The 288,358-nt window shown below is 36.1% G+C and overlaps 1 protein-coding gene and 1 long non-coding RNA gene across 4 annotated transcripts; one reads left to right on the forward strand and one right to left on the reverse strand.

Annotated features, from left to right (window-relative positions):
* Window positions 1-11,701: 11,701 nt before the first annotated feature.
* LOC307184700 lies at window positions 11,702-178,486 on the reverse strand. Of its 2 annotated transcripts, none has more exons than XR_013827798.1 (4): window positions 178,303-178,486; window positions 175,348-175,412; window positions 124,546-124,660; window positions 11,702-12,169 (listed from the first exon to the last, which is right to left on the reverse strand). It is a non-coding gene; the product is annotated as an uncharacterized lncRNA (long non-coding RNA). The 2 variants fall into 2 exon arrangements; XR_013827799.1 differs by lacking the exon at window positions 11,702-12,169 and adding an exon at window positions 119,308-119,431.
* A 158-nt stretch (window positions 178,487-178,644) lies between these two features.
* FAM174A (family with sequence similarity 174 member A) lies at window positions 178,645-214,046 on the forward strand (the record flags this gene model as incomplete). Of its 2 annotated transcripts, XM_079917206.1 has the most annotated exons (3): window positions 178,645-179,226; window positions 200,840-200,974; window positions 213,372-214,046. In XM_079917206.1, the coding sequence occupies exons 1-3, from the start codon at window positions 178,787-178,789 to the stop codon at window positions 213,373-213,375; spliced, it is 579 nt and encodes a 192-aa protein (XP_079773332.1). In that variant the 5' UTR covers window positions 178,645-178,786. The 2 variants fall into 2 exon arrangements, with proteins under 2 accessions (XP_079773332.1, XP_079773333.1); XM_079917207.1 differs by lacking the exon at window positions 213,372-214,046 and having other exon boundaries at window positions 200,840-200,978.
* Between the last annotated feature and the right edge of the window lie 74,312 nt (window positions 214,047-288,358).

The raw sequence follows: 288,358 nt of genomic DNA on the forward strand, positions 1-288,358 counted from the left end.
TGCTCACATTTTATTTGTGCTTCAGAAAGGTCATTGAAACTGCAGTTTGAAAACAGATTCAAGAGAAACTCTGCTGTTCTCAAACACTGACAACTTCATAGGATCCCTCTCCAGTAAAAAGGCCTCCTCTATTTCCAAAAAGTAACTGTTCACTATCCAAATGTCCAATTACCTGTGCTTCCAAATTTCCTGTAATAGAAAATGACCTTGAAAAGTTTTTGATGAGAGCTGCAAGCAGAGAAAGACTACTGTTACAGCAAAAAGATTTCATGGTAGATTCCATCCATCTATGTTTAAAATATGAAATGATAGCAAAAATCAGTTAAAATTTTATGACATCTGTGATAAATGCAGAATCTGATTAAGTCTCTAGTAGTAAGTAGGAAGGAAGCAGGTCAAATTCCAAAATTCTGGACCTAATAATAGAGTATAGTCCATAGTAATCATGAAAATTGACTAAAAATAATGACCAAATTAGAGATCTCATAGTCCTCAGGCAGATTAAAAATTTTAACACATAAAATAAAAATTTAATATATAATGATCTTGGTACAAAGAATAGAACAAAAGCTCCTGTTTTTATTCCCATTATGTATATTGTTTTTCCCAAAAGATAAGACTTGGATTTTATGTCAAGATAAACTACAATGCATGGATTTTTTTTTTGTTTTTACTCTGGAAGCTCTTCAGATTATTATTCCAACACCCAAATACTCACATCAGATCATCTAAGCAAGGAATAAAATACTTCAGTACAGCTAAAGACTACTTTGTAGCTCAGAAGGGAGGGCCTAAAATTTATAGGGGTAGATATGAAAGAGCATTGCATAAGGAGTCAGGCTATAAAATGTGAAATTAAGAAACAATAAGGCTTAAGACTACATAAGGTAAAATAAAGACCTGGATATAAGAGTTTCAGTCAAGTGTAAGCAAAAGCAATAAATTCTGCTTGCATAATTATTACAATTAGAGACAGTTACTTTGTATGCATTTAACCAGGAGTATGCTGTTTAGTCTACTTGTAAAGTAATAGTGGAAACGAGAAAGCATGTAATATAGGAACACCTATATAGGGAAAATGAAAAGTTTACCCTGCCATACATGGCAATCCATAACTGAAAAATATGACTAGTAAATGCTCATTTATCTGAAACCATTTTGAGATATGGTCTCATTTTCTATCCCACAGTGAAATAACTTTTCCTACCCAATTAGAAATTTTCCTCTTCAGTCAATATTTAATTTTCTTTCTCTCATATTTTCCAGAGCATAGGGGTTTTCTCTCTCCTCTTCATTTAGAATTGAGGGTCTGGGATACTTTTCCAGCTGAATAAGCAAAATGCATAAATCTGGACAGTAAATGAGCAAAAGCACAGGTTCCACTAAGGACTAATGAGCACACTTCTTCAACCGTTTTAAAATTATTATCCTATTTATTGGGTCAATGAAGAGAACAACAACTTATAAGATCATTTCTGTAATTTTCCATACAGCTAAAAATAAGACCTTAGAAAATTTTTTCACTTAGTTGCTGATTATTATGTCTATTTAATATGACTCAGATCTCTTTGTGTCTGAAAAGCACTTTTGGAACTCCAAGCAGTTTTCATTATATCACTGTCTCTCTGATTGCTTCTTGAAAGCATTCTATACCTTAAAGCTAATTATTATAAAAAATACAAGGCATCTTTCAGTATGACTTAAATTCAGGTTTGGAATGATGATTTATACAGATCCACCCTCTTACCCACTCCATTTTCCACAGTATGGGTCCTCAATATGGCCTATGAAAGAGTCTAAGAGTTTATCTCAGGGACTAATCAAGTCAGACTGCCCAAATAATTTTAGGAACAAATAGAATTTACATTTATATGTGACCATTTACCATTTCTGTGAATTAAAGTGCTTCTATTTAGTATGTCCAAGTTTTAATTTATATTTCATGAATAGCTATTAATATCATGCCAAGAAAACTGAAGTTTAATATATGTATAAAATGTTTGTGTAGACATGCACAGTTTCCCACATGAGGGCCAAATGACTGTAATAATGTTGAGTCATAGACTTTTTCTTTTATTCTATAAAAATTATTAAACATCTTGAGCAGCACTTTCCAATAGAATGGTTATGAACATGGGCATGTTCTTTATCTAAACCTTCCAACGTGGTTGCCATTAGCCACACAGGGCTATTGTGCACCAGAAATGTGGCCGGTGCAGCAGAGGAACTGAATTTTAATTTAATGTAAATTTAAACACTTTATAATTAAATCTAAGTAATAGCCAGATGTGTTTAATGGCTACCATATTGGACAGAGCAGATCTATGACAGTAAGAAACAGCTACTATACTCACATTTTCATAATACTGGGAAAAAACAATTAAGTATATTTATTAAATACAAAATGAAAAGTATAATATTAGACGTAGGGTGATTAAAGGAACATAGAAAATCTGTAACTCAGATTAGAAGGAATGGGAAGACATCTAGGAACGTTTTCTAAAGGAAATAAAAGCAGTTGTCTTGAAGGATAAATAGGGGTTAGAGCCAGCTAGATCCTTTTCTGCACTTGCAAAGAAGCTAAATGATAATAATCTTGGTCATACTCATTTTCAAAAATAGATTGCTCTATTCACCGTGTTTGGTGCTTGTGTGCTTGTGTTTCTTCTTTCCAGTCTTACACTTCTGTGTGCAAGAAAACAATCAGGGAAATCTCACAAGCAACCTTAAAGAGTATTCTCTAACATATCAAATCAGTTCCTCTTGTATTCTAAAAAATACAGGTAAATATTTTGCACTTTGGTTATCTACCTTTTCCACATAATATTTGAAGAAATGTTTTACTGTAAGCAATATATAATTATCTACACTTAACGTCCAGAGGAAGAAAATCATTCATTGTTTCTTCTGGCTCTGACCACGTACTTTAAAAACAAGTCTAACTAAACATTCATAGAGGATCTAGGAGGCAATATTAGGAAGGTGTTACCACATTCTTGCTTATGACAATGAACAAGAGTTCCTTATTGTCCTCCCTTTGCTCTCACTTCCTGTTGTGTCCCAGTGAAACCTGACATCCAATCTGTAATCTTTAGCCTCACCGTCCATCCAGTGGACCTTTAAGCGGATTCCCTCTAATTTCAGCTCTCAGTTCAGTACTGAGGTTTTATTTGCTCTATTGCTCCTTCTGCTCCTGACTACTTGGGGTTAATGCATTTGCCCTTTTCTTTTTGTACTCTAGAAGCAAGACCTCTGTGCCCATTAGGTTGGCTGACGCTCAGATGGATTTATCATGGTCAAAGTGATTTTATAGCTTTCAGAGGTATCTTTTAGTACATACTCAGATACCATTTAGAGCACTATCTACATTTTCTGAGTTCTTGAAGGGATTTAATTTTAAATTATAAGCACACAAAGGACAGTACTGGATATTGCCTAAGGATTCATCTTTCTGCCTTTTGAGAACACCAGATATGCAAATTAAAGAAAGCCACAAATTCCTTGATGCTCCTTCCATCAAAGTGGGTAGGCTCTGTGACTGCTTTGACTAATGGGATATATTGGAAGTTTTGCTATGCCAGTTTCTGCTCTAGGCCTCTAGAGACTGGCAGCTTCCACTTCATGTTTCTTGGAAGACTCAGTCTTGGAAGTCAGTCACCATACTGTAAGAAAGCCAAAGCAGCCTCATGGAGAGGACTAGTCTGGCTGAGCTCCTAGCCAGCAGCCAGCACCAACTTGCTCTTCCATGTGAGAAGCCTCCTCCACACCTAAACCTGATTTAGAATATGAAATCCTGGATCCTATCTTGAACCTGATGCTGTATTGGGATACAACTGTTGGGTTTGGCAGAGGGGTGAGTGTATATTGCATATGGGAGCAATGGAAATAATTTTTGGACAAAAGGCTAACTGTGACAAATTAAAAATGGTCATACATTCTTTCAACTTCTCTTACTATATTTAACAATTGTAGTCTGTACCCACTTTTCTTGCATCTATGTGCTCTGTGACTACTTTGAGTATGGCAGAAGTGATACATTAAGAGACTGGACACTTCCACTTCCGGTCTCTTGGAACACTCACTCATAGATGCCAGCCATCATGCTGCAAGGAAGCTGAAGCCAGCCCTTGGAGAGATCCACATGAGGAAGAATTGAGGCCCCAAGCCAGCAGCCCCAGCTAAGCTTCTAGCTATCAGCCAGTACAAATTTATCAGATTTGTGAGTAGATTTTCCAGCCCTACTGATTCACCACAGGTGATAGCACATAAAACAGAGGTGTGCACAATACAGAGCCCATCCTGTATTCTTCATCCACAAAGTCATGAGCAAATTAAAATTCATATTTCAAGCCACTGAGTTTTGGCATTATTACATAGGAATAAACAATTGGAACCCCAGAGTATCCTCACAGTAGAATGTTTCTGTTCTCTCTCTGTGGAATTCTCTTCACACAAATCTTTGCAGGGTTACTTTATGTTCAGCATTTGGTACTCACTTAAATGAAATAGTATAAGAAATGCATTCCCAGTCTTAGGTATCCTTATTCTCTCAAACCTATCACATTATCCTTTCATTGTTTATTTCTGTAATATATATATACATATATATATGTCCACTCCCACCCAAAGTAGAAAACAAGGTACATAAAATGAGGAAATTTGTTTGCCTTGTTCTTTGTTATATCTCTTTCACCCAAAGCAATGCCTCAATACATATTAATTTAATAAATTACTATTTCTGTTCTACTAATTTGACTATCAAAGAGAATCTGATTATGTAGTAATGGGGTAAAGAATACTAGAAGCTTATAGTTTCATCCTTTATAACCTCAAATGCTTTTCTCATTGTCTCTCAAATATGGGTCCACCAAATTAAGAAACTAAATTCTAACTGAATTAGATTTCAATAACTGGTCTATAACAATGATGTTTTACACCTACAAGCCAAACATCCAGATAGCGTTGGTTTAATTATCACAAACCAAAGCAATCTGAATTGGCCTGCTTAAATGTGTAGTGATTAATTGGAAACATCAAAATCCCTAATTCAATCACAAGAAAGTGCCCAGTATATGGCTACAGCTGTGTTTTGAGTATCTCTCATGGATTGGCTGCCTCTCTGTTTGCTTTGCATGGGAGCTGGTCTCACACAACATTTTGAGTTAGATCATAATTTTATAAACACACACATTCTCACAAACACACACGCTTTCTTCTACTCTTTTCTGCATAATTCAAGGCACTTGCTGTCACCACCACACTTGTTCAGGAACATCTATAACCATGTGTCATCCTTTTGTGACGAACAGCTTTAATTAGTGGAAGATAAAAGGTTGTAGTCTATTTCAAGAAAAAAATCTAATTTTCAGATAGTATATCATGCTTGTGGAATCCAAAGGACATAGTCCTTTACTCTCTTTTCTTCCCCTTAGTGTCCTATATGTCTTCAGCAAACCCTTACTGAAAGGATATCAGAAGTCTTTCATCTTTATTTCCTTCCCCTTTGTCTCCTACAAAATCCCCTATAATGTCAGTTAATAAGAAAGAAATATTAGGGTTCTAATAATGCCCTCAGGGAGACTAGCTTTCAGGATTTTAGCTAAGGTGGCAGACCGGAGTGTGGGTTAGCCTCCCAACGACCCAGTGAATGTGTGATACAGCGCTCTCAGACTGCCCAAGTGAATGCCCAGAACTGTTTAATTAACACAAGTTACCCATGCCTCAGTTAAAGCAGTGTGACTTTCTCTCCTAAAATAAGGATTTGTGTGTGTGTGTCTGTGTGTTAGTAGCAGCAGCAGTAGTAGTAGTTCCTCAAGAAAACTCTCACTAAAATTTGGGTTGCAAAAGTACTATTGTGTCAGGTCTTATATCCTTGATTGCAGAAATACAAACAGGGAGGTCTCTTGGTAGTCGAAATATTGGCACAATCATTAAAACTGCTAAATCATGAGAAAATATGACCCTTATAAGTAGATCATGAGAGGCAGAATACTCCTGTGAGTGCCTGACATTCATTTTAAATGTGCCTGAGCACTGCTTTCCAAATGCATTAGTTTTCTAGTATCTGTTAAAACACTTATTAAAAACAATTTACAATTTGCATGTTTGGATTTTCCTCTATTATCTGTGAGTTCGTTTCTTTTCCTTTTAAAATTTCAAGGGAACCACATTATTATCTACCAGGGCCCTTGACAGAACCAAAGCAATCGCATGAGTATTACCCCAGCTTCTACTTTCAGACACTTTTGAATCCTGTCATCCAAATCATCATGGTGCTAATACATTCCCAAGCACTGAAGACTCAGAGGAGCATGATGCTTCAATGTGTTTATAGAATACATTTCATGTAGACAAGCACGAAAGGAACAGTTTGCATAATCATCTGCCAAAAAGAATCCATCTGTCAGAAGAGAGGAAGCTGGTATCAAACAAGTTCACATTAAAAAAACAAAACCTCAATTTCCATTCTAGGCACTTCATTTCCTTGAACCTAATTATCAGTGTGCATATAAATGGGGAAAATACCTCTTCCTGGTTACAGTTCAAAATTCTGGTCTTGGCAATAGACAACAATAGCTGCTCATTTCTTTGGGGGCTGTACCATGCTACTGAGAGCATCAGGGCTGGAAATGTCAGGCCAAATTCTGTTGTTGCAAATGTAAAGCTTTACTTTACTGCTTGTGGCAAATGTGGTATGTGTTAAGAACGGAAATATTTTCTTATTTCCTTAGTGTTAACTAATTCTGACTAGGCTCCAAAGAAAAAACACAGCCCCATTTCCCTGAAAAGCATTCGTTTCTGCAGTTTGTTTGTTTGTTTTCTGATAAAGTTCTTAAAGTTCTGCCTAGTTAACTATGGCAGAAACATCAGTCTTCAGAGAAAAAAAGAAAAGTGCAAAGACTCATTTTAAAGACTATAATACAATCCAAATATTAGGCAAAAAAATGTAAAAAGAAAAATCAGTTATTTGCTTCACAAAATATTTACTTAAAAATTATTTGTACATATTTTTTAAAAACTATCCTCTTTCAACTTTTAATGTGAATTTAACCACATGCAGCTTAAAAAAAGTAAGAACTTATGCAAAGAGAGGTAAGTTGTACTTTCTGATAAATAAACTGAAAAAGTATCATGCTGAAAACTATTTTAAAATATTATATTTGAAAAATATTTGTGGCTCGGCATAAATTCCAATTAAATTATCAAAAACAACTTTTAACAAATTGCAAGAGAAATTTATTACTTGTATATTATAAAGTCTTCATTTATTTACAGATATTGTTGAGTACCTGCTTTGTGTCAGCCAGTGATCTAGGATTAGGGATTGTAGCAGTAAACAAAACTGAGAAGACCTGCTTTTATGATGCTTGTATTTAATAGAATAAATGTATTTAAAATTTGGTATTGGAAATGGATTTATAGAATACTTTGCATTTTTTGAAGGATTTTAATATACTTCCTATAAGACCCTGCGTGACTTTCATGTTCATAATCAACTTTTCTTCATTAACATTACAAAACACCTGAGCATTCAGCAACCTCCTAAATATTTCTCTTGATTTCCAGGTAGAATCTGGTGGTTGGAGAGGGTGGTGGGATGACAAATTTTTAATGGCTATCTACCTATTTTCATTCTGACTTGTTGTGTCTGGCTCAGATCTCAACCACCTGGGTAAAGGTCATGTTCATTCTTACCTTACCTCACCATATCATCTTAAGAGCAGGGTGTCCTCCTTTTTTCCTCAAATTTCATTGACCACCAGACTATTCTATCTAGTAGTGTTTTCCCAAAAGTGAAAGATGTTCGATAATAAGTAGAATACAGATCACAATACAAGTGAACATCGGGCACTACCGACAAGCCCCTTGGCGATCACTTTTCATACAGGGCCTCTTACAGGCCAGCTCTTTCCCTTAGGTCTAATGTACTAAGTTTGCTGATGCTCTCTCTCCTCCAAATGATCTCCTGGACATATGCTGAGTTCCCCAGGGCAGGGCCTCAACTCCTTGTCTCTTCAGACTCTTGAAAACTAATCACTGCATTTTAAGGAATATATGATAAAAACCTGATCTTTCTCCTGTCTTCCAATACCAGGACAATGGGGGTTCTAAAAGAAGACAGGTTTTATACTTTTTAAATAGTTTAAAAATCCCATATAAAGAGAAAGATCCTGACTAAATTGTCTCACAACACCTCCACCACAGTTCAAAATTTCTTTTGAATATTATATGTCTTTACTACTTTAAAATATGATGGCAGTAGTTCAGCGATAAAAATAAAACAAAGATAGTGGTAAACTCTAAGTGCCAGGCATTCTTCTAAGCACTGTACATGTAGTCATTTAATCATTCATCCTCCTAACCCCCATTTACACATGAGGAAACTGAGGTGCAAAGAAGTTAATAAACTTGCTGATGGTCAAATAATTATTAAAAGGAAGACCTGGATTTAAATATAGGTAGGTTGGGCTCCAGAGTCCATGCTGACCACTTTGCTCTATTAAATCCTACTTCAGTCAGAAATATGGAAACTTTAAGATTTGAATTTTGGCCTCCACAGCTCTAATTATATTCCTTTTATTGGGCCACATGGTCCCCACAAAACAGATTTCTCCTCTTCATCACGTTTCATATATTTTCCTGAAATTGACTCAAATGTGACTTATTTGCAACATTCTGTAAAAATGTATCTTTCAATCATTTTTGCTTTATGAAAAGAATTTTACAGAAAGTCTAAAAAATAAAGATAAAATTAAAATTTTAATACTATTTCCAAAAATTATAAAAAATTCTTTTAAAGTTAAAGGGATCTAAGATTACGTGCTGATATTTCATTTTACAAAATAAGGAAACGGGTTCAATGAACTTTCAAATAAAAATAATTTGTCCAAGACATAGAGCTAAGTTTATGATAAAAAAATTCACAGGATCATCAGTATTATCAAACTCAGTCTTTTCTTTCAGTAGGTAGAAAATTAAAATTTTTTTTTCACTTGACATGCTTAATTAAACATGCTCAGGTAAATCTATACTTTCCATTTTCTTTTACAAATCTCAAAAAATCCTGTGTCATCTTATCTATCAGGACTTATATAATCTAAAAAACCTGTGCTCTTTGCATTAGCTAGAATCTATGATCCATGAATCTATGATCCATCAGAACCTGGGCCAACATGGATCTATAGAAAAATTCATCTGCTGTTTTAGTGTAGGTAAAAAGAAGAAAGAAGAAAGTGACATTCATTTTATTTCCACTGTTTGGAAATATTCTATACAGAATTGTATGTAAAGCAAATTTTTCCATAAAATTCTGTACATCTCCTTGAATGTCATTCTGTGCTGACAACTCTAGCATCCAATAATTGCCTAAGATATCATTGTGCTATCTCACATAGTATCTCCTTCCCTAGATTATACACCATACATGAATCCTTCTGAATTCCATTTTTCTCTGTAAATATCTGGTCCTCTTTTACGAGAATTGATATTTGTGTTCAGATATTTTCTATTAATGACTCAATTATCTTTCGCATTACATGGAATATAGTTTCATTTTAGCAGTGCTATACCGAAATAGGAGCTTTAATCTAAGAAATGAGTCTTAAAAACAAACATATAAATCACTAACCAACAGTAGATATTATAAACCTCATGGTAGATCTTTGGGTTCTGTATTTTTTTTTAAAGCCATGAAGAAAAGTAGACTTTACTAGTTGAGCTGAAAGAGTAGGTACAGTAAAGGGGAAAAAAGTACAGAAAGCGGTATACTTTGTTCAAGGGGCATTAGGATCCTTTCAGAATAAGGTTGTTGCTCCTTTTAATTTTTCTTTTTCTAAAAACTACTATCTTGAGGTATTATTGACATTAAAAAAATCTATACATATTTAATTGAGCAAAATTCTTTGACTGTTTAAACCACTCCAGATGGACAGCTTCCAGTTCCATCTCTGATTAGGTTTTGCCATGCTCCAAGGAGCACAATAACAAATCAAGATAATTCTTTCCCACTGCCATTGTTCTTGCAAAACTCTGCAGAAAAACAGTGAGGAATAAGGGCCATTTGTAGATTCTTTTCTAGCTTAAGTAGAGTTAAGTAAAAACGAGTAAAGTTGGGACATGTTTTTGATATCATGGTATAACTTAGAGGGATAAATTAAAAGATGTGTGTGTGTGGGCACATGAAGTGTTATAAAACTATTCTTTTTCAATGTGGTGTATTTGACTATTAAAAATGAGGTATCTAGTAACTTGGGAGCTTTCTTCTTTTTTTGTAACATATTTTCATCCAGAAGGCATCAATTTTCATGCTTTAGTTATTTATATATAATCAAAAGATCTACTTTTTAAAGACTAATAAAGTGTATTACACCATGATGCTAGAAGAGCTTAGCCTCAGACTATTCAAAAATTTTTCTAGAATTAAAGAAAAACATACAAACTGGCTAATATGAGTGCCAATTTCTCATATTCACACTGGTAATCAGTTACAATGGAAAAAAAGTTTTAATATTCCAATTCCAGATCTGCTCCTTAAATCTACTCAGCACTGAGTTTAATTTATGAGAAAATCAGTTTTAGGAAAACAAGCAACTAATTGAGGGTCTAGTGCTGATTCTACCACTCTCTAACAGAGTTATAAGAAGATAAGCTTATTTAGACATTACTTTCCTCTAGACATTACTTTCCTCATATGCTAATTGAGATTTGGGTTCTCTCCCCTAATAACCCTTTGCCAGATTTCGTCCCAAATCTATTCTCCTATTTTCTGTGGTAATAAAGACCCCTAACATTAGCTAGGCATATGGCTATCCAAAATAAAGACTATAGGTAGCTATCTCTCTTACAGTATGGTGTTGCCATATGATTAGGTTCTAGCCAATGAAATGTATTTGAAAGAATTGTATAACTTCTGGACAGTATCCTTGAATGGAAACAAGCTTCTCCCTTTCCTCTAGCATCCTCTATCCTACTGGATTGAAGGTAAAACTGATGGGTGACCCTAGATTAATTTTTGTAAATTATAAAGGCAACAAGGGAATAAAGCCTTTGTGTTGCAAAAAGTAGCTCTAGCACTTCATGTAAGTAGGAATCTATTTTTGCATTGCTTATTACATACCTTTGTGATATACTTAATTTATAACAAGGACTGAATAAAAGGTTTTTACGTTTCTGATTTATACTTCCTTAGCACCCTTCTTATTGTGGATGCAGGTTTTTTGCATCCTCATTTTTAATTCTGTACTTGCTTATTCAGTACTTGTACCCTATCTTCTAGTATTCTTAAAACTGTTTGAATTATATCACCCTGTACTTTCATTTCACCATCTATTTTACTGATCCAGAAATACTGAATAGTTTCTGTTCCTGCTCTTTTCTTACATATGCCTTTTAAAGTTAACTCTCTATTGCTAATCCGGTTGTCTTCCTTAATTTTCCACTTGCCTTTTTATTAACAGCTATTTCAAGGCTGTTTGCTGTTGTTATTATTGTTTTTTTGTTTTGGGTTTTTTTTTTGCTTCTTTCTTGGTCAGCCTGATAGGTGCTTCTACTGTAGCTATTTATGTGATAAGTCCTCTCTTTTTAAACTGCAAAGAGCATGCTTACATCTCTTTTGGGCCTATTAAATGACTGCAGCTTTTGATGACTCTTTAACCTAAGATTTGAAATACTTGGTGTCAGCTAGACATGAAATGAGAATACTCATGTAGGAAAGACAAAGAAAAATTGTTTATATAACAAAGACATCTTTACAATGAGACGCATTGTTATTAGCTGCTGGTAAGTTTAAAAATTATAAATTATTTCATTTACTACTGAAGACATTTTGCATTTTGTAATATGATTTGTTTTAATTTTTATTGATGCACATACAAAATCACATATCACATTATTTTGTCTTTCAGATATATTATTTCTGTTGAAGTAATGCAGTTTATAGAGGTATATAATTTACTTAGTATTCATTTATAAATACTGAAGATTACAAAATGTTTTTAAAAAGCAGTATTAGATTAGTAGAAATCATAAGATGTAGGAGACAGAGTCTCCTAGTTTTTAAGAATCTATAGACATGTGCTAAGGCATAGGTACATAATATTTTAGGCCTTCAGTATTCTTGATTGAGTAAAATTATTTCATGATGCTCTGGGAAATTCCAACATGAAAAACACTGAAACAAAGAAAAAAAAGTAAAAGATATATGTGCATTTAATTAAGACCCCAATAACAATGCCTTTATGTTTATATAAAAATTTCCAATATTCAAATTATTTTTGGATACATTTTTGGTTATAATGGAAGTCCGATGAAACAAGTTCTATTTATTAAGATTCCATCTTTTAACAGTCTTTTCAGCAAGTGATGTTGGGAAAGTTGGAGAGCCGCATGTAAATCAATGAAGTTAGAACACACCCTCACACCATACACAAAAACAAACTCAAAATGGCTTAAAGACTTAAATATTGACATGACATAAAACTCTTAGAAGAGAACACAGGCAAAACATTCTCTGAAATAAACTGTACCAATGTTTTTTTAGATCAGTTTCCCAGGCAATAGAAATAAAAGCAAAAATAAAAACAAATGGGACCTAATCAAATTTACAAGCTTTTGTACAGCAAAGGGAACAATAAACAAAATGAAAACACAACCTACACACTGGGAGAAAATAGTTGCAAATGATGCAACCGACAAGGGCTTAATTTCAAAAATATACAAACAGCTCATACAACTTAGTAACAAAAAAACAAACAACCCAATCAAAAATTTGGCAGAAGACCTAAACAGACATTTCTTCCAAGAAGACATACAGATGGCCAAGAGGCACATGAAAAGCTGCTCAAAATCAATAATTATCAGAGAAACGTAAATCAAAACTAGAATGAGGTACCACCTCACACCGATTAGAATGGCCATCATTTTAAGAAATCTACAAATAACAAATGTTGGAGAGGGTGTGGGGAAAAGGGAACCCTCTTACACTGTTGGTGGGAATGTAAATTGGTGTAATCAGTATGGAAAACAGTACAGAGGTTCCTCAAAAAACTAAAAACAGAGTTGCAACAAAATCCTTCAATCCCACTCCTGGGCATATATCCAGAGAAAACTATAATTCGAAAATATATATGCACCCCTATGTTCATAGCAGCACTATTTACAATAGTCAAGATGTGGAAACAACCTAAATATCCACTGACAGATAAATGGATAAAGAAGATGTGGTACATATGTACAATGAAATACTACTCAGTCATAAAAAGAGTGCAATAATGCCATTTGCAGCAACATGGATGGACCTAGAGATTATCATACTAAGTGAAGTAAGTCAGACAAAGACAAATACCATATGATATCACTTATATGTGGAATCTAAAATATGACACAAATGAGCTTATCTATTAAACAGAAACACACTCACAGACGTAGAGAACACACTTGTGTTTGCCAAGGGTAGGGAGGGATGGAGTAAGAGTTTGGGATTAGCAGATGCAAACTATTATATATAGGATGAATAAACAACAAGGTCCTACTGTATAGCACAGGGAGCTATATTCAACATCCTGTGATAAACCATAATGGGAAAATATATGAAAAAGAATGCATATACATGTATAACTGAATCCCTTTGCTGTAAAGTAGAAATTAATACAACATTGTAAATCAACTATACTTCAATAAAATAAATTTTAAAAAAAGAGTCCATCTTGTAATTGAGAGAACCGAGACTCTAATAGCTTCAATGCTGAGTATTATGTTGGCTACACAGTAATTAACTAGTAATTAAAATATGTCACAGAGTTACTGTTGGCATTATTTACTGCTATTGCTTTCACTAAAATGTACTTTGTCTATTTTAAAGATTTTATTTTTTAAATTTTTTTGTGATACATGTGTATATTTTACTTTATTTTTTTTATTGGAGTATAGTTGCTTTACAACATTGTGATAGTTTATACTGTACAGCAAAAGTGAATCAGCTTTACGTATACATATAGCTCCTCTTTTTTGGATTTCCTTCTCATTTAGGTCAGTTCCCTGTGCTATACAGTAGGTTCTCATTAGTTACCTATTTTGTACATAGCATCAATAGTGTATATATGTCAATTCCAATCTCCCAATTGCTCCCACCCCACCTTCTCCCTTGAGAAAAACAAATATCGTATATTAACACATATATGTGGAATCTGAAAAAAAATGGTATACACGATCTTATTTACAAAGCAGAAATTGAGATACAGACATAGAGAACAAACGTATAAAGATTTTAAAAATCAGAACTTGGCACACTTTTCTATGTATACTAGTATATACTTAAATTGGAAAAATATACAGTGGGTTCTGACTTAGCCTGTCATCACCCACAAAGGCATTGCTCCTCAAATATTAATGTGCATATCAATCTTTTGGGGAGGTTGGTAAAAATCCAATTCTGATTCAATAATTTTGGACTGTGTGAAGTATGTGTCAGAGTCTCTAACAGATTCCCAGGTAATGCTGAGAACCATAAACTACATTTTAGGAAGCAAGGCTTTAAAGAACTGGTTATAATGAGTGTGGTTAGGAGACTATTTCTGGTTACCATTCAAGAACCTCTTTCATGTGTCCCAGATGGACTTATGCCTCCCAGTGTGTGCTGAGAGAGCTCTCACCCATATTCTTTCAAGCTCTTTTAATTTTACCATTAATATCCAAAATCTCTTAGCTACATAGATTTTATTATTGAATTTTGTTTGTAAGGTCTGAGTAAACTGAATATTCCCCCTTTCCAGACCACATTCCCTTACCTCATCTTCACTCAAAGAAATTTATATTCACCTCTATTGTTTTTCCATGCTAATAAAATTATATAAAGCATTATATTTAGAGGTGTAATTTTAAATTTGTTTTGGAAAAATGAGATCATAATAAAACTACCTCTCTGCATTTTACAGTTTTCACTTAGTAGATCAAGATGAAAAACTTCTATGTGACTACTCTTTTTAATATCTTCATATTCTCCATAGTTTGGATATGCCATATTTGTACAGCAATTCTTTTACACAGAGGCATCCATCTTATTTCATTTTTTGCCACAGCACAGTTACAATAAACATCCTGTAACTGTATGAGTGAGACATATTTCTATAGGGTATATTCATAGAAGAAATTTGACTATATATATTTCTATTTTAATGGATTTTGTCATAGAGATTTCTAAGTACTGTACAATTTATATTTCTACTAGCAATATATTATAGGACTTTCTTTTTCCTGTTAACAATGGTATTGCTAATCAGAAAAATATACATTGAATGTATCATATCTTGTAATGTAAAATCAATAAACCACTTATTATATATATTTGCCAATTTTCAGAATACTGGCCACACTATATTACAGGGGTTAACTCAGTTGCAAATATTTTTTTTTAATATCTTTACTGGAGTATAATTGCTTTACATTGTTGTGTTAGCTGCTGCCTTATAACAAAGTGAATCACCTATACGTATACATATATTCCCATATCCCCTCCCTCTTGCATCTCCCTCCCACCCTTCCTATCCCATCCCTCTAGGTGGTCACAAAGCACCGAGCTGATCTCCCTGTGCTATGCAGCTGCTTCCCACTAGCTATCTATTTTACATTTGGTCGTATATATAAGTCCATGCCACTCTCTCACTTCGTCCCAGCGTACCCTTCCCCCTCCCCATGTCCTCAAGTCCATTCTCTACATCTGCGTCTTTATTCCTGTCCTGACAGTAGGTTCTTCATAACCTTTCCTTTTTTTTTTTTAGATTCCATATATGTGTTAGCATACAGTATTTGTTTTTCTCTTTCTGACTTACTTCACTTGGTATGACAGACTCTAGGTCCATCCACCTCACTACAAATAACTCAATTTTGTTTCGTTTTATGGCTGAGTAATACTCCATTGTATATATGTGCCACATCTTCTTTTTGTTGTTGTTGTATTTTTGTTTTTCCTGTTAAGCTGTCTTTTTTTTTCATGTTTTTATTGGAGTAAAATTGCTTTACAATGGTGTGTTACTTTCTGCTTTATAACAAAGGGAATCAGTTATACATATACATATATCCCCATATCTCTTCCCTCCTGCATCTCCCTCCCTCCCACCATCCCTATCCCACCCTTCTAGCTGGTCACAAAGCACCGAGCTGATCTCCCTGTGCTATGCGACTGCTTCCCACTAACTACCTATTTTACATTTGGTAGTGTTTATATGTCCATATATAAACTACGACTCTCTCACTTTGTACAAGCTTACCCTTCCCCCTCCCCGTGTCCTCAAGTCCATTCTCTAGTAGGTCTGCATCTTTATTCCCGTCTTGCTCCTGGTTCTTCATGACAATTTTTTTTCTTTTTTTTTTAGATGTCATATATATGTGTTAGCATACGGTATTTGTTTTCCTCTTTCTCACTTACTTTACTCTGTATGACAGAATCCAGGTCCATCCACCCACTACAAATAACTCAATTTTGTTTCTTTTTCTGGGTGAGTAATACTCCATTGTATATATGTGCCACATATTCTTTATCCATTCATCTGTCGATGGACACTTAGGTTGCTTCCATGTCCTAGCTATTGTAAATAGTGCTGCAATGAACATTGTGGTACATGACACATTTTGAATTATGGTTTTCTCAGGATATGTGCGCAGTAGTGAGATTGCTGGGTCGTATGGTAGGTGTATTTTTAGTTTTTTAAGGAACCTCCATACTGTTCTTCATAGTGACTGTATCAATTTACATTCCCAGCAACAGTGCAAGAGGGTTTCCTTTTCTCCACACCCTCTCCAGCATTTATGGTTTGTAGAATTTTTGATGATGGCCATTCTGACCGGTGTGAGGTGATACCTCATTGTAGTTTGATTTGCATTTCTCTGATGATTAGTGATGTTCAACATTGTTTCATGTGTTTGTGACCATCTGTATATCTTCTATAAAGAAATCTCTATTTAGCTCTTCTGCCCATTTTTGGACTGGGTTGTTTGTTTGTTTGTTTTTTTGATATTGAGCTTCATGAGCTGCTTGTAAATTATGGAGCTTAATCCTTTCTCAGTTGCTTTGTTTGCAAATATTATCTCCCATTCTGATGGTTGTTTTTTCTTCTTCTTTATGGTCTCCTTTGCTGTGCAAAAGCTTTTAAGTGTCATTAGGTCCTATTTGTTTATTTTTGTTTTTATTTCCATTTCTCTAGGAGGTGGGTCAAAAATGATCTTGCTGTGATTTATGTCATAGAGTGTTCTGCCTATGTTTTCCTCTAAGAGTTTTATCGTGTCTGGCTTTACATTCAGGTCTTTAATCCATTTTGAGTTTATTTTTGTTTATGGTGTTAGGGTGTGTTCTAATTTCATTCTTTTACATGTAGCTGTCCAGTTTTCCCAGCACCAGTTATTGAAGAGGCTGTCTTTTCTCCATTGCATATTCTTGCCTCCTTTGTCAAAGATAAGGTGACCATATGTGTGTGGGTTTATCTCTGGGCTTTCTATCCTGTTCTATTGATCTACATTTCTGTTTTTCTACCAGTACTATACTGTCTTGATTACTGTAGCTTTGTAGTATAGTCTGAAGTCAGTGAGCCTGATTCCTCCAGCTCCGTTATTCTTTCTCAAGATTGCTTTGGCTATTCATGGTCTTGTGAGTTTCCATACAAATTGTGAAATTTTTTGTTCCAGTTCTGGTGAAAAATAGCATTGGCAGTTTGATAGGGATTGCACTGAATCTGTAGATTCCTTTGGGTACTGTAGTAATTTCCACAATGTTGATTCTTCATCCAAGAACATGGTATATGTCTCCATCTGTCTGTATCATCTTTAACTATTTTCATCCATATCTTAGAGTTTTCTGCATACAGGTCTTTTGTCTCCTTAGGTAGGTGTATTCCTAAGTATTGTATTCTTTTTGCTCCAGTGGTAAATGGGAGTGTTTCCTTAATTTCTCTTTCAGATCTTTCATCATTAGTGTATAGGAATGCAAGAGACTTCTGTGCATTAACTTTGTATTCTGCTACTTTACCAGAATCATTGATTAGCTCCAGTAGTTTTCTGGTAGCATCTTTAGGATTCTCTATATGTAGTATCATGTCATCTGCAAACAGTGACAGTTTTACTGCTTCTTTTCCAATTTGGATTCCTTTTATTTCTTTTGTGTCTCTGATTGCTGTGGCTAAAACTTCCAAAACAATGTTGAATAACAGTGCTGAGAGGGGAAATCTTGTCTTGTTCCTGATCTTAGTGGAAATGGTTTCAGTTTTTCAACATTGAGAATGATGTTGGCTGTGGATTTGTAATATACGGCCTTTATTATGTTGAGGTTAAGTTCTCTCTACGCCTATTTTCTGGAGAGTTTTTATCATAAATCGGTGTTGAATTTTCTTGAAAACTTTTTCTGCACCTATTGAGATGATCATATGTTTTTTATCCTACAGTTTATTAATATGGTGTATCATATTGATTGATTTCCGTATATTGAAGAATCTTTGCATTCCTGGGATAAATCCCACTTGATCATGGTGTATGATCCTTTTAATGTGTTGCTGTATTCTGTTGGCTAGTATTTTGTTGAGGATTTCTGCATCTATGATCATCAGTGATATTGGCCTGTAGTTTTGTTGTTTTGTAACATCTTTGGTTTTGGTATCAGGGTGATGGTGGCCTCTTAGAATGAGTTTGGGAGTGTTCCTCTCGCTGCTATATTTTAGAAGAGTTTGAGAAGGATAGATGTTAACACTTCTCTAAATGTTTGATAGAATTCTCCTGTGAATCCATCTGGTCTTGGGCTTTTGTTTGTTGGAAGATTTTAAATCACAGTTTCAATTTCAGTGCTTGGTCTGTTTATATTTTCTATTTCTTCCTGGTTCAGCCTCGTAAGTTGTGCTTTTCTAAGAATTTGTCCATTTCTTCCAGGTTGTCCATTTTATTGGCATAGAGTTGCGCCTAGTAATCTCTCATGATCCTTTGTATTTCTGCAGTGTCAGCTGTTACTTCTCCTTTTTCACGTCTAATTCTGTTGATTTGAGTCTCTTCCCTTTTTTTCTTGATGAGTCTAGCTAATGGTTTATCAATCTTGTTTATCTACTCAAAGAATCAGGTTTTAGTTTTATTGATCTTTGTTATTGTTTCCTTCATTTCTTTTTCATTGTTTTCTGATCTGACCTTTATGATTTATTTCCTTCTGCTAAGTTTGGGGTTTTTTTGTTCTTCTTTCTCTAATTGCTTTAGGTGTAAGGTTAGATTGTTTATTTGAGATGTTTCTTGTTTCTTGAGGTAGGATTCTATTGCCATAAACTTCCCTCTTAGAACTACTTTTGCTGCATCCCATAGGTTTTGGGCCATAGTGTTTTCATTTGTTTCTAGGTATTTTTTGATTTCCTCTTTGATTTCTTCAATGATCTCTTGGTTATTTAGTAGCATATGGTTTAGCCTCCATGTGTCTGTATTTTTTACAGATTTTTTTCCTGTAATTAATATCTAGTCTCATAGCATTGGGGTCAGAGAAAGTACTTGACACAATTTCAATTTTCTTAAATTTACTAAGGCTCCATTTGTGACCCAAGATAAGATCTATCCTGGAGAATGTTCCATAAGCACTTGAGAAGAAAGTGTATTCTGCTGTTTTTGGATGGAATGTCCTATAAATATCAGTTAATTCCATCTTGTTTAATGTATCATTTAAAGCTTGTGTTTCCTTATTTATTTTCATTTTGGATGATCTGTCCATTGGTGAAAGTGGGGTGTTAAAGTCCCCTACTATGCCTGTGTTACTGTCAATATCCTCTTTTATTGCTGTTAGCATTTTCCTTCTGTATTGAGGTGCTCTTATGTTGGTTGCATAAATATTTACAATTGCTATATCTTCGTCTTGGGTTGATCCCTTGATCATTATGTAGTCTCCTTCTTTGCCTCTTGTAATAGTCTTTATTTTAAAGTCTATTTTGTCTGCTATGAGAATTGCTACTCCAACTTTCTTTTGATTTCCATTTGCATGGAATATCTTTTTCCATCACCTCACTTTCAGTTTGTATGTATCCCTAGGTCTGAAGTGGGTCTCTTGTAGACAACATATATACAGGGCTTGTTTTCGTATTCATTCAGCCAGTCTATGTCTTTTGGTTGGAGCATTTAATCCATTTACATTTAAGGTAACTATCAATATGTATGTTCTATTACCATTTTCTTAATTGTTTTGGGTTTGTTATTGTAGGTCTTTTCCTTCTCTTGTGTTTCCTGCCTAGAGAAGTTCCTTTAGCATTGGTTGTAAAGCTGGTTTGATGGTGCTGAATTCTCTTACCTTTTGCTTGCCTGTAAAGGTTTTAATTTCTCTGTCGAATCTGAATGAGATCCTTGCTGGGTAGAGTAATCTTGGTTGTAGGTTTTTCTCTTTCATCACCTTAAATATGTCCTGTCACTCCCTTCTGGCTTGCAGAATTTCTGCTGAAATATCAGCTGTTAACCTTATGGGGATTCCCTTGTATGTTATTTGTTGCTTTTCCCTTGATGCTTTCAGTATATTTTCTTTGTGTTTAATTTTTGATAGTTTAATTAATATGTGTCTTGTCATGTTTCTCCTTGTATTTATCCCATATGGGACCCTCTGCGTTTCCTGGATTTGATTATTTCCTTTCCCATACTAGGGAAGTTTTCAACTATAATCTCTTCAAATATTTTCTCAGTCCCTTTCTTTTTCTCTTCTTTTTCTGGGACCTCTATAATTCGAATGTTGGTGCATTTAATGTTGTTCCAGAGGTCTCTGAGACCATCCTCGATTCTCTTCATTCTTTTTTCTTTATTCTGCTCTGTGGTAGTTATTTCCACTATTTTATCTTCCAGGTCATTTATCTGTTCCTCTGCCTCAGTTATTGTGCTACTGATTCCTTCTAGAGAATTTTAAATTTCATTTATTGTGTTGTTCATCATTGTTTGTTTGCTGTTTAGTTCTGCTAGGTTCTTGTTAAATGTTTTTTGTATTTTCTCTATTCTATTTCCAAGATTTTGGATCAACTTTACTATCATTACTCTGAGTTCTTTTTCAGGTAGACTGCCTATTTCCTCTTCATTTGTTTGGTCTGGTGGGCTTTTACCTTGCTCCTTCATCTGCTGTGTATTTCTCTGTCTTCTCATTTTTCTTAACTTACTGTGTTTGGGGTCTCCTTTTCACAGGCTGTAGGTTCATAGTTCCCCTTGTTTTTCGTGTCTGCCACCAGCAGGTATGGTTGGTTCAGTGGGTTGTGTAGGCTTCCTGGTAGAGGGGACTGGTGCCTGTTTTCTGGTGGAAGAGGCTGGATCTTGTCTTTCTGGTGGGCAGGACTCTGTCCAGTGGTGTGTTTTGGGGTGTCTTGAACTTATGATTTTAGGCAGCCTTTCTGCTAATGGGTGGGGTTGTGTTCCTGTCTTGCTAGTTGTTTGGCATGGGGTGTCCAGCACTGTAGCTTGCTGCTCGTTGAGTGGAGCTGGGTCTTAGCATCGAGAAGGAGATCTCTGGGAGAGCTCTCCCTGATTGGTATTATGGGGATCTGGGATTTTCTGATGGATCTATGCTCTGAACCCGGCTCTCCCACCTCAGAGGCTCAGGCTTGACACCCGGCCAGAGCACCAAGACCCTGTCAGCTGCACAGCAGTGAATGTGGCATTCTCCATTATGAAGTCAGATTATGAGGGTCTATAATAGCTGTTCTGGCTGACTTGGTAGTAATTTGTCTAGGAGGCTGTCTCCAGCAGCCGGTGGCTAAAAGAGTAGGTCTCTGGATGTTCTCCCAGAATCTTCAACGTTTTCATAGAGGTCTTCACTGGGTTCAGTTATGGATTCGGTACCAATGGTCTCAAGAACACCTTACTCTCTCAAGGTTGTGTGCTTGAAACAGCTCCTAAGTCTAAGGGTCTACAAGCTGCAGGAAGACAAGACCACCCGGGGCAGACTGCAAGCCATGATTCTTGCCACGAACCCTGATGCCGCCATTGTGGGATCCGGCTTCCCCTGCTGTTCTTTATTCTGAAAAGGAATTGCAGGGAAGTAGCATTCCAAATAGAGCTTGCTAGCCAGGGGGACACCTCAAAGGACCGTGGTGAACATTAGATAAGTCAGTACACATCAAAGTTCCAACAGCTCTTCCATCTCCTTTAGTATCACATCTCCTTCCAAGCATTCCACACTCACATTCATTCAGGTTGTTGCACAGCCCAGTTCAAATCACCTTAAAATCTGCCTTGCTGATAAATCTAGTGTGAGAGGGATCAAATTCTTGAAACTTTTTTCTGAGATCATCCCTTAACCTCACCACGAATCAAACATGGCCGTGAATTGGAGGTATCTGACATTTCCATTTTCATCAGGGTGGATTCTGTCAAGTAGCAACTCAACATCTTCATCAGTAATCTCCACACCAAACCTTGAAGAAGTCTTGTTACCACACACAAGCCCTTTTCCTGAAGTAGCGGCAGGACAACTCCCGTCTGTGACCATGGGCTAGGGTCAAGGCTAGGATAGGTGCAATGATGAATACAGTGGTGGAGGATGTGGCTGGTAGCAGGGCTTCCTTAGTGAACAGCTTGATTGCATCAGCAAAGGGTTGGAGCAGACCATGAGGGCCTACAATGTTTGGTCCTTTTTGGAGTTGTATGTAGCCTAAGATTTTATGTTCTACTAGTGTCAGGAATGCTACGGCTGAGAGGATAGGGAGGATGAGCATTTAAATGTTAATTATAAACATTTTGTTGGGGAGAGGGTTTGAAACTCTGAGTATAAAGGTTTAAGTTTTATGCAATTGCCAGGCTCTGCCACCCCAACAAAACCCTGGTCTCAGGTAGATTAGTTTGTGCTCACTTATTAAGCTGAGATTAGATCATTAATTACATTAAAGGCGCTTATTTAAAGTGGGCCTTATTTCTCTTGTCCTTTCATACTGGGAGAAATGCGTAATAGATAGAAACCAATCTGGATTCCTCCAGTCTGAACTCAGATCACGTAGGACTTTAATCATTGAATAAACGAACATTTAATAGCAGTTACACCATTAGTATGTCCTAATCCAACATTGAGGTCGTAAACCCTATTGTCGATATGGACTCTAGAATAGTATTGTGCTGTTATCACTAGGGTAACTTGTTCTGTTGATCAATTTTTTGGATCAATAAGTGATACTATGCTTTGGCTAGCAGGTCTAGGCTTTAATCATTTGGAGGGTTTTCTGTGCTCCAAGGTCACCCCAACCGAAATTGTCAACCCATGTAAAATTTTGTTATTCCTTGGTGGTTCAAGATTGTGATTTTGGGATTGATTAATTGAAGCTCCATAGGGTCTTCTCGTCTTATTTTGTTATCCTCGCCTTTTCACGGGGAGGTCAATTTCACTGATTAAAAGTAAGACAGTAAAACCCTCGTGTGGCCATTCATACAAGTCCTTATTTAGAGAACAAATGATTATGCTACCTTTGCACAGTCAGGATACCGCGGCCGTTTAACGATTGTCACCAGGCAGGCAGTGTCTCTAATACTGGTGATACTAGAGGTGATGTTTTTGGTAAACAGGCGGGGTTTGTGTTTGCTGAGTTCCTTTTACTTTTTTTAATCTTTTCTTGGGTGCACGCCTGTGTTGGGTTAACAGTGTTTTTAATAAATAATTTAGTGTTGGATTATATTTATTTGCTGTTAATTATCAGTATATTATTAGTTGCTGATGTAAGCTTGTGCAAGGAGAAATATTTCTTGTTACTCATGTTAACAGTATTGTTTCTATAGTCTTATAGATTAATCCAGTAATTAGGCTAGGAGTTGATTTACTTAATATTGGAATTAAAATGTTGTTTTGTTGTCGAGCTTGAATACTTTCTTAACTGGTGGCTGCTTTTAGGCCAACTATGGTATTGTTTGTTTTTACTCTCTAGTCAGGGTTGTATCCATTTGTAAAAAGCTGTACCTTTTTAGACTAACATCTAAATATACGTTGAGGCTTATTATGGTTTCTAGTATTATTTAATGTTGAACTAAAATTCTTTTCCTGGACAACCAGCTATCACCAGGCTCGTTAGGCTTTTCACCTCTACTTATAAATCTTCTCACTATTTTGCCATATAGATGAGTTCATTCTATTAACTGTTCATAAGTAGCTCGGCTGGTTTCGGGTAGTTTAGCTTAAGTTTTCTTTGTTAAATTGTTACTAGTTAATTCATTATGCAAAAGGTACAAGGGGTAAACTTTGCTTTTTATTACTTTTAATTTTTCTTTCATCATTCCCTTACAGTACTTTCTCTATAGTGCCATCAGTGTTTAAATTTCTATCTCCTATACTTTAGATGTCTGGTGAATGTTTTATTTGATTGGTTTGTGCTAGTAATGGTGGGAAAGGTGTGGGCTAGATTTGGTTAAAGACATACATAGCTTATGAAATCTTCTAGGTGTAAACTAGGTGCTTTATTTAAGCTATATCTTGTTCTATCCAAGCACACTTTCCAGTATGCTTACCTTGTTACTACTTGTCTCCTCTCATATAATTGTCTAGCATGTGTTGATGGACTAGGGCTTTGTCATGGCATTTGAGGAGGGTGATGGGCAGTGTGTGCGTGCTTCATGGCCTTATTCAATTAAGGGCTCTATTCTTAATTTACTACTAAATCCCCCTTTGATTTTAAGGTTTCATAAAAACTTTCGTGTGAATATAAAGGGTGTTCTTGGTATAGAAAATGTAGCCCATTTTTTCCATCCCATAAGTTACACCTTGATCTAATGTTTTTATGTATTATAGTTATGCTTACTTTTGCTCCTTTTTAGGGTTTGCTGAAGATGGCAGTACATAGACTGGAGTAGCAAGGGTTGATGAGGTTAATCGGGGTTTATCGGTTATAGAACAGGCTCCTCTAGAGGGGTGTGAAGCATCGGCAAGTCCTCTGAGTTTTAGGCTGTTGCTGGTAGTACTCTGGCGAATAATCTAGTTTTTATGGTTATTTGGGTTTAGGACTAAGCATAGTGGGGTATCTAATCCCGGTCTGGGTCTTAGCTATCGTGTGATCAGATTATATTGAAGTCACTTTCGTAGTTTATTTTAGTTTTAATTATGGCTTTCTACAGCTTAATTAAGGTTTAACTTTATCTTGTGTGGCTCTTTAACACACTTTACGCCATAGTTCTATTAGCTTGGGTCAATAATCGTATGATTATTGACCCGCAGTGGCTGGCACGAAGTTTACCAACCCTAATTAATATGGCTTAGTCAAACTTTCGTTCATGGCTTAATTTTTATCATTGCTGTCTCCCGTGGGGGTGTGGCTAAGCAAGGTGTTGTAAGTTGCTGGTGTGGCGTGCTTGATACCTGTTCCTTTTAATCTTAGTGACCTAGAGGGCACTCTCACTGAGATGTGGATATTTGCATGTGTAATTCTATTAAAAACTTATAGAAAGTCTGGGACCAAACCTTTATATTTATGGGGCTAGTAGGCCCATCTAGACATTTTCAGTGTCTTGCTTTATGAGGTGTTTAAGCTACATTAACTTGCTGTACGTAGGTGATGTTTGTATGTTTATATTATGTGGCTTATGTCAGATTTAGTATTAGATTTTCGATAGGATGATTGGTGAATCCAGGGGGGAGTCTGTCTATATGGGTGGCGAATATCTAAGTAGTTCATTGGTATGATATGGGGGGTTGAGGCTTAATTCGTTATAATATACAATTATTCAAATCTGCGGGGGGGGGGGATAGTAAAGTATTATGTTCTGTAACCATTATTTCAACTGCACACGTTGGTTGTGCTAGCCAGAGAGCAAATACATACAAGTCCAGCTACAATGTGCTTGACTGTGTTTAAGGTCATAGCTGAATCCAAGCAATCTTCCCCCCAAAATAAAAAATACCAAATGTATGAAATCACAGTTATGTGTGAGCATGGGCTGATTAGTCATTAGTCTATAGAGATGTCTTATTTAAGGTGAAAGAGTGGGTGATTTTAAGTGGGATGGCCCTGAAGAACCAGATGTCTGATAAAGTTCACTAATAGAAACCCCCACGGTTCATGGGCCCAGAGTGAGAAGAGGGAACCCTGCCGAGCGGGTTGCTGGTTTCACGCAGCATGGTGATTAAGTTCGCGATATAATGGACAGGATTATAGGACATGTTGGCTTGAATTGATTTAACTTAATGTACTATGTACGATCAATAATAACTATGTACTACGTAATATTAATAATAGACTATACATGCTTATTATTCATGGTGCAAACAACTTAATGCACAATTATACATACAATGTACATATACATATACACAAGAGAGACGCTGTTTTGATTATGTGGCAGTACAAGCATGCACGACTTACATAGCATGTATGCAGTAAAATAAATTATTTTTAGTACTGACATAGCACTGTAGTTTTGTGAATGTCTTATATCTTTTTTCAGGGAATAGTTTATATAAAATTTCAGCCTTGAGCCTCGGGGAGATGTGCTGTTCTCCTTTTCCAGTTTACAAGACTGGGGTATTGCGTTATACTACAAAGACTCTTCATTTCAGGAGTTTGTTTTCTTTTCTTTTTTTTTTTTTTTTTTTTTTGTGGTACACGGGCTTCTCACTGTTGTGGCCTCTCCCGTTGCGGAGCATAGTCTCCGGACGCGCAGGCCCAGCCGCTCCGTGGCATGTGGGATCCTCCCAGACCGGGGCACAAACCTGTGTCCCCCGCATCGGCAGGCGGACTCTCAACCACTGCGCCACCAGGGAAGCCCAGGAGCTTGTTTTTCATGAGACTAGCTATTGGTATTAATACTAGAATTAAAAGAAAGTATAGGATAGATGCAAGCTGTCCGACAGTCATATACAGGTACTCCACAGGCTGTCCTCCGATTCATGTTAGTGTCAGTAAGTCTGCCACTAGTACTCAGAACAAGAATTGACTGAAGGGTCGAAATATTATGCTTCGTTGTTTAGATGTATGGAGTATTGGAATGAATGCCAAGATTAGGATCGAGAGTGGCAGAGCTAAGACTCCTCTAGTTTGTTGGGGATTGATCATAGGATTGCATATGTGAATAGAAAATATCATTCTGGTTTGATGTGTGGTGGCATGCTGAGTGGGTTTGCTGGGGTGTAGTTGTCAGGATCTCCTAACAGGTCGGGTGAGAATAGGGCTAGTACCAACAAGGCTAAGATTAATAGTAAAGCGTCCAAAATGTCTTTAACTGTATAATAGGGGTGGAATTGGATTTTGTCTGTATTGGATGGAATTCCTGTGGGGTTGTTAGATCCTGTTTCGTGGAGGAATAGGTGGACGGCCGCTAGTGCTGTGATGATGAAAGGGAGAATGAAGTGGAAGGCAAAGAATCGTGTTAGTGTTGCTTTATTTACAGAAAAACCACCTCAGATTCATTCGACAAGGGTGGTGCCGATACATGGGATTGCTGAGAGTAGGTTTGTGATAACAGTTGCACCTCAGAATGATATCTGTCCTCAGGGTAGGATGTAGCCTATAAATGCGGTGGCTATGACTGTAAGTAGCAGGATAATTCCAATGTTTCATGTTTCCTGAGAGGCGTAGGATCCTTAGTACAAGCCACATCCTATGGGGGCATAAAGGCAAATAAAAAACATGGAAGCTCTGTTTGCATGTATGTACCGGATGATTCAGCCATAGTTGACGTCTCAGTAGATGTGTGTTACTGATGACAAGGCAGTTGTTGTGTCTGGTGTGTAGTGTATTGCCAAGAATAGACCTGTTAGGATTTGTAGGAGTAGGCAGACGCCTAGCAGGGAGCCAAAGTTTCATCATGATGAGATATTTGATGGAGTGGGGAGGTCAATGTGTTGTTGAGAATTCTTATTAGCAGGTGTATTTTTCGGGTGTTGGTCATTGGTGTTCTTGTAGTTGAATGACAACGATGATTTTTTATGTCATTGGTTATGGTTGAAGTCCATGTGGGAATAATGATGACATACATTGTATTTATTTTGAGCATTATTTTTGTGATTAGTTTTGTGGGGGTTTCTTCAAAATCTTCTCCTATTTATGGGGGTCTAGGGTTGATTGTGGGTGGTGGTGTTGGGTGCGGGATTGTCTTAAATTTTGGTGGTTCATTTTTAGGTTTAATGGTATTTCTGATTTATTTAGGGGGAATATTGGTCGTGTTTGGTTATACAATGGCTATGGCCACCAAACAATACCCTGAGGTTTGGGTTTCTAACAAGGTTGTGCTAGGAGCATTTCTTTTAGGGTTAGTAGTAGAGTTTTTAGTAGTACTTTATATTTTGAAGCATGAGGATGTGGAGATTGTGTTTGAGTTTAATGGGGTGGGAGATTGAGTTATTTGTGATACGGGTGACTCTGGGTTTTTCAGTGAAGAGGCTATGGGAACTGTGGTGTTATATAGTTATGGTACTTGGTTGGTGATTGTTACGGGTTGGTCATTATTTATTGGTGTTGTGGTTATTATGGAAATTACTCAGGGTAATTAAATAGCAGCATGCTGAGGGTGATAGAAATAAGGAATTATTAGAAGTAGAGCTTGATAATGCCTTTTTTAAAAAAATGTTCTTTAAATCTTTATGGAGTATAATTGCTTTACAATGGTGTGTTAGTTTCTGCTTTACAACAAAGTGAATCAGTTATACATATACATATGTCCCCATATCTCTTCCCTCTTGCATCTCCCTCCCTCCCACCCTTCTTATCCCACCCCTCTAGGTGGTCACAAAGCACCGAGATAAGGCCTTTTTGATTTGAGACTAATGTGGAATATTTTAGTTGAATGAAGGCTGTAGTCTTTGGTAGGATGGTTTCTAGTCAGATTAAGTCTAGTAAGGAGGTTGCTAATTTTTGGCTTATTAATAGATTTAGATGGGGAGGTAGGCAGTGTATGATGGTGGGGAAGTATCCTAAAAGAGTGGAGAACTTAGAGGAGTCTGAGGGGTATATATATTTTAAGTTTTGTGTGTTAAGGTTGATTTTGAATGCTAGTACAAAATCCAAGGTTGTTACTACAAGGGCAGTCAATTTTAAATGTAGGGGTATGGTTATTAGGGGGATGGTTGTTGGAGGAATGCTGTTGGAGATGATGAAGCCAGCAAAAATACTTCCGATTAATAGGCGCTTGATGGAGTTGATTAAGAGGGAGTTGTTTTCATTAACAGGCACAGAAGGAGAGAAGCGGGGCTGTCCTAGTAGTGCAAAGAAGATAATGTGAGTGCTATAGATAGCTGTGAGGGAGGTAGCGGTTAGAGTCATTAATAGGGCTCAGGCGTTGGTATAAAACATAGTGGCGGTTTCAATAATCAGGTCTTTAGAGTAAAATCCAGTGAGAAATGGTATTCCTGTTAGTGCTAGGCATCAAATGATAAGGGCTGTTGCAGTGAACGGCAAGGTCCTGAATAACCCTCTTAGTTTTCGAATGTCCTGCTCATTGACTAGGTTGTGAATGATAGACCCAGAGCATAGAAATAATATGGCTTTAAAGAAAGCGTGCATGCAAATGTGTAAAAATGCTAGAAGAGGTTGGTTCAGGTCAATCATTACTATTATTAAACCTAGTTGGCTGGAGGTAGAGAAGGCAATAACTTTTTCAATATCGTTTTGAGTGAGGGCACAGACAGCTGTAAAGACGGCAGTAAGGGCTCCTAGGCAGAGCATTATTGTTTGAATGAGTTTGTTGCTTTCTATTAAAGGGTAAAATCGGATAAGCAGGAAAACTCCTGCTACAACCACTGTGCTTGAGTGGAGTAGGGCCAAGACTGGGGTAGGGCTTTCTACTGCTGAAGGGAGTCAGGGGTGAAGTGCGAATTGGGCTGATTTTCTGGCTGCGGTTAGTACGAGTCCTATGAGGGGTAGGTTTAAAGAGTTCTGGTTGAGTATGAAAATTTGTTGTAGGTCTCATGCGTTTGTGTTAGATAAAAATCATGCCACTGATATGATGAATCCGACATCTCCGACGCGGTTATATAAAATTGCTTGAAGAGCAGCTGTGTTTGCGTCTGCTTGCCCATACTATCTTCCGATAAGCAGGAAAGATATGATTCCTACTCCTTCTCATCCAATAAAAAGTTGGAAGAGGTTGTTGGCTGTAACAAGGATTAGTATAGTGATAAGGAAGAGGAGTAAATACTTGAAGAATTGGTTGATATAAGGGTTGGAGTGTATATATCATATTGAGAATTCTATAATGAACCATGTGCCTCTGGGCGAGGGTCACCTTTGTCACCATGTGACCACCTGCCCGGAGACTATAAAATGTGGAGAGACACCCTCAGGCCCCTGAGAGATTCTCAGTTGCAAATATTAATCGTAATCAATACTAGGTATATTAACATTGTTTATGGTGTATTTTGTGATGTAGCATATTTTAAAAAAACATATAGTCAAATATATCTTTTTTTCCATAGCTTCTAGGTGTTCTGACATGGCTAAAATTCTTCCTAACCAATAGGATATTCCTTTAATCTCTTACATTTTATTAAAAAATGTTTAATTTTTACATTTATGTTGTGTTTCATCTAAAATTTATTTTTGAATAGTATGAGATAATAATCTTTATTTTCTCCTATTTAGAATGACAGTTGGGTCAACACATTTGATAAATCAGCCATTATGTTCCCACAAAATTAAAATATACCAGTGTCAAATATAAAATTTCAATTATGTATACACTGGAATCTATTGTTCTCCACTTGGTTTCACTCTTGGATTTTCTATTCTTATACCGAAAACAATTTTTTAAAAATTCTGATGACTTTAAATTGTTTCACTTTCTTACAAGGCCAGTCTTTTGTTTTTCTTTGTTGTAATTATTTTGGCTATTCACAAGATTTTAATTTTCAAATAGAATTCGAGATCATTTTACACAACTAAAAACTGATTGCTGTGATCCCATTGGAAATTACATTAAATTTATAATATAATTCAGAGAGAATTGAAAATTTCATCACATTAATCTTTCTGTCAAAAGCATGACATCTCATTCAACTATTCAGATCATATCTTACATTATTAAGATTGAGTAGTTTCCGGTATATAGTGTAATACTTGGTTCCTTAGTCAATGTTTGCTTTTTCCGTCATTTCATTGTTACCATGGTTTTCTACTTCCATATTTTGCTAATTTATTCAAATGCTACAAATTGCTTTTTAAAATTTTTCCTTTGGGGACTTCTGCTTCCCACTATGATAGATTAGCTTGTATTAGACCAACTTGCCCCTTCAAGAATAAGTATAAAATTTGTAAGAAAAAACAAAATCAGCTCTTGGAAAGGTAATAGAGTAAAATTAAGAAAACCACAGTTTTACAGGGCAAAGATCCTAGAGAGAAGAAAAAGCATTGACAAGAGTCCAATATTTTCTATCACTTTTCTTTCAAAGTATATGTTGATTAATAACAGTAGGAAATGTAGTAAACAAGCATAAATAAGGTCAGAACTTATGGTGGCCTCTAGGAACCAGGGGAGCAAATAATTGTAATTCAAGCCTACAAAGTGATCTAATATCTGGAGGAGAAAGACCCTGTAGAAAAGGGAGCTGTAGAAAAATGAGCTTAACATTCTGTTATGCTTTTCTCCTTGAAGCCTTATTCATTTCTTCAAGTCATGGGACAAAGGCTAAGAAATTAAAGGAATACATATTTACAGTCTAAACTAGAGATCAGAATCTATGACCCACAGGTTCAATTCAGCCCAATATCTGTTTTTATAAATAAAGTTTTATTGGAGCAAAGACATATTCATTTGTTTATGGTTTCTCTAATGGATGCTTTTGTGGCTCAGTAGCAGAACTGAGTAGTTATGACAGAGACTGTATGTTCTGAAAAGCCTAAAATATTTACTATTTTGCTGTTCACTTAAAATGTTTGCCGATCCCTGGTCTCATCCAAACAATTTTAATTACAAGGGGGATTTTCTTGATACTAATGCTAGGAAAACAAGGGTAAGAATAAACAAGGATTGCCCTAAACAAAAGCTAATAGGAAACTGGCTAAACATCATAAAGACTAAAATAGTTTATCCTTACTTGGACCAGGAAAAGTTGCCCTTACTTCTAGCACATTCTAGAAGTAAAGTAAATAGATCAAAGAGGAAAATAGGATCTTGCAGAGCCCTCCACAATTTTTCAAACACACCACTGGCATTAAATAAATAATTTCCAGGACTGTCAGGAGATGGGGTAAAAATGACAGAAATTCAAGAGGAAAAAAAAAGTCCATATAAGACCATATAGGACAAATCCAGAGCAAACATCATTTTCAATGGTGAAAAACTGAAAGCATTTCCTCTAAGATCAGAAACAAGACAAGACTCTCTCCCCTTTTACCCAACATCAATAGTTTTGGAAGTCTTAGCCATGGCAATCAGAGAAGAAAAAGAAATAAAAGGAAACCAAATTGGAAAAGAAGTATAACTGTCACTGTTTGCAGGTGACATGATACTATACATAGAAAATCCTAAAACTGCTATAAGAAGACTACTAGAGCTCATCAATGACTTTAATAAAGTTGCAGCCTACAAAATTAATACATAGAAATCTCCTGCATTCCTATACACTAACAACAAAATATCAGAAAGAAAAATTAAGGAAACAATCCCATTTACCATTGCATCCAAAAGAATAAAATCCCTAGGAATAAACTTACCTAAGGAGGCAAAAGGCCTGTACTCACAAAACTATAAAACACTGATGAAAGAAATCATAGATGACACAAACAGATGGAGAGATATACCATGATTTTGGACTGGAAGAATCAATATTGTCAAAATGCCTATACTACCCAAAGTAATCTATAGATTCAGTGCAATCCCTATCAAATTATCAATAGCATTTTTCACAGAATTAGAACAAAACATTTTACAATTTGTATGGAAACACAAAGACCCCGAAAAGCCAAAGCAATCTTGAGAAAGAAAAACAGAACTGGAGGAATCAGGTTCCCTGACTTCAGACTATACTACAAAGCTACAGTAATCAAAATAATATGGTACTGACACAAAAACAGGATAGAAACAGGATAGAAAGTCCAGACATAAACCCACACATCTATGGTCACCTAATCTATGACAAAGGAGGCAAGAATATACAATGGAGAAATGACAGTCTCTTCAGTAAGTGGTGCTGGAAAAACTGGACAGCTACATGTGAAAGAATGAAATTAGAACACTCTCTAACACCATACACAAAAATAAACTCAAAAGGCACTAAAGACCTAGAAGTAAAACTGAATACTATAAAACTCTTAGAGGAAAACATAGGCAGAACACTGACATATATCACAGTATCACAGTAAGAACTTTTTTGATCCACTTCCTAGAGTAATGAAAACAAACAAACAAACAAATAAACAAATGGGGCCTAATTAAACGTAAAAGCTTTTGCATAGCAAATAAAACCATAAGCAAAATGAAAAGACAACCCACAGAATGGAAGAAAATATTTGCAAACAAATGATCAACAGGGATTAATCTCCAAAATATACAAACAGCTCATGCAGCTCAAAAACAAGCAAACAACCCAATCAAAAAATGGGCAGAATATCTAAATAGACATTTCTCCAAAGAAGACATACAGATGGCCAAAGGCACATGAAAAGTGCTCAATATCACTAATTATCAGAGCAATGCAAATCAAAACTACAATGACGTATCACCTCACACCGGTCCAAATGTCCATCATCAAAAAATCTACAAACAATAAATGCTGGAGAGGGTGTGGAGAAAAGGGAACCCTTTTGCACTGTTGGTGGAAATGTAAATTGGTACAGCCACTATGGAGAACAGTATGGAGGTTCCTTTAAAAATAAAAAAGAGAGCTACTATATGATTCAGCAATCCCACTCATGGGCATATATCTGGAGAAAACCATAATTTGAAAAAAATATATGTACCCCAATGTTCATTGCAGCACTATTTACAATAGCTGGGACATGGAAGCAACCTAAATGCCCATCGATGGAAGAATGGATAAAGAAGATGTGGTACATATATATAATGGAATATTACTCAGTCATAAAAATAACAAAATAATGCCATTTGCAGTGACGTGGATGGACTTAGAGATTGTCATACTGAGTGAAGTAAGTCAGACAGAGAAAGACAAATATCATATGATATTGATTATATGTGGAATCTAAAAAAATGGTACAAGTGAACCTATTTACAAAACAGAAATAGAGTCACAGATGTAGAAAACAAACTTATGGTTACCAAGGGGGAAAGGGGGGTAGGGATAAATTGGGAGATTGGGATTGACATATACAAACTACTACATATAAAATAGATAACTAATAAGGACCTACTGTATAGCACAGGAAACTACTCAATACTCTGTAATGACCAATATGGGAATAGACTCTAAAAAAGAGTGGATATATGTATATGTATAACTGATTCATATTGCTGTACAGGAGAAACTAACACAACATTGTAAATCAACTATACTCCAATAAAAATTAATTTTAAAAATAAAAATAAATTAAAAGAAGAGGGAAAATACAGAAATTTGTACCAAAAAACTAGAATCTATAAAAAAAGGAAAATCGGAGAAATTCTAAATTTGCGAACTGCAATAACTGAAATTAAACATTTAAAATGGGGTTAAGGGACTTCCCTGGCAGTCCAGTGGTTAGGACTCTGCACCTTCACTGCTGTTGCCCTGGGTTCTATCCCTGGTAAAGGAACTAAGATCCTGCAAACTGCGAGGTGTGGCCACAAAAATATGGGGTTAAAAGCAGAATAACAAACAGAAGAGAAGACCAGTGAAGCTGAAGTTGGTATAAAAATAAATATCCAGAAAAATACAGAAAAGAACAAAAGACCTAATGGCCTGTCATTCATATAATTGGATTTATATTAGAGGAGGAGAGGAATAACAGGGCAGAACAATAACTGAAAAAATATTGGCTGTGGAACTTTTCAAATCTGATCAAAATCACAAATTTAAAATTCCTTTTTAAATTGAAATTGTGTTTTAGTTAAACTAAAACTGTTGCTTTTACTTAAAATATCTTCCTCCTAAGAGCAGTCTTCTTTGATTAAGTTGTTTCTTTTGGTCTGTTCTATCTGCTGGAGCTCCTTAGCAACTACAAAATTTTCTCTTGCCTGCTCATAAAGACTTAGTCCAAATACTGGAGTGAGGTGACAGCGACCTGGGGAGTGGTGCAAAGCACTTTATTCCTAGTCTAAGAAGAGGCAACAATCAAATTGTCAGTTCCCTGCCACTCTAATTTTCAGTAGTACAGAGAACTCAGCATGCTAGGGTTGCTGTCTCACAGCACCTCCAGTGCAGAGGGACCAACCAGTCTTCTTTGAAGCACACCTGAAGGAAATACACAGCTTCTCCCCTTGTGGGGAATAGGATTCATGGTTATCTTCAGGTCAGGTTCTATCTGGAACCCATCTGGTCCTTTAGATCTTCACCCTAAACTCCCCTCCACTTTTCCCAAAGTGATATCAAGCCCCAGGGAAAAATAGCGATACTCTCTCTTCTAGGACTCCCGTTAAGCCTGAGGCCTTGCTACCAGCCTCTAACCCTCAGTTTAACTTGTGTATAGCATGGAAGAGATATAGCTGTTGGATGGAAATTAGGATAATGACAGCAGGGCAGAAGTGGTCAAGCTGCCATCTCTTCCTATTTTCCTAATCTTGCCTCTTTCAAAATGTATTTAAATAATACTATTTCTTCAAAAAGACTTATTATTACAGAAAATTCTTTTAAACAACTCTCTCTCTGAAGGAAATTTCATGCAACTGAAATAAAAGCCCAAAATATGCTTTTATTCTTACATGGCAGTAAACCAAACAGATCATTAGTGGAAACATCACTGTAATAACTTTTCTTTTCATACACCAAATAGTTTTGTGCAGAATATAATTTTACTAACAGTATCTCCTTTTATGTAAACTCCATAAAATCTACTGTAGAATCCACTCCAAAATAATTATGTGTTTATACATTTTAATTTCAATAGAAAGTTATAAAAATAGAATCATTTCTTCTGTTTAAGCATATATTTGTTGGTAGATTTTTCTCATTTAAAAAAAATTCCCCATGAGAAGATAAAACATGATGGCTATGAATTTCTGAGCCAACTGAGTCAGATAGGTATAACATTTAACATTGCATGGAAGATTTTACAGAGATATGTTCAATATTCTCTAAATTTAAAATGCTCTTTTTCCCCCAATGATTATATCATAAATAGAAAAAATGAATTATTAAACCCTCAGAAGTTAAGAATTTTCCAAGTTCTAAATATATTGAATTAATAGGATGCAATTTCTTTTCTTGTTTTCTGGATTTCAAATGACAGTGCACCAGCAGCAAACAAAAGTTGAACCAAATTAACACTAAAAAACGAAGAAAAATGAAGCTGGCATCTTAGCTCAGGGGATCTTGCCAAAGGAAAGTAGTTTCTTTCTCCATTCCTAAACTCATTCCATTTTCAGAGAATGAAATGGACTTCTTATTCCACACTAGTAAAAAGGAGACTGAATTTAAGAAATTCAAATGCTTGTGAGGAGACACGCTAAATATAAGCATCCATATTTACATAATAAATATCATAAGGAGACCTCAGAGTACTATGATTAAAAGCTGTTATTCCTTTAGTTTATCAATACAAAATTTATACGCAATGTGGCAGGTGATTGTCTGAGACAAACCCACATTTATGGGCAGTACTGTTAGTGAGAGTCCCAATATACCTTATCCATGATTACTCAGCCATGAGGATGCACCTCACACACTTCCCACCACCCACTGAATTATGACCAGTTTCAATATTAAAAGGACCTCTGAGAGATACTTCAATAACCTAATAATACAGATGAAGGAATGGAGGACCAAAGAGATTAAACAACATCTAGTCACCATTTAGTAGAGTTGGAGAAGATCCCAGGTTTCCAGATTTCTACTGACACAGATTTTTATGCCCATTTAGTAATCAGATACCAACTAATTCAATAGAAATGAAAGGTAGAAACAGTTGGAATTTTCTCATGTCTGAAATATCTCTATCTCTACCTCTATATCTATATATAAACTCACTCACTTTTAAGATATTCAGAGAAGACAATTATCCAACAAATCACCTGAAGGAGAAAGAGGGAAAAGCACCAGTGTGAACTTTTGGGGTATTTGAGAAAGAAGAAATTTGCTGGGTGAAAATAATGAATTTGGTCTCTAACATGTTACGTATTAGGTGTCAACAAAAGAGCATTTAGTTGAGTGCACTGTAGGAAGAAAAACAAATACACCTCAAGGTGTTAAAAGGAATGGATTTAACATGCCACAAGGTCTTTTGAAAGAATTAACTCATTCCTCTACACAACACAAAATGAAAGCTGGAAATTTGTGAATAAACCGCAAAAGTAGTGACAGTATTATGACATTGATGGATGAAATGTAAGGTGGTTCTTAGGTGAGCATAAGTTGCTATTCATTAAGAAAAATGTATTTTGGACGCACAGGCTCAGTGGCCATGGCTCACGGGCCAAGCCGCTCCGCGGCATGTGGGGTCTCCCCGGACGAGGGCGCGAACCCGTGTCCCCTGCATCGGCAGGCGGACTCTCAACCACTGCGCCACCAGGGAAGCCCAAGAAAAATGTATTTTTTAAAGTAGATTAAAGAAAATTTGTTATAAACAATCAACACACTAATACAATTTGAGTTTTATTAAATTCTAAATGGGATTCAACTTTGTAAGGGAGCTTAACATATGCAGTGACAAAGCAGTGGACAATTATAAAAAAGATTATAAGCCATAAACTGGAATTTCCACAACTATTATGAAACACAGAAAGCAATTTTCCTATTAAATGACAGTAGATAGAGCTTTGGAAAGAAGTCTGTAAACAATTTATGACTTAAAAGCATTTGTCTTTCAGAAAACATGGTGAGTTAATTTTCTCATTTATGAGCAAAGAATATTAAAATAGGGATGACATAATAACTTAATTCTTAGGCCATATAAATTCTTTAGCTTGAAATTTTATTTCCTTTGACCTAACATGATTTTAATTGATTTAAAACAAATAGATTTCAGTGACATTTAGAAATTGATTTATTTTTTTAATTTAATGTACAAATCTGCAAGTGATTATTTAAAAACTTTTTTTATTACTATTATAGATTCTGTGAAAAATAAAGAGAAGTATTAGATACTATCCTTCCCCTTGTGAAGTTTACATTCTTATTGGGAAGACAGGAATTACCAAATCAGTAGTATATATTTACTATATTCATTAGGTCACTGAAACAGTTCCTAAGTAATGGACAAAATTGAAAAAAATAATCTAGGACCAGATTATTTAAAAATCACACAAATCAGACAGGAATTTAAATTTAATATGATAGACAACATAAAGATATTAGAGGATTTTTAGTAGAGAATTGAAATATTTTCCTCCTGTTATTGTCAAGATAAAATTAGTTTGGGGAAGAGTAAGCTAGCAGTAACATGCAGAAAGAATTTAAAAAGGGAAAAAATAGAGGTAAGGAGACTGTTAAGAAGCTGTTATTATGATCTAGTAACAAAAAAAAATTAGTTCCTAATGAATGTTCTGGTTGTAAGGGTTAAGATTTGTATGTTAGTGATTTGTGATGATACAATTTACTGTTATATGAATTATAATATAATTTCATACATGTGAGACAGAGAATCAGTAGTCAAAGGTGACTAAAATTTTTTGCCTGGAGTATAATCTACAAAAATATTGAATCACTATGTTGCACACCTGAAGTTAATATAATATTGTCATCAAATACTCTTCAATAATTTTTTTTTTGCCTGAAATACTGAAAGGATAGTGCCAAATGGACTTGGAAATTAAGAAGGAATATTTATGTTAATGAAAGCAATTTTAGGTTAAGACTATGAGGAAATGGCTAATACTAACCATTACAGCATGAAGCAAAGATCACCTACTGTGAGGCATTTGGATGAATAAATTAGCAACTTGAGACACTTGTTTGCCTCTTCCTGGAGAAGGAAATCCTGCTGAGCATCCATTTACCATCACAGCAAGAAAATCAAGAACATGAAGAATGACAGACTATTAAGTATAAGAATTTTATGTGGCTTGCATCTCACAAGGTACACCAGATAAAAAGTAAACATGGAGGGTCTTCCCTGGTGGTGCAGTTGTTGAGAGTCCGTCTGCCGATGCAAGGGACACGGGTTCGTGCCCCGGTCCGGGAGGATCCCACATGCCGCAGAGCGGCTGGGCCCGTGAGCCATGGCCTCTGAGCCTGCGTGTCCGGAGCCTGTGCTCCGCAACGGGAGAGGCCACAACAGTGAGAGGCCCGCGTATCACAAAAAAAAAAAAAAAAAAAGTAAACGCGGAGCCACAATAAACATCACATATAGTATCATTTTCACTCCATTACTGAACATTTTATAAGAACTCCAAAAATGTCTATCAATCTCCTCCCAGTTCTGAAAGTTGCTAGAGGGTCTTTTACTTGTGCTCCAAAATCTAGTCCTCTTAAGTGTGATTCATATGACATCTATCATTTTCCCTATTTACTTCTAGTTTTCAAAATTATCAAGTCCTATGAAGTGAATCACTGAAATTCTTGCCAGTCTCTGTTGAAGGGGCTATTTTTGCTAATAGGTCTACAGGTATTGAAAGCACTGCTACTTCTGTCAATGATTGTGTGAAGACTGCTAACAAGTAAGGTCTGAAAACTGGCACCAAAGGAGATGGACCTGGCTCCTGTTGTTTCTGAGGTTGTTGGCACCAACACCACTCATGCCTTGTCCTCTCTGTGCACCCTCCAGTTAGAATAACTTCCTTTTTTATTTTTGCTTTCTTATTTTTACTAGTGTATGAATTATAAACCCACAGATACAAGACTGGGGAGGAATATCATTGTTTTGCCTTAAAATAAATTTCTCGTAGGTTGGAAACAAAACCTTAGACCACATAGGTGGGCTTTAGCACTGTTCCTTCAAAGTTTCATAGGCTAAATTTATGGTAAAAGTGGATTATTCAAGCAGAAATAATGGAGCATAAATAAGAGAGATCAGAACTGGAGATGTAGATTCTAGAGTGAAAAACTGCTGCTCTTTCCAAAGAATTGCACATGAAACTGAGGTGGAGGATGTTTCAAGAAATGAAGTCTGGAGAAAACAGCGGCAGCAATAGCTGGAATGAGGGCCCAGTTGAGCTGTCAGGTATTTGGGAAATTGCCAGAGGTATACAACACGGTAAACATCAAATAGTACCAGTAAGCCAAATCCTAGAAATAAAGAAAAAAACTAAACATTCTGGAGGAGGAAATCTTTTCCCAATTACAAAAAATCTCTTCTTCCAACCATACAATTTCATCCCCAGCTACTAGTAATATTCTAAATCTCTAGTAAAAGTGTATCCTGATAATAGAGAGGGAAGTAAGATATAGAAAATACAAACTGGACAGAGTGATTGCTAGAGCATGAGAGAGAAAACATTTTGACGGTGAGAGAGATTGATGGAACAGGGCTGGTTTTAAAACAACAAGTCTATGTAATTTTGTTTTATAAGCAATGATTTTAGACATGACTGAAGAATTAATAATTTTAATGTGCTTTGTTGAGCCTAATATATATCTCACTCAATCTTTATTACCAATACTCTATGACACAATTCCAGAAAAAATGATATTCCAGTCAGAATCATGGTCAACGATAAGCATAAAGAATGAGGTATGGCTGCTCTTAAGTGTTCACATTCAAAAGCTATCCTATGTCATTCAGGTAAAAGCAGAAGAAAAATTTGTTCCTGCTTATAGTAGCTTTCCAAAAGTCTCTGATGATTCCTAATCCCATGCCGTTATCAATTAAGGTAATAACATTATGAGCTCTAGGAACCCCTAATGTCATAACTGCAAAAGGGAAAAAGCTCAGAAAATAAAGGAAAAGTTTAAATCCACAAGTTCAAATATTTGAATTGATAGGGGATAAAAATCCTAATTCGGAAATTTCAGATTGATTAATGTCAAATCAAAATCGTTTGAACGGTGCCCACGAGTGGTTGGAACAGATATGGGCTGCTGCTGGGGCTGTGTAATCCACTTCCTGGGTGCCAAGAGGCTGCTGGGCTGGGGCCAAGGCGGGCAGCAGCCCTCGGGGAAAGTGGCACAGAGGTGCTTCTGCCAGATAGCACCACTGGACACAAAACTGAGAATTGGGAAGAAGTACAGAGATTTCATATGAGAAAATCTTTGGATTTTTACACATTACATCATCATCATCATCACATTACACCATCATCATATTACATCATCATCACATTACATCACATTACATCATCATCACATTACATCATCATCACATTACATCACATTACATCATCATCACATTACATCATCATCACATTACATCACATTACATCATCATCACATTACATCATCATCACATTACATCATCATCATCATCACCATCATCATGGTTATTATTTACTGTGGATGAATCCAGAGAAGTATAAAAGAAAAGACACCCAAGATCCTCAGTGGAAAGTCTTTCAGTCAAGAGCAGGAAAGAACATCTGCCAGTTTAGCAGTAGCATGATTTCATATCACTTTCATGGCGTGTGGCTAACAGGGTCTTGGTGGTCCGGCCGGGTGGCAAGCCTGAGCCTCTGAGGTAGGAGAGCTGAGTTCAGGACACTGGTCCACCAGAGACCCCCCCGGCCCCACGTGAAATCAATAGGCAAGAGCACACCCAGAAATCTCCGTTTCAATGCTAAGACCCAGCTCCACTCAATGACCAGCAAGTTCCAGTGGTGGACACCCCATGTCAAACAACTAGCAAGACAGGAACACAGCCCCACCTTTCAGGCAGAGAGGCTGCCTAAAATCATAATAAGTATACAGACACACAAAAACACACCACCAGATGGGGTACTGCCCACCAGAAAGACAAGATCCAGCCCCATCCACCAGGATACAGGCACCCTCCAACAGGAGCCCACACAACCCACTGAACCAACTTTAGCCACTGGGGGCAGACACCAACAACAACGGGAGCCACAAACCTGCAGTCTGCAAAAAGGAGACCCCAAACAAAGTAAGTTAAGCAAAATGACAAGACACAGAAATACACAGCAGATGAAGGAGCAAGGTAAAAATCCACCAGACCAAAAAAAAAATGAAGAGGAAAGAGGCAGTCTACCTGAAAAAGAATTCAGAGTAATGATAGTAAACATGATCCAAAATCTTGGAAACAGAATGGAGAAAATATAAGAAACATTTAACAAGGACCTAGAAGAACTAAAGAGCAAACAAACAATGAAGAACAACACAATAAATGAAATTTAAAATTCTTTAGATGGAATCAATAGCAGAATAACTGAGGCAGAAGAACAGATAAGTGACCTGGAAGATGAAATAGTGGAAATAACTACCACAGAGCATCATAAAGAAAAAGAATGAAAAGATTTGAGGACAGTCTCTGAGACATCTGGGACAAGATTAAATGCACCAACATTCGAATAATAGGGGTCTCAGAAGAAGAGAAAAAGAAAGGGACTGAGAAAATATTTGAAGAAATTATAGTTAAAAACTTCCCTAATATGGGAAAGGAAATAGTCAATCAAGTCCAGGAAGTGCAGACAGTCACATACAGAAAAAACCCAAGGAGAAACATACCAAGACACATATTAATCAAACTATCAAAACTTAAACAGAAAGAAAAAATATTGAAAGCAGCAAGGGAAAGGCAACAAATAACATACAAGGGAATCCCCATAAGGTTAACAGCTGATCTTTCAGCAGAAACTCTGCAAGCCAGAAGGGAGTGGGAGGACATATTTAAAGTGACGAAAGGGAAAAACCTACAACCAAGATTATTCTACCCAGCAAGGATCTCATTCAGATTCAACGGAGAAATTAAAACCTTTACAGACAAGCAAAAGCTGAGAGAGTTCAGCACCACCAAACCAGCTTTACAACAAATGCTAAAGCAACTTCTCCAGGCAGGAAACAAAAGAGAAGGAAAAGACCTACAATAACAAACCCAAAACAATTGAGAAAATGGTAATAGGAACATACATATTGATAATTACTTTAAATATAAATGGATTAAATGTGCGAACCAAAGGACACAGACTGGCTGAAAGGATACAAAAACAAGACCTGTAGATATGCTGTCTACAAGGTACCCATTTCAGACCTAGGAAAACATACAGACTGAGGTGAGGCAATGGAAAAAGATATTCCATGCAAATGGAAATCAAAAGAAAGCTGGAGTAGCAATTCTCATATCAGACAAAATAGACTTAAAGACCATTACAAGAATAAAGAAGGACACTACCTAATGAGCAAGGGATCAATACAAGAAAAAGATATAACAATTGTAAATATTTATGCACCCAACATAAGAGCACCACAGTACAAAAGGAAAATGCTAATAGCCATAAAAGGGGCAATCGACAGTAACACAATCATAGTAGGGGACTTTAACACCCCACTTTCACCAATGGACAGATCTTTCAAAATGAAAATAAATAAGGAAACACAAGCTTTAAATGACACATTAAACAAATGGACTTAATTGATATTTATAGGACATTCCATCCAAAAAGAACAGAATGCACTTTCTTCTCAAGTGCTTATGGAACATTCTCCAGGATAGATCATATTTTGGGTCACAAATCAAGCCTTGGTAAATTCTAGAAAGTTGAAATCATGCCAAGTATCTTTTCCGACCACAATGCTATAAGACTAGATATCAATTACGGTAAAAAAAAAACTGTAAAAAATACAAACACATGGAGGCTAAACAATACACTACTAAATAACCAAGAGATCACTGTAAAAATCAAAGAGGAAATCAAAAAATCCCAAGGAACAAATGACAAGGAAAACATCATGATGCAAAACCTATGGGATGCAGCAAAAACAGTTCTAAGAGGGACGTTTATAGCAACACAATCCTAACTCAAGAAACCAGAAAATTCTCAAATTAACAACCTAACCTTACAACTAAAGCAATTACAGAAAGAAGAACAAAAAAACAAAGTTAGCAGAAGGAAAGAAATCATAAAGGTCCGATCAGAAATAAATGAAAAAGAAATGATGGAAACAATAGCAAAGGTCAATAAAACTAAAAGCTGGTTCTCTGAGAAGATAAACAAGATTGATAAACCATTAGCAAGACTCATCAAAAAAAATAGGGAGAAGACTCAAATCAACAGAATTAGAAATGAAAAAGGGGAAGTAACAACTGACACTGCCGAAATACAAAGGATCATGAGAGATTACTACAAGCAGCGACATGCCCATAAAATGGACAACCTGGAAGAAATGGACAAATTCTTAGAAAAGAACAACCTTCCAAGACTGAACCAGGAGAAATAGAAAATATAAACAGATCAATCACAAGCACTGAAACTGAAACTGTGAATAAAAATCTTCTGACAAACAAAAGCCCAGGATCAGATGGATTCTCAGGAGAATTCTATCAAACATTTAGAGAAGAGCTAACACCTATCCTTCTCAAACTCTTCCAAAATACAGCAGAGGGAGGAACATTCCCAAACTCATTCTACGAAGCCACCATCATCCTAATACCAAAACCCGACAAAGATGTCACAAAAAAAGAAAACTACTGGCCAATAACACTGATGAACATAGATGCAAAAATCCTCAACAAAATACTAGCCAACAGAATACAACAGCACTTAAAAGGATCATACACCATGGTCAAGTGGGGTTTATCCCAAGAATGCAAGGATTCTTCAATATACACACATGAACCAATGTGATATACTATATTAACAAATAGAAGGATAAAAACCATATGATCATCTCAATAGATGCAGAAAAAGCTTTCAACAAAATTCAACACCGATTTGTGATAAAAAACCTTCAGAAAGTAGGCATAGAGAGAACTTACCTCAGAATAATAAAGGCCATATATGACAAACCCACAGCCAACATCGTCCTCATTGGTGAAAAACTGAAAGCATTTCTGCTAAGATCAGGAACAAGACAAGGTTGCCCAATCTAACTATTATTATTCAATGTAGTTTTGGAAGTTTTAGCCACAGCAATCAGAGACGAAAAGAAATAAAAGGAATCCAAATCGGAAAATGAGAAGTAAAACTGTCACTGTTTGCAGATGACATGACACTATACATAGAGAATCCTAAAGATGCAACCAGAAAACTACAAGAGCTAATCAATGAATTTGGTAAAGTAGCAGGATACAAAGTTAAAGCACAGAAATCTGTTGCATTCCTATACACTAATGATGAAAAATCTGAAAGAGAAATTAAGGAAACGCTCCCATTTACCACTGCAACAAAAAGAATAAAATATTTAGGAATAGACCTACCTAAGGAGAAAAAAGACCTGCATGCAGAAAACTATTTAACACTGATGAAAGAAATTAAAGATGGAGAGATATACCATGTCCTTGGATTGGAAAAATCAACATTGTGAAAATGACTATACTACTCAAAGCAATCTACAGATTCAATGCAATCCTTATCAAACTACCAATGGCATTTTTCACAGAACTAGAACAAAATAATTCCACAATTTGTATGGAAACACAAACGACCCTGAGTAGCGAAAACAATCCTGAGAAATAAAAACAAAGCTGGAGGAATCAGGCTCCTGGACTTCAGACTATACTACAAAGCTACAGTAATCAAGACAGTATGGTACTGGCACAAAAACAGAAATATAGATCAATGAAACAGGACAGAAAGTGCAGAGATAAACCCATGCACATAAGGTCACCTGATCTTTGATAAAGGAGGACAGAATATAAAATGGAAAAAAGACAGCTCAGTAAGTGGTGCTGGGGAAACTGGACAGCTACATGTAAAAGAATGAAATTAGAACACTCCCCAATACCATACACAAAAATAAACTCAAAATGGATTAAAGACCTTAATGTAAGGCCAGACACTATAAAACTCTTAGTGGAAAACATAGGCAGAACACTGTATGACATAAATCACAGCAAGATCCTTTTTGACCCATCTCCTAGAGAAATGGAAATAAAAACAAAAATAAACAAATGCGACCTAATGAAATTTAAAAGCTTTTGCACAGCAAAGGAAACCATAAACAAGATGAAAAGACAACCCTCAGAATGGGAGAAAATATTTGCAAACGAAGCAACTGACAAAGGATTAATCTCTAAAATATACAAGCAGCTCATGAAGCTTAATATCAAAAAAACAAACAACCCAATCCCAAAATGGGCAGAAGACCTAAATAGACATTTCTCCAAAGAAGATATACAGATTACCAACAAACACATAAAGAGGTGCTCAACATCACTAATCATTAGAGAAATGCAAATCAAAACTACAATGAGATGTCACCTCACATCAGCCAGAATGGCCATAATCAAAAAATTACAAACAATAAATGCTGGAGAGGGTGTGGAGAAAAGGGATCCCTCTTGCACTGTTGGTGGGAATGTAAACTGATATAGTCACTATAGGGAAGAGTATGGAGGTTGTTTAAAAAACTAAAAATAGAACTACCATATGACCCAGCAATCCTACTACTGGGCATATACCCTGAGAAAACCATAATTCAAAAAGAGTCATGGGGGCTTCCCTGGTGGCACAGTTGTTGAGAATCTGCCTGCCAATGCAGGGGACACGGGTTCGAGCCCTGGTCTGGGAAGATCCCACATGCCACGGAGCAACTAGGCCCATGAGCCACAACTACTGAGCCTGCGCACCTGGAGCCTGTGCTCCGCAACAAGAGAGGCCTCGATAGTGAGAGGTCCGCGCATCACAATGAAGAGTGGCCCCCGCTTGCCGCAACTAGAGAAAGCCCTCACACAGAAACGAAGACCCAGCACAGCCAAAAATAAAAATAATAAATCAATAATAAAAATAAATTTTAAAAAAAGAGTCATGTACCACAATGTTCACTGCAGCACTATTTACAATAGCCAGGACATGGAAGCAACCTAAGTGTCCATTGACAGATGAATGGATAAAGAAGATGTGGCACATATATTCAATAGAATGTTACTCAGCCATAAAAAGAAACGAAATTGAGTTATTTGTAGTGAGGTGGATGGACCTAGAGTGTGTCATACAGAGGCAAGTAAGTCAGTGAAGATAAAAACAAATACCATATGCTAACACATATATATGGAATCTAAAAAAAAAATGGTTCTGAAGAATCTAGGGGCAAGACAGGAATAAAGACGCAGACGTAGAGAATGGACTTGAGGACACAGGGAGGGGGAAGGGTAAGCTGGAACGAAGTGAGAGAGTGGCATGGACATATATACACTACCAAATGTAAAATAGATAGCTAGTGGGAAGCAGCCACACAGCACAGGGAGATCAGCCTGGTGCTTTGTGACCACCTAAAGGGGAGGGATAGGGAGGGTGGGAGGGAGACGCAAGAGGAAGGAGTTATGGGGATATATGTTTATGTATAGCTGATTCACTTTGTTATATAACAGAGACTAACAAACCATTGTAAAGCAATTATAGTTCAATAAGATGTTAAAAAAAGAAAAAATATTACTATACTTAATGTTTTTCAAGTAAAAATCAAATTGAAGAATTTTCTCAAAAATTCAAGTCTTCGTAATTGTTCTATCAAATATATGTAATCTACCTAAAAATATAAGCCACTTTACTTTGAGATATTATCTTAACACTGATATGTATATAGACACTGTTAAATTTTATACTTGTCTATTTATAAGGAGTTATTTTAAGAATTTGTGTTAGAGGATATAGTATCTGAATCCAACCTTCATTTTCTACTTATTCTCTCTTCCCTTTATCAAGGCCAATCTTTCAGAGAAGAGAAAGGTTGATATAAATGGATACATAGGATTTCTTCTACATGTCTCTGGCTCTTTCTTTAATTCTTCAATATCCCTAGAACTCTTAGCACTGTAAATATAAAGATGTTTTTAAAATGTCAGATCTGGAAGGACCTGTTTTCATCCAAATAGCATATATGGATTGGCTGTTGTACTATATGTAGGCACTATAGCTAGGTATTATATTTTGCTTTTAATTTTGATCATTTACATTTATCTGTTATTTCCTTCTCTAAACAAGAAAGCTGACAGATTTCCATGACAATAATAGTTAAATGTTACCTATGTTACTTAAAGGAAAACTTTCTCTAAATCCAATGAATAAAGTTAGATTTATTTTCTGCGTTAAATGTTTACCATCTTTTCCTTCATGAACCCTTGAGATTTCTATATTCAGGTGCAGTAATTTAGCCTGCTGCTCAGCTCAAGAGCTATGGTAATGCTAGGATTTTTACTTTTCATTGCACCTCTGGTGTTGGTTCATTTCTCATCTTCCTACATGCCCCATAGAGCTGATCTGAGTGCGGAAAACCCTTTGAAGTCACTTGTGCTCTGATGAGGCCTGAAGGACATGCAAAGTAAGAAACATGGCCATGCTTGCAAAAGAGGTGAAAATTCAATCAGCTTTACAAATGTGTTTCTTATGCTTCAAGGCATATCTATTTGTGTATATATGTGTATCTGCAATAAAAACAGAGCAAAGCAAAGTTTAATTTTTCAAAAACAAAACACTTAACATGGATATGCTTACTTTATTTAAACAGAATTATTTCACATATGGAAAAATAGATTAAGTAAATTAGTGAAAGAAGTGCTTTCAAAGGCTCATATACAAAGTATTTACTTGCACCATAACATCTATGTCAATATTTAATATTTGCATTATTTTTAAGATACATTTTGAAGCAAAAACACAGTTAATGGTTCTGATACTCTGATATCCAACTACATAGGGCCAAATTTTAAAATCACATCAAACATAACCCCTATTTTTCAGCATAAGCATTTTCCAATGTAAATTAGCAGTAAATGAGTGTGTAGTTCTGGGGTTAGTACTGCAAACCCCATTTCTGCTTTGCAAGCCTGCATTGCCAGTTAGGCTTTGCCAGTAGGAGGAGTTATAGGGAGACTGCAGGGCTGGAGGCTGTTTGCTTCCTTTGAGCTTGCTGTTTCTGCCTGCTTCACCCCAGCCCAGCATTTTTATATCTGTCAGACAGTTTGTTCTAGTGGTTCCAGCAATTGAATCTACTTTGCATTTTTCTCACCATCACAGGCCCATCACTGGACCTTAGAGACAATAGCACCTACTGGTCAATGCTCCCTCCTGAGATACCTGGTTTTCAACTTCATGGGGTCCCTTCCCCAAGCTACAAAATTATAATTTCAATCACTTCCCTTTGAATACCCAGCTCTAAGGATGGTAGTTGCTACCTGCGATTGCTATCTCTGTGATATCTTAATTAAAACAATTTTATATTCAATTATCTCATGTTAAAATGTCTTAGTTTTGTTTTCTGACTTGACTCAGAATGGAACACATATTTAGTTTAATCCACACTTATTTAGGGATTTTATAAAGGTGACCATGTATTTTGAATCTAAAGAACACTTTTGAGTGCAATCAGCTGTCCCAGACAAACCAGACATATGGTCATCTTATATATGTCACTAAATGTAATCCTAACTGAAGTTCCAGGGGCAATGAAACTCTTAACATGGCTATAAACAGAGGTACTAATGTTGCAAGAATTGTTGACACACTACTGATTTTTCTAAAGTGCACATCTGATTATATCTCTCCTCTGCTTAAAACCATTTGACGGTTGTCCAGTTATACCAAAGTCCAGACTTAAATATTGGTTTCTCTGAGAAACCCCAAAGAGTGGGTGAAGTGCTTTTTGAATGAATACTCCTAAAATCCTTACTACCTTACTGATATTATAGCGTGCAAAATAACAATAGAATTACTTTTTGCTTGTATGTGTCTTCTATTTGATTATAAATTCTATGAAATCAGAGACTATGTTGTGTTAAGCATTGCTAGTGATAAACACATTGTCTAATACACAGGGATAATCTCAATAAATGTGTACTTACTTTCTACTATATGTACACTCAAAGAAATGAGTCGTGGCAGTGCTAGAAGGAGTGTTCCATTGCACTGGGTCAGAGCCTCAGATTTCTGGATGGTTCACTCTGCATTTTTAAGCAAGACACTCGAGAAGAAAGGGGATTTTATAGGGTTGGCCAAGAAGTTCGTTCGGGTTTTTCCTGAACTTTGTCATCAGGGAAAGCAAGTTTACTCTCATTGGAGCAGCAGAGAGATCTAAATAAAAGAAATATGTGATTCCTGCAAAAATAATTTAGGGCTGTTGTCCCACAGGCATCTCTCCCTGTGGTACCCACACTCATACAACTGGCACATTGACATACTGCTATGTTACTTTTGGAAATGTTCAATTATAATATTTTTTAAAATACTCTTTAAAAAGATATTTTATGTCATAATAAGGGAGTTATTTTTGCTAGCTTAGAGTGTCTTGGTTGAAAATGCTTATGAACTATATAAAGTAGGGGACATTTTCTAACAGTGTCTCTAGGATTTGGAGGCCAAAGATTTTTTAAATATTTGGATCAGGATAGACTCAAACGCATATCAAACATGCTACTCTTGATTAAACTTGATATTGCTCATAAATTTAGTAGCTTCATAAAATGCCATTCAACATGGAGAAAAATTTTAGTCCAAAAATATAATACAGGCACTCCTCTACATCAACTTTTGCTAGATTATAGTGATTTCATTCCTTTGCAAGACTTCAAAAAGCACTAATAGATGAGAGAATCCTTTGAGAATCTGATGAAAATTAACCAGCTCTCTCCTGGAAATGTGCATACATTATGTATTGTTTACCATTTTAGGTTGCTCGGGGATCTTCTAAAACCATCCATAGGTTCAAAGACTTCAGAGATATATGTGAATGGTTGAAAATCCTACATTTTATTTCAAAACCAATTCCTATGTAAATAAGCTACAACCACTTCACTTTTGGCATGTCTAGAATGGAATTCTTTACCTTCTATTCACACCTGCATATACGAGTTCATTTCCAATCTCAGTGAATGACAACCACTATCCACCTAGTTTTATAACCCAGAAACACGGGAGTTACAATGCACCTGTTTTACTCTCTCTCCCTCTCTCCCCCCACTCCCTCTCCCTCCCTCCCTCTCTCTCTCTCTCTGTCTCTCTGTCTCTCTGTCTCTGTCTCTCTCTGTCTCTCTCTCTCTCCTTTTTTTCACACAGCACAGAAAATTCTATTCATCCATGATGCTTCAAAGGCAAATGCACTTTAATATGCGATCCTCTCAGGCTTCTGCCAGTTCTCTCTCAATCTGTTTCACTTCATCCTGCTTCTTTTTCTCCTCAGCTGCTATCCTCTTCTTCTCCTCTTCTGCCTGAGGTTTCAGGTAACTGCAGCCCTTAGCAGCAGAGCTCGATGAGCAGACAGACCTGCGCCAGCGGCACCATCTTTTCCAGTAACCTTTGTACCAGAAGCACCCCCTCCTATGTTTTTCTATATGAATGCACTTCCTCTATCATTAGTACATAATACTGTTCGTTGTCTTTGCCCCCAGTATAACTGTAAAGCTCTATAAAGGCAAGAGTCATGATGTCCTTCTTAACTGTTATTCCTAAGACCCTGGAATATTAAAGATGATCATTAAATTTTGAATAATGCTAATATAAAGAAATTTTCAAATACACCTCTTATCTGTGTGGTATCTTGGTAACATCTATTCCTGAAAGGATGTTTTGGAAAAGTGTTCACGTACACTTTGATAGAAATGTGACTTGTATAGGCTTTAATGAAAGCAATTGGAACAATATAAATATATACATGTACACACAAACACACATATATATCATATAGGTTCATATATTCCTCAATGCAGTGAACCTATATACTAAAATAAAGCCACCAGTAGGTAAGCTTGCAAGTCAAAGGTCGATTGTTGAAACATTGTGTTCAGTGACCAAAATCAAACAAATAAAACTTTAAAAAGTAGAATGCCCATTAATAGAAGAATTTTTGATTAATTTCATTATATCTGTGCCATGATATATCAGCTATCATTAACAAAAATTCACAAGAACTACTCAAACTGACTTGGAAGAATTTCACAAGGTACTCTGAGTGAAAAAGAACAAGATTCAGAGAAACGTGGATTATCTCATATTTGTAAAGCAATGACCAGAAATATAATGCAGATAGATAGATAGATACCTATTAGATATTATGTTATTAGATAAGCATGTATAGTATGTATGTATGTGTGAGGGAGGGTGTGACAATATGTATTAAATAGGAATGAAGAAAAATAGAAAATAATATTTTCTAGGTTGGCAACTTGAATTAACAGGTTAACTAAAGCAGATAGGTAAGGATAGAGGTTGGAAGAAGAAAAGTCAAGCAGTAAAGAAAAAAAAGAAATGATTGTTTCCAAAGAGTATGCATAATATAATCATATTTATCCCTTGCTCATAAATACTTTTTTGTGCATTTTTATATGTGTCAGAAAACTTTTAAAAATAAACACACCAAAGACTTCTGACTCTTTGTTAGCTGTATATCAATGTATACATACCAACACCTAAGTATGTACCATAGGGTGAGTAGCATATTTGGCCCTAACTGCCCCAAGTAGGTCTAAGCAATGGCCACTGACATTTGTTTTCCAAAATCCTCAAGGACAGGGAAAAAAAATCTCAGTCCTACCTGGTTCCCTTCACAATATCCTGTAAATTCATACATCATTGAATATTAAAGGTATGCAGATAGCTTGATGGCATTCATTGGCCTAGTGTTTAGACTGCAGTGACAGAAAAGGGAAAGGAAAGAGAAAACTGGAAGGCTAAATAAATGTTTTATTTTTCTAGACATGCTGCCTAAATATGTAAACATGAAAAAGACAGCTTTTCGGAATGAGAGGCTCTTAATGATTAAATATAAGTGGCAAAAAGAATACTGTATTGTATTTTTTGCACCAAGCTATTTTGTATTGTGTTTTTTGCACCAAGCTATATTGTTTTAACTTGTGGTACTAATTTGGTACTCATACTCACTATAGTGTTTTTATTATTAGTAACATTTAAAACCAGATATCAATTACATATGTCTACTCCATATAAATTAAGAATACGGTTTCGTTTGTTTGTTTTTAATATAGAATACAACCATGCCTATGAGGCACAGAGAAGAAAGTAAACTATGCTGGCGTTGGCAAAAGTGTTATAGATGGTTTTATAGGGGAAATAATATTTGAGCAGGGCATTATAGGAAGTAAGAGTAGGGGAAATAGGCCAAATATACATGTTCATGTCCATGAAGGAAGGGACCACGTATCTCCAATGTTTGGCAGAATGCCTAGCAAATAACTTTCAGGAAATGCTTGTTGAGTGCATAATTGAATGAATGACTGCACAGATCAAAACAACATTCTAGTAATTCAGAATATAGTATTTAGCCCTCTAGACAAATCATTAGCAGATATTGATTGTCACAAGAGTGACTGAAATATGAAAAGAAGACAATAACAAGAAGGTTCTTAACCTCTTTTTACAACCTCTTCACTAATTTCTTTTAGCCAAAACTGATGTACAGAGGAGTATTTGCAGGAGAGACAGGAAAAGAAGTTTGGGCCTGCTTAAAGTCTTTAAATTCCATGCTAAGACATTTCACTTCATTCTTTAGGAAGGTAACAGAGATGCAATGGGTCTTTCAAAATAGGGAATTGCTATCAAAACTTGCTCTTTTAGAAATATAAATGGCAACATTAAGAGTATTTATTATAAAGGAGTACACATGACAAAGAGACTGGATAAATTTTTGAAATAATACAGAAGTGTGATGATAAGGATGTGAATCAAGGAGTCAACAGTGTAATTAGGCAAGAAACAACAAATGTGAGAAATAACTTAGAAGAAGAATTCTATAAAAGGCATATAATAAAGGAGAAGTTAATTTGATGATGACGATGATGATGATTATTATTATCCATTTACTTTGTTAGTGGGTAACTGAAATGTTACCAAGATATCCAGATGCATGTGACTAATACACAAATGTAAATACAAGCCAAGATTTTAGGCTGGAGGTATGTGCTAGAGAGATGGATTTGAAATTATGAAGAATATAGGTGGTAGTTTCATTAATAGAAGAAACTAGAGATAGATATGAAATTATGAAGAACATAGGTGGTAGTTTCATTAATAGAAGAAACTAAGACCACCCATGGAGAACAAGCTCAAGGTTTCCCCATAAGCAGGCTTTGGCTGAGGCATCTGAAGAAGAGTTCTGCCCAAGGCATCAGGCAAAGAGAGAATCTCAGACAAGTCTGGCGTGGGGAAGGCAGCTTCCCAGTAAGTCCTGCCAGGTGGAGGCTTTGCAATGCCTACGATGAAGCTTGAAAATCATACACAGGTTTCTAACCAGGAGCAGGACTCCTCACCATTTCTACTTTACTATAGGGATATAAAAAGCTGTTTTTTGGCTTCTTTGGTAAGAAACCAATATGCTATAATTTGGCCAGAGTTTTAATATGTGTTTAACTGAGTCCAACATACTGACAATTAGGTTGCACGTTTTCTTGATGACTAAAGATTATACATCTTGTAAATACTTTTTTCAATTAAAATTTCATATATGACATGCCCACGCCAAGGTTACTTTTGATATCAATCAATGCATGGTCAATCAATAAACGACTACAGATTAGCTACTTTATATGTTCTAGTTGCATTTTATCCTTCTCATTTCTTTTCAAGGGAAATGTCAAATTTAAATAGATCATAAATACTGCCCTTTTAGCATCCACTTAAGGTGTGAACTTTAGATGGAAAGTTATAGCATGATAACAATTTGTGGGCAAATTATATTATTAATTAGTAGTCTACTATTCAATTACAGTAGCCCGAGGCATGACAAGAGAAATTGCAAAATGCCTGGATTGTTGACTTGAGCAGGCACATTGCCATGTCTCGTCTTAGTGGGCTTTCCTATGACAGTATTTATGATATGGCTTCAAGTTCTTTTGGTTTAGTTGTGTTTTGTTTTTGTTTTGTTTTCTGTATCTATGACTCTGTTTCTGTTTTGTTGTGTTTGTTCATTTGTTTTGATTTTTAGATTCCACATATAAAGGAAAACACAGTATTTCCCCTTTTTTTTTCCTGACATTTCACTTAGCATAATACCCTTTAGGTCCATCCATGTTGTCACAAATGGCAAGATTCATTCTGTTTTTATGGCTGAGTAATATTACATAGCATATATACACCACATCTTATCCATCATTCATCTATTGAGAGGGACTTAGGTTGCTTCCATTTCTTGGCTATTATAAACAATGCTGCAATGAACATAGGGTTGCACATATCTTTTCTAATTAGTGTTTTCCTTCTCTTCGGTTAAATACCCAGGAGTGGAATTGTCGGATCATATGGTAGTTCTACTTTTAACTTTTAGGAACTCCCAAACTACTTTCCATAGTGGCTACACCAATTTACATTCCCAGCAACAGTGCACAGGGTTCCCTTTTCTCTACATCCTCACCAACATTTATTATTTGTTGTCTTTTTGATAACAGCCATTCTGACAGATATGAAGTGATATTTCATTCTAGTTTTGGATTGAATTTCCCTAATGATTAGTGATGCTGACCATCTGTATCTCTTCTTTGAAAAAATGTGTATTCAGATCCTCTGACCAATTTTTAATTAGGTTGTTTGCTTTTGTGATGTTGAGTTGTATGAGTTCTCTATATGTTTTGGATATTAACTCCTCATCTATCATTTGCAAATATCTTCTCTCATTCGGTAGGTGACCTTTTTGTTTTGTTGATAGTTTCCTTCACCGTGCAAAAGCTTTTTAGTTTGATGTAGCCCCATCTGTTTATTTTTGCTTTCGTTTCCCTTGCTGAGGAGACATATCCAAAAAATTATTACTAAGACTGATGTCAAAGAGCATACTACCTGTTTTCTTCTAGAAGTTTTATGGATTTAGGTGTTACATTTAAGTCTTTAATCCATTTTGAATTTATTTTTGTTTGTGGTGTGAGAAAGTAGTCCAGTTTGATTCTTTTGCATGTAGCTGTCCAGTTTTCTCCACACCATTTATTGAAAAGGCTGTCTTTTCCCCATTGTATTTTCTTGCCTCTTCAGGCATAAATTAATTGCCCATGTAAGTGTGAGTTCATTTCTGTGCTCTCTGTTCAGTTCCATTGATCTGTGTGCTGTTTTTTGTGCTAGTACCATACTGTTTTGATTGCTGTAAGCTTTGTAGTATAGTTTGAAATCAGGGAGTGTGATGTCTCCAGCTTTGTTCTTCTTTCTGAGGATTTTTTGGCTATTCAGGGTCTTCTGTATTTCCATACAAAGTTTAGAATTATTTGTTCTAGTTCTGTGAAAAACACCTTTAGTATTTTGATAAGGATTTCACTGAATGTGTAGATTGTCTTGGGTAGTATAGTCATTTTAATATTAATTCTTCCAATCCATGAGCACTGTATATCCTTCCATCTGTTTGAGTCTTCAATTTCTTTCATCAGTGTCTTATAGTTTTCCAAGTACAGGTCTTTTACCTCCTTAGCTAGATTTATTCCTAGTATTTTATTCTTTTTGATGTGATTATAATTGGGATTTTTTCCCTCAATTTCTCTTTCTGATAGTTCATTGTTAGTGTATAGAAATGCAAGATTTCTGTATGCTAATTTTATATCCTGCAACATTACTATATTCATTGATGAGTTCTGGTAGTTTTGAGGTGGCATATTTAGAATTTTCTATGTATAGTATGTCAACTGCAAACAGTGACAGTTTACTTCTTCCTTTCCAATTTGGATGCTTTTTCTTTCTTTCTCTTGTCTTACTGCTGTGGCTAGGACTTCCAATACTATGCTGATTAAAAGTGGCAAGAGTGGGCACCCTTGTCTTGTTCCTAATTTTAGAGGAAATGCTTTCAGCTTTTCACTGTTGAGTATGTTAGCTGTGAGTTTGTCACATATGGCCTTTATTTTCTTAAGGTATGTTCCTTTTATATCCACGTTGTTAAGCGTTTTTACCATAAATGGATGTTGGTTGTCAAAAGCTTTTTCAGACTCTATTGGGATGATCATATGATTTTAATTCTTCAACTTGTTAATGTGATATATCACATGAATTGATCTGCATATACTGAAGCATCCTTGAATCCCTGGGATAAATCCCACTTGATCATGGTGTATGGTCCTTTTAATGTATTGCTTAATTTGGTTTGCTAATATTTTGTTGAGGATTTTTGCATTAAGTTCATCTGGGATATTGGCCTATAATTTGTGTGTGTGTGTGTGTGTGTGTGTGTGTGTGTGCGTGTGTGTGTGTGTGTGTGTGATATCGTTGTCTGGTTTTAGCATCAGGATGATGCTCGCCTCATAGAATGAGTTCAGAAGTGTTCCTCCTTCTGCATTTTTTTGGAATTGTTTGAGAAGGATGGGTGTTAACTCTTCTCTAAATGTTTGGCAGAAACCATCTGGTCCTGGAATTTTGTTTGTGGGGATTTTTTAAATTACTAATTCAATTTCATTACTGGCAATTGGTCTGTTCATATTTTCTATTTCTTTCTGATTCTGTCTTTGGAGATTATACATTTCTGGGAATTTGTCCTTTTTTCTTCTAGGTTGTCTACTTTATTGGCAAGTAATTATTCATAGTAATCTCTTAATGATCCCTTTGTATTCCTGTGGTATTGGTTGTAACCTCTTCTTTTTCATTTCTGATTTTATTGATTTGGGCCTTTTTTTTTTCTTGATGAGTCAGGCTAAAGGTTATCACTTTTCTTTATCTTTTCAAAGAAACAGCTCTTACTTTCATTGAGCTTTTGTAATTTTTGTTTGTTTCTATTTTGTTTATTTCTGTTCTGATTTTTATGATTTCTTTCCTTCTAATTTTGGGTTTTGTTTGTTCTTCTTTTTCTGCTTCATTTAGGTGGAAGGTTAGATTGTTTATGTGATATTTTTCTTGTTTCCTGAAGTAGGCTCGTATCACTATAAACTTTTCTCTTAGAACTGCTTTTGCTCTATCCCATAGATTTTGGATCATTGTGTTTTCATTTTTATTTGTTTCTGGGTACTTTATTAATTTCTTCTTTGATTTCTTCAGTGATCCACTGGTTGTTTAGTAGGATATTGTTTAGCCTCCATGTGTTAGGCTCTAAGTAGTAGAATTACATAATGACATCACAAACTGTTATAAATATGGCATGTTTTCTGTACCTATTGTTATTGCATTATACTTTCTTTTGTCCTGTTAAAAGATAAACTGAGGGATATTAAACACTTTAAGAGTTTATTTGAGCAAAAATAGACTCAAATCAGGCAGTGCCAAACCTGAAGTGGTCAGGAGCACTCCACTGACAGGAGCTTAGGGTAGAGACTTTCATAAAAAGAGGCAGAAGCAAAGCAAGGAAATTATTTGATAGGCTATGGCTTAAGTGGGTACAGTATTTGGGAAAGCCTCCTTGGCTGTTTGAAATTGGTTTTGTTAAGTTTCCATTTCTTAACCTTGAGGCATTAAAGGCTTATGAGAACCACCTCTGAGAACCACCTCAGTCTAATGGCCTCCTTAATTAATTTAACAGCCCCAATTAATATTTTTAATTTGAATTCAACTTTACCTATTTTAATTATGATTGCAAACTTGTCAGTTTGCAATTGCCTGAGACATCTTCATCCATCCCCTTACTTATACGTTGTTACTAGGATTTAGATGTTTCTAATAGAACCTATGCAGCTGAATTTTGTTTAATTATCACAATCATAAAGCCTGAATCTTTTAATAGGAAAATCAATACCTTTAAAAACATCATTAATTGATAATGTTGTTTTGCATTCTTCTCTATTATTGTGTTTTTACTACTTACATTACTTTTTTTGTTGTCACTTCTTAATTGCCTGTATCTTTATGGTTTTTTTTTTAATTATACCTAATTCTCTTCATTCCCTTTCCTTTCTAATCCATTAACTTGGAAGTACCACAATTCTTTTTGGTGCCACCAGTGTTTATCTTCAGATTTAACCTGAATGCCTTACAAGACAGCATTTAAAGCAAAAGTTTATATGCTAACACCATTGGTGAGTGCAATCCCAGGGACCCAAAATTTAAAAAAAAAGGAATGAGGCAGGGAAGGAAGGAATACATGGCCGAGCTGGCCACAGTTCCTTGAAGAGTGATAGAAGGAAGGATGTATCTTATCCCAAAATTTGTCATCAAAATTTGTTCTATGAGGTGTCAACTCACCAGCAGTCCTAAGATGTACATATTTGAAAGCTGTACAGGCCTCAAGATGGGGGCTGAAGGCAGGCAGCCTGGATGCAAGGCAAGACACTGTGACCAGATATAGGAGGTGCACAGAGCTACTAGTGCTACTAGAGGTCCCTCCTCCTCAGTCCCCATTCTCCAGTACTCTCATCCCATCAGTACGTAACAGCAGCAGCAGCAAACTGGCTTTACCAACTTAAGCCATTGTCAAGACTGCTTTGGCAGGAAAACAAGGCAGGTGCACAAACCTGCAGTGGTACTGAAACAAATTGTTACATCTCCCATCCTAAACTAAACCATAGTACCTCACCAGTTTCGCATTTAAATTAATAATAACTGTGAACCCAACACAACAATGACTAACTTCCTCAATTCCCTCTCCCATGTTAACAAAATCTTTAGAATGTTTTCTTTTTCCCTTCTCCTCACCACACTCCTCCTCCAACTCAAGAATTTTTAGAGGAGCAAAATTTTTTCCCAATGTCTCTTTGGTTTACCTAATCCTTGTATTACAAATTCCAAGCCACATAATTATCATACATTTTTATGTAACTACATAATCCTAATATTAATATATATAATCCTAATAGCAATACCAGTTTATAATTTTAATTAATGTCCTAATATTAATTTTAAAATTTTCTTCCTACTTCTACATTTTCTATATTGTTCTGCTTCAAATTTCATTTCTTTGCAGCACTTTCTCAAGTACTTTCCTCAAATTGGGTATATGACAGTATACTCTGTGTTTGTGCTGTTCCCTTTATACTGTCTGCACCTCAGTGAGATTTTTCAAATGAAGAGTCCACTTGATTTTGATGGAATTGTTTGTTTTTTTATTGTTTCTCTTTGTTCTTATTCTCCTTTTAGAACTTCGGATATTCACACATGAGTTCTTTGGGTCTAGCTTCTGAACCAGAGCTCCCAATGTCTTTCATTTCTTTTTCACAGCATTAGTGGCCAATGAAGTAGGCTGTACATGGTAGCAGCCTGGGCACCCTGGCTACCAGAGGCCTTCACAGGTTGTGTGGAATCAATATTTCAGCACACATGTACCCCATCAGCTGCTCAACAATATGAAAAAAACCCAACAGTTGGAAAATTCTGCTCTAGGGTTCTTTACTCATGATTTTCATATTTCATGTTTCTTTCACATTGGTGACATTTCTTCCTCAACAGTGATCATAGTCTTTTTTGTTTGTTTATATAGTGACTTCTTTCATTTGGAAATCATACTTTCTGATTCCTGAAGGATTTTGGATGAAGAGTTAATTATAAGTGCCTCTCTTGGAACATTATTAATATTTTTCTGGAAATTCTCCTCTCTCTCATCATCAGTTCTGCCTCAGCATATTCCACTTGTCTACGTTTTTGGCTAGATGTTTATCCCTCTAGTTACTTTGATAATGATTGATACTTTTCTTTTGATTGTTTGCAATCAAAAGATTGTTTGCAATTTGGTGTTCCCACAGTACTCATTCAGGTTGGGCTGTTGGATTCCCTCAGGCACTGGCAAACCAGAAATGGAGGGAGTCACATGCTTTTGTTCTAGTTGGTCAGGCAAGCTGTGAGCTCTCTTCTGAGGCAACAGAAAGAAGATCTCTCCTACCTCTCAAGCCTTCCTTTTGCAGTCAGCACACAGTCAGCCCTCTTCCAGTCACATGGAGCATTTCACTCTAGAGTGTATTCCCACTGCACGTCTCCTAAGGCCTGGAGGGACAGGTAGGCCTTTCTTATGACCATGTGCAGCTGGGTGCATGCAAACATCCATAGCCCCTTGAAAAGAGCTTAAAATACACTCATTTCACCTCAACTTTTATCTCTGATGCCAGTCGTCAGTTTAACTTTTTCCAATGTTACTTCCTCTCCAGAGCTTTGCCATATTATAGTGTTTTATTTCAAGAATTCTTATCCCAAGTAGCCAGTAATTTCTCCCCCACATAGAGATGATGGACAGATTCTTTCTATAAGTTCAAGACCTCAAAAGGGAGTCTACATGTAAATAAATGATTAAATTAAATTGAGAAATATATAATAGAAACCTGCATAAGAAACATAGGAGTAGCTAATCTTTCTGAGGATGGGCCAGAGAAACCTCTATTAATAAGATGGAATTTGAACTGGGTTTTGAAGAAAAACTAGGATTTCTGAAAATACATTTAAATGATATCTATATTATCATTAATTACTATTAATGATAATATTAAATGATATTATATTTTGGGTGACAGGAAACCATCAAATGTAGTTATCAACTTTGTAACAAATGATGTGCGAAATAATATCTGTCTTAGTTAAGCTATATTCTGTTTAATAATATACTTTAAAAAGTTACTGCATTTTGATTCATTGACTAATACAGTAAATAATTCTACAGTAAGTAATCAGTCACTATACAGCTGAATTAATTCATAATTATTGTATTTCTCTCTAGGTATATGGAAATTTTTACAGCAGTCTGAGATATTGCAAATTTCCTCCTCCATATTTCTATACAATCCATACAATGATAATGAAATAAATTATAATAATAAATGTACCACTAAGAATCCTTTCATACGTAAACCCTGACCGATAATAAGGATTATGGGTTGTCTCTATTATTTTTAGGGTGTTTTGACAGTTCTCTAAATATATTTCAATATATTTTAATTGTTTGGTCTTGAGTACATTAACTGGGCAAAATTATTCTTACACTGAATAGATCAATATACAAATAATACAGGGGCTTCCCTGGTGGCACAGTGGTTAAGAATCCACCTGCCAATGCAGGGAACATGGGTCCGAGCCCTGGTCCAGAAAGATCCCACATGCCATGGAGCAACTAAGTCCACGTGTCACAACTGCTGAAGCCCACACACCTAGAGCCTGCACTCCGCAATAAGAGAAGCCACTGCAATGAGAAGCCTCACACCGCAACAAAGAGTAGCCCCTGCTAGCCGCAACTAGAGAAAGCCTGCAAGCAGCAATGAAGACCCAACACAGCCAAAAATGAATAAAAATAAAGTAAATAAATAAATAATACATTAAATTCACACAGCATATTTAATTGGTAGTCTCTCCTCCTATCATTTGGTGCTGATACCTTGCTCATTCTGGAAATGTGGAAGTATTCCTCCAAACTAAACAGTTGATTATATTCCCTCTTTAATACGAGTATAGTTCTGAATAAATGGAATAACCATAGTAAATATGAATGCAGAATGACAATGGTGGCATAAGGTGACCTGATTTTGTATATGTTTATGGACCTGTAAAGTCTAGTATGTAGTTTCTTGGTTATTTTCATTATTACAGACTAGACAGGGGAGAAATTAGTGTGCTGTTTCAGGGCATGAATCACACTTTACAAGCCATTCTTGTCAGTCTATAATGTAAACTAATCTTCTAATAAGACACTGTGTCCTTCCACATAGTTCAGTGAAGTGCATAGTAGTTTGAGCATTAATAGAAAATGATTATCTTTTCCTGAGGTGACCTTTTAACTTAGACAAAAGTCCAAGTTCATCTGTATGTTTTACTGATATGTCTCTTAATGTTGTTTTCAAGGAGTAGAGTAATACACAGGCATTATTGAGCCAGATTTCCACTATAAAATAACAAGAAACAATCTTCACAGTATAAGTAGTTTTTGACTGCATAGAGAGCTAATGTGAACGACTAGGGGTGAGGTAGTATCTATCTCACCCAGAACACCTGTCTATGCTATATAACTACAATAAATAAGACTTTATACTTCCTCTTGTTTTCTATTTTTTAAAGGTGAGTCCTTTGTGGTCCCTTGAAAATGATGACACTACCCCTCAGTATATGTGACAAGGAAAATAACTTATACTCATATATTTTAATCTCGTCCTCCATGCTTTCATATAATCCAATTTGAAATAGGTCATAGAGCTTCTCTTATTTGCAGGAAATGTAGTTTGAGTCAATACACATGCACATACACACAGACACACACACACACACACACACACACACACACACACACACACACTTACCTGCCAGTCAAACTCAGCTATATACAGTAACAGGAAATAGGATATCTAAACAGCATTTAGGGAACATAAAAATTAATTCCTAAATAACATTGGAATTCAGTGTAAATGAGTTTTCTAAAGTGCTTGACATAGTTTATTCTCTTAAATATGCAACATGTTTAAGATTTTCTGTGAATTACTACTATTATGTAAAACCCATTTTCTTAAGTATAGGAACTTGTGCCCAGACCCTTTCTGTTTCACTACAAATTCCTAACTAAGAGTGCCTAAGTGATCCTCAATGAATTATTTTGGTCTGTTGTATCACAATATGAATTAGATGACTTTAACTGTTGAAATCCTGATTCCCACTATCAGGAACACAGAGAACAGCATGAGGGGAAGAAAATGACAATAACATGTTGTTAAATAACTACATAACATAATACTACATAATACTCATAAAAACAATTTATAGTGGCCAATTAACTGTTTACAGCTCTTTAACTTTAGAGGGGTTTTCCCCCATAAGCCTTTTTATTAGATTAAAGAAAAGAATTCTCATTCTTGCTTATTGACCTCTGTCTGCATGCCCCATAGTTACGTGGTTGGACTCCTGAATATAGATCAGAGTTGAAACTGATTGGTGCCTAACAATGACAAACCTACTTCAAATCCATTTAATGGGTAAAGGCTTTAGTTCAATATATCTAACATCATCAATATTAAAAATTAGATTATTTTACTAAACTAGCACAGGCATTTTTATTTCTAAAATGCTGATTCTTACATACAGTTATGAAATACTTTAGCAGGCTTAGATGATTCACTCTGTATACATTTGTTCATTTTAGGCAACATCGAAGCCCTATTATGGCTGTTCAGAGCTTCTCCCTTAACATGCTATAGTTGTTTGAAAAACTCAAGCCAAAAGAAAAAAGACTCTCTCTGCACAATCTATGCCAATGAAGCTTTGATAATCAGGCCAATCACCTAATTACAAGTTTGTATTTCTATTCCCACTGAGATGTGCCAATTAAAAGGATTCGACTTTAATTCCAAACAACATATTAATCCTAATTACCGGATGCGTGCACTGCCTGCTTTGAATTTTTAACCCTTTGTGTGTCTGTGTGTGTGTGTGTGTGTGTTTGTGTGTAGTAAATTACAAAGTATATTTATAACTTCAGCTATAGACCATGGTTTCAACAATGAAGCTGGTTCCGAGTTTTCAAAACAAGCTTTTATTGCTATCCAAGTAACTTGAATTAAAAAACGTAACAGCCAGAATCACTGGTCTTGAAGGAATTACTTAAATTGTTGTCTTATTCTCTCATGTTAAAAAGCATACATAAAACTCCTCTTCAGTTCATGATTGCCATCATTGCCTGAAGTAAATTAATTCATTTGAAATACTAACAAGGTGATTCATGTACTTATTAACTACAATTCATTGTCAGCATATTGCAAATTAATTCCATTACTACAAAACTACTTATTTCTGTGTTTTAGTTGCATGGTAAGAACTGATTGCCAAGTCAAAGTCTAATGGACAGCTATAAGAAATCTATTATATTTCTGAGGTAGTACTTAAAGAAGAATTCCTAGCTTTTCAATTCTCCATTGATTCCATGGTTTGGTGACTTTTCCCTTCAGCTTAGAGATCAGAAAATGACAATGCTGAAGAAGGGAAAATGGTCAGTGAAAGGAGAAGATAGATTTCAAAGACATTAATGTCTCTTGGAGACCTAGAGTCAGAGTGTAGAAAGAACTTGACTATAGGGCAGAGAAGAATAAAGCCCCTAATCAAATTAAATAATGGTTCTAGGATGTGTGAGTTGGTGACAATTGTAGAAATCAGAGCTCATATTCAGAAGCTAGTTTAAAAGAAATATAAGGGGGAAAAAAAAGAAAGAGTAAAACTGCATCCTTTCTTCTTCAAGCTATAAACTCCAAAAACAGGAATTTAAAAATTGAAGCAGCTACTTTCAAATGTGATTAATGTCCAGGATGTAATTAAATTTTACTCCTTTAAGGCAGTTACCTTTATTATTCTGAAAATTCCCATATTTCACAATGTATTAGATATATTTCGGTATCATCTTACAAAATGTTTGAATCCAAGTTATAATTTAAAATAAATAGAGCTAAAAAAAAGGAAAAGGGGGAACTAGAAATTGAGTAAATGTAAACACTGATCTTTGAATTAGAACCAGAAAGCATGAATAATACTTTGACAAGAAATATAACACAGGCAACCAGATTCAGAAAAGGAAAAAAAAAAACAACTGCCTCTTACCAACGCAGATTCTCCCTCTAACCAAGATATTTTGAAGAAACTTAAGTCTTTCTGTGTTCTATAGAAAAATACAGCACAGAAAAACAGTAACTCTCTTTATTTCCCAATGTAGAAAACCTCAAGACCAGGTTTGCTACACTTACTCATCCTTACTTAGTATGAAAGACTTGGCTTTAGACATCTCAGTACCAGAACACTATAGATAAAAGACTTGTAAAGGAAGTTCAGAGAAGCATAGCAGAAATGATTAAGGGAATATAGGTTTTGACTTATGAAAGATGATTAAAGAATCGAAGTCTCTATAACTGTGCAAAAGGATGACTAACAGGTAAGATGATAAAAGCCTACAAATATCTGAAAGGTATAAGAAGAGAGAGGATACAGAATTATTGAGCATTTCATTGAGGAGACTATTAAGGTATGAGATGAACAAATGTACTGAGTTAAAATGAGAAAATTTGGGCCAAGTATCATAAAGAAGTAACTCTTCAAATGTGTAATACTTCCTAGACTCCAGAGAGAATGGTGAGTTTACTACTTATGAGGTGTTTATCTGCTCATCTCGCCCCTGCTCTACATATGCACACTAATATCAACACATACATATGCTAAGAAGAAACACAAGAGAGGCTTATTCATAATTTGAATAAAAGCAGCACAGGATTTTTTTCATTTAAAATTTTGATGTTTCTTTTATCTCCAGTTTCACAGATGGTTATATTTACCTCATAATGTGTAAGAATTACAAATCTGTGCCAAATAAATTCTGTGTTAGACTATGATGCTGGATGAAGAATAATACTAAGAAACACACAAAATCATAGAATTTCTGAGCTTAAAGGGAAGGAACATCTATTGCTAAAGAATCAGCATCCTAACAAATGACTGTCAAGCCTCTGCATGAACCTTTTCCACAATCAGAAATTTTCAAACCCTGAGACTGCCTAGGTCATATACAGATTTCTCTGTTACACAGGTCCTTCATTTTGTGAGCTCTGTTTCTGTCTTACTATACTTTATAATCATAGATCCTAACTCCACTAATTCCACTGTTAAAGTTGTACAGAAATGCATTTGAAGGCAGCTACCATAACACACATAGACACTCAGATAAAACCTATATCCTTCAATTATTTTTCATGTCACATTATTTCAACACATCCTTCTGTCTCATCGTTATCACCTGTGTTCTTCTACTTGTTGAAGTATCTCCTAGAAGTTTAATACCTAGAGCTAACCAAATACTATGAACTTATAGGCAAAAATAAAGATGAGCATCACTATCAATTCATATAAATTATTTCTATTTACTTTACTAGGAGAATATGGCAACATAAGGCTTAGGCTGTCCACTTCCAATGAGATGAATAGTATAAATTACAAAGAGATGAAACAAAAGTGTGAGATGCTCTTTGACTTTAAATATAGTTATATGACATGAGGATTTTGCATTTTTCTACTTTATAAAATTTCTATAAATGACAGAGGATGCCCTCCTTTCAAATGGAAACGCTGAAGCTGCAATTGGGGATCATCTCTGTTTATTACCTTAGGAAGGCAGGCAACTTATAAATGGATTTGGGGAAGACTGAAGAAATTTTCTGTGATCTAATCCTTTTTTTCTACATTACCTAAAATGGTGGGCAGGAGGTGGGACTCTCCTCTGCTTGTGAATGTATACATGAAACAGTTTAAACAAACTGACAGCTTAAAGCTGATGAAATTGTGAATAATACCTTGTTGTGTAATTTACCTTAAATTTCAACAATCATATTGAAAAACGTTTTTATTGGTACATATTTCTTAGTGTTCTGCATCTTTCATTTACTACTCTTTAATTAATTGAGGACTTAGCAAAAAATAATTAACTTAAATGCCCCACAGTGAGGTAATTAATGGCTGCCTAAAATATCTATATTTTTGCATAAATTATGGCACTGGTATTTATTCCTTTTTTTCAGTGCAAATAGAAGGTCTTATACTTACTTCTGTTAAATTTTATTTAATCTAATTCAGTTTAGTCCTTCTCTCTCTACAGTATTTCTGGATTCTGTCTCTAATACTAACAAAACGTTATCATCTTGAGATATATTCTAACAAAATTTTGTTACACAAAATTTGTTACACAAAATTTTGTTACACAAAATTTTTTAAATCCTCAAATTATTTAGAAAAATTAAAGAGTAAGAGAGTCATGATGAATCGTTACACAACTGGAGACACTTTTTCCCAAGTATAAGATCTACCAAGAAATTTTGGATATCATTACCAATAGCTGATGGTCATTAATCAATTATTAATCCATCTAGTTTTCCTAACATCTATCACACATCAGGATTATCTACCTAACCATATAAGATCTCATGAGATAACTCATGAAATGAATAGAAGAAATAGTCACACAGTGTTATTCATTATTTGGATAAATATTTTAACTATTAACACTAGTAACCTTATATAATAAATCAAAGAGATTTTAATCAGCATATTTGTTATAAACAGAGATCCATAGTTTATACAATATATTTGTATATACACAGGTCTGTAGTTATAGTAAACATACAGATCCATAGTTATAAATGTTATATTCTACATGCTCACAAAAATTTAAACATTTAACCTGATATATAAGTATTAAATTTAGAGCTATAAAATATTCAATTTTCTCATAATAATATGCATTAAGCAATTACTGTTGCATAATATAGATTAAGAGCATAGAGTTCAGATCAGGTGCTAAGAATCCTTGCTCTGACTGTCACAATTAGTACTTTAGAATGAGTCATTGATTATCCTTGGTCTCAGTTTATTCATTGAAACAATGAGAAAACTTCATTAGGTCATTTATAAATTCTCGTCCTTTCCATATATTCTATGAGAGCTAACTTATTTAAAGTAGTTATTTACATTCTTCTGAAAAAGACTGTTTTGAAAAATATTATAGCATCATTGATACTCAATGTTTTTAATATAAATACTGCCATTTTGAAATGTTATTGTTTGTTTTGCTCAAATGCATTACCATTTGTCTTGTAGTATTTGTTTAATTGAATATGGTGAAATTTTAAGTGCCTTCATTTATTATCATTCCTTGAAACTTGAATAATTTATTTTTATATCCACCATGGTTTTTTTTTTTGTCTTTTTTTTTCTGCAGTGGACTTTGTAATACTCAAACTTTAAATTCCTTTGGCTTGAGAAAATGATATTTATCAAGTATTGAATTGTGTTATTCCACCAATACCATCTCAACTGCAAAAATATCACACCATCTTGGCATCCTAAATGAAATGAGATATATTTGCTTTTGCTGAAATCTGTCTCCAAGTAAATGACCTAGAAAAATGCATGAAAATGTGGAATGGTATATGCAACATAATCATGAATCTTCCCCTGTCTAATCAGCTCTACAGGCTTTAGAGAAATGCCAACTGACACTGGCTGATTCTTACTCACCCCCATGAAGACTCTTTCCTGCCACATCATTTTGATGTTATTCATCATTGTGCTTATTTGGTAGGCAGCTTAGTTTTTAAGAAATACCATAGGGCTTCCCTGGTGGCACAGTGGTTGAGAGTCCGCCTGCTGATGCAGGGGACACGGGTTCGTGCCCCGGTCCAGGAAGATCCCACATGCCGCGGAGCAGCTGGGCCCTTGAGCCAAGGCCACTGAGCCTGCGCGTCCAGAGCCTGTGCTCCACAACAGGAGAGGCCACAACAGTGAGAGGCCCGCATACCGCAAAAAAAAATAAAAGAAAATAAAAGAAATACCATAATGACCTTTGAAAAAAAAATATAAAGTTTCAACCTAAACTGCTTGCTTACATTCTCCCTATTCTTCTCTACCTTATCAACATAACCTTTAAACCATGTCCCTAAACAATACTGAGAAAGTGGATACTACTCCAGCTATTTGTTACATTCTGAGTGACCATCAGGCCCAACTAAAAACCTGTATGTTGAGTGACATCAGAAAGATGCCAGAATAGAAAGTCCCCCATTGATATCCTCTCTCAGCAACAATAATTTGACAGCTTATCCACAGACAAAGTGACTTTGTGGGAGCTTTTGGATCCAGGGAGGAGACTGTGAAACCCAGTGGAGCCTAAGACTGAGGAGGACCTTTTGAGAGGGCAGGCCCATGCCCAGGTGACAGGATCACCGACTGTGGTTCCAGATACAGACCTGGAAACAGCTCTGTCCCCCTGTAGAATCAGTTATAGTCCTGTTTGGTCTTGGTCCTGCCACCACCACCATCTGCCAGGAACCCTCCAAGAGTCACATTCACCCATGCCACAGGTAACAAGCCCATGCCCTCCAACCTTGGTCCCATTGGTAGACCTTGAAGTGGCCTGAAGCCTGGCTCCAGCCATTTTGGCCATCAGTCATACTCTCATATTCACCTAGGGACCAGTCAGCAGACACACCTGTCCATGCTGAGGCAGGCTCTCTGACCTCAGTCCAACTGCCAATCCTGAAGCAACACTGTAACTTGGCTCCTCTCGACCACAGACTGAGAATACTCCTGCACACACAGGGACCTTCCTGGAGACACAGCCATCTGAACCTAAGAGATAAGCCCACCAAACTATGGAACTTTAAGCATCCCTGTAACCCAACTCCAGACCCTCACTGCTGCAGTCACACAGCAACCCTGCCTACCCAGGGATTCACTGGGAGTCATGCTGATCTGTTCCCCCAGAGGTAGACCCGCTGACCTCAGTCTCTACAGTGGATGCTGAAGCAACCCTGTGATGTTTCTAGTCCCTCTCAGCCATGGTCCAGGGCCAATTCTATCCACCCAGGGACCTGCCCAGTGACTTGTCAGGAGCCATCCCAGAGACGTGTAAGGAGCCACAGCCATCCACACACCTGGTAACAAGCCCACTATCTGCAGACCCTGAAATGGCTTGCACTAGTGCCTGCCCTATTAGAAGACTCTAAAGTGGACCTAGCAGCAACTGCGAGATTTGGCTCCAATCCTGCTCAACTGTAATCATAGAGACAATACAGAGACAGCCCAGGGACCTAACAGGAGATCTTCACCTGCTAAAACCAGTCTGTAAAGACCAGAAGAAGTGTTTGCTCCTTCAAATACACAGACACCAACACAAGGCGACACAGATCACAAAGAATGAGACAAACATGACACCAATAAAGGAAATTATAAAACTCCAGTAAATGATCTCAAAGAAATGGAGATCTACAAGTTGTCTGACAAAGAATTCAGAATAATCATCTTAAAGAAGCTCAAAGAGATGCCATAATCCAGATGTATAAGTAAACAAAGTCAAGAAAACAATGAATGAAAAAAATGAGAATTTGGGCTTCCCTGGTGACGCAGTGGTTGAGAATCTGCCTGCCAATGCAAGGAACACGGGTTCGAACCCTGGTCTGGGAAGATCCCACACGCTGTGGAGCAACTGGGCCCGTGAGCCACAACTACTGAGCCTGCGCGTCTGGAGCCTGTGCTCCGCAAAAAGAGAGGCCAAGATAGTGAGAGGCCCGCGCACCACGATGAAGAGTGGCCCCCGCTTGCTGCAACTAGAGAAAGCCCTCGCACAGTAATGAAGACCCAACACAGCCAAAAATAAATAAATAAACAAATAAATTTATTTTTTTAAAAATGAGAATTTTAATGAAGAAATAGAACAATAAAAAAAAAGAATCAAACAGAAATTCTGTAGCTTAAGAATACAATAACAAAACTGAAAATTTTGGGCTTCCCTGGTGGCGCAGTGGTTGAGAGTCCGCCTGCCGATGCAGGGGACACGGGTTCGTGCCCCGGTCCGGGAAGATCCCACGTGCCGTGGAGCAGCTGGGCCCGTGAGCCATGGCCTCTGGGCCTGTGCATCCGGAGCATGTGCTCCGCAACAGGACAGGCCACAGCAGTGAGAGGCCCGCGTACGGCAAAAAAAAAAAAAAAAAAAAAAAAAACTGAAAATTTTAATAGAGAGCTTCAAAAGCTCACTCAGTCCTATAGAAGAAATAATAGATGAACTCAAAGACAAGCCATTTGAAATTAGCTAGTTATAGGAACAACAACAAAAAGAATGAAAAAGAGTGAAGAAAGCATACTTATGACATACTATCAAAAGGGCAAATTTATACACATTATGGGAATCTGACAACTAGAAAAGAGAGAAAATGATAGAAAGCATATTTAAAGAAATAATGGCTGAAAACTTCCCAAATCTTAGGAGGGATGTGGACATGCAGCTACATGAAGCTCAAAGACCAAGAAAGAGTAACCCAAAGAAGATTATGCCAAGGCACATAATAACCAAATTGTCAAAGATCAAAAAAAGGAAAAGGAATTTTGAAAGCAGTAAGAGATAAGAGACTCATCACATACAAGGACTGAGCCCCACTGACCCCAAGGAAATCAGATTTCTCAGCAGAAACCTTGCAGAACAGGAGGGAGTAAGATGATATATTCAAAGTGCTCACAGAAAAATAAAATGCTGACCAAGAATACTATATCTGGTAAAGGCAAAGATGTCCTTCAGAAATATTCCCCAAAACAAAAGCTGAGGGAGTTCATCACCACTAGACCTGCCTTACAAGAAATTCCAAAGGAAGATCTTCAAGTTTAAACAAAAGGACACTAAAGTAACAACGTGAAAACATATGAAATTAAAAAACTCAAAGTAAACATATAGTCAAATCCTGAATACTCTAGTACTGTGATGGTGGTATATTAATCATTTTAACTTTATCATAAAAGTTAACAGACAAAAGTATTAAAAGCAAATATGGCTACACTAATTTGCTAATGGACACAAAATATAAAAAGATCTAAAATGTGACATCAGTAGAATAAAAGGTGTGCTGGGGAGAGTAAATGTGCAGTTTTTTGCTTGCTTTGTTTCTGCAACTGAAGTTAAGGTGTTATCAGCTTAAAACAGACTGTTATAACTATAAGATGTCTTATGTAAACCTCATGGTAACCACAAAGAAGAAACCTCTAGTAGACACACAAAAGAGAAGAAGAAAGAAATCAAATCATGCCACTATTAAAAAATCAGCAAATCACAAAGAAATATACTAAGAGAGGAAGGGAGACATAAAGGAATGCCAAAACAGCTAGAAAACAATTAACAAAGTGGCGATAGGAGTCTTTATCTACCAATAATTACTCTAAATGTAAATAGATTAAATTCTCCTATCTAAGGACACAAAGTGGTGGAACAGTTAAAACAAACAGGATCTAACAATATGCTACCTACAAGAGACTCACTTTAACTTTAAGAACACACATAAGCTGAAAAAGAAGGGAAGGTAAAAGATATTTTGCTAATTGTAACCAAAATAGAGCAGGAGGCAATATTTTTATCAGACACAATAGGTTTTCAGTCAAAATCAGTCACAGGAAACAAAAAAGGTCTATATTCAATGACAGATGGGTCAATTCATCAATAGGATACAATAAGTGTAAATATATATACACTCAACATTGGAGCACTTAAATATACAAAGCAAACATTAATAGAACTGAAGAAACAGATAGCAATACAATAATACAACAGGACTTTATTACCCCTCTTTCATCAATGTCTAGACCATCCAGACAGAAAATCAATAAACAGCAGACATGAATAACACTATAGAATAAATGACCCTAATAGACATGTACAGAACAATCCACCCAACAGAATTAGAAAACTCATTCTTCTCAAATACACATGGAACATTCTCCAGCATAGATCATATGTTGGGCCACTAAACAAGTCTTAACAATTTTTAAAAGATGGAAATCATACCAATTATCCTTTCCTTCCACAATGGTATGAAATTAGAAATCAATAACTGGAGGGAAAATGGAAAATTTACATGTATGTGAAAATTAGCACACTTCTGAACAACCAAAGAAAAAACCAAAAGGGAAATCAAAAGGTATCTTGAGACAAACAAAAATGGAAAAAAACATACTAAAACTCATGGGATGCAGCAAAAGCAGTTTTAAGAGGGAAGTTTACAGCAATAATCACCTACATTAAGAAAAAAGAAAGACTCAAACAACCTAACATTATACCTCACGGAAATATAAAAAGAAAAACAAATGCAGCCCAAAATTAGTATAAGAAAACAAATAATAAAGATAAAAGCAAAAAAAAAAATGAAATAGAGATTAGAAAGACAATAGAAAGATCAATAAAAATAAAAGATGCTTATTTGAAAAGATAAACAAAACTGACAAGCTTTTATCTAGACTAACAAAAAATAAGAGGGAACTCAAATAAAATTATAAATGAAAGAAGAGACATTGTAACTGTTACAAAAATAATAGAAAGGATCATAAGAGATTACTATGAATAATTATACACCAACAAATTGGACAAACAATAAGAAATGGATAAATTCCTAGAAACATACAACCTACCAAGACTGAATCATGAAAAGACAGAAAATTAAAGCACACTAATAAAAAGTTAGGAGACTGAAGCAGTAAACAAAAACTTCTTCAAAGAAAAGCCCAGAACCAGATGGCTTCACAGGTGAATTCTACCAAACATTTAAAACTGAATTAATGTCAATTCTTCTCAGATTCTTCCAAGAAACTGAAGAGAGGGAACACTTGCAAACTTATTTTATGAGACCAACATCATCTTCATAACAATGGAAGTAAAAGACAACATTAGAAAAGAAAATTACAGTCCAATATTCCCAATAAAATACAAGCCAACATTATTCAACAGACATTAAAAGAATCATCCACCACGATAAAGTAGGATTTATCACTGGAATGCAAAAATAGTAAGATAGTTCAACATATGCAAATCAATAAACGTGATTCAACATATTAAAATAATGAAGGATAAAAACCATATGATCATCTCAATAGATAGAAAAAGTATTCAACAAAATTCAGCATCATTTTCTGACAAAAACTGTCAACAAACTTAATACAGAAGGAGTGAATGTCAACATAATGAAGTCCATATATGACAAGAACATCATATGACAGCTAACATCACATTCAATGGTGAAAAGCTGAAAGCTTTTTCTCTAAGATCAGGGGCAAGAGTGCCCATTTTTAACACTTCTATAATTTTCAACTTTGTCTCTATTCTTTTCAAAATAGTACTGTGGTTCCTAGCCTGATAAATTAAGAAAGAAAGAGAAATAATTGGCATCCATATGACAAAAGAAGAAGTTAAACTGTCTCTCTTTGTAGATGCCATGATCTACATAGAGATCTATATAGAGAAAACCCTAAAGACCAAACAACTCTGAGAACTAATAAAAAAATTCAGTAATGTTACAGGATACAAAATTAATATACAAATGTCAGGTGCATTTCTATATACAAACAACAAACTATCTGAAATGAAATTAAGAAAACAATCCCATTTACAATAGTATGAAAAAGAATGAAATACTTAGGAGTACATTAAACCAAGGAGGTAAAAGATCTGCACACTGAAAACTATCAGACACTGATGAAATAAACTGAGGCAGACACAAATAAAATGAGGAAGACATAAATGGAAAATATCCTATGCTTGTGGTTTGCAAGAATTAATATTTTTAAACTTGCCAAATTATGCAAAGTGACCTACAGATTCAATGCAATCCCTATCAAATTTCCCATAACATTTTTCACAGAAATAGAAATAATATCATAAAACTTTCATGAAACCACAAATAGCCAAATGGACCACACACAGCCAAAGCAATCTTGAGAAAGAAAAACAAAGCTGGAGGAATTACACTTTCTGGTTTCAAATTATATTACAAAGCTCTATCAATCAAAACACTATGGCACTGGCATAAAAACAAACACATAGACTGATGGAAGAGAGAGCCCAGAAATAAACCCACACATTTATATTCAACTAATCTTTGACAAGGTCACCAAGAAAAATACAAAAACGATAGTCTCTTCAATAAATGGTGTTGGTAATTTGGATAAATACATGCAAAAGAATGAATTTGGACTCTTTTATGTCATATATAAAATTTAATTTGAAATGGACTAAAAACTTAAATGTAAGACCCAAAATCCTAAGACTCCTAGAAAAAAATCATAGGGAAAAAAAAAATCTCCTTTCTATTGGTCTTGGAAATGATTGTTGGATATGACACCAAAAGCACAGGTAACAAAAACAAAAGTAAATAAGTGGGACTACATCAAACTAAATAGTTTCTGTATAGCAAAAGAAACAATCAACAAAATGAAAAGGAAACCTATGGAATGAGAGGAAATATTTGCAAATCATATATCTTATAAGAAGTTAATATCCAAAATGTGTAAGGAACTCATATAACTCAATAGCAAGAAAACAAATAACCTGATTGAAAATGGTCAACAGATCTGAACAGACCAAAGAAGACATACAGATGGACAACAGATACATGAAAAGGTGTTCAACATCATTAATCATCTAGGAAACGCAAATCAAACCCACAATGAAAATCACCTCACATCTATTGGGATAAGTAGTATTAAAAAGACAAGAGATAGCAAGTGTTGGCAAGTGTATAGAAAAAAGGGAACCCTTGTACTGTTTGTGGGAATGTAAACTGGTATAGCCACTATGAAAAACAATGTAGAGGATCCTCAAAAAATAAAAAAATAGAACTATAATATTATCCAGAAATTCTACTTCTGGATTATCCAAAGTAAATGAAATCAATATCTCAAGGAAATACATGCAATCCCATGTTCATTGCAGAATTATTCACAAGAGCCAAAATGTGGAAACAAACTAAGTGCTCATTGACAGATAAATGCATAAAGAAAACATTATATATTTGCAATATATGTATATGTCATATATTCATTATATATTGTATATATTGTATTTTATGTATAATATATAATTAAATAATATTCAGCCATAAATAAGAAGGAAATCCTTCCATTTGTGACAACATGGTTGAACCTGGAGTACATAATGTGAAGTGAAATAAGCCAGACACAGAAAGACAAATATTGTATGATCTCACTTATTTGCATTCTCTAAAAAGTTGAACTCCATAAAGCACTGTAGAATTTAAAGAATCCTTCCATTAAAAATAAATAAATAAGGACTTCCCTGGTGGTCCAGTGGGTAAGACTCCACACTCACAATGCAGGGGGCCCGGGTTTGATCCCTGGTCAGGGAACTAGGTCCCACATGCATGCTGCAACTAAGAAGTTCACCAGCCGCAACTAAGACCCGGCGCAGCCAAAATAAATAAAGAAATAATAAATAAATAAATATTTTAAAAAATAAAATTAATTAATTAATTAATTAACAGAAATTTAAAAGTTGAACTATTAGAATCAGAGAGTAAAATGCTGGGTTCCCCGGCCTGGTAGGCGGGGGAAATGGGAAAATGTTGGTCAAAGTGTACACACTTTCAGTTATAAAATGAACTAAGTTCTGAGCATCTAATGTACAGCATGGTGATTATAGCTAATAATACTTGAAGTAATAATACTATGTATACTTGAAATTTGCAAAAATAATATATCTTGTGTTCTCACCATGCACAAAAATGTGATACTATGTGAAGTGATGGGTGTATTAATTAACTTAATTGTAGTAAACATTTCATAATGTATACATATATTAAGACATCACATTGTACACCTTTAAAAGAAAATCATGTTGTACAACCTAAAAAAATAAAATGAATAGCTGCTGAGAAAAAATAAAAATAAAATCTTGCATGTTATTCACATAGTTCTAAGGCTGTCATCACCTGCACTTTTCTCTTCCTCTATTCACTCATGCTTTCTTTCTCCTCAGAATAACTCTTAAAGACAGCAGAAGTCTTTTTGCCTCTGCTACTTTACTGTATGACATAATAGGACTTGATTTTGAAACTTCCCTTTCAAATAGACAGGTTAACTGTGGAAAGTTAAAAAAAAAAAAAGAAAGAAAAAGGAAAGAAGTCTTAAAGGGAAAATAACTGGAAGTACTTGCACTATTAATCCTAATAATATTGTTGCCTTTTCCTTCCAAGTATTTCCCTTGCAATTCCATTGGGCTTCTAACTCATTAACAGTACCACCATAGCATTAATTTTACAGGTACAGAATGCTTTAATGTCAAAATCATATCAAAATGATCTTTTACCATCTGATATTCATTTCACACAACATAAAAATGATCAAAGTGCCTATATTTACAGAAGATGAAAATAAATATGTTAAGAACAGCTTTTTGTTAAAATAATTGTGTAACAGAAAAAGATAAAACTTGTTACTTATAATTGATATATTTTTATAAGCTATAATGATCAAATATTCTTCTGTAAGAAACCTCAAAATACAAGCTCTTAGTATTAAATTTTTTTCTTTTCCTGTGGGCTACAAATAGCAAAACCAGGCTCTAGTTCTTTGTTTCACTAAAGTCATCCTTATATAGTTGAAGAAAACTTATTTTTGACATGAAACATGAAGAACTTTGCATATATTTAAAATGGTTTCAAGTTAAATACATAATTAACTTGAAGATTAGCCATTGTAAATTTATAGTACTTTATACAATAAAAATGAAAGTAATTATTTCCTACTATTTTGGAAAAAATAAGATTGTAACCACATATGTCATGTCAGGGCTAAGAGCTGAACACAGTGAGAAAACAATAATTTTTAAATTGTTTCGATTAAGTCTTCTCTTCCCAAAGCTAATTTTTGTCTTGATCTGAAGTATAATGTATTAAAATATGTTGACAGTCGGAAAATGTGTAATGCAAGAAATTTATACATTTCCATGTAGCTATTGCTTTTTTTGATAAGCTTTGTGTAAAAATTAGCCTTAAAGAAAAACAAGGCCAAATTTGAACATTTTTAATGTGGATATGTGGATGTTAACTCAAGTAGATATTTGCCTGTGTATTAGTTTTCTATTGCTGTATGACAAACTACCAAAAATTTAGTGGTTCAAAACAATGCATTTTTATAATCTTATAGTTTCTTTGTCCAGGCACAGCTTGACTGGATCCTCTGACGAGGTCTCTCACAGGCTACACTCAGGGTGTCCACCTGGGCTTTATTTTCACCTGGAGACATAAGTGGGGATGAATCAACTTCCAAACTGGTGGCCCTGGATTCTTGCTGGCTGTCAGCTAAAGGCTACCCTCAGTTCCTAGAAAGAGGTCAGCCATAGTTCCCTGCCACGTGGCCCTTTTTCTTGGGCAGTTTACATATTCAAGGCCAGCAGTACAGTGGGAGCAAGACTGCTAGCAAGACAGTCTTATCAAATGTAATGTAATCGGAGGAATGACATCCTTTTTCCCATAGTCCACATGTTAAAAGCAAGTCAAAGGTAAGGGGATTACACAATGCATGAATACTCAAAAGTGGGAATAATTGGAGGCCACCTCAGGGTCTGTTTGCCACTGCAATTTGCAAAAGCACATAATTTTCCAGATTAAAAACAAGTAGATACATTAGTAATTAGGAAGGAAGAGTTCAGAACATATAAAATGCCACCTGAAGAGGTCATACACTACAATGCTGTTCTGGCCACATCATTTCTTTCAAATCACACCCTTAGCTTCAGTGAAATGGTCAATTATGGGTCAGTGGTTGTACCATTAAATGTAGGAGCTGAGTTTAGTCATTTATTCTACTGATTTATAGATAGATAAATAGATAAGTAGATAGACACACGCATACCCTCAGAGTACCATGTTGTGGTAAACTGGTACACAACAATTGCCTCTAATTTATTCTTGTCTCCATGCTCGTCTGTATCCCTCACCCTTGCAAAATTCCATCCTGTACTGACCTTGTACTTGGCCATGTGACTTGCACTGGCCAATGGGAGACAGTAGCAAATGTGTCACAAGCAGAGGCTTCAATAGTAATTAAGCACTGGGGCTTGCCTTCTCTCCATTCTTGAAACTTGTCACCATCATGGAAACAAACCTGGACTAGCCACTGGATGATGAGAGCTCCATAAACCCACTTGCTGCTGTTACCCCAGCCAACAGTCATTCAAACGTTAAAAGCAGAGCTGTCCACCAGACCTGCAGCTGACTGCAGATATATGAGAAGATTCAAGTTAAACCATCATGAGAACTTTCTTGCTGAGTCCAACCCAAACTGATGATGAACAGAATTAGAAGCTAAAAGAAGTGTTGTTTAAATCCACTAGGTTTTATGGTTGTTAATTAAGCAGCAAAATATAGCCAATAAATACATCTATTGATTATATCTAATAATTATATACACACATATATATGTATACACACACAGAAATGTGTGGATGTGTGTATAAAACCCCAGGTCCATAAATATTTCTTGATACTGGTTGTATTTTAGGAGGAAGCTAAATAAAGTGAATATCTTTTTATAAGTATTCCTTATATTACTAAACTATAATTTCCTGTTTTCTATTTTTTTTTTTTAGCAACAAAACAACTGTTAGGACTGTGCCCAGCAAAGATCATTACTAAACAATGAAATATTTTGAAATAGGTTTTATTTCCTCTTTTTCTCAAGAAGGAATTGCTGATGCCTGATTGTAGTGAGCAAGTCTGTAATCAAACAAGTTCTAACAAGAATTATATTACTTCAGTCATTTTTAGTAACCAGGACATTACAGCTGCCTTTACGGTGTGTAAGAAAACAACAATTTAATTAGCTATATTGTGGAAGGGGACACAGATAGAGATATTTAAAAAGGTGCAGCATATATCAAAGAAAGGAAAGTTGCTATAGTTTTGTTTTTATGAGAAAAGGAGCTAAAACATACCTCTACTCTGACAAAAAGGAATTACTACTTCATCCTTTTATTTTGTTGAACTAAAAGCAAAGATGTTTCTGGGTATTTCTGAAGTATGTTCTCAAAATAGTGAGGAGGATTTTAAAAGTTTTGAATATCATAAAAATGTTGGGACTTCCCTGGCAGTCCAGTGGTTAAGACTGTGCGCTTCCACTGCAAGGGGTGCGGGTTCAGTCCCTGGTTGGGGAACTAAGATCCCACATGTCATGTGGCGCAGCCAAAAAAAAAAGTTGCTCTATGTCATTTAACTGACATTAGAATTTAAATAAATCCACACTGATTAAATTTAATAAGTTTTCTCTTTTTTCATTATAATTTGTAAAACATACACTGTAATCTTAACTGCTTCTTTGTCTACTCATCGACAAAATACCTGGATGAAAGTGAAAGATTAATTATCTAGGTGTTTAAATGGTGAGCATATAAACGTAATAACCACATGTAAACACTTCAGGGAATTTTTTTAACCTAATAATTCCTGCCATCATGTTTATTTAAAGATCAATAAGGGTCTTAAAATATAAAGTGGTTAAAAGATCCCCTACTTCCCAATAATCACCAAATCCCAAAGATCTTGTTCCCTAAGTACCCCTTGAATCTACTTTTTCTCTCCAATTCTCCACAATTAATTTAGATCTGGTCCTCTTCACTTTTTGCCTGGATTACTGCATTGGCTTCTTAAGTTGTCTCTTCCTCCTCTCTTGTTGTTTCCTGATCTTTGGACATCACATTACAGGAAGGTAAAATTACTAGTAGTTAGTTGAATATACTATTTTATTTCATATCTTTATGCATATTTATGTGCTAAAATACCATTTACTATTATTCATTTTATGAGTACTTATTCATTCTCAAAAACTTGGCCTAGATATTTCCTCCAATTATATTAAATGGTCCAAATGGTTTAATAAATTCTGCTCTCTTCTGCATTTATAGCCTCTTCATTTTTGTGTGTATCTTACACAAATTTTTATTGTCATGTAGGAGACTACTTTATTGATGATAATAGAAATCTTTTCAAAAACCACAGGTAAGCCCGAGCCTCAAGAGATTTTAGGAAATGGACAAAAGAAATTAATAAATGTATCTTTTCGACCTTAAATTCACATTTCTTACATTCTTTCAATAAAATAAATTGCTAATAAAATCAAATTCTCAGCAGATGCAAGAGACCCACAATACTCCTTGGTATCTTCTTTGTCTTACTCTATGGAGTCTCATTTCTCTTGCTCTCCACTTCGGTTAAATTTTAATGTATGCTCCTTTAGAAACTCCCCTATTAAAAGCGAAAAACAAACTCTAAATTTCTCTTTTCATGGCTCTTCTTTGATCATGACCAGGAATACGAGATCTCTGCTGTTTAACCAAGTAACAATGTAGTTCTTTACATTTACTGATTCAATAAATATCTGTGGCACACCAAAAATGCACAGTAAGATAAGCTCCTCAACTTTCTGTACTTTAGGAAGATGCTTTTTAATCTCATATGTGAGCAAATAAAGGATGACATGCCTTTTTTACTTTGAGATCTATCTTACACAAAGAGTTCATTATCAAGTTCAAGGACCCATAAATAAGAATTTTTAAATCTCTATAATTTTCCAGGTGATATACAGTTACTTTCTGGTCCGCACTTTAATTCATTGCTACCAGTTCCAATAGCTCCCATCTTCTCTTCATTGCTGATAACTCATAATATCAAAGATGAACTAATTGCTTTTGTATTTTACTTTTCTTCTTTTTAAATTAAAATTTGTATTTTGATGCCCAAATAATACATGGTATAAATAAGAAAGAAGCACATAACTAGTTAAGAGCATGATGTGGATGCTCAAGAAATAATAATAATAGTTCTATTATTATTATATCTTTATCTTAATTTAACTTCATGGAATAATAAGGATTTATCATTTAATTTCTCTATTAAATATGACTTACCAATCTGAACTTAAGGTAAGAGACATAGGTCAACAAAGAATCACAGAATTTTAAGGTTGAAAGAGATCACTAAGTCCAAATCTCTCATTTTACAGACACGGAAACTTAGGTCTAAAAAGAATAACTGATTTTCCAGTGGCCAAATAGTCCTTGGAAAACCAACACTGGGAATTTCTGACTTCAGATTCAGTTTGCTATTCAACTTTCCTTATTCAAACATATGTATATTTGCATTTTGATTAACATCACATGTATCATACGACATTTCTTAGTTACCTTGAATAGTGTTCTTCAAAGAGTAACCTTACTTCCAATGAATTAAATACTAAAACCCAGCTATCAGTGTTCAAACCTTGAGGATTCTTCTCTGCATTAAATCCTGTATGTGAGCTATCTGGATGACTGGTGATATCTCTCTGCTCTACTTTCTGTACCTCGGGAGATCCAGTAAATTCTCCTCTCCATTGCCCTGTCTCAGCCTTCAGAGCTTTGGCATTACACTCCATGAAGGCTGACAGTGCTTTGGAGGGATTTTTCTCATCTCATCCTCATTCTACAACATGAGGTTTTAATGATTGATTAAACATATTAAATATATGTGTGATGTAGAGTACAGTTCATATCATTGAATAACTACAATCTCATTGATATTAAGAATGTAAACTATTGATTAAGGTACTTTGGTATGTCAATTTGAGAAAAGCATCTGAAATCTCTTGCACAGTGAATTATTGTCTAACATAATTTTCTAAAGTGAGAGAAACATATAGCTATTGGTCTACAGAAATAGTGGTTTTCCAATCAAGAAATTTTGATTTGACTATATGAATTAGATTAGTACAAAAATAAACACAGTACCATTCTCATAGCAGGCAAGAATATTAGATATACCTTAAAGAAAATTAATGGAATATAATAAATCTCTTCCATTTTTTCCTCTTTTTTTTTCTTGTAGAAATAAACTTAAGAAAGAAACCCAAATGACTGCATGAAAATTCATGATGTTATTTTAATCTATAGGTAAATATGGCTGTAAAACATTTATGAAGAAGTGAAATTTTTTTAAAAATTAGGGCTAAGCAACTTTTATAAACAAAACTGAGTTTTTATGAGATTAAATACTTTTATTTAACTATTTCCACTATCGATCTAAAATTATTTTAAATAAAATTCTTTGCATATATTTTTCAAAAAGTTATTTTCATTCTTTGCCATTGACAACTACGATTTTGAAATAGCTAGTGTCTTTAAACATAACAAGTAATATCATAAAACAAAACAGACCCTAATTTAGTTAACTTTTCAACAGCGTATAAGCCATTCATAAGTAGTTCAAAGAGACTAATAATATTTGTGTATCTCAACTCCACACAATTCCTCTAGTCATTATTCTAAATTCCTTTATCCTCTGAACTTTCAAGTGAAAATTCTAATAAAAGTGAAAATTTTAAATGTGCTACATTATACGGTATATCTAAAAATGAAAGAATGATTTTTGCCATACAAATGAAATTACATACCAAACACTGTAATAAACACAGGCAGCAAAATCAAAGCTTATGATTGACATAATTTTTCAAATTGACAACATTAAGGGTTTCTGGTGTCATCTCTTTGTGAGCAATATTTTGGCAAGTACTTTTTTCTTCCTTATTTGACTTGTCACATATGTCAAAGATGATTGATTATCATGCTGGCAATGAATGAATAAAATACCACACCCAGAAGTCTGTGGCAAAGAATTCTTACCACATGAATATGATATTATTTAACAAATGCAAATAGATGATGTATCTTATTTATTTACTTACTTATACAGCTTTCATCTATTCACTCAGTATTTATAGTTTTAGTTTGTGGCTGTCAGTGTCATTGAGATACATTAGTTTCACTTATTTAATTCTCAAATTCTATTCTTTTTAACACTAACGTGAATAAAATGACATTATAACTTAGTATTGAAATGGATAACCTGTCATAAAACTTGTTTCAATCATCTTAAAATATTTTTCAGTAAAACATTTGGGGCTGTATTTTCAGTAATCTGCTCATTGATTACATTCAACTACACATAATGCTAAACAAAGGAAATGAAATCCTGGCAACAAATTCTAAGGGACTTGACGAACTACAGTTTAGAAACAGACACAGAAACAACAACAAATATATATATTTATATATATATTTATTTGCTTGCTTGTTTATTTATTTACTTTACAAACTTGGGAATTATGTGCCTTAAAATGCTTTTTAACCAAATAAGAAATAGGGAACTAGAGAGATGAAATAACTTGACCAAAATCACCCAGCTAGTAAATTCTTCTCAAATTGTCACCTTAAATTGATTCTTTATCTCTAAACCTTGCATTCTTTCCTCTAGAAAATTTAGTTGATCCCTAAGCTTTAGCTGTAATATGCCTTCATACACATCAGGAGTAAATAATTGTTAACATTTCTACTAATTTCAACTACCACAGAAAACCTTATACAATATCGCACTGTTCATTAAACCACGTAGTTATGAATATGACACATGTGAATTTGAAATTCAGTGAAATTAATAACATAAAGAACCTGTTTTGCCCAGTGTGACAGTTACACTTTGCTACATAAGAAGCCACCTCAAATGCAGTAGCTTAAAACAGCAGTGTATTATTTTTCACAAATCTTTGATCTAAGTGGGTAATTCCTGTGCTGTTTCAACTGTGCTCCTTAATGCTGCTGCATCTAGCTGAGAAGTTGGCTGGGGTTGGGTTCATCTGCAACATTTAGAGTACCTGGGCCTCTCTCTAGGTGTCTTTTATCCTCAAGGAGACTAGATCAGGTTGAACTTCCTCACATGCGATACCTACATTACAAGAGAATACAAGGTCTAGTGACTGGCTCAGAAATTGCACAGCACAGAAATGTGTCATTTCTGACACATTCCATTAATCAAAGCAAGACCCAAGGCTATATTCAAAGGGGTAGAGAAATAGAATCCACCTCCCAATGGAAAGAGCATCACTGGTACATTGAACCAGGGATTTCAAACTAGGGCATAATTGTAATAACAATATTTGCTTTACAGCATGAATGCAAATGTACTCTATGTATTTCAAACTGGATTTCTGTGAGGTAAATTTTTCAATATATACTATGCAATTTCTCCTCTATGTATTTCTCTCAATTGTGAGATGCCTTCAAGACTTAAACTTAGTTCTTTGTATTCTCCTTCCTTTTTAACTTCTTTGGGGACCTTTTCCACATTTACTTTTCTTGGAAAACTATAATGGTAACCTACAAATATATTCTATTATGTAGGTTAATGTCACTGCATCAAACCTTAAATGTCTAAAATTAGATTTATCCTAGAATTCTTAACCCTCTGTCAGTGCTACCTCTTTTTCAGGTTCGCTTTTGATTAATAACTCAGAATAGTGGTTTTAAATGTTGCTAGCAAATGAGTAATTTTTTTAAACAAAACCTATATAGAATCTCAATATATAAAAATATAAACATGGTAACTAGTATAAGTTTATTCTTAAGATAACATATATTTATTATCGTTTCAATTAATGAGAAAATTGAAGCTGTTTAGAGTTAAAAGTTTAATAATCTTTTAAGATTATTAAATGATGGTTGCTACTGTACATTAGCCTAACACCTAATGTCTTTCTGTTTGTTTGGATTGCACAATATAGATAAAATCCTGATTCAAACAGATAAGCAGCTACAACTGCTAACTTAAAATTTCAAGATATTCTTTAACTTGACATAATGCTTACAAAAAGTATAACAGAAAAATGTGCACTTCAAAGTTGAATCACTATCAATAATAAAATTGCTGGCCCTCCTTATAATAAATTTGAAAGTCAAAGTTATAATAACACAGAAATATCAATAAGACAATTTCAATCCTTGATTGGTTGAGTTTGTGGTGTAAAACCTGCAGATATAGAGGATCAACTGTATTCAATGTATTACACCATTTTATATAAGAGACTTGAGCATTCTTGGATTATAGCGTCGGGGGCTCCTAGAAACAATCCCTGGTGGATAGCAAGGGACAACTGTTTTCCGTGGCATGGCTTGTATTCATTTATTGTTGACAATGATTATTCCCTGACATAGATGATCCTGAGTCTTGACTGGAAATCATTCCATTAATTTGCCTAGAAGCAATAATCTGAAGAAGTAACTGAGCAAATAGTCCTTTCTTCTCTGTATTGTATTCAGTCAGAGTGCATCAGATGACAAATTTCTTTAACTGTATAGCTCTTTCAATTTAAACATGTGGGCACACATGGGTCTCTATGCACACACAGCAAATACCTTTTCCTACCCTGTAGTAATGGCAAAAAGTTCTCACTGTTGTTGGGAAAACTGGTAAAGTAGTCCTGTTCAGGCTTCAGAGGCAGAAGAAGGCCTCTGACCACCTTGTGACCCTGCCTGGACTAGGTGCCTGCTTGCACACCTAACAATTGTTACTAACAACTCAAGCAGCATGTACAATTAGAAAGGGAGTGGGTCTTAGAATTTCTTGAGCCCTGGGGACCTGGCCAGTCCCCCCAGGTCTGGAAAATCTTGTGACTCACATGGTGAAATCAACAGCATATTGAACCAGAGCTGCATTGAACCAACAGCATATTGAATCAGAGCTTCATTTTTGCATGCACACTGATGATATCAGTTTGCAGCCTGGGATTATAAACAGAAGCTCCCAGAACTACAGTTTGAAGTCTCATCCATGGGGTGGACTCACAGCCTGGGACCTATCCAACTGGGACTCCAGATTGCTGTTCAAGGGACTTTGCAGCACTGCTTGGATCTGGATGTAGCTGCTTCTCCAATTTGGTGATGTATAAACCTCTGTCTTTACTATTCTTTTTTAGTTATACTATTCTTTTCTTAATTAGTATACTGTAATCTTTGTTAATTCAATAAACTCCTCTCTCTAAATTCTTGTTTAACTGAGTGTTATTTTGCCAGCTAATCCTATGGACCTTGAAACCGAAAGTAAGGCTTTCAGCAAAACACCTGTCCAGTATAACATTTTTCAGACCTATCACACATTAAAAATTGGATAAATCAAGATACTTCCTGAGTCCCTATGTAAAAAACAAAATAAAATAAACAGAAACCTCAATTAAATAGAATCGGGAGACCAGAGGGGGAGCTCTCACACCCTGCAATGATAGCAGAGCCCAACAGGAAAAGAAACACTCCTCTTCTTTCCTGGCAGGACTTAACCAATGAAAAGCCATAAGCTCTTTGTTTACTCTAGCCCTCCCAACTTCCTTCTCCTCTCTATAAAAGTGTTCTCCATTCCTTGCTGTGTGGAAATTTGCATGTGGCTCAACATGGTTACAGACCTTGAACTGCAATTCTCTGTTGATCCTGAATATATTTATCTTTTCTGGAGAAATACTTGGCTGTCTGTCAGGTAAACATTTTGATGGCCTGTAGAGGAAACAGAGAAGACTCCCGAAAGCACTGGGCCTGGTGAGCAAACAGGTGCAGTTCCCACAATTGAGCCCATTGTCACTCAATGCTTTTCTCGCTGAGCCTGGAGTTTGAACCTACATCTTTTTCCTGGATCCAAGCTCACATCCTCTTTGTTTTTGAAACTCTTCAGGGTTTATTTGGGATCAATTTTAAGGTTTCATCTTTCTGGTTAAGGTGTTATTCTGTATGCAAATGCTCCTTTGGCACTTTGGTCTGATTTTGAGATCACTGTTTCAGCCAAAGCTGACTGAGAAGCCAGTGGCCTATTCCTTCCAGAACAGGGACTGCTTCACAGAAACTGTGCCAATTCAGCTATGCACCCATTCCTTTGGAATAGGGGTTGTTTTCTGTAAACTGGCTGAAAAGCCTTTGGCTTCGATATTTCCTTAGAATTGGCTAGTATTAGCTTGCAAGCTGCTTGAGTTGAGCTATTTGAACTGTTTGAAAATTGTTCTTAACTCTAGAGAAAAACGTCTGAGAAATGGGATCCCAGTTATTTAAATTTTTTAAGGGCACCTACAATACAGCCTATTTTATGTTTAAAAACCACTGTCCTTCTTCATGTGCATTTATAACAAAATGGACCAATATGACCAAAACAAATTTAGAATATCAGTGGTCTTTATGGGGAACTTTTGAAATCCCCAAACTTAATTTCATTAAAACTGAATTGTATTAAATAACTCAAAACTTTCTAGAATTGACTCGTATGCCTATTTTGATTGGTATTTTGAGGCTTGCAAAAGTTATCAGGAGTCTAAAATTCTGCCTTTGCAAAATAAGATTTTTAAGATCCACAGAGTCAAACAACTATTAAAGAAAGATAAAACGGGTCTTAAAGACTCAGGTTCTTCTTCCTTGGTTTCTTTTTCTCAAGCTCCACCTCTGGTGCCATCTTGTCTCTCTCCCGTGGCTCCCTGCGGTTCGACTCTGACTTTGGTGCCATCTTCTTCTTCCTCTTTTACACTACCTATGCCTCCTCTATACCCACTGGTCACGCATACAAATTATCTTGCTGAACTTCCCCTTTTTTTCTGAAACTCTGCCCAATACTTTTTCCTCTAAATTTGTCAGAACCTGTCCCTTTAAATTAAGCCTTCTGGGGATCCAGAAGCTAAACCCTTAATTTCTTATGTACCCTGGACTAATGCTGAACTGTAAGCCATAGTCAAAGATTTTCCCAAAGTAACTGATGATCCTCACAGATTTGCTGAGGAATTTAATACAGTCATCCAAACTTATCAACCCAGTTTCTCTGACTCATATCAGCTAGTTCATATGCTTGTCTGTGAAGCCCAGGCCCAGCACTGGATGGAAACTGTTAATCGGAAGAGTCCTGAAAAGTTTCTAGAATTACAAATGGGAGACAAGCCCACTAATTTATTATATGATCCAGGCTCAGGCAATCCTAAGTGACATCTTTGGGCAATTCCTAGGGCTTTTCCAAAGCCCGTTGATTGGAATAAAATTTAGGCTTGAACACAAAAATCTGATGAATCTGTTCCTGACTACTACAACTGACTTCAGATTATTTTAAAATTCTGGACTTTTTTCTGATATTGATTCCACCCAGGTAGCTTTTAATTCTATATTTATTAATGGGCTGAACGAGGACCTTTCCCTTCTAGTAAAAAGGACCAGGATGGAATGGAAAACTATGTCCACTCCAGATGTAGTTCATCTGGTAAACCAGTTCTTTCCCACTTTAGATGAGTCACCTAAAAAGAAGAATGCCAAAATTCTTCATCTTCAACTCAAGCAAATGAATGCTCCTAAGTGAAAACAAAACCCTCCTACTTTCTGCTATTATTGCAAGAGCCAGGACATTGGAAAAGAGTTACAAATTTAAGCATTTTAGGTGCCTTCAGCCTTCTAACCAGCCTTTCCAATGTCCTCCCAATTCTCAATGATGGGGCTCCTAGGAAGTACAGGAGCTCTTCCCAATAGTCCCTCTTAATTGACTTGGAAAAACATTTCTCCAGATCGGGATGGATCTCTTCCAGTCCTAATCGGCACCAGAGCCACACTCTAGTGCTCAACCCCACTACCATAAAACTCTCCTGCCTATGAGTGTTAAAACAGCTCAAATAGTGGGAATCTCTACTGAACCTCAAGTGGTTTCTGTCTATGGACCTATTCCCTTTTGTTTAGGCCCTCTGAGAAATACACACCCTTTTCTCTTTGGTTTCTCTACCCCTATCCATTTATTAGGCTGAGATGCCTTAGAGAAGTATCATGCTGGAATTTCTCCCAAAAGGGGAAATAAGTCTAGAATTTGACATTAATCATCAAAGTAACGAACCAGGTGAATTAAATGACCCTTTGACTTTTTTGTTGTTGTTGTCCTATTTCTGAGAGTATTAGAGCTGATTCTGGAAACAATCACCATTTATCCCTATCAAATCAGCTATCATCTCCCTTCTGAACAAAATCTCCACCTGATATTGGTGAAATTCACAGCATACCTCCCATCAAGATTCAAATAGATCCTTCAAAACTTCTTCCCAGAATTAATCAATACCTTACAAGTAAAGAAGCCCTTCAAGGCATAAAGCCCAGAATATTACAAGGCTCAAGGACTCATTATCCCTAGTACTAGCCCTTTTAACACTCCCAGTTTACTGGTGAGAAAACCTAAGGGCCAAGGGTGGAAGTTTGTCCAAGACCTCTGGTCAATAAACAACACAGTTATGCCTTGAAACTGTTGTTTCTAACTTTTATATGCTACTAACATCCATTCCCACTGGTTGCAAATTATTTACTGTAAATGATTTATGTAGTGCATTCTTTAGTATTCTAGTTGATGAAGCTAGCCAATACCTTTTTGCCTTCACTTGGGAAAAAAAACAATTCACCTGGACAGTAATACTTCAGGGTTTTACTGAGAGTCCTTTTCATTTCTCACAAATCCTGAAGGCTGATCTGAATGATATAGAGTTCCCTAGGGGTCTTATTTTTTTGCAAAGTGCGGATGATTTGCTACTTTGCTCTCTTTCTCAAGCCTCCTCACAGGAAGCCAGCATCCCATTGCTAAAGCTTTTAGACTTAAAGGGACAAAAGCTCGCTAAAGAAGAATCGCAGTTTGCCCAAACCCAGGTTTGATATTTAGGGCATCTGATATCAGAACAAGAACTGATATCCAGATAGATCCAGATAGAGTTCATGATGTCTTAAGTTTCCCAATATCTAAAACTAAGCACCAACTGCAAGGTTTTCTTGAGCTAACAGGTTATTGCCAAAATTGGACTCCAAGGGCTTCCCTGGTGGCGCAGTGGTTGGGAGTCCGCCTGCCGATGCGGGGGACGTGGGTTCGTGCCCTGGTCCAGGAGGATCCCGCATGCCGCGGAGCGGCTGGGCCCGTGAGCCATGGCCGCTGGGCCTGCGCGTCCGGAGCCTGTGCTCCGCAGCGGGAGGGGCCACGGCGGTGAGAGGCCCGCGTACCGCAAAAAAAAAAAAAAAAAAATTGGACTCCAAATTTCTGTCTTATGCCTAACCTCTGTATGCTTTACTAAACAATACTCCCAACCCAGTTTTATGAGGAAAACCAGACAACATAGCTTTCAAGGCCTTAAAGGAGAGTTTGATGAATTCACCTACCTTTGGGCATCCCAATGATAAGATTTCCTTTTTCATTTTTTATATGAAAATGAAGGGAATATACTTGGGGTACTCATTCAAAAACACAGGCACCACCATTGATCCATTGAGTATTACTTCCAGCAACTGGGTCCTGTGGCATGAGGACAACCCCTTTGGCTTGGACGCATTACTGCCTCTGCCCTTTTCGTTAAGACCACCAAGAAAATCATTATTGCATCCCCTTTAACCATTTTTTTTTTTTTTTTTTTTTTGCGGTACGCAGGCCTCTCACTGCTGTGGCCTCTCCCGTTGCGGAGCACAGACTCCGGACACACAGGCTCAGCGGCCATGGCCCACGGGCCCAGCCGCTCCGCGGCATGTGGGATCCTCCCGGACCGGGGCACAAACCCGTATCCCCTGCATCGGCAGGCAGACTCTCAACCACTGCGCCACCAGGGAAGCCCGCCTTTAACCATTTTTATACCTCACGCACTAGAAGCTCTCCTTAATTCTCATCACACTCAACATTTCTCAGTCAGCTGCCTTACCTCCCATGAAGTCCTTTTGTTAACTGCTTCTCACATAACTCTTTTACACTGTAAAAAACTTTAGCCCCACTACTCTTCTCTCCTCCATCACCAGTGAAGTCTCTCGTGACTGACTAACAGTGATGGACCACCTCCTGACTCCTTGTGATGATCTACAGGAAATTCCTCTGGATAACTCTGACTTGTCATGGTCCACTGTTGGTTCTCATTTAAAAGGTGACAATGGCAAATATTGTGCTGGGTATTTAACTGGCACTCCTTTTGATGTTGTTGAGGCAACATCTTTACCTATGGCTACAACCACCCAAGAGGATAGAGTATATGCTTTTAGATGGGCTTGTACTTTAGCCAAGGACAAAAATGCAATATTTATACTGATAGTAGATGTGCTTTCAGAGTAGCTCATAATTTTAGAATGTCACGGAAGCAATGTGCTTCCTTACTTCCAGTGGAAAAAATTTAAAACGGCCCCTATGTTTGGGAATTATTAGAAAAAATGCTTTTACCTGGGGCATTAAGATTCTAGGGCATTCTAAAACTTGACTCTCTGGAAGCTAAGGGAAATCATTTTGCTGATATTTCATAAGGAATGCTTCCCTTAAAGGGACCAACAGTAGCCAAACCTCTGTCATCATCCAAAGGGTTATTTACCCCAATGATAATTTAGAAAAACTGGCTAGAGAAGCCCAAAAGTTGGCTTCAAAAAAGAAAAAAACAAGACCAGAAATTCAATAATTTTTGGTTTGGTCCAAAGATAAAGCTCTGAGACAGAGTCAAGATGGCGTACTAGAAGGATGGGGAATTCACGTCTCCTCACAACTAGGGCAGCTACCAGGCGCTGGTGGGGGACCACGGACACCTAAGGGACGTGAGGAATCCCCAGTGACTGGGTAGAATGTGGAGCATGGGGGGAGTGAAGGGGGAGGGGAAGTGGAGGCAGGGAGGGACAGGCACCCCTGAGGGGCAGCTGGGGGAGGGAAAGGGATTCCATACCCGAAGGGGGAAATTGGGGGACCACTGGGAGGGAAGAGTATCAAAAGGGAGCATGTCCAGGTTTCCCCTGCCCACCTGGACCCACAGGAACCTGTTGAGATCCCAGGCTTGATCCTCTGCCCACCTAGGACCCCTCAAGCTGCGCGGGTCCTGAGGGAGTGGGAGGGAAGGAAGGGGGAGGAAAAGTAAAGGCCAGACCTCCAGGACTGGCACCCCTGAGGGGTGGCTGGGGGAAGTAGGAGTTCTTACACCCAGCGGGACCGACCCACGGTTAGGGGTCCAGCGGCAATGGGGGAGACCCTGGGGGACGGTGGGGGCCCACTTAGGTACTGGGAAGCCTGTTGGGCTCCTAGGCCTAATACTCTGCCCTCGGAGCCTCCCTCCTGCAATGCAGTGCCCAATCCCCTCTCTTATACCCCCACTCAGGGCCATACCTCCACACTCGGAGACCCTCTTCAACGAGCTGGCCCTAAACCCCACCCACACACCCTCACTCAGGGCCCAACCTCCAAACTCCGGAACTCCACACTCCAGATGCTCTCCTTTCCATGTGCTGCCTCTGCCCTTCTCTGAAGGTCCTAAGCAGAAGCCCCACCCCACACTTGAATATTGCCCCGCCTAGGCCCCACCCCACGGTCAAACGTCACATCCCCATAAACCTAGGTCCCACCCCATGCTAAACCCCACCAATGCCTAAGTTCCAGCCCCCACCTAAACTCTGCCCCCATAGCCAAGGCTTTTTTTTTTTCTTTCTTTTACTCTTTTAGATTGTGGTCCTGTTTTACCTTGTTAATTCACTGCTGTTGATTTTTTTATATTTTTATTTTTCCTAATAAATCTTTTATTTCTCTAATTTTATGGTATTCTTTATACTTTGTTAGCAATCTCTCCTTTTGGCTTATTTCCCCAACCCCTTTTTTTTGTTGTCCTTTTTTCTGTTGTCCTTTTTTCTGTTGTGGTTTTATTTTACCTTGTTGCAGTTATTTCAAATATAGTTTTATATTCCCTAATGTATTTTTTCTTTCTAATTTTATTTTGTTTTTTATTCTTAGATATTGTACTGCTCCTTTTTCGTTCTTTCTTCCTTTTTATTTATTTATTTATTTATTTATTTACCGCGCCACAAAACTTGCAGGATCTTGGTTCCCAGGCTGGCGGTTGGGCCCGAGCTCCTGTGGTGGGAGCTCTGAGTCCAAACCGCTAGTGTAACGCAGGACCTCAGACCCCAGGGAATATCAGAGTGAGGCCTGCTGGAAGTCTTCATCACAGCACCAAGACCCAGCTCTATCCAACTGTCTGCAAACTCCAGTGCTGGACCTCTCAGGCCAAACAGCCAGTAAGACAGGAATACAGCACAACCCATCAAAACAAAAAACAATAAAATGACAAAAAAATATTGTTACACATGAAGGAGCAAGGTAAAAACCTACAAGACCAAATAAATGAAAATGAAATAGGCAATCTACCTGAAAAAAAATTCAGAGCAATGACAGTAAAGATGATCCAAAATCTCAGAAACAGAATGGAGAAACTACAAGAAACATTTAACAAGGATCTAGAAGAACTAAAGAACAAACGATGAACAACACAATAACTGAAATTAAAAATACACTAGAAGAAATCAATAACAGAGGCAGAAGAATGGATAAGTGAGCTAGCAGATAAAATGGTGGAAATAACTGCCAGGGAGCAGAAAAAAGAAAAAAGAATGGGGCTTCCCTTGTGGCGCAGTGGTTGAGAGTCCACCTGCTGATGCAGTGGACACGGGTTCGTGAACCCGGTCCGGGAAGATACCACATGCCGCGGAGCAGCTGGGCCCATAAGCCATGGCCACTGAGACTGCACTTCCGGAGCCTGTGCTCAGCAATGGGAGAGGCCACAACAGTGAGAGGCCCGCAAACCGCAAAAAAAAAAGAAACAGAAAAAAGAATGAAAAGAATTGAGAACAGTCTCAGAGACCTCTGGGATAACATTAAATGCACGAACATTCGAATCATAGGGGTCCCAGAAGCAGAGAAAAAGAAAGGATCTGAGAAAATATTTGAAGAGATTACACTTGAAAATTTCCCTAACATGGGAAAGGAAATAGTCAATCAATTCCAGGAAGCACAGAGAGTACCATACAGGATAAACCCAAAGAGGAAAATGCTGAGACATATATTAATCAAACTATCAAAAATTAAACACAAAGAAAAACTACTAAAAGCAGCAAGGGAAAAGCAACAAATAAAATAAAAAGGAATACCCATAAGGTTAACAGCTGATCTTTCAACAGACTCTGCAAGCCAAAACGGAGGGGTAGGACATATTTAAAGTGATGAAAGGGAAAAACCTACAACCAAGATTACTCTATCTAGCAAGGATCTCATTCAGATTTGATGGAGAAATTAAAACTTTTACAGAGAAGCAAAAGCTAAGAGAATTCGGCACCACCAAACCAGCTTTACAACAAATACTAAAGGAACTTCTCTAGGCAGGAAACACAAGAGAAGGAAAACACCTATTATAACAAACCCAAAACAATTAAGAAAATGGTAATAGGAACATACATATCAATAATTACCTTAAATGTAAATGGACTAAATGCTCCAACCAAAAGACACAGACTGGCTGATGGATACAAAAATAAGACCTATACTAATGCTCTGTACTGAGAGCATTAAGTGAGAGGGTCTCACCTAGAGGGTCTCACTTAGACACTCTAAGTGAGAGGGTCTAAGTGAAGAGACCCACTTCAGACCTAGGGACACATGCAGACTGAAAGGGAGTGGAAGGAAAAAGATATTCCATGCAAATAGAAATCAAAAGAAAGCTGGAGTAGCAATTCTCATGTCAGGCAAAATAGACTTTAAAATAAAGACTATTACAAGAGACAAAGAAGGACACTACATAATGGTCAAGGGATCAACCCAAGAAGAAGATATAACAATTGTAAATATTTATGCACCCAATACAGAAGCACCAAAATACATAAGGCAAATGCTAACAGCCATAAAAGGGGAAACCAAAAGTACACAATCATAGTAGGAGACTTTAACGTCCCACTTTCACCAACGGACAGATCATCTAAAATGAAAATATATAAGGAAACAAAAGCCTTAAATGATACATTAAACAAATGGACTTAATTGATATTTATATGACATTCCATCCAAAAACAACAGAATACACATTCTTCTCAAGTGCTCATGGAACATTCTCCAGGAGAGACAATATCTTGGGTCACAAATCAAGCCTTGGTAAATTTAAGAAAACTGAAATCCTATCAAGTATCTCTTCTGACCACAACGCCATGAGACTAGATATCAATTACAGGAAAAAAAACTATAAAAAACAAAAACACATGGAGGCTAAACATTACGCTACTAAATAACCAGGACATCCCTGAAGAAATCAAAGAGGATATCAAAAAATACATAGAAACAAATGAAAATGTAAACATAACAACCCAAAACCTATGACATGAAGCAAAAGCAGTTCTAAGAAGGAAGTTAACAGCAATACAATCCTACCTCAAGAAACAAGAAAAAATTCAAATAAACATCCTAACCTTACACCGAAAGCAATTAGAGAAACAAGAATAGAAAAAACCCAAAGTTAGCAAAGGAAAGAAATCATAAAGATCAGATCAGAGAAATAAAAAAGAAATGAAGGAAACGATAGCAAAGATCAATAAAACTAAAAGTTGGATCTTTGAAAACATAAACAAAATTGATAAACCATTAGCCAGACTCATCAAGAAAATAAAGAGAGAAGATTCAAATCAATAGGATTAGAAATGAAAAAAGATAAGTAACAACTGACACTGCAGAAATACAAGGATCACTAGAGATTTCTACAAGCAACTCTATGCCAATAAAATGGACAACCTGGAAGAAATGGACAAATTTTTAGAAAAGCAGAACCTTCTGAGACTGAACCAGGAAGAAATAGAATATATGAACAGACCAATCACAAGCACTGAAATCGAAACTGTGATTAAAAATCTTCCAACAACCAAAAGCCCAGGACCAAATGGCTTCACAGGCAAATTCTATCAAACATTTAGAGAAGAGCTAACACCTATCCTTCTCAAACTCTTCCAAAATATATCAGAGGGAGGAAGACTCCGAAACTCATTCTACGAGGCCACCATCACCCTGATACCAAAACCAGACAAGGATGTCACAAAGAAAGAAAACTACAGGCCAATATCAATGATGAACATAGATGCAAAAATCCTCAACAAAATACTAGCAAACAGAATCCAACAGTACATTAAAAGGATCATACACCATGATCAAGTGGGGTTTATTCCAGGAATGCAAGGATTCTTCAATATACACAAATCAATCAATGTGATACACCATATTAACAAATTGAAGGAGAAAAACCATATGATCATCTCAATAGATGCAGAGAAAGCTTTTGACAAAATTTAGCCCCCATTAATGATAAAAACCCTGTAGAAAGTAGGCATAGAGGGAACTTTCCTCAACATAATAAAGGCCATATATGACAAAACTACAGCCAACATCATTCTCAATGGTGAAAAACTGAAATCATTTCCCCTAAGATCAGGAACACGACAAGGTCGCCCACTCTCACCACTCTTATACAACATAATTTTGGAAGTTTTAGCCACAGCAATCAGAGAAGAAAAAGAAAAAAAAGGAATCCAAAACAGAAAAAAAGAAGTAAAACTTTTTGTTTGCAGATGACATGGTACTATACATACAGAATCCTAAAGGTGCTACCAGAAAACTACTAGAGCTAATCAATGAATTTGGTAAAGTAGCAGGATACAAAATTAATGCACAGAAATCTCTTGCATTCCTATACACGAATGCTGAAAAATCTGAAAGAGAAATTAAGGAAACACTCCCATTTACCATTGCAACAAAAAGAATAAAATACCTAGGAATAAACCTACCTAAGGAGACAAAAGACCTATATGCAGAAAAATAAGACACTTATGAAAGAAATTAAAGATGATACAAACAGATGGGGAGATATACCATGTTCTTGGATTGGAAGAATAAACATTGTGAAAATGACTCTACTACCCAAAGCAATCTACAGATTCAGTGCAATCCCTATCAAACATCAAACTACCAATGGCATTTTTCAGAGAACTAGAACAAAAAATTGAACAATTTGTATGGGAACACAAACGACCCTGAATAGCCAAAGCAACCTTGGGAAAGAAAAACAGAGCTGGAGGATTCAGGCTCCCAGACTTCAGACTATATTACAAAGCTCCAGTAATCAAGACAGTATGGTACTGGCACAAAAACAGAAATATAGATCAATGGAACAGGATAGAAAGTCCAGAGATAAACCCATGCACATACGGTCACCTGGTTTTTGATAAAGGAGGCAAGAATATACAATGGAGAAAAGTTAGCCTCTTCAATATGTGCTGCTGGAAAACCTGGACAGCTACATGTAAAAGAATGAAAGTAGAACACTCCTTAACACCATACACAAAGATAAACTCAAAATGGATTAAAGACCTAAATGTAAGGGCAGACACTATAAAACTCTTAGAGGAAAACATAGGCAGAACACTCTATGACATAAATCACAGCAAGTTCCTTTTTGACCCACATCTTAGAGAAATAGAAATAAAAACAAAAATAAACAAATGGGACCTAATGACACTTAAAAACTTTTGCACAGCAAAGGAAACCATAAACAAGATGAGAAGACAACCCTCAGAATGGGAGAAAATATTTGCAAACGAATCAATGGGCAAAGGATTAATTTGTAAAATATACAAACAGCTCAGGCAGCTCAATATCTAGAAAACAAACAACCTAATCCAAAAGGTTGCAGCAGACCTAAATAGATATTTCTCCAAAGAAGATATACAGTTTGCCAACAAACACATGAAAAGATGCTCAATATCACTAATCATTAGAGAAATGAAAATCAAAACTACAATTAGGTATCACCTCACACCAGTCAGAATGGCCATCATCAAAAAATCTACAAACAATAAATGCTGGAGAGGGTGTGGAGAAAAGGGAACCCTCTTGCACTGTTGGTGGGAATGTAAATTGGTACAGCCACTATGGAGAACAGTATGGAGGTTCCTTAAAAAACTAAAACTAGAACTACCATATGACCCAGCAATCCCACTACTGGGCACATACAATGAGAAAACCATAATTCAAAAAGAGTCATGCACCATAATGTTCACTGCAGCACTATTTACAATAGGCAGGACATGGAAACAATCTAAGTATCCATTGACAGATGAATGGATAAAGAAGATGTGACATATATATACAATGGAATATTACTCAGCCATAAAAAGAAACAAAATTGAGTTACTTGTAGTGAGCTGGATGGAGCTAGAGTCTGTCATACAGAATGACGTAAGTCAGAAAAAGAAAAACAAATACTGTATGCTAACACATATATATGGAATCTAAAAAAAAAAAAAAATGGTTCTGATGAACCTATGGGTAGCAGTGGAATTAAGACTCAGACATTGAGAATGGACTTGAGGACACATGGGGCGGGAAGGGTAAGCTGGGACAAAGTAGAGAGGAGCACTGACATATATATACTACCAAATGTAAATTAGATAGCCAGTGGGAAGCAGCTGCATGGCATAGGAGATCAGCTTGGTGCTTTGTGACCACCTAGAGGGGTGGGATAAGGCGGGTGGGAGGGAAACGCAAGAGGGAGGGGACATGGGGATATACGTATGCATATAGCTGATTCACTTTGTTATACAGCAGAAACTAACACAGCACTGTAAAGAAATTATACTCCAATAAAGGTGTTTAAAAAAAAAATGTGTGGAAGAACTGACAGATATTTTTCCAAAGGAGACATACAGATGGCCAACAGGCAAATAAAAAGATGCTCAACACCGCTAATCATCAAAGAAAAGCAAATTAAAACCATAATGAGATGTCACCTCACACCTGTCAAAATGGCTATCATCAAAAATGACACAAATAACAAATGTTGACAGGATGTGTAGAAAAGGGAAACTTTGTATACTGTTGGTAGGAATGTAAATTGGTGCAGCCTTTGTGGAATTCATTATGGAGGTTTCTCAAAATATTAAAAGTAGAACTACCATATGATCCAGCAATTCCACTCCTGGGTACATATTCAAAAAAAAAGAAAAGGAAAAAAAACACTAATTGGGAAACACACATGCACCCCAATATTCATAGTATCATTATTTACAATTAACAAGATATGGAAGCAACCTAAGTGTCCATCAACAGATGAGTGGATAAAGAAGATGTGGTGTGTTGTGTGTGTGTGTGTGTGTGTATACACACACACACACAATAGAATACTACTCAACCATAAAAAAGGATGAAATTTTGCCATTTGCAACAATGTGGATGGACTTGAAGGGTATTATGCTAATTGAGATAAGTCAGAAAAAGAAAGACAAATACTGTATGATATCACTTATATGCGTAATCTAAAAAATATAACTAGTGAATATAACAAAAAAAATGAAACAACAACAACAAAAAACAATAAAGCTCTGGTTTGGACCAAATAACAACCCAGTCCTATTGAAGACTCTAAAATTCACTCCTCACCCCTGAATATACATTAAACTCTTGGTCTACTAACAAAATGATAGTATTCATGAATCAATATTTGTGGGGAACATTAACAAGGCTATAAAAAGTACCTATTTCAATTAACCCATTTGTCTGAAGTTCAACCCAGGGAAGCCTGTTTGTACTGCTCCTGGACATTTTCAACTACACAATGGATGATTTAAAGTCTGGCAAATGCTTTTCATACAACTTCCTTTGTCTCATGAATATAAATATGTTTCAGTCATGGTCTATATGTTTTCATACTAGACTGAAACCTTCCCTTGCAGACAGGCTACTGCCTCTTCTGTGGCTCAAATCCTTTTGGAAAACATTATCCCTACCTGGTTCCTCTTGCACTTCACAGTGAGCAAGGTACCCATTTTACTGGCCAGGTGCTTTGACAAGCCTGTGTTGTTTAGCTGGTTTTACAACACTTTCACTGCACTTACCACCCTCAGTGCTCTGGTTTAGTCAAACGCACTGAGGGCATTATTAAGATTCCAGTGGCAAAATTTACAGGGCCCCCCACCACCACCACAGATACCTTGGCTGAAAGCATTGCTGTCCTAAATATCAGAATCAACCCTTTCGGAACTTATGAACTCTCACCCTTTGAGATAGTCACAGGACACCCAATGCACTTGGGTTCTGCTTCTCTTGATACACAACTAACAAAAGGAGGGCTATTTCAATATTGCAAAGGGCTAATTGCTTTATAATAATAAAATAACCATGTTTTGGTAGATCAATCTTTTCATAGCGTGTTATTGGAAGATGAAGACTTTAAGCATCACAACTTGCAACCTGGGGTTTTTATCTGTTGGAAAAGAACAGAAGAACTCTCCTCAACCTCATTGGAGAGACCACTATCAGGTACTGCTAACCAATCCTTGTGCTGCCAAACTCCAAGGAATAGACTCTTGGGTTCACGTGACATACCTAAAGAAAGCACCAAACCCTAAATGGACCTGCACATCATCTGGTAATGTAAAAGGAAAGATTTCCTGAAATTGAAGCAGACAATATTTGATGAGAAAGCTTTCCCAAGATATCCAGATCTGTCCTGTTGGAAGTTTATCATCAAACCTCTGATGATGACATAACACTTCAGATGCTCTCTAATATCTATGATCGTGATAACATATGGAATTTAGATAAAATGTACCTTATAGTTCCCCCTCCTACCTCTCCTTGTTACTCAAAGTGACCTCAATAGATTTCCAATCCATGCGCTTTTGGTCCAATGTGAGACACTACACCCAAGAAAGGTCCTTCCTGACACAGGGGCAAAAAGCTGCTAAAACTAGAAAATCTGACATGATCAGCAATGCTTTCAGAGCAAGATCTTGATCAAAAGGGGGAAGTGTTAAAAAATTAATAAACAGAAACCTCCATTAAATAGAGTCAGGAGACCAGAAGGGAGAGCCCTCATGCCTGGCGAAGATAGCAGAGCCCAATAAAAAGAAGAAAGGTGTTTCTTCTTCCCTGGCAAGTACTCAGCCATGGACTCTTTGTTTACTATAGCCCTCTCAACTTCCTTTTCCTGTCTATAAAATAGTTCTTTCCTTGCTGTGTGGGGTTTTCCATGTGGCTCGCCATGGTTGCAGACACTAAATGGCAATTCTCGACGATCCCAAATAAACTCATCTTTGCTGGAGAAATATCTGGCAGTCTATTCCTTTTAGGTTGACAGCTCCTATAGTTGGAGCCAATTCAAGCCCATTAATCTGGTTTCAAAATCTATACTAACTGGCTCCTTAATAACTCTCTAACCTCATCTTTTACTGTTTCAAGCACACTGTACAACCAATCATATAGAACAGGTTAATTTCCTATCACCTACTCTGATCTTTCTCTTACCTGGAATGTTCTCATGTTCCCTCTCGGCCAAAAATATGTATTTTTGTATGTATGTGTGCATGTGTTGTTTGTTTGTTTATATTTACTATGTGTTTATTTAATGTGAGGTTTGGAAAAGTTGCAACGTTTACGTGGGGGATTAAATTTTATTGTCAATAGTGCCCTTTAAAATTGCTCTTAAAATGTGAACTAATTTCTAATAGCTGTTATAAATTCATCTGCTAATTCTGTCACTTTCATTATTGATTAATATTTCTCATGATTATGGACCTCATTAACTGCTTTTTGCATGTCTATTTTTCACTGTATACGGGACATTATGAATACTATATTATTGATTATTTAGATGTTATTCTTTTCCTTAATAGTGTTTATTTTGTTACTATTTTGTTTATTTTGTCGCTATTTTGTTTATTTTGTCAGATTTGTTATTAATCTGACAGTTAATTTATTTACACATATCTTTCAACTTTCCAAGGTTTAAAAAAAAATCTTTGTTAGTTAAAATAGAAAGCAGCCTTTAGCTGAGGGCTAGAATAGCCCTACTCTTAAAGCATGGCCTCTTTGCTACCTATCATATGAAATGAATTCTCTCCACACTGGCTAATTGGAAGTAGAACATCTGTTCTGTGCAAGCTGCAGGAGTTGTTCAGTTCACGACTCCCTAATAGATGTGTATCTTTTGGTATCATTATGCATCCTCTTTGAGTTTCAATTTGCACATGTTCAGCTTGGTATTTAGCCAAAGACCAAAGGCAAGTCATATATACAGATTTCTGAATCTCCTTCTTTACATAGATATCTTTTCTCTGATACCCTGCTCTGTAAATTCCAGCCAACTCAATAGCCTTAAGTTATATACAAATAACCTTTGTATCCTCAGCTTGGTGAGGATACTTTCGGGCTTCCTCTCCCTGAACTATAGTCAGAAACATGCATTCAGGCAGAAAACCAGAGTGATCATGCAGCTAATCTCACTTGTTTCCTTTCTCTCAATGATTGCACTCCCATGGCACCTGTTTATTCAATGTCTGGAAACAGCTCAAATATTTTGTCCAGTTTTGAAGTTATTTACTGTGGCAAAACAGGTCTAATAGCAGCTACTCTGTGATGGTAAAAAGTGGAATCATAAAACTGTACTCTACTCCACTCTACTACATAGCTATTGGTAACACAGTAGGCCAAATGTCTCTTGTGTGATATACATATATCACAGTAGGAGAGGGCAAGGGGAGAAATTCTGAAATATTATCTAACAAAGTCTTGTCAAAATGATGCAAACTCCTTTTATAAACATTAAATTAGTATTTCCGGTGTGTGGTTCCAGGCAACAAAATATATAAAAAAAAAATAAAGTGGCAATCTCACTCTTGAAAAAAGTAGTATGCTCCTGTCTTATTTCTGGAAATAGGAATAGAAGTGTTGTGTAGAAATCTGGAAAGCAAAGAGTGAGGAGCATCCAGGTTCAAGTCCTCAAGTTTATGTGTGCAAGTCTTGTAGACATCACAGGTCTAACCAGGTAAAGGGTCAAGTCCAGGAGGTGACGTAAGTACACAAATGTTCTCAATTCAAATTCTACAGGGCTATGAATGACCAACACAAGATCACCATGCAGCACTGAACTCTGTGCTACTCTATTCCACTTTTGGACAGGGATACGTGATTATTTGCCTACAAACTGTAACATGGTCAGAGTAAAGTCAGAGCCCTGCAGGAGAATATGGAATTATGAAACTAGGCTTCTCTCCCTAATTGTTGTAAGCAAAAGAGAAATATAAGATATCACAGTATCACATAAAAAGGTCCACTTATCTCACTGAAGAGTAAAGTAGCATTTTACCAGGAAAAAACTGGGAGGCTAACTAACCAGAAGCTTTAAAAGGTGAATTCAACAAGGTCCTGAACCTTGCTGTCAACTTACAGAGTCACTGACAATTAAGATTTGAACTGACATTTAAACAAAGATTTATGAACATCTAATAAACACATGAAAAGATGCTCAACCTCATTAGCCATTTGAGAAATGCAAATTAAAACCATAGTGAGATGTCATTTCACACTCACTAGAATGGTTGTAATCAAAAAGACATACAATAACAAGTGTTCGTGAGAAAGTAGAAAGCTGGAATCCTCATATATCGCTAGTAGTAATGTAAAGTGGTGCAGTTATTTTGGAGAGAAAGCCTCTTGTCAGTTTCTTAAAGATTTAAACATAAATTTATCATATAATGCAGCAATTCTATTCCTAGGTCTCTAACCCACAAAAATATATATGGGATGTGTGTGAAAAAAAAAAAAAAGAAAATATATATATATAGCCACACAAGCACTTGCATGTGAATGTTCATAGCAGCATTATTCATACTAGCCAAAATGTGGGAAAAATTCAAATGCCCAACAATTGATGAATATCTAAACAAAAAATGTGGTATATCCGTATAATGGAATACTATTTACCAATAAAAAGGTACAAACTACTGATATATGCTACAACAGGGATGAACATCAAAAACATTATGCTAAGCTAAAGAAGCTAAAGAAACATTATGCTAAGCTAAAGAAGCTAAAGAAGCAGGACTATATAGTGTATGGTTGACCATGTATATGAATGGTCCAGAAGAGCAAATCTTTAGAGACAGAATGTAGATTAGTGGTTGCCTGTGGATGTGAGTGGGAATGAGGATTGAAAATGGGCACAGGGAATCTTTTTGAGTTTAAGGAAGTGTTCTAAAACTTGATTGTGATGATGGCTGTGCAACTCTTTAAATTTACTAAAAATTCTTAAACTGTGCACTTAAAATGGGTACATTTTATGATTTGTATTATATAACTCAATAAGGTTGTTTTCATAAAAGTTAAAACTCTGACCTCTAAGAAGAACCTTAGCGTAACAAATTAAAAATGGATTATAGCAATTAATCATGAGCAGAACATTTTAAGACTAATTTTTTAGTACCTGGGGTTTTTTTTCCCTTGATGTTCTGATATCTGGGAAAATGAAATAATCTGAAATATTCCCTGTACCATGGGTGGGTGGATGGGGGTGCACTTTCTAGTCTAGCAAATCGAGAAGAAAAATCACTTCTTTATAGAACACTTGTTCTAAATCTCCCATATACAAGCTTTAAAGTCATGCTGTACAATAGCAACACTAAGGGCAAAAACATCTTGTGGAGGTAATCACTGAATTTCTATAGAGATATGAGACTCTTATACATTAACATATTTTTATTTTTTTCTCAATATACCATATCCAGAAATAATGAATAAGAATGAGCAGGCTTTGCTAATTTCACATTAAATATTATAGGTCTTTGAAAGAAGATGAAAAAAGAAGGAAAATGTTACATTCTGCATGAGGTCAATACCTTTCAGACACTCCCAGATTTATATTTAAATTCTTTAAATAAGTTTTTCATGTATGAATGACAACCTTGGAAAGGTTCCTGCACTCTTTGGAAGGATGCACTGTTTTTCCTTATGATACTTGTTTTCCTCTCCCAAATTCCATGATTCATCTCCCAGTCACTACATTCTGGAACGTACCTGCTATGTAATGAGACTGGCAGTGTGTAGGATACAGGAAAGGAAATACAACAAAGGAGATACAGGAAAGGACACTAAATACCTCTTCATGTGCTGCCAAAACATTTCCATGTGATGGTATCTTATCCTTGGTCCAAAACTATTTTAGAATTTGCTCGAACTGGAGCAATATCTTTCCTGAGGCAGAAGTTTTTTTATAATTTTTAATTTCTTTATAATTGGATTATAATATTATATAAGATTCATGTGTACAATATTATATTTCAATTTCTGTATATATTTACAGCATGCTTACCACCAAAAGTTTGGTTTCCATTCTTCACCATACTGCTCATCACCTTTATCCATTTTGCCCTCCCTCCATGCCCTGCCCCCTCTGGTAACCACCACTCTGTTCCCTATATCTATGTGCTTGTTTTTATTTGGTTTGGTTTGTTCACTTATTTACTTAATTAGTTTTTATATTCCACATATGAGTGAAATCATATGGTAAATCATATGGTACTTGCCTTTCTCCCTCCGACTTATTTCACTTAGCATACCATCAAGGTCCATCCATGTTGTTGCAAATAGCAAGATTTCATCTTTTTATGGCTGAATAGTATTCAAATATAGTATTCAAATATATATGTGTAGATACATATATATGATACATATATATATATATATATATATATCATATCTTCTTTATCTATTCATCCGTGAATGAGCATTTACGTTGCTTGCATATGTTGGCTATTGTAAACAACACTGCAATGAACATACCAAAACCAGACAAGGATAACAGAAAGAAAGAAAATTACAGGCCAATAATTCTGATGACATGGATGCAAAAATCTTTAGCCAAAAATTCAATAACAGCAAACCAAATTCAATAATACATTAATAGGATCATACACCATGATCAAGTATGATTTATTCCAGGGAAGCAAGGATAGTTCAACATCTGCAAATCAATCAAAACGATATACCACATAAAATGAAAAATATAAATCATATGATCATCTCAATAGATGCAGAAAAAGAATATGACAATATTCAACATCCATTTGTGATTAAAAAATTCTCGATAAAATGGGTATAGAAGGAACATACCTCAACAGAATAAAGGTCATATGTGACAAACCCAAAGCTAACATACTTAACAGTGAAAAAATGAAAAGTACTCCTCTAAGACAAGGCAAAATTTTTTTAAAGTTAAAATTTACTTAAATACACATGAAGAGTTCCAATTAAACCTTAGAATCTTCTAAGCAGACATTTAAATCTACAAAGAAATGTATAGTACTTAAAAGCATTATTCATTCTTCCTTAGTATAAAATGCAGATGTTCTTTGCAGTGGCCTTCAGCATACATTGTTTAAGACCAATCATCTAAAGGTATTGGTGTTCTCTACTAATTCTCACATGAAAGAAAAATTATTATGTGATTAGTGACTAGGAAGATTTCATGTTCCCATGGGTTAATTTTCCTGAGGATTGCTTATAGTACTATCTCATATTTTCAGTGTGCATACAATCATTTATCCCCAAAATGCCATTGCTTGTTTCATTTTCAGGGGTCATAAGAGCCATGAGAATCATGGTCTGGTACATAAGTCTTCATACATAAATATCAGAGACACACAATTAGACCCTTTGTGCCATTTGAAATTGCCATCAGAGGAAAAAATGGGATAAAATGGGAATGAGAACAGACTAGTATGTGAAAAGTAGTTGTTGGAACTCACTTTATCTATTTATTTACTTACTTATTTACTTATACAACACCATATTACAAAAATAATTTAAAATGTTTTATAAAGTACAATTAGGGGAGCAATCAAGATGGTGGAGGAGTAGGACATGAACCTCACCACCTCCCACAAATACATCAGAAATATATCTACATGTGGAATGATTCTCACAGAATATCTACTGCACACTGGCAGAAGACCTAAGACTTCTGAAAAGGCAAGAAAATCTCCATGTAACAGGGTAGGACAAAAGAAAATAGAAAAAAAGAAAGTGACAAAGGAATCTTGTCAGGACCTGTGCCCCTGACAAGGAGCTGTAAAAGAGGAAAGGTACCTGCACCCTGGAAGGCCCCTCACCAGCGGGGAGATCAGCCGGGACAGAGGGAGAGCTTTAGACCCTTGGAGGAGAACACGGCAACCGGTTTGCAGCAGCCAGAATGGAGAGAGACCTGCACAGACAGTCAGTGCCATCTCCCAGTATTCCCCAGCCTGGGACGTGTTCACCTGTGTGGGCAGGGGCTGGGTGCTGAAGCTTGTGCTTCAGAGATTGGACCTGGGGAGAGGAGTGGGGTTGGCTGCCTGAAAACTCCAGCAGGGGCTGGAGTCTGGTGCAGCCTCAACTGAGGGTTAATGGAGGAAGCCTGAGCTGTCTGAGAGGCCAGGAGCCATTGTTTGGGGGGGGTGCATAAGGAGAGGGACGGGACCTGCTATTGCAGCATATTTCCCCGTGTGTGGTCTCAGGCAGCAGAACACTGCCTACGTGAGCTCCAGGAGCAGTTGCAAGCCGCCTCCACTCCCATCACATGCTTCAGGGGTGCACGTGAACTGCCACCACCACCAAGAACCCCAGGACGGAGCACCAGCCACCACATCTGCACACCCCCTATCAAGAGGATAACAGCCAGCACATGCTGAGGAAAGACGTGATAGGCATCCATACTAAAAACAGCCCTGCACCAAAAAACTAAACCCACACAAGCTACACAGGGATACTCCCACATATAAATAGCCCTCCAAAACAACAGTAGATAATTGTTTCTCCTAAACTCACAGAGTAAGAGAAGTATAAGTAAAATGAAGAAGCAGAGGAACCACTCCCAGTTAAAAGACCAAGAGAATTCCCCTGAGAGAACAAACAATGAAACAGACCTCTTCAATCTAACAGACACTGATTTCAAAAAGGAGATAATGAAAATACTGAAGGAATTAAGAAAGGCCATTGACAGAAATGCAGAATACTGTAAAAAGGGACTAGAAACTATAAAGAGAAACCAAGAAAAAGTACAAAACTCACTTGCCAAGACAAAAGCTGAGCTAAAGGCAATGAATAGCAGAATGAACAATGCAGAAGAACAAAAAAGTAACCTGAAAGATAGAACAATGGAAATCACCCAATCAGGATAGCAGACAGAAAGCCAAATTGAAAAAAAAAAAAAAAAAGAAAACAATATAAGAGACCTATGGGATAATATAAAGTGTGCCAATCTACACATAATAAGGATTCCAGAAGGAGAAGAAAGATGAAAGGGGATCGAAAATGTATTTGAAGAAATTATGGCTGAAAACTTCCCAAACCTAAAGATGGAAACATATACCCAGGTACAGGAACCACAGAGGGTCCAAACAAGATAAACTCAAACAGACTTACACAAAGACATAATATAATATAAATGGCAAAAGTTAAAGATAAAGAGAGGATTCAAAAGGCAGCAAGAGAAAAACAAATAGTTAATTACAAGGGAACCCTCATAAGGCTGTCAGCTGATTTCTCTACAGAAATGCTACAGGCTAGAAGGGAGTGGTAAGATATATTCAAAATTCTGAAAGGGAAAAATCTGCAACCTAGGATACTCCACCCAGCAAGACTATCATTAGAATAGAAGGAGAGAGAAAGAATTTCTCAGACAAGCAAAAACTAAAAGAATACAGCAATACTAAACCTATCCTAAAGGAAATATGGAAAGGACTTCTCTAAATAGAACAGAAATAAGAATCAATAAGAATGAGAAAATGCAACTGGAAAGTAAATCACTTAAATAGGCCAGTACACAGATTTAAAAAAATAAGTCAAATAATTTCTGTGGTAAGTGATGATAAACACAGGGAACAGCAAAAGGAGGAACATGAAGATGTAAAAGAAGACATCAAAATCATAAAATGTGTGGGAGGAGAATAAGAAAATGTAGGGTTTTTTTCCTAGAATGTGCTTGAGACTATATGACTACCACTATACAGCAAGCAGATATAAGAAGGGGTTCACATACTTGAAAAATAGGGTAACCACGACTCAAAAACATATAATAGGTCCACAAAAACCAAAAAGAAGAGAACATAAGTATAATACAAAAGAAAATCATCAAACCACAAATAGAAAAAGAAAAAGAAAGGGACAAAGAATAAATATAAAATCAATGGGAAAACAAGGTTTAAAATGGCAATAAGTACATATCTACCAATATTTACCTTAAATGTCAATGGACTAAATGCTCCAATTAAAAGACAGAGTGGCAGATTGGACTAAAAAACAAGAACCTACAATATGCTGCCTACAAGAGACCCACATTAGGGCAAAGGACACACATAAATTGAAAGTGAGGAGATGGAAAAAGATATTTCATGAAAAAGGAAATGACAAGAAAGCAGGGGTCACAATACTCATTTCAGACAAAACAGACTTCAAAACAAAGGCCATAAAGAAAAATAAAGAAGGCCACTATACAATGATAAAAGGATCAATACAAGAAGAGGCTTTTACAGTTGTCCACATATATGCACCTAATATAGGAGCACCCAAATACATAAAACAAATACTAATAGACATAAAGAGAGAAATTTACAGGAATACAATAATGGTAGGAGACTTTAACACCCCACTGACATCAACGGACAGATCTTCTACACAGAAAATCAATAGGGCAACAGAGATCTCAGATGATACAATAGAACAGTTAGACTTAATTGATATTTTCAGCACATTACATACAAAAAAAAATCAGAATACATATTATTTTCAAGTACACATGGAACATACTCTAGGATTGACCACATACAGCACAAAACAAACCTCAACAAATTTAAGAGTATGGAAATCATCTCAAGCATCTTTTCTGACCATAACAGCATGAAACTAGAAATTAACCACAGAAAAAGAAATAAGAAAAAATGATTACATGGATATTAAATAACATGCTACTAAAAAACCGATGGGTCAATGTGAATCAAAGAGGAAATTAAAAAATACCCTGAGACAAATGACAATGAAAACACAACCATACAAAATCTATGGGATGCAGCAAAAGCAGTTCTTAGAGGGAAGTTCACAGCAATACACGTCTTCCTCAAAAAGTAAGAAAAATCTTGGGGCTTCCCTGGTGGTGCAGTGGTTGAGAGTCCGCCTGCCGATGCAGGGGACATGGGTTCGTGCCCCGGTCCGGGAAGATCCCACATGCCGTGGAGCGGCTGGGCCCGTGAGCCATAGCCGCTGAGCCTGCGCATCCGGAGCTTGTGCTCCGCAACGGGAGAGGCCACAACAGTGAGAGGCCCAAGTACAGCAAAAAAAAAAAAAAAAAAAAAAAAAAAAGTAAGAAAAATCTCAACTAAACAACCTAACCCATCACTTAAAAGAATTAGAAAAAGAGAAAGAAACAAAACCTAAAGTCAGCAGAAGGAAGGAAATAATAAAGATCAGGGAGGAAATAAATAGAAATTTTAAAAAGCAATAGAAAAAAATCAATAAAACCAAGAGCTGGTTCTTTAAAAGGGTAAACAAGATTGACAAACCTCTGGCCAGGCTTACCAAGAAGAAAAGAGAAAATCCAAATGGGCAAAATAAGGAATGAAAAAGGAAATATAACAATGAATACCACAGAAATACAAAAAAATATAAGAGAATACTATGAACAATCATATACCAACAAATTCGACAACCGAGAAGAAACGGACGAGTTTCTAGAAACATACAGCCCACCAAAATTGAATCAAGAAGAAAGAGACCAATCACTAGAAGAGAAGCAGAATCTGTAATAAAAAAAACGAACAAACAAACAAAAACCTCCCTACAAACAAAAGTCCAGGGCCATATGGCGTCACAGGCAAATTCTACCAAACATACAAAGGACTTTCACAAATCCTTATCAAACTCTTCCAAAAGACTGAAGAGGCGGGAACACTCCCAAAGACATTCTGTTAAGCCTGATACCAAAACCAGACAAAGATACCACCAAAAATGAAATTTACAGGCCAATATCTTTGATGAATATAGATGCAAAAATTCTCCACAATATACTAGCAAACTGAATCCAACAACACATAAAAAACATCACATAACACAACCCAGTGGGATTCATCCCAAGTTCACGATGACAGCTCAACATACACAAATCAATCAAGGTGATAAACCAAATCAACAAAAGAAAAGACAAAAACCACACAAACATCTCAATAGATGCAGAGAAAGCATTTGACAAAATTCAACACCCATTCATGATCAAAACTCTTATGAAAGTGGGTATAGAGGGAACATATCTCAACATAATAAAAGCTATTTATGACAAACCCACAGCCAATATAATAGTCAATGGTGAAAAACTGAAAGCCTTCCTGCTAAAATCTGGAACAAGACAAGGATGCCCACTCTCACCACTTCTCTTCAACATAGTATTGGAAGTCCTAAACACAGCAATCAGACAAGAAAAAGAAAATAAATAAATAAAAGGTATCCAAAGAGAAGAGGTAAAATTGTCACTATATGCAGATGACAAGATACTACATACAGAAAACCCTAAAGACTCCACATGAAAACTACTAGAACTGATAAGTGAATTCAGCAAGGTAGCAGGATACAAGAATTAACATAAAGGATTAACATAAAGAAATTGGTTGCATTTCTTTATACTAACAATGAAACAGTAGAAAGGGAATATATAAAAAAAAAAACCAAACATTTAAAATCACACCAAAAAAATAAAGTACTTAGAAATAAACCTGACCAAAATGGGAGAATATACTTGCAAATAATGGGACCAACAAGGGTTTAATTTCCAAAATACACAAACAGCTCATAGAACTCAACAAGAAAAATCAAAAACCCAATTGAAAAATGGGCAGAAGATCTAAATAGACATTTCTCCAAAGAAGCAATCAAATGGCCAATAGGCACATGAAAAGATGCTCAACACCTCTAATTATTAGAGAAATGCAAATCAAATGAGGTACCACCTCACACAAGTCAGAATGTGGAGAAAAGGGAACCCTTCTACACGGTTGGTGGGAATGTAAGTTGGTACAGTCACTATGGAAAACAGTATGGAGGTTCCTCAGAAAACTAAAAATAGAATTACCATATGATTCAGAAATCCCACTCCTGGGCATATATCCAGACAAACTCTAATTCAAAAAGATACATGCACCCCCTATGTTCACAGCAGAACTATTCACAGTAGCCAAGACATGGAAGCAACCTTAATGTCCATCAACAGGTGAATGCATAAAGAAGATGTGGTACATAAATACAATGGGATACTACCCAACCATAAAAATGAACAAAATAATGCCATTTGCAGCAACATGGATAAAAGCAGAGATTGTCATACTAAGTGAAGTAAGTCAGAAAGAGAAAGATAACTACCATATGATATCACTTATATGTGGAATCTAAAATATGACACAAATAAACCTATCTATTGGGATGGATGGCTGATGAACCCAAATAAACAGGTTTCTTTTTTAATGAGCTAGATGTCAGGTCTTCATTCTAGTAGCACATATCAGGATTTTAGGGAGAATTGAGATACACTGATACATTTTTATCCCACCCTTTGAGAATTCAGTTGTTCTCAAAGTACAGTATATGGAGCCGAAAACAGTCCATAAGAACTTTTCAGGGATCAATGAGGTCAAAATTATTCCATAATAATACTAAGACATAATTTGCCTTTTTTACTGGGTTGACACACACATTGATGATACAAAAATAATGAGGGTAAAAATGCTATCACTTTAACATAAAATATTCAATACCAGCACCAAATTATATCAGTAGTGTAGTAGTCATTCTATTCTTTATTGCCAGGCACTCATAATTTTTTTAAAAAAAGAAAAACATTGGGCTTCCCTGGTGGCGCAGTGGTTGAGAGTCCACCTGCCGATGCAGGGGACACAGGTTCATGCCCCAGTCCGGGAAGATCCCACATGCCACGGAGTGGCTGGGCCCATGAGCCATGGCTGCTGAGCCTGCACGTCCAGAGCCTGTGCTCCACAGCGGAAGAGGCCACAACAGTGAGAGGCCCGCATACCGCAAAAAAAAAAAAAGGAAAAACATTGACTTTCACATAACAGTGTTCTTAATGAAGCAGTAAAATTTTAATTTAATTAAACCAGACCTTTGCATAACATACCTCTTTTATCATCTATATGACAAAATAGATGTAGATAAAACACTTCTACATTCTGAAGTATGATGGCTTTCTCAAGTAAAAGCACTTGTGCAATTTGTCTCAAATACAAGCTCAAGTAGCTGTCTTTTTAGTGGAACACCGTTTTTACTTGAAAACACAACTGACAGACGTACTATAATTATTCAGACATGTTTTGACAGTCATTTTTTTTCAAAAATTAATGAAGTGGACTCCATTTCAAGGAAAACAACTGATAATATTTGTTGTGATGATAAATGTCAAGCTTTCAAGAAAAAATTAGAATTTCTGTCACTATGAACTAGTTTCCCAATACTTAAATAATATTCTGATAAGAACACCCATGATGTTAACAAATGTGACAACGAATTTGTCAACTTTTAGAAGATGTACATAACTCAGTTAATCAATATTTACTAGTCAGTGCATGGTTACAAAATTATCCATGGGTAAAGAATAACTAAGGTGTAAGACAGATCAACGTATTTCACACTTGTTGCTATGAAATATTTGCCAGGTCAAGATTCTACATTACAATCAACTTTTAAGAAACATCTATTGCCAAGCTTTGGTGTAGTTCCAAAAAAAAAAAACAAAACCCACAATTATCTTAAAAGAGTATTATAATACACCTTCCTTTTCTAAGTCCATATCTATGTAAAGCCAAAACTTCATTACACTTCAGTCAAATTTATATAACACAACAGTTTGAAAGCAGAAGCAGATATGAGAAGCCAGATAGCAGAGAGATTTGCAAAAACAAACAAAAAGTAAACACTGACCTTTTTCTCTTTTTTTAATTTTGGGAAAAAAGTTGTATTTAAAATGTGTTTTTAAATAAAGTATAGTAAAGTTAAAATAAGGTACTCAAAAAATATTTTTCAATATCTCAGTTTTAAATTCTAATTTAGTAAATACTGATATAGAAAACTCATATAAAAAGCATTTTGGAGTTCTACACAATTGTTAAGAATATAAAGGGTTCTACTCGAGAACAACTGCTCTAATTAAATTTTTACTTTTATATTTTATTCTAATGTTCCCGTTATTGACCACTATGCCCCATCTTTTCTGTCCTTGTGCTTCAATGACCCCTCTTTCACAAACCCTCCCAAACTGGAGCCCTTGACTTGTGATATGATATGATATGATATATGATGATATGGTATGATATGATATAGACACTTATACTATAGACAAACGGGTGCTTGGACCTGAGAGAGTCTCCTTAGCAGCAGCGGCAGCATATACATACACACACATATACATAATCTAATATATATATATATATATATATATGCTAATTACTTTTTCTCTCTTTTCATTTAGTCTTCACAATTCCTTGAGTTAGATTCTTGTGTTACTTAGAATGCTTTTAGTTCTAAATAAATGAAAACTCGACAAGAATTTGAATTGTAAGGAGCAGTTACTGTATATTTTTTAAATATACAAAGAAATGAGTTCAGGGTTGATTCAACAGCTTAAAGATGCCATCCAGAACATTCTTTTGCTCTTTTGCTCATTCATTTGACATTCTTCTGCTCTTTCACCCTCAATCTATCAGTTTCCTTCTTCAGACTTGTTTCTAATAGTCATAACATGTCTGCTGCCTCTCCAAACATCACATCCTCATATGACAAGCTCAAAATACCGTAATTTGGAATGAAAGGGATTCTCTTTGTATGGCACTCTTTCTCACTTAGGAGGAAAATATTTCACAGAACTATCATCAACTTGGCAGATTTCTCCTTTAATCTCTTTGGGCTTATTTAACCTATCCCTAAATTAACCAGAGGAAAAGGAGTTTATGTAAGCTCATGCTAGTCACCAAAACATGCTTTATGCTCTGGGTTGGGCATATTGCTGCTGAATAAATTTTAGGTTCGTAGGAAACGAGACAAATGACTGTTTAAGTTATATATTTATATTTTGTGCTTAATGGGATACATAAGGCCCCTGGATCAGAGAACAGATCTTCATTATGCACAGAGCATTTTAGTGCTGGTCCCCCAAACTGCAGCCTTCACTGGGCAATGTGGTGAGAGCCTGATGTTACCCTGTGCTTGCAGTGGGGTTACACCACAGAGGAGGAGCCCTAATTTGTGATACTCAGAAGTTGTGTAGGGCAGTTAATACATCTGTCCCTCCTTCCCTTGAAGAGAGAGAGAGAGCCCTTCAAGCTGGGATATGTAAACAAATCTTTGCCTGGGAAGGGAGTGGAAAGTCCCCAGCCCTCCAAGCTGGAACAACAGCAAATGGCCCCAAGGGAGGTAAGTCTAAATATCTTTGGAGCAGTTCACCATCTTAAGGTTTCAAGGCATGTTTGCTATTAATCATGTTTTAACAAAGTTTTCCAGTGAGTTTTGTTCAGAAAGCCCAGACCTTACACAAAAAAAAAAAAAAAAAAAGGAGAATTGTCTCCTCAAAATGGCACACTGTCATTATCCCTGCTTTACAGAAAAGGTAAATAGAGCTCAGTGATGGCAAGGAACTTGCCAAAAGTAAACCCCAGTTCAAACCTAGATGTTTTTTATTCCAAAACTGTTATTCTTTCATGGATGAAACTTTTTGTTATTCTTTCATGGATGTAACTTTTTGTTACTACTTTTTGTAACATGTAGCAAGGGAGGGGGGAAAGGAATAGATAAATGGATTCTGGAATCCTAAATTATAATTCCAACATACTTTACCACTGAAAATATAGTTCATCTTATTATTTGATATTTTCAGTTCTTTTTCAGACTCTTCTTGGAACCTAATCATGATTTCAAATGTTAAATAGCAGCTGCCTCACACAAATACATTTGTCTTACCCTCATATCTTAGCATATCACAGGATGAAATTTTTTGCTTAATATTTTCTGCTATCATGGATTAAATTTAAATATCCCAGAAGTAGTTCATAAAAAATAGACACAAATGTACTCTCAGATAATTAAATGTAAAAATCAATTAACCAATTAGATACAAATGTTAAACATATGGAATATTAAAAAAAAAAGAGGTGACGTTTTTCAAGAAAAGTTCATACGTATTTCCATGATTTTAAGATGCCATACATTGTAAGATACACCATAAATTTAATGAGGTTTTTTGAAAAGTACAGTGAAACACATCAAATACCTAAGTTGAAAGATTCCTTCTGATTTCAAATATATTAATATTAAAAGTGTCTTAAAGTTAAGAGTTTTTAGAACAAGTAGGGTTGCCAGATTGAGCAAATAAAAATACAGGATGCCTATGTAGATCTGAATTTTAGATAAATGATGGATAACTTTTTAGTATAAATATGTTCCAAATACTGTATGAGATACACTTATATTAAAACAAAAACAAAAATTATTTATCACTTATTTGAAATTCAAACTTAACTGGACAATCTGTATCTTATCTGATTTATTGTCTTAACAGATCTATAGTAGTGATAGTAGTAGTGGTATTAGTAGTGCTAGCAGCAACAGTAATCTGACAGGAATCTTATATCTCACTAGGCTAAGATTAAGCTGCCTGCAGAGCTGCATTCCTTTCTGGTGGCTCTAGAGGAGAATCTGTTTTCTTGCCTTTTCCGGTTTCTAGAGGCTGTCCACATTTCTTGCTGAGTCCCCTTACTCCATCTACACAACCAGCAATGTTGTATCTCTCTGACCATTCTTCATATTCACATGTGCCTCTGTCCACAGCCAGGAAAGTTTCTCTGCTTTTAAGAACCTGTGTCATTAGATTGGGGCCACCCAAATAATCCAGGATGACCTCCCAATCTCAAAGTCTTTACACGTAAGAACTTCCCTTTGCCATGTGAAGTAATACATCTACAGGTTCTATGGATTAAGACATGGACATCCTTGAGGGTCCATTATTCTGCCTACCACAAGGGGCTAAATGACAGCAAGCCACTGAGGAGTGTTTATCATCACACATTCTTTGTCTTGGCTCAGTTTGGCCACTTGCTTTGTCTTTATTACCAACTTCTCCCCATCATGTAACTCTACACTCTTCTCTATATACCTTCCATCAAGCTACTTTCCCTTTTTTGGTTTCTTTTAAAAATCTTATCTTTACAGTATAATTTAGTTATTAGGAATTTGCCTTTTTAAAAACCTGTCAATGTCTTTTAAAATTAGGATTGTTTCTGTTTATGCTAGTGCTCTGGTTACAGTGTTGCAAAGAGTTTGACAGGTTTGACCCAGTTTTATCTTTCATGTAAGCCTTATTTGCAGGGTACAGTTCTGCAGAATGTAAAGTTTTTCAGGAATGCATATATGCCATTTTGAAATGCTTATATGTTGTTTCTTTCTTCATTCTTCCTGTGAAAGAGAACTAGAACATCCTTTCTTGGATCATCAAATATCAATCAATGAATTCTAAACCTATATCTCCTTCCTTTCTGTTTGCACAAATACCAGTTTATAATCTTTAATGATATGCTTGGTATTTTCACTTTTTTCATTGTTATTAGTTTACTCAAATATTACAGTTAATTATTATTTGTGCCAACTGTGCCCTCCTTACCCAGAATCAATCACCAAATACCTTGATAATTCTGCCTTTGAAACTCTTTCATGATGAATTCTAGCCTCTAATGCCATGCTCCCCGAAGTGTGGTGCATGTACCTCTAGAGATCCACAAAATTATTTCAGGTTATTACAGAGATACTATTTAATTTATACATTTTTATTGTTGCTCTCTTTTATGCTAAGTATATTTTTTACGGTAGTGTAGGGGAGGAAAAAGTTCTCCTCAACCCCCATTAGGGTCTCTAACTGGGCTTGAAAATTAAATTGACAAAGACATATTAACAGAAGAAAAGAATACAGATTTATTTAATATAAGTTTTATATGACATGGAAGTCTACATTAGGAAATGGAGACTCAAAGAAACAGACCTCAGTATTTTTATGCTAAGCTGATGAAGAGTGGGCAGTCATGTAGAAATATGATAGGTCAGAGGGTATGAAGTAAGTGCAGTAAACTGGGGAAAACTTAGCAAGGCCTGTTTGAATTCTTTTTGGCATCCCTTTGTCTTCGGAGATAAGGGTGCTCCTTTCTTCTGGGATATAGGGAGGACACCTCTCACATGAGGATTTTGCCACCTGTTTCAGGGGAGAAGGGCAGGGGAAAGCTAAAGAGACCTTTCTGCTTCTGCTGTTTTTTTCAAACTCCTTCAACTTAAAATATTCAATATACTAAGGTGTCATATTTTGGGGTAGCATGTCCTGAACCCATCATTTATGATATGAAATCAACTTTTGAAATAAAATTGCCAAAGTTTTAAAAGTTACTTAATTTTTAAAATTGTATCAAGTATTATAAGTAGTGTGCAAAAAATTGTGTTTTTGTATATGAGAGAATAAGAACTAAGAAACTACATAATACATGGGATTTAGATCCCTTTTCCATTCTCACAGCCTACACCCTATCAAGGGCAAAATGGAGGCACCAGAGAAACACAGTTAAGATGCAATAATAAATGGCAAAATTCGGGTACGAAGAGTAAAGAGATTGCAAATGGAGTTTGAATATGGTAAAAATTCTTACTCCTTTGTTCTCTCTTTGAATCTTTTATCTGTTTGCCTCTTTTTGAGATTCTTTCTCCTCTTCAGTGACTGAAGTGATCACATCGACCTTGGTAATGCCTCCATACTAGGAGTTGATGTTTCACTTGAAATGCAAAAAGGATTAGAAACAATCAGGGGGCAAAAGAGGGAGCAAGCAGAATCTTAGGCTGGCTCTAGCAATTGGCCATAGGGAAATGGAGCCATTCTTCTTCCTCCCTCTAGTCTCTTCTTATATCTATCATAGCCAGAGTGGTAACACAAAGTGTGCTAAGATCCCAAGGTTGCAAGCCTAACATAAAAGTGTTATAGAACAGTTTGTTCAGTACATTTCACTCTCTAGCTTAAAGGACAAAAGAATATGTATTTGCAAACCACAAATATTCCAACCCATTATGCTACATTTGAGGGTGAGACAGCCATTAGTGACAAGGAGGCAGTCCTACACACATATTCTACATTCTTTGCAATATAGCAAAGGTGACAGTAGCACTGATATATTAGAAATTGGGGGATTCTGATCATATAAACCCTCTGATTTCACGTCAGGAGTCACAATTCACATTATTCATTGCATTATTTTCATTGTCACGAATGTCATTGAGGTTCAAGTTCTTCTTAATTCATTTATGATTTTCTAAAAAGCCTGAATTGCTAATTTTCTTCTTCCTCAGGCAACTAATCTACATTTTTAAACTGGATTTCCTGTCAATAGATTTTCTTTTCCCCACTGAGCTTGATTTCATTATGTATGTGACTATAGATTCTTCCTTAAAATTTTGACTTCATCACCTAAATCTTCCATAATTCTTTTCTACCCTTAGGTAAAAAACTGTATCTAATGTTATCAGATTGGCATTCAAGCAATTCCCCAATCATGTTTTAATCTACCTATCCAGCATAATCACATCACCATCATCAACCATGCCAGTTGCAATGTTTATTGCATGCCTATAATATGCACTGTGCCATGCACAATTGAGAAATACAAAGAAGTATGAAATATGGCTCATGGCCTATAAGAGTTTATTTAAGGCAGAAATTTCACGTAAAATAATATATAAATCAGAGGATAAGTTAAGACAAGTACTAAGTGTAGGGCACAAACAGCAAATGATATAAAGCCTTGAAAGAAATAAAGATCAATATGGAAGCCTTCACACATCTGAATATTTTAATCACTATTCTCTCCAATGAGACAGCCCATTCCTCTAGCCAGATTAGCCTCCTCAACTTTTGTTGAATCATGAGATGTTCAAACACTGTTCAATGCTGTGTTCATTTCACTTGGCAAAGAAATCTTAAGCTTCACTATCTTACCAAATTTTAATATTTAATTTCAATTTTTTAACTTAGAATTTCTAATCTATCAGTCAAAACTTATTTAATTCTACATAGTTTTATTGGAAGAAATATATACCATCACTAGGTGAAACTAGAAATACTCTTCTGGGTTGAGCAGCGTGTCTTTTTATGGTCACGTGAGAGAAAAAAATAGTACGAATTTCCTTTTGATTTATGCATTTTGCACAAAATTAAAATATTTTACTAAAGCAACTAAATTAAAATAATAACTACTACTGCTAAATGTTTTTAAATAGAATGGGCAGTGCATAGATACGTGTGATATATATTATCATATACATCATATATATCACATCACATATACATCAGGTTAAATTGCTCTTAATTTTAAATTACAAAATATCTGGGAGAAGATTTTAGAACAATTAACAATAAAGAAACTCTCAGTGTTTTGAGAAGGTACTTTTTAAATCCTCAGTGTTTAATAAATGATGCTTTATTAAAAACCAGATTTTCACATTTCTTAGACTGCAGAGGACAAAAAAAAAATGGAAAATTTATTCAACTGTGAGAATAAAAGAAGTGAGAAATAAGGGACTTTTATTTTGCCATTCCCATGTTTTAAAGCTGTATGTGTTGTATTTCAGAGGTCTTAAACTGTGTATTTAACTAAGACTGAAATTCAAGCATTGCCAAGCATGGCCTCAAATTTCAGTTTCTCCTAAAACTGAAGAATATGTTTTAAGTCTTCCATTTCTTTTTCCATCAGCCTCAATTTAAGCATCTAATGGTCCTGTTATGACCACTATCTTCCTCCCAGAATCTGGACTTTTTCCTAAACAGAAATAAAATGAGGTTTCTACAAAGCAAGATAGTTGTTTGATACGCTTGCCAATATTCTTGTGGAAGAAATAAGTAGCAGGCTATCTAAGACATTCAGATTTAAATCCAGAAATAAAAAATTCTTGACATTTCATAAAACTGAAGGGGTTGATCATGGTTTCATAAAACTCTGATTTTATTATGATATTCTCATTTCCAAATTTTATTACTAATTTTAACTGTAATGGTTCCTTGTGGACTACTCAGTATAATAACTTAAGTGAATATACTGTAATTTTAGTCTTTGCATCCTGCTCATATTTTCTTAAATTTCTACTTTCTTTACCAATGTTAGTTCACAAGGTTGCTTTAAGTTAATCTTCAAAGCAATCTCATCTATAAATTTTTTTATCTTAAACTTTCTTATAAATTGTCTTTATTAAATTATTACATGCAACAGAGTTACCTTCATAGATTGAGAAGTATAACTTATTCTGAATGCAACTGTTTAGTGATCCTTTGAAAGTGGTACTTCCTTTTCCCCATTTCGGTTTTCAAACAACTTAGTGGGAGTTAGAGGAAGCATAGAAATATTACTGAGTTTCTCCTTGGCAGCCCTACGAATGACTCCTACACTAATTTGCTATGCCCTTGGGGCTACTGCTAAGAGAGTTGTGATAATGGCAGTTAGAGGCAAATCAACCCAGCCCTTTAACGCTTCACTAGCTTCAACTTTCTAAGGTTATCAATTTTTGGCATAAGTTTCTGCTAGGGTCTCACCCAAATTAGCAAGAACACATATTCAGCACCTCTTACTGTAGGTCAAGTGGGAACTGTTCCCTGGGAAAGGATGTAGGTAATTTGGCTGAGGAATGTGCTGGATTGTGTGGAATTGTGTGGGCCACTCAGCTTATTTTTCCCCTTCTATGTTCTCATTTTATCATAGGAGCTGGAAGCCTGGGAACTGCATTTTCAAGAATTACTGTCATTATGGCCCTAGATTAGATTCTGCCAATGAGAGGAGCTAGGGTAAATCTGGAAGAAAAGCAAAAAGTAAAAGCAATTATTATTCTCATGGCTGTGGCTGGCAATTACTAAGGCTTCAGCATCAAGAGTTTTCCAGCAACTTCCCAGTGTCCTCCAAAGATTCACCTGCTTCAGTACAGTGGGCAGTGAAATCAATGGCAGTGGTTTCCGATAACTTGATAATTTCCTGATTTCCTCAATGGTAGAGTGGCTTCCCTAATCTTTTCTACCCCAGACCTTCTAATATTTTTTAATCCCCTCTATTAAGCCATTTGTTGTTTGAAATACCTGGAGTTACTTCTGGTTTCCTGACTGAACCCCAATTAATACAGAGTCTCTGGAAGAAAAGGGATCCAGAATTCATTCCCTTCTTTTCAAGTCCTTTGGTGGTCCTGACTGAAGAAAGGAACCAAGGACCCCAAATGGGAACTCAACAAGAGGAAAGGAGAAAATGGGCTGATGATCTGTGATCAACTCCAGGGTTGTCCATAGGGGGAGAGTTTATTTGGCAATATGTAACTAAAGATGAAAAACCATCTGTCCTAGGCACTCAGGCACAGTGACCATTCTTCAGAATTAGTAGCTGGGCATGCAAATGACCACTAAAACTTGTAGCTTTGAAAGCATGTAAGGTACTACTTCTGTTTGTACAGATATTGGACTCAGAAAGAGCAATTGCAACATGAAAAACAGATGCATCATATCTCATTTCCAGGCCTTGCAGAGACAGAAAAGTCATCATCAGCCAAGATCCTCCCAATCTTCCAACAGATGCACAAATAGACCTGCCTCTGCAACCTTTTCTCCTTTTTTGGAATAATGGAAGAACTCTGTATGAACCAAATTAAGACCAGTACCTCCTCCTGCTTTCTCAGTGATCTCTAGCTTTTAGTTATCCTGTCTCCTTCTCTATCTTCAACCTCTTTGCCACCAACAATGATGTTAATAAGCATGCAAATATGCTCTGAGAACTCACAACTACAAAAGGTTCTCTTTTGAACAATGTAAGTCACTTTACCGAGTCTATTATTGGCCAAACTTTTCCAAAAAGGTATTTATTTATTTATATACGGCCTCTGTTTTTTTTTTTTGTTTTTTTACCCCCAAACACCTGTCAACGATTTCAGTATAGCTTATTTAAGTCTTCACTATTCCCTCAAAAATCTCTCTGGCTATGGTCATTCATTCATTTACACATTTTTTTTCATTTTTTTTCCTTTCACAAATATTTATGTAGCACTACATTAGGAGCTGGACATTAAAAGAAAATGTAAAAGGGGAATTGTCCCTGCCTTGATTAATGACGCTTATGTTGCAAGTGCAATTAGCATCTTTTTAAAAATCAATTTACTTTGTAAACAAAGAAAAACAATAATACAAACTTATTGCAATAAGTCAAAAAATATGAGGACAGATACATAAAAGAAAATGTAATAATCTCTCCCCAACTAATTAGCTGATATTAACAGTTAGCTGTAGGTTCTTCCACACATTTCTCTAAATGCATATAATTTAGGTTATAACACATGAAACTGCTGATATTCTACTGTTTTTCACTTGCAAAACATTATTAAATGATTCAACTTAATACATATGTGCATGTATACAGATTTTTATTTATTTTCAAATAGTTGTTGAGCAGTGCTTAAATAACATTTTAAAAACTATGAATAAAAAAAAACTATGAATGGTTTAATGAGTGAATATTTGTGTTCACCTTTGTTGGGAAAATATAATTTTTAAAAAATCTGCTGAGCCAGAAAAATGGCTTCACGAAGGCAGAAGTGAGAGAAAATAATTTTATTTTTGAATGAGTATTAAGCCAGAACATGATGAGCCTTACAGGTAACTCACTAAGAGATTTCAAAGGCAGAAAGAAATCTCACCCTTTTATACAGCCAAGCAGACACAACCCATTCCATACATGCTCCCAAGGTAAACAATAACTATTGTTCAAGTAAGAGGACTTGACAGCACCATTGTCACACACAGTTCATTCTAAATTCACCTGAGATGATCCATTATATTCGTTAACTGGATTTACCCAAAGGCAAATTAAATTCTTACCTCTATGACAGGTGGTAGTTTTGCAACTTGGTCATGGTTGGGCTCTCACAGAAACTGGGAAATATGGGTGCTACCTTCCTTGATGATTATATTTCAAAGGTATGGTTCCTAGGTCCTACAGAAAGATATTCCAGAATTGTAAAACTGACAAAAGACTTATTTAACTTTAAAAAGGTTTACATACATTTCAAAGAGACTGAGAAAGTATTTACAATTATAAATTTTCTAAAGCAAATATCTAAGAAAAGGGAGGGTAGGACATCTCTTCCCTTATTTTTCACAGGGAGAATCAAACCTTTTATTTTGTATTTGTACATCTTTACATATCAAGAACCAAAACATTTACATAAAATTAGCTGCCTTTTTAAAATCACAAAATGTTATCTCCCAATAACTGAATAGTTGAAGATAAAAATTTATAGGATGAGAAAATAAGTGAGGAACGAAAGTACCATAATCAGTTATCCATATAGATGTTATTTTTAGACAATTGAGCAAGATTAATTATCTATACACAAGTAAATTTCTTCCAATTTTTATTTTGCATAGGTAAGCAATCATGATCAAACAATAAATTCTACACATTATTTATCCTAGTTTAATAGTAAGAGCATGGATGTTGCAGTGAAAAATACATATACTAAATCTTGATGGAAATTAAAATGCTTCTCCTTTCCTACTGTAGAAGTTCAATTATATGTTGAAAAACCACAACTAGTAAAATATGAAGGTATAAATGAAATAAACAGTTATGCAGACTAGAAAATATCACACACTTATTTCATGTCTGAACAATTATCTGTTTCACTTTTACATTCAGGTTATCTCATGTACATGCTCAATCAGTATGCTTATATCACTAAACTATACTTAATTTTGTATTACTGATGCTTGCATATTTCCTGGCACAGACAACACCCAATAACTGTTTACTGGATTAAATTTTAGAATGACTTTATTCCAAACCCAGTAATTGTTTATTGGATTAAATTTTAGAATAACTTTAGTTTAAAATTATCTAAGGATGAATCTTGTCCTCATTTTTTTTTCTTTAGAGGAATACTAAGCTTTCAAACTAAGCCCCCAAATGGTTCCTTTAATTTGCTAAATTAATTTTACAATATAAAAAGTATCACAGAATCATATTTATACATTTACTTGTTGCTTATTCATATTCACTGTCATCTCAATCACAACTAATGGTTACTACTGAGTGCTCACTATAGACCTGGTAAATATTTTATGAATGTTGTCATTCTAAAGTTCCACAAGTCTGTAAGTTGTGTTTGCTAGTCTTACAACTGTGAAACTTAAAGAAATTAAAGATAGTAAGTAACTTGATTAGGGTGATACAGCTACTAAGTGGTAGGGCCTAGCTTAAACCCATGTCAGTCTAAGTATACAGTTCCTGCTCCAAGGCCTCCGATTCTTTTGCCAACATGTAGCTCTGCCTCTCTTAACTAGGTCATGTGTGCCCAGGCCATATGGCAAGCAGTCTACATAGTATCAACCAAAGGAAGTGACAAATTCTTGCTTTTCAAACCACTGTTAACAGTCAAGACAGCTTAATCCCTGATGTTAGCAAATTAATCAACGTGATCATGGTGATAAACATTCTAAGTCGATAACGTGGTTTGGATGACCAGTTCATTTATAAGAGAATAAAAGAAGTGGGTGTTACAGATGTGACCCATGAGGGAAACTCGGTGAGCAGCTGACATATAGGAAAAATATTCAGAACTTGTGGAAAGGCTTTGAGCAGGTATGCAAACAAATACCCAGACAAATGTATTGTATCTGGTTCAGGAGAATTTCCCCAGCACTCCCAGTAAGGCCTGGAATGATAAATAAAAACTACAATCAAGGAGTTACAGAAAATGTGAGGCTTAATTATATTTCACTGAATATTATGCAGCACAGTTAATTCAGTAAACTCTAGAACCTTTATGCTTCTGGGGATGCACATAGTGCTACATCCTGCTGGGCCAGTGCGTAGACTTGCGCAGCCTTTTCTGCAAGGAAAAGGAGAGAGCTTAGCTCTTAAGGGAGAGCTAAAGAAGGCAGTATACTCAGGGAGGGGAGGAGTGATGAGGGTGGTGGGGAGTGGGAGAGAAAAGCCTTTAGAGGCTTCATATCTTTTCAGATTTTATGGTTTTGCTGTTAGCACAAGTTCATGTGCCTGACACACAGTGAGGCCAAACAAACCAAAACGTCCTTGTTTGGAGCAGAGAAAGGTTTATTGCAGGGCCATCTGTGTCACGGGGGTTAACGGTATCAGTCCTTAGGCTCCAGGAGGCCTGGGGCTATGTGCACCTGGTCATCAAGTAGTTAACATCTTCCATTTGGTGGGGGATTTTCACATCTGTAAAACAACTCAGGAAATACTGTTATCTAGGTAACAGAGAGGAGCTAAAGCAGAGGATATGGGGGAAGGGCCTGTCCCGGGAAGACCCCATAGGGTCCTGCTCTGTTACATGGCTGCTGACCTAATTCTATTTACCTTATTCAGGCTGCACAAAAAGGGAAGGCATAGCCTGCAGGTACTATCCCACAGAAGTTTTAAACAAATATTCTCTTAATGATTTATGATATGCTTTGCTTTGCTTATTGCCCTGAACCTCAAGTTCCACAGGAAATTATATTCGTGATAACACTGCTCTACATTGTCATATCTCTTTTTATTATTGCTTTTCACAGTTACTTAAAGCTTGTATTGTTATTTAGCTACTTATTTTGTTCATATCATTTCTTCTCTATGGTAAACCCCTTGAGGGTAGGATTGTGTCCTAGAGAACAACTCTCTTTGTATAAGGCAGGGCACTTGCCGACTTAATCTGGCAGAGAATTCAGGCATAGTGATCTTTGTTCCAGCAACAGCCCATGGGAGACACTGCACTGAAGCAAAGAGGCTCCTCATTATTCAGGGATTATTTTCACAGCAAGTGAAAGAAACCCACCTTAATTCACCTTAATCAAGGAGAAATATTTTGTTTCATGGACTCGAATTACAAGAAAAGCTAGAGTGAAACTTGTCTTGCCCATTTAGAACAAGTAAATCAATTATTACCACAACTATTGCTGTGTGACAGCAGACAAAACTACAGAAAGCTTTAATTTTCACATTTCTAAAATAGCAGAACCACAGGAAAGAGTGCCTCTCTCTTACCAATATTTTAGAAATCCTAGGGAAATATTCACAAGTCCATTAAGGGCTATGAAGAAAGAGGCAAGATCCCAACAGTTCCCTTTTATCATATTGTTAGAATGTGGGGAGAAGGTGCAGTTCCTCAAATGAATACGAAGGCTAATGGGTGAATATTTGTGAGCTTGAAAGCCATTATATTTTATATCTAATGTAGAATGTGATGAAAGGGAAGAAGTAGACTATTTTAACATGTGTTGAGCACCTACTACATGTCCTATAAACTTTATTATATACATTATAAACTCATCAAAATATCCATAAAGGATAATAAATATGAAGATGGTATGGGATGATACTGGGCAGTACCTTTGCCCTGTAAATGCTAAACCAGTGAAACATTTATTACTAAGATAAAGAAATAGAGATTTTTAAAACCATTAACACTGAGGTTTAACTTCTCTATAGATTTTAGGATTACTTGTCTGTCCAAACAAAACTAGATAATTTAAAAATTCCATCTGCAAAGAGAGTGTTTGCACAGTACCACATGCAAGCATTTTACATGGCTTATATAATTTAACCCTCATAAAAATACCAGAATGTAGGTGTTTATATTTATTAGGATTTAAACTAAGCTACTTTAGCAAAGAGACCCGAATATACACTGACTTAAAAAAAAAAGATACAGGTTTATTTCTTTTTTAAAGAATACTTAGATATATAGGGTGATCCAGAATGTGTTATCCCAAGAGGGTTCTGCCAGATTCAAGGTAGAGCTTCCATCTCTTGAGTCCAAGATGGTGCCATTTCCCAAGCCCAACTATTGCTCTGGTACTGCTTTCTCCAGCCAGTGGAAAAAGAAAAAAAGGGGGGGAGGGGTGGTGTAAGTGGGTTATTTTAAGAACAGAATCTGAAAGTTGCACGTAACATTTGTGTTCTCCTGTGAGCCAGAGCTGAGTCAGATGATCTCACTCAAGAATAAGGCAGGTTAAGAAATGTCTCTAGCTAGGAGAACAGAAGCCCTACTAAAACCTATGTGTATGTGGCAGAATTGGTCAAGGCAGATTTAATGTGAAGTTAGGGTGGTATAACTTTCAGAGCCCATGTGCTTCTTCCAAGACTCTGAGGGAGGGGAAACTAGCAACATATTCATTTATTTATTTTATACCCTTTTGTCCTTAACACTTCCAAAAGATAGATCTGTCCCCAACAGGTAGGACTTATCTATAAACTAATACAAGGAGAATAAATCCTGGAGGAAAATTCACTGTCTCTGCCTCTAAATAATTTCCAATGAGGCCCAGAGAAGTTAAGTAACTTACAAAAAGTCACATAGATTTGGAGCTGAAATCAGAACCTGGGTCTCTACAGCACAAAGACTTTTGACTCATATTTCTAGTGCATCAAGTACTCATATATTTTAGATTTTATTTCCTCCTGACATTATCTCAGGAGAAAAGCTGGACAATCTAGAAATCACAAGGTAATTAATTGGCTACATCGCTTTGTCCCTATCTGTTCAGATACTCTTGGGAGACAAAGTGAAAGAGAACATGTGAAGCCCAGCTGCCAAGCTGACATGACAGCCAGTTAGTCGGGTGATGCCACTCTCAGATCAACCCAAAGGTTAATGACACAGATGCAGTCAAAGATCTGATGGATAGAGGCTGTGAACCCTGTATCAATAACTTACAGCGAATGTCTGGAGGTGGCAGATGAAGCGGCTTGTCATCAATTAAGCATGGCAGTCCATTTTTATAAAATTGTCATAAAGGATTATTAAATTTCACATCTTAGTTTGCTTGGGGAAAATATCAAATAACAGTAAAGGGTGCATTTTAAAAACAATGTTTAGTATAAACTCTTGCTTCTGGCCTCATGTCAAACTAACAAAGAGGTGCTATGCAATTTGATCCACGCTTTTCATTTTTCCATTTCTGAGCCAAGGTATTTTTTCATACTTATTATTAACTTCACATGTTTTTAAAAACAATAGTTCTGGTTTTAAGAATTTTTTAAGTTAGGAAAATATTTAATTATCAAGAAAATAATCTCAAAATTTGAATATGACTGCAAGTTGAATATTTATTCACCATAGCAACTTGGAGTATACATTCCTCAAAGTTAAGTACCATAACAAAATGTAGACACATGCCTTCCTTTTTATACAATTCCTATTTACAGTTAATTCAGAAAAGCATCCTGCACTAAGCCAGAGAGGACTTAAAGTGGTCTGTCTCTAGATACGTTTTTTTTAATTTTAAGACTGGATTCAGAGAGTTCCATCTAATTTGAGGTGTATTTACTATGTATCAGCTCCATTATCCAACTTTCTATAGTAAATCTTAAAATTCTTATATTTGTAAAAACCCCTACGAATGCCTGAATTATTTGGTAAAGTTTAAAAGACCCAATACAACATTTTTTGAAAGGCAATTATAATTATAAAGTAATCACTACTAAAGTATAACAAGTTGTCATAGTATCTATTTAGAAAACCATTCACAGTTATTCTACCATGCACATTTTCACACATAGCATCGTGCTGCTGTTCTAATAATTGTTTACTATCTTAATATGACAGGGCTAATACCCACCCTCTTAAGGAAATTACCTTTCTTTAGTACTGGATTAATATTATCCTATGTTACTTTTTATTTGTAGCAAGTTGTTCCCAATTCTATACCACCAACCATTCGACTTAATGATCTACTTGATGGACATCACTAAAAACAGTTTGTAAAGTTGACTTAACAAAATGAAATGATATTCAATATCAGTTTGAGTTGTTGCAATGAAAAGAGCTCATAGTACACTGGAAAGCTGTGGGAAATTGTTGGGAATTACTATTCTATGGATTGATACAAATAAAGAAAAAATCATAGAATTCTAGAATTATAAGGTACAGGAGCTATTTAGGCCAACACGCTAATTAAACAGTCCATGGATCAAAAACTAGACTTGATAAAAATCATAAAATGGATTGCCTGCTGAACTAAGTTTTGGACCTAGTGCTGTGTACAGTATAGCCTACTGTTTTGCCTAAGATTGTGCAGTATCCCAGAATGGTTTCTGCTCTCTTTTAGGTTCCAAAATGTTCTACCTTGTAACAAGTAAATGTAAATTAACTGGTTGACTGACTAGTTGATTGACTGACTTACAGGCTAAGGCTAACTGGTTGCCTGACAGACTAGGGCTTCCCAGGGAGGGTCAAGGTTACCATTCTCCACAGGCTCCTCAAATAAACCTCCAGAGTCAAACATAACTGACAAACCTGATACCTGGAGTACCAAAGTTACTGAAAAGCTTTCAGGGAAAATTTTTCTAAATGTAACTGAAAACTCTTCAAATTTTTCTTAATCCCCTCATATTTTTTTCTGCTTCATATAAAAATACTAATTAGAGTCTTCTCCCTTTTTTTCTTGATGAGTCTGGCTAATGGTTTATCAATTTTGTTTATCTTCTCAAAAAACCAGCTTTTAGTTTTATTAATCTTTGCTATCATTTCCTTCATTTCTTTTTGATTTATTTCTGATCTGATTTTTATGATTTCTTTCCTTCTGCTAACTTTGGGGGGGTTTTTGTTCTTCTTTCTCTAATTGCTTTAGGTGCAAGGTTAGGTTGTTTATTTGAGATGTTTCCTGTTTCTTAAGGTAGGCTTGTATTGCTATAAACTTCCCTCTTAGAACTGCTTTTGCTGCATCCCATAGGTTCTGGGTCGTCGTGTCTCCATTGTCATTTGTTTCTAGGTATGTTTTTATTTCCTCTTTGATTTCTTCAGTGATCACTTCATTATTAAGAAGTGTATTATTTAGCCTCCATGTGTCTGTATTTTTTACAGATCTACCGTATGTTAACACATATATATGGAATTTAAGAAAAAAAAATGTCATGAAGAACCTAGGGGTAAGACAGGAATAAAGACACTGACCTACTAGAGAATGGACTTGAGGATATGGGGAGGGGGAAGGGTAAGCTGTCACAAAGTGAGAGAGAAGCATGGACATATATACACTACCAAACGTAAGGTAGATAGCTAGTGGGAAGCAGCCGCATGGCACAGGGAGATCAGCTCGGTGCTTTGTGACCACCTGGAGGGGTGGGATAGGGAGGGTGGGAGGGAGGGAGACGCAAGAAGGAAGAGATATGGGAACATATGTATATATATAACTGATTCACTTTGTTATAAAGCAGAAACTAACACACCATTGTAAAGCAATTATACTCCAATAAAGATGTAAAAAAAAATAATAATAAAAATAAAAGATTATACTCCTTTAAAAAAAATACTAATTAGAAAATTAAATTATGTTCAATATCTAAAAATGAAATTATATAGTAAGTAATTCAACATCAACACCTGATACTATGTGATAGACCTATGGGCATAATTGTGATATTATGACACTCACAAAAATAGTATAACATTTATATTTCAAGATTTGCACATAATTCAATGGCTTTCAAAAGTCAACTTTTCAATACAAACTTTAAAATTAATGATAACAACTTTTTCTATCTAAAACAACTGTAGCAAGTTGATGCACTTTATTCTGGCATTCACGATTTAGAAAAATGTTTTTTGCAAGCTTCATACAAAAACATTTGAAGAAATTAAAAATCATTGCAGCAATGTACATAGATCTCATATTCCTTTGATTCCCCCTTCTTTTTGATTTCTACATCTCTTATATTATGAGAAGACATTACCAAAGAAAAGACAACAAATTACTACGAAAGACAACATTGGTTCTTAGCGAGAAAGGAGAGTGAAAATCAGCTTTTATGTGACCAAAGAATCTCTTTATTTAATATCCTTATTAATGTGAACTGAACCTAAAAATGTGAACATCTAGATATATATTGCTTAATTCCAGTTTCACCTGCATTAGATAAACTGTCTTATAACTTCCTTTCTTAAGGAATAATATTTACATGTTAATTTCTTTTCCTCAATTTCTCACTAAACTTCAAATCATTTTGGAGTAAATAGTATAGTCAGGCATTATATAAATATGAAAAACTTAAGTACTACAGTAAGGAATTATGTAAATATGAAAAACTTTAAATATCAAGAATTTTAAATGTATATAATGCTTGATCCTTCATATTATCTTTAGAATTTCAACATTTATATACAAACATGAAATGCTAAGACTGAAATGCCTAAACTTTGTTCTGTTGTTATATGGGAGCACTTACAGTATCAGATTCTAACTTAATCAAAACTGAACTAAAATGAAAAGCATCATTGTAATCAACCATATGGCTGCTTCATTCTAACCTGGTTATTTTTAAAGAGCCAGACTCCAACATTCCTCCTTAGAGGGAGAATAAAAACCGTATTACTACTGTACACATCAAAACTACATTGTCAACCAGTCATTGTGTTAGCTGGCACTAAATTCCTGAACAGCATAGTAGTGCAACACAGGTCTTCCAGATGACTATGAATGGATGGTCTTCATTTGTCAGAGATTAATCTGGTAGACATGGCCTTTGTAGAAATAGCTAGAAAATATAGTACGAATTCTGAAGGAGCAGGGATGGGGAGAGTCATCTTTTTCATATGACCAGTGACCCTTTTTTTAAATGTTACCACTGCTGCACATAGATCCTAAAAATGCAAGAGAAAGATTCCATTTCATTGTATTGAGAATCATCCTCTTCGGAAACCAATTTAGTCTGAAAGTACCCTCAGAAAGGATTCTGCTTCTTGTAGATAATTGTGGATCAATTTCAGATGAAGATTTAGTAGCCTTTTAAAAAACCTTTTAGGGCATTTTTTAATGCTCTGTAGAGAGTTGAAGAGTGTGTGTGGGGAGCGTGGAAGTAAGCTGATAAAATGCTATTATTGAAGAACTTCAGGCTAACCATGAACTTTAAGATTTGTATTCAGTTCTATGGCAAATGGCACCAGCTTATCTTACAGGTTACGTGCACTATAGATTTGGAAGCAATAAAAGACAGATCTGGGTCTCCATTTGGGCTCATGGGCTGCAGTTTGTCCTCTTAGGTTTCAAATTTCTCAGTTCTTCCCTACTACACATTCAGCTTTTCTCTCAGACTGCTGGACTAACCTGACCTTTTGAGACTTGAGACCTGGTACAAGATGCAGAGGCAACAGCCTTGTACAGACTTCTGCACCAGGAACAACTGTGTGAAGTGAAAGCCTCTATAATAAATCTCTATTCTACATCACTCATAGTGATTCTACTTCTCAGGCTAAATCCTGACAGGTAAAGTAGTAATTCAGAGACATGAAGAAATTAATCAAAGGGATTAATTCCCAAACACTCTCAAAGAGGGTTAGTAGAAGAACCTAGAAGCATACTTTACCTTCTTTGATTTGATTCCATATCCCTAAATGTATACTTCTATAGTTCTTATTTTATTTTAGAGACTACTTTACACAATAACACCTAGTTTCTCCTAAGGTAGAAAGAATGTAGCTCCTAGTAGCTCCTCCTTCAAATATTCACTCTCAAACTAACTGAAGTCTTCAGTCTTAAGTGTCCTTGTTCCACTTTTTCCTGCCTACTTGATGACTACTTGTAAAGTCTGTCCCTCGGGCTATGTTAGCAGTCCTTAAAAAAACTATCGCAAATTTTTCTCTTTGTGTATTAAGAGTGAAGTCTTTATACTTTAGCAGTTCACTGCAAACTTGTGAAGGAAGTGATGTTCACATTTCCTTTTCCTTCTATAAGGGTCAGCCAAGCTCTGATGTTTCTAGGAAAAGCTGAGTAGAGCAATGACCACATCTTGTAGCACAGTGCTAAATCAGCCATGCTGTGAAAGGGAGCAATGCATATCAGCTCTTTGACTAGGAGCTACCACACAGACATTTCCTTTTATTCCAGCAGACTTGGTTTTTGGCAACCTGCGCACTTCATTTTTCCTCCCAGACAGCTGTTTCTGAGTCACACGCTCACTGTGCATGGCCTTTCTTTTTCCTAACAGTGTCAAATATTCAATATTATAAGTATTTACTGAGCATTTACCATGTACCAGGCACAGAACTTAGCCTAGGCCTACACTGGGATAAGATATATGATGAGGGAAACCTCTTCAGCTTATCTGAGGACATGGCATATGCTTGGGCATACAGACTACTCAAAGAGGAGAGTTATAGTACCTTTTGTTGAGGTTAAAACACATGCATTTTATGCTGCTTTAAAAATTTTACCTAACCTGTCACTGGTAAAGTTTTATATAATGGGAATAGGATTTCCCATTCTTTTCTCTAAGCTAACCCTCAGTGTTTCCATTATAGCACAATTAATATGTAGCTGGGAAGAAATGGTTTACAGCTGATCTTTAGGGTTTGCTTATTAGATATGCTGTGTCTTAGGCCTGGTCTTTTACCTTATCCACTAAATGTACGTTCAAATGATAATTCTATAGATGGCATTGTAGACTGGGAAGTCCTACTCAGGACATAAGAATAAAAATCAATTCCCTTTTTTACTCGTTTTCCATTCATCAGTACACCCTACCACAATACAATAATACAGTAGTCAGCAACCCATTTTTGACAAACAGCAACAAAGAAGCAATACGTATTGCTAACTTTTTACAAATGCAAGTTTAAAACTAAAAGAAAGCAAAACAGGGACTATATAAATAACTTCAATTTCACTAAAAGACAAAGCTTAGTTATACACACACACACACACACACACACATACACACACACACACACACAAAAGTACACTAGTGTGCACTAAAATACATCCCAAAGCACACACACATACACACACACACATACACACACACAAAAGTACACTAGTGTGCACTAAAATACATCCCAAAGCAGAAAATATGTGCAGTTCATTTTAGTAATACTTCCTGATTTGTAAAAAAGGGTATATCTGTGTATGTATGTATGTCTTATGTTTATAAGAAGAAGAGTAGACATTTTCTGAAAATATACTCAATTTTGTTAGATCTTTTGAACAAGTGACTGCAAAATAGTACATCTACCTAAAGCAATGATGCCTAAAATATGTTTTTATACTTTAAACCAGAAAAAAGAGCTTCCCTCCTTTACCATTCAGGTTAAAATACTTTGGATTCATTTTTCATTGTTGGCCCCTTAGCTCTTCTTACTTTATTAAGGATACATTAGTAGGTTTTAAACTTTAATAATAAATATTTACAACAAAAACTACAAAAGTATGTGTTTTTTTAATTAATTTTTTTGGAGTACAGTTGTTTTACAATGTTGTGTTAGTTTCTGCAGTACATCAAAGTGAATCAGCTATACATATACATATATGCCCTCTTTTTTGGATTTCCTTCCCATTTAGGTCACCACAGAGCACTGAGTAGAGTTCCCTGTGCTATACAGTAGGTTCTCATTAGTTATCTATTTTATATATAGTAGCATATATGTGTCAATCCCAATCTCCCAAAATTCATCGCACTCCCCCGTTTCCCCCCAAAAGTATGTTATTAAAGAAGCCATTTCTGAAAGCAATTTAAAACTGTGGACCATGTGAAAAAAATACATGAAATAAACAAAAAGATTTATGTGCTGCCTCAGTCACTATTATTATTTATTTATTCATCTGTACTTGTACACTCAGTGCTTTTGGAAATGATTTAGGGCAACTTATAAAAATACGTACTACAACAAAATGCTTATCAAAAAAGTAAAGAGGGCTTCCCTGGTGGCGCAGTGGTTGAGAGTCCGCCTGCCGATGCAGGGGACACGGGTTCGTGCCCCAGTCTGGGAAGATCCCACATGCCGCGGAGTGACTAGGTCCGTGAGCCATGGCCGCTGAGCCTGCGCGTCCGGAACCTCTGAGCCTGCGCGTCCGGAACCTCTACGCCGCAATGGGAGAGGCCACAACAGTGAGAGGCCCACGTACCGCAAAAAAAAAAAAAAAAAACAAACAAACAAACAAAAAAAAGTAAAGAATTTGTGGCAAAGGTAAATAAGGGTAGAGACAACAGAATAAATTCAAGAGTTACAAAAATGCATGCCCTGGAGTACAGCAGCTAACACTGAGCCTCTAATTTGGCAGTACACTATAATAGTAAAGCCAGAGGAAACACAACTGGTTCTTTGAGGCATAGATTCCAAAATATGAAGATAGGCCAGTTTCTCAAAGAAGAACATTCATTGCTTACACGGACACTAAAGATAAATACCTTCACTAGACAAAGTGGTATGTTTCTGTTATTGTTTTTAAAATATATATATATAATTTTAACAGTTGACTTAGGGATAATTAATCATATGCAGTAGTTCTGGAAAACTGAAGTCTAGGTATGTAGGCTGTAGCCTTCCGGTCTTTTGTATTAATCCAAATATAGCTTTGAAAATATAAACTGAGATGATTCTTAACCAATTCTTAGTTATAGACCATTTTGAATACCTGGTGAAAATAACAGACAGCCCATTAAAATTCATATGCATAGAATTTATGTGCAATTTTAAGGTGCTCTTAGATCTTCCCTTATCCAAAGTTAAGAATCTCTGAGCAAGAAAAATGGATGGACTACTTGATTTTCAGAAAATCCTTTGTAAATATTATTTATTTCCACAAATTTTGAGACACTGAGCAGTACTAAGTTTGAGGTCATTCTCCCTAATAAGTTTCTAGTGCACGTATTCTGTGCTGTGGCTTAAACCAAAACCAAGCAGGAGTTAATAGGTTAGGCAGGGGGTAGAACGGACACCACTTTACAAAAGAGAGAAAGAAAATTAAAATGATACACACACAAATGCCTAATTTAATAGAAGGTCTTTCTTCCTCTGCACAGAGATAGGATATAAAAGAATTCCTGAAAAGGTCTCCACAGGGATTTCCAGAGGAAATCATACCATCAAAGGAGTGCATAGATAGTGTAGCAAAAAACGATGGCAACAAGAAAATTAGTCTAGAAAATATGTGCAGCTCATTTTAGTAATACTTCCTGATTTGTAAAAAAGGGTATATCTGTGTATGTATGTATTCTCCAGTAAAGCACACACAAATATATAATAGTAAAAGATCAAAGTGCATGTTCCAAACTACATGTCAATTGCTGGATACAAAGCAGTAAATTATTGGAAGACAGGTACCAAAAACCAAAATATGCCTCGGTTATGGAATAGCCGCTCTGAAGTCATTTTTCTTACTATTGATTACATAATCAATTCAGTTGTCTCCAAACTTAAGAAAATACATTTCTGTCAATTGCATAGAAGAGAGTGTGTACCTTTCTATCCTTTCTATGAAGAACACGTTTCCAGTTCAAGTGAAAGTAGCAGCAAGTCAAGGTTTTTCCTTGCAAACTTAGGCATTAAAAAAGTACTGTATAAGTACTGTATAAAAATGAGTACTGTATAAAAATCAATAATGAGGTGTCTAAATTGATTCCAAATAGCTCTCATCTCAGGTATTGTATAAGTGTGAGATAAATTTAGAGAGTACTCCACTAACATTTTAAGTACCTAGATGCAACCAGTGATGAATTATATCTAAAAATAGACTTTTGGAGAGAGACCTTCAACATGGCGGAGGAGTAACACATGGAGATCACCTTCCTTCCAACAAATACATCAGAAATACATCTGCATGTGGAACAACTCCTACAGAACACCTACTGAATGCTGGCAGAAGACCTCAGACTTCCCAAAAGGCAAGAAACTCCCCATGTACCTGGGTAGGGCAAAAGAAAAAAGAAAAAACAGAGACAAAAGAATAGGGACGGGACCTGCACCAGTGGGAGGGAGCTGTGAAGGAGGAAAACTTTCCACACACTAGGAAGCCCCTAAACAGGCGGAGATGGGGGGGTGGGGTGGGGAAGCTACGAAGCCGCGGAGAAGAGCACAGCAACAGGAGTGCGGAGGGCAAAGCGGAGAGATTCCCGCACAGAGGATCGGTGCTGACCAGCGCTCACCAGCCCGAGAGGCTCCTCTGCTCACCCGCCGGGGCACATGGGGGTTGGGAGCTAAGGCTCAGGCTTCGGAGATCAGACCCCAGGGAGAGGACTGGGTGAACACAGCCTGAAGGCGGTTAGTGCGCCACAGCTAGCCGGGAGGTAGTCCAAGAAAAAGTCTGGAGCTGCCTAAGAGGCAAGAGACCATTGTTTCAGGGTGCGTGAGGAAAGGGGATTCAGAGCACCACCTAAACGAACTCCAGAAACGGGCGCAATCCACGGCTATCAGCATGGACACCAGAGACAGGCATGAGACATTAAGGCTGCTGCTACAGCCACCAAGAAGCCTGTGTGCGAGCACAGGTCACTATCCACACCTCCATTCCCGGGAGCCTGTGCAGTCTACCACTGCGAGGGTCCCGTGATCCAGGGACAACTTCCCCAGGAGAACACATAGCGTGCCTCAGGCTGGTGCAACGTCACGCCAGCCTCTGCCGCCGCAGGCTCGCCCTGCATCTGTATCCCTCCCTCCCCCAAGGCTCAGTGAGCCAAAGCCCACTAATCAGGTGCTCCTTTAACACCGTCCTGTCTGAGCAAAGCAGAAACACTCTCAGGTGACCTACATGCAGAGGCGGGGCCAAACCCAAAGCTGAACCCCAGGAGCTGTGCGAACAAAGAAGATAAAGGGAAATCTCTCCCAGCAGCCTCAGGAGCACCAGATTAAATCTCCACAATCAACTTGATGTACCCTGCATCTCTGCAATACCTGAAGAGACAATGAATCATCCCAAATTGAGGAGGTGGACTTTGGGAGCAACTATAGACTTGGGGTTTGCTTTCTGCATCTAATTTGTTTGGTTTTATGTTTAACTTACTTTACTATTTAGTTTATTATCACTGATATATTTGTTTATTGATTTGGTTAGTCTCTTCCTTTATGTTTATATATATAGATATATATATTTTTTTTTCTTTTTTCTCTTTTTGTGACTGTGTGTGTATACTTCTTTGTGTGATATTTTTTCCTTTCTTAACACTTTAAAATTGTTTTTATCTTTAATTTTTTTATTTTTTAGTTCAATAACTATATTTTATTTATTTAATTTATTTATTTGTTTTCCTTCTTTCTTTCTTTTTTTCTCCCTTTTCTTCTGAGTCATGTGGCTGACTGGGTTGTGGTGCTCTGGCCGGGTGTCAGGTCTGTGCCTCTGAGGTGAGAGAGCCGAGTTCAGGACACTGGTCCACCAGAAACCTCCTGACCCATGTAATATCAATCGGCGGGAGCTCTCCCAGAGACCTCCATCTTAATGCTAAGGCCCAGCTACACTCAACGACCAGCAAGCTACAGTGCTGGACACGCTATTCCAAACAACTAGCAAGACAGGAACACAACCCCATCCATTAGCAGAAAGGCTGCCTAAAATCATAACAAGGTCACAGAGACCCCAAAACACACCACTGGACACAGCCCTGCCCACCAGAAAGACAAGATCCAGCCTCATCCAACAGAACACAGGCACCAGTCCCCTGCACAAGGAAACCTACACAACTCACTGAACAAACCTTAGCCACTGGGGGCAGACACCAAAAACAATGGGAACTATGAACCTGCAGCCAGCAAAAAGGAAACCCCAAACACAGTAAGTTAAGCATAATGAGAAGACAGAAAAACACAGCAGATGAAGAAGCAAGGTAAAAACTCACCAGACCAAAAAATGAAGAGGAAATAGGCAGTCTACCTGAAAAAGAATTCAGAGTAATGATAGTAAAGATAATCCAAAATCTTGGTAAAAGAATTGAGAAAATACAAGAAACATTTAACAAGGACCCAAAAGAACTAAAGAGCAAACAAACAGTGATGAACAACACCAAAAATGAAATTAAAAATTCTCTAGGGGAATCAATAGCACAATAACTGAGGCAGAAGAATGGAAAAGTGACCTGCAAGATAAAATAGTGGAAATAACTACCACACAGCAGGATAAAGAAGAAAGAAAGAAAAGAACTGAGGACAGTCTCAGAGATGACTGGGACAACATTAAATGTACCAACATTTGAATTATAGAGGTCCCAGAAGAATAAGAGAAAAAGAATGAATCTGAGACAATATTTGAACAGATTATAGTTGAAAACTTCCTTAATATGGGAAAGGAAATAGTCAATCAAGTCCAGGAAGCGCAGAGTCCCATACAGGATAAACCCAAGGAGAAACACATCAAGACATATATTAATCAAACTATAAAAAAATTAAATACAAAGAAAAAAATACTAAAAGCAGCAAGGGAAGAACAACAAATAACATACAGGGGAATCCCCATAAGGGTAACAGCTGACCTTTCAGCAGAAATTCTGCAAGCCAGAAGGGAGGGGCAGGACATATTTAAAGTGATGAATGGGAAAAACCTACAGCCAAGAATACTCTGCCCAGCAAGGATCTCATTCAGCTTCGAGGGAGAAATTAAAACCTTTACACACAAGCAAAAACTAAGAGAATTCAGCACCACCAAACCAGCTTTACAACAAATGCTAAAGGAACTTCTCTAGGCAGGAAACACAAGAGAAGGAAAAGACCTACAAAAACAAACCTCAAACAATTAAGAAAATTGTCATAGGAACAAACATATTGATAAGTATCTTAAATGTAAATGGATTAAATACTACAACGAAAAGACAAGACTGGCTGAATAGATACAAAAACAAGACCCGTATATATACTGTATACAAGAGACCCACTTCAGACCTAGGGAAACATACAGACTGAAAGTAAGGGGATGGAAAAAGATATTCCATGCACATGGAAATCAAAAGAAAGCTGGAGTAGCAAATCTCATAACAGACAAAATAGACTTTAAAATACAGTCTATTACAAGAGACAAAGAAGGACACTACATAATGATCATGGGATCAATCCAAGCAAAAGATATAACAAATGTAAATATTTATGGACCCAACATAGGAGCACCTCAATTCAAAAGGCAAATGCTAACAGCCAAAAAAGGGGAAAGCGACAGTAACACAATCATACTAGGGGACATTAACACCACACTTTCACCAATGGACAGCTCATCCAAAGACAGAAACACAAGCTTTAAATGATACATTAAACAAGATGGACTTAACTGATATTTATTGGACATTCCATTCAAGAACAACAGAATACATGTTCTCCTCAAGTGTTCATGGAACATTCTCCAGGATAGGTCATATCTTGGGTCACAAACCAAGCCTTAGTAAATTTAAAAAAACTGATATGATTATCAAGTATCTTTTCTGACGACAACTCACGAGACTAGATATCAATTACAGGAAAAAATTTGTAAAAAATACAAACACATGGAGGCTAAACAATACACTACTAAAAAACCAAGAGATCACTGAAGAAATCAAAGAGGAAATTAAAAAATACCTAGAAAAAAATGACAATGAAAACACAACGACCCAAAACCTATGGGATGCAGAAAAAGCAGTTCTAAGAGGGAAGTTTACAGCAATACAATCCTACCTCAGGAAACAAGAAACATCTCAAATAAACAACCTACCCTTACACCTAAATTAATTAAAGAAAGGAAAACAAAAAAACCCCAAAGTAAGCAGAAGGAAAGACATCATAAAGATCAGATCAGAAAAAAATGAAAAAGAAATGAAGAAAACAATAGCAAAGATCAATAAAACTAAAAGCTGGTTCTTGAGAAGATAAACAAAACTGATAAACCATTAGCCAGATGCATCAAGCAAAAAAGAGAGAAAACTCAAAACAACAGATTAGAAATGAAAAAGAAGAAACAACTGACACTGCAGAAATACAAAGGATCATAAGAGATTGCTACAAGCAACTCTGTGCCAATAAAATGAACAACCTGGAAGAAATGGACAAATTCTTAGAAATACACAACCTTCTGAGACACAACCAGGATGAAATAGAGAATATGAACAGACCACTCACAAGCACTGAAACTGAAGATGTGATTAAAAATCTTCCAACAAAAAAAATTCCAGGACCAGGTGGCTTCACAGGCGAATTCTATCAAACATTTAGAGAAGAACTAACACCTATCCTTCTCAGACTCTTCCAAAATATAGCAGAGGGAGGAACACTCCCAAACTCATTCTATGAGGCCACCATCGCCCTGATACCAAAACCAGACAATGATGTCACAAAGAAAGAAAACTACAGGGCAATATCACTGATGAACATAGATGCAAAAATCCTCAACAAAATACGAGCCAACAGAATTCAACAGCACATTAAGAGCATCACACACCATGATCAAGTGGGGTTTATCTTAGGAATGCAAGAATTCTTCAATTTATGCAAATCAATCGATATGATTAAACCATATTAACAAGTTGAAGGAGAAAAAACATAAAATTATCTAAATAAATGCAGAAAAAGCTTTTGAGAAAATTCAACATCCATTTATGATAAAAACCCTCCAGAAAGTAGTCACAGAGGGAACTTACCTCAACATAAAAAAGGTCATCTATGACAATCGGACAGCCAACATCGTTCTCAGTGGTGATAAACTGAAACCATTTCCTCTGAGATCAGGAAGAAGACAAGGTTGTCCACTCTCACAATTATTATTCAACATAGTTTTGGAACTTTCAGCCAAAGAAATCAGAGAAGAAAAAGAAATTAAAGGAATCCAAATTGGAATAGAAGTAAAGCTGTCACTGCAGATGACATGATACTATACATAGAGAATCCAAAAGATGCTACCAGAAAAATACTAGAGCTAATCAATGAATTTGGTTAAAGTAGCAGGATACAAAATTAATGCACAGGAATCTCTTCCATTCCTAAAGACTAATGATGAAAAATATGAAAGAGAAATTAAGGAAACACTCCCATTTACCACTACAACAAAAAGAATAAAATACCTAGAAATAAATTTACCTAAGGACACAAAAGACGTGTATGCAGAAAACTGTAAGATACTGATGAAAGAAATTAAACATGATACAAACAGATGGAGAGATATACCATGTTCTTCGACTGCAAGAATGAATATTGAGCAAATGACTATACTACCCAAAGCAATCTACAGATTTAATGCAATCCCTATCAAACTACCAATGGCATTTTTCACAGAACTAGAACAAAGAATTTCACAATGTGTATGGAAACACAAAAGACCCTGAATAGCCAAAGCAATCTTGAGAAAGAAAAACGGAGCTTCAAGGAATCAGACTCCCTGACTTTAGACTATACTACAAAGCTACAGTAATCAAGTCAGTATGGTACTGGCACAAAAACAGAAATATAGATCAATGTAACAGGATAGAAAGCCCCACAATAAACCCATGCACATATGGTCACCTTACTTTTGATAAAGGAGGCAAGAATATACAATGCAGAAAAGATAGCTTCGTCAGTAAGTGGTGCTAGGAAAACTGGACAGCTACATGTAAAAGAATGAAATTAGAACACTCCCTAACACCATACACAAAAATAAGCTCAGAATGGATTAAAGACCAAAATATAAGTCCAGACACGATAAAACTTATAGTGAAAAACATAGGGAAAACACTGTATGACATAAATCACAGCACGATCCTTTTAGACCCACCTCCTAGAGAAATGGAAAGAAAAACATAAAGAAATGTGACCTAATGACACTTAAAAGCTTTTGCACAGCAAAGGAAACCATAAACAAGATGAAAATGCAACCCTCAGAATGGGAGTAAATATTAGCAAATGAAGCAACTGACAAAGAATTAATCTGCAAAATTTACAAGGAGCATATGCAGCTCAATATCAAAAAAACAAACAACCGAATACAAAAATGGTCAGAAGACCAAAATAGACATTTCTTCAAAGAAGATATACAGATGGTCACAAACACATGAAAGGATGTTCAACATCACTAATCATTAGAGGAATGCAAATCAAACTACAGTGAGGTATCACCTCACACCATTCAGAATGGCCATCATCTAAAAATCTAAAAGCCATAAATGCTGGAGAGGGTGTGGAGAATAGGGAACACCCTTGCACTGTTGGTGGGAATGTAACTTGCTACAGCCACTATGGATAACAGTACAGAGATTCCTTAGAAAAGTAAAAATAGAACTACCATACTACCCAGCAATCCCACTACTGGGCATATACCCTGAGAAAACCATAATTCAAAAAGAGTCATGTACCACAATGTTCCTTGCAGCTCTATTTACAATAGCCAGGACATGGAAGCAACCTAAGTGTCCATCAACAGATGAATGGAAAAAGAAGATGTGGCATATATATACAATGGAATATCACTCAGCCATAAAAAGAAACGAAACTGACTTATTTGTAGTGAGGTGGATGGACCTAGAGTCTGTCATACAGAGTGAAGTAAGTCAGAAAGAGAAAAACAAATACCATATGTAAACACATACGTATGGAATCTAAGAAAGAAAATTGGTTCTGAAAAACCTACAGGCAGGACAGGAATGAAGATGAAGACGTAGAGAAAGGACCTGAGGACATGGGGAGGGGGAAGGGTAAGGTGAGACAAAGTGAGAGACTGGCATGGACATATATACACTACCAAATGTGAAACCGATAGCTAGTAGCAGGCAGCCACATAGCACAGGGAGATCAGCTCGGTGCTTATGACCACCTAGAGTGGTGGGATATGGAGGGTGGGAGGGAGACACATGAGGGAGGAGATATGGGGATATATGTATATGTATAGCTGATTCACTTTGTTATAAAGCAGAAACTAACACACCATTGTAAAGCAATTACACTCCCATAAAGATGTTTAAGAAAAAAAATAGTTGGGCTTCCCTGGTGGCACAGTGGTTGAGAGTCTGCCTGCCGATGCAGGAGACACAGGTTCGTGCCCCGGTCCGGGAAGATCCCACATGCCGCAGAGCGGCTGAGCCCGTGAACCATGGCCGCTGAGCCTGCGCATCCAGAGCCTGTGCATCCAGAGCCTGTGCTCCACAACAGGAGAGGCCACAACAGTGAGAGGCCCGTGTACCGCAAACAAACAAACAAAAAAAATAGTTAACCATCAAGGACCCACTGCATAGCACAGGTAACTCTACTCAATACTCTGTAATGACCTATATGGGAAAAGAATTTAAGAAAGAGCAGATATATGTGTATGTATAACTTATTTGCTTTGTTGTACAGCAGAAACTAACACAACATTGTAAATCAACTATACTTCAATAAATATTCATTAAAAATAAATAAATAAATAAAAATAGAGTTTTGACTTACTTGGGCCAATAAGTTCGTTTTTAATTAATCTATTTTGAGTTTTGGTCACTTTTAACCAAAGAGTACAGGCGTATGTAACCGTGATTGAGTCCAAGTCACAGTGATAAAAGACAAGGTCAACAAAAGTTCCACATTAACTAATATTATCATTAACAAATATTTCAACAAAGTAATGAATAATACAGAGTTTGATAATAAAACCATCATACTTTAAGCTAGCCTACTCTTCAAATAGAAAAGTAGATATAAGAGCCCAGATTACTAACTGTCAAGAATAGAGTTTATGAAATATTTTATATGTCTTACCTACGTCTATTTGCTTTTTAGCTCGCTAACATTTTTATAAGTCATTCTCTATTAAACTCTGCATTTTTTTTCCCCCTAGGCTTCCAAGTTAACTCTTTGCTTCTCTGGAAATCTTTCCTATTTCCTTTCCATTTTTCTTTTAATTTTTCAATTTTATTTATTTTTTTATACAGCAGGTCCTTAGTAGTCATCAATTTTATATACATCAGTGTATACATGTCAATCCCAATCGCCCAATTCATCACACACACCACCACTGCCCCACGGAATTCCCCCCTTGCTGTCCATATGTTTGTTCTATGTCTCAATTTCTGCCCTGCAAACCGGTTCATCTGTACCATTTTTCTAGGTTCCACATATATGCATTAGTATACAATATTTGTTTTCTCCTTCTGACTTACTTCACTCTGTATGACAGTCTTTAGATCCATACACATCCCAACAAACGACCCAATTTCGTTCCATTTTATGGCTGAGTAATATTCCATTATATATATGTACCACATCTTCTTTATCCATTCGTCTCTCAATGGGCATTCAGGTTGCTTCCATGACCTGGCTATTGTAAATAGTGCTGCCATGAACGTTGGGGTGCATGTGTCTTTTTGAATTATGGTTTTCTCTGGGTATATGCCCAGTAGTGGGATTGCTGGATCATATGGTAATTCTATTTTTAGTTTCCTAAAGAACCTCCATACTGTTCTCCATAGTGGCTGTATCAAGTTACACTCCCACCAACAGCAAGAGGGTTCCCTTTTCTCCACATCCTCTCTGGCATTGGTTGCTTGCAGATTTTCTGATGATGCCCATTCTAACTGGTGTGAGGTGATACCTCATTGTAGTTTTGATTTGCATTTCTCTAATAATTAGTGATATTGAGCCACTTTTCATGTGCTTCTAGGCCATCTGTATGTCTACTTTGGAGAAATGTCTATTTAGGTGTTCCACCCATTTTTGGATTCAGTTGTTTGTTTCTGTAATATTGAGTTGCATGAGCTGTTTATATATTTTGGAGATTAATCCTTTGTCCACTGATTCGTTTGCAAATATTTTCTCCCATTCTGAGGGTTGTCTTTTTGTCTTGTTTATGGTTTTCTTTGCTGTGTAAAAGCTTAGAAGTTTCATTAGGTCCCATTTATTTTGGTTTTATTTCCATTACTCTAGGAGGTGGATCAAAAAAGATCTTGCTGTGATTTATGTCAAAGAGTATTCTTCCTATGTTTTTCCCTAAGAGTTTTATAGTGTCTGGTCTTACATCTAGGTCTCTAATCCATTTTGAGTTTATTTTTCTGTGTGGTGTTAGGGAGTGTTCTACTTTCATTCTTTTACATGTAGCTGTCCAGTTTTCCCAGCACCACTTATGGAAGAGACTGCCTTTTCTCCACTGTATATCCTTGCCTACTTTGTCATAGATTAGTTGACCATAGGTGCATGGTTTTATCTCTGGGCTTTCTGTTCCATTGATCTATTTTTCTGTTTTTGTGCCAGTACCATATTGTCTTGATCACTGTAGCTTTATACTATAGTCTGAAGTCAGGGAGTCTGATTCTTCCAGTTCCGTTTTTTTCCCTCAAGACTGCTTTGGATATTTGGGGTCTTTTGTGTCTCCATACAAATTTTAAGATTTTTTTGTTCTAGTTCTGTAAAAAATGCCATTGGTAGTTTGATAGGGATTGCATTGAATCTGTAGATTGCTTTGGGTAGTATAGTCATTTTCACAAACTTGATTCTTCCAATCCAAGAACATGGTATATCTCTCCATCTGTTGGTATCATCTTCAATTTCTTTCGTCAGTGTCTGATAGTTTTCTGCATACAGGTATTTTGTCTCCTTAGATAGGTTTATTCCTAGGTGTTTTATTCTTTTTGTTGCAGTGGTAAATGGGAGTGTTTCCTTAATTTCTTTTTCAGATTCTTCATCATTAGTCTATAGGAATAGAAGAGATTTCTGTGCATTAATTTTGTGTCCTGCAACTTTACTGAATTCATGTTTAACTCTAGTAATTTTCTGGTGGCATCTTTAGGATTCTCTATGTATAGTAGCATGTCACCTGTGAACAGTGACAGTTTTACTTCTTCGCTTCCGATTTGTATGCCTTTTATTTCTTTCTCTTCTCTGATTGCTGTGGCTAGGACTTCCAAAACTATTTTGAATAACAGTGGGGAGCGGGGACATCCTTGTCTTCTTCCTGATTTTAGAGGAAATGCTTTCAGTTTTTCACCATTGAGAATGAAGTTTGCTGTAGGTTTGTCACATATGGCCCCTATTATGTTGAGGTAGGTTCCCTCTATGCCCACTTTCTGGAGAGCTTTTATCATAAATTGGTGTTGAATTTTCTCAAAAGCTTTTTCTGCATCTATTGAGATGATCATATGGTTTTCCTTCTTCAATTAGTTAATATGGTGTATCACATTGATTGATTTGCGTATATTGAAGAATCGTTGCATACCTGTGATAAATCCTACTTGATCACGGTGTATGATCCTTTTAATGTGTTGTTGGCTTCTGTTTGATAGTATTTTGTTGAGGATTTTTGCATCTAATTTCATCAGTGATATTGGTCTGTAATTTTCTTTTTTGTAGTATCTTTGTCTGTTTTTGGTATCAGGGTGACGGTGGCCTCATAGAATGAGTTTGGGAGTGTTCTTCCTCTGCAATTTTTTGGAAGAGTTTGAGAAGGATGGGTGTTAGCTCTTCTTTAAATATTTGATAGAATTCACCTGTGAAGCCATCTGTCCTGGACTTTTGTTTGTTGGAAGATTTTTAATCACAGTTTCAATTTCATTACTTGTGATTGGTCTGTTCATATTTTCTATTTCTTCCTGGTTCAGTCTTGGAAGGTTATACCTTTCTAAGAATTTGTCCATTTCTTCCAGGTTGTCCATTTTATTGGCATAGAGTTGCTTGTAGTAGTCTCTTTGGATGGTTTGTGTTTCTGCGGTCTCTTTTGTAACTTCTTTTTCATTTCTAATTTTATTGATTTGAGTCCTCTCCCTCTTTTTCTTGGTGTGACTGGCTAATGGTTTATCAATTTTGTTTATCTTCTCAAAGAACCAGCTTTTAGTTTTATTGATCTTTGCTATTGTTTTCTTTGTTTCTATTTCATTTATTTCTGCTCTGATCTTTATGATCTCTTTCCTTCTGCTAACTTTGGGTTTTGTTTGTTCTTATTTCTCTAGTTCCTTTAGGTGTAAGGTTGGATTGTTTTTTTTGAGATGTTTCTTGTTTTCTGAGGTAGGCCTGTATAGCTATAAACTTCCTTCTTAGAACTGCTTTTGCTACATCCCATAGGTTTTGGATCGTCGTGTTTTCATTGTCATTTTTTTCTAGTTATTTTTTGATTTCCTCTTTGATTTCTTCAGTGATCTCTTGGTTATTGAGTAACATATTGTTTAGCCTCCATGTGTTTGTGTTTTTTACGTTTTTCCTCTGTAATTCATTTCCAATCTCATAGCATTGTGGTCAGAAAAGAAGCTTGATATGATTTCAATTTTCTTAAATTTACTGAGGCTTGATTTTTGACCCAAGATGTGATCTATCCTGGAGAATGTTCCGTGCCCACTTAAGAAAGTGTCATCTGCTGTTTCTGGATGGAATGTCCTATAAATATCAATTAAATCTATCTTGTCTACTGTGTCACTTAAAGCTTCTGTTTTCCTATTTTCATTTTGGATGATCTGTCCATTGGTGTAAGTGAGGTGTTAAAGTCCCCCAATATTATTGTGTTACTCTCGATTCCCTCTTTTATAGCTGTTAGCACTTGCCTTATCTATTGGGGTGCTCCTATATCTGGTGCATATATACTTATAATTGTTATATCTTCTTCTTGGATCAATCCCTTGATCATTATGCAGTGTCCTTGTCTCTTGTAACATTCTTTAAAGTCTATTTTATCTAGTATGAGCATTGCTACTCCAGCTTTCTTTTGATTTCCATTTGCATGGAGTATCTTTTTCCATCCCCTCACTTTCAGTCTGTATGTGTCCCTAGGTCTGAAGTGGGTCTCTTGTAGACGGCATATATATGGGTCTTGTTTTTGTATCCATTCAGCAAGACTGTGTCTTTTGGTTGGAGCATTTAATCCATTCACGTTTAAGGTAATTATTGACATGTATGCTCCTATGACCATTTTCTTAATTGTTTTGCGTTTGTTTTTTTAGGGCCTTTTCTCTTCTATTTCCCACTTAGAGAAGTTCTTTTAGCATTTGTTGTAGAGCTGGTTTGGTGGTGCTGAATTCTCTTAGCTTTTGCTTGTCTGTAGAGCTTTTGATTTCCCCATCGAATGTGAATGAGATCCTTGCCGGGTAGAGTAATCTTGGTTGTAGGTTCTTCCCTTTTATCACTTTAAGTATATCATGCCACTCCCTTCTGGCTTGTAGAGTTTCTGCTGAGAAATCAGCTGTTAACCTTATGGGAGTTCCCTTGTATGTTATTTGTTGTTTTTCCTTGCTGCTTTCAATAATTTTTCTTTGTCCTTAATTTTTGCCAATTTGATTACTATGTTTCTCGGCCTGTTTCTCCTTGGGTTTATCCTGTATGGGACTCCCTGCACTTCCTGGACTTGGGTGGCTATTTCCTTTCACATGTTAGGGAAGTTTTCGATTATAATCTCTTCAAAGATTTTCTCTGGTCCTTTCTCTCTCTATGCTCCTTCTTGTCTGGGACCCCTATAATGTGAATGTTGTTGCTTTTAATGTTGTCCCATAGGTCTCTTAGGCTGTCTTCATTTCTTTTCTTTCTTTTCTCTTTATTCTGTTCCACAGCAGTGAATTCCACCATTCTCTCTTCCAGGTCACTTATCCGTTCTTCTGCCTCAGTTATTCTGCTATTGATTCCTTCTAGTCTAGTTTTCATTTCAGTCATTGTATTTTTCATCTGTTTGTTTGTTCTTTAATTCTTCTAGGTCTTTGTTAAACATTTCTTGCATCTTCTCGAATTTTGCCTCCATTCTTTTTCTGAGGTCCTGGATCATCTTCACTATCATTATTCTGAATTCTTTTTCTGGAAGGTTGCCTATCTTCACTTCATTTAGTTGTTTTTCTGGGGTTTTTATCTGGTTCCTTCATCTGGTATGTAGCCCTCTGCCTTTTCATCTTGTCTTTCTCTGAATGTGGTTTTTGTTCCACAGGCTGCAGGACCGTAGTTCTTGTTTCTGCTGTCTGCCCTCTGGTGGATGAGGCTATGTAAGAGGGTGGGCCTGGGTTCCCTTCCTGTTGGTTGTTTGGCCTGAGGCAACCCAATACTGGAGCCTACCTGGGCTCTTTGGTGGGACTGATGGCAGACTCTGGGAGGGCTCATGCCAAGGAGTACTTTCCAGAATTTCTGCTGTCAGTGTCCTTGTCCCCACTGTGAGTCACAGCCACCCCCTGCCTCTCTAGGAGACCCTCCAACACTAGCAGGTAGGTCTGGTTCAGTCTCCCCTGGGGTCACTGCTCCTTCCCCTGGGTCCCGATGCACACACTACTTTGTGTGTGCCCTCCAAGAGTGGAGTCTCTGTTTCCCCCAGTCCTGTCAAAGTCCTGCAATCAAATCCCACTAGCCTTCAAAGTCTGATTCTCTAGGAATTCCTCCTCCCATTGCTGGACCCCCATGTTTGGAAGCCTGACGTGGGGCTCAGAACCTTCACTCCAGTGGGTGGACTTCTGTGGTGTAAGTGTTCTCCAGTCTGTGCGTCACACACCCAGCAGTTATGGGATTTGATTTTACTGTGATTGTGCCCCTCCTACCGTCTCACTGTGGCTTCTCCTTTGTCTTTGGATGTGGGGTATCTTTTTTGGCAAGTTCTAGTGTCTTCCTGTCGATGATTGTCCAGCAGCTAGCTGTGATTCTGGTGTTCTCACAAGGGGGAGTGACAGCACGTCCTTCTACTCTGCCATCTTGGTCAGTTCTGTATTAAATTCTTTCTACTGAATTTCTTGGCATTAGTTCTGTTTCCTGACTGGACACTAACTGATTCATTATTTTTTTGTCCTAAAATCTCTGATATTAGAATGGATCTTGTTATTTTTTTGATGCGATAGCAAAACTGACTTATTTACAATTGCCTGTGTATGTGCATCAAATTTTGCAGAATGAGTGTCAGTAGCTTAAAGGAAAATCTCAGAGAAGATAATAGAAAAGTTTTAAGAAACACTGCATAATCGATACTTTTGAAGTTGCAACAGATATAATGTGGAAAAACATGTATATTGACCACTCTGAGACAAAAAAAATAAAAGATACAATTTCATGTAAGACAGTTTAGGAGTATCTTAACCAATTTGTTTTGCTCATATTTTCTTTTTTCTGCATGTACAAGTGTGATATATGATTAAAGTACTTGCTAAAATGTCTAAACAAGCCCTTTCAATACATAAAAATAAAAACAATATGTCATAGGCAAGCATTTTATCATAGTTTTAATTGGCAGTGTATATCTTTTTCTTTCTTAATGGATCATAACATAATGGAGCATCCTACAATTGATGGTACCTTAGATTGGATGAAATATAACATATGTACAGACCAAGCACTAGGAAGATTATTTCCAAGTTCAATATAAGGATTTGTATGACTTTTTAGTTCCTTTATAACTTTACTTCCTTAATTCTTTCTGATTAAATTATTGTAATGTTAAAGTACTGTTAAAGTAATTTTTACAATAAGAAAAATCTATTTTTTTAAAAAAGGATATATATTAAGCCAAAATGTGTACTGAAGGTATATTCTGGACTTCTTTCTTACATGGCAGAGTCTGCATTCAAATCTAGTTTGCTAATGTTTCTTTTCTATCAGTCTTTTGGGTTAATCGACACTGTACACCTTAAATCAACCAGTGCTTCCTTTTCTCATAAAAGGACTGACAATTATTGACATTTCCTTTTTGTGGTTAAAATGCTTTTTAAATGATCTTAGTTAATAGGTAGGCTATATTTAAATTTGAATATTTTCTAATAAATTGATCTTGGCCAAAGGACAGGCCCAAAATCTTGCGTGTTCAGCTGAATATCTTAAGAAGCAAGATCATGATAGGCATTCAGGGGAACACATTCTTGGCCAATATACTCTGGATTAGAAGTGAGGATCACAGTTACAGGTTGAGGTCTCTTTAATAATATCCCTATTTGTCAGGATGAAGAGAAGGAGATAACACAGGAAGGGGAACATGTATAGTAATTACAAAAATTTCAGACACTGAAGTAATTTACATATATTTACTCATTTTATCTCTCCAACAATCCAGTACTATTATTATCTTCAACTTATACATATAGACTAGTGCAAGAAGAATTACTCGAAGAATGATAATAAATATGCATAATTGCAGAATGTAGACCTTTACAATTTTTATAGAGATATTCCCTAACTTTAGTGCCTGCCATGTGTGCCAGACACCATGAACTAAATAAATAGACAACTAAAACTCTGAAAACAAGAAGAGAACCTTTTCTTTTAAATCTCCTGGATCATGGTTACTGAAAGGGTGTGGCTCCACTCAATCAGTGACATTCATAAAGTGAAAGAATTTTTGACATCACTTATTTTTTAAAAAAATCATTTCACAAATGAAAAGGTGTGTCCCAGTGTAGACGGAAAGAGCCTACACTATCTATTGCTGCAAAATTTAGTGGCTTAAGACAAAAAACTTATTATGTCATAGTTTCTGAGGGTCAGGAATCCTTAGCCATGTGTTTTTGGCTCAGAGTCTCTCTCAAGGTTGCAGTCAAGCTGTTGGCTGGCTGGTCTGCATCTCTATGGATTCATGGGGCCTGGAGAATCTCTTTCCAAGCTCACTCACATGGCTATTAGTATATTAGTAAGAGGTTTCAGTTCCTCACCATGAGGGACTCTCCATAAGTCTTCCCCCAAATCAGGCGATAAGATAGAGACAGAAAAGGGGAGAGAAAGAGAGAGAGAGAGAGGGAGGGAGGGAAGCGGGGGCAGGGGGGGAGAGGGAGAGGGAGAGAGAGAGAGAGAGAGAGAGAGAATCCAAATCGGAAGCTGTCTTATAACTTAAGCTCAGAAGTGATATCCCATTGCTTCTGCCATATCTGATTCATCAAATAACCTAACCCTAGTCATTTAACAGAAAGGGGTTGGATATCAGGAGGCATCAGGGGCAATTTTTAAGGCTGGTTACCACAGAGCTCTTGACTTGGAATCCAAAGACTTGAGTTAATAAAGTCATCTGGGTAGTAGAGGAAGATGAAAACCCACTCTTTCGTTATTCTTCCCAGAAGCTCCATGATTAGAAAAGATGCCCCTTGCCTTTTGATTTTAGAGGCACTGAATATCCTCCTGATTTTGTCTCATCCATGGGAGACATAAAGCAATAGTGTATTTGAGCAGTGAAGTGATGTACTGAATGCCCCCGTAAAATCCTGAATTCCCTTGCTTTGGTGTATTCTCCAGTTAAAGCAATGCATTTACTAGAAAAGCTTACTGTTAATCAGAAGCTGAGGCAGTTTTCTTAACAGGAGAAGCTGAACAGAGTAGCAAAGCAATTGTACTTACACCTTTGAAGTACCACATTCTCCATTCTTGTCAAAGTTCCCATTTATCCTCCTAGAATCCATGAAATAGTTTAGCTTTTCAAGGACTCATGAATTCCTCTTTGATGTTTTCCTGAGAAGTTTTCTACATGCTTCAAGACAGAACATTGAATTAAGTTAGTCTCAAGGCCAACCTACACACTATTCACATGCTGCTCTTTAGTCAATCTGAATTAAGCTACTAGGAGTGATATGTCTAGGATGACAATCAGGTGTGTGGCTTACTATTATATAGAGAGAGGGTTTTGCATAGTGTAGACCTTATTTTAAGTTTGCTTCTTTAAACATGATTTTTTAATAAGACATACATTTTCTCAATGTATTACCAGGTACAATCACTATATACAGTTTTAGAATAGGATCACAATCAGGGAGAATTACAGCAAGCAAGAAGTATTTTTGTGCTAAGCTTTACTGCTCAGAGTGACTACTTACATGGCATAAATGTAGTTCAAACATCAGCCAGTTTCTTTATTCATTTTAAGAGATAGGCTCTTTTTTTATCTTACTGATTTTTCCCTGCTCATTATGGATCACTTCATCTTCCTTTGATTTGTTTCTCTTACTGACCTGGCACTTTGTGTAGGTGCTTCAATTCTCACTAATGGCAATTGCTGGCTATTGACCAAATATGGCATGACCACTGAATCGAAAATTGTTACATCATTATAGCTCAATATTGGTAAATGCAGTTTTATACCATCCAAATTAGCTCTGCTGTTTGCAGTAGGGACCAGCGAGGACAAAATCATAATAAAAATGTCCAACAATACAATCACAGTTTAGATCTCTCCTAATACTATATGGTACAATAATTTTGCTTATCTAGAATTAAGTGAAGCTTCCACAAACATCACTGTACTTAATGAATATCTATTATCTATGTTTATTCACTGGGATTTTTATTGTACTTGGTAAAAGAACCACAAAAATAAAATTAATCCTGTATCGTAACTATTGGCCGCTGAATAAACAAACCAAGGAAAACACTGATTTTTGTCTATGTTTTTTCTTTTTTAGATGCTGCATTTGACAAAACCAATGTTCTCAAGGACAGCAATTGTTATTTAGCCCACTCTGTCAGTATTGAGCAGCAGAAAACAGATAATTACATTGACTGTTCTCTAACATGTTTCTGTGACCTACAGGAGTTACTGATTCCTTTTTTCCCAAAGGTTGCATTTGAATTATAACATATTCTACAGAATATGTGCCTGTAGCAGAAAATAAAAATATAACCTTTGTGAAATGTGCATGCTTTTGAAACATGGATAGTCAGATATAGGATGGGTGAGACATAAGAAATGATAAGAAAGAAGCAGCTAAAACAAAATCTAAAAATCCAAGAGTATTCTATGGTTTTTGTTCACAATTATGAGAGCCTCAGAAAGATGTATACATCTTATAACAGGACACACTAGTAGGAACTACAGGAAATATAAGATGCAAAACCATGTGTTAAGATTTTATTCAAATTATCGGTTACAAACCTTTTTCTTTCTTGGCTTGAGCGTATAACTACATAATCATTTATATGAATGAGGTAAATCAACACTTTCTTATTGACTTCCTTTCTCATTCTCCTCAGGTTTTTACTATACCTTTACTACTCTCCTTGAATCCCTAACCTGCCTCTTGACTGTCACCCTCACCTTGGCCTTCAAACATGGTCAGTCCTTTCCACTCAGAAAATGGAGGAAATAATTCGTGTTTTTCAGTTTCCATTCTTCCTCCTCTTCTGATATAGACTCTCAAGAGCAATCTCTACCCACTTTTTTCATGCTTATGCCTTCCAGTGTCTTGAATCCACTGCACTGCTATTTCTTTTCCTCTAGCACTCCAGAGAAAGTCTATGAAATTGACCTCTGGATGATCAAATAGACTTTATTTTTCACCTACCTTGTTTTCTTTGTCATATCTGTCTTATTGGACATTCTCTCTTCTTTTAGCTTAACTGCCAGTACTATTTTGATTTTCCTTCTTATCACTATTATTTACCTGGCTGGTTTAGCATTAGTTTTTCATCTGCTCCCTTCCCCAGAGATGAACAATATCTTTGTTCCTGTTATGGTCTTTCTACAGTCCCTTCCATGATAGCAACTACAAAAGTTATTTCTCCAATATTAAACTTTCTCCTGAGTGCAAAGTTCATTTTAATTCACCTACCAAATTCTGAACATCTATATAGTTCTCCAATAGAAAATTCAAGTATATTATTAACAAAAATAGTAACAGTAATAATAGTAATAATAATATTATGATAGAAATAGTAATCCATTTCACATACGTTAGCTGTTTTAATCTCCATAAAAACCCCTTCAGAGGAATTACTCTACATGTTTTACCATGAACAAAACTAACAATCAGGTTAAGTAACATGCACAATGTCAAAAAAAAAAAAACCAGCAAAGGTAAGTACAGTGATTATAATTCAAGTCTATCTAACTGCTAAATTCCACTGCTTCCGCAAACAAATTTTATATACAATGAAACCTGTCTTTCCACTTTGTTTAAAACTCAGGTAATGACTTCAGCATCCACCACTCACTCAGACTTGAAATCTAAGAGACTGCTCTGACCACTCCATCTCTAACAATACCCACGTTCAACTTGTTTACGGTTTTTGATAAATGGGTACCAAAACTGTGTTTAAATAAACTCCCTGCTTCCATTTTCTCTTCTAGTACCACTTGCTCAACACTTTCTAATCTCAGCTCTCTCTAAATCATCTTTTACTCACTTCCTGAATTATCATTCGTTAACATAAACCTTTTCATATTAGTTCCTTGAACAAAATCTTTAAATTATTTTAACTGCAGACCGGATAAAGCCCATACTCCCAATCCTCTCATTCACGTATCTATTATTATTTCTAGTTGTACCCCTTGCCACTCAGTTCCATGCCTTTTTGGCTTTGCATTCACTCCATCATTGTTTGGTATGTGAATATGCCAGTCACTTTCACACCTTCCCTTATTCTTTTGCTCACGTTCTTCCTTCTGTCCTTATTTTCTTTCCTGACTAGAAATCCAGCTCATCACTATTCATCACTGATACGTTTGGATTTGAATAGGTCAGTTACGTGCCTATCTCCCAAAATAAACTGACGGGTTTTCGAGGGCATGAGTAAGGTATTCATTTTCACAACTCTCCTCTTCTTCCCCTGTAGACCCTGTCATCTAGAACTTCTTGCACATGAAAGCTCAGACTGAAATCATTGTTTCACGGCTACAGTGGGATAATAAGAGAAATTTTCAACATTCATATATGAAGTTTTGAGATCTTGGGAAGACTATAAAAGTGAGAATAATCGTAATAACTACCTTTTTAATAAATTACAATGTGACAATGACATACACAAAAATCCCACCATTGTACCATACAGTAACATTTCAGAACACATATAACGTGAAATTGATCTTAAAAATTTTTAGATATAGAAAAACAGATTATACACAAAGGATGGGAGATCAGAAATGCATCACACTTCTCAAAATCTATAGCTATTTATGTTTTCTAAAAATTAAGGACACCACAAGGAAAATACAAATTTGACACAAAAACATTCAAATCATGAAAGGGAAAAATGAAAAGATGTTTTATTTTAGCAAAATTAATAAAAGACAAGAACCCATAAGAAAGCTTAATAAACATGAAATGTAAAATCAACTAGGATAAATAATACAAATAAAAGGTTATTAAAATAAGTGTAAATAAGATTTTTAAACTTTTATATATTATTAAAGAAAAAGAGGAAAGTATCAATAAACCTACGTAAATGTAATTTATACTAGAAAAACAATAAATGAGCAAATAAATAAATACATAAGCAAAAATATAACAGATAAATGTAAACAAAAAATATTGTAAGATGGCAGTTTTATATTAGATGACACGGTACTCAAGAAAAAAATTTTATTTTGCAGTAATGGAACAAATGTGAAGCTTTCAAAATGGGAAAAGCTACAATATTATAAACATTTACAAACATAAATTCTTTTAATATAGCAGCAAAATATACAAAGCAAAAGTATTAGAAACAATGACTGTTTGTCACCTTTCCTCCCTCCATCCAAAAAGAATTCATGTTAGGAGACAATAACTTATTTACCTCAGAATTCAATAGGCTGAGGAGACAAATGATACAAGAAATTTAAGTATCATCCTTAATATCCCTAGAATTCTATATCATACCCTGAATATATATTCTTTTAAAATTGAAAAATATTATTTATAAAATCAGTTATGTCTTTTGCCACAAAAAAATCTCAATAAAATTTCCAAGTAATAACTATAAAGTCAACATTCCCTTATTTCAATGTATATAATAAAACATATTTTTAAAATTAATATAAAACAGAGAATTTTAAAAAATCAATCCTCTAAATAAATTTTCCTAAAAGAAAAAACTAAATTTTAAAAAATCTGCTTGAAATTAATATTGATGAAAACTTTATATGGAATACCTATAGGATTCAGCCAAAGCTCAATGTAGTAAAAAATGTGCACAGTAACTCATTTAATTAGAAAGAGATGTTGAAAATAAATGAATTATGCCCTTAAGAAGGTAGATAAAAAGCAATAAAATACATTGGATGAATTTAGGTGGATGATATTAAGGTGGATTTTAAAAGTAAAACGCCTCAAAAAAGTTAATGTGTAGTCCACTTGTTTATTTTCATTTTTGTTGCCTGTCCTTTTGATGTCATACCATAAAATCATTGCCAAGATCAATGTCATGAAGCTTTTCCCCTACATTTTCTTCAAGAAGTGTTACATTTTCAGGTTTTAAATATTTAATCCATTTTGAGTTGATTTTTGCATATCATGTAAAATAAGGGTCCAATTTCATTCTTTTACATGCGAATACCCATTTTTCCCCAAACCATTTGTTGACGAGACTACCCTTCCCTCCTTGTGTATTCTTGGTGCTCCTGTCAAAGATCAAGTGACCATGGATTTACTTCTTGATTCTCTATTCTGTTCTATTGGTCTATAAATCTGTTTTTAATGCCAGTACCATACTGTTTTGATTACTGCAGCTTGATAATATATTTTGAAATCAGGAACTAGGATACCTACAGCCTTGCTATTTCTCAGGATCAATTTGGTTATTCATAGTCTTTTGTGGTTCCATATGAATTGTAGAATTGTTTTTTTCTAATTCTGCAAAAAAATGACTTTGGGACTTTGACTACATCAAACATAAAAATCTCTGCATTGCAAAGCAAACAATCAAGGGAGTGAAAAGGTACCTACTGATTGGGAGAAAATATTTTCAAATCATTTATCTGAGAGGGGTTAACCTCCCAAATATATAAGGAACCCCTATAACTCAATAACCACAAAACTAATAATTCAATTTAAAAATGGGCTAAAGACTTGAATAGACATTTCTCCAAAGAAGATAGCATACAAATGGCCAACAGATATATGAGAAATCATCAGGGAAATGCAAGTCAAAATCACAGTGAGATATCACCTTACATCTGTCAGGATAGCTATTATCAAAAAAAAAAAAAAAAAGACAAGTGCTGGTGAGCATATGGAACAATGGGAACCCTTGTACACTGTTGGTGGGAATGCAAAGTGGTGCAGTCACTATGGAAAACAGTATGAAGTTCCTAAAAATTAAAAAATAGAGCTACCATATGATCTAGCACCCCCACATCTGTATATATGTCCAAAAGAATTGATATCAAAGAGATAATAGCACCCCCATATTCATTACAGCACTATTCACAACAGGTAAGGTATGGAAACAAACTAAATGTCCATAGACAGATGAATGGGTAAAGAAAATGTGGTATTATACACACAATGGGATACTACTCAACTTTAAAATATAAAAGAAGGAAATTCTGCAATTTGTGATGACATTGATGAACTTTGAGGAAATTATGGTAAGTGAAATAAGCCAGACATAGATAAATATTTCATGATTCTACTTACATGAGGTACCTAAAATGGTCAAATGCATAAAATCAAAGATTGGAATGATGGTTACCAGGAGCTGAGAGGAGTAGGAAATAGGGAGTAATTAATCAATAGGTACAAAGTTTCAGTTAAGCGAGATGAATAAATGTTAGAGAGCTGTGCACAACGCTGTACCTGTAGTCAACAACAGTGTATTGTATGCTTAAAATTTGTTAAAATGAAAAATCTCAAGTTAAGTATTTTTACCACATTTTTTTTAAAAGCACGGTTAATAAGACTAAGAGCTGGAATTCTGAAATGACCAACAAAATAGACAAACTCTTAGTAAGCAAAGAAAAAAATCAAAGAGAAATGAAAAGTAAACACTATCAATTATAACAGGGACATAATGACAGATACGAATAAGATTAAAAAATATATGGGAATAAAATTGTATTAGGATGTTAAATTTAGAAATAGTTATATAAGAAATATATAGTAACATAAACTACCAGAGCTGATTGAAAACCGTAGAAAAGGTAAATAAACCAAATTATATAAAATAAATGGAAAAGTTAACAAATGATCTACCTTTACTTATTCCAAGTTATTTAAAATATTTAAGAACATAAATAAAAAATAATTGCTCTCCAATCTATTTTAGAAATCTATTTGAACTCTGACACCTAATGCTAACAAACATAGCAAAAAAAAAAGAAAATCATAGACTCATTTGATTTACAAAGGTGCAGTGGCTTTGCATTTTACAAGAGGATTAGGTTCTGAACTCAGTCTCTAAGGTAAAATCTGTTTTTTAATGTTTGAAATTACCCCTGAAGACCCCCTTAAAATGCTCATAACAACATAATATGTTTCTTTGTGTTTGTAAACCTTGTCAATACTATATCTCAGTATGTACAGCAGATTATAGCTTAGTAAATATTTGCTTTGCATTTAGGGGCCCTGGTCATTGAAAAATACATACGGTTAAACACCAGAACAAAAATTTATCTTAGAAAAGTCTTCCACAATGAGAGGCAAACAGGAACTGAATTCATCTGAATAGAGAGATTCCTATCTTCCCTCATAAAGCTAATTTCAGAGAATGTATGCACTGAATGGAATGGCAGAAAGAATTGACCATACTAGTTAAGATTTAGCATTTAGTAATTTTGCACTTGAAGGAAACTTACGTATCATGATAAACCCATACCCAGAAAACAAATGCAAAACTCTGTGTACTTATATGTAGTACACTAGAACCAATACCATTTAAGTGAAAAAAAGGAAAGAAAAGGAAAAGACAGAAGCAATGACATCCATTAACATCAGGAGAATTCCAGAGTTTGGCATTGCACTGGCATTCATGATTGAAGCAATATTTCAACTGAAATAAATAAGAATTAAAACTTTTTTAAAATGAGGCAAATTTCATTATTTCCAAAAATATAATACTAAATTGGAAAAATAAAATTACACTAAGAAAAAAATGCTATTAGATATTCTAGGGGAGCTTAGTAACTAGTGGCAGGCCCAATATCAATATACTGAAATTAATGTCTTTTTCATAAACTATCAAAAAATTGTTTTGAAAGAAAATAATTGAAATCCATAATAGCAGCAAAAACTATAAAAGACATAGAAATAAACCAAACAAGAAATGTGTAAGATCTCTGAAAATAACTGTAAATCTTTGTTACAAATATAAAAGTTAAGGGAAATACATACTGTACTTTTAGATGAGAAGATTCCATATCATAAAAATATAAAATGACTCAGAGTAAATGCCAAACTCAATCAAATTCTCAGAGGGTTTTTATGGGGTTAGGGGGAGAAAAACAAATTTATTCAACAGCTTATCTGGATGAGCAAATGCTCAAGAATAGCCAGGAAATTTTTGAAAAGGAAGAAAATAAAAATAAATGTGATATTATGCAATAATGGACAAACGGATGAAAAAAGTAACTGAGGAGTTAAGAAAAGGACACATACATATATGGGGAATTAGTATGTGGAAAAGAGAAAATTTTGTTTCAACAGGGAATAAATAATATGAGGATGGGGCTTCCCTGGTGGCGCAGTGGTTGAGAGTCCGCCTGCCGATGCAGGGCACACGGGTTCGTGCCCTGGTCCGGGAAGATCCCACATGCCGCGGAGCAGCTGGACCCGTGAGCCATGGCCGCTGAGCCTGCGCTTCCGGAGCCTGTGCTCCGCAACGGTACAGGCCACAACAGTGAGAGGCCCGCATACCGAAAAATATAATAATAATAATAATAATATGAGGATGATTCCAGCCATATATCATAATGAAAAATAAACTATAAATGATTTAACAAATAAGAATTTTATGTAAAATATAGTATTAGAAAAATATTTTTGAATATTCCTGAGATAAAACACTTTTCTAACCAAGATATGAACATGTCATAAAAGAAATGTGATAGATATGACAGTAAAATTTTAAAGTTCTATATATTACCAGAGCTTAAAAACAAAGTTAAAAGAAGTGATATAAGAAGAAAAATATTTTCAACATATATAACATTAAAGAGTTAATATCCATAGGGGCTTCCCTGGTGGCGCAGTGGTTGAGAGTCCACCTGCCAATGGAGGGGACATGGGTTCGTGCCCCGGTCCCGGAGGATCCCACACGCCGCGTTGAGGCTGGGCCCGTGAGCCATGGCCACTGAGCCTGCATGTCCGGAGCCTGTGCTCCACAACGGGAGAGGCCACAACAGTGAGAGGCCTGCGTACCGCAAAGAGTTAATATCCATGATATATTAAAAAGTCCTACAAGTCACAGTGAAACAGATTCTTCTAGAAATCTAGAACCAATTCTCACATGAAGTGCAAAGACGAAAGCACAAGAATATTACTGTATTGTTTCTAATGACAAAATATTAAGAACAACCCAAACATATGTCAGAGCATTTTGTATATTTCATAGTGAGAATGTCTCATAGAGTAAGCAATGTGAAAGATCCAGGTTTTTTTTTATATTCTTCCCAATACTTTGTAATGTCAGTCTCTAAGTTTAGCCATTTTGGTAGCTGTGTAGGGTTATCCAATTACTGTTTTAACTTACATATCTTTTATGGCTATTGGATTGAGCTCCCTTTCATACATTTATTGCATATTCTCTTTTGTGAAGAACTTGTTCAAGTTTTTTACTCATTTTTCCAGTTTGATTGTCTTTTCCTTATAGATCTATAGGAGCTCTCTCTATATATTTAGATATGAGTTCCTTGATGAAAATATGTACTGAAATATCTCCTCTCAGAGTGCCTTTTCACTCTCTCAGTGGTGTCTTTTCATAATAGAAGTTCTTAGATTTAATGAACAGCAACATCAACAGAACATCAACAGAAACGAATGCATATCCACAGAATGACATGTACAAAAATGGTCACAGCTTTATTCATAATAGTCAAATTTAGAAACCAAATGCCCATCAATGAGAGAATGGGTTAAATAAGTTGTAGTATATTCATACAATGGAAAGCTGCATTTATAAAAAAAACAAAATTCAGCCAAACACAACAATAGAGATCAATCTCGGAACTATGGTTAAAACATCCACTCTAACAGCACAAATAGATCTACACTCAAGGACAGTGATGGGTTGATTAGATAAGATAGACCAAACTGCATACCATCTAATTCCAATCATGTGATATTTAGCAACAGGCAAAATCATTCTATGGTGAGAGAAGCCAGAATATTGTTTACCAGTGGTTCTCAACTGGGGGTGATTTTGTCCCCCATGGGACATCTGACAATCTCCAAAGACATTCTTTATTGTCAATACAGAGGGAGGGGTTGCTATTGCCATCTAGGATTAAAGGGCAGAGATACTGCCTATTAGATATTGTCTTTTCTTTTTTGTGCATTACATTGGACAGATATATAAGAAGTAATGGTGAATAATTAATTTAATTAAATCTATTAGTGTCTACAAAGCAAACATCAAAATTGGAAATAGAAAGAGGGAAGGAAGGGAGGGAAGGAGAGAGGGAGGGGGGAGGGAGGGAGGAAGGCAATTTCTAAATAAGGTAGAACTAAAACTGATTCATTATAACTTTCCAGAGGAATATAGGCAGTGATGGGAAAGAGAGAATGAGGCAAGAGTTCTTTTTTTTAATACTTAGTATTTCTGCTTGATTCTTCTTTATAATTTCTTGTTCCTCCTTCATGCTACCAACATTCTCTGTTTTCTGAGGATATTTATTATGTTTATTTTAAATTATTGAACTACCTTCTCTATTAATTCTGGTTTGTCTAGGTCATAGTGTGTTATCTTTCTTTTATAGCTGTGATCTTCAATTTCTGTTGTTTTTTTTTTCTTCCAGTAAATTCTGGGAGGTGGAGAAAAATCTAGGGATGCATTAACTTTGGCCATTCCAGATGGTTTGAAGGATGCAGAATGCCCAAGGCAGAGGGTACCTGTGATATCTCAGCATTTAAGCACCCTCAAAAGGTGGCATTAATATTTAGGAAATATCTTTATAGCTCTCGCAGGGCACTACTCTTACAAGAGCTTACTCCAAAATGTAGTGGTTCTCAAATTTGACTGCACATTATAATAACCTGGGGTGCTTTACAAAATATGCCTGAGTCCCAAACCCCAGAGAATCTCACTTACTTGGTTTTAGTTGTGGCCCTGGCATGAGAATTTCTTAAAGTTCCCCAGTTCTAATGTGTAGCCAAGACTGAAACTAGTTTTACAATCGGAAGATTCAACTTACAGAAAACAACCAATTGTTAACCTGTTTTAATCTTTTCCTAGTAGCAATACCCTCCTGTAGTGGTTCTTGAAACACAGTGTGCTTCCAGATCACATAGTGGGCTTGGAAAATCTCAGATTCCTGGGTCCAGCCCAAAGTTTCTGACTCAATAGCTTAGACTGGTACCTGAGAATTTTCACTTCTAACACATCCCCAAGTGATGCTTATGCCATGGGCCTCATTCTCTAAGAGAACAACTGTTCTACTGTTGATATTTATACACATGCTTAATTTATAAAATGTACACTAATATGTTTCTGGTAACTGTTTTTCACTTTTTAAATAAAGTTATTTAAGCAGTAAAAACAGCATGAACAGTTCAGTAAAAATAATTTTAGTTTAATTTAAATGAATTAAAATTGATTTTTTAAAAGAAAACTGCTTGAAACTTTGGGGCACTCCAATTAAGCAGAAAAATCCTAGAATGCTGAAAAATTCACATTGGAAGTTACTGTTCTGACCTGAAAGCTTGGAAATTATAAATAAAATCAGTAACCTCTGTAGTGACCTTAAAGTTTTTCTATAAATATTCTTAATTTTCTTAGCACTTGAAAAATAAAACCCTGAACACATCATTTCTTAACAGGTTCCAGTGAAATATAATGTTAAACGTTGTAATAATCAAAGGAGAGTTTGAACTATTATCTTTTGATTTGTCTGCATTACATAAACCCAATAAAATAATTGCTTCGGAGAATTTTTTATGAGGATTACTCCTGGAACAACTTATACTGAGAGTTTATTAAACCACCTTGGAGATATAGGATAATAGTTTTTTGTTCTATTAGATCACATAATTCTAATAATGCTAAGCCATAAATTGATTTATGTAATTGATAGTTTCAGATCATATGATATAGATTTGTGTGTTGCACTTTAACACTGCATATTATAGTTTATAGCTAAAAGTTTTAAAAATGCTAATAATAATTAAATATTTTAGATGTGACTACTGCCTCATTGCCTAATGATGTACTTTTTATGTTTCTAAGCTATGTGAGGCAGAAGCTTCAAAGCTACAGTCTATACAACTTCCATTTTTCAAAGAGGAATTCTGCACGTAAGTCATTCTTACATGGAAGCCTAACATGTAGGTATGTAGCATTACACTGCTGAGAATCTTGCTTTCATAGAAGGCAGTCCAAAAATGATAATGAAAACTCTCCAGTTAAAGCAAACCATTTTACTGAATTTAAACTTAGTGGGTTAGAAACTTGAAATGTTTTTTTTTTTTTTTTTTCTGCTCCTTGCCTTCAACTATCCTCTTTTTCTACTTTTCTCCTTAAGGACATCTTTGAGTCCACAGTAGGACAGGAGTGATAATGTCCTCTAAATAAACCCAAAGAAGTGTCTAGTCTTCATTTGTCCTCAGCTCTCCCTAGAATACAGAGTATTTAAGTCTCCCTGTCCTCAGTTCTGGTTCCTAGTTACCAATTCCCAGTTACAGGTAAGACCTATTCACCACCCTGTAATATTGGTTTTCAAAAAGCAATCATATTAACCTCATACATGAAATTCTTAATGCAATTAATTATTGTTTTTTTACTGAAAAATCTGTCCTTTAGATCTAATTAAATATTTTTCTGAAATACATCTGTTTAAAGTTCAAAGAAAGTTGCTCTTAAATATATGAATCGATTTTTTTGCACAGTTTAAAATTATTTAGAAATATATTAGATAGGATGTGTTACAGAACTATCTAATTTGAGGGTTTGAGTTGTATTATGTATTGACAAATCAGAGTTTTAGATAATTTTACACAAAAATATTGCCCTCACAAAATACATTTAACAAAACGGGACAGTATTGTATGAGTGAGATTTTTGTGTTTCTAAAATTCTCTGCTCTTAAGAGTTTTACATTGAAAGATAAATTGTTTAAATGAGATGCATACAAGAATGTGAGAGTAAATGCAGCTTCAAGTTAAGCTAAGGTTTCAAAATAAAAACAATAAAACAACAAAATGAACAAAAGCAAACAAACCTACAAAAGCAAACAAACTTACAGTCACTATCCACTCCTCATCTTGTTTGTTCCTATCATGTCACTTTTTTTTCAATATTCGTATCAGCTTTGGCTACACCCTAGCTCACATCGCAGAAAGCTTGGCTGAGATTTTACATTTTAACCATTCAATAAACATTCCCAGGTATGAGACCAATCTTAGTGCCAGTTCCAAATTCATTGTAATGAATTATGAATGGCCTACCTTGGGTCAGGTGCCCACCTAGAACTTGCCAGATGTGGATCAAAAGTGGGGTCAGACTGCCCAGTGACCATGGAAGTGTGAGTGTGAAGCATCTTCCAAAGAGGAGGTACTGAAGATGTTCATGCAGTGCTCATACAGGTTTGATAAATTCAAAGGATGAATGAATGAATGAATCACACTAAAGCATAAAATCTATTTTAAAAGTTCTCATCAATAAGGTCTGATATATCCAGGAATGGAAAGTATTTTTCCCCTGGTGATAAGCAAGATAATAATTAAAGCATCATCAAAGATTGACATCATTCTTGGATACTTGTTTTCCTTCCTTTTCCCTCTGCTGTATTTGTCTTGACTTTAAAGTACAGAATTGGCTTTTCATCATTGTTTCTTCTGTTGTGAGAGAATATGTAGTTTTCACATGACAGGATGTTCAGTGTATGTTTTTAGAACTGCTATATTTATTAGCATCCTCCAGTGATGCACACCGAACAGAGTTGTTTGTTTAAAAAACATAGGAACAGTGCAGATATTAAATAATGGAATTCTTAGTTTCTACTTCCCTTAACTGCCTTTACCTAATTTAGTGAAGTTTTCTCGCACAGACACAATAAGATATATGAAAATTTTAATTAATAGTTCTATACATATTCTATAATTTTTCAGAGGTTTTTCTTGAAGCTGCAGTGCACTAAGCCAGGATGCAGGCCAAGTGTAGGGTAAATGCCTTCAAAAGAAACATAAGTAAAACCAAACCAAGAAGTATGCCAAGAAGTAAATGAATAAGTAGAGTGCATAAGCAGGAGAGTGATGCTGGATAAATATCTGAGCTACATCATGAGCTTGTGGCTTGTGATCATTTATTTGATATGCCAAGGTGGGTGGATGTACCACCTGGTTCCGTTTAGAAGTTTTAGGCACAGGCTAATCTCCTCCTCCCCCACCTTTAGGACCCACTCAGCAGATTTATACACACTCTGGGACATTCCTGAGTTACAGGTAGGTTGCCATCATAGTTTTATTTTACTGTACCCTTCCTACAAAATCAAAATTGGAAATTGCAATAGCGTTCATGGGAAGGAAATACTTCTTTGACTATCTCCCATATTCCACTTCTTAGTATGCCTGTGCTGATTGCTGGTAGTGATCATGAGCATGGAAGCCTGATTAGCATATCCTTACTAGGGTATCTAATTATAAGATTAATAAATAAATAATTAATTCCTTGGGTATCTTTATTAGCATAATAAGGAATCCTTGTTAGGACTGCAACCAAATATTTATATAGCAAATATATCTGATGATGATTTTTAAAGGAAAATTCCTAATTTTTTTAAGCTGCAGATTTACATATTTGCTCAATGATTCTTGTCATCCTTTGAGATGAGCATTATGGATATGCTATATCATTTTCAACTTTAAATTAGATGGGTTTACTTGATAAAACAGGAAGGATCATTCACTGCTGTGAATGATTAACCATGGCAAAACTAGTTTTCAGACCAGTTACAAATTTCATTATGGCTTAAATAATTTTTAATGTATTGTACTCATAAAATCGAACTTTGCTGCATAAATCTGGTAGTTATATTAACTCCATTTAGAATAAGAAAAAACAGTTACTTTTAATTTTAAACTTTTTTCCTTACTAACAAAAGGTTCAATTTTTAAAAATCTAAACCCCTTATAGATGTAGGAAGTAAGTCCTTTTATTATCCAACTGTTTGTTGACAGATAGCACTAGTGACAGAGTAGAAAACATTGTGTGGTACAAAAGGGTCCAATTTTAAAAATCAGGAGGTTTAAGCTTAGTCATGCCTTCAGTATTTTTGTCCACTAAAAAATTTATAGAACCTCTCTAGACATTCCTCTGCTCTTCAACAAAATTTAGAGGATTACATTTACTTCTATATAGTATGTAAGAATTCTAAGACTCTACATATGAAAATCTATTTAGTGTTAATTTTTTTCCTTCAAGTAATGGAATTTGATTAACCTAAAGAATTTGCACTATATCTTTCTATCTAGAGAGCTGTGGTATATGAATAAAAGAAACATTATTACTACTATTCAAAATTAGAAATCTTACTTTTTATTCATTCTGTATATTAACCTATATTTACTGAACACCAACCACATGCAGGCATACTTGTTAAATACAAAGGCAGTGAAAAATTCCTGTCCTTGAAGAGTTTACACAAAAGTTTCATACTGCCGACCAATGAGTTCTACAGCTTACAGATATATTTGATTTGGTGTGCAGTGTTGACTGCACAGTGTTTTTTTGATATTTTTATTTATTTTACTTGCTAATTAAAAAGTGATGTCACATAAATATATGAATTTATGGTTTATTTTGAGAAAAAAATCAACTTATGCTTTCTTGTCTTGTATGATGAAAACTGACTAAAAGTAAATGACATCTACTTTTAGACAGGACCATCAATCCCTAGTTGATTATATATGCATTTACCTACCCACCCCCAGCCTCATTTAGTTTTAACCGCTGATCTACAAACATAAAATTAATTGGGAAAATATCTCACTGAGAGAAGCCATACTGAGCCAGCTAAGTATGCTGTAAGAGTTTCATGTTAATGCTAAGATAGCCAATATATAGACCTAAGAAATGATTTTGTCAAGAGATAGGCATAAAGGATGGGATAAAGAGAAAGACATAATACAGTTAATAAACTTGTGAGAATCAAGGATATAAGACAATTTGATCATTTCGTTTATAAGACATTTCACAGCATATGAATTAATTTTTGTGTTAGGCTATTTATCTATGAATTCAGCCCAGGGAAATTCTATGCAGGCACATTTCAAATATTAACAATACTGGCCATGTCCTCATCTTTGAATTCTACCAAAGTGTTTAAATATAAATAAGCCTTTAGGACAAACTTAAAGAACCAATAGGAAAGAAGGAAGAACTGTAAAGAGAATAGTAATATTAATCTGAATCAAAGGAGGAGAAGGCAAAGAGAAGGGGATGGTGTATGTAGAAAGAAAAAGAAAATAAAAATCATGACAGAGAAACAAAAAGTGCTATTTCACATGCCCCACTAGCACTTGGTGACTATTTGGTTTACTGCCAGCTAAAAAATGCAGGAAAATAAAATAAAATAATAATTTTAGTTTACAAGGTAGTACAATTCTAAATTAGTATGTAAATACTTATTATGTTTGGCTGCATCTTTTTGTTTAGCTTACAGTTTTTAAACTCCTTACTATTAAAAAAAAATCAAAAAGTTTGGAAACAACCTAACTGTTCATCAACAAGGACTTGATTAAAATAATGTCCTTATTATGGAAAACTTTGTAATAATAAAATCAGCCAGAGCTGATTTATCTTTCAATTAGTCACAATACACATAGTGCCTAAGGCTCACCAGTACTTTTAGGGACCCATGAAAATGTGCTAATTTAAATTTCTTTTAAAATCAGAAAAAATAAATATAATAATAATAAATAATAATGAATCCAACCTTGATTATATTCATCTTTATACCAACACAGTCATAAAATAGAACATTATTATTATTACTATTACCATTACTGTTACTATTACTATTATTTATGGAGAAAGGGGTCAAAGAAGGCAAAAGAACCTAGGGCTCACAAAAATCACAATTCAGCCCTGAATAAAACAGTATGATAAATCTCATGATGTACTGATATGGAAAGATCTCCAAGGTATTTTAAAAAATAACACCAACGGAAAAGCAAAGTACCAAACTGTATGTAAAGAATACTACCATTTCATTTGTGTTAAAAAGGACACTTTTATATAACCTGTATACATATGTTTATCACTGGAAAATGCATGAGAAACTGAAAATATTTAGGCTCTGAGAGAGGAACTGTTTATCTGGTAAATAGGGATGGAAGACAGTTTTTCAGTAAATATCCTTTTGTACATTTTGAATTTTGAACCATATAAATTTAGTATCTGTTCAAATAAAAATATTTTAAAATTTTTAAATATTTCTCAAAAATTTAAAAATATTTTTAAAGTATTTAAATAAAAATATTTAAAAACTAGTCGGTTTTCATCATACAGAAGCAACTGATCATTAGGAAGCACTTCTCTCTCTTACATGGCATCAAGTATATCCTTCCAAATTAATGAGCCATTTTAAGATATAATGCTTACTATCCCAATATCATATGCTCTTTCTGGAATTAAAAACACAAGTATATTGTCTCCAACAAATTCTAAATCTGGCTTCAGCTCTATCAAAGAATGGCAAGATCTGTTCACAAAGGCTTGCATATTTAATTGCCTTGGTGAATTTGGTTATTTTCTGAGGTGCCTGCCCTGTTTCTCAGCTTTAAGACATAAACTGCACCTCCTCCCCTGCCCTACTAATATCAACCACCACCCTATATTGCACTGAAGAGGCCCTAGAGCAGACAGTTGCAGACATATCTGTTACAGATTATAAATTTCATGACCCTATGATCCCAATGTCTCTTCATGCCTCAGTAAATTCCCACTGCCCCATAAATGCAGTTTTTAACTCACTTGGTGACACTCGTGCTAAGGAAGATTATACTGTGCACATATAAAGCCAGTCATAACTGCCTTGTCTCACAAAATAATCTCTATTTTCCCCTCAAGCCTGACACTGACTTCTCCTTTTAGGTTCATTGCCAATAGACTATCCCTCACCTTAGGAACACTAAACTGCTGCACAGGCTGAAATGTTAATTAATATAACCCTCCTCAATGAGGCCTTACCTTCTCCCAAGTGATGATGGCAATGAATGGGAGGCAAAGGTGTTATCACCCTACTCCATACTGGCTCCACTCTCAGACATCACCCTCTTGTATTCTTGCCTTGGGTTTACTTGGGTTTACTTCCCACAGTTATTATTCACTGGATTGGGTGCTCAGTTACAGCTCATGAGACCATTCACCATTTAGTATTGCCTCAGCTCTATCCACTTCTGCTTTTCAAACAACTGACACAACAAATTTATTTTTTAAATCTTTAAGACAGAGAGACTCTGTCTACCTAAAACCCTAAAATGAGGTCACTGGCATATATTCCCTTAAGAAATAATTCACTGGCAGAGATGCAGAAAATATTTAAATAAAATAATACTTTAGTGATATTTTTCATAACAGTGCTCCAGCTAAAGGGAAACTGTCCAACGTAGTGATTACGTATAATAAATCATTAAAATTCATGTTTACAAAGATATTTGAGACAAAATATTATTTATGACATAAATATAAAAATAGAATAAAAATTATATATACTTATTGGACTAAATATACAAGCAAAAAATTATATATGTATATATACATACATACAGGCACATATATAATATTGGAATAAAGGAAATTCTCAGGGTGGTAGAATTATTGCTTCTTTAAACTGTAAGTTTCTAAACTTCAATAGTATCAACGTATCACTTTTTTTATTAGAAAAAATGCCATCTTCATGATCTACTGTAAGAAATACTTGACAAAGATATATTTTTATTTGTAGCTATATATTTATATTATCTTTCCATAGATATAACTCTATTCATTATTTTTGGCTGGTTGCTGTAAGTCTAACGATATTTCTCCTTATTATTATTTTAACAATGCCTATTTAGCATCAATATTGTGTTACTTCAATTTTCACTTCTAATCATAGGAGCTTCCTACTTCATAAACCCCACTTCACACCTGACATTTCCCACCTCACATTTCACAAATGTTATAGCCTTACAACAGCATGATTCTACTTATAAACATTCCACTTCTAACCTTAGGAGTTTCCTACTTCATAATCCCACTTCACATCTGACATTTCAAACTTCACATGTCACATGTCATACTTCACAAATGGGAAAGTATATTTCCATTTAGTTCACCTCCCTCGTCCTTTACCTTTATGCTCTATTGCCATGTTTTTACAGGTACACGCATCATAAACGTGGCCTTATGCAAAGCATTAAATTCTTTTTAAGAAAATTAGAAGAGAATTAAAAAATTGATCTTTGCATTTACACAGTGATTTTCCATTTCCACTTGCCATTCTCTCCTTCCTGTAAATCGAAATTTCCATCTTGTATCACTTCCATCCAGCCTGAAAAACATCCTGTAGTGCCGTCTGTTTGAAATGAGTTTCCTCAGCTTTCACTTGCCTGAAAATATCTTTATTTTGCCATATTTTTTGGAAGACAATTTTACTGGATATATAATTCAAGATGGATAACTTTTTAATTTCTTTTTAGCACCTTAAAGATGCTACCGCTCCTGGTCTTCATTGTTTCCGATGAGAACTCTGCCTTCATATATATTATTGTTCTTCTGTAATGAATGCATCTTTTTTCTATGGCTCCTTTCAAGACGTTCTAATTTGGACTCTGATATCTGTGACTCTCTGTGTGACTCTGATATGCCTATATGCAGTTTTCTTGGTATTTATCTTGCTAACTGCTCTCTGACCTTCTTGGAACTGTAAGTGAAAGTTTTTCAATCATTTTTCAAAAATATTTATTGTCTCATTATAATGTTTTTTCTTTTGGAGCTCCAATGCATATATATTAAACTGTGTAATATTGGTCCATAAGTTCAAGGGGGTTTGTTCATTTTTTCTTGAATCTTTTTAGATCTCTGTTCTTGAGACTGTATAATTTCTGTTTATCTGTTTTCCAAGTCCCTGTAAATTGGTGAGATCCAATCTCAAAACTCTGCCTCCTCTAAGAATCTCGTTAGGGCTTGGTTTTAAGCTTTGTTAAAGTGGGTATAAACAGGGCCTTTCTCTGGGTGTGGCTTTTATCATAAAGCAGTGATTCAGCTTGATTCCCACTTTGTTAGGAGGTGTTAAAGGGTCTATTCAGGAAGTCTGGGCCCTAAGTTCGAAGTCCCCAGCACTGCTTAATGTCTAATCTCTCTGTTCTGCTCTTACCTCTGTAACAGCCAGTCTCTTATTAACTTTGTGTGGCTGTGTTTGGTGGTACTGCCCAGCTCTCAGTCAAGGGTGTGTGGGAAACCACCACATGAACTTCATGACCTCCACAGACTCCTTCTCTTAATGCCCTGGTCCACAGATCCCAACCACTTCAAAAGCCCAGAACTCTGACCTCTGCCTCTTCAGATAAGAGAGACTTGCACATTCTGATTGAACTCCAGGTTGATGCACTATAGCTGGGAAATCTTCCCCAGGCAGAGATCCAGGGAAACTGTGGGGCTCACCTTGTTTCTTTCCTCTCAGGAACCATAGCCCATTTACATGGTCATTTTCTTTTAGATATTTAACCCTAATATTTATTCATATTCCTACTTGGTTATGTGGTACCTACCGCAACAACACTGTTCCTTCTTATTCTTGAACTGTTGCTCTTTAGTTGTCCTCTGACATTCCAATTCTGCCTTCACGTTTGAGCTCTTTAGTACATTCTCTTGACTTCCTGGTTTTGTGATCAGTTTGTATTCTCTTGTCATATTGAACTCTTTTTCTTTTTGGACTTCAGGGTATAGACAGTCCCACCTGATGTGGAAATAAACTGCCACTTAAAGTATAAGAGACTCAATCTATCAGATGTCGCTATGAATGACCATTCCAGTTGAGCCAACCTCCTACCTTCCCTCTTCCTTAATGGGAGGGGAAGAGGGAAGGTAGGGAATTCTGACACCAGAGAACACTCATTTGAGCCTTGTTCTCTATTAGATAGAACTGAAAATGAAATGCCTATCAATATAAATTGTCTTCTTTTTTGTTGCTAACATAAACAAATTTTGTCAGGGACTAGAATATGCCCATTTTAACATTAAAGTTCCAAGATTCCCAGAAGCTAGAAGTGGCCATGTGACATACCTTCTCTCTCCAGTGAGGTGTGTGTCAGGGCATCAGGTGGGACTTTGGGTAACCAGTTGTTTTCACTGTTTAAAAAAAAAAAAAAGACATACATGGCTCCTCATTTCTCCTTATGCCCATTCCCTATCCCCTTTTCACTTACCCACAAGGTCAACTTAAATTAGTCAATCCCACCTTTACCAAAAACACAGGAGAAAGAATAAATGTTTATTTGCTGTATGCCACAGATATCTTTATAGTTACTGGCTATGCAGCATTAATCTAGCAATAGCTGATTGAGACAATAAGCTAGACTCAAATCATGGAAACCTAGAACTAGGAGAAGATAAAATGCAGCACGCAATAGCCCACCTCTGTTGCTAGACTGCCTGGGTTCACTGCCCAGCTCTATTGTTTTTACTCATGTTGATTTTTACCATTTTGATTATCCTTGATCTCAGTTTCCTTAATTATAAAACAGAATAATGGTTTAGTTTTAGTTTGTTCTTTTCTGGTAAGGACTAAACAAAGATAGTCATTTAACATTTGATAAAATGATATCTGGTACACAATAGATGCTTAATTAATATTCAAAATTATTATTCAATACTAGAGCAGGGAGGGAGGGTTAGATTTTACTTATCAGGCCAGTGGTATTTTACAGATTTCCACGGAAGACTGTTGTTCTGTCAGCTGGAGTGTTCCCTGATAAATTAGAATAATGGTGGTCTTTTCCTAGTATGCAGATTAATTTAAGTAAATTGATATAAATTACTTGTTCTAATAATTTTTCTCCCCTATATGTTTTTAAATCTCTAGTGATTGGCACAACTTGTTTGTGAGACAAATTAAAACATGTAAATGAACAAATATCATTATTATTAATAGAAAAAATTCAGAAACACCAATTATACTTAGTTTGACAATCTGTCTTTTAAATAGACATGTGTGCCCCCAAATTGTCACTTTATATTATACAAGCAAAATACAATATTTTCTCCCAGGAAACTTGCTCTTAGTTCCTGTGATTGAATTGAAAATACTGTTTCATGACACTTTACAAATAATACAGTATTATGCAAAAAACACAATAATCTGCAGGTTTAAGATCTCTAGCAATATAAAAATAATCCCTTGTCAGAGGCAGGGAACAGAAAAGAGTTGATTAGTGACAGAGACATTAGGAAAATGGAGAAAATTTGACAACATTTGGACATAGGTGGTGAGAGAGAGAAGAGATTCTTAAACTTTAGTGCAAATAAAAATTACCCTGAGAGCTTAATAAAAATGCATACAGAGTCCATGTCCCCAATCCCAAAAATTCTGGCTTAGAATTTCTGGAATAGTGACCTAGAACCTGCATTTTTAACAAATCCCATTTCTGATTCTGATTCAGGTAGCTAAGAATCACATTTGGAGAAACACTAGAACATGATACACTCTAACTATTTGGAATCACTAGTTTAACTCTGCTATTTCAGAATTATTTAGCACTTTGCAGTTACTGGCAAGCAATGATGCCAGTGGAAAGCCAAGGATAAAGGATGACTCCAAGATTTTATGCCTGAACACCTGAGTGAAGAATAATGCCATTAATCAAGACAAGGAACACAATGGTAAAAATGAGATACTGTAAAGAAAGAAAGATGATGATGAACTTTTTTTGTTTTTTGATTGTTGAATATTGGACTTTTTTGAGGAGTGGAAGGGAGTGGCATTACATACTAACTCTCTTCCACATATGACTCTGAATAAGGTTGTGAATAAGGGAGAGAAGAAACCCAAGGAGCCACTTCATTACTGATAAATGCCCAGGTTGGAAGCTAAAATTAGGGTGTGTCACCGATGGTCTTCCTCACACTGGAACCCAGCATTAAGAGGCCTAGTCCCTGCAATTCTATGTGGCAGGAGCAACTGCATTGCTCTGCTACCCCCAAGCAGCTAGAAGACACTATCCTCTCCACCTTACCTACAATAGTCCTTTACACAATTTTTACTGTGGACTCTGTACTTGTCATTTATAACACACACTTCAGAATCAGAATGAATGCAAGTGTTTATTCTGTTATCTCCATTTGAACCTAAGTGCTAAGAGAGCAAGGATCATATCTTACTTGCCTACTATTCAATACTCAGACCCAGTGCTAAGAAAGGAGTAGAAAGTCTAAACAATTTGTTGAATGAATAAGTTTTTAAAAGAACAAATACTAACTTTGACTTCTGGTCTGGTGTGTGTTTGTATATGCTCAAACCAAAGTTCCATGTTACTGATGTCAAAGTTAAACAGGCAGGGCTTCCCTGGTGACGCAGTGGTTGAGAGTCCGCCTGCCGATTCAGGTGACACGGGTTCGTGCCCCGGTCCAGGAAGATCCCACATGCCGCGGAGCGGCTGGGCCCGGGAGCCATGGCCGCTGAGCCTGCGCGTCCGGAGCCTGTGCTCCGCAACGGGAGAGGCCACAACAGGGAGAGGTCCGCGTACCGCAAAAAAAAAAAAGTTAAACAGGCAAGGAAGACTTATCCAAGATTACTGCAATAGAGAAGAGGGGCCAGGACTCTGAGCTCAACTCACCAGAAAATAACAAAAAGCTTATGAGATTTTAAGAGTAGGGAGGCTCTTAGGCCAATTCTGTTTACTAATTAGCCTTACCCAAAGAAAAAGTAAAATTTTCTCGTAGCTTCGTGGCAGGAGGTAGTTTTACAAATTGAAACAAGATGCCTGCCTAAGTTAGGCTCCTACCCTTCCAAAGAGACTGGGGAATAGGGATATCTTCTTTGTTGACATTTTTCAAAAGGATGGCTCCTTGTTCCTTAAGAAAGACAGCCCTGGGTTGTAACACCGGCAAAATTTTTTTTAAAGATTTATATTTCAAAAATGCAGAGAATCAATGTACAGTTACAAGTTTTCTAACGTAAATGCCCTAAGGAAAGAGAGGTCAAGGACCTAGAGGCAGGAAGAAACCTGTCTAAAATTTGTACCTGAGCTGAGGGAAACGTCAAGGCGGTCTTAATAAATGATTAGCTGTGTTTCTGCAGTTCTGCACCAACGAACTCAAATTACGAGCTTCCAATCTCTTATGTTTTCTTCATGCCAAGAGCTGCTACACACTTTAAACACCTTTTTTTTTTGCTTACTTTCTTACTTGTGAGCCAACCAAGGATCTCTTCCCCGCGCCTCTGGCAGGGCGCGTGCGCAGATGGTCTTGCGCGCCTGACGTCACGGAACGCGCCAGCCCCGGCATGTTAGCAACCGAAAGCGTCCCTGGTAGCAGTGGCTGCTGAGATGTACGAACTTCCGGTTATCCCGGCAGCTGCAGCCGCTGACGCTTCTGCCACCTGCTGTGGCCGGGTCTTAGCCCGGGATTTGGTCACCCTTCCGTTCTTCACTGCGCCCATGGTCCCACCTGGAGCCAGGGCGGCGGGCCCGGCAGCTCCCACGTGGTGAGAGGGCGGTCCGGGGAAAATGAAGGCGACGCACTGTAGCTGCTGCCTCAGTCACCTGCTCGCCTCCGCCCTCCTGCTGTTGCTACTGCTGCCTGAGTTGAGAGGGCCCTTGGAGGTACTGCTGCAGGCGGCCGAGGCCGTGCCGGATCCCATGCCTCCGGATCGTGGGCCGCGAACCCTGCCACCTCTGCCGTCCGGCCCCACAGCTGCACAGTCCCCGGGCCGCGCTCCGGCCGAAGCCGAGGGACCACGGGGCGCCGAGGGCGTCAATAGCAGCACTCCCAGTGCGGGGCTTGCAGCCGAAGACCCAGGCGGGAAAGCGGGGGAAGAAGGCCCGGTGGGTGGCGTCCTCGCTGTGAGCCCCAACCCCGGCGACAAGCCCATGACCCAACGAGCCCTGACCGTGTTGATGGTGGTGAGTGGCGCGGTGCTGGTGTACTTCGTCGTCAGAACGGTCAGGTGAGGCGAAGCCTCGATGAGCCTCCCTCGCAGGCCTGAAATGGGCTATCTTTTGACCTGGCGTTGTCCTCTTCCCACCCCCAGTATCATGGGTGCCTGCCTGAGTGAAAGACTGTGAGGATGAATGTCTTAAAAGCCTGTGGTACCTTTGGGAGTATTTAAACCACCAAGTACTTGCTCCCTTTCATTTATAAGTTATAAATTAGTACCAAACCTCTAAATCAATCTTTATTTGAGTAAATTAATACTAATGCAGAATGACCTTATTATATGGGTACTTTATTTTATAAAATGTAAAAGAAGAAAAGTTCTTTTAGCAGTAGTTTCTTTTTTTTTTTTACATCTTTATTGGAGTATAATTGCTTTACAATGGTGTTAGTTTCTGCTTATAACAAAGTGAATCAGTTATACATATACATATGTTCCCATATCTCTTCCCTCTTGCGTCTCCCTCCCTCCCACCCTCCCTAGCCCACCCCTCTAGGTGGTCGCAAAGCACCAAGCTGATCTCACTGTGCTATGCGGCTGCTTCCCACTAGCTATTTTACATTTGGTAGTGTATATATGTCCATGAAACTCTCTCACTTTGTCACAGCTTACCTTTCCCCTTCCCCATATCCTCAAATCCATTCTCTAGTAGGTCTCTGTCTATTCCTGTCTTACCCCTAGGTTCTTCATGACATTTTTTTTTTTAGATTCCATATATATGTGTTAGCATATGGTATTTGTCTCTTTCTGACTTACTTAACTCTGTATGACAGACTCTAGGTCCATCCACCTCACTACAAATAACTCAATTTCGTTTCTTTTTATGGCTGAGTAATATTCCATTGTATATATGTGCCACATCTTCTTTATCCATTCATCTGTCAATGGACACTTAGGTTGTTTCCATCTCCTGGCTATTGTAAATAGAGCTGCAATGAACATTTTGGTACATGACTCTTTTAGAATTATGGTTTTCTCAGGGTATATGCCCAGTAGTGGGATTGCTGGGTCATACGGTAGTTCTATTTGTAGTTTTTTAAGGAACCTCCATACTGTTCTCCACAGTGGCTGTACCAATTCACATTCCCACCAGCAGTGCAAGAGTGTTCCATTTTCTCCACACCCTCTCCAGCATTTATTGTTTCTAGATTTTTTGATGATGGCCATTCTGACTGGTGTGAGATGATATCTCATTGTAGTTTTGATTTGCATTTCTCTAATGATTAAGGATGTTGAGCATTCTTTCATGTGTTTGTTGGCACTCTGTATATCTTCTTTGGAGAAATATCTATTTAGGTCTTCTGCCCATTTTTGGATTGGGTTGTTTGTTTTTCTGTTGTTGAGCTGCATGAACTGCTTGTAAATTTTGGAGATTAATCCTTTGTCAGTTGCTTCATTAGCAAGTGTTGTCTCCCATTCTGAGGGTTGTCTTTTCATCTTGTTTATGGTTTCCTTTGCTGTGCAAAAGCATTGAAGTTTCATTACGTCCCATATTTTTATTTTTGTTTTTATTTCCATTTCTCTAGGAGGTGGGTCAAAAAGGATCTTGCTGTGGTTTATGTCATAGAGTGTTCTGCCTATGATTTCCTCTAAGAGTTTGATAGTTTCTGGCCTTACATTTAGGTCTTTAATCCATTTTGAGCTTATTTTTGTGTATGGTGTTAGGGAGTGATCTAATCTCATACTTTTACATGTACCTGTCCAGTTTTCCCAGACCACTTATTGAAGAGGCTGTCTTTTCTCCACTGTACATTCCTGCCTCCTTTATCAAAGATAAGGTGACCATATGTGTGTGGGTTTATCTCTGGGCTTTCTATCCTGTTCCATTGATCTGTATTTCTACTTTTGTGCCAGTACCATACTGTCTTGATTACTGTAGCTTTGTAGTACAGTCTGAAGTCAGGGAGCCTGATTCCTCCAGTTCCTTTTTTCGTTCTCAAGATTGCTTTGGCTATTCGGGCTCTTTTGTGTTTCCATACAAATTGTGAAATTTTTTGTTCTAGTTCTGTGAAAAATGCCAGTGGTAGTTTGATAGGGATTGCATTGAATCTGTAGATTGCTTTGGGTAGTAGAGTCATTTTCACAATGTTGATTCTTCCAATCCAAGAACATGGTATATCTCTCCATCTATTTGTATCATCTTTAATTTCTTTCATCAGTGTCTTATAATTTTCTGCATACAGGTCTTTTGTCTCCTTAGGTAGGTTTATTCCTAGATATTTTATTCTTTCTTTGCAATGGTGAATGGGAGTCTTTTCTTGATTTCACATTCAGATTTTTCATTATTAGTGTATAGGAATGCCAGAGATTTCTGTGCATTAATTTTGTATCCTGCTACTTTACCAAATTCATTGATTAGCTCTAGTAGTTCTCTGGTAGCATCTTTAGGATTCTCTATGTATAGTATCTTGTCATCTGCAAACAGTGACAACTTTACTTCTTCTTTTCCAATTTGGATTCCTTTTATTTCCTTTTCTTCTCTGATTGCTGTGGCTTAAACTTCCAAAATTATGTTGAATAAGAGTGGTGAGAGGGGGCAACCTTGTCTTGTTCCTGATCTTACTGGAAATGCTTTCAGTTTTTCACCACTGAGGACGATGTTGGCTGTGGGTTTGTCATATATGGCCTTTATTATGTTGAGGAAAGTTCCCTCTATGCCTACTTTCTGCAGGGTTTTTATCATAAATCGGTGTTGACTTTTGTCGAAAGCTTTCTCTGCATCTATTGAGATGACCATATGGTTTTTCTCCTTCAGTTTCTTAATATGGTATATCACATTGATTCATTTGCTTATATTGAAGAATCCTTGAATTCCTGGAATAAACCCCACTTGATCATGGTGTATGATCCTCTTAATGTGCTGCTGGATTCTGTTTGCTAGTATTTTGTTGAGGATTTTTGCATCTATGTTCATCAGTGATATTGGCCTGTAGTTTTCTTTCTTTGTGACATCCTTGTCTGGTTTTGGTATCAGGGTGATGGTGGCCTCGTAGAATGAGTTTGGGATGTTCCTCCCTCTGCTATATTTTGGAAGACTTTGAGAAAGATAGGTGTTAGCTCTTCTCTAAATGTTTGATAGAATTCACCTGGTCCTGGGCTTTTGTTTTTTGGAAGATTTTTAATCACAGTTTCAATTTCAGTGCTTGTGATTGGTCTGTTCATATTTTCTATTTCTTCTTGATTGAGTCTTGGCAGATTGTGCATTTCTAAGAATTTGTCCATTTCTTCCAGGTTGTCCATTTTATTGGCATAGAGTTGCTCCTAGTAATCTCTCATGATCTTTTGTATTTCTGCAGTGTCAGTTGTTACTTCTCCTTTTTCATTTCTAATTCTATTGATTTGAGTCTTCTTCCTTTTTTTCTTGATGAGTCTGGCTAATGGTTTATCTATTTTGTTTATCTTCTCAAAGAACCAGCTTTTAGATTTTTTGATCTTTGCTATCGTTTCCTTCATTTCTTTTTCATTTATTTCTGATCTGATCTTTATGATTTCTTTCCTTCTGCTAACTTTGGGGAATTTTTGTTCTTCTTTCTCTAATTGCTTGAGGTGCAATGTTTGGTTGTTTATTCGAGATGTTTCCTTTTTCATAAGGTAGGATTGTATTGCTACTTCCCTCTTAGAACTGTTTTTGCTGCATCCCATAGGTTTTGGGTCGTCGTGTCTCCATTGTCATTTGTTTCTAGGTATTTTTTTATTTCCTCTTTGATTTCTTCAGTGATCACTTCGTTATTAAGTAGTGTATTGTTTAGCCTCCATGTGTTTGTATTTTTTACAGATCTTTTCCTGTAATTGATATCTAGTCTCATAGTGCTGTGGAAGGAAAACATACTTGATACAATTTCAATTTTCTTAAATTTACCAAGGCTTGATTTGTGACCCAAGAGATGATCTATCCTGGAGAATGTTCTATGAGCACTTGAGAAAAATGTGTATTCTGTTGTTTTTGGATGGAATGTCCTATAAATATCAATTAAGTCCATCTTGTTTAATGTGTCATTTAAAGCTTGTGTTTCCTTATTTATTTTCATTTTGGATGATCTGTCCATTGGTGAAAGAGGGGTGTTAAAGTCCCCTACAATGAATGTGTTACTGTCGATTTCCCCTTTTATGGCTGTTAGTATTTGCCTTATGTATTGAGGTGCTCCTATGTTAGGTGCATAAATATTTACAATTATTATATCTTCTTCTTGGATTGATCCCTTGATCATTATGTATTGTCCTTCTTTGTCTCTTCTAATAGTCTTTATTTTAAAGTCTATTTTGTCTGATATGAGAATTGCTACTCCAGTTTTCTTTTGGTTTCCATTCGCATGGAATATCTTTTTCCATCCCCTCACTTTAAGTCTGTATGTGTCTCTAGGTCTGAAGTGGGTCTCTTGTAGACAGCATATATATGGGTCTTGTTTTTGTATCCATTCAGCCAGTCTATGTACTTTTGTTGGAGCATTTAATCCATTTACATTGAAGGTAATTATTGATATGTATGTTCCTATTCCCATTTTCTTAATTGTTTTGGGTTTGTTATTGTAGGTCTTTTCGTTCTCTTGTGTTTCCTGCCTAGAGAAGTTCCTTTAGCATTTCTTGTAAAGCTGGTTTGGTGGTGCTGAACTTTCTCAGCTTTTGCTTGTCTGTAAAGTTTTTAATTTCTCCATCAAATCTGAATGAGATCCTTGCTGGGTAGAGTAATCTTGGTTGTAGGTTTTTCCCATTCATCACTTTAAATATGTCCTGCCAGTCCCTTCTGGCTTGCAGAGTTTCTGCTGAAACATCAGCTGTTAACCTTTTGGGGGTTCCCTTGTGTGTTATTTGTTGTTTTTCCCTTGCTGCTTTTAATATGTTTTCTTTGTATTTAATTTTTGACAGTTTGATTAATATGTGTCTTGGCGTGTTTCTCCTTGGATTTATCCCGTACGGGACTTTCTGTGCTTCCTGGACTTGATTTACTATTTCCTTTCCCATGTTAGGGAAGTTTTCAACTATAATCTCTTCAAATATTTTCTCAGTCCCTTTCTTTTCCTCTTCTTTCTCTGGAACCCCTATAATTCGAATGTTTGTGCGTTTAATGTTGTCCCAGACTTCTCTGAGACTGTCCTCAGTTCTTTTCATTGTTTTTTCTTATTCTGCTCTGCAGTAGTTATTTCCACTATTTTATCTTCCAGGTCACTTATCCGTTCTTCTGCCTCAGTTATTCTGCTATTGATCCCTTCTAGAGTATTTTTAATTTCATTTATTTTGTTGTTCATCATTGCTTGTTTCCTCTTTAGTTTTTCTAGGTCCTTGTTAAATGTTTCTTGCATTTTCTCTATTCTATTTCCAAGATTTTGGATCATCTTTACTATCATTATTCTGAATTCTTTTTCAGGTAGACTGCCTATTTCCTCTTCATTTTTTAGGTCTGGTGCATTTTTATCTTGCTCCTTCTTCTGCTGTGTGTTTTTCTTTCTTCTCATTTTGCTTAACTTACTGTGTTTGGGTTCTCCTTTTTGCGGGCTGCAGGTTCGTCGTTCCCATTGTTTTTGGTGTCTGTCCCCAGTGGGTAAAGTTGGTTCAGTGGGTTGTGTAGGCTTCCTGGTGGAGGGGACTAGTGCCTGTGTTCTGGTGGATGAGGCTGGATCCTGTCTTTATGGTGAGCAGGTCCACATCTGGTGGTGTGTTTTGGGGTGTCTGTGGACTTATTATGATTTTAGGCAGCCTCTCTGTTAATGGGTGGGGTTGTGTTCCTGTCTTGCTAGTTGTTTGGCATAGGGTGTCCAGCACTGTAGTTTGCTGGTCATTGAATGAAGCTGGGTGTTGGTGTTGAGATGGAGATCTCTGGGAGATTTTCGCCATTTGATATTACGTGGAGCTGGGAGGCTGCAGCACCAAGAGCCTTTCATCCACATGGCTCAGAATAAAAGGGAGAAAAAGTAGAAAGAAACAAAGAAAGAAAGAAAGGAAGGGAGGAAAGATGGAGATAAAATAAAATAAAATAAAGTAAGATAAAATAAAATAAATATTTTATTTAAAATAAATATTTTAGTAAAATAATTATTAAGAAAAATTTTTTTTCAAAAAGTAAATAAAAATACGGACGGAAAGAACCCTAGGACAAGTGGTGAAAGCAAAGCTATAGAGACGAAATCTCACACAGAAGCATACACATACACACTCACAAAAAGAGGAAAAAGGGAAAAAATAATAAATCTTGCTCTCAAAGTCCACCTCCTCAATTTGGGATGATTCGTTGTCTATTCAGGTATTCCACAGATGCAGGGTATGTCAGGTTGATTGTGGAGCTTTAATCCACTGCTCCTGAGGCTGCTGGGAGAGATTTCCCTTTCTCTTCTTTGTTCGCACAGCTCCCGGGGCTCAGCTTTGGATTTGGCCCCGCCTCTGCATATAGGTCACTGGAGGGCGTCTGTTCTTCGCTCAGACAGGACGGGGTTAAGGGAGCCGCTGATTCGGGGGCTCTGGCTCACTCAGGCCGGGGGGGAGGGAGGGGCACGATGCGGGGCAAGCCTGCGCTGGCAGAGGCCGACGTGATGTTGCATCAGCCTGAGGCGCGCCATGCGTTCTCCCGGGGAAGTTGTCCCTGGATCCCGGGACCCTGGCAGTGGCGGGCTGCACAGCCTCCCAGGAGGGGGGTGTGGATAGTGACCTGTGGTTGCACACAGTCTTCTTGGTGGCAGCAGCAGCAGCCTTAGCGTCTCGTGCCCGTCTCTGGGGTCCGCACTGTTAGCCGCGGCTCGCGCCAGTCTTTGGAGCTCCTTTAAGCAAGGCTCTTAATCCCCTCTCCTCGCGCACCAGGAAACAAAGAGGGAAGAAAAAGTCTCTTGCCTCTTCGGCAGGTCCAGACTTTTCCCCGAACTACCTCTCGGCTAGGCTAGCCGTGGTGCACTAACCCCCTGCAGGCTGTGTTAACGCCGCCAACCCCAGTCGTCTCCCTGAGCTCCGACCTCTCCCTGAAGCCCGAGCCTCAGCTCCCAGCCCCGCCCGCCCCAGCGGGTGAGCAGACAAGCCTCTGGGGCTAGTGAGTGCCAGTCGGCACTGATCCTCTTTGCGGGAATCTCTCCGCTTTGCCCTCCGCACCCCTGTTGCTGTGCTCTCCTCCGCGGCTCCGAAGCTTCCCCCCTCTGCCACCCGCAGTCTCCGCCCGCAAAGGGGCTTCCCAGTGTGCGGAAACCTTTCCTCCTTCACAGCTCCCTCCCACTGGTGCAGGTCCCGTCCCTATCCTTTTGTCTCTGTTTATTCTTTTTTCTTTTGCCCTATCCAGGTACGTGGGGAGTTTCTTGCCTTTTGGGAGGTCTGAAGTCTTCTGCCAGCGTTCAGTAGGTGTTCTGTAGGAGTTGTTCCACGTGTAGATGTATTTCTGATATATCTGTGGGGAGGAAGGTGATCTCCACATCTTACTCTTCCGCCATCTTCCCCCTCCACCACCTTAGTAATTCAGTTGTACCATATGAAATTTCTTACATTCCACCTTTTTTAACCGGGAATACTGACAATTTTGTATGATTCACTCTTTGTCATAGCCCCTATTAGAAACATCTAGCATTCTTTTGCATGGCACTAAATATTTCAATGCGAAGTGTTACCGGTTGCATGATTAGATGGAAAACTGATACCTATGCGGGGGGGATGTCATAAATATGATCCTGTTTTAATATTGGTACATATGTTTAATATCCTAACTATCCTATCCTGATTTTAAATTTACGAAAATTTGAATTAGTAAATGGATAAATTTGATATCTTACACACAAAAAACCTTTGCAAAGTGAATTCATCTATAAATCTAAGTCATTCAAAAGTTGAAACTTACAAATGAATAGTTTTTTTAGCCTATTCTTACTACAGAATGTTAGATTATAGAATTACTTAAATTTCAGATTTGGTACAGATATGGACATGTAAATGACATCTTTCACTTTATATATGATGAAACTGACCTAGAAGACTAAAGTGGTTTAATTTGTGTCCCATGGAGTCTATTGACCATCTATGATTGTAAAATCCATTGTTTGCTTTGTTTGACTTTTTTTCCCATTAACGTGATGTCTGTGTCCTAAGACTATGATCAACCTTTAGATGAAGTAGACCAAGTCTTTATGTTGTACCAGGTTATGAGTAAAAGTAGAAGGCTGTCACTTATTTTTCTACTCCTCTTAATGCCTTATCAAGTAGAAAAGGAATTATATAATTCAATTAGTGACACTTGTTACTGTTGTAAGTAACTTCCACTTGATACATTCCACTGTTACTGAAGTAAAGTTATTTTATGGCATCAACCATGATATTAAAATATTTCAACTATGTAGTAAGACTGATTTGGAAATCTATAATAAAACCTCTTTAACTAGGTTAGTTGTGTACCACCTCTCTGAAGAGCTGACATGCAGAGCCAAGACCTCACTGTTGAAAGGAGCCAGCCAAGAGAAGAGCTGAGGAAGCACTGTGTAGTTTCCTCCTGTATAAATACAGTAGAGGGTAGGTTTATAGGAAGGCACTGGTTTGTTTTCTAAACCATTTCACATTTTTTCCTGTAACTGCCTACCCTCTACTATTTCATATATTTCTTTAAGTGGATTTATTTAAACTGAAAGTTTCCTTTTAAACATATCTATTTATTATTTTGTGAACAGAAAACCAACATCCCTTGGCTTAAATAACTGATTGAAGAAGTACAATGTAAGCCAGTGGTAGACATGTGGTCCAGGGAACCCTGGAGGGTGGGAGGGTTCTCTGAGACCTCTTCAGGGGATCTGCAAGATCAAAACTATTTTCAAAATAATACATTCTAAGTTTATAGGGCACAAGAAGTTCATTGATACAGTTTCAAATTGCACATTGCAACTAGCTTTTAAGAAACTACTTCTTGTTGAGTTTTGGTGTACTATCAAAATAGCATAAACACCAGTATCTGAAAACACTATTAAAATGCACCTCCCTTTTCCAAGCTCATATCTACATGAACCTGGATTTTCTTTATATCCTTCAACCAAACAACACATTGCAAATGATTGAAGGCAGAAGCAGATATGAAAATCTAGCTGTTTTCTATTTTCTCTCTTTTCATTTTCTATCTAGTTCTATCCATTTAAGCCAGACATTAAAGGGATTTGAAAAAATCTAAATCTATGCCAATTTTCATTTTTCTGTTTTCTTTTTGATAATGTATTTTTCACAAAAAAACTATGTTAATATGTAGTGGATTTATTCTAATTTTAAAAAGCAAATGATATTTTAAAGTTTTCTTAGGTTTAATTAACATATTAATAATCCACATAATTGATATATATATAATCCACATATTTATAAGCTCTTTGGGGTCCTGAATAATTTTTAAGAACGGAAAGGAATTTTAAGATCAAAACATTTGAGAACCACTGGTGGAAACAATATTATTTGAGTTATATACTGTTGGTTCACAAAACCCAGCAAATCCAGGCCCACTTTCTATTAAAGAGGAAGTTAGAAAATGAGGTGTTACAGACATATTACCACTAAACTGAGACTTTCTTCTTGATATAAAGAAATATTAGAAGAAAATTGAAGCAGTAATTACTTTCCCCACTATATAATTGTTAGTTAATGGTATCTGTATATTTTCTATAAATATCCAGAGTATCCTAAGTGTTATGTTTCATATACATATAAATAATGGGTCTGATGATAACTTTTTGGGGATGATCTTTTTTCATTTTGCTTCCGCCTTATGTATAATCTTATATATAATTTTTTATCGCCATTGATTTTCTATCTTCATTTCTGTAAAGCTCAGAAGGGTACAGTCTTTTCAGTCTGATTCTGTTGGATGACTCACTAATATTGTGTGTTAACAGCCAAATTCTGAACCTATGGCTAAGAAAAACTGGACTCTTTAACCAGCATCTAGTACATTCATTTAGTCCAAGTCCTAAATTTAGTTGGCCACCTGATGTCCAAAGCTTGACTGATGCTTACAATGTCTGGGCAATGTTCAGAACTTATGCTTTTTGCTTCCAGATTATGGGATGAAAACTATTCATTTTGGTGAATGCCCATTTTGACCCCCCAACTTCCAAAATAGTTGTGACAACAAAGCAGCATTATTTATTTGTGCCAAGGGGGAAGAATGGGCCAAAATCATCATTTCATTAACTGATATGTGAAAACACAGAATATTTTACTTGTAAAGTAGTTGAAGTCCATGAAATGTCCATATTGTTTTACTTTAATCTAATTCAGTTATAATGAATGTGTAACTAGAGATAACTTTCACTTTGAGTCTGGAAATATTCCAAATAACAATTAGATTCTCTCTGTAGAAATTGAAATATATAGAGAGAGAAGGAACAGAGTAGGCTTCCTAAGATTAATACATAGTCTTTATGAGAAGAGGCTGTCTCATTCTCTATTATATCCCCAGTGCTGAACGTTATGTACAAAATAGAGTAGGCACTGAGTCAGTAGTTGCCTAATGAATGAGCGTTCTTAGTTCTTGTCGGGGATCAGTGTGAGTCTGGGGAAGACTCAAAAACATGAGAACAAAGGCTATTTACTTATATTTTCTTTTTTTTTTTTTTTTTTTTGCGGTATGCGGGCCTTTCACTGTTGTGGCCTCTCTCGTTGCGAAGCACAGGCTCCGGACGTGCAGGCCCAGCGGCCATGGCTCACAGGCCCAGCCGCTCTGCAGCATGTGGGATCTTCCCAGACGGGGGCACAAACTCGTGTCCCCTGCATCGGCAGGCGGACTTCCAACCACTGCGCCACCAGGGAAGCCCTACTTATCATTTTTTATCCAAGGCTAAGTACAGTGTTTGCACTCAGACATTTAGTAAATGAACTAAGTTTGATTAGACTGAGAAAATAAATGTTTGGGTAGGGAAAACAATTATTTTATTACGTTTTTCAAAAGAAATAACATTCCCCATCTTTCTCCTCCTGTACACTTTTCCTTTCATGCTTCATTCTAATATTAAAGGAATATTAGATTACTGCTTCTATCAGTTACTATTTTAGTTAAACAGATAGAACAAGCCTGGCTAACTTAAACTAATGGGGATTTACTGGAAGAATGTTGAGATCTCAGAAAGTTAAAGAGAAACTGGAGAATCGGTTCTGGGAACAGGCAGAAACTAAGTCAGCTTAGGAGACAAGACATCAAAATACCACACAGGTTTCTTTGCAGGAACATACCATTGTATAGATACGCAGTAGTTTTCAGTTTCTTTGTCCCTCAGCTTAGGAATCAAATTCCATGGAAGGAGAAATAAATTAAGTCTCTCTATTGGCAGAGGTGGTGGGAATCTTAATTATCATCTCACCAGACAGTTTATTGTGGTAGAGATACTACCAATAAAGGAATATGGGTGCAAAAAGAAAAGAATACTATCACCGAAACAACATATTTACACCTCCCTGATCCATCTTTGCTCTAGGAATCAAGGAGGAATATGAACTATTCATACCCACCTTGCTAGATATTTCTTAGCCTAGTGGTTTAAAATGCCTATGGGTGGCATTTGAGCCTATGGGTGGCTCAAAAAGTGTCATGCAATTTGACCAGCAGTCTGTAAGGTCACTAATCACCTCCAAGCTACCAAATGTTCTTTATTCTACCAGAAGGGTCTTTATTCTGAATAGCTCTACTGCATTTGTTACCAATCATTTAATTCTTGAGTAATTTTCCTCTATTGGCTTCTGATCCTTTTTACTATTTTAACCCCTTTTCAGTATAGTCTTATGGGAAGTCAGACTTTCTGAGTTCTAATCCCAAGAGCTGTGTACTCTTGAGTAAGTTACACAGCAGCTCTAAAGTTCAGCTCAGGTTTTGTAAAATAGAGAAAATGATAGTATTTACCAGAACGGATTGTTTCAAGGACCTATACCAAGTACTTAGCACAGTTCCTGGCACATAATAACTGCTCAATGAATTTTACTAGTGATAATGATTATTATTTTTCTTATCACTCTTTTCTGGTCTTTTCCATGGATCTTTTCCATTTTCTCTTATAATAAGGACAAAAATCTAGGCTTCTGAGAGTGCTTCTTTTTATTTATTTATTTGTAATTGAATGAAAGAGTCCTTAAATTCTATAGTGATTTACAATTTTCAGAAGTTTCACACAGATGATTTCGTGCTTCTAAAGCTATCTCTTTAGTCTGTTCTTCTACATATGATAATGGGGTTTTCTGTATTTAAACAATATTTATCATGTGCAGTTCTGGGAGATAAAAGTAATGAGGTGAATTTGTTGGGGAATTTGGGCCAGGGTAGTGCTCCCCCACCTTTTTCGTGCCATGCCACACTTAGAAATTGATATTCATGTAGGGTAAATGCTTGAGACTATTTGCCCTGATCTCTGTCTACGTTGGACCCTGTTAGCTACTCCAAAGGGCTAAGGAGATCTTTGTTTTGGCACATCAGTAAACCATTTGCGTGTATGACACAGTCGTTGGGAAGTGTTTATAGAATGGTGCTGAATATGGACTATGTGAAGAAGTAGTTGGACAAGTTATCATATGGGCCACCTTTAAATCCAGATTCTTAAAATGAAGAGAATCATATGGAAACATACAAGTGGGTGATGGAACACTGGTAACCTAACTCAGAGAAGCTAGGATGCTCAACACCCTTATCAGTTAGGAGGTTTTTACCTGTGAGTAATAGAATATCCAATTAAACGTGACTTTAACATAGGGACATGTTTTGTAGTTGTTTCTTATCATGAATATGAGCAGGCTTAGGCTTAGTTCAGTGACTTTGTGAGATTATCAAGGATTCTGGCTTTTTCTTTCCTTGTCTCACCATGGGTTGGCTACCTCAGCTTTAAGCATTATGTTCCCACACAATAGTATCTCAAATAGGAAAGAGGGCAGGGGGCCTGAAAAGAGGCCTTCTCTTCCTATGTTCTTTTTTTATCAAGGAGAAAAATCTTTCCCAGAAACCCCACTACTTGAGTTAACCCCTTCTGTCTCATTTGTCTGAACTGCTTCATCTACTTAGCCCTAGACAATGACTGGCAAAAGGGAAATTATATTTTCATGATTGGTTGCACCAATTATTATGATCATTATATATCTCTTAGGGCTGGGCTCAATTGCTGTCTAACCAAAATCTTGGTACTGTTAAGGCAGAAGAGAGTTTCCTTTAGGATAAACAAAAAGCAGATACTGTTACAGTGATCAAAACTAAGAGAGGCCTAACCAGAACATCATAAATGTACTTATTATTGTAAGTAGCTACCAAGTCATTACTTTTTACCATGAAAGGATGAACCCGAAAATGCAATTCACTTAAAACAATATATCCAGACTGGTATAAGGCAAGATCATTGTATAAGGGATCAGAAGACTGTTTGGTAGCTAATTTTGGACGTTGGTTAGAATTACTTTGAATCATTAGGAAGACAGTATAGCTTAATGTTTAAGAACCTAGACTTGAGAATCAACCTGCTTGTATTTGGATCCTAGCTCTACCATTTACTGTCCCAAATTTAATTTTTCCTGAGCTTTGACTTTCTATGTTTAGAATGAGGATACTTATAGGATTGTTGTGAGGATTACATCAGGTAATGCTTGCAAGCTGCTTAGCTCAATGCCTGACATATGTGCACACTCGGTAAATAGTAATATTCTTAGTGAAATTTTTCTGTATCTAGAATTGCTATTGTAATATATTTGGGGTTTTTTTACAGTATTTTCTGTAAAAAAATGTATTTCCCCCATACCATACTCTGTGGTGTTTGACCTCTTAAACTATAATCAGCAAGAGGTTAGGTCTGACAAGGCTAGAGATGGGGTGGGAGCAAGGAGAAAAAAGGAGGTTGTAAGAGAAATCTGCTAGAATGTTGGTCATAGAGCCAGTCAAAGGTGAGGCGGGATGAATCTTAGAGGCGCTGGTTTGTAAATAAGACTTTAAAGTCGGTTGGGGAATAAACCCATGCTGAACTGTTAGAGGTGGAGGTCAGGAGAATTATCAGTCTTCACATCCCAAATTCTAGGGCCTAAAAGAGAACACTAGGAAATCTATATAAAGACAAAGAGGAAAGATGACAAGGGAGCTATGTGCTGTGCACCTTCATGTAGGATACTTCATAGCTAAGCTATATGACATTTACTTAAGGTTTACTTCACCTGGGGGTATCTACCAGAATACCATCAAATGGGAGACAGATCTAAACACAAGAACTGATCGTACATGCTGAATTACAGGGAGCTTGTTTAGAAAAGGGGTCTATCAGAGAAAGCAACATTCCAATAACCTAAACATAGATAAACATGCATTTGATCTTTTCTTTTTTAACTTTTAGGTATTAGCAGTGAACACGGGAGATGAAGAGTGGCAGGATACCTTGCTGGGGAATCTTCTATTTAGTGCTGCACTTGGTCAAGCTTGTGATAGTGACAGAGCCTGGTAACTTATAAGCCAAAAGAGAGGACCCAAGAATAATTATGAAAAGAAGCCAAAAAGATTCAAAAGTTCTGTAGTCTATCAACTTGGAGTCAATAACTTATGACAGCACCATTGCTTTACACTAAAGTGGTATAATTACAATGATCCTTGAGAGATCAAAAAGAGGAGAATTAACTCATTTTATCCTATATATTAAGGCATGGATAGCTCTAGTGTTGGATATGGCTCCATGTAGAATGCTGAGATTTTAAAAGAAAAACAATAGTTTGGCTTTTGAAAGGATAAACTTCAATTATTTAGTGTGTAAATGAAGAATAACTACATGTTATAATATGGTAAATTTACATACCCAAAAGATAAAAATGAAACTCCACAGCACAGGATACAAGTTGAATATTGGTGGTTCTAATTGAGGTAGCATATGAGAATCACCTGGGCTAAAGCAGGTAGGCTAATCTACCTAAAACATCCTAAATGAGTATCTTAGAGGTCCTGGAGTGAATGCATGTTTAATATGCTTAATTATTCTAGCAGTGTGTGTGTGTGTGTGTGTGTGTGTGTGTGTGTGTGTGTGTGTGTGTGTGTGTGTGTGTGTGTGTGTGTTGTGTGTGTGTGTGTGTGTGTGTGTGTGTGTGTTGTGTGTGTTGTGTGTGTTGTGTGTGTCCTGAGCCAGGGGGCTATTATCCAAATTACAATATAAAAATTGGCTAGATCCCTTAGGTTTTGCTGTGGTATGGTTCTGGAGATGGTGTTCTTTCTGGCTTCTCTTGTACCAGAGGTGATGATTTGCATATAAAATTGTAGGTGTCTTTGTTATACAGAGAAAATGCAAGACCTATTGCGAATCTGAATATTTCAGTTAAATAATTTAACAGATATTTATTAGGCATATGCTTTTTTTTTTTTGCGGTACCGCTGCGGCCTCTCCCGGACGTGCAGGCTCAGCGGCCATGGCCCACAGGCCCAGCCGCTCCACGGCATGCAGGATCCTCCCAGAACAGGGCACAAACCCACGTCCCCTGCATCGCCAGGCAGAGCCCCAACCAGTGCACCACCAGGGAAGCCCTAGGCATATGCTTTATGCCAGTCCTTGTGTGCTGTAGGCAGAGGGATAAGAACAGATCTATTTCCTGTTCCCATGAAATTAATGGTCTAATAGAGAAGATAAAAAGTTACAAAAATAAGTGTGCAAGTACATCTTTGATAAGTTCTTCAAAGGATATGTGTATGGGTGGTATGGAAGCCAATAATAGGTGCTTGTGACCTAGGCGGGTAGATTAGGGAAGGCTTCCTTGTAAAATGAATAGGCAGTACCACAGCAATATTGTGGTGCCAATGTCAGAGAAAGCATAGCTATTATGAGGGAATGAGGGAAGGCTTTGTCAATGGAGTATAGAAAGTGAAGTAGAATGTAGAGTCAAGAGCAAGGTGAGGCTAGAGAGAAAAGTATGAGCCATCCTGTGTTGTCTTTATAGGCCTTATTACAGAATCATTTACTGCCAAGCAGTAGGAAACCACTGGTAATTTTAGAGGGGAGATTGCTGAGTGACCAGAGTAGACAGAGGTAGACAGTTATAAAGCTATTTTAATAATTAAGGCCATAGATAGTAGCAGTGGTAAGCACTATAAGTGAACTTCAGTGATTCTTAGGAAGTTCTGTCAATTGGACTTTGTGATTGTGGCAGCCGTGGAAGTACACTGATCAAACCTCCCTTTAAGAGACTCTGCTGTGGGGATAGCCTCTAGTTTCCACAGCTTTGGATCTGTCACAACATCCATGCCAGTGCCATGATTCCTAAACCTGCTTCCAGCCAATGATTGAATGTAGCCAAATCTGGTCATCGTGACTGAAAGAGGACTCCCTTCTCTAATAGGCAACCTTTGCTTAAGGACATACCATTGGTCTGGTCAAAACTTTCTCAGAATTGCATTGCACTGGTACTGCTGTTCCTATCCTGTCATCCTTCCTTTCTACTCTCACAGGTGTCAGACCTGTATCACCCTCTGTAGGATTTCCTCCTCGTCTCCAGCTTCCTCCCTCTTTATCCTTCAGAAGCATTTCCCCTGATAAATCTTCTGCATACTGTATTAGTTTGCCAGGGCTGCTATAACAAAGTACCACAAACTAGGTGAACTTAACAAAATTTTACCACGTCACAGTTTTGGAGGCTAGACATTCGAAATCAAGGTATTGGCAGTGTCGGTTTCTTCTGAGAGTTATGAGGGAGTGACTGAATGTTTACGTCCCCCCCCCCCACCAAATTCATATGTGACTGTACTTGAAGATAAAGCCTGTGAGGAGGCAAAAAAGGTTCAATGAGGTCATAGGGGAGGGGCCCTCTCTAATAGAGCTGATCCCTTATAAGGAAAGGAAAAGACTCCAGATTGCTCTCTTTCTCTTCCTTTACACCTGAAGAAGAGATCATGTGAGCACACAGTGAAATGACAGCTGCCTACAAGCCAAGGGAAGACGCCTCAGAATGAAACCTATCTTGCAGGTACCTTTATCTTAGACTTCCCAGCCGCAAGAATGGTGATAAATAAATTTCTGTTGTTTAAGCCATCAAGACTATGGTATTTTGTTATGACAAACTGAGCAGACTAATACAGAGAAGGTTCTGTTCCAGGTCTCTCTCCTTGGCTTTTAGATGGGCCAGCTTCATGATCACTTGGTGTTCTCTCTGTATCCATATCTGTCTCCAAATTTCATCTTTTTGTAAGGACACTGGTCATGTTGGAGTAGGGCTCATGCTGATGACTTCATTTTAACTTGACTGACTCTGTGAAGACCCTGTTTTCAAACAACATCACATTCTGAGCAACTAAGGATTAGGATTTAAACATATGAATTTTCAGGGGACACAATTCAACTCATAACATACTCATCTCTTACTGGTGTCTGCTTTTTGAAAAACGTGATTAGGTTTGGTGAATGGGAGATGAAGATGAGAGAGATTCCAGATAAAATAATTTTTACTGTGTGTTATATATTGGGTTGAATTTCTTCATGAATATCATAGACAACTAAAATTGTGGCTCACCAATTTTTATTTAGTTATGTCTCAGTGCAAAAAAAATGAGTTCCAAAACCATTCTTGATCAGTAATTCACTTTTCTTGCCAAAAAAAGTCAAGGCAAACAAATTCTGTATCATTAGTCGTACCTTTATTAAGATTTACTCTGCTTTATCGTTGTACCTAATCATATAGGAGAGTGTATGTCTATAAAATATACACTAAATACTATATTCCTCAGTCAGTTTTGAATGCGTAATAGAAGAAATTAAGAAATAATATTACTTATATAATTCCTTACTTAATAATACCCTACAGGCATTCAGTTAAAACAAGAAAATCAGATCGGTACAGCAAGTTACAGCAGGTTACATTGATTGGTTTTCTCCCTTTCACAGAGTAGTAAAATGAAATGGAGTTTTATTCTGTTGTGTTTATTTTATGTGGCACCATACATTTTTACATAAAATTTTATCAACCTTACTTAGTAGTTTAGTTTTATTTTTCTACTGTAGCTTTTACATGTTATTTAAACAGAAATAATTCTTACCGACCTGAGTATAATGGAACATAGAGGAATCTGCATCTATCTTAGATAGCTATTTGAATAATAACTTGAATACCTGGAAGGTATCTAATCAAGATCATTTACCTGTGATTGCCATGTGATGAATGAATATAATTCAATATAATAATAAACCATATTGCTATTTTCTTTTGCCTTCTTAGGCTTCCATATTTTCCTCTCTACACATTTATAGATAAAGTCCCAATTTTTTTGTTAACTGAAGAGCCAACAAAATATTTTTTCATGTTGCAGTTATGCGTTTACTATGTCTGGTAGAAAACTGTGCATATCTATGATTATATGTATGTAGTTATTAACATACTTGGACAAATTGGGCATCATGAGCTTAATGAAAACATTAATTTGTAGGATAAGAGCCATAGCTGTTAAAATTGCATGAATTTTAAATCCTCCTCTCTTTTGTTTAAAAATAATGTACACTGCATATTAAAAAATGGAAGTAGCCTTTTTACTTAAAGTTTCAGTATATTTTTATGTGTATTGCATTTTTCACTTCATATTTATTAGTATTTTAAGTAGGCGGTTCATTGAATCACCCCAATAATTTTAAAGCTTTATAAGTGTTTCTGGCTTTCCCTGAGAAAAATCACTGCATATGGATGTGTTTTATTATATTTGATGTTTTTATGGCCATAAAGCTGTCATGACCATGCAGCCATCACCGCCTATATCCTTGGACTTAGGAAAGACATTCTTAGGGAAGTTGCATTTCAAGTTTAAATTCTATTTAACAATATATAGTTTTTTATTTGACTTATTCTTGTATGAATTAGTGACGTTTACTAAAATACTAAATTCATTTTAACTGAACAGCATTCCCCTATTTATTTGGTGCCTGAGAGTACACAGTCTTTGCATATGAAGTAGGTTCTTATTAAAGAGTTTGGATTCAGAAAGTGGTATTTATATACACGTTAAAAGACAGTAGAAGCTGAAATAAATGATAAAGTGCTCACACCAATGCAGTCAAATGTTTAAACAGAAAGAGAAAACAGTGTTATTGGGCAGATTAGATTAGCCACTCATTGAAAGATTGGAAAATCATTCAAGGTATGATGATGACCTTGGAAGTGGAGAAGAGTGTCAGCTGAGATGTCAAAAGTCCTTAAACTCTATGTTCATATCATTTCCTTTTTAAAGACTTGGCAAGGTATGCTGTGACTGACAATGACTTGGTTATTAACATATTGACTATTTGATATGTAATATGTGACTTGAAAGAATCTAGTTTATTTCCAAAAATAATTTCACATGACTGAAATGCCAGAATGTTTGGAAGCCATATGGTTTAGAAAGTTGAGCAACAGACTGGCAAAAGGGAAGAGAAGAAATTATGACTCTGAATATTCTTAACTTAAGCTGCCAAGTGGCTTCACTCATTCTTATGTATTCACTTTTTAAAATCAAAGCAATGCGTGCAAATGTTATTAAATCACGTGGTTCAAAAAGACCAATAGTGAATTATAATTCCCCTGTACCTTTCTATTCCTACTTCCAGTGTCAGTACTTCTATCATTTCTGTTCTTAGTTCTTCTGTGAATTACTTTCATAAGTCTAAATCAGAGATTGGCAAACTGACCCATAGGCCATATCCAGTCTGCTGACCTGTTTTTCTAAGGCCTATGAGCCAAGAATGTGTCTTACATTTTTAAAGCGTTGTAAAAAATCAAAATAATAACTGAAGAAGTTAAGATGAATGTGTGACAGAGACCATATGTGATGTACAGTGCCTAAAATATTTACTGCCTGATCCTTTACAGAAAAAAGTTTAGATTTCTGGTCTACATAAGGTATGTGTGGATGTGTATGTTTATCAGCATACACACATATTCAATGCATAGAAACATGCACACATATATATACTTGTAAATTTAACAACTAAACACATGTAATTTTTCACTATATAAAGACAGGCTTATACTTCATACCATCACCAGTTCTACCTCATTTTTGCCAGTTATTAGTATTAACTCTTTCACTGGTTATATTTGTAGCTCTAAATACTATACTTAAACCTCGGTTTCCTTTTCTACCATCTTTGGTTGGGCACATAGAATAGATTTTTAGGCAGTAATTAGTGGAAATTATCTTGGTTTTTACCTAAAGTTAGTAATATTTTGTAAATTTTGATCACTCAGCCAGGTACTTTATACCCAGAAGCTAGCAAAATGCCTGATGCTTAGTAAGACTCAAATATTTCTTAGTAAGGCTCAAATATATATACACACACGGGACAGTTTGTCTCCTAGGGATCCCCACTATCATTTTTACAGAGGCTCGTATTGCTCTATACTTGGTGCTATAGTTGTAGTATTTCTTATCACACTTATTACCTCACACAAGGTGAATCAGAATTTAAGTAAACTTATTTGTTATTACTTGCTATCTTCTGTTTTGTTTTTAAACTCCCATAGATACTTGTGTGAAACATTTTTCTGTATTTTTCTGTATAGAAACATTTTTCTGTGTATAGAGTTGAGGTTGTTACGTTGGAGGTGATATAGGCATTGATTTCAGGGTCAGATTTGGATCACTGAACTAGAATATGATGTCACTCAGACCCTCAACAAATATTTAAGGAGAATCTTAATCAGACACTGTGCTACAAAGTAGTAATACAGTGCTGAACATGATAAGTATGGCTTCTCCCCTCATGCAACTTAGTGGGAGAGACAGGCAAATAAACACTCAAATAAATACATACGTAGCACACATAAATGCAAACTGAGATAAATAATTAGAAGGAAAAGAACAAGTTATTTGAGAGAGAAGGAGACAGTAGGGTTCTAAATCATGAGACGCCTTCATATATATACAGATAATAGTTAAATATTAAAATATTTTCTCTCCTCTAGAGCAGTAGTTCTCAAACTTTAGTTTGCATCAAACTCACAAGGAGTGGTTGTTCAAACACTGGTTTCTGGGCCCCAAATTCAAAGTTTCTTACTCACTAGGTCCGGGTGGGCATGAGGATTTGCATTTCTAATAAGCCCCTAGATGACTGTGATTCTGCTGATCCAGAGAACCACACTTCAAGAACCATTGATCTAGGATAGTGGCTTTCAGTACATTGGAGACACTTGTAGAACGTTAATAAGCTATTGATGTCTAGTTCCTATCCCTGGAAATTATAATTTAATTGTATGGCGATACGGCCCGAGTAAGGAGCTTTTTAAAATACCCTAGGTGATTCTGATATGCAGCCAGGAGTGTACGCTACCTAGTCTAGAATTTGAGTGCATATATACATACAGTTTCATAGTGGGGCAGAAAGTACCTAACGCTGCACAGTGGTAAGGCATGGAGGAGATGGGGAGAAGGCTGGAACATAAGCCTTCAGTAAAAATATTGTACCAGAACTAAGACTTGAGGGATTATCTGTCAACATTATACGTTGACAGAAAGAGAAGAAGGTATGTCAGACAGAAGAAATGGTGATGGCACACAAACATACAGGAGTAGCTTTTGTTTAATTGATAATCCTAGGTGGTAAATTGGTTTCGTTTCTGAAATGCAACCATTCTGATATTGAATGCCTCCAATGTCAGAAACTGGGATAATTTATTTTTAGTTTACAAGTAAGTATAAAGATCATGTATACCATATTCAAATAATTTTTATTCATTAATATGTTCTATTTAATAGGATGAGAAGAAGAAACCGAAAGACTAGGAGATACGGAGTTTTGGACACTAACATAGAAAACATGGAATTGACACCTTTAGAACAAGATGATGAGGATGATGATAACACACTGTTTGATGTCAATCATCCTCGAAGGTAAGTGTTGAGCAGTTTAATTCCATGAGTCAGGAGGTACTTTGACAAGTAAACTGAAAAAATAAAGTAGAATTTCATTTAACAGTTTGTATCCTAAATGATTATTTTCAGTTCTATTTAATGAAGTTCTTTGTGATACCCAACAAATAGCTCACATTCGCATTGCTTTGCTAAAAGAGATGTAAACAATAGAATATCATCCCCCAAAGAAATCATTATGGTAAATCTCCTTGAAGAGCTTGGTCCTTTTAACTGCTGCATAATAATAATTCTGTGTGTGTGTGTGTGTGTGTGTGTGTGTGTGTGTGTGTGTGTGAGAGAGAGAGAGAGACAGGGAGGGAGGGAGGGAGGAAGGGAGGGAGGGAGGGAGGGAGGGAGGGAGATTAGTAAACTTGATTTTCTTTTTGCATTCTGAAAATATTTTGGTTTTAGTCTGGGTTATTCTATTTGTAAACAGTGTTTTTGGCAGAATTGTGGGACTAATCGTCAGTGGTCTGACAGTGTGGCTATAACGTCTATTCTCAGATCTATTCTCACTGAGTGTTAAGACCTTTCCTAAAAGGTTTGGATAAACAAAGTTATATGGATATAGACTAGTTTCAATGCAAATAGAATGAGGAAAGGAGGCAATAAAGGTTCCACTCAATAGGGAAAGACATGTTGAAATAGAGGAGGAAATTAGTTGGATGAAGGAAAACTGGAGTCCAGAATCAGGTGCATATAGAAAGAGTACAGAAATCTGGGGGTTAAAAAAAGACTCAACAAAAAATGGGCTATTAAATCAAATACATATGAGCTTTTAGTTGCTGGTAATTCATTCATTTAATAAAAATACATTCATGAAATGCCATAAAATAGTATTAGAGACCTGATATATAAACATGAACAAAACAACTGTATTTGTTCATTAGGGATTCAGTCTCTTAGTGAAAATAAACATGAATAGAATACATAAAAATTTTTTATTTAGAATATTCTAAAGTTTATTTAGAACATTCAAATATACCCCCTGAAAGACCTTAAATTGCCTATAAAGTATTGTACAATGCCCATTAAGTCTAATATTGCCAGTTGTTGACTGCTTCTTTAGGTGTGAACCTGATGAAGTTGCCTGCATGCATTTAGGAGCCAGTGTGTAATAGATACTTATCTTTACACACTAGAATGACAGTAATTGTGAAATACAGTTGGGAACTGAGACTGACTGAGGGAACACCTCACCATTTCTCTCATCTTGGGCTCACCCTACAGAAGGTGCTCATTGAGGAGGATGGGGGGTGAAGTCTCACTTTTTATATAATTATTTTCCTTTAATTTTCAGCAAAGTTTTTATAGTATTTAAAGAGTGTGGTATTTGTAGTATTTTAAAAAGCTAAATGCATACAAGGTACCTCTTCTGTACGTACACAGAAAGGGAACACAAAAAAGGAAGCTGTTGACTTAGGAAGTCGGGGTTGTTTCCAAAGAGGAACTGAATTTGAAGCCCAGTTTGTCTATTTTAAGTGTGCTTGACAGTCAGAAGCAACCACCCAGAGCTTAGTGGTTGTGAAAAATGATAGTTGTTCAGAATGTAAGCAGCAGAAAATGTCTGGAATGCAGCCTGCTGTGTGTGCACATGTATTTATACATGAAAGGTGTTATACCTGGGGATCAGCTGTGACAAGTCATGGGGATGGGCAAGTCTTTTTTTTTTTAGCAAAATAGGAAGAATTTTTTTTTTTTTTTTTTTTTTTTTTTGCGGTACGCGGGCCTCTCACTGTTGTGGCCTCTCCTGTTGCGGAGCACAGGCTCCGGATGCACAGGCTCAGTGGCCGTGGCTCATGGGCCCAGCCGCTCCGCGGCATGTGGGATCTTCCCGGACCAGGGCACGAACCTGTGTCCCCTGCATCGGCAGGCGGACTCTCAACCACTGCGCCACCAGGGAAGCCCAGAAGAATTTTGTAGTCTTTTAAGGAGTTTGGTAGTGCCCTGCTATCATTGGAGAACTATTGATGCCGCTTGACTGAAATATATGTAATCAGATAACGAGATCTGTGCTGTAGTAGTGGGGAAAGTGGCCTAGGAGTGATGAAGAGGGACAGAACTAGGGAAGGTAGGAGGGGCATAAAGAAGGGGACAGTTTCCATGAGATATAGTTACCTGTAGCCATCTTTTATTCTGTATTTTGCTTCATCACAGACCTTTCTCCCATATTTATCCCTCTCTTATGCCCTGCTTCTCATGAATCTTGCATTCCATTAGGCAGGTAGACATTCATCAGAGTTACATAAACAGAGAAAGAATAAGAATAGGGTGGTGTGAGAACCAATAGTGGGGGCACAGAACACTTAACCAAAAACACATGGTCCAGAAAAGCCTCTTGGAAATGACATGTAAACTGAGACTTGAGACATGAGTAAAAATTAGCTAAATGAAAGGTGGATACAGGGGCAGGAGTTGGAGACAGAACTGCAGTCACAAAGTACCAGAAGCAAAAGAGTATAGTATAGTGTATTCAAGAAACTCAAAGAAGTTAAATATATGCTATATTAATATGTGTGAAATAAATGAATGGGTGGATGAATGATTTTTGAGCTTTGAATGCAAAAGGAAGAGGGTAAGGCAGAACAAAGAGTCAGAAGGCAGGCTGTGATCCATGTTAATCAGTTAGAAATTATTCTACAGGTTACAAAGAGACACTTGGAAAATTTTAAGACAGGGAAAACAATCAAAGCTATAGTTCGAAGATTACTGTGCATGAATTGGAGAAGAGTAAGATAAGGAGTAAGGTGACCAGGAAGAAGACCCGTTAGATGGTACACGTACATGGGGTGGCCTGTGCTAGGTGATAGCAAGAGAAGTAGAGAGGAGTGAATTATTCAAGAGGCTTTGAAAGGTATTATCAACAAGATTTAGGTATTGTGTTTGGGGGGTGAAAGAGAGAGAAATGGTAATAATGGAGAAGCAGTTTTGGGAGTAATGATAATGATAATTATCAGTGATAATTGATAGTGAAATCAGCTTGAATTTTTTAGTATTATGATACCATTTACTTAAAAAACTTAGAATAAACTTTAACGTACATATGTCTAGATTAAGTAAGGAGAACAGCACACTGTTAAGTGTACTTACCTATTCATTCATTCATTCATCCAATAAATGAATGATGTAGCAGCTAGTTTATACAGCAACTATTTAATGCCTGGCACTAGTCTAGGTGCTTGGAACACATTAAAGCAACAGAATAGAAAAGACAAATTTTTTAAATCCTGACTTTGTGAAGCTTAGCTTCTAGTGGGGAAGAGGTGAGATTGGGGGGTTGACAGTTCATTTTCATTTTTACTTTTCCTTCTATATACTTCTATGTTATTTGATTTTTTTTTCTTCAAAGAGCATATGTTCATACATTACTTAAAAAGAAAAAACTTTCTGTCTGGGAATAATTTCAAATCTACAGAAAAGTTATAGGAATAAAAATAGTACAAAGAGTATCCTAAACTTTTTATCTAGAATCACCTTTCCTTTACATTTTACTTTATTTGTTCTCTTGTGTTCTCTCTTTCCTCACATAATATAGATATGGAAGATTGCATCCCTCTCATTTTATATTTAAGTGATGTTCTGGTATTTCCTTACAATTAGATTCAGAGTATGCATTCTTGGTGGAAATACTACATAGATCTTTCTACATCCTTCTCAGGATATTGTATCTGGAGACACATAGTGTCCATCTGTCCTTCAGTAGCAGTGGTAATTGTGATGTACCTCTTCAAGGTTTTGTCTAATTTCTCTAGTATGCACTGTTTTTTTCCCCTTTGCAACTAATAAATAGACATTTTAAAATCATGAAAATATTTTGCTTATCATCAACATTTCCCCCTAGGTTTAGTACCCATTTGTCATGATTCTTGCCTGATCTAATCTTCACTATGATAGTTGCAAAATAATGATTTTCCAACCACAACATTTCCTCCATATTTACCATTCAGCGTGGACACTGTACTGTAAGCAAGAGCTTACCCTCATTTCTTCTTTTTCTACCTATCCGTGTGCCTATCTAACTATCTATCTATCTATCTACTTACCTATCTATCTACTTATTGACATTATGGAATCATGATTTTCTCTTTTTTCAAAGGTTTATAATTCACTGATGTACTTGCCAGTGGGAGCCTCTTCAAGCTGGCTTCTGTGCACTTGTGATTTGCTCCCTTTTTTTTTTTAAGCACTTCCTTACATTTTGGCCTAACAAGGTGTTCCAGGCTCATTTTGTACCTACCCTGCTACAGCCATGGAATCAACCATTTCTCCAAGGAGGCTTAGTTCCTTTGGGTACTAGGTGAGCTCTTTGTTACTGGGCGTCCTTGCTTCTTGGCCCTGTCAGCAGACAAGCTTATGAAATGTATACATAAGCGCACATGCGCGCGCACACACACACACACACACACACACACTCGTGCACACTTATACATGCATATTTGCATATATGTGCATACTTTAGATATTATTACTTCACACCTCCCATTCTACCATTCCAGTCCATCCCCACTGGGTTCTTTCTTGCCTTCTTCCTTTTCCATAGTGGCATTTTTCTTGTTCATTGTGTTAAGAATGTCTCCCAGCAACATCCTGGCTCCCAGCAACATCAATATGTTTACTTCTTTGCTCAATCTTATAATAAAACTAATATAGTTTCAGAATTGCTTTGCCTAGAGCACTACAATAAACAAATCTACCAAGAAGAGTTTAGGATTTGTTTGCAGTTTTCTCCTCAGAGCCTCATCCTGCCCAGGACTGAGGGTAGTCAGATACAGTAAGTAATTTGGCTTAGTTCTTTTTTTTCTCCCCTCTTCTATGTGGTTGTAATAGTCATTTGAAATATAATTTAAGTCATTTGCTTGCTTCTGTTTTAGATTTATTCTGTCCTTCCCATTTTTATTGTTTTTTTTAAATATGAAAAACACTAACATGCTTCCAAAAGTAAAAACTATACCAAAAAATTTTAAGAATATACACCCACTCACTCTCTGGCACACTCAGAGAAGTAGCACTCCCTCATATCCCTTCCACTCCATTCTTCCCATCTCACCCATTGTAGATAATCAACTTCATTATTTTCTGGTTTGTCCTCCTGTGGTTCTTTTGATGAAAGTTGGTTGGAATATGTTGTTTCTTATGTTTCTCTTCTTTCTTACACAAGAGGTAGCATATAGTGTATATTCTTTTATATTTTTTGGTTGCACTTAATAGTATCTCTTGTAAGTCATGCTACATAAGTTCATAGAGATTTTATTTTTCACAGCTACATAATACTCCATGTTGTGTACGTATCATGATTTATTGAATCAGTTGCCTATGCTCTGATGTTTAGGTAGTTTTCAGTGATTTTGCAATTACAAATTATACTGCAATGAATAAACCTGCACATACATATTTTTATATTATTGGAGGTATATGCTCAGGGTAAATTTATAGGAGTGGGATTATTATCAAAGGGTGTGAGGTCAGTTTTAACCATGAGTATTGGAGGTGCCTATGATATCCCAGAGGACATAGCAAATTGGATGGATTCATTTTTTCACTAAGAGCAATGATAGACTATCTGCCATGTATCCCCAGGTACTCTACTAAGCTCTGGGGATACAGTGGTGAACAAAAATGGACAAAATGCCCAGCTTCATGTCGTTAACAATAGATATACATACATAGGCCAGAAATACAGAACAAAGAAGTCTGAGCTAGACTTAGGATTCCCAATTATTGTTTTTTGACCTTGCTAAAACCAGAGGTAATGCTCTTCTCTAAGCCCGACCTACTTTTGCACCTTTTAAAATGAGCAATAAGATGGATATTTCAGAGTGCCAAGAAGCAAAGACCAGTTTTTCTATTCCCCTTTTATTTTCTTCTTCAAACAGCATTAAATAACACCTACACTGATTTTAGATCTCTACTGTGATTTTTTTTCAAGGTCTATGCACACATCGACCTCTTTTTCTGTCTCTCACTTTGAGGAAGGTAGACTCATTTCTTTTCTAGTAATGGACAGAAGTTTCAGAGAAGTGTGGACAGAGGTGTGTTTGTATTCCTATTACCTTCTGTAACTTAGAGATTATTTTCTGTTGAGATATACAGTCCAAACTCTATTACTTCATTTGAAGTAGATTCAATGGGCAGGACTTTCTCTGATCTTCCAATGTTGGTATTAGATATTAAACATGCATTATGCCATCAATTTATTCAACATTTCAAATTTATCTTGTGGGAAAGATGCACAGATCTTCCTCAACTTACAATGGGGACATGTCCTGATAAAGCCAGTGTAAACTGATGATATCGTAAGTCGGAAATGCATTTAATAAACCAAACTTAACTGAACATCATAGCTTAGCCTGGCCTACCTTAAATGTGCTCAGAGCACTTATATCAGCGTATAGTTGGGCAAAATCATCTAACACAAAGCCTGTTTTATAATAAAGTGTTGAATATCTCATGTAATTTATTGAGTACCACACTGAAAGTGAAAAACAGATGGGTTGTATGAGTACAAAATGGTTTTAAGTGTATCATTTGTTTACCCTCGTGATCACATGGCTGATTGGGAAGCATGGTTCCCTGCCACTGCCCCGCATCACAAAAGAGGAAAGATAATACTAGCCTGAGAATAGATCTAATTCAAAATTTGAAGTATGGTTTCAGCTGAATGCATATTATTTTCACACCATGATAAAGTCAAAAAAAAATTGTTAAGTCAAACCATCATAAGTTGGGGACTATCTGTATAGATCCTATTGTAACTCACTTTAATAACAGCTGATAATCATGGTTAATGCCATTTGTTGCTCTCAATAAAAGGGAAAAATCACTACTTATATGGAGAGTGTATCACAAGGTCTTCGTAGGCCCTGAAAGAGGATTTTCAGGAAGGGCTTCCCAGAGCAGTCATATAAATGGTAGAAAAAAGCAAAGGAATGTATGACAGTGGTAGAGAGAATGTCTTTAAGAGGGATAAAATCAGGCAGGGGTCCTATCACTGAGCCAGAGGGAAACCTGGACAGAGTGGGGTAGCAGAACTATAATAGGTGTAATTATAATAATCACTTGATAGTAAATACCTGCCTTAGTGCAGGATGTACCAGACACTGTGCTAGGCTCCTTAACAATGAAATCATCAAGACCATCTTGCAGGGTAGTTTCTATTGCTCTCACTTTAAAGATAGGAAAACTGGGGCTTCCCAGGTGGCGCAGTGGTTGAGAGTCCGCCTGTTGATGAAGGGGACACGGGTTCATGCCCCGGTCTGGGAAGATCCCACATGCCGCGGAGTGGCTGGGCCCGTGAGCCATGGCCGCTGAGCCTGCGTGTCCGGAGCCTGTGCTCCGCAACGGGAGAGGCCACAACAGTGAGAGGCCCGCGTACCGCAAAAAAAAAAAAAAAAAAGCTTTAGGGCTTCCCTGGTGGCGCAGTGGTTGAGAGTCCGCCTGCCGATGCAGGGGACACGGGTTCCTGCCCCGGTCTGGGAAGATCCCACAAGCCGCGGAGCGGCTGGGCCCATGGGCCAGGCCACTGAGCCTGCGCATCCGGAGCCTGTGCTCTGCAGGGGAAAAGATAGGAAAACTGAGGCTCAGAGCGTTTAAGTAATCTAGGCTTCTCTTCCTGCTGAAATCTCATTTCATTTTTCAAATATTTATTTGATTTATACCCATAAAAAGAATAATTCTAAAGTCTGTTCATTCTGTCTTCTGTACAAGCACTCGCTATTGTTCATTTTTCAAAGGGGACCCCCAAAATTAGGAATATAAATATTATTATTTGCCTGCCTTGCCAACTGCAGTGCAGAATCATATTAGTCTACTAGTATAACTGCTGGTGATTCTTGTTGGATCATGTCTTACTGATGGTTCTTTCATTGTTTAAGTGCTTTCTAAAATTAGTTCATCTTCATTTTCCAAATTCTATCCACAAAATAACGGGAAGCAAGTCATTTCCAGAGAGGTAAATTTATTTCCTTGCTTAAAATTTCATCACAGTATAAAACTATCCTTTTGTAGTCAGCTCTTTCTGAGAGGGGTATTTTTAATGTGGCTTTTAGTACATAAAAATTTTAATAGTAATTGTTGGTGGCTAGAATTTGGAGTACTTATTTTTAACTTTCTTTGCATTAGATTGAACCATATGAAACTGCTAGTATATGGTTTAACCTAAATTTCCTGAAGGAAGTTTATTATTTCATGTAATAAGATATAACAGGTAGGGCCAACTCCAGGCACAGTACATCAGGGCTCTTGGCTTCTGTTCTTTGTGATCCCTTTGACTCTGACCATCTTCAGGTGCGGGCTTCATTCTGAGGCCAATAATAGGATGGTGCCAGCAGTTCCTATAATCATGCCCAGAATAGTAATTTTCAGTGGAAGTTAGGGACCAGCTATCTTGTGTCTCCTTCTTAGGAATGAGAATAGTTTCCCCAGAAACTCTGTTTAACAGAGTTTTGTTTTTGTTTTTCATATCATTGGTTATGTGATCATTCCTAAACTAAACACTTGCAAGAAAAATGGAAGTACCATGATTAGTTCAGAATTATTATCTGGGGTTGAATGGATATTGAGGAGTTAACCATCCTTACCACTAGATTTAAGCATGGAGGTTAATACAGTCAAATTGGGAAAATTTGTAGGTATGTGGAAAAAAATAGCTCAAACAGTTTAGTTAATATGACTTCTCTTGAATTTGCTATTGATATCCTAATTTTGTATATTAGAGGTAATTTCTTTTGTTTGGTTACTGAAACATTTTGTGCAAAGGAATTATAAAACTGAAAACCAAATATCAATTCTTTAACAATTGTGTAGGACGTTTTAGCTCTCTCAGATAGAAAAACTGATGAGTAATCAGAGACAGCTGTATATTAACTAAAAATTACCTTCATTTTTCTTTAAAAAAATGTTGGAAGTAAATACTCATAAGCAGTCTCAAAAATGCAGTTTAAAACAGTGCTTTACAACACAAAACAAGTGGAAAAAATACCTTGTTATTCTGTTTGATTTCTGCTGAACAGTAAAGTTATTATTTTATATTGAGGTACACTAAAGGACATTTTGGCAATCTTGGTAGCAGCTTCTAAAAGCTAGTACTGCTATCACTTCAAGGCTATTCTAGTGATTTTTGCCAAGTATGTAATTTTAAAAACTCTATATTTGCTTTTTAGCTACTTCCATTCTGCTTCATTAAATTTAGTATTGTATTGTATGTGTTCATTACATTTGTGCTCAATGTTACTTAGCTACAAAGTATTTTCTGGTTATTAACATCAGCATATCACAGTCAGGAAGCAGATTTGATATAAGTGTGTTAACCAGAAACTCTCATTAAGAAGATCTTATTCAAACAGTTATCAATTTGAAAATAGTTCTAATTTCTAAATCACTACTTTCAATGTGGAGCATAACATTTTATCAGAATAAACACTAAGGTTATTCAAAGTAAATAGAATATGTATAGGAATATGTCAAAGTACTAATGCTTATTTTAGATAGAAATTGGTATTTAAGGATGTCCAGTGTGTGTTACTAGTAGGATAGTCTGTAGTTTACCCATTTAAAGGGAACTATGCTGTCTTTGTCATTATTTAAACAGGTAATAAAAGAGAACCTTCATGTAGGGTTTTGGGGGTTTTTGTATGTTTTACTTTTTTGTGGACATTGAGCCTTAGAAGAAAATTTGCCTTGCTCCATTCATCATCACAGTGTCCTTATTGGTTAAGAACATGAATAATTTGTGTATTATTTCAACAAATGATATGTAACATTAAATTCTGTTTGGTAATGCTGTTTTCTCATCTCAGCACATGGTCTAGAGTTGCCCTGTCTAATATGATAGCCGCTAGCCATATGTGGCTCTTCAACATTTGAAATTTGACTAGTGTGACTGAGGAGCTGAATGTTTAATTTTATTGGGTTTTAACTAATTGAAATTTTAATTTAAATTGCCAGATTGCTATTGTGTTGGACAGTACAGACCTAGAGCAAAAGTGTTTGACTGATCTGGTCTAAACTAATTCTGTCAAATGGAAACTTACAGAACAGTTGAATCACAAGTTTCTGTTCATATAGCAGTTGATCTATTTAATAAAATGTTTACTTACTGCTTTGGTTCAGGATTTATATTCTGCCGTGATAGTCTGGATTGCAGACTCTCTGAGGTATATAGTGGGATAGTTGGGCGTGGGACGCAGAGCATAGCCACCTGTAAGGCTGATTTATGTGAATGGGGTTGCAGGACAGTACAGGGACAAGGACCTCAAGTTTATGGACAGAAAAAGTCCTAAACACAATTATTAAGGCATTAACCTTTCCCATCATTCTCAGATAGTGTTCATTCTTTAAAATCCAAAGATATTATCTCTTCTTTAAAAGGACCAGGGAGGAAAAAAAACTCCAGTAATCTAATATTTGCAAATGTATTCAAATGAACAAAGAATAACAATACTCTTGACTACACTAGGACAGTTTTTCCTTTCAAACTTGATTTGGTTTAATAGCCATTTTGATAGTTTAAGATTTTCCCAGTGAGCTCTTAGTTTGTCCTTGAAAATGTCTTTTTTTATTGTATCATTGCATAATGTGTAGAGACAGAACATTCTTGAAGCTTGAAAAATACTCACACTGAGGTTTCCATAAAATATATTGATACTACAGACTTGCTTTACCTCATAGAAAAACGTGGTAAAAATATTTAACATGAGATTTACCCTCTCAAATTTTTAGTTACATAATACACTATGGTTAACCTTAGGTGCAATGTTATTTAACAGGTCTCTAGAACTTATTCATCTTGCATAACTGAAACTTCATACCCTTTAGAGTAGCAATTCCCCATTTCCCTTTCCCCTCAGTCCCTGCTTTCTGCTTCTGTTAGATTGACTATTTCTTGCTACAAGTAGTAGAGAACCTAGAATTACAGAGACTCGAAAGTCTTTTCCTATCATAAGAAGTATGCAGGAGTTGACTCCTGGCATCTATTCAATGGCAGTTTGATTACAGGATCTCTACATCTATGCAGTTTTCCCAAATCTTTTCTGATGTTTGTTTTATCGTGGTTATATGGCTGCTTCCATTTTAGCCATCACATCTGTATTCCAGAAAACAAAATAGTGAGAGGCAAGAACCCAAGCCATGTCTGTCTCTTTATCAGGAAATCAAAATTTCTCAGAACTCTCCCCTTCCCCCCAACAGACTGCCACCCTACTTTGCTCACAAAAAAATCAGTATTTTTATTAGCAAACAAAAAGGAGATAATAAATATTGAGCAGACAGCTTATAATATGTCACTCTGGCTATTCAGAGTATTTTCTGAAGGTTAAATTTGGCAACTGGCAAAAGAGAAATGTTGGGTTTGGAGTTGGGGGTCACTAAATGTAGGCATGAATTCTGAGGAATTATTTATTGTTCATGAGTAGCAGGTTTTTTAATGACCTTCAATATATATTTTTAAAAAGCTTAAATTTACCCTCAATTTAAAATTTATTAGAATCTCATTAGCTTGTAATAATCTAATCATTTAGAGGTCTATTATAGATTGCTTACTAAAGATTCAGACAAAACAATAAGTTGGAAGAGAGTATTACTCATTCTCATAGGTATCTCCAGTGAAGTTCTATGTGTTAATGATGATTATAAAGGACGGTTTATTAAGTTAGTAAAATCTGCACACCTTTGGCTTTGGTTGGACTACGTGCTTTTGGTTGTAATGGCTCTTATTAGCAGAAGTTTCTTGGAATCTATGGTTTGGATTAAGTAGCAGTAGAGCCTGATGTATAATTAGAATTAAAGTCTATAAAAATATGTGATGAAAATATAGCCTCATATTACCATAAACTAGTCAATAAGGTAAGAAAATGGGCAAATTTGCCCATTATATAGTTTAGAGAAAACTTATATTCTGTATGGATAAATTTTGTAACTGTATTATAAATATTAAAAGCATTTTTTATTTGTTTCATTGAATATACTTCCAGGCCTGCAACTTCAATTAATCCTCATTTCTGAAGGTTTAGACATAGGATCAGTTAAGAATTGTGTTTATAGAAACTATACATAAATAACTACATTGTATACTTAAGTCAACTAAAGTTGTTTATGAATATTATATAAGGATATAACTTTAGTATGACTATGAAATAGCCTTTAATTACCCACAATAACTATATATAAAATTCCTTTGAAAAAGTTAGAATTATAATTTGAAGAATATTATCTGATATAATTAATATAGACAAAGTAATCATGTGTTTTATTGGTGCCATTCATTATCATTTCCTTAGATACTTTCATTATCTTCTGTCATTTCAAATCTTTGGGAGTATTTTTAAATGTGTTTAAATTTGTTCCAGGATGGGCATTTATAGTATTTTTATTTTCCTTGCAGATAAAAATGTGCCTTTTGATGAGAGGACTTCATCTTTCTACAATGAAGAGCAGAATTTCTATGTTTAAGGAATAAAAAGCCACTTTATCAATGGGGGGGTATTTAAGTTACATCTATTATGATAACCTTTAATTAATTTCTTGTTGCAATAAATACTGTATCATTTTGTTATGTATTTCTCTGTGTAGAAGTGCTCTTAATGGGCTCAGAGTTGTTGGGAATAAATTGTACCATAATAGAAATTTGAAAATTACTTTAAAGCAGGGTATTTTCTGATCAGTTTTTCTTTCTTGCTTACCTTATTATTGTAAACTGTTTACATACTAATCAGTTAATTTTTTTTTTTTTTTGGCCAGTTAAGGTTTGGTTTGGTTTTGTTTTTTTTCCTGGAACTATAATTCCCAACAAACAACTGGTGTGTAAAAACAATTTAAAAATTTCTTTACCAAGATGTATTTCCCATTTTTGTGGGGAAAAGAAGCCAAATTTATTACTTTGCATTTGGGTTTTTTGAATATTAAAAATGTCTGAGTTGTATGCAAAACAATAAATATGATTTAAAATACTTTTAAAGTGGTACAGAATGTGTTTACAAGATAAACACAACACTATAGAATTACATATTAACATATGTATTTTATTTGATTTCTAGAAAAATCTGTCAAAAAGAGTTACTGTATTTTAGCAACTTCCTTGTTAAATTATGATACTACTTTGATTAGATATTTCAGAAACCAGTGAATTTCAAAGCCATTTAATATATTTACAGTATTGTGAGAGAGAGAAAAGTAACAGTGAAAACATTCCCATCACATTATGACATAGAAGAGTAAGGAATTAAAGTATGTGTGTAGACCTTGGAGTCAGACAGACCTAGATATAGAGACTGACTTCATTATCTTCTGAACATGTATTTAACACTATTGAGCTTCAGTTTTTCACATTCTAAAAATTAGAGGAGAACTTAAAAGTATGGGTCACAAACTCCTTTGCCAAGAGGGGCCATGGAGGTAATTTAAATGTGTGTGTCAGGATAGGCTAGTCATATAGTAGTAACAGATGGTCCCCAAATCACAGTGGACTAACAGCAAAGATTTATTTCTCATTACCCTGCCCATTTGTTATGGACTGTGATTCTGCTCTTCATTGTCTTTTCTCCAGGGCCAAGGCTGATGGAGAAACCTCTGCCTGGAATACTGCCTCGTAGCTAAATGTCCAGATGTGGTGAACTGCATGCTAGTTCACAAGCTTCTGCCCTAAAGTGATATATTTCATTTCCATCTACATTTTATTGGCCAAAACAAACCCTGGAGCCACTCTAGAGTTCAGCAAGGCAAGGTTAGGTAATCCTCTAGCAATGAGGTAAGTTGGAGTATTTGGCCACTTAAAATGCCAACTTAGTTGGCATTTTACCTACATGCTAACTGGCAACTTTATAAGAAATATATAGTTTCTCTAGGTTACTACTTTAAAAAGAATATCTTTTAACTGAATGTGAAATTCTGACATGTTGGTTAAAAACGCTCTTATTTCATTACTTTCATATAGTCATTCCTGAACTGCAAATCTATTTTAATCATCATCATAAGTCACACTTTGATTAAAGTGCCAGATAGTACAAAAAATTTTATTTAGCTATGTAAATAAATTTTCATTAGATGTGTAACAAGCATGCTGATAAAATGGTTAGGATTTTCACCTACAAAGCTAAATACACATTATAAAATAGCTGGTGATATCTTGATGTTTGAAAACATGTTAACTATTCTCCTTTCCCTTTTGTACCTCCTTTTGGCTGTTTTATTAGTAAGAGTCTAACCAAAATTAGAGATCAATGGAAACTAGTGTAATTGCATTCACAGCTCAGGAGGGGAGTAAATGGAGGGAAAGAATAGGTTTGGAGTATATAGCTGTTCTACACTTGATCTGGAAGCCTGACCAACCACTGCATGTGGCTAGAAAATCAAGTCACTTCTTTCTGCCTAATTTCTCATAATTATAATTATTAGGTAAGTAACTACTACTGTGAAATCAAATCCTTGGGTTGGGTACTCAACCTACACCTTATCAGCTTCTTGCTGGTTCTGGAGTTTAGTTGTTTACCAAGGATATAATCTATTACCTTTAATCAACTATCCTCTTTTTTTTTTCTTTTTTTCTCTTTTAATTTTAGTTTTATTCGTATTTGCTTATTCAATATAGTTTTACCTAATTTACTTTCTAAAGTGAAGCAATAAAGGAAAAATTGTTTCATGTTGTAAGGTAAAAGAACTTGTAAGAAAAATTATTGAAGGGATGAGTGTAGTTAAAATAATCCATTTCATAAACATGTGTGATTGGAATACTTATTTCCCCAATACTCCTCAGCCTGTCCCAGCACTTTCAAGGATGGCTTTCATAAACAGCTTTATCCTCAGTGACTTATAAAAATCCAGCAAAAATTATTCTCAGTACAGATGCTATGCTTGACTTACTAAGATAGATGTTTGATAGTCCCTGTAATTTCACATCAGTCCCTACATCAGAAGTTGAACATTTTTAAATCCACAGTCTATAATATATTTTGCCTGCCTGTATCAATAGCATGTTACAAGGCAAGAGGTAAAGGCAGAAGGGAAGAAGATAGAAGAGGGACCTTCCCCAAAACTTTCATGTCTGGCTGGTTAAGAAACAATGGATGCTGCGTATTTCATTAAAAGATCCTATTATAGAGCATAGTATAGGATCTCTAGCCAGGTTTCTGGCTCTATTTTTCATCTGACTCTAAATATATGTGTTTTTACTTGGATTTCTCTCCATTCTAATTATACAGGTTCCTTCAATACTCATGTCATCAGGGATGAGGCAGAATTAGGGAGTTTTTCTCAAATAGGCATTTGAAGCAAAGTAAGCAAACATCTCTGATAGTTATTCCTCTTAATCTGCCAGGGTCCTTTTTAGGGCAACCTGGCCCCATACCTATTTTCATTACTTAAAAATGAAATAGGAATATATTTTATCCTTTGACTCTGTTCACCCACTAGCCTGAAGAAAGTTCTTTACATAGGGTGATTAGGCTGTTTTTTTGTTTTGTTTTTTAATCCTTTATCTCCAAAACAGGAAGGATGGCAATCTTTAAGCTTCAGACTTTAGCTCTTATCTCTTTGTTTTACGTATATTTCCCACTGACTCTGTTGTTACTCTTCATCTGTGCATGGTCTAATCTCCCTTCCTAAAATTCCAACTGTATTTTACCCAGTAGGCTTCATGTGGGCTAATAGCTTCTTGTGGATAAATGACCTAAATTTTAGGTAAACAAGCACCAGTGTAGTCAAGGAGGTCCAAGAAGCCTGCAGATTTACTTGTTTCTAAGCAACAAACATGTGACCTTTAATTAGATGCCCTTGGCTTGTCAAATTTGCATTACACCATGCCCAGAGCTATGGATTTAACAAATCCTAAGATCTGAGGTAAAATCAATAGGTGTAGGCTTTCAGAGAAGATAAACTCTATATCATTTCTGTTGATAATTATTTCTTTCTTGGAATATGGCAAGCTGGGCTTCAAAAAGTAATCATCCCAATTCTCTGGCTCATCTTTTCTAATGGATTTCAATATTCTGTTTTCAAGATATGGATAAGTGAATTTAATTTCACAATATCCCATAGTTTTGAGTTTTTTTCTTTTTTCAACTTTCTGGTAAAATAGACTTTGAGGGGTAGATCAATCAAACTTATTTTTAGCATCCATAAAGGTCCACTGTTTACTGTTCCTGAATTAGTTGCCTATCAAGGTACTTAACATTATTCCTAGAAAAAAACCCACTCTGGATATCTGTTCGCAGTTTTATTTACTTTTAACTCCTTTATGATGTACACAGTATAAAAAACAAATATATCTGGGGACCTGAAAGTCAAAACTATTAGCAGGACCAAAGGGACTCTTTATAGAAGTGTTAAAGAGTGAGATTTCTTTTCTGCAGAAAGTATGATGGTTCCTAGCCTATGGAAATTTTAAAAACTATATACATGTGCTGATCCCACACTGAAGAATTCATGTTATATCAGCATAGGGAGTGGCCTAAGTATCTGTACAATTAGAAAGCTCCATAAAAGATTCTGTTGTAATCTCAGATTGAGATCCTCTACCAGTCTGAAGATTAACCACATCATGATTAAGAGCAGAGCTTCAGAGACTAACAGATTTGTACTGTATTCTGGCTCCATCATTTTCCTCAACTTGGTTGTCTTCCGTATTTCGTTTTCCACAGTCTCTTATTCTCCACATATAACTAACAGTTCAGACTAACAACACAAGTGTGCTAAATGCTTTAGACTTGTTAATTCATTCAGTCCTCACAATAGCTCTTTCAGATTATTATTTTCATTTTGCAGACAAATATACTGAGGCTCAGAAAATTTGAAGAATTTGCTCCAAATCAAACAGCTATAAAGTAGCAGAATGGCCTACTGAATATGAGTTTAAGAAATTTATTTTTACTAATGTAAATCTCAGTTTCTAAAGAAAGGATAAGGTTGTTTATAAATGTATATACAATAAAAAGATAAAATAAATTTGAGGAGTTGAGGAAATTGAGGCACAGGGAGACAAACAGTAGGAAAATAAGGTCATACTATGATTTTATTGCCTCACATCTATGCTCTGAAATTCCATACATTTGTTATAAAGGTGTCATAAATGTCACTCAGTGTCACTCTGTTGCTAGTACAGAGACCAGAGGGAAAGTCAGCCTTAGCATTTCCCTCACCTCCTGTATCTAAATCAACACCATGTTCATATATACATACAGTCCAAGAGGACACTTGGCAGTACCCAATCTAATTTTTTTCCAAGTTAAAATTATTGGACATATACTCTATGGGCTTGATCATTAGTATATTAGTTTGCCATTTTTGTTGTGAAATGAACAGAAATGTTCTAAGAGAAAACCCTTATTTTGTTACTGGTTACTATCTCAGCCAATCTCCAGATTGAATTAGAGTCTCCTATCTAGGTACATATCCTAACTAGGCTCTTCAGTTTTCTTAAGAAAATGCTAACTCTATCTCCACATCAGCATTTGTGTCTATCTTTAATTATATGCAATACTTATACTGCTGGATTTTATCAGACTGATTTATCAACAGCTTAGTAGCAAGAAGGTTTTTATAAAGATTGATAGTAGAAATCACTGGCCACCACTTTCTCTATATTCTGAATTTTATTCTTAGATTAATTTGGACTGCCAACAACTGTAAAACTTCATTGTTTTTCATTTTGTAGAATTGCTTTGGACTGTCTGGCATTATGAGAGAGATGTTATAAAAATATATAGCTGTGAAAGATATGTCATATTTAACTTGTTAACAATGAGTAAATTGTATGCTGCATCACACCATATCTTTTTTTTACAAGGATCTATGAGAGATATTTACTTCAATTCAGTATCAGAAATGTTTGGGTTCCCATTGAACAGCTAGTTTGATTTTTTATTTTATATACTCTGGCAATTTTGTAGCTGTGTGACTGATTCTTTTTCTTTGCCCACAAAACTCAAAGCTGAACCAGCAGCCTCTGTTTAGCGAAGTACAACACCTTATGGTATCATTTTGTGTATTCACCTCATCCCTGGAGTATGTTTGTGTACATGGCTGTGTGTAACCAAAAGCCCAAATAGGAGATTCTTTTTCCTAATGTGTTGAAGTCAGGAAGTTTGTGGTTGATAGTGCTTCATTTATAGCTCAAGGAATTCAGGGTCAAGGTCTCTAAAAATGTTTTGGTATTTCCTTCATGGGCTTAAGATGATTGTTCCAGCTGTAGGCATCATTCCTTTGTTTGCAAAAGGAAGGAGGAAAAGACCAGAAGAAACATGGCTGGTCCTGATAAGAGGTGTTCCTACCGTCTATTATTTCACATCAAACCTCCTCAAAACTTAGTAGCTTAAAACAATTTATCATCATCACATACGCTTCTGTGTATTGACTAGGCTCAACTGACTGTCCTTACTTGGGATATCTCATGTGACTGCAGTCAGACTGTGCCTGGTGCTGGAGGCATCTGAAGGCTTAACTGGGCTCAGAGTCCAAGGTGACTCGCTCACGTGGCTCAGTTGATGCTGACTGATGGCCAGGAACTCAGCTGAAATGCCTACATATGGCTTTGGCTTCTCATAGCCTGGCAGCTGGGTTCTGAGAGCGAACATCCCAAGAGTAAGTGTTAAAAATGAAAGCTGCAAGACTTTTAATGACCTGGTCTCAGGTGTTTTTGAATATTGCTTCTGACACATATTCTGGTCAAGAAAATAACTAAAGTGTCCTCAGATTCAAGGGGAGGAAATTACAACCTACCTTGTCATGTGAGGAGCAGCATGTGTGGGTATGGAGACAAGGGATCAGTGGAGACCATTTCTGAAGACTACCTACCACAGTCTGTTCTCTTGCTACCAGTATTCATGTCCGTTCATTCCACATGCAAAATAGACTTATTCCTCTACAATATCTCCCAAGTTGTATTCCATTATGAGATTGGTTTAAAGTGTAGGATCCGTCATTTAAATGATGTTCAGGGGATGATGAGGGTCCAGTTTCTCAAGCATGATTTTTCTCTAATGGAAGATCTTGGAACTAAAGAGACAAGTTATCTGCTCAGTAAACTCAGTAAGTTATCTACTCAACACAATATTACAATGGTGATACAAGGGTATGAAATTTGCAAAGCAAACAACAACTCCGATTTTAAAAGGGAGCGGGGTCTGACAGGAGGCACATAGCAGTCACTCATCCACAAGAAGTCTGAAATCTAGCTGAGCACATGTCACCAGTTCCTTGATTGAGGCTGAGTCCTGCTTCCTGAGAATGAGTCTGACACTTGGGTCTGCCTTCTAGTTTTCTGGCTATGCTCTCTAGCACTTCCCTTCTTTTCATTTAGAACTGGCCTATGTTTGCTGCTGAGTAGCTTTCTCAGCCTACTTGCTGCTTTTAGAAGGTTGGAGTCCCCAAGGGCTCTTTTTTATTGTGAATTGCTTCTAATCCTTTCAGTCCAGTTTTATTAGGGTTCACTCTATTAGACAAAAGCCATCCCCACAATTCTTTTTCTTTTATTTTAGGCTGAAAGACTCAATAGTGTGGAATTATATCCTTAATATTCTTAGGAGCCCTATTTTCTGTAAGACACTCTGTGATATTCATAGAAGCTTTTTTGTTTTGGTTAAGGCCCTACCAGAAATGTTTCTGAGGTGTCAGTAAAGTGTGCTCTAAAGGCACCATTGAACTGAAATTTATTCTCCTGTTACGTGTTATTAGAAATATTCTGGGTTTGAGTTTTGCCCTGAAGACATTTCTTGTTTTGAGAAACCTCGTGCTGCCTACAAAGACTGGAGATGATAAACAGTTCTATTTCTGAGCCCAATAAATCCTATCTCTTTTCTTTTCCCTCTAAATTCTTCTATAAAACACTGAATATTGTCCTTTTTAGCTCATTCTTTCTCTATCTGTATCTTATCCTATTCATCTAACAGAAAACAATTGGCACTTTCAACGTTCTTCCTGGAAATCTCCTTTGCCTAATATATCAGTTCATTAGGACCATTTTCTATTTTCTACATTACTGGAGCATGTCGTTACTAAACTTTGTCTAACTAAAAGGTTTCATATGACCTGGTTTCAAAAATTCCTGACCGTCACTCCTGCTATATCCTATCAGTCAGTCACACAAAAAATAGGAGTTATAATGAGGAAGAAGGGAATGGGTATTTTGTAGGGAACTAACAACATTTGCTATCTTGAATAGAGCCACCTCTTTTCCAATGAAGACATCTCAAACTCTCTTCTAGTTGCTGCATCCAAATCAAAGTTTAAGATATGTAATCTTGATGATAGGTAATTTCACCAGCAGGGCCATCTGTAGTTCCTGGCTGTCTGGCAATTTATTAACTAAAAGGTAAACTGTCCCCAAAATAGGCACAATGTTGGAGAAAGTATAGATTAACAATTATGAAACCTTCCATTTGGAAAAAGATAGGATTAAGAAAATACAGAGAAGTAACATCCATAGACATTTTCAAATTCTGCTGATAAGAATAGCAAGGACTCCCTGAACTAGTGGCAGAGTAAGCTCTGGGTCAGCCAATCTTGTACTCATTCCATTTTTATGGTCCCTGGCTCTGCTGAGATGCTGCACAGATCTGATACTTCAGGCTGTTGTACTTTTCAAAAGCAATTGCCTATTATTGTATGTTGGGGGAGACTGGGAATTGTTTCATACCTTTTTTAGTGGAGCAATGACAGTCACAAGATTTTGCAATCCAGACTTGGTGTTTGGTCACCTACTGTTTTGTCCGAAAGTTAGGAGATTACCTGTGTCCAGTCAGTATCCTGTAGATTTAACTGTAGCTAAAGATCTTACCTAGTGAAGGTTTTTAATCTTGAATATTCTCTTTACTGAATAGCCTTTACATTCTGCCCATTCCCCCTCCCTTAACTTAATGGTCATTGCCTTGGAGTAATTTAAAATAATGTATATGGGGTAAGGCCAAATCCTTAATCGCATTTTTGCCTTCATACTAGTTGCATTTCCCTGGCTGCCTACCAGTTTTATCTCTTGCTAAGGTTGCTGCTTTGCTGCCATTGCGATGGCTTCTATTTAGGGTGTGAAATATGTTTGTTTGTTTGTTTCTAGGCCCCAAATTAGGGGATTCTCTGCCAATATAGATGTTAGACTGTAGGAAGAGAGTGTTTCTCTTACGAAAGTGGCCTTTCCTCCCATCTGTGCTTCCAAGCTATCTACCTCTCACCTGGGTTCATCTAGCTCTTGTAGAATTTTCTTAAAGGTGGCAATAGAGCTAGCACTAGCCAACATTCCAATCAGTCCTCACTCTTTCCAACAGTACAGCCTCAGTCAGTGTATAGTTTGATTCAACAAAGTTCATCAGATAACAATTTGACCAAATATTTTCCATTGTATCTGAAGTGTGACCAATTTTCCAGTGTCAAGTATCTAAGAGTTGACTTTTCATCTTTCCACTTTCTCCATTAAGTCAAGTCCATATTTTAGTCCCTGTTACTTATTTGTAGTAACAATTACTGAATCAGTCGCAGTGCTTGTGTGCAGAACAATGCATTTTAAATAATTTAATTAGCAATAGTTAGTTCATAAAATCCCCAGAAGAGCCAGAGAAAAAACTGTTCACAGAGAAACATTACTGCTACCATGGCTTGTCACCTAACACTTATAACACTAGGAACTTGATAACAGAAACTTCTCCAGCTGCCCCAGAAAAACATACCTCTGATTATACATGCCAGAAGATCAGATCTCCCTGCCCGAAGGCTGACTCATTTTGCTTCATTCTATTGCCAAACTTCTGCTTGGTATCGCAAAGCAGTCTGGGGATTGTAGTTTTTAGCTTTACAGCCTCTATTTTACAGAAAAGCAAGCTGAAAAGGATGCAAGTGGATGTGTAGAATCTGCTACACCTGTTTGTTCTGTTTTTTTATTTTTGGCTGCGTTGGGTCTTCGTTGCTGCACGCGGGCTTCTCATTGCGGTGGCGTCTCTTGTTGCGGAGCACCGGGTCTAGGCACGTGGGCTGCAGTAGTTGTGGCTCGCTGGCTTCAGTAGTTGTGGCTCGCAGGCTCCAGAGCGCAGGCTCAGTAGTTGTGGCACACGGGCTTAGTTGCTTCGCGGCATGTGGGATCTTCCTGGAACCCGTGTCCCCTGCATTGGCAGGCAGATTCTTAACCACTGCGCCACCAGGGAAGCCCTGCCACACCTGTTTTTTATTGTATTTTCCTTCCTGGTTAAGCAACATAGCAGAGTGGCAAATGCAACACAGTAGGTTCAATACTCAGAGTTCATATGCCACAGGCTGTGTGCCCCTGGGTATTACTTAATTTTTATAAACTTTAGTATCCCTATTTTGAAAAACTGGGATAATAATACCACATCATAAGCTTACTGTGACAACCATATAGGAATAGTACAAGTACTAGTTATTTGCATAGTATCTACATGAAACCAATTCTCACTAATAGTTGTAATTCTCAAGAATAGTAATACTTATTGCTGTTATAGATTATTTTCACTTTGAAGCAATCTCCCAAGTTTTTATTCAATTTGAAGTTTTTCTATATTTATTTTGAAAAGGGACTTCAGGGATTTGAAGTTTCTTTTTAAAATGAGATATGGCTTAAATATAAATAATTCTGAGTATTAAAATATTTTTAAAGTTGCATGAAAATTTAAGACTTAGCAGTTAGAAAGTATCTCAGGATTTTTCTGGGAGAGCTATAAAGGTCTTATGTAAACAAGTTTATCAGCTCACATTTCTCTTTGGGCCATGGATAACTTTATTGAGTCTATTGAGTCAATATTTAGTCACTAATTCCACAAAATTTTGTTAAGCACTTACTATGTGCTAGTCACTTTGCCTAAAGGTGAAAAGACTGACAAGATCTCCACTCACATAGAGTTTATATTCCAATAAGGGAGACAGACAATATACCAGTAAACAAACATGGGTAAAATGATTACTGATTTTGATAAGTCCTGTGAAAATACCTAGTTGCTATGTTAGACAAGTGTTGGTAGGGGCAGGGTAAGCTACTTAGCATGGAATTTAAGAAATGCATCCCAAAGAGGGTACATTTAAAATGAGACCTAAAGGAATGAAAAGAGACAGATGTGTGAAAAAATGGTGGGAAAGCATTCCAGGGAATTACAATGTCAAGTTCCCTAAATGGAAACTAATTCGAACCATTATAGAAACTGAGAGAACACCAGGCTGCCTGGGTTTAACGAGTTAGAAGAGACTAGTGCAAAGTTAGAAAGCCAACATGGGCCGGATTATGCAGAGTTATAAAGGCCTGGCAAGAAGTTTGGATTTTATTATAACTGCGATGCAAATGGGAAGCTATGGAAAGGTTTTTAAAGTAGAGAAGTTGTCTCATCTAATTTGTGTTTAAAAAGATCCCTCTGGCTGTTAGATAGAAACTAGACTGGAGTGAAGTAAGAGAAAATTGGAGAAACTAGTTAGGAGGCTTTTGAAATAAGTAGGTGGTGTATGGGACTAAGGTGGTGAGAAATGAAATGGATTAAGTAAAGGATACTTGATATGATTTAGACATATAAACCAACTGGACCTATTGATAGATTGGAGGGGGAGATAAAAAAAGGAGAAGTCAAAATGAATCCCAGGTTTTTTGCCTTAGTAATTGCGTCAGTTGTAGTATTGTAACTGAGATACGGAAAATTAACAGAAGATTAGGTTTGAAGTAAGTATTTTGTGGGGGAGGGGGAGGTGACCAATATTGACCAAATCAGTATTTTCATTTTGCTCATGTTGACCTTAAGATTTCAATGAGATGGGCAAGTAAGGATCTCAAGTAGACAGTTGGGTCTGGGTCAGGAACACAGAGGTAGTAAAATATGAATTTGAGTATTGCCAAAATGCAATGATATCTAAATCCATGACTCTTGGTTGGAGATAAAAATGTTGTGCATTATCGACATAAAGAAGATACTTATTTTGGGGTGGAAAATGAAATTACCTAGGGAGATTATATAAATTTAGAGAATAAAAGTCATAAGATCACAGTCCAAGGAACCTCAATGTACAAAGTTTGTAAAGAGTTCTGTTATGCATGTTCTTAGATTACAGACTGCAGAAAAAGAGTCGGTATGTTTCTGTGCAAGTAATATTTGATTTTGAAAAAGTCTTAGAGATGGATGAGGTCACCAGTCACCTAGGGAGAGTGTATAGATTTAGAAGAGTAGAGGGCCCCAGACTGAGCTCAGAGAAACTTCAACTTTCAAAGGTTTAGTGGAGAAGGATACACAAAAGAATTTTTTTAAAAGAGAAAAACCATGAGTTAGTGACACAATGGCTGAGAAAGGAAAATGGAAAATACTTTAGGAGAGATGGAGTGGTTAACTGAATCAGATACTTCTGAAAGTTTTAATAACATGACATAGAAGTATATAATGAGTTTAGGAACATGAAATTTATTGGTGGCTTTACTAGATTCCTATCAATTAAATGATGGAGACTTAAGCCAGAAAAAGTAAGTTTAATCCTGAGTTTGAGATCAAGTAGTTACAATATAGAAAACAAGAGTGAAGAAATGGAACCTAGAGAAGGAACCAAAGTCCTTTAGAAAGCAAGGATTATGGGGATCTTGAATTCAATGGGGGAGGCTTGATATTTTATAGGAGCACAAAATTTTCTTTAGATGCAACAAGAGGGAAGGGGAAGTTGAACACAGACACTGATAGGATTGAAAAATTAGTCATGAAAAAATGAGAGATTGCACATTTGATTTTGATAACATAATCAGTAAGAACAGAGCTAAGAAAATGATAAGGAAATCTTTTTAAAAAAGGCAGGGGCGAGATGGTATAAAATAGCAATTTGAGCCAGTAGAAAAGCAAAATTACTAAGAATGATATGGGATTGCTCAGTGCTCAGTGGTACGTAATGTCTATTCAAAGTTATTGATCATAATTTGAAAGGAAAACCAGGTATCTTGATTACTTAATAGTTATTATTTCAGGTTTCTCAGAATATTTTTGACCACAAACGACAAAATCCCAAATAAACCAGTAAGGAAGATTTATTTTCTCAATAAAAAAGTCTCAACATTGCATTGGTCCAGGGTCCATTAAATCAGTGGTTTATAGTAACCAAAGCTCATTCAACTTCCCTGGCTAGTCTCCAAATGTTGGCATTTTCTATGACTAGCTCCCTCATGGATACAAAATGGCTGCCCCAGTTTTAGGAGCCATATGCAGACATCTAGGCAAAAAAAGATGTACCATAACACCACTATCTCTTTGTAAGAGTTTCCACTGTTTCTGGAAACCACTTAGAAAACTTTCTTTTATTGGCCGAAGTTCTGTCATATTTTCAAGCTTCAGCCACTCCCCAGCAAGAGGAATGGGTAAACATGGTAGCTTGGTCTAGTCAGAACCTACATCTGGGATTGAGTCAGCCTTTCCTAAATTACCTGCTCATGAAGAATAGTATGGTGATAATAATAATAGTAGTAATAATAAATAGACTTCTTTTTGAAAGGGAATGGGGAATGACTGTTGTGTAGGCACTAAGCTGTTTATGTTATAATTGGGTATAACTAAGTTTAGGTTCTGCCAAGTGAATGCAAAAGAAAAAATGGAAGACAAGGCATTTGGGAGTATTTGCAAGTGAAGATTAAAATGATTAACAATGGGATCTAAGCTGGACAGTGAGAGAAAAGAAAACATGACAGTCTTGATGGACTGTGAGAAAGTGAAGAGATCAATGGGTTGGTGATCTCAAAGAAATTAAAATATTGTGGAAGTGGTGGGAATATTAAAAACAACTTTCCAGATGGAAAATGTTTTGAGGTTGTGAGATATTTGAAATTATGATTGTGAGGTTGGTAGACTTTCTGGTATTAATTCTGGTTAATCTTTTGATATTTATCTTGTGATGGGATGTGGTTTTTAAAAATGGGTCAGGGGCTTCCCTGGTGGCGCAGTGGTTGAGAGTCCACCTGCCGATGCAGTGGACACGGGTTCGTTCCCCAGTCTGGGAAGATCCCACATGCCGCGGAGCGGCTAGGCCTGTGAGCCATGACCGCTGAGCCTGCGCGTCCGGAGCCTGTGCTCCGCAACGGGAGAGGCCACAACAGTGAGAGGCCTGCGTACCGCAAAAAAAAAAAAAAACAGTGGGTCATAGGGCCCAAGACTATTTCTTCTATAGGTTACAAAAGTTGGGCTTAAAGACAGGTTTCAACTATTAAAAAATAGAGATCACTACTGAAATGCAGTTCCTTAAGATTTTCGTGGTATCTCAGTTAATGGTGGGGAATAACTAGATACTTCATGGGAGAATACTAAAAATAAAAGGATATATAGTTTATCATATATAGGATGTATGCAAAATATTTATCTTTTGTAGACATAAAAACGATATGGTATAAAAAGAAACAACCTTGGAGTTAACTGTAGTTTGTCACCGATGCATTGCCATTAAATAACAAATACCGTTGTCCAAAATTTTGGGTTAAAGAAAATTAGACACAATGAGGGATGATATTTGATATGACGGATATCAGGAAGGGACCTTTAACAAGCTGTGTTCCTTAGTGGAGACCTAGATTTTATTTTCTTTTCATTTCTTTCTTTTGTCTTTGTACCCAGGCAGCATGCTTTTTGTCCTCAGCATGCTCCCTTGCAGAGTGCTTACCCATGGATATGAGCTGAAGCAACATGAAAACCCGCCAAGGCTGCTGTTTGAATCAGGCTCTGTGTTGCAGCTGTGTCTCACCATCGAAGCTGGCGGACTAACATGATTTAGGTTTATGTGTCCACGGTTAGCAGGCCTTGTTTTAGGCAAAAATATCTATCGGCTGAGCTTCAGGGTTCATAAACACAGCTGTCCCCTACTTGGAGGCTTGCTTTTCTTTCTTTTTTCTCTTTACCCAAAAAGCTTAAAGCTATTATTGCCTTCAAAGCTTAGGAAAAAGTCAGCCTCGTTGGGTAGGCCAGCTCTTGTGTGCATCAGTTAAATTCTATGCCAAGATGCATTAATTATTTATAAACGCTGGGTTTTAAAATGCTTCACTCTGAAAAAAAGATACCCATTTCTACTCCTACTATTCTTAGATCTTCAAAGTAAGTAAATGACACAGGAAAAATTAAAGCAAGGATAAATCTTCTAAAACCCAAGAATTTTCAAAGGGTACTTTCCATATAGAAAAACCAAATAGAAAACAGATTTATCTCAACTAAAGCACAGATTTCCTGAATTCACCTTGTCATTATTAACATTTATATAATTGCTTTTAATCTCTTTTACTTTTGGAAACTTCAGTACATTCTATTCAACTCATCAACGATTTAATGATCACTTACTACATGGAGCACACTGGGCTGATACATTGGGAAATAAAAATGATAGTTATTTGCCCAGCACTCAAGTAGCTTAGATTATATATAGTGCTTTAAAAGAAATCAAATCCAGTAACTTTTAGTTGCATAAGCCCTCTAGATTTTGTTTTAAATATATTAAGACATAGTTCACAACAGAAATTTCTATACTAAATTTTTTCTAAATGTACACACACAGGCATCTTCAGAGATTCAAACTCATCCTTTCTTGATACTTCTTTCCATTACTCTCATTTACCTCATTATTTCCCAGAGTTTTTTCTTTTTTATAACATCTTTATTGGAGAATAATTGCTTGACATTGTTGTGTTACTTGCTGCTATAGAACAAAGTGAATCAGCTATACATATACATATATCCCCATATCCCCTCCCTCTTGCATCTCCCTCCCACCCTCCCTATCCCACCCTTCTAGGTGGACACAAATCACAGAGCTGATCTCCCTGTGCTATGCGGCTGCTTCCCAATAGCTATCTGTTTTACATTTGGTAGTGTATATATATCAATGCCAATCTCACACTTCGTCCCAGCTTACCCTTCCCCCACCCCATGTCCTCAAGTCCATTCTCCATGTCAGTGTATTTATTCCTGCCCAACCCCTAGGTTCTTCAGAAACTTTTCTTTTCTGATTCCATATATATGTGTTAGCATATGGTATTTGTTTTTCTCTTTCTGACTTACTTCACTCTGTATGACAGACTCTAGGTCCATCCACCTCACTACAAATAACTCAATTTTGTTTCTTTTTATGGCTGAGTAATATTCCATTGTATATATGTGCCATATCTTCTTTATCCATTCATCTGTTAATGGACACTTAGGTTGCTTCCACATCCTGGATATTGTAAACAGAGCTGCAATGAACATTGTGGTACAAGACTCTTTGAATTATGGTGTTCTCAGGGTATATGCCTAGTAGTGGGATTTCTGGGTCATATGGTAGTTCTATTTTTAGTTTTTTAAGGAACATCCATACTGTTCTACATAGTGGCTGTATCAATTTACATTCCCACCAACAGTGCAAGAGGGTTCCCTTTTCTCCAAAACCTCTCCAGCATTTACTATTTGTAGATATTTTGATGATGGCCATTCTGACCAGTGTGAAGTGATACCTCATTGTAGTTTTGATTTGCATTTCTCTAATGATTAGTGATGTTGAGCATCATTTCATGTGTTTGTTGGCAATCTGAATATCTTCTTTAGAGAAATTTCTATTTAGGTCTTCTACCCATTTTTGGATTGGGTTGTTTGTTTTTGTGATATTGAGCTACATGAGCTGCCTGTATATTTTGGAGATTAATGCTTTGTCAGTTGCTTCATTTGCAAATGTTTTCTCCCATTCTGAGGGTTGTCTTTTCGTCTTGTTTATGGTTTCCTTGATGTGCAAAAGCTTTTAAGTGTCACTAGGTCACATTTGTTTATTTTTGTTTTTATTTCCATTTCTCTAGGAGGAGGGTCAAAAAGGATCTTGCTGTGATTTATGTCATAGCATAAATATGAGTGAAAACATAGGCAGAGTGTTCTGCCTATGTTTCCTCTAAGAGTTTTAGAGTGTCTGGACTTACATTTAGGTCTTTAATCCATTTTGAGTTTATTTGTGTGTATCATGTTGGGAAGTGTTCTAATTTCATTGTTTTACATGTAGCTGTCCAGTTTTGCCAGCACCACTTATTGAAGAGGCTGTCTTTTCTCCATTGTATACTCTTGCCTCCTTCATCAAAGTTAAGTTGACCATATGTGCATGAGTTTATCTCTGGGCTTTCTATCCTGTACCATTAATCTATATTTCTGTTTTTGTGACAGTACCATACTGTCTTGATTACAGTAGCTTTGTAGTATAGTCTAAAGTCAGGGAGCCTGATTTGTCCAGCTTCGTTTTTCTTTCTCAAGATTTCTTTGGCTATTCGGGGTCTTTTGTGTTTCCATACACATTATGAAAATTTTTGTTCTAGTTCTGTGAAAAATGCCATTAGTAGTTTCATAGGGATTACATTGAACATGTAGATTGCTTTGGGTAGTATTGTCATTTTTACAATGTTGATTCTTCCAATCCAAGAACATGGTATATCACTCCATCTTTTTGTTTCCTCTTTAATTTCTTTCATCAGTGTCTTATAGTTTTCTGCATACAGGTCTTTTGCCTCCTTAGGTAGGTTTATTCCTAGGAATTTTATTCTTTTTGTTGCAGTGGTAAATAGGAGTGTTTTCTTAATTTCTCTTTGAGATTTTTCATCATTAGCGTATACGAATGCAAGAGATTTCTGTGCATTAACTTTCTATCCTGCTACTTTACCAAATTCATTGATTAGCTCTAGTAGTTTTCTGGTAGCACCTTTAGGATTCTGTATGTATAGCATCATGTCTTCTGCAGTGACAGTTTTACTTCTTCCTTTCTGATTTGGATTCTTTTATTTTTTCTTCTCTGATTGCTGTGGCTAAAACTTCCAAAAATATGTTGAATAATAGTGGTGACAGTGGGCAACCTTGTCTTGTTCCTGCTCTTAGTGGAAATGGTTTCAGTTTTTCACCACTGAGAATGATGTTGGCTGTGGGTTTGTCATACATGGCCTTTATTCTATTGAGGTAAGTTCCCTCTATGCTTACTTTCTGGAGGGTTTTTAATCATAAATGGGTGTTGAATTTTGTCGAAAGCTTTTTCTGCATCTATTGAGATGATCATATGGTTTTTCTCCTTCAATTTGTTAATATGGTGTATCACATTGATTGATTTGCATGTATTGAAGAATCCTTGCATTCTTGGGATAAACCCCACTTGATCATGGTATAGGATCCTTTTAATGTGTTGTTGTATTCGCTTTCCTAGTGTTTTGTTGAGGATTTTTGCATCTGTGTTTATCAGTGATATTTGCATGTAGTTTTCTTTTTTTGTGACATCTTTGTCGGGTTTTGGTAACAGGGCGATGGTGACCTCGTAGATTGAGTTTGGGAGTGTTCCTCCATCTGCTATATTTTGGAAGCATTTGGGAAGGACAGGTGTTAGCTCTTCTCTAAATGTTTGAGAGAATTTGGCTGTGAAGCCGTTTTGCCCTGGGTTTTTGTTTATTGGAAGATTTTTAATCACAGTTTAAATTTCAGTACTTGTGATTGGTCTGTTTATATTTTCTAGTTCTTCCTGGTTCAGTCTTGGAAGGTTGTGTTTTTCTAAGAATTTGTCCATTCCTTCCAGATTGTCCATTTTGTTGGCATATAGTTGCTGTAGCAATCTCTCATAATCCTTTGTATTTCTCCAGTGTCAGTTGTTACTTCTTCATTTCTAATCCTGTTGATCTGAGTCTTCTCCCTTTTTTTTGTGATGAGTCTGGCTAATGGTTTATCAATTTTGTTTATCTTCTCAAAGAACAAGGTTTTAGTCTTATTGATCTTTGCTATCATTTCCTTCATTTCTTTTTCATTTATTTCTGATCTGATCTTTATGATTTCTTTCCTTCTGCTAACTTTGGGGTGTTTTTTTTCTTCTTTCTCTAATAGCTTTAGGTGTAAGGTTAGGTTTTTTATTTAGATGTTTGTTGTTTCTTGAGGTAGGACTGTATTGCTGTAAACTTCCCTCTTAGAACTGCTTTTGCTGCATCCCATAGGTTTTGGGTCATCGTGTTTTCATTGTCATATGTCTCTAGGTATTTTTTGATTTCCTCTTTGATTTCTTCAGTGATCTCTTGATTATTTAGTAGCATATTGTTTAGCCTCCATGTGTTTGAATTTTTTACAGTTTTTTTCCTGTAATTGATATCTAGTCTCATAGTGTTGTGGTCAGAACAGATACTTGATATGATTTCAATTTTCTTAAATTTACCAAGGCTTCATTTGGGATTCAAGATATGATCTATCCTGTAGAATGTTCCATTAGCACTTGAGAAGAAAGTGTATTCTGTTGTTTTAGGATAGAATGTCCTATAAATATCAATTAAGTCCATCTTGTTTAATGTGGCATTTAAAGCTTGTGTTTCCTTTTTATTTTCATTTTGGTTGATCTGTCCATTGGTGTAAGTGGGGTATTAAAGTCCCCTACTATGATTGTGTACTGTCAATTTCCCCTTTTATGGTTGTTAGCATTTGCCTTATGTATTGAAGTGCTCCTCTGTTAGGTGCATAAATATTTACAATTGTTACATCTTCTTCGTGGATTGATCCCTTGATCATTATGTAGTATCCTTCTTTGTCTCCTGTAATAGTCTTTATTTTAAAGTCTATTTTGTCTGATATGAGAATTGCTACTCCAGCTTTCTTTTGATTTCCATTTGCATGGAATCTTTTTCCATCCCGTCACTTTTAGTCTATATGTTTCTCTAGGTCTGAAGTGGGTCTCTTGTTGACAGCATATATATGGGTCTTGTTTTGGTATCCATTCAGCCAGTCTATGTCTTTGGTTGGAGCATTTAATCCATTTACATTTAAGGTAATTGTCGATATGTATGTTCCTATTCCCATTTTGTTAATTGTTTGGGGTCTATTATTGTAGGTCTTTTCCTTCTCTTGTGTTGCCTGCCTAGAGAAGTTCCTTTACCATTTGTTGTAAAGCTGGTTTTGTTGTGCTGAATTCTCTTAGCTTTTGCTTGTCTGTAATGGTTTTAATTTCTCCATTGAATCTGATTGAGATCCTTGCTGGTTAGAGTAATCTTGGTTGTAGGTTTTTCCCTTTTATCACTTTAAATATGTCCTGCCACTCCCTTCTGGCTTGCAGAGTTTCTGCTGAAAGATCAGCTGTTAACCTTATGGGGATTCCCTTGTATGTTATTTGTTGCTTTTCCCTTGCTGCTTTTAATATTTCTTCTTTGTATTTAATTTTTGATAGTTTGATTAATATGTGTCTTGGCGTGTTTCTCCTTGGATTTATCCTGTATGGGACATTCTGTGCTTCCTGGATTTGATTAACTATTTCACTTCCTATATTAGGGAAGTTTTCAACTATAATCTCTTCAAATATTTTCTCAGTCCCCTTTTTTTCTCCTCTTCTTCTGGGACGCCTATAGTTCAAATATGGTGCGTTTAATTTTGTCCCAGAGGTCTCTGAGACTGTCCTCAGTTCTTTTCATTCTTTTTTCTTTATTCTTCTCTGCAGTAGTTATTTCCACTATTTTATTTTCCAGGTCACTTATCCATTATTCTGCCTCAGTTATTCTGTTATTGATTCTTTCCAGAGAATTTTTAATTTCATTTATTGTGCTGTTCATCACTGTTTGTTTGCTTTTTAGTTCTTCTAGGTCTTTGTTAAATGTTTCTTTATTTTCTCCATTTTATTTCCAAGATCTTGGATCACCTTTACTATCATTACTCTGAATTCTCTTTCAGGTAGACTTCCTATTTCCTCTTCATTTGTTAGATCTGGTGGGTTTTTATCTTGCTCCTTCATCTGCTGTGTATTTCTCTGTCTTCTCATTTTGCTTAACTTATGGTGTTTGGGGTTTCCTTTTTGCAGGCTGCGTGTTCATATTTCCTGTTGTTTTTGGTGTCTGCCCCCAGTGGGTATGGTTGGTTCAGTGGGTTGTGTAGCCTTCCTGGTGGAGGGATCTGTTGCCTGTGTTCTGGTGGATGAGGCTGGATCTTATCTTTCTGGTTTGGCAGGACCATGTCCAGTGGTGTATTTTGGGTTGTCTGTGACCTGATTATGATTTTAGCCAGCCTCTCTGCTAATGGGTGGGGTTGTGTTCCTGTCTTGCTACTTTCGCATGGGGTGTTCAGCACTGGAGCTTGCTGGTCGTTGAGTGGAGCTGAGTCTTAGCGTTCAGACAGAGATCTCTGGGAGAGCTCTCACCAATTGATATTACGTGCAACTGGGAGATCTCTGGTGGTCCAATATCCTGAACTCAGAGCTCCCACCTCAGAGGCTCAGGCCTGACCACAAGCCGGAACTCCAAGACCCTGTCAGGCACATGGCCAGGTACTTGGGGATTTTCTTGCCGTTTCAGAAGTCTGAGGTCCTCTGCCAGCATTCAGTAGGTATTCTGTAGGAGTTGTTCCACATGTAGATATATTTTTCATGTATTTATGGGGGCGATGATGATCTCCACATCTTACTCCTCCACCATCTTGCTGGTCCTCCCATAAAATCTAGAATCTGGAGTGGCTGCCTCTTTCTTCTATCTCTCCTTGCCCTCCTTGTACAGTGGTCCAGTTTCAGATTTCACCTGGGAAGCTCCTAAGTTTTCCCGCCAACACTGCTCCCTAAAAGCCTCCGCTGACTCCCTCCCATAGAGTTTTGTAAGGAATGTATGTTGGAAAAATTTTTCTCTACTGCTTCTTTGCTCAGTTTGTTTCTTCCCTTTATATTCATTGAATTTTTCATACCATCATTAACTTAGTGCACTTTACACATTTCATTGCTTTGCTGATCTATCAGGTCATTAACAGAACCATGAGGAAGTTAAATAATTTACTGGTTTGCTTGAAAGAGCCCAAGTTTTCCAGCACTTGGGGCATAATGGAAGAGCCATCTGTTTGTGAAACATATGCCAGATGAAGCAGCAGGCTCAAGATCCCAGATTCCAGTCATAGACTGAAGTAAATAAGCATAGGTATTGTTTTTGTGCCAGAAACCATAGAATGAACAGATCAGAATCTAAATGATATCTTAATTATATGTTTTTAAATACACTGCCAGTTAACACCAACTCTATTTTCACTATGAAAGTCTAATATTACCTTCAGAAGTTTAGCTTTTTATCCTGTCTTCTGACATTAAAATATTCATCATAAAAATTTTGGAAAATGCAATTTCAGAGCCTACAAATCTAAAATAACCTGATGTCCTATCCCTGTAACATACTGTATATGCACAGACATGCACTCAAACATGCAAATGTGTAAATATACATATATGAACTATAGTATAAGCAGTTATTTTTAAATTAAAAAAAATTAATCTATGTTCAGCTTAGCCAATAATTTTTAACATAATTATTTTTACAGACTGCATATATTCTATTTTGTGGAATAGTGTAATTTATTTAATCAAACCCTATTGTCAATCATTTATTTCATTTCTGATTTTTATAAAGAACCCTAAAATAAATGTCTTTGTATATACATTGCTGCATGGATTTCACTGTTTAGGATAAATTATAGAAGTCATGATGTTAGATTAAGTACACAAGTATAACTGCTCTCACTTCTACAAATACATGGAAATAGTTTTTAAGGTTAAAACAGTATCACAGTGCTAAAAAAAAATACATGAACAAGAAATATTTTGGAAGTCAAAGTAGGAAGTGAAGCTCTATAGTCTAAGAGATTCTGGGCTCAGAAGCAGGAGTTGAGCCTAGAACTTCAACCCTTGCATATAAACAGAGGCCTCACAGCTCATGCTTGAGTCATAAAGCCAGTCTAGATACAAGAAAGTAGTTAGTAAAGTTTTGCCCACTTGTAGGAGAAACAAACTGTTTGTACGTGGTGGAGGGAGTAAAAAGAGGTCACAGTACAACTTGGATCCTGGCCAAACCATATGCTGGTTTTTAAGACAGAGATGCTGTTGTCTAGAGTTCTCAACACATTTGGATGATCTGTTTCTGAGCTTTGGATCCCTTGGGGCTCGGCTGAGATGAACTCAGAAAATACTGCACATAGAGGACTGATCTGGTGACCAAAAGAGAAATATTCCAATGCAAGATGAGTTTTCAAATTAAGATTTGCTAACTTAAAGGACAAGAAGTTTAGTTCTTTCTCACATAACAGTACAGAGTGGGAATTTTAGTTTGGCGCTGACTTTACACATGTAATTGTTCAGTGACCTGGACTTGTACATGTTGTTCCATCTTTAGTAGCTGGCTTCAAAAATTGTTCTTATCACCATCTTGAAGGCCACAGGAAAGTGGAAAGAGCATGGGGCATCGTGGACAGGAGGTTTATGAGCCACATGTGAAAGTGGCACATGATGCTTTTATTCAAAATCTGCTAGTGGACATCTAGGAGTCTCACACTGTAATGAATTATGGAGTAAAAGCCTGTGGTTATTATCAATAACAGACTAATATAAAAATTAAAATATTGGAATTAAAATATAATAGTTGATATAGTAAATCTAATAGAAAAGCTCTACAGTAAACTAGGCACATCAAAACATATAATTAGAAATGTAAAACTGAGAAAATCACTCAGAATTCTAGAACAGAGAGATAGAAGAAAACAAGGGTGTAACTTAATTTATAGGGGCAGCACAGAGAGGCAAGTGGGGAGAGATACAATTCAAAGTTATAATGGCTAAAACTTTTGAGAACTGAAGAAAGTGGAGCATATTAAATTAACAAATAATAAAAAAAGCAGAATAAAAACTAAAAGATACACTTCATACATTCTAATAAAGCTACCTAATACCAAGGACAAATAGAAAAAGCTCAGAACTACCAAAGAAAAAATCATGTTTACAAACAACTAAAGAAAAAAAAACTGAATGTAGCAGACCTCATCTATAATAAAAAAAAGACAATTATATTTTTGTCTGAAGACAATAGAATTATATTTTTTAATGGAAATGTAATTTTGTTATAAACCTAGAATTCTCTGCCTAGCTAATTTTTTACTCAAAAGTGAAAATAAAATAAATACCTGTATAAGCAATACATGATTAGGAGTTTAGTAGTTGTGGGAAGTTTAGGAGAAAAACGATTAAAAGATACACTTCAACAAGAAATAAAAGGAACCCAGAAGAAAGGAATGGAAAGTGAGAAGAAATGGTGAAAAAACTAATTGATAAACCAAGTTGTTAAGTACAAATAAGGTAAATTTATAAGAAGAAGATGGGAAAAAGAGGAGTATGGGGAGGAGGTGAAATTTATTTATGTGCTGACTTTGAACTTTGTCAGAAAACATATAAAGTTAATAAGTTTGTTCAACATTTATGGCTAATCAATGAAATTAGAAATAAAATGTATCACTTAATAATGAGTAATGGGGGAAAGGAGGAACTTAATTCAAAAAGGGTAAAAGGAGAACAAAGCAAAGGCAGCATGGTATATATACAAGATTGCAAAAGTGAAACCGAATACACACTAGTATTAATATCAACAATAAAGATAGAAGGAATAAACTTATTGTTTATGGGACACAAAGATTGGAATTATATAAATATAACTGCTCATTAAAAGAGACATCCATATTTTAAAAATATAAAGAGGAGAAAATAAAAGGGTGGAAAAGGATTTACTAGACCACTAATAATAGAAAAGTAGCATTATGTGAAAAATAGAACTTAAGGCAAATTAATTAAATGGGATATAACTAAAGAAGGTTACTTAATGTTAAGAGGAAGATCATCAATCATAATGTTGTATGTACTTAAAGCATAGACCTGAAAAATACAAAGTAAAATCTGAGATAATTAAAGGAGAAAAAAAAATTAACAACCATGTCAGGTTTTCTATATCCATTTCTAGAAACAAAGTAAAAGGTCAAAAATACCAATTTTTTCCTTCCTTGGCCATACTATAGTAGATTGGTGATATGAAAGACGCCCTAACTTCAAAACAACTGGATCATAGATATAACACACTCTGTAAAGCACTGCTGGTTTCATGTGAGGTAGTAGTGATCTCCAAGGAAAACCCCTCCCAAACAAGTGAGCAAACAAGACAAGAATTGGTGCTAGAGGTTCAGGCAACAAGTAGAGGTACAATGGATATCACCAGCATAAAAGCTGTTGAACCTTTAGCTTTGGACTAGAATCAAGGTGGAGGAACTGAGGCTAGGACTTAGTGAAACCTCTTACCTGAAAATGGTTAGAATGCCACCCATGTGGGTGGTGCTTCCCAGCTACTAAAAAGAAGCAGAAGCAAATCTTATCTTGAGGAAGGCTTTCACAATTTAGGGCCACAGGACTCCCACAGATTAAAATAAAGCAATGAGCTCACAATCAAAAATTTAAAAAAATATAGACATTGTCAAGACAACATGTGTAACAGTCATAGAAATAAAGTATCATAGTTAGATTACTAAGGACTGAACAAAAAGTAATTTAGAGGACTTAGGAGACTGTGTGCAAAATATCAAAAGGGAAAAAAGACAATCACAAAGATGAACAAAAAATAAGTGATTAATAGAAATGTATAGGCAAATTTGAAAGAAAAATGGAAGTGATAGAAATGGAAAAAAATAATTTTAGGACTAGAAAATCAACAATATGTTAAGCAGCAGAATACACATAGCTAACACAAGAAAAAATATCTTGAAGAAATTACCTAGTTCTGAAGTTCTAGACATTTTTTGAAAGTATAGCTAACAGAATTTGCTCATGAGTTGGAGACAGTTTATAAAAGGAAGAAAGGGTTCAAGAATAACTCCAAATTGTTTTGCTCTAGCAAATGGAGAAATGGAATTGCATTTAACTGAGATAGAGTCAGTTTGAAGGAGGATTGACTATCAGTATTTCATTTTAAGATATGTTAAATTTGATATGTCTATTAGCTATCGTTTTTGTGAGTAGGCAATCAGTCTGAAGGTCAGAAAGAGGTCCTGACTACAGATATACACTTAGGAGCCATCAGCCTATAGGTGGTGTTTAAAGTATGAGATGAGACATGATTGCAAAGGGCATAAATGTAGCAAAGATTGAGAAGAGAGAAATTTTAAAGATCATGTCTTGGAGGACTCCAACACCAAGAGATGACGAGAACAGATGGAGGGAAAGGAATCTGAAACTTTTGAATAGGCATAATTATATGGATAGAAATGTTCTGTGCTGAGAAGAGTAATATTCTAGTCAGAAAATCTTGAGTTTGAATTTGGGCTTCATTCTAACAGGGTAGTTGGCCTTGGGCAAGTTACTTAAGTAGTCACTCTAAGGAATTCATTACTGGTTCTTCACATAACTAGACAGGTCCAGCTATGGTTTAGATCCAATTTAAATGTCACTGTCCCAAAGAGGTCTCCCATTTTTACCCATAATTCAGCCCAGTTATTCCCTATTACCATGTCTTGTTTATTTCATTTGCTTAATCCCAGTATAAAATTAGCTTATGCATTTACTTATTTATATTAATTGCAAGTATGTCTCCTTCCCTCTCACCACCAACACAGAAATGTACACTGCATGTGGGTAAGTTTTTTGACTAATTCATTACTTTGTATTCAACTCCTGGCATGATGCCTAGCACACAGAACAGAATTAATAAATAACCATGAAATTAATGAACATATTTCCAGGAATGAGAAACACTGAACTGAAAACTTGCTTCCTAAAGGACACTCCACTGGCTATGCAAATTAATTTAGATTCTTAGAATTAAATATTTAGTATGTTGCTTAAATGTGTTCCTCAATTTTCTGAAAGAAAGCAATTTTATATTTTTAGAAGTGCATTTCTTGTGAATTATTTGTGTAAACCATATCCTTTCTAGCCACATCTATTTGTACCCATAAGTCCAGGCATTTTAAAACATTGGGCAAAAACTTGCCTACTATCCACAAAGGAGAACAACAATTCCAGAGAGATTACTGGAGGAATTCTCCCTCTCTCAAAACACAGACACATGTATATGCGCACGCACACACACACATGCACACAAACCATAGTCTTCTTTTGCATTCTGAAACATGCCACAGATGGATAGGTTTAGATTATTTTTCTACTTATGTTGGATTTCCACATGCCTTTAGTATTGAAATGTATTACATGCACCACCATGTCTAAATTCCTAAGTTCTTTGAATTATCTCTATCTCCTGGCCCCTTTTGCCACATATATTCAGAACTAGAATTTGCTTTCATTTAACATATAGCTATAATAAGGAATCTCTTTCTGTGATCTCTTCTGTTTATGCTTATCAGTCTCTGTAAGTACAGGGGAAAGGAACAGTAACAACTTTTGAATAATGGGATTTCATGAAATTACAGATGGAAATATGTGCATTTTATTTTTATAAGAGTTTGTAAAGCAGGAATTTTATGAAGCTATCATAATCAGAAAGCACTAAGTTATTTTTTGAAAAAGACAATTCTCACAGAAAATCAAAATGTTCTCATGGAGAAACTGTGCAGTTTTTTAGCAAAGATTGTAAATGACATTTGCAGCTTGCTAAGCGACCACCCAATCACGTAAGTTATTTAAAGACCACCATTTGACTTTTACAGCCAAATAAACTCTGTGAGCACTCGTGCTCTCTTTCATGTCAGTGCCATGGATTTATGATCTTCATCCCAGAGTAAGAGAGCTTTTTAATTTGCCCATGAATTTAAGCATCTTTGGCTGTACTGTTTATTAGAAATAAAGTCAGCAAGAATGAAGAATCTTTAAGAGTTTCCTTCTGGAATCTCCTTTGAACAGATGTTACTTTCATTTTTTAAAACTGTATCAATGATTTTTTCTTATTTTTACTTTAAATTATTTGTTAAAGTGATTATAATTATTATAAATGTGACATTATTAAAGAGTTTATAATTTCCATTGAAAATATGTCACCAGTTAAATATGTATTTAATTCATCTTCCTTTACAGCAATGGGTTTTTATTAATTAGTATTTGTACCAGTAGGAAATATATAAATAACTTTGAATTTCTCCTATAAGTACCTGTTAAACATTGTATAATTTAGGTAGCAAAGTTTATAATTTTTTATTTTTGGCAAAGTAAAAATTACAAGTAAAACCCCTCATATTTATCATAAAACTGATTTATGTATTTTAGAGATCATTTATTTCCTGAATGTAGTCAATACAATAATTTCACGTTTATTTAACATTTGTATAGTATTATAACTATTTTGCCTTATATTGTTATATAAATGTAAATTTTTCTTATGTTTCCTCTTTTTTTTAGTGTCACAAAGAATTCACAGACTTTTATTTATTCGTTGTTTTACCTTCAAGTGCAGTCACTTGTAATGTGTTAATTGGCCAGTGGGAGCCCTTCCAAGCTGATTTTATGTCATTTGGACAACTTACGCATTTGGCTTGCACAACAAAAGTCCCAGACTCACATTTTGTTTTCTCTCTTCTGATTTTGGAATGTGTCTAAGAGCCCTAGTTTATTTTATCAGGGTATGTGGAAACCAAGATCCAGGTTTCTGGGTTTTAGGGGTACAATTGCTACTGGAGTGTCGTGATCTTTCAGTGACCTAAAAAGCATAAGTTCATGTTGACGTGTCTAACTTAAATTTAACATGGCAGAATTTTTAACTTTGCTGATTTTATAATTTTGCCTCTTTTCTCTTACATGAAAAATCTCAGTCACTGATATTAATAGCATATTTATTTGCTCGAGCTTTCAATTTGAATATAATTATTTCAAAATTACAATACCAATATATATGTTTTTTACCAACCAATATTTTTACTGACAATACATCTAGTAAGAGAAGTTTAAGATTTCTTTGCAATTTTTTTTATCCTAAAAGAATATTTTACTAATGATGTACAGTCTGAATTGTGCTCAAAAGCTACATGTTTTTTTCCTGTGGTTATGGTACCAATTTGATATACAGTAGGTTTCACTCAAGTTACTCCAAGTCCACTCTCCCTACTTCCCACATTAGTGTTCCTCCTCCATTCTCACCTTGCCAATATCTAGCTCAGATAGTCTTGATTATTTGCTTTCTGTTCTCATATGACACTGGTGAGTGTTATTGAGGGGATAATGTAACCATTCTTGTTAAGTTCAATATATGTTGGTGTTTTTGACCTGAACTGACCCCTTACTCACTTTTTATAATTATTTATATTCATCTATAGTTGGTTTCCTATCATGATTCCTAGTAGTCCCTCCTAAAATTTCCCCTCTTTATGGCTTCAATGAACTTCTTATGTACAAAAATCACCTTGTTTTGTTTTATCAAGATAAAGCCAACAGTGTGATTAATATTTTGAGTCTATACATTCAGGAATTTGAAATTATTTTTTCTCCTGAATTAATCCTCTTTCCTGAATGTTTAGAGATTTTAATGGGATCTGCCAGTTTAATGTCAAGGCTACAGTGCTAGCTGGAATTTCCTAGGTCACCCAACAAGTTACTTAATAAATGGGCTGAATCAACATGTGCAAGTGTGGTAGACATTGCCTCCAAAACCCTGAAGAGAGCAATCAAGCACTGAAGTTCTTTCTTAGCGACAGGAGGGACACAGCGTAATGATTTGCTTTACACTTTAGAGGGTATATACTGGCATTACCCAGACCACTGACTGACTAAAATCTTCACCAACAGCAGGTTCCTGAATTTTTGTATTTCGTTTCTCACATCCTGGTATGTTTCTTTCTAAGGCATGAAGAATACTTATTACTTTTTGCTTCTCATTTCTGATTAATATGAGGTCATTAATACAGAGGGCTACAGTTACGTTCTGTGTAATATCCAGATAATTGAGCCTCTTTTGGACTGTAATATGTTAGCAAGACAGTAAAACCAGGTATCTTAGAATGGTACCAGGTACCAGGTATCTTAGAACGGGTTTCCCTTGAAGCGGATTCTAAGATGAGGATTTGAGTATAATAGTTTATTTGGGAAGTTCAGAAACCACTGGCAGGGATTGAAGATGCAGTTCAAAGGAGGAAAAGTAGTTAAGATCCATTTCAAGTTGAGGCTACTTGAGCTTAATCCCACAGGGAAATTATGGGGGGAAACCAAACAAGATAAGTGGCTTCCAGGCCCTCCTACAAAAAGAATTATAGTATCCTCATCAATTTCCCAGTCAGGAGATTTCCCTGGTGGTCCAGTGGTTAAGAATCCACCTTCTAATGCAGGGGGCATGGGTTCCATCACTGGTCAGGGAACTAAGATCCTACATGCCACGTGGTGTGGCCAAAAGATTAAAAAAAAAAAAAGTAAAATATAAAGAAAAAGTAAATTTCCCAGTCATACTCAGATACACTCTGGATGTGTGACAGGACCCCTGTTACAATATTCATGAGTATATTTAAATGTTCGGATTCATCATTAACTAAGAAGAAAAGTGGCATCCCACTGTAATTTCTTTACTGTATTAGTAAGCACATTTACCAATACATATTTTTAAATAGATACATAATACAAAACTTCTTTCCTTAGAATTGTTTATATTTTACGGCAAAAATCTTGCTAAATTTACTTGCAGAATGTTTTATATTGTGTTGATAAAGTAATTATAATCAATAATTTTTGTAATATATTACATGAATTTAATTTAATCTTTGATTTTCATTCATTTGTATAAACATTATATTTGCACACTCAACTTTTTGTGGGTATGTAGTCACCTAGTATGTGTTAAAAGTCATAAAATATGTGTGTATGTGGGGATGTATACTTTAAAATATAAGGTCCCTTACTTCATAATATATCTTTTAAGTTAATTCTCTCACTATTCATAAAACATGGCAGGTCAATGAAACTGGATCATGTGGGATAAAAGGCTCAAAGGATAACATTGAACAGATTTGCAGCAATTTCACCATATTTGGCAGCATAGTTCAATGAAAGCGCTTTTTAAGCCACTCACATATTGTTTTAAATCCCAGTGACATTACTTCAACTCTGCACCTTCATTTATTAAGCTGCAAAATTGAAAAGCTTTTGTCTACATATCTAGGTTGTTGTAGGATGAAATGAGATTATATATACTTTTACATTTAACTAAATCTTTACTTACCTTCATCTCCTTTCAGCATGTGCTCTTGAGACTATTCCTTTTCTTTCTTTTCCTTTCCTTCATTGAGTGAGCAAATTATGAATGAATGAATTGAATGAATGAATAAACAAGGGAATTTTAAAGGATTTAGCAAGAAAAATCCCAGAAGTAGTCACTCTAAAATTACAAAAGAAAAATTCAGGGTACCATGAGAGAGAATAACAGGAAAGTATAAACCATATATTAAATGTAAATTTTGACCAGTGTGTTATAGAGGGCTCTCCAAGGAAGTGATTTTACTCTAAAACCAAAGGGATATAGACATTTGGCATAAAAAGGTGGATTAAAGAGAATTCTAGGAAGATTTAATTGTATGAGCAATACTCTAAGATGTATCCGTTACATCTCAATAAAATTGTTTTTAAAATAAATAATATTCTATTATGGATTAGTATAAAAGACAAGGGAAAGGAAGTTTTAAAGAATAAAGCCCAGATCACTGTCTAGAAGAACCTGAAGGAGTTCAAATACTGTCAAATAAGATGTAAAGAAGCACATTTTGGGTGGGGAGAGATCATGGAGTCTTCAATGTCAAAAGGAAAAAGAGAGTGAGGAGGGAGTGGGAAACCTGAATGCTTCTGATAGGGCAAAATATAAGAATAGAAAAGTGTTCATTAGATATGCCAACGCTGAGATGATCTGAGCAGCAACAGTTTTAGTATAAAGATAAGGAAAGACAGTTTTAAAGTGAGTAGTAGATTAGTAGGCAAAGCCAATACTGTTTGAGGACTTCAATTTTAGCGTTGGGATTATCTACATTATTGGCAAAATAGTCAAGGATTTCCCCACCAAACTCCTCCATAATGAGCCCATCCCATAGACATCAGGCATGGCCATAAGGTTTGCTTTGTCCAATGAAATGTGAGTGGAAGTGAAGCCTCCTATTTTCAGGCAGAACAATTAAGAGTCATTTGATGGTTCTTCCATGGCTCCTCTGCCCTGCCATTAACTTGACATGCATAGACTGGGGCTGCTCCATTAGCTTGGGTCCTTGAGAGAAAGAAGAACAACCCAAGATGGATATAGGACATGAGACTTCAGGATAAACTAGTGAAAGATATTTACAAGACAATACTGTTGATTTTCCTATCTTAATTTAATCTTGATGATATGTAATTATAGTACAGCCATTTGCTATAGGGAAAAAATGTGTAACAGGAGATAAAAATGAAACCTGTGAAATACGTAGAGTGGTATTTCTAATGTTTAACAGGTTGAAAAGAGGTAATAATATGAACATGTTAAAATAGGATCATACAAGATACATATAGTATGTGTACATATATAATTATAATATGTAATAATGATATGATATTGATAATACATAATGATCCAACACAATTTAAGTTATTCTTAAATGACTCTGTGGAAAGTATACAATGAAGAGATTTACCTGTTTTTCTAACATGCTCTGCCTATGTCTGGTTTTTCTATTATTGCTTGGTCCCCAGGAACTAACAATGAGGCACAGGACATTATCAAATTTTGCTTATTACATAATTTGATTATATGTGAATTCAAGTATGTGTAAATTAGTCTAAATAGCAACTTACTTTTAAGATAAGCACATATTTTCTCACTTCTCTATTTCCCAAGCCCATGTGATATATCACTGCTTATCACTAACACATTATTAAAATTGAAGCCTAATTGTGTTTTACTGTGAGAAAATTGACTATGGAGATTTATACTTGTTGATAACTTATTTCTTGTTTAAAAATGTCAAATACTTTCCATTGGAAGCATTTTTAAGGCAAACACTACGTTTTATTCAGAAGTGCTGTAACTTACTAAAAAAAATTCTATGTAACCTTTCTTCGATTTAATGTACAATATTTCCAAAATTGTGACTCTATAAAGCTGACATATCTTAGTGTTCCAGTTTTCTTCCCCATCAGTGACTTTCCTATCATACTCACTCAGTTACCAAGTTCTTTTTAGTTTTTCAATAATGTAGTCAGTAGTGCAAGCTTAACTACTTATTAGAAAATCAAGCTATGTTCTTTTTCACTTCATACATCATCACCAGCAATAAAAATCCTGAGATCAGGATATTTCTGGCAGCATTTTGACACTGCATTAGGTGGAAAAAATCCAACTCGCTTTTTAGAAGTTCACAGTTCAGCATTGATGATAATAGTGCAGCTCTTTTTTCTTCTGTGAAATAAGCAGACCTGATTTCTATGGCTTACCTGGCTGAATGTGTGTGCAGTGAAAATGTGCTATTTGAAGTCTGACAGAAACTTTTCTGAGTATAGTTCTCCTTTTCAAGTAATGTACTTTATTGAAGATGATAGAACTTGCAATGCTGTTAGAGATCATGGAGAATTTTGGTGTATAAAAATTGAATAGTCTAAACTTGCTATATGTAAGAATTCTAAGTTTCAGTTCTTTCATTTTATTTGATAAGTAGGACAAAGTTTTCTGTCCCCCTCACCCACTCTGTTTCTTTCTCTTCTCACCTCTGGTTGAAAAACCTGTTTTGTTGTTGTTTAGAATAATCATATTAAAATCTGTTCATATGAGCAAGAAAATATTTTAATAGGTTTCTACAAGAGGGTAGTTATGGTTTCCACTTCCCACATTGCCCCAAGGATAGGATCAGGATGTGGGTTAAGGGATAAAAGTGAGGAGGGCAGAAGGACAGAAAACAACAGGAGAAACTAAAGGAGGAAACTAGGCAATAACTAAGAGATTCTTGGGGCCTGTCCTTGAATCTGTACAGATTGAAAGGTAACCCAAGGGGAAATTAATGTTTTGCCTAAATCTATGGAAATAATGTATGTTGATCAACAAATAATAAGAGAGTTTGCTATTTAATTGTTTGATTTAGGTAATGCACAGGTCTGCATATAAGTATAATGGAAGGGTCACATATACAAGAAAGTTAAATACCCAGAATGATGAATTAAGAATATGTGTGTGTGTGTTTATATGTATATATATATATATATATATGTGTGTGTGTGTGTGTACACACACACACACACACACACACACACACACACATATCAAATCTCCAGTTCTTCTTCATGCATTCACAATCTGGGATGATCTCTCTGACACAGATACACAGACGTGCAGGAACAGGGTAAAATGGCAGTATATACTCATGCCTCAAAAATCAATTTAGAAATTGAATCAAAATATAGGTCACAACTATATATGTGGATCACTAGAAATCTCTGGATACCTCTAAATATCTTTGTGGAGGACAATTATGACCCTGAATAAGAAAAGGATATACACAATTTATTTTAGCAAGCTAGGAAAGCTACCATCATCAGAGAATTTTTTGAGAAATAAATGATATATATGTACAATACCTACTGGAACACTTCTTACAATGACTGCTTTTAAAAAGGAGCTATTTTCATTACTTCTTTATAAAACAAGACATCCAGAGTATTGAGCTTTTTAATGTGAATTAATGTGCTTTGATTATTTGAATGGTGTGCGATGATCTACACATATTTATAAGTGAATAGATAAGGATAAATAAGACTGAGTTGGATAAATAATGTTTCCCTGGTAATATTCCATATAAAGTGGCCATCTATGGTTTTGCAGGTTGTACACTATGCAAAGATACCCATCTGAGGAGGCTGAGAACAGGCTGAAATCTAACATATGTGTTATGGCAATGGGCTGAGTTTTCCCAAGAGTAGTGCATTTTTAAAAATATTCATTGAGTTGCCTTAAAGGCAATCTTTATGACAATATTTTTGTTTAATTTAGTTATCTGGACTTTTCAAGGTAAGACAAAATCTTTTCCTAGCATGAATCAAAATGAGAAGAATCCTAGATTTATATTCAGATAGCTAAAATTTTAAATATGAAACTTCAGATGGTTATCTTGCACAACTGTTTTTTCCAGAATACTAAGACCCTTAGTGAAATATGTTTTATTTTCCACCAGTTGAGGTGAGAGAGACAAAAAAAGATAAGCAACTGGTTTTAATTTGTTACATGAGGACATTCGATAGCATTTTCGGATGCTATAAAGGTCTTCATCAGTTGGTCAGCTATTATTTTTCTCACCTACTTTTTTTAAAAGAGACTCTTAATGAGCAATAATTGTGTACAGAAAACAATGTTAATGTCATTATAAATATGAGACAACACAAATGCCTGATTGATATATATCTAGCTTGGGAAAGTCCTCAGATTATAATTATCCTGTACTTGCATATGAAGGACTATTTTTTACCTTTGCTTATATATTCTCTTCCAAATAATAGTTCTGGGTCTATTGTAACACTTTTTGGCTAAAGTAGCAGTTTTCCTGCTTACTGTATACTGATGTGTCACATTTTCCTCCATTTTCCTCTACCATATTTTATTTCTTGGGTCAAATGAATTACATTTCAAATAATCTCACACATGTATGCATCTTAGTCTCCTTTGGCCTATTGTTACTTCCTCCTTGTACTCAGCTTTTTTTGCTGAACATGGAAAATCTTTTCTCTTCTCTCTTCCACAAAAGTCATTGATATGTACTCAACTTTCTCTAATTGAATAAGCTTTTTCCATCAAACATCCTTGAAATGTCATTAAAGTTCAGTTGTTATTGTTAAGTAGTTTAGCTTAATTCTTACTCTTAAAACAGTGCTATTTTCCATAATGAGCTAAGCAGGTTTTTATGAACTAGCTTTGTAACTTGTAAACATTTTTTTGATTAGCATACGTATGTGGAGTGAAAACTTCTCATAGAGATGTTGGATTCAGAGAGTTTTGGCATCCCTAAGATTAAAAACAAAATTCTAACTGAAACTCCTAAATATGACAAGGTATCTTCTACTTTAATGTGGAAAAGTAATTTAAAAAAATCTGAAATTAAACTCATCAATTACCCACATTACTGTTCCTACTCTATGTATTTTGTAATTTGGATGTGGAAAAGCCTAAAATATTAAAGCCCCAAGAGTAGAGATATACTTTAGTAACAGAATCAGAAATCAAATTTCCCTCAAGATTTAAGGGAGTCTCACTACAGTAAAACCTTTGGCATTTCTGTGGTTTCACATTTCAATAGTTAATCATTTTATATGCCAACTTTACTGGCCCAAGGGGTGCCCAGATTAAACATTATTTCTGGATATGTCTGTGAGGATGTTTCCAAATGAAATCAACATTTGAATCAGAGGACTCAGTAAAGTAGATTGCTCCAGTGCAGATGGGCATCATCCAATTCATTGTGGGTCTAAATAGAACAAAAATATGGAGAAAGAAGGAATTCAACCCTTTTGCTTCCTGCCTGCCTGCATGAGCTGGAACATCAGTTTTCTCCTGTCCTTGAACTGGAATTTACACCATCAGCTTCTGTGGTTCTCGGGCCTTCAGACCTAATCTGGAATTATACTACTAACTCTCCTGTGTTTCCAGATGGCAGACAGCATATCATGGGACTTCTCAGCCTCTGTAATTACATATGCTAGTTCATATATTTATCTTCATATATATAGTTGACTGTTGTACATCCCGGGTTTGAACTGTGCAGGTCCACTTATACGTGAATTTTCTTCAATAGTAAATACTACAGTATTGCAAAATTTGTGTTTGGCTGAATCCAAGGATGCAGAATCATGGATACAAAGGGCAACTCTAAGTTAATGTGGATTTTCAATGGTGCAGCTTTGTCTGCACCTCCTACTACCCCCCTCCTCCCTCCCCCAACCATTGTTCAAGAGCCAACTGTATATATAAATATATCCTATTGGCTCTGTTTCTCCTGAGAACCATGACTAATGCAACATCCTAACTCCTTTCTCACTTTGATCTCCATTTATTTATTTATTTATTTATTTATTTATTTATTTATTTTTGGCTGTGTCGGGTCTTAGTTGCAGCACACGGGATCTTCGTTGCAGCACGCGGCCTTCTCTCTAGTTGTGGCCTGGGGTTTTCTCTTCTGTAGTTGTGGCGTGCGGGCTCCAGAGCACATGGGCTCTGTAGTTTGCAGCATGCAGGCTCTCTAGTTGAGGCACACAAGCTCAGTAGCTGTGGTGCGGGGGCTTAGTTGCTTTGTGGCATGTGGGATCTTAGTTCCCAAGCAGAGATCAAACCCGCGTCCCCTGCATTGGAAGGTAGATTCTTTACCACTGGACCACCAGAGAAGTCCCCTGATCTCCCTTTAAGTTAAAGAGGACACCTATTTCTCTCCCAACTACCTGGCAGGAAAATTTTTGTTATGTTATCCAGGTCCAGCGCATTAGACAACTATTTTTGAACTATGAATTTTGAAGGAATGATTCAAAGGAACAAGCAAGTTTCTGATTGCTTTGCAGAGGCGACGGTGGAGATGAGAGAATCCAGACGTGACTTCAGTTAACCAGTGCTGATGGCACCAGTTGCAGCATCCTGGGCAAATTCTTACTGTGGTAAGCTCTCGTTTGTTCTAATCTCTTTCAGCTTCTGTGAGTTTCCTAACGCTCTTACTGAGCCTCTGAAGCTCTCCAAATACCTTCCAATAAATAAGTTTGTAATAAATTTCTGTTGCTAAAGTTCGTCTTTTTTTCCACTGTTACAATTAAAACTTTGACTGAACAGTCATTTCTCATAACATTCTAAAGTGTATGGACACTGCTAAAGGACTCCATTTTAATGATGACAGTTTAAGTCCCAGATTTGTCATTGAAATTTTTTTTTTTTTTTTTTTTTTTTTTTTTTTTTTTTGCGGTACGCAGGCCTCTCACTGTTGTGGTCTCTCCGGTTGTGGAGCACAGGCTCCGGACGCGCAGGCTCAGCGGCCATGGCTCATGGGCCCAGCCGCTCCGCGGCATGTGGGATCCTCCTGGACCGGGGCACGAACCCGTGTCCCCTGCATCAGCAGGAGGACTCTCAACCACTGCGCCACCAGGGAAGCCCCACGACTAACTATTGATAGAATTTTCAGTGGCCTGGCCTGAAGTTTTCTGGGTTGATTTAACCTCATTTTAGCAGGCAGAAAAACTAATATCACTAGAGAATGAATTCTTAAAGAACATCATCAGTGAACTATTTGAAATTATCTAGAAACATCTAATTACATAAAGATAATAGTAATAAATTTATTAAAAGTCAATTAATCTTTTATAATTATGCATATATTAAAGTACATGGCTTATAGATTCCTACAAGGCAAAAACTTTGTGAGCTTGGTTTGAATTATGGCATATGCTCTAGATGAGCAAATTTGTACTTATTTTAAATTAGCATAGACTTCATTTTTCCTAACAATTATTGACAACCTCCTTCTAGATGGCAAAAGTTAATGATATTTCATTGTAACTTCTGTATTTATTTATTTTCTTCTTTGTTCCTTAAACATTTCCTAGAATATATTTTGGCTATTTATGAGCCTCAAACATCTGATTGCTACTGTTGTCACAATTTGTGGAAGAGGCAAGCAAAATTTTTTTAGCTGTATGTTTCAACCAAACTATCAGGGCACATCTGATTTCTAAAATTTTCAGGGATTACTATCAATTATACTAAATGTGAAACAGAAAGAACAGCTTGATTTTTAGAGTGAAGATTGAACTTCAACACTGTCAGAGGAAAAAAAAATCTTGTTTAGACTTATACAGTGAGCACATTTGCTATGTAAGATACAGATGGAAAGAATATAAGAAATAGCAGAATGTCATCTTGAGAAGTCCTTTTTTGACCAAAACCACATGGCAAACCTCTTTAGAGCATAACTGTGAATTTTTTTAAAATCATTAATTATTGGCAGGAAAGAAATTGAAATTTAATTATCTTCACACGTTTCCTTTCTTTGTGTTGGATTTGTTTTGTTGTGAAAATGACTCTGATTCAAGAGAAACCTGGAGTTGAAGTTCCTGTCTGAGGTCTGCCAATTACACCAGTGGCCAGAGGTAGTAGCTCCAGGCTCCAACTAAATCATGGACAAGCAAATCACTCCAATACCAAGTATACCATGGATATTTCCTTATTTTCTACACATCAAAGCACTTTAACATCTTTAACTTTAGTTGTAAGGAGTTGACTTATGGAGTTGTCTGTATGAGATGCCTGTTGCTACTATAACAAATTACCACATATTCAGTGACTTAAAACAACAGAATCATATAATTTTAGAGGTCAGAAGTCCAAAATGAACTTTACAGGGCTAAAATAAGGAGTCAGCAAAGTTTCATTCCTTCTGGAGGCTCTAGAGGCAAATCCCTTTTCTTGCCTTTTCCAGTTTCTAGAGGCTGCCTGCATTCCTTGGCCCCTTTCTCCATCTCCAAAGCCATCAGTGAAGCATCTTCAAATCTCTCACAATCTCTCTCTCTCTCCCCCTCCCTCAATGTGTCAACACATCTCCTTTAACTCTGACTCTCCTGTCTTCCTCTTATAAGGTCCCTTGGGATTACACTGGGTCTACACAGATAATCCAGGATAATTTCCTCACCTCAAAGTGCTTAATTTAATCTTACCTGCAAAGCCCCTTTTGCTATGTAAGATAACATATTCATAGGTTCTGGAGATTAGAATGTGGCCATCTTTTGAGGGTGGACATATCCTTCTCTTTACCACAATGTACTTCTAGTAGAGATAAAGAATAAATGGATTTTCTTTTAGGGATGACTTGGTGATATAAAGTAGAAGTTAATTCAAACTCTGTCTTTTTTAGAATATATGGACAAATCACATGGGAGGGCTTTCCTTTTAAAGACATGAAAACAGAGGATATATTGAAGTATGTTTGGCTTTGTTTACATTTTTACACTATTTCCCTAAATTACTGTATTTAATTAAAAATTATATTATGTCTTGGTATCAGGTATTACTATTAACCTAGGCTTCTATCAGCTCTCTAAATGACCTCTCCTCTTCCAAGTTTTGTCATTCTATCTTCAGTTTCCAATATGCTGAGGAAGACTTATGGTTACCTTAACCACACATATACCAGGCTATTTATAAATAAGACAGTCTTATTCATTAGATTCTAGTCCAGAAGACAGGGAGCAGTCTTTATTCTTCTACTGATGTCCCCAATGTTCTTCAACCCATTTCCCCATCAGAATCTTGCTCACTTACCTCTAGGTGTGCAACTATATTTTGGAAATTTGAGGTTGTCAGAAATCTATATGCTATATAACCAAATTTGTTTTTACACACTATTTAATGTTTAAATTTACTTTTCTAATTATGTTAGACAAACCCTTGTATTTCAATATATAGTTTTATACAGTAAAAAATGAAATAATTGGATAATCTATGTTTGTTGATCAGGCAGTATATTAGTGTAGAGGTAAGAGAGGCATACGTGTTTACTTAGATTAGTTATCCATTACCTGACTCTCTTTGTGTGCATGTGTGTGTGTGTGTGTGTGTGTGTGTGTGTGTGTGTGTGTGTATGCATCTGTGTGTGTCTGTGTGGTAAGAGCACTTAAGATGAGATCTACCCTTATACCAAATTTTCATGTGTACAATACAGTACTGTTAACCATAGTCACAAGGCTGTACAGCAGATTTCTAGAAATTATTCATCTTGCATAACTGAAACCTTAAATACACCAAACAGCAACTCTTCATTCCCCCGCCACACTCAGCTCCTGGTTACCACCATTCTACTCTCTGTCTCTATGTATTTGATTTTTTCATGCATTCCAAAATTCAAGCAAAAAGATGGTTGGGTAAAATTTGCCTGTGTAATGATTTTGAAAAATTTCATCTATGTTGATAAGTTTTTTGAGATGTCTTTGACTAGCCCGATTGTACTGATTCAAATGCCATTACAATACAATCCTTTAGGTGACATTTATAGCTATCATAAGACTTCAGTCATATGATTTACCACCATTGTTATATATTACCATTCAGTACTAAATCATATTGTAAAAATATCAATATGCTTATTATATTTTAATTGAGGGTATGAAAAGTATCAACATATATTCATCTATCATCCGTCTATCATCCATCTATCTTATATCTATCATCTACCTATCTATTTATCTAGCTAGCTAGCTATTTATTTATCTGCCTTCATACTGTTTCTTGTTTTCCTGATAACATTCCTGCTGAGACTGTTTCTGATCAGTACAGAAACCAACTCCTACAGCAACTTTTTCTGACCCAGGAGCTCTGAAGAAAGCCCTAGAATTAAAGCAAATCCTTTTGCTGACTTAGGATACTGAGCAGGTTAAACTGTGCTTTTCAGTGGGCCTGTAATTCAGGTTCCTAAAGGGCCATGCCTGCTGTATTATCAACACAGTTGTCTTTGAACAGAATTGGCTTTGAAAACATTGGCACTGTTCCAAAGCCTCCATCTCCATTTCCTGATCACTTGACTGCAGGGCAATTATAAAACATGGAAATAATTAGTTGATTAAACACCTTTCTCTTTTAGGAAATGGTCTTCATTCTATTATAATATCCAGGTATTGGGGAGGACCTCAATTCAGGGTCTCTGAAAATCGGGTACTATGTTAGCCATAGTGGCAAGACCAGGTGTGGAGACCTAAACTGGTGTGGAGGCTGACAAACTCCATCTACAGTCTTACCATAAGGAGGTTCATTTTATATTTTAATTCTTAATATCCTACGATTTCTAGAATAAGTTACCAAAAGGGGAAAAGTGATCTTTTTCATACATATGCATATTTTAATTTACAACATTATAGTTTTAGTTTATCTTTTTTACCCAAGTTTTGATACTTGAAAATGTGTTTCAAATTTTGAAAAATTTGAACTTATCAAAACACTGTCCTTTGAAATGACATAATACTCCATTAAACTTCAGACAGGAAAAATATCCAGCTCAATATTACAGATGAGTAATGGACGGCACAGAGAGGTTAATTGTTTGATTCAAGTTCACACAATTAATCAATATTCATTCCGAAAATAAAACCATTATTCCAATTCCCCAATGTTCAGCCTTCTGTAGTCCCATAAGAATTTCACTTTAAGCTTTACATAATTTTGCTCTTTTGGGAAAATGAGAAAATATTGTCTTATATCTAGCTTTCTAGATAATTTTTGAGCCCCTATTAAATTTTGTTCTTTTCTGAGCATACATCAGTCTACTTTTTTGTACACTTGAACATTTTGTGTGCTAAACATAAAAAATACATTTAGAGATTGGATCATAGAGAAAATTGTTTAAAATGTTTATGCTCTACTGTGGGACTTCAACATTGTGGTCAGAAATTTAATCTGAGAATTTCAAGCTTATAAAATAAACATATATGCAAATAAGTAGACAAGAATAGATTTTTTAAAGTTTCATCTGACTCATAGGAGCTAAGTGAACCATGAAATGTGAAAAACTGAAACAAATGAAACTGAGGAGCAAATTCAAACATGCCCAGGTCAACAAATATGGGTTTTATGTTTTTCGTTTATCGCGTTTATTTTTCACTTCTGGCTGTCTAGAGTGTATCTTCAATAATGGATGATATGACAGAATAATCCTCACTGATCTCAACAGTCTGAATGTTGAATAAATTAGACACGTGGATACTTTTGAAAATTTCATGTGATATGCGACTGCCCTGCCTCTCTTTGGCCATTTTCTATGCTTTTGTCGTCTGGCAATGATCAAATCCCTCTTGCCCATTAGATGTTAAACTTTTGAGGATAGGTACTATGTCTTAATCCATCTTGTCATTTACAGGTTCTAGAATAAGGCTTGGCTCAAAATAAACAGTCAGCAAATTGTTGAATGATTAAGTGACTTGGAAAAAAATCGCATGACAACTTGAATGTGGATAAGCCTTTTAGAAAAATTACTTAACTTCAAATCTTTTCCTAAGAATCTTCTCCAACTACTCTGCTGTTCGTGTTCTCATCTTAATGGGATGGAAGTCAAAAGGGGAGAGGATATACATTTTGGCTTTTAAATAAAAGGAAAAAAATAAGGCTATTTTTATGAAGTAGAAGTAACATTTTGAAATGTAACTTGAAAAATGAATAGGATTTTGAAAGCAAAGATTAGAGCACTTAGACTGGAAGGAAAAACACAAGCAAAACTTAATAGTGTAAGATGAATGCGTGAAGCAATAGCACTGCATAGATTTACTTGGAGCCTAGGGTAGGTATATGGGAAGAACTGTGCAAATTAGGGAAATAGCCTTGAATGCCATGCAGATGAATTTACCTTAATCTGTTAGAGACAAATCCAGTAAACTTCTAAAGGTCATCTTTGTATATATACTAGTTTCTTTTTATTTGATTTGATTGGCTGTTCAGATTATATGTAAATATAAATCTGAATACAGGGGATCATTTCCTCATTTACTACTGAAATAGCAGTACATGAGCTTAAGATTCCAGTATAGGTAGACTGTCCTGCCTTTAGAATCTTCTTGTGTTTAAAAAATGATGATTATGAATGTACTTTTTTTTTTACATCTTTATTGGAGTATAATTGCTTTACAATGGTGTGTTAGTTTCTGCTTTATAACAAAGTGAATCAGTTATACATATACACATGTTCCGATCTCTCTTCCCTCTTACGTCTCCCTCCCTCCCACCCTCCCTATCCCACCCCTCTAGGTGGTCACAAAGCACCGAACTGATCTCCCTGTGCTATGCGGCTCCTTCCCACTAGCTATCTATTTTACGTTTGGTAGTGTATATATGTCCATGCCACTCTCTCGCTTTGTCACAGCTTACCTTTCCCCCTCCCCATATACTCAAGTCCATTCTCTAGTAGGTCTGTGTCTTTATTCCTGTCTTACTCCTAGGTTCTTCAAGACATTTTTTTTTCTTAAATTCCATATATATGTGTTAGCATACGGTATTTGTCTTTCTCTTTCTGACTTACTTCACTCGGTATGACAGACTCTACAAACATCCACCGCACTACAAATAACTCAATTTCGTTTCTTTTTATGGCTGAGTAATATTTCATTGTATATATGTGCCACATCTTCTTTATCCATTCATCCGATGATGGACACTTACATTGTTTCCATCTCCTGGCTATTGTAAATAGAGCTGCAATGAACATTTTGGTACATGACTCTTTTTGAATTATGGTTTTCAGGGTATATGCCCAGTAGTGGTATTGCTGGGTCATATGGTAGTTCTATTTGTAGTTTTTTAAGGAAACTCCATACTGTTTGCCATAGTGGCTGTACCAATTCACATTCCCACCAGCAGTGCAAGAGTGTTCCCTTTTCTCGACACCCTCTCCAGCATTTATTGTTTCTAGATTTTGATGACGGCCATTCTGAGTGGTGTGAGATGATATCTCATTGTAGTTTTGATTTGCATTTCTCTAATGATTAATGATGTTGAGCATTCTTTCATGTGTTTGTTGGCACTCATATCTTCTTTGCAGAAATGTCTATTTAGGTCTTCTGCCCATTTTGGGATTGGGTTGTTTGTTTTTTTGTTATTGAGCAGCATGAGCTGCTTGTAAATTTTGGAGATTAATCCTTTGTCAGCTGCTTCATTTGCAAATATTTTCTCCCATTCTGAGGGTTGTCTTTTCGTCTTGTTTATGGTTTCCTTTGCTGTGCAAAAGCTTTCAAGTTTCATTAGGTCCCATTTGTTTATTTTTGTTTTTATTTCCATTTCTCTGGGACGTGGGTCAAAAGGATCTTGCTGTGATTTATGTCATACAGTGTTCAGCCTATGTTTTCCTCTAAGAGTTTGATACTTTCTGGCCTTACATTTAGGTCTTTAATCCATTTTGAGCTTATTTTTGTGTATGGTGTTAGGGAGTGATCTCATCTCATACTTTTACATGTACCTGTCCAGTTTTCCCAGCACCACTTATTAAAGAGGCTGTCCTTTCTCCACTGTACATTCCTGCCTCCTTTATCAAAGATAAGATGACCATATGTGCATGGGTTTACCTCTGGGCTTTCTGTCCTGTTCCACTGATCTATCTTTCTGTTTTTGTGCCATACCATATTGTCTTGATTACTGTAGCTTTGTAGTATAGTCTGAAGTCAGGGAGCCTTATTCCTCCAGCTCCGTTTTTCATTCTCAAGATTGCTTTGGCTATTCGGGGTCTTTTGTATTTCCATACAAATTGTGAAATTTTTTGTTCTAGTTCTGGGAAAAATGCCAGTGGTAGTTTGATAGGGATTGCACTGAATCTGTACATTGCTTAGGGTAGTTGAGTCATTTTCACAATGTTGATTCTTCCAATCCAAGAACATGGTATATCTCTCCATCTATTTGTATCATCCTTAATTTCTTTCATCAGTGTCTTATAATTTTCTGTATACAGGTCTTTTGTCTCCTTAGGTAGGTTTATTTCTAGATATTTTATTCTTTTTGTTGCAATGGTAAATGGGAGTGTTTTCCTGATTTCCCTTTCAGATTTTTCATCATTAGTGTATAGGAATACCAGAGATTTCTGTGCATTAATTTTCTTTCCTGCTACTTTACCAAATTCATTGATTAGCTCTAGTAGTTTTCTGGTAGCATCTTTAGGATTCTCTATATATAGTATCATGTCATCTGCAAACAGTGACAGCTTTACTTCTTCTTTTCCAATTTGGATTCCTTGTATTTCCTATTCTTCTCTGATTGCTGTGGCTAAAACTTCCAATACTATGTTGGATAAGAGTGGTGAGAGTGGGCAACCTCGTCATGTTCCTGATCTTAGTGGAAATGCTTTCAGTTTTTCACCATTGAGGATAATGTGGCTGTGGGTTTGTGATATATGGCCTTTATTATGTTGAGGAAAGTTCCCTCTATGCCTACTTTCTGCAGGGTTTTTATCATAAATGGATGTTGAATTTTGTCGAAAGCTTTCTCTGCATCAATTGAGATGATGATATGGCTTTTCTCCTTCAATTTGTTAATATGGTGTATTATGTTAATTGATTTGCGTATATTGAAGAATCCTTGCATTCTTGGAATAAACTCCACTTGGTCATGATGTATGATCCTTTCAATGTGCTGTTGGATTCTGTTTCCTAATATTTTGTTGAGGATATTTGCATCTATGTTCATCAGTGATATTGGCCTGTAGTTTTCTTTCTTTGTGACATCCTTGTCTGGTTTTGATAGCAGGGTGATGGTGGCCTCGTAGAATGAGTTTGGGAGTTTTCCTTCCTCTGCTATATTTTGGAAGAGTTTGGGAAGGATAGGTATTAGCTCTTCTCTAAATGTTTGATAGAATTCGCCTGTGAAGCCATCTGGTCCTGGGCTTTTGTTTGTTGGAAGATTTTTAATCACAGTTTCAATTGCAGTGCTTGTGATTGGTCTGTTCATATTTTCTATTTCTTCTTGATTCAGTCTTGGCAGGTTGTGCTTTTCTAAGTATTTGTCCATTTCTTCCAGGTTGTCCATTTTATTGGCATAGAGTTGCTTGTAGTAATCTCTCATGACCTTTTGTATTTCTGCAGTGTCAGTTGTTACTTCTCCTTTTTCATGTCTAATTCTACTGATTTGAGTCTTCTCCCTTTTTTTCTTCATGAGTCTGGCTAACGGTATCAATTTTTTTATCTTCTCAGAGAACAAGCTTTTACTTTTATTCATCTTTGGAATCATTTCCTTCATTTCTTTTTCATTTATTTCTGATCTTATCTTTATGATTTCTTTCCTTCTGCTAACTTTGGGGAATTTTTGTTCTTCTTTCTCTAATTGCTTTAGGTGCAAGGTTTGGTTGTTTATTCAAAATTTTTCCTGTTTCTTAAGGTAGGATTGTATTGCTATAAACTTCCCTCTTAGAACTGCTTTTGCTGCATCCCATAGGTTTTGGGTCATCGTGTCTCCATTGTCATTTGTTTCTAGGTATTTTTTGATTTTCTCTTTGATTTCTTCAGTGATCATTTTGTTATTATGTAGTGTATTGTTTAGCCTCCATGTGCCTGTAGTTTTTACAGATCTTTTCCTGTAATTGATATCTAGTCTCATAGCGTTGTGGTCAGAAAAGATACTTGATACAGTTTCAATTTTCTTAAATTTACCAAGGCTTGATTTGTGACCCAAGACATGATCTATCCTGGAGAATGTTCCATGAGCACTTGAGAAAAATGTGTATTCTGTTGTTTTCGGATGGAATGTCCTATAAATATCAATTAAGTCCATCTTGTTTAATGTATCATTTAAAGCTTGTGTTTCCTTATTTATTTTCATTTTGGATGATCTGTCCATTGGTGTAAGTGGGGTGTTAAAGTTCCCTACTATGATTGTGTTACTGTCAATTTCCCCTTTTATGGCTGTTAGTTTTGCCTTATGTATTGAGGTGGTCCTATGTAGGGTGCATAAATATTTACAATTGTTATATCTTCTTCTTGGATTGATCCCTTGATCATTATGTAGTGTCCTTCTTTGTCTCTTCTAATAGTCTTTATTTTAAAGTCTATTTGTTCTATTTTGTCTGATATGAGAATTGCTACTCCAGCTTTCTTTTGGTTTCCATTTGCATGGAATATATTTTTCCATCGCCTCACTTTCAGTCTGTATGTGTCCCTAGGTCTGAAGTGGGTCTCTTGTAGACAGCATATATATGGGTCTTGTTTTTGTATGCATTCAGCCAGTCTGTGTCTTTTGGTGGGAGCATTTAATCCATTTACATTTAATGTAATTATTGATATGTATCTTCCTATTCCCATTTTCTTAACTGTTTTGAGTTTGTTATTGTAGGTTTTTTCCTTCTCTTGTGTTTCTTGCCTAGAAAAGTTCCTTTAGCATTTGTTGTAAAGCTGGTTTGGTGGTGCTGAACTCTCTTAGTTTTTCCTTGTCTGTAAAGGTTTTAATTTCTCCGCCAAATCTGAATGAGATCCTTGCTGGGTAGGGTAATCTTGGTTGTAGGTTTTTCTCCTTCATCACTTTAAATATGTCCTGCCAGTCTCTTCTGGCTTGCAGAGTTTCTGCTGAAAGATCAGCCGTTAACCTTATGGGGATTCCATTGTGTGTTATTTGTTGGTTTTCCCTTGCTGCTTTTAATGTTTTCTTTGTATTTAATTTTTAACAGTTTGATGAATATGTGTCTTGGCATGTTTCTCCTTGGATTTATCCTGTATGGGACTTTCTGTGCTTACTGGACTTGATTAACTATTTTCTTTCCCATATTAGGGAAGTTTTCAACTATAATCTCTTCAAATATTTTCTCAGTCCCTTTCTTTTCCTCTTCTTCTTCTGGAACCCCTATAATTCAAATGTTGGTGCATTTAATGTTGTCCCAGAGGTCTCTGAGACTTTTCTCAGTTCTTTTCATTCTTTTTTCTTTATTCTGCTCTGCAGTAGTTATTTCCACTATTTTTTCTTCCAGGTCACTTTTCCGTTCTTTTGCCTCAGTTATTCTGCTATTGATCCCATCTAGAGTATTTTTCATTTCATTTCTTGTGTTGTTCATCATTGCTTGTTTCATCTTTAGTTCTTCTAGGTCCTTTTTAAATGTTTCTTGCATTTTCTCTATTCTATTTCCAAGATTTTGGATCATCTCTCCTATCATTATTCTGAATTCTTTTTCAGGTAGACTGCCTATTTCCTCTTCATTTGTTAGGTCTGGTGGGTTTTTATCTTGCTCCTTCACCTGCTGTGTGTTTTTCTGTCTTCTCATTTTGCTTATCTTACTGTGTTTGGGGTCTCCCTTTTGCAGGCTGCAGGTTCGTCATTCCCATTGTTTTTGGTGTCTGTACCCAGTGGCTAAAGTTGTTTCAGTGGGTTGTGTAGGCTTCCTGGTGGAGGGGACTAGTGCCTGTGTTATGGTGGATGAGGCTGGATCTTGTCTTTCTGGTGAGAAGGTCCTTGTCTAGTAGTGTGTTTTGTGGTGTCTGTGGACTTATTATGATTTTAGGCAGCCTCTCTGCTAATGGGTGGGGGTTTGTTCCTGTCTTGCTAGTTGTTTGACATAGGGTGTCCAGCACTGTAGCTTGCTGGTCGTTGAGTGAAGCTGGGTGCTGTTCTTGAAATGGAGATCTCTGGGAGATTTTCGCCATTTGATATTATGTGGTGCTGGGAGGTCTCTTTTGGACCAGTGTTCTGAAGTTGACTCTCCTACCTCAGAGGCACAGGACTGACTCCGGGCTGCAGCACCAAGAGCCTTTCGTCCACATGGCTCAGAATGAAGAGAGAAAAATTAGAAAGAAAAAGAGAAAGAAAGAAACGAAGAAAGAAAGAAAGAAAGAGAGAGAGAAAGAAAGAAAGAAAGAAGAAAGAAAGAAAGAAAGAAAAGAAAGGAAAGAAAGAAGGAAGGAAGGAAGGAGGAAAGAAAGTAAAGAAAGAAAGAGGAAAGAGGATAAAATAAAATAAAGTAAGATAAAATAAAGTTATTAAAATAAAAAATAATTATTAAGAAAATGATTTTTTAAAAAGAAAAAAAAAAACGACAGATAGAACCCTACGACAAATGGTGACAGCAAAGCTATGCTTCACAGAGAAGCATACACATACACACGCACAAAAAGAGGAAAAGGGGAAAAAATAGTATATCTAGCTCTCAAAGTCCACCTCCTCAATTTGGGATGATTCGTTGTCTATTCATGTATTCCACAGATGCAGCGTACATCAGGTTGATTGTGGAGTTTTAATCTGCTGCTTCTGAGGCTGCTGGGAGAGATTTCCCTTTCTCTTCTTTGTTGGCACAGCTCCCAGGGCTCAGTTTTGGATTGGGCCCCGCCTCTGCGTGTAGGTCGCCAGAGGGCATCTGTTCTTCGCTCAGACAGGACGGGGTTTAAGGAGCAGCTGATTCGGAGGCTCTGGCTCACTCAGGCCACGGGAAGGGAGGGGCACGGATGCAGGGTGAGCCTGTGGCTGCAGAGGCCGGCGGGACGTTGAACCAGCCTGAGGCGTGCCATGCTGCATTCTCCTGGGGAAGTTGTTCCTGTATCCCGGGACCATGGCCGTGGCGGGCTGCACAGGCTCCCCGGAAGGGAGGTGTGGAGAGTGACTTGTACTTGCACACAGGCTTCTTGGTGGCGGCAGCAGCAGCCTTAGCGTCTCATGCCCATCTCTGGGGTCCGCGCTGTTAGCCCCGGCTCACGCCCGTCTCTGGAGCTCCTTTGAGCAGCAGAAAGCAGTGCAACTCCAGACGCTGTGCTCCAACCACGGCTCCGAGTAGGACGCCGAATATACTTTTTTAAGGAGAAATCATTATATGTTTTCCTATTGGTCTCTGATTCAACTATTTGCAACCTCTCTCACTGGGTGAATGAATGTACCTTTGTTTTACTTCCTGACTCCTTAAAAAGAGCCATTTTTATATTTTCAGCCCTCACACTTAATGAAATATAGATAATACTAAATTAAATGTTTTTCTTCACATGTTGGTGGATTTTACATTGAAATATTAGTTTCCTTTTGATTCCATTATACAGATTTGAGAACCCAGTATACTGAGGTATGGAATGGTTCTATAGACTCTTAGAATACTTTTTGCTATGTTATTTTTAATTCTGTAGATTCAGGGAAGCCAAGATGCACCACCTTAGGAATGGGAATAGTCCCTTGGGTCATATTTTTAAACATAACCTTTCTTAACCTCTCCTCAAGACCACTCTATGAAGAATAAAACTATTGGGTCACTTCCAAGCCATTCTAAAATGGAATTGAACTGGGGCTTATTTCTCAAACAAAGGTGAGCTAGAACAAGGTCATTCTTGAAACATCAGAGTGGGTACCATTACTCTCAGCATTATTTTACAGGCCATATTTTTTAAACACTGATAGAGAGTTAAAAGAAATTTTAAAAGGCAGTTTTCCAGTTTCATGGTCATACTGCTCTCACCACTTGTCTTTGTACCAGAAACTGAAGTTTTTACAGAATGAAGTATGTGCAAACAATCTAAGAAAATGGCACAATAACAGAAAGACTATTTCAAATTTACCCTGATGGAGTTTTAAGCATTTCCCTTTTTTTCCCTCCTCTTTCCTAGTCTGGATATTCTCTGCACTTGGCTCTTGACGCTGATCCTCTCGAGAGGTCAGCTGCTTACCCAGACACTGTAAGCCATTGTCCCCACACTTTAGCCGTCAGCCCCTTCCCTCCTCTGACACTTGAGCTTCCAACTGCCCTGCAGCCAGCATTCACCAGCCACAAAAAAATGACTCTCTCCTCAGATATGACAGGCAGAAAAGCTACGAATTACACTGAGTGCACTTTGGGTCTTTAGGGGAGAGCAAGGAGAATTCAAGTGGGCGGAAATCCTTCTTGCACTTTGCTCCTGACTTAGATGTCTGTTTATCCTTCTCATCTTCACAGCTGTTGCTTTTTTCAAGTAAATAGGTGTAAGAAAAATAGGGTGAATTAGATCCCAAAGGTTAAAATATTTTTCCTCATTGTAGTCTCTGTTTTCTTTTTCCTTGTCTATCAAATTTAAAACAAATTTACTGTGAAATAAAGTGGACCTCTGACAACACTCTGAAGTTTGGACTTTTTATTATTATTATATTTTCTTCTCCATTAGGGATGGCTCCTGTGTAACTATGCCTGCAGGGAAGAAGATACTGCTCAAGCAGGCATTGTTATTATTTGGGGTTATAATATATCCCTTTTATGGGTCATTTTGCATTTCTTTCCTGGAGATAATAGCCATATGACTTTGAAATATTCTTTACTAGAAGCTCCTATTTATTATACATGGTGAGAGGAAGAATTCTGCCTGCACTGGTCACTCTATTTATAACTGTGGTTACATTCACTCAGCAACTGTTTATTGGAAGGTTGGCTTAGTTTGCTGATATTTTCCCTTAACAATTTGGATGAGAATAATGGGAAGCATTAAATGTTGAAGGAAAGGTAAGGTTTGGGATTACCCAGAGGAGTGTGAAATTTTATTGCATTTCTGTCTGACATTTCCTTATGTGCTACAGCATAGGAGAAAGCATAACAGACTTAAAGGTGCCATAGACCTGAGCATCAAGAGACAATTTTGACTTCCAGTCCTCCACTACCACACCCATGAGCAAGACATTTCATTTCTTCATACTTCAAACTCTTTGTCTATAACATAAATGAAGGGCTTGGCTATCTCCAAAGCCTTTCTCAGAAATAAATTTTGCCTCTAGGGTCAAACACTTAAATTGTGACAGATCCCTGCTCAGGGATATAAATGGATATATGGGGATATATATGGGAATATATTGCTCAGGAATATAAATGGATGGTATGGGTTAAATGACTGGAGTTATGATTTTCCATATCTCTAAACTACAGAATCCTATCTGGAAAAATAAATAAGATGCATCTGACATAAAGGTATGAATCATAGCTCCTGCCATCAGTACTATTTTTACATGAGATGGTTGAATTGAGTTGCCACCACCCAAAGGAGTCAGTCACCTGCCATATAAAGTTCAGTGGTGAGAGGGAAATGTAGTGTGCCACATGAAAATAAAGGACGTGCTTTGAAAATAAACATTCGAATGACAAACTACCCTCAAGGCGGACAGATGGTTTTAAGCGTCAACTTGACTGAGCCACAGAGTGCCCAGATATTTGAACAGACATTATTCTCGTGCTCCTGTGAGGGTGTTTTTGGATGAGGTTAGCATCAACCACATCTAAAGGTAGACTGAGTTAAGTAAATCGCCCTCCCCAGTGTGGGTGGACCACATCCAATCTATTGCTTGAATAGAACAAAACGTTTGATCCTTCCCTGAATAAAAGAGAATTCTTCCTTTCTGACTGCCTTCAAACTGGGACACCAGCCTTTTCCTGCTTTCAGACTCAGTCTGAAACATTGTCTCTTTCAAGATCTTGAGCCTGCTATTCAGTCTGGAACTACGTCATCTGCTCTCCTGGGTCTCAGGCCTTTGGATTCAGACTGGAACTACATCACTGGCTCTACTGACTCTGCACCTTGCTGACTCACCCTGCAGATGCTGGGACTTGACAGTTTCCATAATCATGTGAGGCAAATCCTTATAATAAATCTCTTTCTATATATTCTAATATATTCCATATTTTAGAATATATTATGCATATTATATATGTGATTGTATGTGTATTTGTATATATATAGTCTATCTATCTATCTATCTATCTATCCTATTGGTTCTGTTTCTCTGGAGAATTTTGACAAATATAATGGTTGAGGATAATATACACCAGAAAAAAGAAGACATTCATATATTTTTAAAACTCCTCTAGGGTTTACACATTGATATTAAGCACAAAAAGAACAAAGAGTTGGTACAGGTGACTTGATTCCTTATGAGAAACTTTTGGGCTTGCCTTATTTCTTCATAACTCAGGAAATAATATCTAAGAAAGACAGTAAATTAGTCTCTCACACAGGCAGTGTTGAGCCATTGTGTGGCCAATTTTCAGCTTAGCTATTGTATCATGACAAAAGGACAATACAGATTGATCATACCATTATCCCTCATTGTGAGCCTCCAGGCCGGATGGCCAATTTGGCATGACTATTCAGCTTGTCTTTAGAGTTTAAAGTATGTTAAGTGGCCTTACTGGGAAACACAACTGTACATGTGAATGAAAGTGAGTCAGAGGATATGAGTGGAAATATGTTTATCACTTCACTTTAGAAATCCTGAAAAGTATTCCAAATATATTAACTGCTCTCTGCCTTTTTCTGAAAGGTATGAGTAACTCAAGGTAAAAAGATTAAGGGATGAGGAAGGATTAGTTGGGAAAAAAAGAGACATTTTGCTACATCTGCTACAAAAAATTATTGAGTACATTTTCAATTGTTGAATAAGAAATAACATCACTATTCTCCATTGCTCCTATGCAGAATGCTGATAGGGCTACAGGGTGAAAGGAAATACTGTGTTATATACTAATTCCCTACTAATGGATAGCTAAGTTGTTCAAAATTTCTATCAATGAAACCCCTAAAATTTCTGAAGAGGAAAAAACCATGTTTTCTCATGTTAAATGGGTGGCTCTAGAGTACAGACTAATCAGCAAATCAGACCAACTAGAGGCTGTATGTTTCATGTCAAGAGTGAAATGCTGAATATCTGTAATGTTTTGCCGGCACAACACTGTCACAGAACAGTAGGAAATAAGCTCTTGGCTTAAAATACACTCCAGAAATAATTAGCTTGGAATACTTATCTTTTGGAAAGGGATCCTGAACCACTGATAGACAGAGATAAGAATCAACCCTTGGAAAACAAAAAAGTAAAGAGATGGATATCTATTATAATTTCAGAACCATTATGCATCAAGGACTAAGAACAGCTATAGCAGCAGCCACACAGGCAGCAGAACGAGAAAGTCCAGTGTAAAGGATAGGTCCCCAGCACAAATTGTTGTTCCCCTGTTGTGAAGCAGTAACATCTAAGATAGCTGCCGCCGCCTGGTAGAGAATGGTAAAACTGTCCCCTGAGAATCCATGTTCAAGACAGTCATACTTCTTCTAATTAATATCAATCAATCAATCATCAATCAATCTTTTGTTCACTAGGGGGACTGTCAAGCCAGGCAAGTGGGATGTGATGCATCATTCAGGAAAATGTGACCCCAGCTGTCATGACAGCCCTTGGGCAGCTGGTACACTCTGGAAACATGCTGTGACACTGTCACCAGGAATTCAGTATAAGCGAAGAAGTATTTCCTGGAAAATGTGGATACACATAGTTAAGTGGAAAGGAGCAGATTCAGCCCAAGAGCAATGCACAAACCTGGAACTAATGATCTTTTTAGGTTAAAACATAGGATGTAATGGCCAGTGTTAGTTGGATCACATGGTGCAGCTCCTCAACTGTGGCAGACCCTGGCACAGGGACCTGCTCACTCACTCAGTGAATCCCAGTACTGCCGAGACAGGAGCTACCTGAGCTCTGTCCATTTTATCACAGGACACCACATATGGTACCACTTTGTAATTTGTATTTGTTAGAATCATATTCTTTCTTGTCTAGCTTACTTGATAAGTAGTTAAGCATTTGCCAAGAACTTGTGAGCACAAAAATCAGTGCAAGGATATCCACAGGATTTCAAAGGATTACCACGCAGATCAATTATCAATCACAAAGGGGAAAACTCCGATAACACTCAGTGGATAACAGTGATCCAATTTTGCATTGTCTCACAAACAGTAACACAAATAGATAAACTGACTTTGTTTACAGTGATGTGGTGCTACGGAAAATTCCTATCATCACCTGTTTAGTATTCTCCTCAAAAGATTTAAAATAGAATTTAAATATGAGAAACAATCAAATACAGATCGTTAAATATCCTGCAATTGTCCTAAACAATCAGACAAATCTAGAATGTGGGACAGCCTACAATGCAATTGGCCTAAATTATCAATGTAATGAAGGAAATAAAAATGGGAGAACTCCTGTAGATCAAAGAAGAATAAAGAGGGATTGGACCTCGCTGCAGCAGCAGAGGATGCCATTTCCTTCCTGCTGTCCCTCTCGGGCATAGAACTTCTGCCTTAAAACAAAACTGAGGATGTAAGCCTGGGACACAGCATCTCAGATAATTCTGAGAGACTGCTCCAAAGAGGATCACAGTGCTCCAGCTGGGTGTCAAGCCTGTGCCTCTGAGGGGGGAGAGCCAAGATCAGAGACCTCCCATCTCCATGTAATATCAAACAGTGAAAGCTCTCCCAGAGATCTCCATCTCAATGCTAAGACCCAGCTCCACTCAACGACCAGCAAACTACAGTGCTGGACACCCTATGACAAACAAGTAGCAAAACAGGAACACAACCCCACCCATTATCAGAGAGGCTGCCTAAAATCATAATAAGGTCAAAGGCACCTCAAAACACACCACTGTATGTAGTCCTGCCCACCAGAAAGACAAGATCATACACCAGAACACAGGCACCAGTCCCCTCCACCAGGAAGCCTACACAACCCACTGAACCAACCTTAGCCACTGGGGGCAGACACCAAAAACAACAGGAACTACGAACCTGCAGCCTGCAAAAAGGAGACCCCAAACACAGTAAGTTAAGCAAAATGAGAAGACAGAGAAATATGCAGCAGATGAAGAAACAAGGTAAAAAACCCACCAGACCAAACAACTGAACAGGAAATAGGCAGTCTACCCGAAAAAGAATTCAGAGTAATGACAGTAATGATGATCCAAAATCTTGGACACAGAATGGAGAAAATAAAAGAAATGTTTAACAAGGACCTAGAAGAACTAAACAGCAAACAAACAATGATGAACAACACGATAAATGAAAATAAAAATTCTCTAGTAGGAATCAATATGAGAATAACTGAGGCAGAAGAACAGGAAGATAAAATAGTAGAAATAACTACTGCAGAGCAGAATAAAGAATGAAAAGAATTGAGGACAGTCTCAGAGACCTCTGGGACAACATTAAATGCACCAACATTGGAATTATAGGGGTTCCAGAAGAAGAAGAGAAAAATACAGGGACTGAGAAAATATGTGAAGAGACTATAGTTGAAAACTTCCCTAATATGGGGAAGAAAATAGTCAAGTCCAGGAAGCACAGAAAGTCCCATACAGGATAAATCCAAGGAGAAACATGCCAAGACACATAATAATCAAACTGTCAAAAATTAAATACAAAGAAAAATATTAAAAGCAGCGAGGGAAAAACAACAAATAACATACAAGGGAATCCCCATAAGGTTAACAGCTGGTCTTTCAGCAGAAACTCTGCAAGCCAGAGGGAGTGGCAGGCCATATTTAAAGTGATGAAAGGGAAAAACTTACAACCAAGACTACTCTACCCAGCAAGGTTCTCATTCAGATTCGCTGGAGAAATTAAAACTTTACAGACAAGCAAAAGCTAAGAAAATTCAGCAACACCAAACCAGCTTTACAACAAATGCTAAAGGAACTTCTCTAGGCATGAAACACAAGAGAAGGAAAAGACCTACAGTTACAAACCCAAAACAATTAAGAAAATGGGAATAGGAACATACACATCGATAATTACCTTAAATGTAAATGGATTAAATGCTCCAACCAAAGACATAGACTGGCTGAATGGATACAAAAACAAGACCCATTTGTATACTGTCTACAAGAGACTGACTTCAGACCTAGGGAAACATACAGACTGAAAGTAACAGAATGGAAAAAGATATTCCATGCAAATGGAAATCAAAAGAAAGTTGGAGTAGCAATTCTCATATCAGACAAAATAGACTTTAAAATAAAGACTATTACAAGAAGCAAAAAAGGACACTACATAATCATCAAGGGATCAATCCAAGAGGAAGATACAACAATTGTACATATTTATGCACCCAACAGAGGAGCACCACAGTACCTCAGGCAAATGCTAACAGTGATAAAAGAGGGAATCAACAGCAACACAATCAGAGTAGGAGACTTTAATACCCCACTTTCACCAACGGACAGATCATCCAAAATGAAAATAAATAAGAAAACACAAACTTTAAATAATACATTAAACAAGATGGACTTAATTGATAATTATAGGACAGTCCATCCAAAAACAACAGAATATAATTTCTTCTCAAGTGCTCATGGAATATTCTCCAGGATACATCACATCTTGGGTCACAACTCAAGCCTTGGTAAATTTAAGAAAATTGAAATCATATCAGGTATCTATTCTGAGCACAACGCTATAAGATTAGATATCAATTACAGGAAAAGATCTGTAAAAAATACAAATACATGGAGGCTAAACAATACATTACTTAATAACAACAGATTACAGAAGAAATCAAAGAGGAAATTTAAAAATACCTAGAAACAAATGACAATGAAAACACGATGACCCAAAACCTATGGGATGCAGCAAAAGCAGTTCTAAGAGGGAAGTTTATAGCAGTACAATCCTACCTCAAAAAACAAGAAATATCTCAAATAAACAACCTAACCTTACACCTACAGCAATTAGAGAAAGAAGAACAAAAAACCCCCAAAGTTAGCAGAAGGAAAGAAATCATAAAGATCAGATCAGAAATAAATGAAAAAGAAATGAAGGAAATGATAGCAAAGATCAATAAAACTAAAAGCTGGATCTTTAAGAAGATAAACAAAATTGATAAACCATTAGCCAGACTCATCAAGAAAAAAAGGGAGAAGACTCAAATCAATAGAATTAGAAATGAAAAAGGGGAAGTAACAACTGACACTGCAAATACAAAGATCATGAGGGATTACAACAAGCAATTATATGCCAATAAAATGGACAACCTGGAAGAAATGGACAAATTCTTAGAAAAGCACAACCTTCTGAGACTGAACCAGGAAGAAATAGAAAATATGAACAGACTAATCAGAAGCACTGAAATTGAGACTGTGATTAAAAATCTCCCAACAAACAAAAGCCCAGGACCGGATGGCTTCACAGGCAACTTCTATCAAACATTTAGAGAAGAGCTAACACCTATCCTTCTCAGACTCCTCCAAAATATAGCAGAGGGAGGAACACTCCCAAACTCATTCTATGAGGCCACCATCACCCTGATACCAAAACCAGACAAAGATGTCACAAAGAAAGAAAATGATAGGCCAGTATCACTGATGAACATAGATGCAAAAATCCTCAACAAAATACTAGCAAACAGAATCGAAAAGCACATTAAAAGGATCATACCCCATGATCAAGTGGGGTTTATCCCAGGAATGCAAGGATTCTTCAATATATGCAAATCAATCAATGTAATAAACCACATTAACAAATTGAATGATAAACAGCATATGATCATCTCAATAGAAGCAGAAAAAGCTTTTGACAAAATTCAACACCCATTTATGATAAAATCCTCCAGAAAGTAGGCATAGAGGGAACTTACATCAACATAATAAAGGCCATATATGACAAACCCACAGCCAACATCATTCTCAATAGTGAAAAACTGAAACCTTTTCCACTAAGATCAGGAACAAGACATTGTTGCCCACTCTCACTACTATTATTCAACATTATTTTGGATGTTTTAGCCACAGCAATTGGAGAAGAAAAAGAAATAAAAGGAATCCAAATTGGAAAAGAAGAAGTAAAGCTGTCACTGTTTGCAGATGACATGATACTATACATAGAGTATCCTAAAGATGCTACCAGAAAACTACTAGATAGAGCTAATCAATGAATTTGGTAAAGTAGCAGGATACAAAATGAATGCACAGAACTCTTGCATTCTTATACACTGAGGATGAAAAATCTGAAAGAGAAATTAAGGAAACACTTCCATTTACCATTGCAACAATAAGAATAAAATACCTAGCAAAAAACTTACCTAAGGAGACAAAAGACCTGTATACAGAAAACTATAAGATGCTGATGAAGGAAATTAAAGATGATACCAACAGATGGAGAGATATACCATGTTCTTCGATTGGAAGAATCAACATTGTGAAAATGACTATACTACCAAAAGCAATCTACAGATTCAATGTAATCCCTATCAAACTACCAATGGCATTATTCACAGAACTAGAACAAAGAATTTCACATTGTGTATGGAAACACAAAAGACCCTTAATAGCCAAAGCAATCTTGAGAAAGAAAAACGGAGCTGGAAGAATCAGGCTCCTGGACTTTGGACTATACTACAAAGCTACAAAACCAGAAATATAGATCAATGGAACAGGATAGAAATCCCAGAGATAAACCCACACACATATGTTCATCTTATTTTTGATAAAAGAGGCAAGAATATACAATGGAGAAAAGACAGCCTCTTCAATAAGTGGTGCTAGGATAACTGGACAGCTACATGTAAAAGAACGGAATTAGAACACTGCCTAACACCATACACAAAAAGAAACTCAAAGTGGATTAAAGACCTAAATATAAGGCCAGACACTGTCAAACTCTTAGAGGAAAACACAGGAAGAATACTGTATGCAATAAATCACAGCAAGATCCTTTTTGATCCACCTCTCAGAGCTGTGGAAATAAAAACAAGAATAAATAAGACTAATGAAACTTGAAAGCTTTTGCACAGAAAGGAAACTATAAACAAGATGAAAAGACAACTCTCAGAATGGGAGAATATATTTGTAAATGAAGCAACTGACAAAGGATTAATCTCCAAAATCTACAAGCAGCTCATGCAGCTCAATATCAAAAAAACAAACAACCCAGTCCAAAAATGCACAGAAGAGCTAAATAGACATTTCTCCAAAGAAGATATACAGATTGTCAACAAACACATGAAAGGATGCTCATCACTTATCATTAGAGAAATGCAAATCAAAACTACAGTGAGGTATAACCTCACACCATTCAGAATGGCCATCATCAAAAAATTAACAAGCCAGAAATGCTGGAGAGGGTGTGGAGAAAAGGGAACCCTCTTGCACTGTTGGTGGGAATGTAAATTGATACAGCCACTATGGAGAACAGTATGGAGGTTCCTTAGAAAACTACAAATAGAACTATCATACCACCCAGAAATTCCACTACTGGGCATATACCCTGAGAAAACCATAATTCAAAAAGTGTTGTCATGTACCACAATGTTCATTGCAGCTCTATTTACAATAGGCAGGACATGGAAACAACCTAAGTGTCCATCGACAGATGAATGGATAAAGAAGATGTGGCACATATATACAATGGAATGTTACTCAGCTATGAAAAGAAACGAAATTGAGTTATTTGTAGTGAGGTGGATGTTCGTAGAGTGTGTCATACCGAGTGAAGTAAGTCAGAAAGAGAAAAACAAATACCGTATGCTAACAAATATATATTGAATCTAAAAAAAAAAAAATCTGGCTCTTAAGAACCTAGTGGCAGGACAGGAATAAAGCCGTAGATATAGAGAATGGACTTGAGGACACGGGGAGGGGGAAGGGTAAGCTGGGACGAAGTTAGAGAGTGGCATGGACATATATACACTACCAAACGTAAAAGAGATAGCTAGTGGGAAGCAGCCACATAGCACAGGGAGATCAGCTTGGTGCTTTGTGACCACCTAGAGGGGTGGGATAGGGAGGGTGGGAGGGAAATGTAAGAGGGAGGAGATATGGGGATATATGTATAGCTGATTCACTTCGTTATAAAGCAGTAACTAACACACCATTGTAAAGCAATTATACTCCAATAACGATGTTAAAGGGAAAAAAAAAGAGGACTAAAGAAACTTGACCATCAGGTAAAATGCATGATGTTGTTTACTTGAATGAAAAGTTAAAAAAACTATAAAGTTATCTGGGGGATAATTGGATACACTTGAGTATGGAAGTTAGAAAATGTTCTTGAACAATATTAAATTTATGGTGTGTGAGATCGGGTAACATGAAAAAAGACCCAGCTGCAATGCAGTCAGAAGAAATACAATCATAGGAGTTGGTGGTCAAACACATTATGACCACAGATTTCTTCGGTAAAACATATAACATTTACTTAGAATGAGACACAAAATTTTTAAAATTACAAACTTAAACAAATGAAATTAATCATTGTCTTAAAGGAAATTACCTTGAAATGATGGAGTAGGAAAATTTGAGGGGAGTATACTAAGGAACAGCATCTGTAAGTGTAGGGGGGTGGGTACAGCAGGATTAGTAAGAGAAAGTCTGAAATGTGGTGCATTTACAACAGAGAACACAGCAGAGTCGACCTAGAGCTCTGGAACTAGAATTGGCCCCATGTCAGGCAAGGGGCAAGGGAGACAGGTAGCCTACTAATCACCTGATCTGGGATGTGGGCTGCCCTCAGAAGTGGGCATAATCTTGGTAGAGTAGCCTGCTTCAGGCAGAGCAATTCCTGGAAGGTGCTGCAGCTATGAGCCAACAGCAACCACTACTCCCAGCAGCTGGAAAAATGAGGACATCTCTTCTGAAAGAGGGATCTGGGAATTGTACCTCCATGTACATTACAACCCAAAACAACACAAAATTCAGAGGGGGAACTAATATACTTTCTATTAATTGACACTTTTATAATACAATGTTTCCCTTTAATTTTTTGGTTGCACACATTTTGAATATCTATTTGCCAACAATTTATAATATTATTTTCCTTAGGGACAGGAGAAGGATAATTTGGTTTTACCTTTAGAAGGACTGTTGACATACAGTTTCACTACATATATACATATATGTATATATTTTAATTTAGAAAACTATTTTAAAATTTGGACAAATCTCTATCAAGTTCCTTTCATATATGAACTCTAAAATTTTAGGTATCTCAAGGTATCTTGCACAGTGATTAAGATTAAATGTGGTTTGTAATGATGATGCTTATTCATCAATTAGTATTCATATATCACTTGTAGTGAAGGTTATGCGTTCTAAGTTGGGCTCTGCACTTTTATTTCAGGACACAAAGGAATTGGCACAGTGCTAGTAGGAATATTCTGGAAGCCATTCTGACACTGGGATGAGCAATCACTTAACTATAAATGGAAATGATTGCAAACCAAAGATATATACATCTTACTAAACCCAAATTAAACAGATCTTAATTGCATCTCCATAATGCCTGCAGTCACTCAGAGGCAGCCCACACTGGGGCTGGTGCAAGTGAGGGTTCCGAGTCTGAAGCTTCTGTAGCTTCAAGGTAAAACTTCTTCTACCCCCTGGATTCATAACTTTCTGAGGCTTTCGTTACTTCATTGTCCCTCTACCCTATGGTGCTTACTGCTGCACTTCACACACAGTCAACCGACAAAGTGAGCAAACTACTGAGGAACAACAGAATCCTGGGTTACAAACTCAGTGATAACAAGCAAAATATGAGGATGTAAAGTTTCTCAGGTCAGCTTGACTGGAGCTAAAGCATTACTCAGGTTCAATCAGGCATTCCCAGCCCATGGCCATTTCTCCAGCTCTTCCTAAAAACCCAAGTTTCTGTCCTATGTCCTTTTCAGTTAGGTCACAGTTATACTCTTCCTCCAGAACTGTTGCTGTTTCTTTGGATTCAGTTACTGTCTAAGGAAACAGAGCATTGTCCTCTCTGTTTCTCCTTAAGTTCCTCTGGGTTTCACGATAAAATTGTATTCTCAAAGCCACCTGAACTGTCACTCCACAGCATCTCTGCACTTCTCAGAGTTCTCAGGACTGGCTGCTGTACCTTTTGGGAACACCATATCTCCTGCTCACCTCCCTTGAGTGTTATCTGAATACACATAGTCTTTCTCTTTAGTCAATTCTTCTAAAAGTACCAAATAGTTTCAGAACTCAGACCTCTAATGTCCATTAAGTATAACTATAATAAAACCTATAAGAATCAATCACCAAGATTCCAGGGAGAATCTAGGAGTTGCTGCAAGCAAAGAGATCTAACTGTGAAATACATCCCTTTTAGAATTATGCTTAGAGTCAGATGGCTGTAAGAAATTTAGTAAATTAACATCTCTAAAAGCTTTAACAGTAGAGGATTAAAAAAATAATTCTACTTTATTCAAGACCCATCAAATTTGAATTCTGTATCAGACACTCAGAATAATGACACTTTCGAGGGTAATGTTTACCAGGATGCAGGTGTTCAATGCACTTCTTTTGCTCACTACAGTGAGATCTTGTGTGACAACATTTTAACATTCTTCCCTTTTGAATCAATGAATATTATTAACATAAGATTATTAATGAGCAAGATTATTAATTGACTCATTCCTTCCTCCTCTTCTATTCTTTTAGTTTGCTATTTTTTACCCAATTCCATTTCACATCCATCTTATATCCCTCAGATGTAAGCATCAGAGAACTGGATGTAGGTTATTTTCAGTGAAGCTTCTTTAGCTCTGAAATTTCTTACCTGCAGTGACATTGTGAGGTCCCATTATGCCCATCTTTCTTAAGGGTACATGCAACGACAATACCTTTCATTTGGTGACCAGGTACAGAAAACAACTGAAAGAGAAGAAATTTTAAAAACCTATTTTATGCTGCTTTAATTAAAACTATGATTTTTTCTGAGTTATTTTAATTTTAATACTGTTACCATGAGGCAGATTGTGGGAAAAAATGAAAATTTAAAATAAAAATAGATATTATCTGGTCTTTTTGTGATTTTGAATCCTTCCACCACACATCAGCATCACTGACACAAGATGTTCCTTCAGCCCCCTTTTAATTTTTTTTTAAAGTTCTTATTCATATATGGAGGGTGGGGACTATTCTAGCAAACCTAATACAGTATTTACAAAATAAAGAATACTAGAATTGTTGTTACTGAAATGATAAGCCCTATGGCAAGTTTAAAAGTTCTTCAAAAATAATTTAATTATTAAGTTATGGACTTAATCAATTAAAAATGAACTAAAGTCAATTAATTGCTGTCTCTTCTATTCTTTCCTCACCTTACCCTAAATCCCCATATGGTGCCAATTAAAATCCTTGGGACAAGCCAAAGAGGTAGGAAAACTGCTGAGTTACCCTGTGTTCACCTGGGGGAAGGCAAGGGAAAGAAAGGAGGAAACTGCCAACTTTCCCTACTCTCCTCACAGCCCCTCACTGATTAGGATTCCTCAAGGGCAAGAACATTTAATGGACCTCAGTGTTTAATGTCTGTCTGTTGCTTTCTCAGAATTCAGTCTATTAAGAGTTGCTCCTCTGTCACTTAGCTTTAGAGGTAAAGTAAGAAATGCTTCCTTTTGAGAACTTAGCACTTACTAGAGAGTCAACTTGTGTTGAGGCTCTTGGGTAGGAGATGTTAGTTTCAAAGGCAGGAAAAACTGTGTCTCTTTCTTCCTCAACATGCTTAACATTGGGTCATTTTTCCTTGGACCAGTTTTCCTTGTGACCAGCATTTGGCTAATGGTAGGCTGGTAAATTTGTAGCAACTGGGCTTCCCTTAGCACAGGGGTCCCCAACCCCTGGGCCACAGACCAGGCCTGTTAGGAACCCGACCGCACAGCAGGAGGTGAGCAGCAGGTGAGGAAACAAAGTTTCATTTGTATTTACAGCTGCTCCCCATCGCTCGCATTACCACCTGAGCTCCTTCTCCTGTCAGCATTATGGTGAGTTGTATAATTATTTCATTATTTATTACAATGTGATAATAATAGAAATAAAGTGCACAATAAATGTAATGTGCTGGAATCATCCCGAAACCATCCCTGTCCTCCCCCCTCTCCCATCTGTGGAAAAACTGTCTTCCACAAAACCGGTCTATGGTGCCAAAAAGGTTGGGAACCACTGCCCTAGCACATCCCTCTCTCCACACCCAAAAGCCCTAATTAGTAGTGTTTTCATGGTGTAAACCTTCCCACTATGGCTGATTTCAAGCTACAATGCTTGATGCTACTGAACCCAGAGTTGGAAAGAGACTCTCCTCTTTCCAAGTTTCCAAGTTGACACATTCAACTCTCCTCTGCCAGTATAAGTTAGCCCCAGAATACCATGGGTTTTGACCCTTGAGGAGAAAGAAGCATGGAAGCCCCTTATATGTTTCTATTACCTAACCCTGTGAAGCCAACTGAGTCTCCTACTATAGAAGTCTTATTAGAAATCCACATCACTGCAAATCAAAGGAAATTCACATTCTAATAAGTAATAGAACCAGAAGTTGTAGTTAAATCAGTTCATGAGATCTGTTTACTTGGTCGTCTTTTTAAATTCTCCTTGTGGTTCTATAGAAAGAACGTATAGTTAAAAGGGAAGTTACGTTTGGTATGACTGAGGAAAAGATCTGCTGCCATACAAGAAGACACATTCTAAAAAAAGTTATTTCTTTTTTCTCCTTCACAATTCCTTTAAATGTTTCACATTAAATACCTTAGTTAATTATAGTTGTCATGTTTGAAGCTTTATGTCAGAGACCTTAGGAAGAGGCTTTAGAGGATGAGGCAATACTGAATAAAACTTCAAAAACTCTACAACCGTTATAGTTATACAACTATTTTGTTTAAATCTTCACCATCATGACATACTGTTGAGTTCAACAATTTTACAGAGGTGGTAAATGATTTTCCCCAACTCACAAAATCATTATTAAAGGTTAGGGTTAGAATGCAGATCTATGGACTTCCAGCCTAGGTTGCCTGCACTAGTCTTCACTCCCTCTTTTAAATATTAAAATAAAATTCTAATGTTCTGTTTATTTGAGTGAGTGCTCTATAAACTAAAGCTCTCTAATTTACCTTTTGTCTCAATTCATTATTGGATTTTGAGCCTGTTTTCGTCACCTCTAGTATACCATTACCTATTCAGAAACTTTACCTTACTTTTGGTATGGCATATAATATTCCTAGATGATTATAAGGCACATCAAGGAAAATAGTACATGTAATTTAACTAAGAAGAAAATTAAAATCATCAATTTTTTTCTTATTAAAATTAATAGACATTAGTCATGCATATATGCTCAATTCCTTTCTTTCCAGATTTTTTAATCAAATTTCTGTCATGTTTAGCAATTCACACTGATTATTAAGGTGGCCAAAATCAACAGATTAGCTGTATTTGGCTTACTTTTATTTTACAGATATAATGTTAGTCTTTATGTCACTGCATATGAACATGGTATATGGATGGATAATTACAAACTAAAAATTACTCAATAGCTTCTAATGATGTCTGTAGAACTATTATAGTTAATTATCTTGGTGACTAATTTCAGGGTCACTGTTTCACAATTTCTTAGATAATTTTTATTACAGAAAAAAACTGTAAAAAATTCTAGGAGTTTTTTAAAATAAAGTAATGTTTAAACTTTGCAAAATAAAAGTGACTAATTAGGTCATGATATTATACAATATTCGATCCCCCAAAATATATTTACATATTTTCCAAAAATGTGTTTCTCTTTTTCCCTCAACCTTGCTCTCCTGTAAAAGAGAATTTGAAAGATACTGAAATCTTTCATGTAATTCTCTTTTATGCTATTAAATAATAAGTATCAGAATGATTATAAAGATTTGAGAAGATATCATAGATCCTCTTTCCTCTTATATTTTCCATTTCTTTTTTCAGTTAAACTGCTAAAACAGTCTTTCACAGACATTAGTTTTATGATAAATGTATCCAAACCATCTCACACTCTGAACTGCTACCATCAAAATACAGCTGAACACTTTTTTTGCTTGAGAGTTGGGCATCATGGTTCTCCTCTTCAGAAAAGTGTTATTTGATATTTAATACTTATGTCCAGCAGAAAATACTCTGAGGTCTGTTAATAACATCAATTTTATAGTACATGTACATTTTCCAATGAGTTTCCTATCCAGTTATATTAAGCCATCAAAGAAGCAATTTAAGGTAGAATAAAAGTTTTTTGTGAATATTTTATGAGGACACTGAGCAAGAGTAGTTAAAGTTGAAATACAGAAAACTGCAAGAAATTCAGAAAATATTTATAGGTAAAAAGATACCTAAGTTTTAACTAAATGCATGAGTACTCTTTAGAGTATATATGCCATTTAGAACTTTTAAATCACCACTCTATTGATTTCCTTAGATACCACCTCCACTGATAAATCTGATTTTAAATTGCATTGAAGGAGTTATGTCTGTGAAAATGGTAGAGTAAGAAACTCTGAAAATTGTTTCTTTCATAAAAGTAATGATGAAACTGACAAAACTTGTTAGAATCAACTTTTTCAAAATTCTGGATATTAATTGAAAGCTTATTTTTGGATTCTATTCCATTTCCTTGAACTTTCTATCCATCCTGAGCTGGTAGCCTACCACTTAACTATTGTAGCTCTAGAATACATTTTGATACCTAACATGGCATATCTCACCTTATTATTCTTTTCAAAATCTGCTTGGCTTTTTGTTAGATTTACAGTAGATTACACTAAGTTCACAGTTTATTTTGAGAAGAATTAATATATTTGTGATCTTAGGTTTTCCCACTCAGAAATAATATATGACATCACATTTATTTTGGTCTTTATACCCTTCTGCAATGGTTTATAGCTTTTATCATATACATTTGCATAGTTCTTGTTAAACTTATTCTTTTATATATTCTGCTATGAAAAAGGAGATTATTTTATTATCTTATAAATTTGTTGTTGCTAATGTATGGAAAGCTCTGATTTGTTTATTACCTTTATGGACCTATTATTTATACATGTTATCTATCTTTTTTCTTGATTTTCTATTTATGCAAACATATTGTCTGACAATATTTTGATTTTTTTTCCTGTCTGACATTCATACTTCTCATTTCTTTTTCTTGTGTTATCATAATAGATAAAAGCTCCAGATTTATGTTTGCTACTATTTATTCACAGAATGATAAATTTGTGTAGCTTTTTGCAAACCACAGAAAACATCTAATCCAGTCCTTTAAATTTACATATGTAATAACAGAGAACTGGGTAACGAAGTGACTTGTTTAAATACCTAGTTTGTAATGACATAACTTCTCCTGTAATTCTCCCTTTGACATGCATTCAAGCTCTTTATTATTCTTTCGTGCTTTTCTTTATGGGACAACCAGTGAGTCTACTGCATAGAGTCTCACTTTGCTTTGTCAAATATTGTTATATAATTTTCACTCTGCTCAAGCCTGCCCTGTGCACATATGCACAAAGCAGAAGCCTCACTCTCCACCACCAAAGTAGGTGCTCCTCAGAGCTAGAAAAAAATAAATGAATAAATCTATAATAAAACAACACACTCTTCAGTCTAGACTGGTAGTCAGACTATTTATTTATTACATGTATAAGACTACATAGTCTTTGGTACACAGATATTCAGATCATGTAAAAATATAAGACCACATCTTTTTCTCTAGCTGATTTCCAATTTAAAACTTAAATTTGTATTAACCTGATCCCATTAGTATAGTTTTTCTGGGAATCCGAGTTGGTCAATATGACATAACCTTTATTTTCAAGGAAGCAGATGATTTGATTACACGAAGTTGTTTTTTGAAGATGTGTCTAATGATTTGTGAAGTTCCAAAGATAATGTTCTGCCTGCACCTGTGTGAATGTTTTGTCAGAATCAATTATGAAATACGTAATTATATGGATATTGACTAATTAATGCAAAACCCAGTGGAACTGCCAGAGAGTTAAACAAGTTCTCTCCAGTGCATGCGGACAATGACTCTGATGGGTCAAGTTTCATTAAGCTAATGATGTTGATCACATAAAGGGTCTTAAGTAAATCTGGGTAATATTTTCACATTATAGACCATGATTCAAACACTGTTCCACATCACCAGAGCCACATTTCATTGTGACAGAGATCATGTGCTCCAAGATACTTAGCAGTTTCTTTCAGTACAATTGTGCATTCTAATGAGACCCTGCAGTCAAGATGGCTACACTTCATTCAATTAGGCATCTTTATTGAAAGGTTTTATTTTTGTGATCATGATTCACTGGTGTGAACAAAATCTAACAAAGATAATCATAGTCTATTTGTTCTCCATATCAGAGACCATGTTATTCTCTATTAGGATAGAGTTGAGAACCACAAACAAAAATATGATGAGCATAAATCTTTCCATTTCTCTTCATGTGTATTTTCTAATCAATTAAGACCTGAAGAATTGTGATACTGTCCCACTAGACTCTAAGACTCTAAATTCCACGGGAGTAGAGACATCTTGTAAGTGTGCTGTTCATCACTCTGTCACCATGACTCAATCAATAGTCTGTCTGATAAGAAGCAGGTCCTCATATCACACAACTACCAGAAAAAAAGCCAGAGGACAATAAATAAAGCCAGAGTGTTAAGCTAGGATATAGTCCCCAAACCATGTCTTTATAGAAACTATGGTATAGTGATACTATTTCTTTCCTCTCTGGAGAAGTAGGAAAGAAATACTTCTTTCTCAGCACTTTCCACTATCCATGTAACTAACCACAGAGGCATTTATGTAGCTTTCTACAAATCCTAAACCTGGATAAACTATTAAGAATAAGGAGCTCATTATAATACCATAGAGATAAACATACTCTTTTATGAGTGTTGTATTTAATGAGTAAGTATTATTTGGTACCACTTTATGAATTTTTACTTCCCCTCTTTCAGCCTATATATATTTTTTCCAAAATATATATCTTTTTTTTTTTTTTTTCTTTGGTACGCGGGCCTCTCACTGTTGTGGCCTCTCCCGTTGCAGAGCACAGGCTCTGGACGCGCAGGCTCAGCGGCCATGGCTCACAGGCCCAGCCGCTCCGCGGCATGTGGGATCCTCCAGGACCGGGGCACGAACCCATGTTCCCTGCATCGGCAGGCGGACTCTCAACCACTATGCCACCAGGGAAGCCCTCAAAATATATATTTTTAAAACTAATATTATGATTGTACCAGCCAACTACAACTAGGTTAACTTTTCTCACAATGCCATAAAATTTGGTGAAGTTTTGCTGCCTATAACAAATATAGTGAATTAGCATAATGAAAAGCATCTTTTCATTTTGTTAGGCTCAATGACAAAATACTGATTTCTTTAAAATATATTTTATTTATATTTTAGCATTAGGCTGAGTAAAATAAAGAGAGTGGGTCATTCCTTTATCCCACACCCTCAGGAAACCACTAGGAGAAATATCTTGGATTAGCTTTCTCTCTTAAGCACCTCACAGCTGGGCATTTCTTTCTCTACTCACTTCTGCTCTCCCTAGGCAGAGACATGTAGTATTTGAAGCTGTGAACAATCTGAAATCATCACTAATTACTCACCTATTTAATTTTACAGATAGGACATTTTAAGGTAAAGAAGGTTAATTTTAGTTTTCAGAATCTAGGTCTGTTTTTGTTCATCATTTTATCCCTCTTATCCAGCACAGTACCAGGCATACAGAGGATCCTCAATTAATATTTGTAAAATGAATAGATGCATGTTGAATAAAGACACTAGAAGAAAGCAGAATTTCCTGACTCTTCTGCTCAAAGAATAGGATCTATGAGCCAAAGGTCATTAGTGGTAAAAAAGCATTGCTGCCAAAACTGTGAATATTAGAATTTCTGTCAGCTACTGTATCTTTCTCTGCATTGTTACCTGATAACCTTAATAACTTTCCCTGGGAAGACATCTCTTAGCATCATCGAATCTTACTATATAAAGTCCAAACATTGTCATTGATTAGACTAACTATTATCTATTAAAAGCATTAGGTCAGCTAGACCTGTAGAAGGAAGTCCTGCTCTGCTTTTACTCATACCAGGTTAGTAATCATGGTACATTATTCAATATTAAGTGCATTTTATTAGGTTCGTCCAAAGTTATTACCCACCGGAGACTTATACAGGTACCTATTTAGCACACAGCATATGTCAGAATAATTATTGGCGGATGCAAATTTAAATATTATGGGAGGATTTCAAGGGCTTTTATTACAAATGTACCAGTGGCAATAGAGTTCTCTTGAATGTATTGAGTAGTGTTCATTATTTCAGTTCCATTCAAGACTTGACGATATAACCAAAAGTATTCCTCAAACGCCAAACCCAAGAAAGAGTATGAAAAAGTAATAGAAATTAAATGATATCATATGATATCGCTTATATGTGTAATCTAAAAAAAAAAGGGGGGGTACAAATGAACCTATCTACGAAACAGAAATAGAGTTACAGATGTAGAAAACAAACTTATGGTTACCAGGGGTTAAGCGGGCAGATAAATTGGGAGATTGGGATTGACATATACATACTGCTATATATAAAGTAGATAACTAGTAAGGGCCTACTACATAGCACAGGGAACTCTACTCAATACTCTGTAATGGCCTATATGGGAAAAGAATCTAAAAAAGAGTGGATCTATGTATATGTATAACTGATTCACTTTGCTGTACACCTGAAACTAACACAACAGCGTAAATCAACTATACTCCAATAAAAATGTTTTAAAAAATAAATTTGTTTCTTGTGTCTGAGGGAGAATTCACTTTTATTGGCTAATGTCCAGTGTCCCGAACAATATTATTTCATAAATATTGTCCAGTTTTTTTTTATTGTTAAAGACAGAAGAATCAATTCATCTTTGTTAGAGAAATATTTCCAGAGAATCAATTTAGAACTGTAGAGCACGACTGAGAGAAACCATCATGTCCTTATTTCTTGACTCATAATAATTTATTTTTATTATTTTAAAATCTTTTTATTTAAAAAATCTTTCTGTCCAAATCATTTTTTAAAAGTTAGAGGGAATCTTGCTGAAGAAAGAGAATGAATGTGTGAGGATGGACAATTCACAGTTTTGTAGCAAAGAAGATAGAAAAACTGAATTTTGACACCTTACTGAGTGACTAAATCTACGTTGGACACAGTAATAATAATAATAACAATAATAATAATTTGAGATATCAAGAGAAGTTTCATTTATAACCATTAACCTCTGTTTATAAAATTGTGGATGTGAGATAATATAATCTGTGTTTAAAGATTTTTATAAGTCACAGTGACTAAATAAAGGCTTATTTTATTTTGCTTTTCATCCTGAGAGTGTATGTTTCAGTTACCTGAAGCATTTTTCTATGGACCAACTCAGTCTGTTGTGAGGTAGTATGAGTAGACAGAGTTATGCCTGGTCTTTGAGGCAGTAGCCACCTCTCCATTTGCATTTTGTGAATCCAGCATTTCCCTTTGGTCTATCACTAACATACACCAGAGGACTTCAGTGGTTTATATTTTACTTATCATTTTGGAATATTATTTAACCAGGGCTTCTGAACACAGAGACCCAAGGTGTGCTGTGCAATGTGTGCCTTCAGAAAATAAATCAGAAAACTTGTCCAAAAGGAATGTTGTGCTGTGATCACTCACACCTCCATCAGTACACACCAGAATCTCCTTTATTATGCCCAATAATTAGAATGGTTAAGTTACTTTCTCAAAATTGATTCCCTATCAATTTAGGGGAATACTACAATCACCTCTCAGATTGTCCAAGGACTCTAATAATAAAAAGTGTGAAAAAAATTTGTAGTCCTCATTAAAAGAAAAAAAGAGCAGTACAGAAACAAACGTAGAGGTACAGGTACAAACAACTTAAAAGAAACTTATTTCCTTTTTTTTCTTTCATCCTAACTTCACAGTTAAAAGTTTTTCAATTTTTTCCATCACTGCAGTGCAAAGCAGGTTGTGAAGAACAAAAGTTCATGTAAAGTGTTCTACCAGCCCAGCAAAAGGTGGGCGTTTGTTCTTTGAGGTTAAGTTGAGATTAAAAGAATTAGTCATCTTAGTCTAACTTAAATGATATCAAAAATTGAACAGTATTAGCCTATCCCAGGGGATTCTTCTGTGACTCCAAAAGGTAAATATCACCTTTATTTTAGATTCTTTTTATCTTTAACTTACTGCCATGAAATCACCCAGAAATGAATGTATCCTAATTTACTTCACTATTAGAGGCATACATAAAATATTCAAAGGTTGTCACTGCCATGTCACTTTTTCATCCATTTTTAGTACCTGAAATAAGTATATCTGCTTCATCAAAAATTTTAGACACTGTTTAATCTTCATAAGAATCACCTTATATAGTGAAATTATTTTAAATAGAGAAACTGTCACTTAATCCATGGGGGTCATAGAAAACAACAATAACAATAACCAACAGTAGACAACTGTTCCTACAGTGGAGGGGAGATGCATTAATTAGAAAAGATCTAAAAGCTAAGGCCCTGGTAAGAAGGTTTACAGAGGGTAGATTCAATGCTTAAATATACTGTGTTGTTCTAGAGAAATTGTAAGCAAAATAGATACCAAAAGAAATAATTCAAATCTAAGATTAAACAATAGTCTTTTTATGAATCTGAAAATGTACACACCCAGAGCTGTTAACTACAATAGTGATAGTTGTTTGAATCTGGAATTAAATTATGCTAGTTGCTAATGTTTCTCATCTCAAAAGATTTGTGGCAACACATATTGGGGCCATTTTTTTCCCTTTGAAATTGCCTTTATGCTCAGCCAGAGGATAAATGAGGCTGAAAATTAATTCACATGGCATTTTAACCAATAGTCAGTAATTTCTGTTCTGCAAGCAAGAAGCAGCCCAATGCACTTAGGAATGATTTCCCCCAAAGCCACTCTGTTAGCTACCACTCTGAATGGAATCAATCCATTTCCTTTTCAAACCTTTTCACCAAGTGAATCTCCTGTTTTTATTAAGGTACCAGTATCTAAGCTGTATTTCATCCAATATAGAGGCCACTTGTCTTTCATTTTGGCAAACCTGCATCTGAACCCCTTCTAATATTTCGGTGTCTCTCCACTTAATGAATCTTGCTAGTTAGCAAAGCTACCAGTTATGTGATATGATTTTTGCCATTGCCCTTTACTGCATCCCCCCACCCCAAACTGGTCCTCCAATTCGTGATAACAGTATCTTCCCCCAAATAAACCTTCTTGTATCCCTCCAAACTAGTCTTGTGAAGAGAACTTGGCCTTTACAGGCAGATACACCCAGGTTCTGACCTCATCTTGCTCAGTTCTCTAAGTTATATTATTACACTGTAATCAATCTGAGGCCAGGTTTTTCTCTTTGTAAAACTGGATTGGTACGCAAATCAGATGAGTTAACCTTTGTAAAACAGCTTATGTCAGGATAATTTATTGTGATATTAGTTGCTATTTTGTTTCTATTACAGTTGAAGAATTAAAATAAATTGCTATTTACATTTTGCCCTCAGGATTTTTCACCTCTCCACTTCTGTGATGTTACTGAGGGCTTTGTGCTTTCTTATCTCTGAGGAGTAGTTCAGGCTAAGAAGTTACCTGGAATCAACTATTGTTCAATTTTTAAATTAATTAATTAATTATTTAATTAATTCTATTAAGAAAAGAAGTTACCTGAAGATATTACTGGTATTATAGAAGTGTGAAATGGCAAGATCCTGTAAAATTGTCTACAGTTGTTTTTAGAGCTTTAGTCATGGCAATACACGCTTTTTCTCTAGATACAATTAACTGGCAAATCACATATAGATGCCATACAATTAATGCAAACTTTGCTATCAATCATGTATCTACACACGTATTTGCATACATACATTCAATATATATGTATAACATCTCTAAGGAGCTCAAAGCACATTTTAGACTCTGGAATTAATTCTCACGACATAATCCTTGGAGCTGATGCCATGATGATGTTCATCTTTATCGTTCCTCTAACGAAATGACAGTACTGGTCAGGTGTACTCTTGGAAATGGCAAGAAAACATGCTTTCCTCCTTCCCTTTTTGAAAAACTCTTGATCCATATCTTTCTTGAAGAAGATGGTGTTGGAGAAGTCTCCACTAGTGTTTCTTGCTTCTTTGGGCCTACAATTCACCTGTGAACTAACATGGAAAACTTGGACAAACCTCCTCCAAATTCATTCTCTCTAAAACCTGTTGGTCCAGCCACTGAACTCACTATTTTTGCTTTCTTTTTTCACCTGGCACTTCAGTCAAAGATTGGCAAAGGAGACTGGGGAATTCAAGATTTTACCCTATTGAGAATATCATTATACTATATCCAAATACCCTTGTACACTGCTTAGAATCAGTAGTCTATATTCGAAGCAACAGCTCTTGAGGTCTTTACAGCATGATTTTTCTTTTTACTCCCATGACACTCACTATCTTTTAAACTATTCATGTCTTTCTCTTATCCATTCTGCCCATGGCTAAGTAACCAACTCTTTGTGGATAAAGCTTACCTAGTTCTACCCTCTTTCAGGGAAGAAACTTCTGTGATATTTTCCCCCATTTATACTTTAAATTCTCCTCTTTACAGCTTTTCCTTATTTTCATCGATTTTTTTGACACTCAGATCCTCCTCTCTGTTCTCTTATCTTGATATTTCCTTGAGATAGTTGGCATAACTT

Source organism: Stenella coeruleoalba (genome assembly GCF_951394435.1).
Source record: "Stenella coeruleoalba genome assembly, chromosome: 3".
NCBI lineage: Eukaryota > Metazoa > Chordata > Mammalia > Artiodactyla > Delphinidae > Stenella > Stenella coeruleoalba.